General features: G+C 44.7%; 1 protein-coding gene across 1 annotated transcript; it reads right to left on the reverse strand.

Annotated features, from left to right (window-relative positions):
* Nucleotides 1–3663: 3663 nt before the first annotated feature.
* On the reverse strand, nucleotides 3664–237679 carry DNER (delta/notch like EGF repeat containing). The gene is made up of 13 exons (XM_084842030.1): nucleotides 237175–237679; nucleotides 125515–125811; nucleotides 122499–122593; nucleotides 118025–118191; nucleotides 97149–97294; nucleotides 74293–74446; nucleotides 68793–68906; nucleotides 52678–52902; nucleotides 29816–29938; nucleotides 24098–24211; nucleotides 18387–18518; nucleotides 10053–10299; nucleotides 3664–4814 (listed from the first exon to the last, which is right to left on the reverse strand). The coding sequence occupies exons 1-13, from the start codon at nucleotides 237442–237444 to the stop codon at nucleotides 4703–4705; spliced, it is 2196 nt and encodes a 731-aa protein (XP_084698156.1). The 5' UTR covers nucleotides 237445–237679; the 3' UTR covers nucleotides 3664–4702.
* Nucleotides 237680–243793: the final 6114 nt, after the last annotated feature.

A 243793-nucleotide genomic window follows, 5' to 3' on the forward strand; every position in this document is an offset into this window, starting at 1 on the left:
CCCATTTTTTCTAGTATACGTTTTCACGAACACTGTCCTGTTAAGGAGGCACTAAAGTATATGAAGAAAAAGCCTTTTGAGCAGGAAGCAGGCAAGATCAAATGAAATGCAAAGAGAAAGCTGTGATGGAGCAGCAATTCAGCCCCAAGTTTCCACAAAATCTGTGTATTATTCCCATGGCTGTCACTTACAGGAAATACGTTCCTCAGACAGGTGGAGACCATAACAGTTGTTTCCAAAAACTGTGGGCTGGACAGAGGGACTATATCTGTAAGGTAATAAATGGCCAAAATTTTAAAAGAAAACATGTCAAGGATTCCCTAAAAGGAGAAGGGACTTAAGAACTTCACTGGACAGGTCCCAAGATATAGAATATACCTGTATATTTCTCTGTGTTCACACATTCCATATTCTGTTAGATACACTACTAATACATTAAAATTATGTAAAAATATATGAGTTTGGCTTGTATGTTCTGGGAAAACTTATGTTTTTTTTTTCCTTCAGTGACTTGGATGGAGCACCTGGTGTAGCACAATGGTAAAAAGTATGACGCCATGAGCCAGAAGCCTCAATTCAAATCTCGGCCACGAACATATTGGGCAGCTATAAGCAAGCCACTCCCCGTCACTTTGATAATGTGGTGATCATGACACTGGTCTACCATTCAGAGTTCTGGTAAAGATTACATAGATGTTGTGTGTGAAGCGAAGGTGCCGTGTATGTAATAGATGGAGTTCCTATGTTTGGAAAAAGTTAACAGGTGTTAATTGGGAGTTAACATGGGTGTGCTCATTCTGGCCAGGTGTGCATTGAAGTGAAAGCCAAGAGGGAGGGGGAGGAGGCATTCGTCCGGCTGTTGCAAGTTCTTGTTCAACAAATTTGTTGAAAGAAGGAGATTCATGGACAGAGTGGGGGAGGCTTCGATAAGGAGTTTAAGACTGCTTTTGTAAATTTCCCTGTTTTCGGGAGAAGAGGGATTGCTGGGCTGTTTCTGCTGAGATGAGAAGCTGTACAGAAGTGGAAACTGAGAGAAGGTTCCCTTCATGGCATGAGGACTCAATCATTGCAAACTGGGGCCTGGTGGCTACTACAGTGTTGGAGTCTGGGGGCTTGCCTGTTTTGTCCCAGAGCGCTCCCCCCCCACACACACACACACCCTGTGGGATTGCTATGAGTGTAACATTGGGATTAATCTGCCTACAGAGACAAGAGGGCCTGGGCTATGCCTCATATTTACATTTTGCTCTCCTGTTAAGGGCTTGGGGATGGGCTTTTATGTTTGTGGGGAATGCAGTATTTGTCTAGAATGTATTAATAAATCCTTTGTTAACTGATTTGTCCTTGCCTGGGTGTGAGAGCGAGGTTGAGTGTCTGGGGGTAAATGTTAAGACCCGGTTACATATATGAAGTTAGATAATTGGTTCATCTACAACAGCTATATGGACTTGAGCACGCTCCGGGAGAAAACGCAGGACAGGAAGGCCTGGCGTGCTGTGGTACATGGGGTCACGAAGAGTTGGACACGACTGAACGACTGAACAACAACAACAACAACAGCTATGTCTGCTTCAACTGGTAGTAGTTCTCCTAGGCCTGTGGCAAGTGTCTTTATATCTCTGCTCCCTCCCTGAGTTTCTTTAGGTGGAGATGGGGACTGAGTTTGGAACCTTCTGTATGCAAGCCGTGTCTCTCTGCAGCTGTAGTGGAGAGTCCGAGTGACTGGCCAAACATCACCACATGTTCTTCATGTTTAAACCCAGATCTTTCTAATCCATGTCTAACATCTTATGGTCTGCACCAGAGCTGTTGAAGCTCTTTCAGCCTGTCGACTCAATTCCATTTTGGAGAAGCTCTCAGAGGGCCATATTCCAGTCCTGGGTGGGATGGAAGGCAAAAGGAGTGTGGCCAAAAATACCAGCATATTTCAGCTTAAAGCTCTTACTGTCAGTAACTCAGCCTTAGGGGAGGCAGTTCAAGCTTTTAAAATGTGGGGGGGGGAGAGAACTGTACAAAAGCTAGGAAACCACCCAATGATTGGTGGTTGGGAGAAAGGGGTATGGCCGTTGGAGATTTGGCCCCCAAGTTCTGAAGTTCTACACCCCTGGACTATACTATACTGACTCTTACACTAGGAGCAGGAGGATCTTTTGACAACTTGGGTTGCGCTGCTGTCTCCATCTTTCTTTCATGCCTGCCTCCTTTCCTTCCCCTGCTGCCATGTGAGGAAGCACTCTTTTCCCCGTTGTCCTAGCTCTTGCCTCCTAGTGCCATCGGCACATCCTGTACTATTGCTGCAGCTGTCACATCCTTTCAACAAGCTTGCACTGAATATGGTGCTGCTGCCTAGTGAGATCACTATCTATGTTCACTTTAGGGAGGCACCAACTGACCATTCTGGACAGCTGGACCCACCCGTGTTGACTCATCCCTCTCAATGAGCCAGAAAGGGTGTGGCAACTGAGTCAAAGAAGGTAGAAAGAAGGTGGGAGCATGTCTCCAGCTACCCCAAGATCCTCCAATCTTGACAAAACTGAATCAAATGCCTTTAGTATATATAGATGCTCAGTGATACATATTTTCATTAGAGCTGTGCACAAATGGCCTCTCCAAATTCTCCAGCCTATTTGTGGGCAGAGAAATTGGGGGGACAATTTCACTGAATTTCTCCTAGCGGAGGAGAAATTCTCCAATAGTTTCTCACAAGTAGGAATCACATTGGCAGGGGTTGTAGCACAGGTTCTTTCTTTTTTCCTAAGGTTTTTGGTTTATTGCACTGTTTCTGTAGGTGGCAGCAGCATCAACTGTCTTGAGGCTTCCACTTTTTTGAGGCAGAATTCTGAATTTCTTTTGGTGGTATTTTTGAGCTTACCTAATCACTGTGAGGTGGCCGAGAGTGCTGTGTGTTTTTTCTGGCTCTCTTACACATCTTTCCATGGCTCTGCAGCCTCTCAGGCCACCTGCACTTCCTGAACTGAAAAAGCCCCATGGGAGGAATTGCTAATGAGGTCTTCCTCATGATGACTTTAAATGAAGTGTGGGAAGCGGAGGAGGCTACAGGCTGCCACAGGGATTACTGTACGATGACAGACAGGACACTCATGCACATTCCTCAGCCACCTCATAGGTAAGGTAGGCACAAGAACCCCAAACCCAACTCATGAGAATTTCTCCAAAATTTCTCCTCCTTTGAATTTCTTTTCAGGAGCAATTTCTTTTCTATCAAATTGAATGAGAATGGTTAAAAAAATGAGGGAGAAGTTTTCAGCACGGCACTAATTTTCATGCACTTTTATGGCAGCAGTTCAGGATGTCACATAATGAGAAAGCAAGCTAAAGGAAAGCATGGCAGAAAATGGTGTTTGTCAGTATGTAATGTCTACTTTTGAGATGACAGTACAATGCACGTCCGTCATATTATTAAATTTAAATATCCACATTTGTGTCATAGCTGTTTTTCATTTACAAGCCACATCAGTCATACGGTATACCAGGCAACAGAGGCAAAAAAAGCATTCCTGGTGTCACATGTGAAAGTGTTCCAAGTGTGTAAATAAAGCACTGTTCATCCCAGCAGTGCCACGGCTGATTCATATTATGGTCATTAGGTACATGGCTTGGATTCAAGGGCACTCATTGGAAAGTGGTTATAAGAGCCTCCATCCTCTTGCTTCAGCTGAAGGCAAAACAAGATCAGCTGCCACCTTGAACTGATCACATTTATTCAATATTCTTTGAAATAAGCAAGAATTTTGAAGCATATAAGCAATCAAATAGAGCCACAAAAAACACACATGTATAAATAAGATGCACTATGAGAAATACACAATATTGAAACAAAAAATAATACTGTACATTAACAACATTTGGGAGACAAACAGTTCAAATTATAAATTTTGTTTACTCAGACTATAAAAAACTTGACTTTTTAAAGAAAAATATAGTTCCCATATAAAGACCTGATCCTGTGAACACTGTGAAATCAATGGAAATTATGCTGTCCGCTCACTTCAAAGGCAGCAGGATCACCCCTTTTGTTTGCCGTAATAGGTTCTTCAATTATATATCTTCTTTTTTCTTTTTCTTTTTTATAAAGCTTACCTTGAATACTATTACGAAAATGACAAACATCAACTCAAGAGTATGTTTCAGCAAGTTTCAGGAACATAATGCAGAAAGTGAAACAGGTTAGTTATCCATGCACAAAAGAGGGAGGAAGCTAATTCATTCAGTTAAGGAATAATACTTTTTACTAGATTCCTTTTCACAAACACAAACATTTCAGACTTCATTTTTCAGTAATAGATATATCAAGTTTTACATTTTTCCTAAGTCTACTGAGAATGCTGGCACTGTTACGTTGAAGAGAAACTTGTCACTGCTTAACATATCATATTGTCTGTCTGTAACAACCACAGAGGTTCATTATCGGAGTTTGGTAAAGCACACACTATTGTTAAGATTAGAGTTCTAAAGCTGGAAGTACATTAAAAGGTAAATCATGAACTTCACAAATTCAGTTTTAAAATATTTCCCCCAAACTAAAAGCTGCAGAAAACTTGTTCTTAAATAATCTACAGAAAATTCTGGAGCAGCTAAACATTTTAAATTTCTTACACTTTCTTAATCTTAAAAATATTTTAATTAATTCAGTAGCCCATCCTTTTGAAAAATAATCCCCCCAAAAAACACCTGAAGTAGATTACAAATCTTTTGTTTTAATCAGTGTGACCAAAGGTTTGTCATCAGGACTGTAATCTTCATAAGCAATTGGAGTTGCATCGTACATTGCAGGTCGAGATTTCTTTCCAAACCTAAACCCCCCAAAATGAAGAGAGAAAACAAAATTGAGAGGAATTACAGACTGATAATACATACATGTTAATAGCAGTAATCCATTGACCCACTGTTATGTCATATATACTATCAAACTTCACTTGCAAAATTTGCTTAAGGGCTAAGTATTTTCAAAAAGATTCAACATACTTTCAGGTGAACTGGAATATTACAAGCTTATATAATTAGCAGAATAACCACATGATATTTTCCTGGACTGCACCACTGCTGGCTACTGGTGTAAGGTAGCTGAATGTCTGAATATCCCTTCTTAAAAAACATGACCTATACATACAAAACTGAATACGGAGTGTTTCAAGGAAAAGCTTTTAATTTAGCCTTCTTCTTGGCAGGGTATTTTCCTATGGGCAGAATGTTCTCTTCTTTTGTGGAGGAGCATTCAGATACACAATTCCCTAACTGCAGCCTGATGTGGTACGGCCCAGAAATGGATCTGTCAACAGGATACTGCTGATGATATAAACCAGTTCAATGAAGAAAACCAGTTAAGTGTAAACTTGTGAACAATATAGACCAAAGTACCCCAAACTCCTATACTGCAAATGTGGCTAATCATTTCTGTATTGAATTGGCTGAGCTAATTCAGTGATTTAATTAGTCAAGCAGAGAAGTAATAATATGAAGTTTTTGGTCCATCACTCCACCCCTTTCTGCCAGGAAGAGTGATTGCTAGAGGACAATTATCAGAGAATTAATCTGACAGTGGATAGGGGAAGGGATTAGATACAATTTGAAAGGGTTTCTGCTCTTATTTATTGGTGGCAACAGTTCTACAAGGCAGATCTACTTATATTCAATCTTGCGACATCAACATTTTTAAAATTAAGAATTCATGTGTTCTACTAATGTATGTTAAATGTACAAAGCAAGAGGGTATATTCAGGATTTTTAAAAAGGCATATACTGATCTGTGTTATGTGGTCTTGATTATGCACTCTTGCAAGAACATAGCCTTCCTACAAAGTGATCAGGGGCAATTTACATGGTGTGTGCCCTCCCCTCCCAAGCAAATGGTAGATGTTGTCCAGTTGTCCACTGGTGGACTGAAGCCTATCTTTGCCCCACCCTTGCCAAACGAAAGGGAATCCCATTCTGGAATGCAGGTAGGTTCTTCTATAAAGGCTTGTTTTCCCTATTGGGAAACAGTGTAGATGTTTTTGTCTTAAAGCAATATGGAAAGAAGACTATTCCTCAGTCTTCACAGAAAAAGGAATGGGCTGATGAACCATTTTGTTACAACACCTTTGTCTCCTTTGGTGGAGATGAGAAAAATGTATATGAACAAAAAGTTCATAAGGAAAAGCATGTCATTATCATGCAGTTTCAGAACAGCAAGCAGCATGACAGAGCAGTTTCTGCCTGACAGGTGGAGATAAAAGCAACTCTTCTCCTCTGCCTATATGTTCAGCCATGAAGAAAGGAGACAGACAGACAGACAGACACTGTGTAGAGGAAGAACCCTGTTCAGTATGAACTAAACTTTGATAAATTTACCAGAAGAGCTGATAATATTTCTCCAATATCTACTTTTTTGTGTGCAAGGCCAGATTTAATTACAGGGCAAATGTGATCACGTGCAGATAAGTTGGCATGTCAAGACAGACTAAGCCAAATACTTTTGTAAATTGAATCCAAACAGAAACAAATGGACCATTTGGGTCTGAGATGCAGTGTTCCATGGGGCTATAAAAACAGATCAGACTAAATAAGTCCAGGTTGCCTGAAGCTGTAGTGCAAACCTCAGCCTTCTTACCACTACAGTGGATTGACTACTTTCGAAGATGGTTTTGAGGACTGCTTCACTAGGATACAGTTGTGACATTTTGCTAGACTTGGATTTTTTTTCCAGATATCCTGGGTGTGCAGGTAATCATTCAGTGCAGGCCAGGTTAGGCCACAGTGCACGAAAAGGAGCTTGGATAGCCATCTGCCTGAGGCAGATAGCAATTGACGATAGCAAACACGAAAAAACAAATAAGATGCGAAAAGCAGAGAGAGAATAATGATAGTAGAACAGAATAGGTAGAATAAAAGAAAAATGGAAAACCCTTCAGCAACAAGAAATAGGGATGTACGAAATCCCTACCTGGCTCCGTGCTGCTCAATCTCTGGGCAGGGGGAGGCGCTCCGTCCCTCCCCCCAGAATCCTCCCCGGCCGGCTCCACTCCATGGAGGCTCCGTCGAGCCGCTGGCCAGGGCTGGCTACAGCTGGAGTTCCGGCTGCTGCCGGGCTGCTGTGGCCACAAATGGCGGCCATCGTAGCGGCTACCATTTGCGTCCTTGCAGTAAGCCATGATAGGCTACCTAAATACTTACATAGCCCATCACGGAAAAGAGCAGGGGTGCAAATGGCGGCCGCTACGCCATTTGTGTCCTTGCAGTAAGCCGTGATAGGCTACCTAAATATTTACGTAGCCTATCATGGCAAAAGGCAGCCACGCAAACGCCGTAGCAGCCACCATTTGCACCCCCGCTCTTTGCCGTGATAGGCTTGGTTCCCGTGAAGCTTGGTTCCCACAAACATCAAATGATGCAGCAAACCTGTGTGTGGAGATTCAGATCGAGGAAATGGAACAAAGAAAAGGTTAAATCTACTCTCTCCCTTCACTGGATGCAACTGCTCTTTTGAAAACCAAAGCCCCCAACAGTTGTATGCAAATCTGCCTGCTCTCCAAAACCATCTTGCAAGGTTCTGCTGCACATCCCTTTACTTTTCAAGATTTGTTTGGTGGGAATGCAGGAGGGCCTTTTTTGCTGTGGCAACCACAATATGCAACTTCCTGCCCCATGAGGGTTAGCTTTCCCCACACTTTACCAGTGTTCTGCCACTGCCTGAACACACTCCCTTATCCAGAAAGCTTTTAATTTATCTGCTGCAGAGAATCTTTCTTTTTTTCAGTCCCAGCCTTTTCTATTGCTAACTTTAATTTTTAACAGCTCCTCCCTCCCTCCCTCCATCATGGAACAAAGGAACTTCAAAAGGAGATTAGAACAAGAAACTGCTGAGTTAGAATTCATCAACAAATTTAATTCTCTCTCCAGAGGCTTGAATCAGAATAACAGATTGTTATCAGACTACAAGTGTTAATCAGCTTACCTAGTGCCAGGTGTTTGTTATCAGCATCTGCACTGTCAGTGACCACTGTTAATAATTTAATTGTCACTCTCAATAGTTTCTGCATTGAATTTCCTTCTATCCTCACAGTTTACAATTCCCTCCACACACACACACGTACACGTGCTGTGTAAAAACCTGACAGCATGGAGTATTATGGTATACTCCATGCACCTGATGAAGTGGCCAAAGCCCATGAAAGCTTATGCCAGAATAAATGTACTAGTCTTTCAGGTGGCACAAGACATTTCACTGTTTTTGCTGTAGTAGCTGATTACAGCTACCCTCTGGAGAAAATATACATTTATAGATTTGTTGTATTTCTTACTTAAATGTTTCACTTTTATTTGATGTTATTTTAAGCCAGAGAGAAGAAGGGAATGAAGAGGGAGAGGGAGTTTCTAAGAATGGAAACATCATAAGATCCAGCCACAGTTGTCCTGCATATCACATAACTTGGCTCTCAGACTGCAGATGAAGGGTCACATAATAGAAAAACTCATTCATACCAATATATGTTAAAAATGCAGGGAACAGAGCTCTAGCCTAGCTTTCTCCCAGACATGTTTACTTTGTATATGTTGGATTATCTTTATTTTTTAGTGCCGAAGCATTCCATCATGTGAGCCCTTGCCTGCAATTGTCATGCCTCCCTTGGACTCCTGTGAGGATGAAGGGGAATGGCGGGCTCCAGACCCAAGGGAAGGGACCAGCACAGAAGGAGCTAGAGCCCCCTCACCCCTGTGGATGTTCCATGCCCAGCTGCAGTCCCCCCAGAGGATTCGGAGGGCGAAAGGCCACTGACCCCCGCAGAGCGAAAGCAGCTGCATGTCTGGGAGCAGCGTAGGCGAGCCTCTGTCTGTTTAAGACAGAGAGGCTCTCAGAGGCAGGAGGACTGATTGGATGCAGCTGCCTGAAGTCATGGCTGTTAAAAGTAGGGATGTACAAAAGTCACTTACCTTTTCGAAGGGTGAAATTCGTGGGGGGGAGAGGCGCTCCGTCCCTCCCCCCGAAATTCTCTCTGGCCAGCTCCGCTCCACGGAAATTCCGCAGAGCCGCCAGCCAGGGCCGCCCGCAGCCGGACATCCGGCTGCTGGGCAGCCTGCAGGGACACAAATGGCGGCTGCCGTAGCCGCCGCCATTTGTGTCCCTGTATTTTGCCGTGATAGGCTATGTGAATATTTACGTAGCCTATCACGGCAAAAAAACAACAACAACAGTGAACGCAAATGGCGGAGGCTATGGCAGCTGCTATTTGCATTCCCTTTTTTTTTTGCCGTGATAGGTTACGTAAATATTTCCATAGACTATCACGGCAAAAAAAAAAAAGGGAACGCAAATGGCGGCCGCCGTAGCCGCCATTTGCGTTCCCTTAGTTTTGCTATGATAGGCTATGTAAATATTTACTTAGCCTATCACAGCTTCCGCAGGGACGCAAATGGCATCCCTGCGTTAAGCGTGATAGGCTATATAAGTATTTACGTAGCCTATCACGGCTATATGGAAGAAGCGAATGGCGGCTGCAGGCGCGGCCGCCATTCGCAATGCAGCGTGGACAGCAGCAAGTAGGTGCTCCGTTCCGGGCCCATTTCGCGGGGGGGGGGGGGCTTTGTTCTGCCACAGATTTCGGGGGGGCGAATGCACTGGCATTTGGCCTCACCAAGATCCGTGGCGGAATTCTCTGACTTCTCTAGTTAAAAGCGGAAGGCAGGCTGGGGCAAGACTGCTGAAGAGCAATGTCATGTCGCATGCCGGGCCTCAGCCTCGGACCTGACCACTGCCTTGCTCATGTTCCTTTGTGTGTTTTGGACCTCAGATTGGACAACAGCCTTCTCTTTGCCTCAACGCTTTGGATTCACTGCCCGGGTAAAATATTCCTTGCTACAGCCACTTTTTCACTCCCCCAGCCTTGGACAGGTTTATGACCCTGTTATCAGCCCGTGATTTATCGCCACCAGCTGCGGTCAGCTGGCAGGAGCCGACAGCAATCTGAAGAGGTACAGTCGAGGTATAGATTTACCATCGAATCTGTTGTTTATGGGAACTAGACTTATATTTTCCCCTTTATCCCCGAACAAACCTGGCATGTCGGATAGAGGCAATGGCATTACTGAATTCACTGTCGATGCTCCTGCAGTTATAGAACTCCTCATATGCTGGCCTAGATGAACCCTGATATTCAATACGGCTGATGCGACAGATGCCAACAATTAGGATGATCAACATCAGGACAAATGCTACGCACAGGGCTCCTATTATAATGTAGAGAGAATGTCGTGGCATGTTTGTCAGGCTCTCTGCCATGTGCCCAGACTTCCACTGTAGATCTGGAAGCAAAAAAAACAATTATCATTACTGATTAAGAGCGCTCTTATTAATGGGCAAATATACAGGTACATACTTTAGACTTTCTCTCACAGGGAAGATAGCAGCTTCAGGTGGGCATTTTAGATTGGGAAAATGGCACAAGGAGAATGGTTAACCGCCATCACCACCCCGTGCCATGGCCCTCATGTGAATGCTTTTATGAATGGGTAACAGTGAGAATTGGCCTCACCAGAATTGGCCCTCATGTGAATGCTTTTATGAATGGATAACAGTGAGAATTGGCCTCACCATTTCTTTTTTGTTTTGGTTAGAGAATATTTTATACTCTCTATAAGGCCATTTTAGCTTGTGCAAGTTGCCTTGTCTGTGTCTGCTTTCTTTCCATAGTGACCCTATGAATAAAACATTTAACAATTCAGCGGTTTGGAGGATTGCGTATTTTCAGGTACTCTGCTTCCTGGTAAATGCAAGAGCCCAACTGTGAGCGTTGTATTTCAATTTTGGAAGCAGTTAAGATGCTCTTTGGCACAGTAGCCACAAAATCAGCATATTTCAAGTGAAGAATGTGAACTAGGCCAGAATTGCTCCAGGACTAAGAAATCTAACCTTGTGTTGGTTACTAAGCCTTAGCAATATTTTGGGGTTCACATTCGTTATACACACAAATTCACTCTGATACTCAAAAATGGGGTAAGGAGAAGGTAGTGCAGTCAGCAAGAACAGCTACAGTAAGAACAAATATCTTGCCTAGACTCCTCTTCTTATTTCAAACAATTCCACTTCATCTATCTATTCCAACTCTGGCCAAATGGAACAAGCTATTGTCAGATTTTATTTGGTCAGGACAGAAGCCTAGCTTGAAGCAAACAACTCTTAGCAGACCCCAGACAAAAGGAGGTCTTGCAGTGGCTTAAAAAAAAATCCTTTATAGAAGCTGCTGTTACTTCAAATAAAGGTTTGATATAATCTACTTATAAAATCTTCCAAATGCCATTATTGGATGACAAGCCATCCTGTGTGTGGGCATGGGAGACTTAACTTAGGTGAGTCTTGGGAAGAAGATGAGTGGCTGTTTATATCTGGACTTCTTTTGCATCATTATCAATCAGCACTCAATTTAGAAGACTATAACTATGTATAAACTTACTCAGAAAGTGCAGCAAGCAAGGAATCCTAATTTTAAGAAATATATTATGGCACCATGGTTTCTATTTATTTTGTATGTTAAAGCCCTTCAAACATTTGATCAAATTCCAACCAAGTTCAGTTGCCTATATTTTTTCTGACTAATATGCACACACACACACACACACACACACACACTCCCTTCATATATGCTGTATAACTTGTATTTTAATTCTTACATTAGATAGGCTGTTTTACTGTCTGTGTTCCACAAGCATATTGGTGATAGACTAAGAATTATAATGAGTGAATGTGTTAATTTCTTTAGTGATCTTGTTGTATTATTGTGCATCTTCTTTTTGTTGCCTTTATTGTTTTTAACTTTATTTCAAAATGAAATAAAATACAAGAAAAAGAAATCTACCTGAGATGGTGTACTATCTTTCACTGATAGCATTTGATGAGAAGCATTTTTTCAACTGTGTCCCAAAAGAGGTGTATTCCCTCTCCCACCAAATACCTACCATATTTAATAAAAAAATGTGATAAAACAAACAGCAAGAAAAATGCATGATAACTCATGGGGTCTATATAAAAGCCCATACAAAGAGATATCTGGGTGTCTTTAAAAAAACAAACCCAGAACTTTTATTTCCTCCTTTTGTTGCATATTTTCTATGTGTTGGATATTCTTGGCTTTACTTGCATAATAAAACTGTTCAAAAATAAATGCTATGTTTTATGAACAATTTGCTTTAAAGTTTAAAGCAAATTGTTCATAAAACATAGTACTTATTTTTCACAGCATGACACTTCCGAACATGTTAGCAACAGAACTTCATTCTTCTGATTTTAGTTTTGTAAACTGTGCAACAGAAATCCACAGAACTCTTAGGTGGGAAGAATGAAAAACCAGGCTTGCTTTCCTCTCCCTTTACTGTTAGCCATATTTGTTGATGTAGATCTAATTTACACATTTAAGACTAGTATTGTTTATGGCTTCAGAAAGACATGTGTCATGCTGTTTAGGTATTACAACTTTATCCCATCCTTCCTTCAAGGAGCTAACAGAAGCATGAACAGTGCACCCCCCTCATTTTTCTTCTTCATCATAGCTGTGTGATGTAGGAATAGGATGACAACGAGTGATAAACCCAAGGTGAGCTACATGGCTAATGGGAATATGGACCTAGATCTTCTTGGTCCAATATTCTTAACTATTACACTACATTGGTTCTCATCTTACATGCATGCCATGTGCTCATTAATTTCTGGAACATGAGAAAAAGATTAAGTGTAAATTATGTATTAGTGGAGTTCCAAATTTGAGGATATGAATAAGACCCCCTAAAGACAGGTTGTGTTTACAAGTCTCCTTAATGCCCAGGAGTGGGGATGGGCTTGCACCTTCCATAGCTAATGAGTAAAGCACAGTAGTTGTGTGCTGGATCACAGCCAGTTCCTGTAGAAATCTTGGGGGAATGTTCCACAAATGAAAATACAAGTCCATAATCTAGTACATTTAATGAAGTGTAATGCTGTGTTTAATGAGCTTAGAGTTTAATATCTAAAGGAACACATGGGCTTGCTTGGGCACAAAAGTAAACATGCTAAATCGCCAGGAATAATCATGAAAGGGCCTAGGATCTCTTTTTGAGAAATGTGTTTCCTAGGGAGGTTCAGTTCAGGAAACTTCTTCATTACCTGTCTGGAAGTTACTTGGCATTTTTAGGATGAAAGTGTGTGAATAATGATTCCATCCTTCTCTGTCCTAGAAATGGGAACCACAAATCAAGATACTCAGTGCTAATATCTGAGCTGTTAATTCCTCCTCCTCAGTCTGTCTGTCTAGACTAGGGTTGGCGGAGAATTTCTCCCCGAAACTTCGGGGGGGTGAGCGCCAACGTGTTCGGCCCCCCGAACAAGTTTCGGGGAGAAATCTTCCGCCCCCCGCCCCCCCCCGGGACGGGACTTACCTTCGCCGAATGTCCCTCCCGGCGGCGGGTCCGGCCGGCGGTTCAGCGGGTGTTCGAGTGGGGCGGGAGCGGCAGCCGGTCTTTCGACCGGCTGCCGCCGCCGCCATTGCAATGAAAGAAAAAAAAAAAACGCCCCCTGATAGGCTACGTGACGATTCACGTAGCCTATCACGGCTAGATTTGCAAAGTCAGCCGTGATAGGCTACGTCAATCGTCACGTAGCCTATCACGGGTGACTTTAAAAAAAAAAAAAAGTGTGTACGGATAATGGTGGCCCCCATAGGGAGCCGCCATTCCCGTTCCTTATTTGGTCGCTGTAGTCTACGTAAAGATTTACGTAGACTACGGCGAAAATAAGGGCAACACTATTTGCGTTGCCCTTATTTTCGTAGTCTACGTAAACATTTACGTAGACTACAGCGACTAAATAAGGAATGTGAATGGCGGCTCTCTATGGGGGCCACCATTAGCGTACGCGCTTTTTTTTTTTTTAAAGTCACCCGTGATAGGCTACGTGACAATTGACGTAGCCTATCACGGCTGACTTTGCAGATCTAGCCGTGATAGGCTACGTGAATCGTCACGTAGCCTATCAGGGGGTGTTTTTTGTTTTTTTTTTAACTTTCGCGTTCGCGGCCGGGCGAGGCGGGAAGCCTCCTCCCCGGCCTGAATTTCGGCCGGGCCAAGGCGGGAAGCCTCCCCCCCGGCCTGAATTTCGGCCGGGCCGAGGCGGGAAGCCTCCCCCGCCCGGCCTGAACTTCGCGGGGGGACCAGCGAAGCACCTCCCCCCCACCGCGAACGTCCTTCGAGGACAGGTAAGTGACTTTCGTCCACCCCTAGTCTAGACTCCTGCTCTCAAAGCCATTGGGAGTGCAACTATCTTCCTGTTCTTACTGGCACCCTAGCAATGTTTGCTGGCTTTCCCAGCCATGCCACCTTCTGCTTTCAGGTCCTACAGGGTGATGAGTACCTTTCGTTAAACCTTTGAGGGGCAGGCATGATTCTCTTGGACAAGCATAAATCGAGTTACGTTATCTGGTAGGAATAAAGGTGCTAGGAGAGATTCCTCTTTGTTTTATACTCCAAACACTGTTTGTAACCTGCACCTATAACTAAGCTCTTGGTGGCTTTAGAATTCTGGATTCAAACTAGGATTGTGAAATATTTGCTATCATGCCACATCATCACCAGTAGGTAATAAAAGCATATGGTTTCAGCAATCTATTCCTTTCATATAAAGCCATTAAATTACATAATATTATCATTATACTACCAAGGCACTGGATGGAATGCATTTCTAAAGGGATTATTGCATGTCTCAGGATATTAAATCCCTCTGCAGGTCAGCCTATTGTCTACCACCTAAAGAGGCTGTCACTCATACCTGGATTACTCCTTCAATTAAGCAGATATGCCTATTCAAAGCATTACTGTTTTTCCCTCTGAGCAGGTCTCATAGACTTTATTTCTTCATTTTGTTTAGGTATTTAGTATTTTCTCTTCAGTTAAAAGAAGTATTCTCAGAGTGGTTCCAATACAGACAAACCAATGGCTAGGATCCCAAGATAAGAGTGCAAATCTATATGCTCTTCACTGGGAGTAAATCCCATTGAACATAATGAGACTTACTCCAGAGCAGACATGCATAGGATTGTGATATTAGGGAAGTTCATGGAAGGAAGATTTCCTCTCCCCTAAAAGTGTCAGGGAGCTCTCCTGAACAGTGTGGGATGGAGCACATGGCTGCTGAGGGCGGAGGGAGGGGAGGGCATGGGAAACTTTCCTTCCATGAACTTCTGTAAATTAACTTATCTGAGGAGCTAAGCCAACATAATTCAAAGTTCACAACAATAAAAAAAGCAAGAAAGATATCATTAAGACTAGTATACAAGTTACTTTTATCATGGAAACAGTGTCTATGTCATCATAATGTACATCATCCATCATAATGCACAGCAGCATAATGCACAGCAGCATTATGCTGCATCCATCATAATGCACAGCAGCATGACAGAGGTCTCTATGCCAGGCTGAAGAATCAATGGGCAATGGTGCTGTACATTAGAGTGGCTAGCATTGGCCAATATCAACAACAGGTAGCATTATCTTGGAAAATCTCTACACCAGGGGTCTCCAGGCTTTCTGAACCTGTGGGTGCATTTGGGAATTTGAGAAAGTCCTGTGGGCACCACCACAAAATGCCTAATGAGTGGATCGTTGTTTTGATGTCTACCTCTCATGTCTATGGATCTTAGGTAGGGTTGTACATTGCAGGGAAATCTGGCCCTTTTGGGGCCCAACAGATCCCCACGATGGATCCAGCTCATCTTACATTTGTGAACTGAGCCATGTGATAGTTCCCCAAACCTGGGAACTTTCGGGGGGGGGGGGTTTGCGGAAAATTGCAGGCTGATTTGTTCAAAATCAAGGCTACAAATAGCACAATTTGTGCAAATTAGACCATTCATGGCTGTGATTTTGTGCGAATACCATTATTTACGGCTGCAATTTTGCACAAATAGTGATTTCCACACACACCCTCAAAACCACCTAAAATCTGTGAGTTGGCCCAACTTGTTGTGTGCCGAGTTGAGCCAACTCGTGGTTGATCAAGCCAGAGTCGGGGGGGGGGGGGGAAGCCAGCAAAAAATCACTGAGTTCCACTCCCCAAACAGATTCCTCTGACATTCCTAATTTTAGGTCACATCATATTCAGCAAAAACGTTTGTTTCATGTCTATTGGACACCGCAACATCTCTTTAATAAGGGGTTGTCTAATTCACTAATTCCTGGCAGTACAATATAGTGAATGCTTCTTTTACACATATGTTTTGGCAATATCCAGTAGTTGCTTCTTTTTGGGAGAAGGTTATTACACAGATAAATTTTGTATTGGAACAGTCTTTAATATTCACTGAAGTACACAGTCTTTTAAATTATTTACCTGCTTAATGGAAATTAACAAATGGTCAGCATAAATGGATTCTCTGCCTCCTGTTGACAGCTAAAAGACGGATATTACAACACTGGAAGGATGAATAATCACTTCCTATAATGCAATGGATTGAGGACCTTACAATGCTTTCAATATTTGAATGGGTGGCATACAGACCCCACCTTCAAATGAATACTTATTTGGACATTTGATCCGCTTCTGTTGAAGCCTATGTATAATTGCTGGAAAGTTGTATGCATTTCACATGTATTAATTGCTATGGATATATACAAATCCTTGTATGTATATTAAAAATATATATATTAAAAAATTTAAAAGTTTTGCAGGCACCACATTGGGGACCAATTTGCGGGTGTCACTTGAGGTGCCGCAGGCACCATGGCACCCATGGGTGCCATGTTGGGGACCCTTACTCTACTCCAACAGAAGGGTGATATTACATGGTGTCAGGGTTCCCCTTAAGACCTGGACCCCCTGAGCAACTCCTTAAGGATCTCTTGCCTCCCTAAGAGTCGCACCTTCCTTTTTTTAAACTTCCCCTTTCCAGTGATGTGGGGTTTAGGCTGTAGATGTGGGGTGACTGACACTCTAGACACAAGATTTAACCACAACAGTTTATTGGTAAATTAAAGCAAGCAAATCACAACTAAAGGTATTTACACAATAGAACTGAGTAATACAAAAGGCATTAAGAGAAAACAAACATTGCAAAATGCGAGTTCCTTTACCCTAGCTGTACTTAGACTTTCCCAGGTTGCTTCTTCCTGCTCCCTCTTCAGGCTCTAGTCTCCTTGACTCTGCTCTTACTGCTCTCTCATTCTCTTTATATACCCTTCTCCCTCAAAACTGAAAGTTCTGTTTCAAACCTGAAGAAATTAAACTTAACTCTGGAAATGAAAACAAAACTTAACCGGGGAAATGAAACTACTCCTCTCAGGGATACCCCCTACCAACAAAAAACTTCAGGGCTCTAAGCCTGACCTTTTTTCCTTTTGCCTCTGTAGGCCTCAAACCTTCACACATGGGAAGGCTGTTTCCCATCATGGGAAGGCTTTTTCAACCTTGGTGTGATGGAGGTAACACGTAGGCCAGCTTCTTGTTCTGTGGAGATAATCCTGGGCAAAATCTCTCTAGAAGGCCCCGCATCCCCGATTAAGAACCTTTAACTCATAAGAGATACAATACCTTTAAAAATCAGCAGCTGTGCCTAGCTACATAAAAATAGCGGCAGGGGAAGATGCTCCATCTCTTTCAATACGCACCAGATATAAAATGGTTTTCTAAGCAATGTCTTCACAGCTGCAGCACTGTTTGATCTTTATTGGTTTACTGATTAACCAGTTAGGTGCAATTCACTAACAAGCTACCAAGAAACCCTAGAGCCTCCATCCAGAATGTCCTACAATGCAAATAATGAAATCCATAAACTCTAACACAAGTGGAAATGGAGGATATATCTGAACCAAAATCAGACCAAAATTTCTCATAATGTTTCGATCCACAGCGAGGACAGGCCCATCCAAGGCTACTAAATAAACTGGCCAGGGAATGAAATCATAAATCAGCATTACCAATGAATTTCTAGTCAGTAGTTCCTGGAAGGTCACAGTAAATTACATTAGGCAGATCACGTCAACTTTTTCATGCGTCTTGCACACTTCCTTTGAAGCATCTGCTACTGGCCAGCGTTCAAAAGAGGATACTGCACTAAACAGATGACTAGTATAATTCAGTAGGGCAGCGTTAGGTCTATAGGAATATTCAGGGAGCTTATTGTACAAACCAAGGGTGCAGAGACCTGAAGGCAGCATGATAGGGCTTTTATTTCCTATGATACACATGCATTCACTTTTTATTGTCCTACTACAACTGTTACAAAAATGTGCAAAGCCTATTTGACTAAACACCATACTGGAACAGGGAAAAAAAACATGTTGTGTGGATGACAGTAGGTCTATTGTACCATCTTAGCCTTACTTAGTTAATGATCAATAAGCTTAGTATTTATAATAAATACGCTAATACTTACGTATTTCACAGTTTGCTCCAACCCATCCACGTGGACAATGGCAGGTATATCCATTGGGTTGGTCTATGCACATTCCCCCATGATGACAGGGGTTACTCTCACAGTCATTTATATTGATGTCACATTCTTCACCTTAAAACAGAAGGGAAAGACAGTTCTGTGTTGCAGATGTAGAAGTAAAATGGCATGCCTTATCCCTTTCTATTTCAGTCATATTACCTATGATACAGCACAGTATGCGCTCCTCATAGGGAGCAGTTTACATTTTTCTGCAAGCAGCTCTTACTGCTACCACATTCCCTTCATGTTACTTGTTATTAAGACAATGGAACAAGATCTCCAAAGGGTTGCACAGGAGTGATCAGTATTTAAATAGCAATCAAAACACAGACTGATGCAGGGCAGCATAGCAAAGCAATCAAACTTCAGCAAGAAGCGGCTCGAATATACAGAAGAATTAGATAATTGCAAATGCATCAGAAGTAGCCATTGCTTGCCCCGTTGCAGTGGCTGAGACTGAATGAGAAGTGATTGCTGAAAAAAGAAATACTTCGCAGCAGGGATGACAGGGCCAAATTTGGTTTCCAAACTAATATTATCTGGCCTGATAGAGCTACCGAACTTTAATCAAAACACAGCAAAGTTGTTGGCCCAGTTGGTCACTTTTAAGGAAAAGAAAAGGTTTCCGCAGTGTTGTGCAAGACAGAGCTATTCCATACTTTAAACTGTCATTGCTCTGTGGGTTTTAAGAATGTAAGAATATGAGGAGCCCTGCTGGATCAGACCAAGGGTCCATCTGGTTCAGCATTCTGTTCACACAGTGACCAACCAGCTGCCCAAAGGAAACCCACAAGCAGGACATGAGTGCAACAGCACCTTCCCCTGCCCATGTTCCCCAGCAACTGAAAGTAGCATATAAAGTGCTGTCAGTTTATAGTGACCCATTACTTGAAGCTCAGCTGCCATATTCAGTGGATTGACTGTCTCTGCTGCTTTCCAAAGGTAGTTTCCAAATGCATTCTTGTTTCAGAAAGATATAGAATAAGTAATATTTTAACAGTTGTTTCTCTTGCTAAGCTCTTGTTAGTTATGCCCTTCACTTCTGAAAGCCACTATATCAAAAAGCCAGACTGGATCAGACCAAAGATCCATCTAGTCAAGCATTCTGTTCACACAGTGGCCAACCAGCTGCCCATGGGAAACCCACGAGTAGAATATGAGTGCAAAAGCATCCTCCTGCCCATGTTCCCCAGCAACTGGTGTACACAGGCATACTGCCTCTGATACTGGAGGTAGCATATAGCCATCAGGACTAGTAACCATTGATAGCCTTCTCCTCCATGAATTTGTCTAATCCCATTTTAAACTTGTCCAAATTGGTTGCCATCACTACATCTTGTGGAAGTGATTTCCATAGTTTAACGATGCAGTTATTGTGTAATGCAACAGCCATGCCTGAATGCGAGTGCTCCATAACCCTTTCTGGAGTAAAAATATACTTCTGGGCCCCAGATTACTGTCTGGAGGATAAAGTAGCCCATAAAAACATCACAGCTGGCAATCCCTTTTTCGGAGCATTCACACAGTAATCACAGAAAAAACCAAGAGGATAAATTGTTTTCAATTTACAGTGACAGATTACTTGAGGTTCAGCTGCCATATTTAGAACCATTCAATTAGTATATTGACTATCTCTTGCAGCTTTCCAAAGGTGGTTTCTAAATGCAATCTTGTTTCAGACAGATATCGAATAAGTAATATTTTAACAGTTGTTTACCTCACTAAGCTCTTGTTAGCTATGCCTTTCACTTCTGAAAGCCACTATATCAAATCAGTTCTAAGCAACATTAAGAGCTCTTCAGACTGTCAAAGCTGAATCTAACAGCAATATCCAAATTAATTATTGCAATTCATGGGCCAATTACTCTGAAACGTTAAATAGCCAACGTTTAGCCACTACACACTTTAGAGAGGTGAGATAAATATGTTGAAGCTCAACAAATATAGAAATTTATGAACAATATATATTTTGCAGCAAGGTATTATTTTATGTACAGAACAGACCATCTATTTTATGTGTATGTTTTTACTTCATTAGTAGTAGACAGGAAATTATTTTAAGAAAAACCACACCTAGAATGATTAAGGCCAAATCTGTTCTGACTACTTGCCCAAGAAGGGGCCAGACAGAGGACTCGGGGTGCTACTAATCAAAATGCGTTGTGCAACTATTCCCTCTTTCCCTCCTTTATTAATTTTCCATGGTAAGAAAAGCGATGGGAAGGTTGGAAAACATGGGAAGGTTCCAAATGAAAGGTGATGTCAGGATAGACACCTGTAAAATTCCATGATCGAGGCAGGGATGCACAATAAAAGCTTTGTATGGAAGCATCCTTCTTGCCCAGAAAGACAGTTGAGGGAAAGACAGAATAGCTGCACAATGCCAATTCAGCAAAGAAGTAGTTTATTTGTTTTATTAAAAAAAAAATAATCTGCCTCTCCCACTGTTAGTTTATGAAATTATAATAAAACAATTCTAAAAGTAACAAAAACAACTCTTAAAAATAACAACAGCAAAGCTAACAGAAGAAGGAAAGGCAAAACAGTACATAAAAACAGCAAGTAAAAAGCCAGCTCCTCCCATAGTTCCTTTTTCCAACCATCAACAATGCCTGCAAGAAAAGACATGCCTTTTTTGTGAAAAGTTAACAGAGAGAGTCACTGATAGCCTTCTCAAGGAGGCTGAGGCCCTGAGCAGGTTCCTCAGGGCCATTATGGAAAAGGCCCTGTTGATCTTCCAGCTTCTCTAGAAAATTGTAGAAAATCTGAAGGTCTGTATAAGCAAGGGGGCTCATTCAGGGAGAGGCAGTTCTAAAGGACCAAACTGGATGTGACATCGGGAGAGCTGTGACTGGGTCTGCTGTGTTTTTGTTATTGTGAAAGATTGGCAGGATTATTAATCTGAAATCAAAATAATGGATTAATGTAGGATGGTGAGAACATTCCCATAAAGGGCTAAAAAGAGCTATTCCATTGAAAAGTGGTGTAGGAAATGTGCCATCATGCTTTACATGCATGCTTTTATTTCATCAGAAAAAGACAGGAAGAGTTTTAAGAAAACTTATACCTAAAATGATTTAGGCCAAATCTATTCTGACTATTGGCACCAGGCATTGGAACTCGGAGAGTGTGAACAAAAGGGAACAATAAATTATATTAAGGTTTCCTAATCTGAATTGAGAGAGCATGAAAATTTGTGCAGAATGTTCTAAATCACTCTGCTCCTAGATCAGAATCACAGCGTGGCGTTTATTCCCAGTTTCACTACACTGTTATACACGTTCACCTTCTTGAATGATAGCAGGGGCATATTGCCTGCAAAGGAGATACTGGCCATGTCCACATGTCATTCATGCTAAACGATACACTGGCGCAACACGAATGAGCAGGAAGGAGCTACAGCAAGCCTTCTGCTCACAAGCACCTCACTCCCCTCTCCTCTCCTTCTGCATGGCCAGAAACAAGAGTTTGGATGCTTTTGCTTAAGCACAGCTTATCATGTCATCTGGACCCACAACTGTAGTTAGTCTTAGCTATGGTTTGTTTAAACAAGCTAGCTTTAGTAACTATGTTTTGAAGTTGCCTTGTTTGAAATTAACCCTAGTTAATGTTAACTAGAGTTTGTTGGTCCAGACAAACCTTGGTTAAGCAATAGCAGAAGCCTCTGAACTCCACCTCCCAGCTGCAAGAGCACAAGACCCTGTGGCTTGTTCACAACGTGCTAAACCAGCCTTCAGCACCATATATGTTGGATTACAACATCCATCATCTCCAGAGACTGTGGGCTCCCATCATCCCCCTGACAGCATGGTTGTAATCCAATACATCTGGAGGGCACCAGGTTGGGGAAGGCTGTGGTAATCGGTGGAGCGGGGTGACTTGTGAATGTTATGAAAGGAGCAAACACCAGCAGCTGGTGCTATATATGCAGTCTCAACATTAAAGTGGCTACACTGCAATATGCTTCCACCCCCCATCTGCTTCACTATGATTACCATGTCTGTTTTAAACCCTGCAGGTCCTGTTCTCAACATGCAACAGTACAGAACTTGCAACTTATTGTCTAGCCATACAATCCTGATTTCCTTTGTTTTTAGAGGGAGAACCTTTTTTAAAAGGAAACCCAAAGGAGGAGGGGGAGACAGGACAGTAAACTAATGTGAGAATGTGGTGTTTATGTTATGATCCCAAATACACTATCAGGCTACACATATCAGCACCCTCTTTTCAGACACAACCTTCAACGCTTATGCTGAGTAAATGCTACAGTAGCTATGTTAGCTCAGGTCATGCTGCAAGACAGGAGTGGGGACCCTTTTTTTCTGTCAAGGGCCACACTTCCTCAGGAGTAATCTGTCAGTGGTTGCATGCCAGCGTTGAAACCCGCACTGCTTGGGTCAGAGCCAAAAGTGTGCAGGGCCACCCCTCACCTCTTCCCCCTACCTTTCTGCCAACATTAATTTGATTGGGTTCACACAACACACTAACCCAAACTGAGTGGTTGAGTGTGGGTTGTTGTTGAACGGTAGGTTGTTTGTTGAACTGTGGGTTAGCATGTTGTCTGAACCCAGGACATTTTCTGCAGGGTGGCTTGTTAACCGTGCAGTGTGGCTTAGTTTTCTTGAACAAGCCACCTAGAGAACCAACGGTTTGCTGTTGGGTTGTTCAGGGTTGTTAACAAGCCACACTGCATGGGTAAGAATTTACCCTGCAGAAAACATCCTGGGTTCAGACAACACGTTAATCCATTGTTCAACAAACCCATGGTTCAGCAACAACCCACACTCAACCACTGAATGTGGATTAGCGTGTTGTGTGAACAGCCCCATTCTCTTTTTGTTTGGAAAGTGATCTGTCATACTGTAGAGCAAAAATAGACTGCATCTCAAATTGCGGGGTGGGTGGGGGGAGAGATTCCTCAGGGTCTGGATACCCCTCATTTTACTCTCCACGCAGCAGCATAGCCAGGTAGGGATCAGTGCCAGGAAATGCCCAGCAGCCTCCAGAGCATTTCTCCTTTACCTAAAGGGATGGGCACCTTCTGGCTTTGCAATTTTGCTAAGGGACCAGTGACTCCTATGCCAAAGCAGCATGGGGGGAGAGTGGTGCATCAAATTAATACCAGAGGAGTTCCACCTTTAAGGACATTAGAAGTTACCCAGAATCCTCTGTCATGCAGAGATCATGTCTCTTTCCACACCAACCACCAGATACACATTATCCTTCTCTCAAAACCAACTAGTTGCATTCTTGATATGGCAATCACCATCATTTATATCTACGCTCTTCTCTGGGGGAGTCTCTCTCATGTGAACAAAGGCTTAGATCTCAGTGTACAGTATGTGCCCAGTTTAACATTAGTTTTAGTGAAAGTATGGAACCGTTTTTTTTGTGCATCTATTAATCCACTAGCCTAGAAAGATGAATGTGGATAAAACTAATCAAGTTCATTTTATAGAATACCTTCTCCCTTTCCTCTGCTTTGTACCATTTTTGTCAGAATGTCAATGAATTACCGCCGTTATCAAAATTGGCCATTCCTGTGGTGGAATAATACGAAGTGCAGGTGCAAATGAGTGCATTTGACATTTGCCTTGTTTTATACATTCTGACAGATGATTATGCTATTATATAATTTACAAATAACTTGCCTGTAAATCCAGGTGCACAGATACATGTAGCATTTAGGCCTTCACTGTCGCAAGTCCCACCATTCTGACAGCTGATGTTAACACAAGGATCTTTGAATAATTCACAGTGCCTTCCTGAGAATAATAGGTGACAAAGGATGATGTTACCATAGACCATGTTTAAGGCAGGCGGGGGTGGGTGGGAATCAGAATATATAGAATATCTCTGCTACACAAAGCCACATCAGTGATCTTCAGGAAAAGGTCATATATAGTTTTCTCCCAGGTACACCAATGCAGTCATAAGTTCTTGCTTGGAATTCAGCGAGACCACAATAGGCTATGGCCAAGAACAAGATAAATCTAGGGGTATTGTGTTAGGTATGAGTGGCAACTTAAAAAGGAGAGGATTTCATTTCTCCACCCCCACCCCCCCAGTCTTGAGTTACTTGAGGTGAATAGTGCCCTCATCTTTTGTGGTTGCTGCTGAATGCAAGGTAAATGTAGCACCAGTCATCCATGATCTAAACCTAGATGAGATTACTGAATTTGCTTGTATCAGCAGGACCTAGGTTTATGTGGCATCTGTGCCAGTGCTCACACCCACATAGGCCCAGCTGAGTTCTCAGTGCAGCCTCAGTTAAAGGACAAAAGGTGGAGTGGTGGTGGTCTGTAGAGACAGCTTAGGGCACATGCATAGGATTGCACCCCTAGTCTACCAAAATATTCAGTGCCTAACTCCTGTGTTGTAGGATGAATGATTCTGGGTTTTGGAAGCCTGCAATTCTGCAAAGTGTAACACATGAGGAGTAAACACTTCCCCCCACCTAATGCCCAGAGTTTGAAGTTTTTCTTCTTTTTAAGAGGGTAAAGGATATATACATGCACATGTCTCTGATTATATGTATGCCATACATATAAGGGACCAGAATCAAACCTTGTTGTTCAGTCGTTCAGTCGTGTCCGACTCTTCGTGACCCCATGGACCATAGCACGCCAGGCCTTCCTGTCCTGCGCTCTCTCCCGGAGCGTGCTCAAGTTCATATTCATTGCATCCGTGATGCTATCTAGCCATCTCATCCTCTGCCGTCCCCTTCTCCTTTTGCCTTCAGTCTTTCCCAGCATCAGGGTCTTTTCCAGGGAGTTTTCTCTTCGCATTAGGTGGCCAAAATATTGGAGCTTCAGCTTCAGTATCTGTCCTTCCAATGAGCACTCAGGGTTGATTTCCTTTAGGATGGACTGATTTGACCTCCTTGCAGTCCAGGGCACTCGTAAGAGTCTTCTCCAGCACCACAGTTCGAAAGCATCAATTCTTCGGCGCTCAGCCTTCCTTATAGTCCAGCTCTCACAGCCATACATTACTACTGGGAAAACCATAGCTTTGATTAGACGGACCTTTGTCGGCAAGGTGATGTCTCTGCTTCTTACTATGCTGTCTAGGTTGGCCATAGCTTTCCTCCCAAGGAGCAAGCGTCTTTTAATTTCATGGCTACAGTCACCGTCTGCGGTGATCTTGGAACCCAAGAAAGTAAAATCTGTCACTGCTTCCATTTCTTCCCCTTCTATATGCCAGGAAGTGATGGGGCCAGATGCCATGATCTTAGTTTTTTTAATGTTGAGTTTCAAACCAGCTTTTGCACTCTCCTCTTTCACCCTCAACAAGAGGCTCTTTAGATCCTCTTCGCTTTCTGCCATTAGGGTGGTATCGTCTGCATATCGGAGGTTGTTGATAATTCTCCCAGCAATCTTAATTCCGACCTCTGATTCATCCAACCCGGCATTTCTCATGATGTACTCTGCATATAAGTTAAATAAGCAGGGTGACAATATGCAGCCTTGTCGTACTCCTTTCCCAATTTTGAACCAATCGCTTGTTCCATGTCTGGTTCTTACTGTTGCTTCTTGACCCTCGTACAGGTTTCTCAGGAGACAGGTAAGGTGGTCTGGTACTCCCATCACTTTCAGAATTTGCCACAGTTTGTTGTGATCCACACAATCAAAGGCTTTAGCGTAGTCAATGAAGCAGAAATAGACGTTTTTCTGGAATTCTCTTGCTTTCTCCATGATGCAGCGAATGTTGGGGATTTGATCTCTAGTTCCTCTGCCTCTTCTAAACCCAGCTTGTACTTCCGGTAGTTCTCGGTTCGCATACTGCTGAAGCCTAGCTTGTAGGATTTTGAGCATCACCTTGCTGGCATGTGAAATGAGCGCAATTGTGTGGTAGTTTGAACACTCTTTGGCGTTGCCCTTCTTTGGAATTGGAATGTAAACTGACCTTTTCCAGTCTTGTGGCCACTGCTGAGTGTTCCAGATTTGTTGGCATATTGAATGCAGCACTTTAACAGCATCATCTTTTAGGATTTTAAATAGCTCGGCTGGAAGACTGTCATCTCCGCTAGCTTTGTTGTTACTAATGCTTCCTAAGGCCCACTTGACTTCACTCTCTAGGATGTCCGGCTCAAGTTCAGTGACCGCACTATCATGGCTATCAGGGACATTCAGATCTTTCCTGTATAGTTCTTCTGTGTATTCTTGCCACCTCTTCTTAATCTCATCTGCTTCTGTTAGGTCCCTGCCTTCTTTGTCCTTTATCATGCCCGTCTTTGCACAAAACATTCCCTTGAGATCTCCAATTTTCTTGAAGAGCTCTCTAGTCTTTCCCATTCTGTTGTTTTCCTCGATTTCTTTGCATTGTTCATTTAAGAAGGCCTTCTTGTCTCTCCTTGCTATTCTCTGGAACTCTGCATTCAGTTGGGTATATCTTCCCCTTTCTCCCTTGCTTTTCGCTTCCCTTCTTTCGTGAGCTACTTGTAAAGCCTCATCAGACAGCCACTTTGCTTTCTTGCATTTCTTTTTCTTTGGGATGGATTTCGTTGCTGCCTCCTGAACAATGTTACGGACCTCCGTCCATAGTTCCTCAGGCACTCTGTCTATCAGGTCTAATCCCTGAAATCTATTCCTCACCTCCACTGTATATTCATCAGGGATATGATTTAGGTCATACCTGAACGGTTTAGTGGTTTTCCCGACGTTCTTCAATTTAAGCCGAAATTTTGCAAGAAGCAGCTCATGATCTGAGCCACAGTCAGCTCCAGGTCTTGTTTTTACTGACTGTATGGAGCTTCTCCATCTTTGGCTGCAAAGGACATAATCAATCTGATTTCGATATTGACCATCTGGTGATGTCCATGTGTAGAGTCGCCTCTTGTGCTGTTGGAAAAGAGTGTTTGCTATGATCAGCATGTTCTCTTGGCAAAACTCTATTAGCTTTTGTCCTGCTTCATTTTGTACACCAAGGCCATGCCTGCCTGTTATCCCGGTGATTTCTTGACTTCCTACTTTAGCATTCCAATCCCCTATGATGAAGAGGACATCTTTTTTTGGTGTTAGTTCTAGAAGGTGTTGTAGGTCTTCATAGAACCGATCAACCTCAGCTTCTTCGGCCTCAGTGGTTGGGGCATAGACTTGAATTACTGTGATGTTGAATGGTTTGCCTTGGATTCGTACTGAGATCATTCTATCATTTTTAAGATTGTACCCCAGTACTGCTTTTCCCACCCTTTTGTTGACTATGAGTGCTACTCCATTTCTTCTAAGGGATTCTTGTCCACAATAGTAGATATGATAGTCACCTGAATTAAATTCGCCCATGCCTGTCCATTTGAGTTCGCTGATTCCCAAGATGTCGATGTTCAATCTTGCCATCTCATGTTTAACCACCTCCAGCTTACCTTGATTCATTGATCTGACATTCCAGGTTCCTAAACAATATTGTTCTTTACAGCATCGGATTTTCTTTTCACCACCAGACACATCCACAGCTGAGTGTCCTTTCGGCTTTGGCCCAGCCGCTTCACTCTTTCTGGCGCTACTTGGAAATACCCTCTGCTCTTCCCCAGTAGCATATTGGACACCTTCCGACCTGAGGGGCTCATCTTCCGGCGTCATCTCGTTTAGCCTTGTGATACATTCCATGGGGTTTTCTTGGCAAGAATACTGGAGTGGGTTGCCATTTCCTTCTCCAGTGGACCACATTTTGTCAGAACTCTCTGCCATTACCTGTCCGTCTTGGGTGGCCCTTCACGGCATAGCTTATGGCTTCATTGAGTTACGCAAGCCCCTTCACCACAACAAGGCAGTGATCCATGAAGGGGAGAATCAAACCTGCACAGGGCCAAATTCAACTACATGGGAAAGAGTTGTCAGAAAAGTAACACATTAACAGAGAAATCCTATGGTTTCTCAGGTGGTACCTGGGGAACCATAGAATAGAGCTACAAACTCGATGGTTGGGGGAGGGGGGAGAGAGAGATCTGAGCATGGATCTTCCCCTCCCAGCTGCCATGGAGAGCTCCAAGACAGCTTCTCTTCTGTGGATGAGAGTCAGATAGGGAAGAAAGGGTGTGTGACAGTAGGTGAGGAGGGGAGAGGGGAAATGTGGAGACACTGGGTCCATAAGCCTCTCCATTGGCCCACCCCACCCACAGCAACGTATGTCAGCTAGGTGGGCTGAAAGAGCCATCTAGCTGAAAATGCTTCTTAAGGTGGAACATGAGGCAAATATGCCTCCGTTGTTTGACCTACCCTGCCTGACTCTTGCTAGCAGGACTTTGAATGGGCAGAGGACTCAGATCTTGAGCCCTCTGTCTAAAGAGTGGCAATCTATAAGGATTGCACTGTAACTGTGTGTGATTCCCATACTACAAATGAGTTTCATCATTTGATGTTTACTTTTAAGAGATTTCTCTAATGCAGGGGCAGGCAACCTTTTTGGCAGCATGGGAGGAGAGGCTCATCACACAGACAAGTAACCTGCCCCAAAGGCTGAATATAAAAAAGAGGTGAGGTCTGAGCCCCAACACCCAAAACAACTCCTTTGAACCCACAGTTTTCATCACCAACAGAAACTTATTTCACAGAAGGTAAACTCTTTTTCTCCTCACTATCCTCTGCCAGCCCTCTTCTCTCTCTCTCTCTCTTGCTCTCTCTCTCTCTCTCACACACACACACACACAATACACACACACAGGTCGCTCCCTTCTTACTGTAAGCACACACAAAAAACACACTCACTCTTTTTCAGGATCCTCCCCTAAGCCCTTTTTCTCTTCCACTCTCTTTCTCAGACACATGCAACTCCCATCCATTCAGACATACCAACCCTCTCCAACACCAACACCACCCCCAGTTGCTCCCAGCTGGCTCTCCTCCAGTCCCTGCTGGCTTACTGCTGCCTTTCCTATGAGCCCACCACACACACTGCTCTCCCTCCCCGCTCCCCCCCCGCAGCTTTCTTTAGCCCCCCAGCTTATCAGACAGAAGTAACAGAAGTCCCCTTTTCTTTTTCTCCTTCTTTTCCTTGGCAGCTGGGCACACTGCAGAGGAAAGCATCGGCTTGCAGCCATCTTCATTCACCAATAATGTCTCTGAATCTCATGTTTGGGCCAGAGAGATTTATGGGAAATGAAGGTGGCAGCAGCTGGAGGCCCCCACTTTGCTTTGAAGTGATCCCAGTTGCTGGTAAGAAAACTTTGTTGTTGTTGTTGTTATTTTAAAGAAAATAATTTAAAAATGGGAGGAGCCGGGCACCTCAGCAGGTGCTGAGAAAGGTGTCCACGGGCACCACACTGCCTCCCCGCTTCTAATGTATGACAGAGCTTAAATTATGCAGAAGATCATTTTATTAGGTGGATTTGTAGTAACCTATACACCCCTTTGTTAAAGCAGCACATCTCTTACCTTCATATTCAGCAAGACATGCACAGTCATAACTATTGACAAGGTCTCTGCAGGTAGCACCATTCTGACAAGGGGCTGAAAGGCACTCATTATATTCCTCCTCACAATAGAGTCCATGGTAACCTAAAACACACAGCAAAGAAAACAGAAGATGTCATGGCAGTATTCCTCAGTAAATGGAAAGAGCTTCACCATCACCGATGGGACAGAGGTGACTTAATAACAATGCACAGATACACCTTTAATGCGATTCTATCACTGAATGCACATAAAAGGGTTGGGAGCAGGTTTCTGTAAAAATCAAGTGACCCATATATATTTCGCTTGTTGAACTGTCAGAAATACTTTCATTTTCTGAGGAGGCAGCCCAAGGGCCTTGTTAGAAACCTAAATAAACCAAGTGCCTACCGATCATACTTTCAGTATTCCTTTTTGCCGTTGCAGTGGCATAACTGGTAAAAAAACTAATAGAAATCTTTTCACTGAAACTAGATCTCATACCAACACAACTTTCAAGTGTAATTCAAATAGCAAACTTCACAATGATGGCAAGCAGTCAAATTGTCTCTTGTTTGAAGTGGATAAAGACAAGGCAGCAAGAAGATACCATTGTTAGCACGGCTGATTCAACTTGTACAATAGGTCCAATGGGAGAGAGAGAGAGCTATTTCACATGGAAATAATAACTACAGCAAAATACTACCAATTTGTTCAGCCACATTTTTGGCGTAGCTTACATTGAACCCACTTATTATTCTACAAAGTAACAGTTTCACAAAATAAGATACTGATTACACATTCACATAGCTTCCTCCATTACGAGTCCATTGTATTTCCCATTGTACACAGAGGTTTATTCTGATCTGCATGTAAGGAATTATTTGTTCCTTACTTCTAGCACCATGCTATTAGAAAAGTCTTTTCATATATGGGAGCAATTGACTAATCACTGCAGCTGCACAACCTTCATTCAATTCCATTGGATTAGTGCAGGATCTCCTTGCAATCTTGATTTAAACAAGAATTGTGCAGCAACTATGATTGGTAAATTATGGCAATTATTTTCCTGATTAGACACTAGGCTTCAGCTCCATGCCACAACCTTTATTTAATTAGAGAGATGGTTCCACCTTTCATATATTTAGATCATTCAAAATACTCTAAGCATGTACATCAAGGTCCACTTCACTCCTTCAGGCATGTGGAAAACTTGGCTTGGATCCAAAGATCCTGTATTTTAGTCTGGACTTTTGGAGAACAGGAGAAGACCAACCAGCAAAATATACAGCTGTCAAGAATGACGGCCTGTTTTCCACCAGAAGATTAGGTCAGGCTGTCATGTCGGATGTAACCACCGGGGAGTAGGGATGTACGAATATCACTTACCTGTTCGCGGATTATGCTGATGGGGGGGGGAGGTGCTCTGTCCCTCCCCCCAGAATCCTGGACGGGGGGGGAGGTGCTCCGTTCCTCCCCCCCCCCGAATCCTCCTTGGCCAACTGTGCTCCACAGCGGCTCCACGGAGCAGCCGGCCAGGCCCAGCCAGACCAGAGCTGTCCGCAGCCGGATTTCTAGCCGCAGAGGGCTCTGGGGGGGGGAAAAAAAACCCACCGCGTACACAAATGGCGGCGGCTATGGCCACCGCCATTTGCTTTCCATATTTTTGACATCTTAATCTACGTAAATATTTACATAGACTAAGACAGCAAAAATAAGGAGAACGCAAATAGCGTAGTGGACGCTATTTGCGTTCCCCTTATTTTCGCTGTCTTAGTCTACGTAATTATTTACGTAGACTAAGATGGCCCAAAATAAGGAAAGCAAATGGCGGCGGCCGTAGCCGCCGCCATTTGCATACGCCTTTATTTTTTTTTACCCAGATGTTTTAGGCTACGTAAAAACTTATGTAGCCTATCACGTCGGTGTAAAAAAAAAACACCTGCAAATGGCGGCAGCGGCAGCCAGTCAGAAGACCAGCCGCCGCCGCCACTGGAGCCACCACTGGAGCCGCCGCCGCCACCCGGGAGATCCGCCCCAGGTAAGTCTCGTCCCGGGGGGATCCGTGGGGGGGCAGGCCGTTCTGCCACAGATTTCGGGGGGCTGAATGCACTGGCATTCGGCCTACCTGAGATCCGTGGCGGAATTCTCCGCCATCCCTACCTGGGAGAGTGCATTATCTAGAGGCTCCTCGGCCCTTTGCTCAAGGCTTGGCGCAGTCCCTGCTAATTGGGAAGTGATAGCAGCGGGAGTTGGTGGGAAGTTCCAGCCTCTTGGAGGGGCTGAGCCAGTGCTTGGCTGAAGGAAAATCTGCCCTGGGTTGCCAGGGCTGAGCTTTAAAAGAGGGCTGAGGTCAAGGCTTGGTGTCCCCCTTCGTCCTGGATCTGCAGACAGCTGGTTGCTATCTGGGGAGATCCATGCTTAGGTATGTAAGGGTAGGCCAGGTAGATTTATTATTTTGCTTGAGTGTGCGTTAAGCTCTCTGTATATAGTTAAGTGATTTGGCTTTGTACCCTGTTGTGTAACTTGCTACTTCCATTCTTCCCTTTCCCTCTACCCCTTTACTTTGATCTTAATACATCCTTATCCAACCAGTTGGTGTGATCTCTCTACATAGCCTCAGTGCTAATTTCAGTGCCTGTTGGCTTAAGAGGGTGGCTACTGGGTATTTTGGGAGACTGAAAGGCCAGGTCTGGCCAGTCCTGTTTTTGGAAGGAGAGCTGGGATCGGGTCCTGAGTGGTCCTACCTCGCAGGGAGGTTGGGGCCGGTCCTGGCAGATCCATCACAACAGCCTTCATTTTCTTCATATTTGTCTTCTTCATCATTAACAATAGCTTTGATCCAAAAGCACCACTGTGTACGTGGAAGGTGACTCCACATGCACAGCAGAAGTTGATTCCCCTTCCCCCATAAACCTGTAATTTCTTTTCCCAAAACTAGCTCCAGAAGATCAGGGGACCCTACAAAGCAATTTGGGGGGGGATCAACAACCCCCATGTGAGCAGAAGTACTTTTCATTCACAGAGCAGTATCCTTGAATCCAAGCTGTTTTTACTAGGGATGGCGGAGAATTTCTCCACGAATCTCGGGGAGGCCGAATGCCAACGCATTCAGCCCCCCGAAATTGTTGGTGAACTTCTCCGCCACCCCCCCCCCAGGATGGGACTTACCTCCCTCAAATGTCCCTCTCGGCGGCGGTTCGTCAGGGGCGGAGGCGGCGGCCGGTCTTCCGACCGGCTGCCGCTGCCGCCATTACAAAATAAAGTAAAAAAAAAACCCCACCCGTGATAGGCTACGTAGCGATTTACGTAGCCTATCACGGCTAGATTTCCAAAGTCAGCCGTGATAGGCTACGTAAATCGTTATGTAGCTAGGGATGGCGGAGAATTTCTCCCCGAATCTTCGGGAGGCCGAGCGCCAAGGCATTCGGCCCCCCAAAAGTGTTGGGGAAATTCTCTGCTGCCCCCCCCCCCCCGGGATGGGACTTACCTTCAGCGAATGTCCCTCTCGGCGGCCGGTCCCGGCAGCAGTTCGGCGACGTTTCGTGGGGGGCGGGGGCGGCGGCTGGTCTCTTGACCGGCTGCCACCGCTGCCATTACAAAATAAAAAAGGAAAAAACACACACACACACCCGTGATAGGCTACGTGACGATTTACGTAGCCTATCACGGCTAGATTTCCAAAGTCAGCTATGATAGGCTACATAAATCATCACGTAGCCTATCATGGGTGACTTTGGAAAAAAAACAGCGCGTACGCAAATGGCGGCGGCCCATGGGCGCCGCCATTTGCGTTCCTTATTTTGGCACGTCTAGTCTACGTAAAGATTTACGTAGACTACGGTGAAAATAAGGGAATGCTATTCAGGCCGGGGAGAAATTCAGGCCGGGGAGAAGCTCCCCGTCTCCCTGGCTGCAAAATAAAAAAGTGAAAAAACAAAACAAAACACCCTTGGTAGGCTATGTAATGATTTACGTAGCCTATCACGGCTAGATTTCCAAAGTCAGCCGTGGTAGGCTACGTAAATCGTTACGTAGCCTATCACGGGTGACTTTGAAAAAAAAAAAGCGTGTATGCAAATGGCGGCACCCATGGGCGCCGCCATTTGCGTACACGCTTTTTTTTTTCTTCAAAGTCACCCGTGAAAGGCTATGTAACAAGTTACGTAGGCTATCACGGCTGACTTTGGAAATCTAGCCGTGATAGGCTACGTAAATCATTACGTAGCCTATCACGGGTGTTTGGGGTTTTTTTTCACTTTTTTATTTCGCGGCCAGGGAGACGGGGCGCTTCTCCCCGGCCTGAATTTCGGCTGGGCGAGGCGGGGCGGGGCGCCTCCCCCCCCCGGCCTGAATTTCGGCTGGGTGAGGCGGGGCGCCTCCCCCCCCCGGCCTGAACTTCGGGGGGAGAACCGAAGCGCCTCCCCCCCACTGCGAAGCAAGCTGCGGGACCAGGTAAGTGCCTTTTGTACATCCCTAGTTTTTACTGAAATCATCATCATCAATTGTTATATTTGTTGCTGCTCCTTCATATTTCATATTCTGGAATTCTCTGGGTAACTGTGAGTTCAGACAAACACCTATTTCCCTAAATTCCCTAATTGTAGTTAGACAAAAGCATTGCTACTAAAACAGCAGTAGAGTTTTTAAATAGTTTTATATTTTATACTGTGTCACTGTGTCGTATTCATCTCCTCTGAAAAAAATTCAAAGTGGCAACCCATTTAATTTCAAGACAACATTAAAGTACACAACACAGGTCTCCTCGCTGTATATATCAATGCCCTAGTGAAAGTATGTATTGCGAACACGCACTACAAAATGGAATACATTACTCATGATTTGTCCTATTGATTTGAAGTGATTTTTAAGTGACGTCAGTGAAATACATAAATGGAGATTGGTAGCTTAAAAAATGAGCAAACCTCCAGCTGTTTGTTTTTATAGCACAGACAATGCGCTAAATGCCGTGAGAAATGAAACAGAATAGTCTTTCGATGTCTGAATATGGGATCAAGAATCATTGCTTTGTGACAAATCTTCCATAAGAGACAGAACAGGCATCAGAGAATTACTATATGTCATCTTACCTTGAGCATCTATTTATAAAATCATTCCACACCATGAAAATGTTCTTGTAAATGGATTCAGGTAACTCAGTGTATGCATACACCTGAATTATATATGCCAAAAAAGCTTTTCCTCCTAAATATCTGTCACTGTGAACACATATGCTGATTTGCCTGTTAAAACAAATGACTGATTTGGAAATATGGGTATCAATCTTTATAGGGCAACCGGTCAAAGATCACAGGCTATATAAGAAAAATACCACTTTTCTCCAGTAGAGGGCAGCTTTCACCTACCACACTTCTACTTCTTATTAAACTTCAAGAAGGGAGGACACTTAGTGTTTTTTCACCCTGCTAGCTAGAAAGAGGCTGGTTCCAGAATCTCCTGTTACCAGTTGCAAAACTGCTAATTATAAGAATGAGATGAAGCCCTGGATAAATGCCAAAGTAGACTGTTTCCCCATGCAACTGAAAAGTCATTTCTAAATTAGCATTTTTGTTTTTAATATTCTCTAACTGGGTTCCTTATTAGCATGCATATTTAGAAGAGGTTTGTAAAACGTAAAGGAGAGGACCCACTCAGTCCCACCCCTTCATGCAGTAATGCACCTGCACAACTCTGCATATAATCATATACACACAGCTTTGCATGTGGGAAGGGCCTTGCCAGTACAGAAAACTTTGCACACATAAAAAAAGGGACCCCAAAGGGAACTGTTCTGACCTTCAATCACATGTTTGTTCACTGAACGTGTGGAGGGCAGGTAGTGGGATCGTGCATCACCAGGCCTTGCACCACAACCTCTTTGAGTTCTGTGGAAGCAGCTGTGTATGTACAGCTGTATAGTATGCTCCAGCTTCCCCCATCCTCCAGAGGTTTTATACCACAAGTCCCAGCATTCCTGACCATGCTGGCTGTGGCTGATGGGTGTTCAAGTCCAAAACAACTTGAGGGCAGCAGGTTGGGGAAAGCTGGGTAGTCTGATCACCAGGGATTTCTGATCACATGCAAGAGCCTATGCATATACAGTTGAATGTTTATAGGAGGCATGGACAGGAGGTAGATTGGGATCTACTGGTAGATCTCTCTCTGCTGATCTGAAGTAGATCATCAAGGACTTGTGACTCCTAATTGTTTAATGACAGCAGCAGCAAAATGTCTCTCAGCCTCCCATTCACCTACCCCGATTATCGAAATTCAGAAACCTTGCGATAACCAGGGACAGATTTTTGCAATGAAGGGCTGTGAGCTCAGTGCCATTCTAGTACTTGAAACAAATTCCTGGTCTCAGAATTCTTTAATTCTAAGTATAAGTCTTTTTCACCTGGCTCCAATTGGTGAATCTCAGGGTTCTAGTAAAAAAACAAAACACAAAGTAGATCCTGCAAGCCTGAATCTGCCCCAGCTCTGGTGTACAGAGCCCCTTTCACAACATCAGCTGAATACATGGACAGGGCTACTGGCCCATTACCATTTTCCTCTTCTTTACTCATTCACAGAATGCACAATTGAAGATGAGAACGAAGCTTAAAGTCCCTTAACTCTTTTAGGGTGCAATCCTATGCATGTTTAGACAGATAAAAGGCCTACAGCTCCCAGCATTCCCCAGTCAGCTATGCTGGGTGGGGAATGCTGGGAGCTGTAGGCCTTTTCCCTGTCTAAACATGCATAGGATTGTGCCCTTAGGGACCTTTTCTAGTCAAAGAAAACAATTTTTAAAATCTAGTTTTAAAAAATGCCACACCCTTAAATGAAATAACTGAGCTTGGAAGAGGTAGCTCTTATTTCTACTTTAAGGGTAATTGTTTCAACTCTCTGTGGTATTATTGAAATTCTGCTACCTCTTAGTTACCAAAATCAATAAAAAGCTAATATTGTTTCAGATATTGTGCTTGCTCAGCAACAACTACCTTGTAGCAGGTAAGGCCAGACAAAACAATCAATCACAGTATGCCACTCCTAAAATGCTGGCTCATCACAGAACATTCTTCAATGTGGTTCCATACATTTCACCTGAGAGCTTCTTCAAACAAAGGCTGCGCACTGCTTTGGTTCAGGATGTGAACTGAATAGGGATGTCAGAGAATTCCATCACAGACTCCAGTCAGGCTGGATTCTTTAGAATCCAGCCCCCTGGAATCTGTGGCAGAACGGCCTCCTGCCCCCCAAAACCCCGCAGAATCCCCCCAGGACGGAGCTTACCTAGGGCGGATGCGGCGGTGGCTCCGGCTGGTCTCCCGGCCTGCTGCTGCCGGGCTGCTGCGGCAGCAAATGGCAGCCATCGTAGCAGCCGCCATTTGTGTCCTTGCTCTTTGCCGCGCTAGGCTACGTAAATACTTACATAGCCTATCACGGCTGCCTGCAAGGACGCAAATGGTGGCTGCTACAACCTCTGCCATTTGCGGCCGCAGCAGCCCGGCCACGGCCGGACTCCAGCTGCAGCCAGCCCTGGCCAGCGGCTCCACGGAGCTGCCACAGAGCGGAGCCAGCCGGGGAGGATTCCGGGGGGAGGGACGGAGCGCCCCCACCACCACAGATGTCCCAGTGCGGAGCCAGGTAAGTGTTTCGTACATCCCTAGAACTGAAGCAGAGTGATTCAGATCGAATCAGTCCAGATCCGAAGCAAGTCAGATAGATCTGAATGACTTCAGACTGATCCGGATGATTCTGAAGGCCAGGCAGCCTGTCTGGGAAATAGAACAATTTGCCTAAGATTAGGAACGGGGAGAGGAGGAGTTGGGAGGGGGGAACTGAGCCTTGGCAAGTGACATCTCTAGGCGGCAATAGGGCTGAACTTTTAACCCAGAAGTCTCCAGTCACAGTGGTGGAGGAGGGGTTGTATATAACAGGAGATTCCACTTGCATTTCCCAGTGTGAAAGAGAGTTGGTAGAAGAAGATTTCTTCATTATTGAATTGTGCTAGTACAGCAGTTCCAGTACCTACCCAGCCCTTCTCAATTCCACTTCTCAGTTTGTTTCCTTGCTTTGTTTACTGCTTGTTCCTTGGCTTCCCCCACCCACCCTTCTCAATTACCATTATTTCCCTTCCCATTTTTCAACTCTTCATCTATATTTTTTTTAAAAACAAAACAAAAGCCACTGGACCTGTCTGAAATTTGGCAGATTCAGTCAGCTCCATAGCAGCTGCCACATCCCCAAATTCCATTGCCAAAATAATGTGGAAGCATTAAAAAAAGTATAGCTCTTTGCTTTGACAGTTTTTCTTGAAATAAGCAAATGTTGTTGTTTAGTCGTTAAGTCATGTCCGACTCTTTGTGACCCCATGGACCATAGCACGCCAGGCCTTCCTGTCCTCCACTCTCTCCCAGCATCAGGGACTTTTCCAGTGACTTTTCTCTTCACATTAGGTGGCCAAAATATTTGAGCTTCAGCTTCAGTATCTGTCCTTCCAATGAGCAGTCAGGGTTGATTACCTTTAGGATTGACTGATTTGACCTCCTTGCATTCAGTTGGATATATCTTTCCTTTCTCCTTTGATTTCGCTTCCCTTCTTTCCTCAGCTACTTGTAAAGCCTCATCAGACAGCCACTTGGCTTTCTTGCATTTCTTTTTCTTTGGGATGGATTTAGTTGCTGCCTCGGTGCCTCCTGAACAATGTTACGGACCTCCGTCCATAGTTCCTCAGGCACCCTGTCTATCAGGTCTAATCCCTGAAATCTATTCCTCACCTCCACTGTATATTCATAAGGGATATGATTTAGGTCATACCTGAATGGTTTAGTGGTTTTCCCTATGTTCTTCAATTTAAGCCAAAATTTTGCAAGAAGAAGCTCATGATCTGAGCCACAGTCAGCTCCAGGTCTTGTTTTGACTGACTATATAGAGCTTCTCCATCTTTGGCTGCAAAGGTCATAATCAATCTGATTTCGATATTGACCATCTGGTGATGTCCATGTGTAGAGTCGCCTCTTGTCCTGTTGGAAAAGAGTGTTTGCTATGATCAGCGTGTTCTCTTGGCAAAACTCTATTAGCCTTTGTCCTGCTTCATTTTGTACACCAAGGCCATGCTTGCCTGTTATCCCAGTGATTTCTTGACTTCCTACTTTAGCATTCCAATCCCCTATGATGAAGAGGACATATTTTTTGGTGTTAGTTCTAGAAGGTGTTGTAGGTCTTCATAGAACCAATCAGCCTCAGCTTCTTCAGCCTCAGTGGTTGGGGCATAGACTTGAATTACTGTGATGTTGAATGGTTTGCCTTGGATTCGTACTAAGATCATTCTATCATTTTTGAGACTGTACCCCAGTACTGCTTTTCCTACCCTTTTGTTGACTATGACTGCTACCCCATTTGTTCTAAGGGATTCTTGCCCACAGTAGTAGATATAATGGTCACCTGAATAATAATTAAATTCGCCCATGCTTGTCCATTTTAGTTCACTGATTCCCAAGATGTCGATGCTTAATCTTGCCATCTCATGTTTGACCACCTCCAGCTTACCTTGATTCATTGATCTTACATTCCAGGTTCCTAAACAATATTGCATTCCCTTTTTTTTTTTTCACCGTAATACCCTATGTAAATATTTACGTAGGATAAAATGGCGAAAAAAAAGGGAACGCAAATGGTGGCTGCCGTAGCTGCCGCCATTTGCGTCCACTGTTGTTGTTTTGCCGTGATAGGCTACGTAAATACTTACGTAGCCCATCACAGCCTCCGCAGGGACACAAATGGCGTCCCTGCATTAGCCATGATAGGCTACGTAATTATTTATGTAGCCTATCACAGTTATAATAAGGAAGTGAATGGCAGCCACAGACGCGGCTGCCATTCGCAAGTCAGCGCAGACGGCAGCAGGTAAGTGCTCCGTTTCACGTGCCTTTCGTGGGGGGGGCGGGGGGCTTCGTTCCGCCATGGATTTCGGGGGGCTGAATGCACTGGCATTCAGCCTCACCGAGATCCGTGGCGGAATTCTCTGACATCCCTACAGCAAACCAAGTAAATTAGGCTCTATCATATACAGTCCATATCAAGGCTAATATATATATGTTAGGCTAATATATCAAGGAAGCACTCAAGGTTGCAAAGCCAGTGCCTGAATGATCAGCTGACCCCACAACCTGAATACTCTCAGCTGAAGCCATAAGCCAACTAGGGCACATAGATTAGGGTGGCTAACATAACATAAAGGCCTGGCCTACCTTTTGCCTTGCCTCATCTCCTCTATCTAGAAGTTGACTCCCAGCTCATCCTTGGCCATGGCATCTGCCTCTCACTTTTTTTGATCTTCCTTAGCTTATAACAGGAGTACAGAACCTATTTCAGCCCAAGAGCTGAATTCCATTTTGGAGAAGATCTCGGAAGCCACATTCCAGTGGAAGGTGGAGACGAAGGAAGGTGCAAGGCCAAAAATACCTGCATATTTTAGCTTTAAGTTCTTACTGCCAGTAACAAAATCTTAGAAAATGCATTGCAACTTTTAAGAATGGGGAGAAAAACACTACACAAAAGCTGGGAAGCCACCAAATAATTGGTGGTTGGGAAAAGGGTGTGGCCTTCTGGGACACCCCAGAGGTGGATTGGGACCTTTGGCAGGCCAGATTTGATCCCTGGGCTGAGGTTCTGCACCCAGGGCTTATACCTTAGCTGTGGCTTGTCTTGAAACTTGGCCAAGGCCTGATGCACCATCTGAGTAGCAGCTCAGCCTCTGTTGCTGTCCTTTGCCTGTGACTCCGCTGCCATGGGAGTGAGTCAGTGGGTGCTCTTTGTGGAATGTGTTCATTTAAAAATGAAGAACTGTCCAGGGATATAGTTCTTGGGACCATGATGTTAACCCAGGATTGACTGCTGTCTCCAGTGTAAGTTCTGGCAAAACAGAATCCTAAGTCAGGCATGTTTTAGAAAGACTGCCTCCTGACTCCATCAACGCCTGAACTTAATAATTTCAACTCAGCCCCCTGAAATAATTGCAGACCTTCTCCTAAATGGACTACATACATACTAAACGTTTCTTAGCACATGTCTGCATAAATATTTCAGGACACATAACAGAGAAATCTGCAGAAACAACATTATACAGGTCTCTGTGGCACTGTATATTTATTTGTTTGTTTATTTTCTTGTGGAGAAGAGAAAGGTCAAATGTCTTCATGAGTCTACTTTTCTGAGGTGCCATTTACCTTGTGTCTGCTCAGCACATCTCCAAATCAAACTGTGTGCGCATGTTAACAATTTACACCCCTACATCCTATTTCATCTTATCAGGAGCTGAAAGCTATCTTACAGCATATGTACTACTGACATTTCCTTTATGCATGAAGAACTGCTCAAAGATCAGAGGGTGTTTCAAAACACCTAAAGCCTTTGAAAACACAGCAGCACCGGGAAGCTCAGAAGCTACTCCATTGCTAGCCTTGATACTCTGTGCTGTATAATTAAAAAACATAACCACACTCCACTTGCTGGCACCTCTGGCATTTCCCTCTTACCGTTTGCAATCTAGAAGATATTGGTCTCCCTGTTAGCTAGTTGGCAACTGACCATGGCTGTCTCCACCCCTCTGAGCTCTCTTGTTGATTTTATTTGTTCACTCACTAGTTTGGGGCAGGGGGATTCCTGTGCTCCCCTGGATTAAATAGCATTTAGCAGGTTCCTGCTGTCAGGTTTCCCGATCCCCCCAGCACACACATTCAGGCAATCTGACACTGGACACCCAAATCAGTGAGATTTCTTTATTGCAGGGAATCCCACGGCACAAGCTTCATGGTTACACTCTTCAGAAATCATATAGCTGATGGTTGGTAGCTATAGGCTCTGTGTAATTCCAGAACAATCCAAAGCTAAACACTACTGCCATGACTGAGATCCTCAACATGGTTTCTCCGTTGCCATCTCCACGGTTTTGAACACAAGGGAAGGGACTCTGGATTCCGGGGTACCTAGCCCAGACAATCCTTTCACGGGGCTCCAACCCTGGACATGGAAAGGGAATGATTCCTGGAATGAGCCCATCAGGCAATCAGGGGATAACTTCTTGAAAGGCCTAAAACCCACACCCATAGAGAGTTCAACTTTGAATCTTTTGTTGATAACTCTAGACTACATGTTCACGGCCCATCAAGATCAAGGGAAGGGCATACCCACACACGCAAGGAGTTCCAAGCCACCGCTCGCATTGGCAACTCCACGCTGCATGAGTTCTGGCAGAGGGAAGTCCAAAAGTCGTAGATCAAACCCAGCCTGCCGTACACTGAGCTGACTACAAACACAGACACACAGTCCACAGCAACGAGAGTTCAAGTCTATGAAAAGCCTCACAGTACTTTTCATGGCAAGTGCTTAACAATCCAAAGTTTCAGTCCATGTGCAGAGTGCCTCCAAAAGCCCAGACGATGATGGATCCAAACAGAGATGTCTTTGGGCAATGAAGATGAGATGTTCCTAGCAAAGGCTCTTCGCCTTTGCATCAGCTTAAAAGGGAAGGCGTGACTGTAGGACACCCCCTCCAGATCCCTTGACAGACATGGGCCTTTAAGCTTTTAGCAAGGCCCCTGTCTGAACAGGGCGGCACTGCTCAGCCCTCGAGCAGTGACGCTTCGACCTAGGCGACCCTTCCGAAAATTCCACCCCTTCTCTGTCAGGTTCTCATGGACAGCTTCCAGCCTCCCTGCCTGCCAAGGCCAGACCAGCAGGTGGACAGGGAGTTGGGTGACTCCCCCTGGCTCTGCTCTGAGAACACTGACAGAGATAAACACACACAGACTCTGGCATTCCAGAGGCTGAATAGGCCCTAGCCGTTCCAGGCAACTTCTAATCAAATCCTGGCTATAACCAACAAGGCCCACTGCAGTACTGAAGCTGGGCCCTTCCTTTCCCAGTTCATCCATGATAAACAGCACAGGAAATAAAGGAGTTAATGTATGCATCAAAGCTACTTGCTCCATAAAGTGCATTCTCAAAAACGTCACCCCGTATTTGCTAACAAATAATTCCCCTCGCCCTCGCTAGATCTGGAAATACGATCAACTTGATAGGATTCCTTACTTGTTCTTATTTTATCGAACAGAATACACTGCCTCATGCCATTCTATATATTGTGAGCATAACATACCAAACTGCTATTAACATGTATGGACAAAATAAAATCATTGTCATCACCTAACTGGCATATGAAGGGGGAATCCACTAAAATTCAAAGCATTTATTTTTAATGGGTTCTGGCTCCTTGACATGGGTGGATGGCTACTGATTGGACACTGGCTACCTGTTATATCTTTGAAACTGCATGGCTTGTCCAAGTACCATTTTGTTAAGCTCAAAGTGGGGGAATTTCTTGCCATGGACAGATGGTAAAGTCATGTGGTGGTGGGTGGGGGAATCTGGGTAGAAAGACTGGTTGGGTCACTTGAGGCATGCCTTGGGCATGAATCTTCCTTCTCTCCCCTCTAAGAGCTCATTTAGAGCCTGATACATAAATGCTTCTCTTAAGGAAAGCTGGAATGATGAGAATGGGGGCTTTTTTCATGGAGGAGTAGTAAATGAATAGTTTCGGGGGGGGGGGGAATCAATGAAGGGGACATTTGGGAGAACCTGGGAGGGAAATTAATCTGTAAAGGGCGAAAATATTTTCAGTACAGGTAGTGCAGAGAAGTGGCAACTGAATTTAGCTGTTGTCTTAGAACATTAGAAGATCCCAAAGAGTCTATCGATCAGTTTAATCAGCAGCCACCAGATGCCACTGGACATCTCATTAGCAGGGCATAGCCTTCCTCTGTTATTTGTTCCAAGCTTCCTTTATTTAGAGATATACTGCTTCTAAGCAAGGAGGCATTAATAAGTATGGATAAACCAGTCCTCCATAAATTTATCTAACCCCTATTTTTAAAAAAAGACATCAGTAGTGGCTGTCCTGTGGCAGTGAATTCCACAAGCTGATTATGTGTTGTGTGATTTGCCACACTGTTTTGTGAGGCAGTGTGTGTTTTCCTGAATAGTCCAGATGTAGAGAAAGGAGCAATTCAGAACATTGCCTACCATGGCACTGCAGCAAGTCTTCGCTCTAAGGAGCGGTAACCAGTGTTTTTCTCTCTCACTCTTTAGCTCTCTGCCTTGTACTCAGTTTGGGGCCTTGGGCAAGTCATGTCACAGTCCCACTGGTTTGACTTCTACAGAATTAATTGTTGTAAGATTGGACAGGAGAGGGTTAATGGAGCCGGAGGCTCCTTGGTGGCCCTGGCAAAGGTGGCAAGTAGTTCCTTTGCCAGGGAAGTCGCAGGTAAATGGTCAACAATGCCTAGGAAATAGCCAAGCGCCTCTGTACAAGGTGAGGGCCATTTTGGCAAAAGGGCCTGTTGTTCTCCCCCACCCACTCCAACCATTTTAGCTGAGGATGATGGAATCTGGGATCTGTGAAAGAAACAATAATCAAGAAACTATCAGAGTCTCACTACCATTTTATTACCATTCCTGATCAGGAAGCATTTTTTACTTTAACTGATAATTGGCACTGAACTTTTTGGTGGAGGGGGGAGGAATACTGTCGCATGAGCATAGGAAGTGAAGTCAAAACAAGCAGACAAAAGTAGTAGAAACCTTTCAAGATATTCCACATTTAGGAGGAAAAGTATCTTTCCACCGCAAACTATTCAAAACCGCTACCATGTATGCCCACAGAAAATGGACTGTTGCTTACCCACTAACTTGATGGTCAAAGAAATTAAAGTTGCCTTAAGATGAATTGATTGCTCTTTTGGACTGAGTCTCCAGACTCTATAAATCTGATAGAGTTTAAAAGACACACCACAAATCCAACTCTGGTCAAATCCAACTCTGTCTGCACTATGATCAGTATAACATAAATGCATAAATTCATTCTGCTTTTCATCAATTTATTTCAACTGCCCACAATGACCTGAGAGTAAAAGTACCATGGGTCCTAAAAGACAAGAGAGAGTACAGGAAGCATTTGATCAGCAGGGCCACAAAGATCACAGAACCAAGTTCTTCTACACCTTCTAAAATCTAGAAGGGAAAGGAGAAAGTAGGGTGCCAATTTAGAAAACAGCCCTTTACAATTTCATAGCAGAATTATTAAAGCTCCAGCCTTTTATCTGTGATAGCAGTTTTTTCAGCTCAGTGCATAGCAGAAAGTCTTGTAACACATACTGGGACGATTTGCACGATTGCCACAGCCCACCATGACTTATTTAAGCCACGACAGGTTGTGGTGCGTGCCAGTGGTCATTTTGAATATTTAAGACATGGCAGGTGGTCGCCATGGTTTACCATGTCACGCTAACCCAGTGAGGGTGGCTTATGTGAAGGTTATGCGAGTTATGCCCATAGGTTATTTGAGGGTTGTTTAGCCCTTGCATAAGCCACCCTCACTGGGTTCACACAACACAATAAGCCACAGTGACCAACCACCGCAGCTTGAATACTCAAAAGGGAGGCCAGCACACTCCACAAACCACTGTGGCTTAAATAAGCCATGGTGGGCTTCAGTGGTTGTGTGAATGCGGTCATAAAAACTGCACCTACCAGTGCTACTGCCATTTTATTGATGGATGCCCAACACTGATTCATTCATTCTGGTGGTCTACTTTAATCCATAAGGCACAGAACAGGTAACAACATATTCTCATCTCATGGTGAAGTACCTTCAGTAAGCAAACAAGTGTCTATCTCTAGAATTCCCAACTTGTATATATATAAAAAAGAGAATTTCTTATGACTTTGCTACACCTTTCAATGGGTATACACCTATTCATTTGACTACATTGATTCCTTTATGAAAAAGCCTGTATATATTCTGCATATCCATAATCGTCTGTCATGAAGGGTCTCCACCAGCAGCCATTCCAGCAGGCTGTACAGAGGGAGATGAAAAGTAGAGCAAGGCCATTTGACCAGCCCTGCTAAAGGAATTATTTTCCCCTGCTTCCCTCCCCATTCCTTTTTCCTCGTGTGTTTTGTCTCTTTAGATTGTAAGCCTGCAGGCAGGGACTATGTTGTTTAATTGATTATTGGCTGAGGAGCAGCATAAAATTTACTGTAAATAAATAAATAAGGTGGAGAGGAGGAGGAGGGGCAGACTTAAATGGATTAGGCTCTACTAGGTGCCATGCAGTTTTCAGGTTACCCCTAGAACTTTTGGGACAAACAAACACATAATGGCTGATTCCCACATTTCTGAAAACATAAAATCCCATTGTTAATCAGATTTGTCTCCACCTTTGGGCAAAACACATAGGTTCCTTGTAGGCAGAGAACACAAGTAGACACTTCACATAGGTTATCTCACTATTTACATCTGCTGCCACCATAAATCAACACCCCCTTATTTAACATACCTGTTTTACTTAAGGTAGCTTAATTAGATGTGAGACAAACAGATCAGAGATATAAGTATAGTAAACAAAGATATGAAATCTTTTATTAAAAAGCAAGACAGCTTTTTACCTTATGTTTACTGCTACTTTAAAACAAAGTTTTTACATTGTTGATGTTGTTACTGTTACCACCAATAAGGTTACAGAAGGTACAGTTCCTAACCCTAGCCAACCCTAAGCCAATTCCCCTGTCAAGCTCCACTCCAGTTATCACACAGGCCTGTCAATGAGGACTTGATATGTAGTCTTCCTTCCGCTAAGTTTTGACTACCACATGGGACCTTTAATGCAATTTACCACTTCCCTTGAAGTCTTCATCTGGTCCAGCAGCTGCTCTGATTTTGGACCTCCACCATCAGCTGTTGCCAGGCCTCAGCTATCCCTGAAGGTGGCTCCTGGAGTCTTCCTCTTTGTCCTTGTTAGTTTTCTTCTGATCCTACCTTGCCTGCTTCCAGCTTGGCTTCTTAGTTCACCTGCTGCTCCTGCCTTCTCCAGACTCCCAGACTTTCCTGAAGACACGCCTCTTCTCCAGACAAATTCCCCCAGACAAAAACTCCCCCAGACACCTCTCCACAGCTCCTTATATTTGCTCCACTCAGAACCCTCCAGACAATCAACTTTGTCACTGCCAACATTCTGTCACGCCACCTCTGTTCAAACTTAGGACCACCAACAGACATCTTTAGAATGTTTCACTATCTTCCGATCAGATGGTACCAATTTTGAGCCAACCATACTACATGCAAGCCAGGAATATGGCTTCATATTCCCCTCTCAATAGTAACTCTAACAGTAACTTCCACTCCACCAGCACACCATGTTTATAATGTATCACTCCTCAGGCAGAAGCCAGAGTAAAAGAAACACACTTTTCCCTTGTACTGTTAACCCCTTCATCTTCAGTCCTTGTAACAAAACATGTTGAACACATTAATCTTTTACCTCACAAAATCAGTTTCTTCACAGGGTGAAAACTAAACAACTTGTTTTAAATGTGTGGAGGAGCAAATGCTGAGTATTTAGTGACCTTTAATTATGTCGTGTGGTAACTGGTGATGGCACCTTTTTATTTCCCCACTTTTTTCTCTATGGTGATGTTAGGAAAGTGATGTACTTACTTAGACAACCAGCAAGAATTCTGCTGGCAGGTGTGGCCGTCAACTGGACGCTTGACCAACAGCCACCATTTCCCTAACCTTAGATAGGTGCTCTACATACATCATCTTTCTGGGGACTGGCAAAGGGTGGCTGTTGACTAGCTGGCTGATAGCCACTGCACCCCATGCTCCCCCCAGCAGAGCTCTTGCTAGCTAAGTACATTGCTCCTTCCACTCCCAAGACAAAAAAGAGGGAACAGAAAGCTGCTGCTGCTCACCACACTACATGACTAAAAGTAATCAAATCCCCAGGTTCCTTTCCCCACATCTGAAAGTTTGTTTACTACACACACACACACCTGCCCCACCTTCACTCCTTCCAAGTCATCAGAGCAAACCAGCAAACTGCATAACATCCCCAATGTTAACTTAAAGAGCAATCCTATGCATGTTTAGACAGAAAAAAGGCCTACAGCTCCTAGCATGCCCTAGCCAGTGAAGTGAAGTGCCAGACGATTGGAGGAGGGCTAATATTGTTCCTATCTTCAAAAAGGGCGAAAGGAGGAACCTGGGAACTACAGACCAGTCAGTCTGACATCAATCCCAGGGAAAATTCTGGAGCAGATGATAAAGCAATCCATCTGTAAGCACCTTGAAAACAATGCAGTGATTACTCGAAGCCAACATGGATTTGTCAAGAACAAATCCTGCCAGACTAATCTGATCTCATTTTTTGATCAGGTAACCTCCCTTGTGGACTGTGGGAATGCCATGGACATATTATACCTCAACTTCAGCAAAGCTTTCAACAAAGTGCCCCATAACATCCTGATTATTAGCCCAATAGCTAAAAGTGGGCTAGATGAAACAACTCTCAGGTGGATCCACAGTTGGCTACAGAATCGGACTCAAAGAGTGCTTATCAATGGGACCTTCTCAAGCTGGGGAGAGGTAACAAGCGGGGTACTGCAGGGCTCAGTCCTGGGCCCAGTGCTCTTCAACATTTTTATTAACGACTTGGAGGAGGAGGTGCAGGGAATGCTGATTAAATTTGCAGATGACACAAAATTGGGCAGGATAGTAGGGGTGTACAAACCCCACTCACCTTCATCCGCTGGGTGGTCTGCGGGGGGGGGGGGGAGGCGATCCAGTCCTCCCCCAGGAATCCTCTCTGGCTGGCTCCGCTCCATGGCAAGTCCGTGGAGCCCCCGGCTGGGGCCAGCCACTGCCCGACTTCCGGCCGCAGCTGGTCTACGGACGCAAATGGCGTCCGGCATAGCAGACGCCATTTACGTGCCTCCCTTTGGCCATGATAGGCTACGTAAAGATTTACATAGCCTATCACGGCAAAAGGGAAGGGCGCAAATGGCGTCCGCTACACCTGATGCCATTTTGCATCTGCACAGGAGCAGCGGACAGACCCACCCAGACCCAGCGGTGCCAGGTAGGATCTGGCCGGGTCGGACTTCACAGGGTGGCGAGGTCCGTTCCGCCACGGACTCCGGGGGGGGGGGCACATTCTAAGAATCTGGCCTCATTGGAGTCTGTGGCAGAATTCTCCACCATCCCTACAGGATAGCTAATACCTTGGAAGACAGAAACAGAATTCAAAGTGACCTTGATAAGCTGGAGCATCAGGTGGAAAACAACAGAATGAAATTTAATAGGGATAAATGCCAAGTTCTGCACCTAGGAAAAAGAAACCAAATGCACAGTTACAAGATGGGCGATACTTGGCTCAACAACACTACAAGTGAGAAGGATCTTGGAATTGTTGTAGATCGCAAGGTGAATATGAGCCAACAATGTGATGTGGCTGCAAAAAAAGGCAAATGCTGTTTTTAGGCTGCATTAATAGAAGCATAGCTTCCAAATAGTTCCCTCTATTCAGCACTGGTTAGGCCTCATCTTGAGTAGTGTGTCCAGTTCTGGGCACCACACTTTAAGAAGGATGCAGACAAACTGGAGAGGGTTCAGAAGAGGGCAACTGGATCAGGGGGCTGGAAACAAAGCCTTATGAGGAGAGACTGAAAGAACTGGGCATGTTTAGCCTTGAGAAGAGAAGACTGAGGGGAGATAGGATAGCGCTCTTCAAGTACTTGAAAGGTTGCCACAGAGAGGAAGGCCAGGATCTCTTCTTGATCATCCCAGAGTACAGGACATGGAATAATGGGCTCAAGTTACAGGAAGCCAGATTCCAGCTGGACATCAGGAAAACCATGCTGACTGTTAGAGCAATATGACAATGGAACCAATTACCTACAGAGGTAGTGGGGTCTCCCACGCTGGACTCGCTGGAGGCGTTCAAGATGAGGCTGGACAGCCATCTGTCAGGGATGCTCTGACTTGGATTCCTGCACTGAGTAGGGGGTTGGACTCAATGGTCCTATAGGCCCCTTCCAAACCTACTATTCTATGATCCTATGATTCTTTGACTTGTAGGCCTTTTTTCTGTCTATACAAGCATAGGATTGCACCCTTAATGGCTGTTCTCAGGCTCTGCACAGTCAACTATTGCTGCTGTTGAATTTGCTTTTGAATTAAACTAGTAATAAAGTTTTCCTTGATATTTCTCAGAAGCTAAATGCACCCTTTAATGTAGTGTCATAGCAGAGTGCTACTTCTAATTACGAACACTGTGATGGGAGTGCTGGGGGGTCGGCAATCGAGACCACTTTGCATAATCATCTCCAGCTGTGAGCAAAGAAGTGAAGCTGTTCCTACCCACATGGAACAGCAGTTTCTTTAACCTGGACTAATGGTGCAGAGAAAGAATTAAGGAAAGAGTATTTTACTCTTCTGGAAGAAAAGCTGTAGTGGAGGAAACTTCTGCCTGACACTATATTGCTAAGTCTGTTCATGTGGTAAACAGCTGCAAGACTCCCATTGCAAACCCCACAGTATTCCTCTTCAGGCAATCACTTCTGAATGCATGAAGTGGGGGCAGAATATGTGGGGTGACCTCTGTCCCCTCAATGAAGCCCCGCCCACTAGAAACACTCCCAAATCACCGCTCCAATCAGGGTTCCTGTCTCCGTATTGGAAACCCTATGTACAATCAAGGGGTAGAGTCTGGCTCAGTGGTAGAGCACCGGCTTTCCATGCAGAAGGTCTCAGGTTCAATCCCCAGCATCTCCAGGGTAGGGCTAGAAAAGAATACTGCCTCAAATCCTGGAGAGTGTTGACAATACTAAGGTAGATGGATCAAAGGTCTGACCCAGTATAAGGCAGCTTCCGATCGTCCTATGGCCACCTTCAGACTCGGCAGTTCGCACATCAGCTTGGGAGCATTGCCGGCATGTGCAGCATCAGTAAGGGGGTGGCAGGTGAGCCCCTCATGTTCCTGCAGCCTCCTTCATATGTTCAGAAGTGAAACACTGAAGAAGGCTAGTAACTAACAGATGTACCACATCAGCCCAGTGACTGTAGTTCAGACTTTGGAGCAAGATTGGAGTTTCTCCCATTTTGGTGATAACCGGACATGAAAAATTCACAGGAACTGGGAAACATTTACCTGGCAAGCAAAGTAGCAGAAGTGTTGTTTTTAAGGCAATTTAGTTTGAGTAATGGCAAATCTTGCAATAACCTAATTTTAGGAAACATTTTTCCATTATATATGTTTCAGATATAAAATAGAGATGATTACTTTATATCCTGAAGACTAGCAGAAGGTAGCAAATATTTTTCTACCATCACGACACTCATTACTTTGGCAAGAAACAGTTTTATATTCAGATTTATGCAATGCTTGCTTCCTAAGTGATAAATCTGGCATCCCCCTTTTCGGAATTGTTCAAGGTACCTCAATCATAGTTACTGAGATTCTAGCTGTCATTATTATGAGAAGAAAGTCAGCAATAGGCCAAAAAAATGTCAGCCAATCAACTAGTATTTCTTTATTGCCCAGGAAGAAAATTGGCTCTCAATATATCAAATATTTTGAAACAAATCCATGATAATAATAAGTCCACTCATAAACCAAAAAGATGTCTTATTTTCTAATAAATCCATGACTCATGAGTATTTACATTGGGTTGGATCCAATGGTGGCCAGAATGAAAACAGCTGGCAAAATGGATTCCCCCTCTGCCCACCATGTGCCCTCCAGAGCAGATTTGGGGGTGTGCAGGGAGTTGCAGGGGAGAGGAGGGCAAAGGGGAGGCCCAATGCACGAGTGGAAGTCTGCTCACTCACTGTTGGATTTAACCCACTGTAGCCCCAGTCTGGCTAAATGAATGGAGCCCTCTTTGGAATTGGTAACCATGCAATTGAGGCTGCTTCTTTATGTGAGTGGGGAAGAATAAAGAAAAAGGTATTTACCTGGCAGCAAAATGACATCAATGTAGGCACCACGCAAACCTCCCTGGTGAAAGCCTTGTGAAGATGAGGTGTCTCTCTCCCTGGTGGCCACTTGGCTTACTTGGTGAGTAGCTTCAGAGGATGATCAGGTGAACCAGTATGGAGAAAGGTGGTCCAAAAAGTACCTGGGTCCTAAGCCATTAAGGGTGCCTTAGGTAAACACCAGCACTCTGAATGGAGCTTGGAAACAGAGCCAGTTGGGTTCTTTCAATAATGGATAAGTTTTGGTTCCAAGCTTGGCCCCTGGTAGCAGCCTAACAGCTGTATTTTGAACTAAGTGGAACTTCCAGATTATCTTCAAAGGCAGTGCATATACAGCATAATAGGCTGGATCTAGCCCAAGTTAGTAAAACCTAGGTCCCATTGAAATCAACAGGACACATCTTGGCATAACTTAGCTCACATTGAAATCAAGGGGAGAAGTTCTGAATCCATCTGGATCCATCCCAGTATCTTTCTACCACCTTCAAATTATACATTCATAACAACTGTATTGCCACACGTCTAAACTATTTGATGGAGTCTGTGCAAAAAAGTTATGAAGTAAAATATGATTTAATTTTCTGCACATATAATTCCAGATACAGCTGTAGTCACCAAATACAGCTGTCTTTACTCCTACGACGAATAAAACCTGTGTCAATAAAACATAAGCTATTTAAAAGCTTCTCATGTCTCTACTTAATTTTATAGCATCAAAGGCATGTGGTGCATCACTCTATATCCTAGATCTATATCCTAGAGGTCTATTGTTACAATATCGCAACAGATACAAGATGAGCCATATGGAAAACAATTTGCATGTCCAAGTGCTCATTCTGAATTTTTGATTAAATAGAGAATGCATCAATGCCTATCATTATAGCATACTGAAAGCAGTGTCTTGTCAGCATGCATATATTAAACAGGAAAAAGGAAGTAATTTTAATCTCCATATTTCTAGAAGCTAAGAGGATTTGAGAGAATGTGGCAGGGCCAAACATACCTGGGATACAGAGGCATTTGTAACTTGTTCCAACACTACGACAAATGCCATGCGCACAAGGGTTCAGAGCACAGAAGTCGATCAGCTGGGCACAAGTAGGTCCTGTAAATCCTAGACTACAACTGCAAGAATAGTAAAGCCGGTCTGCATAACAGGTTCCATTGTTCTGGCAAGGAGACGAAGCACAGTGGTCGATTTTTTCTTCACAAGATGGTCCCAAGTATCCTAAAGAGAAGAACCAAATGGACCTTATTTGCACACATTCACCAAATCTCTGACAAACGTAAGAGCATAAGAAAAGCCATGCTGGATCAGACCAAAGGCCTATGAAGTCCAGCATTCTGTTCCCACAGCGGCCAACTAGATGCCCATGGGAAACCCACAAGAAGGACATGAATGCAATAACACCCTCCTGCTTGTGGTCCCAGCAACTGGCATACAGAGGCATACTGCCTCCAATGCTGAAGGTAATATATAGTCATCATGACTAGAAGCCATTGGTAGCCTTATTCTCCATGACGATAAGCATGGGTCTTAACTAGCGCTGTGCACAAATGGCCTCTCAAAATTCTCCAGCCTATTTGTGGGCAGAGAAACTGGGGGGACAATTTCACCAAATTTTTCCTAGGGGAGGATAAATTCTTCAGCAGTTTCTCACAGGTAGGGCTCACTATTGGCAGGAGTCATAGGACAGGCTCTTTCTTTTTCCTAAGGTTTTTGGTTTATTGCACTGCTCCTATAGGTGGCAACAGCATCAACTGTGTTGAGGCTTCCACTCTTCTGAGGCAGAATTCTGAATTTCTTTTGGTGACATTTTTTAGCTTACCTAATCACTGCGAGGTGGCCGAGGGTCCTGAGTGTGTTTTCTCTCTCTATTACACACCTTTCCACTGCTCTGCAGCCTCCTAGGCCACCTGCACTTCCTGAACTGAAAAAGCCCCATGGGAGGAATTGCCTCATGAGGTCTTCCTCATGATGGCTTTAACTGAAGTACAGAAAGCCGAGAAGGCTACAGGCTGCCACAGAGATTTTTGTACGATAACAGACAGGACACTCATGCACACTCTTCAGCCACCTCATAAGTAAGGTAAGCCCAAGAACCCCAAGCCCAACCCATGAGAATTTCTTCGAAATTTCTCCTCCTCTGAATTTTTTTTTCAGAAGCAATTTCTTTTCTATCAAATTTAGGGATGTCAGAGAATTCCACCACGAATCTCGGGTGCATTCGGCACCCCGAAATTGGTGGTGGAATGGTCTGCCCCCCCTGCCCCCCCCCCGGGATGGGACTTACGTTGGGCAGATCTTCCTGGCGGCGGTGGCGGCTCCGGCGGCGGGGCGGCGGCCGATCTTCTGACCGGCTGCCGCCGCCGCCATTTCCAGTTAAAAAAAAAAAACATGATAGGCTACGTAAAGATTTACATAGCCTATCACGGCTAGATTTTTAAAAAACACCATGATAGGCTACGTAAATGTTTACGTAGCCTATCACGGCTGATTTAAAAGAAAAAGAAAAATGCACGTACACAAATGGCGGCGCCCATGGGCGCCGCCATTTGTGTTCCTTATTTTGGCACGTCTTAGTCTATGTAAACATTTACGTAAACTAAGACGGTGAAAATAAGGGGAATGCAAACAGCGTAGACGCTACGCTATTTGCGTTCCCCTTATTTTTGCCGTCTTAGTCTACGTAAATATTTATGTAAACTAAGACGGTGAAAATAAGGGGAATGCAAACAGCGTAGACGCTACGCTATTTGTGTTCCCCTTATTTTCGCCGTCTTAGTCTACATAAATATTTACGTAGACTAAGACGGCAAAAATAAGGGGAACGCAAATAGCGTAGCATCTACGCTATTTGCGTTCCCCTTATTTTTGCCATCTTACTCTATGTAAATGTTTACGGTAGACTAAGACGTGCCAAAATAAGGAACGCAAATGGCGGCGCCCATGGGCGCCGCCACTTGCATACGCGCGTGGTTTTTTTTTTCTTTTAAATCAGCCATGATAGGCTACATAAACATTTACGTTGACTGCAGGGATGCAAACGGCGGTGGCTACGGCCACCGCCATTTGCGTCCCTGCTAGCCAGCGGCCGGATGTCTGGCCGGTGGCTCCACAGAATCCCTGCAGAGCGGAGCCGGCCAGCCAGGATTCCGTGGGGAGGGATGGAGCGCCTCCCCCCCCAGCCAGAATTTCGGGGGGGAGGAACAGAGCGCCTCCCCCCCCAGCCAGAATTTCAGGGGGAGGGACGGAGCGCCTCCCCCCCACCACGAATGTCACCCTTCGAAAAGGTAAGTGATTTTCGTACATCCCTAATCAAATTGAATGAGAATGGTTGAAAAAATGTAGAAGAAATTTTTGGTAGAGCACTAGTCTTAACACATTTTAAACAGATTTTTATGGCTAGACCTATCCTGACACACACACACATATACACACACAGTGAGTATAGATAAAGATGTTCACACAATTCAAATGCGAAAGGAGGAAGATGGCATGGCTGACCCCATTGTCTCTCAGCCTCGGACAGCCAAGATGTTGAATAGTTCTGAGAAGGATGGGTTTTCAGAGGCAGGTGCAGGTTCTCACACGATGTGCCCTTCACTTGAAATGATGCAGCAACTTATCATGTTGGTGGTTCTAATTCTTGAGAAAATCCTCAAGTCATTCTACTTTTGTACTTGGTCTCAGTGAGGTTTCTTCATCCTCTGGAAAGACACATCTAGTAGATATGTCCTTTCCCCCCAAATTTACCTGATCCTCTTGGTAGTAATTCTCAGGTTTTCCTTTATTTACTCATTCACTGTGCCTTCCACTGGGTAAAATCCAACATAAGTCCTACTTAGAGTAGACTCATTGAAATGAATGGGATTTATGTTAGTCTAATTTATGACTAACGTGACTAACTTATGCTGCATTTCACCCACTGTGTTAATATATGAGGAATTGTATTTCTCTCACTCATGAGTAATCTAGATGGTGTAACCAAGGCCCGTAAATTGAAATGACTGGTAACAATGGCAACAAGAAAGCTGGGGAAGGGCTTACTGCTGGCACACCTCCCTCCTGAGAAGCACCCAAGGTACAAGGAGGGGGTGTCAGGTTTCCCAATCCCCCCAGCACACATGCTCAGGCAATCTGACACTGGACACCCAAATCAGTGAGATTTCTTTATTGCAGGGAATCCCACGGCACAAGCTTCATGGTTACACTCTTCAGAAATCATATAGCTGATGGTCAGTAGCTATAGGCTCTGTGTAATTCCAGAACAATCCAAAGCTAAACACTACTGCCATGACTGAAATCGTCAACATGGTTTCTCCGTTGCCATCTCCACGGTTCTGAACACAAGGGAAGGGACTCTAGATTCCGGGGTACCTAACCCAGACAATCCTTTCACGGGGCTCCAAACCCAGACATGGAAAGGGAATGATTCCTGGAATGAACCCATCAGGCAATTAGCAGGAGATAACTTCTTGAAAGGCCTAAAACCCACACCCATAGAGAGTCCAACTTTGAATCTTTTGTTGATAACTCTAGACTACATGTTCACGGCCCATCAAGATCAAGGGAAGGGCATACCCACACACACAAGGAGTTCCAGGCCACCGCTTTCGCATTGGCAACTTCACGCTGCATGAGTTCTGGCAGAGGGATGTCCAAAAGTCATAGATCAAACCCAGCCTGCCGTACACTGAGCTGACTACAAACACAGACACACAATCCACAGCAATGAGAGTTCAAGTCTATGAAAAGCCTCACAGTACTTTTCATGGCAAGTGCTTAACAATCCAAAGTTTCAGTCCATGTGCAGAGTGCCTCCAAAAGCCCAGACGATGATGGATCCAAACAGAGACGTCTTTGGGCAATGAAGACGAGATGTTCCTAGTAAAGGCTCTTCGCCTTTGCATCAGCTTAAAAGGGAAGGCGTGACTGTAGGACACCCCCTCCAGATCCCTTGTCAGACATGGGCCTTTAGCCTTTTAGCAAGGCCCCTGTCTGAACAGGGCGGCACTGCTCAGCCCTCCAGCAGTGACGCTTCGACCTGGGCGACCCTTCCGAAAATCCCACCCCTTCTCTGTCAGGTTCTCACGGACAGCTTCCAGCCTCCCTGCCTGCCAAGGCCAGACCAGCAGGTGGACAGGGAGTTGGGTGACTCCCCTTGGCTCTGCTCTGAGAACACTGACAGAGATAAACACACACAGACTCTGACATTCCAGAGGCTGAATAGGCCCTAGCCTTTCCAGGCTACTTCTAATTAAATCCTGGCTATAACCTACAAGGCCCACTGCAGTACTGAAGCTGGACCCTGACAGGGGGAGGGATTGCTGTCTGACACTTGGAATAGAGCACTGCTTCCTGGCCAGCTGAACTACTGCTGCCTTACTCCATTGCAAGTGGAAAACTGCAAGCCCCTTTCTGCCAGTAGATCGACTCACAAGTATGGGCCAGTTGTAGGCTGTGGTGTTTACTGATGAGTGCATCCGTTGGCAAAGAGGTCTCCAGACCAGTGCTTAAAATGGGTGAGGAACCATCTTTCTGCCAAGGGCCACATTCCCTCAGAGGTAATCTCTTCTGGGCTGCGTGCTGGAGGTAGACAGGGCTCCAGTGGTGGATGAGGTCAGAGCCAACAGCGGATGGGCCATTCCTTTTCTCTCTCTTTCTGCCACCCCTTCCCTCTCTCCTTCTTTTTGACCCCCTTCTCTTTCTCTCTCCCTCTCCATTGGGTTAGCTGTCAGGGAAGGAAGAGATTGCTCTTGCCAGGTGTTTGGACTGATCTCTCCCAGAGGGCTTTTGAAATTAGGTTGAGAGGGCCATGTGTGTCTGTAGGGCTGCAGGTTGCCCAGGCTTAAAAGTCAGGTTGGAGTTCCTTCCAGCTAGCAATTCTGCATCTGAAGAAGCCTCCATCCCTTCAACAGAGTAAATCAGCAGGCTGGAGCCCTACATCTGAGTAAGCACCATAGCCTGTTGCTTCAGTTAAACTGTACACCTACAAAAAGGAGCAGCAGAATGTTCCAGGAGGAGGAAAGAGAAAGAGGAATATTAACTTTATTACCTGATCTCTTTGGGGAAGGAAAGCATGTAATTATACAAACAAATGCAGCCTTTGTTGGGATAAACTATCTGTTCTACTACTGCTTCAGTCTTTTGCATAAAAGGGCGCTTTCTACACTAAAGCCATGAAAACCATGGTCTCAAATATAATTAAACTGAAGATCTATCATTTCAGAACTCTGATTGTATATTAATATTAATATGTATTATTGATTATAATATAATATTAATATGTATTAAGAAATACGTATTTATTAATAAATGGTTTCCAGACATGTATATTAACGTACTGCTATGGAAAATAAATACTTAGGAAGATCAGCCCCTCAATATGAACGTGGAAAACTGCAGGAAAAAAATGTTTTTTAGTTTTGCATTTATTTGCAGTTTTTATATTTCCATTTTTTCTTAAGCAACAAAATGGGACAAGCACCCTTGGGAATAAATAGATTATTGGTAATGAGAAGTTTCATGGCAACATGAAACTCACTAAGATTTAATGGAAATGGAAATTTACTAAAGGCAAGGAACAAACAGGAAATTGCAAAGAAAACATCAGAAATAAATAACATGGTTCAGAAATATGAAGAAACATGTTTGCTGACATAACATTTTGATTAAACTTGCAAATGCAGAGAGACCAATACATTAAATAAAACAGGTGATATCCTGCCATCTTGCAACAGAGGACTCTGGGAGTAAAGTGAGTTCAGGAAATGTTTTACAGATAAGAAAGCAATATAATGAGGACAGATTTCTTATCAAGGGGAGCTTAATTATTTGGTTTAGCAATGGCCAATAGCAGACAATAGCCTTAGAAAAATCTTGATAGTAATTTTTTTAGAGTTACTGCTTTATTGCTTTGCCAGGTATTATGTGAGCTTGCTGGAGATTCCATTAGATTTAACCCTAGGAACAGAAAGCCAAACATGATAAATGAAGTTAGTATCTAGGATTAGGGATTATAAAATCTTTAGATATATGAAACACACAGTTGGGTACACCAGCTAAGCAAACAAGACAAATGGTTCTGATTTTTCATTTGCACAAAGTCAAAGGGAAACACAAAATTCATACTACAGGGAAGAAGTATTATAAAAAATATTCTTACTGGAACTGAAATTTATGTGAACTGAGTCTGAAGTAGCTAACAGAGAAATCGAAGCCAAACTAGACGACGTGTTTCAACAACGCAGAAGAGACTTATAAAAGCCACCCCAAAAGGAACCAATATTCTTTTTATTTATTGCATTTGCACCCCACCCTTCCTTCAAGGAGCTCAAAGTAGTAAACATGGGCTTAACCCATTTCGTCCTTACAATGAGTTCATCCCATTTAATGCACAGAGTTTCATGTTTCAAGCAGGGATTTGAATCCATATTCCATGTACCCTGCTACACTCTGGAGCCTTCCTGAACACTGTGGCCATTGCTGAACCAGTTGCTTATGTGATATTATCACTCAATGGCCTATCTGCAGCTGACACTGTAGGGCATTATATATGTTGCTAGAGTTTAAACTAAGCTTCATTAAGAAAAGGTAGCTTTCCACCAGTGTTGCCTTCCTAATAAACAACATACTCACTGGATTGAGAAGAAACACTAAGATACTGCATAGGAAAGTATAATGCACCTTCTACCCAGCCATTCTCAACTGTCTTAGGACATACTATGGAATTAAGAAGCCTGTGCAGCTGAAATGACAAAAGGAATTGGCTTGTCCAAGCAGCAGCAACATTTTAGTCAGGAGTTCATTGAGTATGTGACCCATGGATTCACTAGGGTGCATGGAAGCATCGGGTGGTATCCAATAGGGGTCATGTGCATGTGACCAACCCCACTGGGCCCTGGTCCACACCTGGCCATGATATCACGCTTCTGTGGGCAAGCCACAACGCACACAAAAATGCTCATTTCCAGAAGGGGTGATCATAAATGAGCGTTTTTGCATGTGTCGGGGCTTGCCCCCCAAAGCGCGATATCGTGGCTGCACGCAGTAGGGGCCATGCGTGGACATGAGCTGGTGGGACTGTATGCACACAGGCTGGGGCCTGGAGGGGCTGGCTGCATGTGCAAGGCCCTGTTGGATACTACCCAAGGGTGCCACCACAGATAGAAAGGATGACAAGGATGGGCAGGCTACAGTCTGCAAACAAGGAATTAAGTTGTTAAGCCAATGATGTCCTGAAAAATTATGCTGCAATAATATTTTTGGCTGGATCATAACTCAGAAATCGAGCCGAAGTGGGAATGGGGCTACAGAACTAGGAGGCAAGGAAAGAGTTGTTCTAGTAGGAGGAGGAGAATCTGAGCAAGACAGTAAACCCCTCACTCCAGAACTCACCCAGAGGTGCCATAAAGGCAGTTTTACCAATCAGAAATCTGAGGAAGCAGGGAGATAGTAAAAATCACCCCACTACCTGACTGGACACAGTCAATGACTGGCCTCTCATATAGTTTCATGCATCCTGTGGTAAGGTTACAAGTAGTGGCCATGTGGCAAATGGTGATCTATAGGAATCTATAACAAAAATCAAATAGCTGAAGTAAGTGTGGTAGAAACAAAACAGGCTTCATTTTAGGCACTCAAAGATATAGGATGCCCTTGAAGATCATTTGATCCTAAGTAGGGAAAACCATACTCTGATGGATCAAACCCTTGAAGAGATTTCTACATTCAAGCTGCCTGAGAGATAACACTGTTAATTTGCCCACAAACTGTCTCAACCATTTTTCGAAAGTGTTTGTGCCATTAGTTGGGATTAAAACTGATCAAATGTGATAGGGGGAAGCTATTTTTAAAATGCAGTTCACATTCAAAGTCTGAGCCAGCCAGCTTAGAAGTCAAACACAGAACTGGAGAAATCAAAAGTGAAATTTAAAGTGAAATGAATGCAGCTACTGCCATGACGTTTGACATGAATTACTGAAGTCAGCATGAGTTGCTGAAGCTGAAACTAGGGATGGTGGAGAATTCCGCCATGAACTCCAGTGAGGCCGGATTCTAAAGAATCCGGCCCCCCAGAGTCCATGGCGGAACGGCCTCCCCACCACCACCACCCCATGGAATCCCCCCAGGATGGACCTACCTGTTGGCGGATGTGGCGATGGCGGCAGTGGCAGTGGCGGTGGATGAAGCGGTGGCGGCAGCTCCAGCCACTGCTGGGCTACTGCGGCCGGAAATGGTGGCCATCATAGCAGCTGCCATTTGCGTCCCTACGCTAGCCCGTGACAGGCTACGTATATATTTACGTAGCCTATCACGGCTAAAGCAGGGACGCAAATGGTGTCCCCTACACCATTTGCATTCCCGCTTTAGCCGTGATAAAAAGGTAAAGGTAACGGTGTCCCCAACCAGTCGTGTCCGACTCTAGGGTGTGGTGCTCATCTCCATTTCTAAGACGAAGAGCCAGCGCTGTCCGAAGACGCTTCCGTGGTCATGTGGCCGGCAAGACTGAACACCGAGGTGCACGGAACGCTGTTACCTTTCCCGCCAAAGTGGTACCTATTTATCTACTTGCAATTTCTTGCTTTCGAACTGCTAGGTCGGCAGAAGCTGGGACTGAAGATGGGAGCTCACTCCATCACGCAGCACTCGGGTCTCGAACTGCTGTCCTGCCGACCTTCCAGTCTGCAGTTCAGCGTCTTAACCGCTAAGCCACCGCGGCCGCCTTTAGCCGTGATAGGCTACATAAATATTTACATAGCCTATCATGGCTAAAGCAGTGACGCAAATGGCATCCCCTACACCATTTGCGTCACTGCTTTAGCCGTGATAGGCTACATAAATATTTATGTAGCCTATCACGGGCTAGCATAGGGACGCAAATGGCGTCCCCTACGCAGGATGCCATTTGCATCCACAGCAGCCCGGCCGCGGCTGGAGGCCCCGCTGCAGGTTATCCCGGCTGGCGGCTCCGTGAATTGTCTGCAGAGCCGAGCCAAGCCGGCCAGGCAGGATTCTGGGGGGGGGACAGATCACCTCCCCGCTGTTGAGGATTCTGGGGGGAGGAACGGATCACCTCCCCCCACCTGCAGACCCCAGCGGAGCCAGGTAAGTTGAGTTTCGTACACCCCTAGCTGAAACATATCTTTATGGATTCTATTTTATCACTCTCTTTCCAACATCCTCCAATGTTTTCTCAATTTTAATTGCTTGAGAATCTTGCCTTTCTCTTTCCTTGCAGCAAAAAGGTTCAGCTCCTAAACTATACACACAGCTCCTGAGGCTACACACAGACATCTATTATCCTCTTTCTGTCTAAACTCAAGTGTGTGCTTTTTTAAAAAAAAAAAACCCTGCCTGCTCATTATGAAGCCGTGCAGACCACAGGTCCCAGACCCCACTGCTGCAGGTAAATTGCCCGTTCAGGGGGAAAACCACCCACAATAATTGAAAACCGCTAACATTATTTTGTCAAGTCCCCGACTTCTCATCAGGCAGCACTTCAGGTGAACCACAGTGAATCCATTCACAGTAATCAGACACCCACCCTCCTTTTTCCTTTGTCACAAAGTGATATATTTCCATCTTCTCTTGTTCATTTTATTTTATGGTTATATTACTTCGCCCATATTCTGGGGTTTTAGCATTTAAGTGTATACTAGTCCCTGGCCTAGCTTTCCCCAGTGAGCGAAATTTGCATTTCAGAGTGTACTGCCTCTTCTCAGCTACAATTACGCGCAAGCAAGAACTTCCCCAGAGAAGGCCTTTTTCCCCCTGAAAATTTAAGAGCAGTCTAAAAATAGTGTATCTGCAGCTTAGTACACCTGACTTCCCAAGTTGCAAGCTCCCAGCCTTATGCAATGTGTCTGTGTTTTAATCTCACTCTCTCCCCAACCTAATCCTCAAAATAAAGGTAACAAATGGAGTGGGTGAATGTGTGCAAGAGACAAAAGGGATGTAAAAGAAAGTATTATGGTAGCTGATGAATACATTCTGTTTGCTTGTTTGATTCAAAAAAGGAAAGAACATGAATAATAAGCACTTGGTCAATGATTATATGTTGCTTTATCATGACTGACATATATGACATATATATCTCTTATCTAGATGCTTTTTGACATCTATGTGAAGATGCTGGGCAAGGTCAACAAGGAATTTGGAGTGAAGTGTCAGTATGATGCAGATGACACTCCACTCTTTTCTCCATGTCATCTGAGTCAGGTGAGGCTGGGCAGATGCTGAACTAGTGTATGGATTCAATAATGGGCTGAATGAGGGCCAATGAACTGCAGCTGGATCTTGACAAGATGGAGACCCTGTGCGTTCTCTTGTCTGGGAATCAGGTGTATAGCAAGTTCATTCTCTGGTAACCTCCCTATTGGATTACTGTAATGTGTTGTACAAAGGCCTGCCCTTGAAGATGATCCAGAAGCTTCAACAAGTACAGAAGGCAGCAAGCAGGAATGTAGCCAGTTCAGTCAGGCAGAATCATATTACCCTGATTCTAAAAGAGCTGCACTGGCTGCCTATTTGCTTCCAAGTCCAAGTCCAAGTGCATGGAACCCAAACATTTGAAGGAGCACCTCTCCCTATATCAGCCTGCTCATGCTGTGCAAATCATATTATTGTAAGATGGTATTGTAAGCATAAAAATATTTTCAATAAACAAAACAAGATAAAATAAAATAAAGGTTACCAGCATTAGAGCTCTACGCTTTGGTGTTATGTTGAGAAATAGCCTATTGGGCAACTTATTTGAAACAACTAATGATAGAAGACATATGACAACTCCACCTTATGGTACAGGTACCTGCATAACATGAAGATGCTCATGCCCAAATTTCTGCAAAAATTTGGATGCAAGTCAGTGATGGTACGCAGCTGCTTCTGGATTTTTTTTTTGCCAATGGGATTGATTACTGATCCACAACCACTGTGTGCGCAAGCCACAAGCCAACTGTGCAGTACTACATATCCTATGCTGTTGACCAGCTGCCCCCCTCAGCATTAGCTAGCCTCAGAGACACCTGGGGTTTGGTTACCATGGCATAATGCAGTGATCTTCACTATTTTTCCACCAGAAGCCATTTTGCCTCCAGGCACCACCACAGAGGCCACTTGGGGGCTTTTTCTGGGCGTGGGAGAGCATTCTTCTCCTCCCTACCCCCCAGTCAAATGGCAACATTTGCACTGGACTGGAGGCCTTTTCAGGTCTCTTCTCCCTCCTGTTCCACATTGTCTAACCAAGGCCTCCTCAGTCAGTCACCAAGTCACCAGGCAATTGTGATAGACTCACTTGATCCTTGAACTGGGATAGATCTTTTTCTCATCCCTGAGAGAGTGCTCTGCTCCACATTGCTCTCTCTCACTCTTGCCTGCACATTCATTCCCCTCCACCTCCATCTCCTATGCAGTACATCATGGCAGCTAGCCAATCACATTGTCTTTTGGGCCTCACCCCCACCACAGCTAACTGGCTGACTGCTCCTGTGTTTTCTTCACACACACACAGCTACCTTACAGCTGATGAGCGGCAGGTCTCCTGACTCCCCACTCCCAAAGCCTCCTCCAGTAGCCCAGATCACAGCAGCTGGCCCATTGCTAAAGCAAACAACAAGGCAAAGTTAGAGAGCCCATACTGAGAGTCTGCAGCTACTGCAAAAGACTGAGAGAAAGACAGAGAGAGCAGATGAGAGAGAGAGGTGGAGAGCCACACTTGAGGTGACTGCGAGCCGCCGGTGGCCCTTGGGCACTGCAGTGAAGTACACTAGCCTATACTGAAGTTGCCAGAAATTGTGTGTTGTTCAGTCGTTCAGTCATGTCCGACTCTTCATGACCCCATGGACCATAGCACGCCAGGCCTTCCTGTCCTGCGCTCTCTCCCGGAGTGTGCTCAAGTTCATATTCATTGCATCCGTGATGCTATCTAGCCATCTCATCCTCTGCCGTCCCATTCTCCTTTTGCCTTCAGTCTTTCCCAGCATCAGGGTCTTTTCCAGAGAGTTTTCTCTTCGCATTAGGTGGCCAAAATATTGGAGCTTCAGCTTCAGGATCTGTCCTTCCAATGAGCACTCAGGGTTGATTTCCTTTAGGATTGACTGATTGGACCTCCTTGCAGTCCAGGGGACTCGTAAGAGTCTTCTCCAGCACCACAGTTCGAAAGCATCAATTCTTCAGCGCTCAGCCTTCCTTATAGTCCAGCTCCCACAGCCATACATTACTACTGGGAAAACCATAGCTTTGATTAGACGGACCTTTGTCGGCAAGGTGATGTCTCTGCTTCTTACTATGCTGTCTAGGTTTGCCATAGCTTTCCTCCCAAGGAGCAAGCGTCTTTTAATTTCATGGGTACAGTCACCGTCTGCGGTGATCTTGGAGCCCAAGAAAATAAAATCTGTCACAGCTTCCATTTCTTCCCCTTCTATATGCCAGGAAGTGATGGGGCCAGATGCCATGATCTTCGTTTTTTTAATTTGACTTTCAAACCAGCTTTTGCACTCTCCTCTTTCACCCTCAACAAGAGACTCTTTAGATCCTATTCGCTTTCTGCCATTAGGGTGGTATCATCTGCATATCGGAGGTTGTTGATAATTCTCCCGGCAATCTTAATTCCGACCTCTGATTCATCCAACCCAGCGTTTCTCATATGTATTCTGCATATAAGTTAAATAAGCAGGGTGACAATATGCAGCCTTGTCGTACTCCTTTCCCAATTTTGAACCAATCAGTTGTTCCATGTCTGGTTCTTACTGTTGCTTCTTGTCCCTCGTACAGGTTTCTCAGGAGACAGGTAAGGTGGTCTGGTATTCCCATCACTTTAAGAATTTGCCACAGTTTGTTGTGATCCACACAATCAAAGGCTTTAGCGTAGTCAATGAAGCAGAAATAGATGTTTTTCTGGAATTCTCTTGCTTTCTCCATGATCCAGCGAACGTTGGCGATTTGATCTCTAGTTCCTCTGCCTCTTCGAAACCCCGCTTGTACTTCCGGTAGTTCTCGGTTCGCATACTGCTGAAGCCTAGCTTGTAGGATTTTGAGCATCACCTTGCTGGCATGTGAAATGAGCGCAATTGTGCGGTAGTTTGAACACTCTTTGGCATTGCCCGTCTTTGGAATTGGAATGTAAACTGACCTTTTCCAGTCTTGCGGCCATTGTTGAGTGTTCCAAATTTGTTGGCATATTGAGTGCAGCACTTTAACAGCATCATCTTTTAGGATTTTAAATAGCTCAGCTGGAATACTGTCATCTCCGCTAGCTTTGTTGTTACTAATGCTTCCTAAGGCCCACTTGACTTCACTCTCGAGGATGTCCGGCTCAAGTTCAGTGACCGCACTATCATGGCTATCAGGCACATTAAGATCTTTCCTGTATAGTTCTTCTGTGTATTCTTGCCACCTCTTCTTAATCTCATCTGCTTCTGTTAGGTCCCTGCCTTCTTTGTCCTTTATCATGCCCGTCTTTGCACAAAATGTTCCCTTGAGATCTCCAATTTTCTTGAAGAGATCTCTAGTCTTTCCCATTCTGTTGTTGTTCTTTGCACTGTTCATTTCAGAAGGCCTTCTTGTCTCTCCTTGCTATTCTCTGGAACTCTGCGTTCAGTTGGATATATCTTCCCCTTTCTCCCTTGCTTTTCGCTTCCCTTCTTTCCTCAGCTACTTGTAAAGCCTCCTCAGACAGCCACTTGGCTTTCTTGCATTTCTTTTTCTTTGGGATGGATTTCGTTGCTGCCTCCTGAACAATGTTACGGACCTCCGTCCATAGTTCCTCAGGCACTCTGTCTATCAGGTCTAATCCCTGAAATCTATTCCTCACCTCCACTGTATATTCATAAAGGATATGATTTAGGTCATACCTGAATGGTTTAGTGGTTTTCCCTATGTTCTTCAATTTAAGCCGAAATTTTGCAAGAAGCAGCTCATGATCTGAGCCACAGTCAGCTCCTGGTCTTGTTTTGACTGACTGTATAGAGGTTCTCCATCTTTGGCTGCAAAGGACATAATCAAGCTGATTTCGATATTGACCATCTGGTGATGTCCATGTGTAGAGTCGCCTCTTGTGCTGTTGGAAAAGAGTGTTTGCTATGATCAGTATGTTCTCTTGGCAAAACTCTATTAGCTTTTGTCCTGCTTCATTTTGTACACCAAGACCATGCTTGCCTGTTATCCCGGTGATTTCTTGACTTCCTACTTTAGCATTCCAATCCCCTATGATGAAGAGGACATCTTTTGTTGGTGTTAGTTCTAGAAGGTGTTGTAGGTCTTCATAGAACCGATCAACCTCAGCTTCTTCAGCCTCAGTGGTTGGGGCATAGACTTGAATTACTGTGATGTTGAATGGTTTGCCTTGGATTCGTACTGAGATCATTCTATTGTTTTTGAGATTGTACCCCAGTACTGCTTTTCCCACCCTTTTGTTGACTATGAGTGCTACTCCATTTCTTCTAAGGGATTCTTGCCCACAGTAGTAGAAATGATGGTCACCTGAATTAAATTCACCCATGCCTGTCCATTTTAGTTCACTGATTCCCAAGATGTCGATGTTCAGTCTTGCCATCTCATGTTTGACCACCTCCAGCTTACCTTGATTCATTGATCTGACATTCCAGGTTCCTAAACAATATTGTTCTTTACAGCATCGGATTTTCTTTTCACCACCAGACACATCCACAGCTGAGTGTCCTTTTGGCTTTGGCCCAGCCGCTTCACTCTTTCTGGCGCTACTTGGAAATACCCTCTGCTCTTCCACAGTAGTATATTGGACACCTTCCGACCTGAGGGGCTCATCTTCCGGCGTCATCTCTTTTAGCCTTGTGATACGTTCCATGGGGTTTTCTTGGCCAGAATACTGGAGTGGGTTGCCATTTCCTTCTCCAGTGGACCACATTTTGTCAGAACTCTCCGCCATGACCTGTCCGTCTTGGGTGGCCCTGCACGGCATAGCTTATGGCTTCACTGAGTTACACAAGCCCCTTCGCCACAGCAAGGCAGTGATTCATGAGAAATTGTGTAGAAATGCTCATATCAGATTTCTTTGAGCAGAAGCAGAGGCAACAAGCAAAGCCCACCTTGAGCAGGCCTATCTGCCCTAACTCTGTTAATATATTTATCCAGTTTTCTTCTCCCATACATTTGGTTAGAATGGATTTGGACAGGATACTTTTAAGAAGCCAATGTAGGCTTGGCTCAGTCCCAAAATTGGATTGTTTCACTGAGCGCTGATACTATTTATATACTCACGGGGGGGGGGGGCACAAAAATTATTCAAAATGCCAGATTTAAACTGCTGACATTGTGTCAGTTTATAGGTCTCAGCATAGTTGCTAAATGGGTCACCCATTATAGTAGTTTGTTCCAAGGAGAGATAAGAGTCCAGCTACACTGTTACAAATACACTTTAATTGTTATTAGGTCAGGGCACAGAAATAACTCTAAGAAAAGACTCCATCCACAATACAACCTAGATATATAAGAAATAATGGTGGAGTAAGAGAAGAGCAGACTGGGAAAAGAAATGTCATTAGCCCTAGGCTTCATCCTGAATCAACATTTTAGTACTGATGACTAATGTGAGTGCTTTATTGTTGAAAGCTTCCATGCGTTTTGGAGTAATTAACTTATGCAACACACATTTCCAGGCAGAAACAAGCTAGAAAATGGATGCTTCCAGCCATCATACAATTTTTCCATTTGACACACATTAATATCTTTGGCATACATCTAACATATACAATATACAGGGTGTTGACTGACCGCTACACAGGAACTAATGCCAACATAACATAATCCTACACACTTACAGCAGCAAAGGCAACAGCACAACGGCTGTTTGTTCAAAAGCAACACAATTAGAGTGTCTGTGGCAACTCCGCTACCATCTATGAATCATGAAGCCACTCACCTTATGTCTACATTCCCACATTATTCAGTCAAGTACTAATCAGTGCACAGAGCCAACTGAATGACTGCATGATGTCAACATACCCACCGCAAGTATGTGTGTGCATGCAGACATACACACATGCACATACCACAGAGCAACCAGACAAGGGAGGCTCTCAAATACCTCATATAGAACATACGCCTTCTTCAACATTACTGAAATTTTTATTGCTTACCTTCTGGGCACTGGCAACTGAACCCATTTATACTGGAAGAGCAGGTACCTCCATTTTTACATGGCTGTTGACTGCAGTAGTCAATTTCTGACTGACAGAGTTCTCCAGTGTATCCTTCATGATGGAATTGTTTAAAAACAAAAAGAGGGAAGGGAAAATGTTTCATTAGTAAATGGGTCATTGTAGCATCTAAACAGCATCTTAGGATGTTGTTCCGGTACAATAGTTTTTTTCAGCAATCATCATTCAGGGGATCAGTCTCAGTGCCATTCTCTGATTTGACAAAATCAAGTCAATGTGCATCTGGGATAACACCGAGCAATACTGAAAGCACCCACTGGTCTCTCTTCGACATATGGTTTAGTGTTACATGAATGAGCTTTGGGCTTGTGAGTTTCCCCCTCTCTCCAATGAGGAGACTGAAAGCTTTGCCTACATTTTAAAATAACCGCAATTGAGCATTATACCTGAACCTGACACACTGGTTACTTTTTACTATGACAGGGAAGCAAGTGAACTGCAAATTGCGATTTACAATCCTGGCATGTTTCCCTAAACCACTGAAAAGACTAATCATGTTCTGTCTGGGTTCAGACATAAAAATAAACTATGGTTAATTAACTGAAAATGAAAGCAAAGGCTTCCAATCTCCTCAAGGACTTGCCAGAAGAGCAGAGCTTGTGTTATGTTACACAAGCACACAATACTAAACTACAGTTTAGCACTACGTCTGAGCCAGCCTTCGGGTAGTGTTAAGGGCTGTTATTTTCATGTGCACCTATGCAGCCACAGAAAACATAATCTAAATCTCATATGGATTTGGAGCAAATACAAAAAATAATCATGGGGAGATCTTCATTATGTAATTCTGACAATGGAAGTCATGCTTTATTTTCCATCTGCAACATTGGCCCACACTCCCACAGCTAGAGCACAAAACTTGAGTTCATTTTCTATCACTGATTTGAAGCCACTCTGCACATGACCTATGAGTGGCAAAAATGGTCCAAGAAAGTGATTTGCACATCTGTTTTCCTCCTTCCTCCTATAAGGGAGGACTTATACATCTTAACTGTGACAAGATATGCAAATTCAAAATGCATGTGGAACTCATGCATCTCATCGCAATGAAAATCCATAGTTTACTTTTCTGGTATTATAGAAGTGAAAAAATGCAGATGATCAAGCCAGTCAATGTGTCTGCTTCCCTTTGTTTTGCCAATGTACCATTGCCAACAGTGGTGTAGTAGCAAATTTTGAAGCACAAGCACTCATCGTGACAGACCCCATAGCCAGGCCCCCAAGGAGAGTCCAAAGATTCAGACAGCTGGGCAGGATACATATCAACAAACCAGTTTCAGCTGTTTTCATCTCCACCAGGAGCCAAGTCTTTTGTAAAAGCTGATGGGTCTTCATGGCCCATTTAAGACCAGGCCACCCCAAAATACTTTTAATTACAACAGGGATAGCTCACAATAATGTATTGTTGATGAGAAAATCCATTTTATCCCTAGCTACTATGAGGATTGCAGCTAAGCTCAGAGGGAACAGGAAAGCATGAGGGAGGTGGGAGATGGCATCCTCATCCCTGCTAATCAAAAAGTCCTGCAGCTTCGATCTTGCAGGTCCTGGCTGCACTACAACACGACTCGCCAAATCCACCCTTAGCAGTGTTTACACACATTTTTATTGAAACCAGATTTCCACTCATAGTACAGGATACTCTTGAGTCTCAGCTCCCCCTGAACCCCACTGCAGCCCCCTACGGACCATCCAGAACAGCACAGGAGATGCCACAAAGGGCTCCAGGGGGAGAGGGAAATCTGTGAAAACTGCCTTTCTCCCCCACCTCACTTCTGTTTATAGAAACTCTTCTTTTAAGACCCTTCTATGAACAAAAGGACTCCTTCCATTCCAACACAATGTTTACTCTCAAGCATCCTGCCCAAAAGTGATACACCTGCTTTGCTTGTCTGTTGATTTCAGATCCACACATAAAAGATCCGCTACTGTGCACTATGAACATGTCATTAGATACTTCTTAAAGTACAGAATCAGAACCAGAACTCAAAGGCTGAGGAAGATCTCAACATTTCAAGCAAACAAATGTCTCTCAGGATTCGCGATCACAAGTTGGGAAAATATACTGAATACATTACACTTCAGTTTACTGTCAGCAAACTCAGAAACAAAATATTTTGTCATGACACACATCTGAAGTATACTTTTCTCAACAAGGGTCAATCATTTATCACATTCTAATATTACATATGGCAACCATAGGCATTAGGTTAAAAATTACAGTGCATATTGTATAGATCAGCCTTCCCGAACCTGGTACCCTCCAGATGTGTTAGACTGCAACTCCCATCATTCCCAGGCAGCATGGGGAAGGCTGGTATGGATGATCTGTCCAGTTAGGGCTAGAACATGTATAGGCTGCATGTAGACATGTCCCATCAAATATTATGGTAATATGATTCCTAACTAGCATTAACTTTAATTTTTCTAAACATAAAATGATCAATAATGGAGAAATCAGAGAAAATGCCAGCCAATAATATAAATTGTCACATTAATTTCAGTCTTTTCCTTTCTAGAAACAAGCCCCCTCCTGCATGCTAGTTTCACATGCAGTATGTTCAATTTATATTCTTGCCTTCAAATGTGAAAATACTGTATTGATGTAAAACAAAACCCGCAACAGAGAAGTTGCCTTATTGGACTAAAACAGCCTTCCCCAACTTGGTTTACTCCAGGTGTGTTGGACGACAACTTTCGGTTCAGGGAAGGCTGATCTAGAAGTACCTGCTAAGCATGACTCATCCAACTGTGATGTCATTGTTCACTAAAGATAAGGTGCTTCCAGCAGGATGTCTGGTCTTTTTATAGTAGTTTGGAGAGAGTAATATGATATCAAAATGTTCACAATTCACTGTCAGTTTTGTGAAAACATGTTATCAGTACTAAAAAAAAAAAAAACCAAGAAAAATCCTTGAACTAATGTCCTGTGAAATAACGTTATTTCAAATATCCCATAATGTGTGTTGCTTGTTTTGGCCTTTAAAACCCAAGCAGACAAAGAAAGGACTGACTGCTTCCATATAAGCCTGCCCAACCACTGAGGACTTTTCTATAGGAGGCTATAAATCTGCTGCATCTACTTTCGGTTTTGTCACAGAATTTAGATCCGAGCTCTACATAGGCACATTTCTTTTCCTGCTTTTCCACTATATAACCTCTAGGTGGCACTGTGCATAGTGGAATAGCATAAATACCAGAGAGGAATTTGCGCTTTCTTTCAACATCAGAAAAAATACCCCATTTTCCCTGCTCTAAAAAGACTGGAGGGTCATGATGTTGTCTAAAGAACTCATAAACAACCATGAGTAGGGAATGATGAGCGCACAGCAAATGCCTCATGTAGAAAAGCTATTAGATACTTTCAGGGGCCCTGCTCAGATTGCCCCCACCTTTGCGGTTGGGTGGATGACAATTTGGCACAGATCCTTTTGAGTTATGGCACCCTATCTCTGGAGTTCCTTAACCTTGTCTGTTCATCAAGTGCCCTCTCTAATCACATTTAAGCAGCAGCTAAAAATATCTTCATTCTCTCGTCCTTTTAACGATATTTGATTTTATGTTTTGCACTGTGTCTCTTTACTAAGTTGCTGCTTATTACCTATTTTAAATATCTATGTGAGTTAATATGCTTATTGTTTTCAAATATGTTGTTTGCCATCTCTTAATTATTTCTAGAATTAAAAATAGAAAATCTACCTGTCACCATTTTGTCCTCATTCATTCAGTAATCTTATGAAGCAAGAGGGTCTGAGGGAGGAAGGGAAGCCTCCTTTTGGCCTGTTTTGTTGCTGCTGTTCCAATGCAATCACCAATGATAAGGAAATGAAAGGGGGTGTTTAGAGCAGAGGGGTTGGCAATATGTGGGGGAAAGCCAAAACTTCCTCTTCAACCGCTCGGATGAGGATCAAAGTGGGAGAGGAAGTGGTGCTTGGAAAACTCACCTCTCATTCTGAGGCAGGTTTTGGGGGGCCCCAAATTTCTCTTCTGAGCCTGGCTCAGGAGAAGTTTGTCACCATTGTTACCAAGGACGGCAAAGGCTTTCAAAGAAAAGACTGGATTTCTTTACAAGAATTTCTGGAGCAAAACTAAAAATCCACTTGCAGTGAGTAAGGAGTGTTCCGATTTTTTCCAAGTCTCAGATAACATTGTGACCAATGTATTTAGTTCTATTGAATGAATAGACTTCACTCACTATGACCATGACTGTACAGCTTACTCAAGTAACTCCACTTAAAATTCAATAACAGACTAATTTATCTTCTCAAATGTACTTTGCAGTTAATAGAATTTAAAGCATTACTTAACTGTACGTACATATCTTTCTTGTTAAGGATAGACTTGGATGCATTTGCATATTTATATTAAAAATATCAGACAAAGATATGTGTGCAAGAGGTCACATCTTCCTGGCAGCAGTGTCTAAGCAGAATTCAGGTTGGAAGAGTTAATATAAATTATGTATTGTCTAGACATTAAAGAGATTAAATGCAGTATAAAAACAGCAACCCTAATGAACATGGAACATTGATCATATACACAAAATACAGCTCAGTGCTTCCAGCATTTCATTACACTCAAAGGTGTGGTCCCTTGATTCAACATGATCAAGGGAGAGGGAAATCTCCACAATTAGTTTCCTATAGGGGAGGGGTAGGAAATCTGCGACTCTCCAACTATTGGACCAAAGTTCCCATAACCCATGACCACTGGCCATGTTGTCTGGAGCAGATGGGAGATGGGCCTAACAGCATCTGAAGGCCGACAGGTTTCCCACACCTGCTGTAGGGAGAAGCAATTCCAGAGCACCACGTTCCAGAACGCCAGTCCATAACTCAGCTGTGGTGGCTTAGAAATGGGCCAGCAGAGCAATAGCCTGCTCCCAGCCATGTACTGAACAGAGTGGCTCTTCTGCCTACCCAGTCCTGCCTGATCCCATTACTTTTGCCTGCTGATCGGTACCTACTCTCCTTCTTTTCCATAGACTTCTGCAGATATAACACAGCCCCATGTGTTACAGGCCTAGAGCAGTGTTACATCTGCAGAAGTCTATGGAAAAGGAAGGGGAGTAGCTAAGGAAGCAGAGCTTCTGGGTTCTACCTGCTTTCCCAGGAAATTCCTTTCCCTTTCCAATCTATAATGAAATAACCAGATCATGCTTAGCCAATCTCTCCAGTGGTTATATGCCAAATGATTCCTTGGGACATTGCAGAAGGAGGTGAGATAAGACTCTGCCTCAACTGTATCCCCATTCTAGCCGGCTGCTGTGAGTTAACATGTACCTGTGGTCTTCATACCAATACAAACATTGTGCTTCTACCCGTTTTCTCTCCATTTTGAGATGTGGGGCTCGCTTCTGCAAGGCAAAATGCAGACACTGTGCAAAGGTACACAATTCCAACAACAACGCAAAACATACCAGTAAGGCAAGTGCAGGTGAAATTGTTTCCATCAAGTTTTTCTGCAACATCCATGCAGGTTCCGTTGTTCTGACAGGGACTGCTTTGACAGGCATTGAATTCTTCACAGAGACCACCCAAATATTGATCTTCACATTCACAGAAAAAAGTTGCCTAGAACAAAAACACTCTACTGTGAAACTTTAAAGCTTCTTTCTAAGTCATTATTTTGATCAAGAATATATGGATCCCTAAGGTTAGAGAGGAGAGAAGCTGTGGCAAATGACAAATTAAGAAGGGTAATGAGATCCCATGGGGGGGAGTTCCTTAAGTTACAGACGTTTATGCAAGAAAAATACCAACTTAGCCTAAGACTTGTTTTTAGTATAACATTCTTTTACCATAGGTTAATTAATCCTTTTCTTTTTAAAGATCACCCTCTGTTGCTATTTTCACAATCAGAAACACAGAATAGTCTTCAGATTTAAATCTTAAAACATTATTTGGAAAGCACAATTTTTTTTTAAGCCAACTTTATTATTTGGCCATAATTTAACATTCATGCAGTTCAGTCCTATGAATGTTTCCTCAAACTGAAGCCCACCGAGTTCAGTGGAGATTACTCCCAAGGAAGCATGTTGGTATTCAGCTGATGGGCTGCAGCCCATAAATGGATCACACCCCAATATAAGGTGGATTGCACCAGCAGCACATTAAATGGGTTTAGGGTTTTTCAAAGAATGTGATAGTGTGGAGATTTGTATCCTGAAACAATATTAAAAGTGGGTCCCGCAGATCCTTGATCTGAAAACCTTGAAGACTGCTGCTGTAGTATGTGAACAAAGGGGTAATTATTAAAACATATAAAGTATTAGCTCCATGCTACTGATATTGTGAACGCCCCTCAGTGGTCACAATGGAGTTAAAGTAATGAGTAGGAACTAGCTACTAGCGGATAGCTAGTAGTAATAAGTTGCCATAAGAACATATTTGAGCATGTTTTGTATAGTAGTTAAATCACATGCCCAACTCTTCAGTCCCAACATAAGAACAGCTTCAAAGTTACAGAAGTGGCAAAGAATGGCTGCCGGAATGACACCCACTTTTCACCCCATGTTGTAATGTCTAAAAAGGAAACTCATGCATTTCTCTTGTAAAGCAATGCACGAGTTTAACATGCAAATGGAGTGCACAAATCTCTCCCCTGCAAATTCCCTCTATTTATGTTACAAGATGCAGTGGAAAGCAGGAGTAAAAAAGAATAATCCATCTGTTCTTTGCAAAAGTATCACAGTAGCAAGAAACTTGCATGAATCAGACAGTTTTAAAACACCTTTAGCGAGGGATTGTTTTCTCTCCAGTGACCTATTTTGAATGCTGGGCATTGATCTTCAGTATCTGTTCTTTGGTACCATGGTAATATTTTTCCAACTATATTGGGAGGCGGTGTTGAGATAGAGAAGCTTATGCAACAGCTACTTTGTTGTCCTAGAAACTGAAGCACTTTTTAATGCAACTGTTACACAAATCTCCATAGTACAATATAATTTTTCAACTGTTTATATAAAGCAAAATCTAAATATATGGCACTTGCTATGTCTAGCCTTGATCACAAAACTCTGAATCATATGAGTCTACTATATTCTGCAAGTACAGCCCCCCCCCCCGAACCATTTGCATTTTGAAGTTAGGCAGGAAAAGAAGGTGACTTAAGCCTCCCCTTGTGTTGGATCCAACGGGATCCTTTAAAGTGTTCTCTAAAATAAAGTATGCAGTGGATAAAGTTAATACATAAAATGTATTAGACATTAAAATATATGCCAAGTAAAGGGAAAAAACAAAATGGGTTGGATCCAGAGGAAGTTAGTCACTTTATATTCTCATTGAAATCAGTGGAACTTGTCATATTGATTTCATTTGGATTAAAGCATGGCCATCTTCCCCTTCATGGATCACTGCCTTGTTGTGGCGAAGGGGCTTGCGTAACTCAGTGAAGCCATAAGCTATGCCGTGCAGGGCCACCCAAGACGGACAGGTCATGGCGGAGAGTTCTGACAAAATGTGGTCCACTGGAGAAGGAAATGGCAACCCACTCCAGTATTCTGGCCAAGAAAACCCCATGGAACGTATCACAAGGCTAAAAGAGATGACGCCAGAAGATGAGCCCCTCAGGTCGGAAGGTGTCCAATATGCTACTGGGGAAGAGCAGAGGGTATTTCCAAGTAGCGCCAGAAAGAGTGAAGCGGCTGGGCCAAAGCCAAAAGGACACTCAGCTGTGGATGTGTCTGGTGGTGAAAAGAAAATCCGATGCTGTAAAGAACAATATTGTTTAGGAACCTGGAATGTAAGATCAATGAATCAAGGTAAGCTGGAGGTGGTCAAACATGAGATGGCAAGACTGAACATCGACATCTTGGGAATCAGTGAACTAAAATGGACAGGCATGGGCGAATTTAATTCAGGTGACCATCATATCTACTACTGTGGGCAAGAATCCCTTAGAAGAAATGGAGTAGCACTCATAGTCAACAAAAGGGTGGGAAAAGCAGTACTGGGGTACAATCTTAAAAATGATAGAATGATCTCAGTACGAATCCAAGGCAAACCATTCAACATCACAGTAATTCAAGTCTATGCCCCAACCACTGAGGCCGAAGAAGCTGAGGTTGATCGGTTCTATGAAGACCTACAACACCTTCTAGAACTAACACCAACAAAAGATGTCCTCTTCATCATAGGGGATTGGAATGCTAAAGTAGGAAGTCAAGAAATCACTGGGATAACAGGCAGGCATGGCCTTGGAGTACAGAATGAAGCAGGACAAAAGCTAATAGAGTTTTGCCAAGAGAACATGCTGATCATAGCAAACACTCTTTTCCAACAGCACAAGAGGCGACTCTACACATGGACATCACCAGATGGTCAATATCGAAATCAGATTGATTATGTCCTTTGCAGCCAAAGATAGAGAAGCTCCATACAGTCAGTCAAAACAAGACCTGGAGCTGACTGTGGCTCAGATCATGAGCTGCTTCTTGCAAAATTTCGGCTTAAATTGAAGAACGTCGGGAAAACCACTAAACCGTTCAGGTATGACCTCAATCATATCCCTGATGAATATACAGTGGAGGTGAGGAATAGATTTCAGGGATTAGACCTGATAGACAGAGTGCTTGAGGAACTATGGACGGAGGTCCGTAACATTGTTCAGGAGGCAGCAACGAAATCCATCCCAAAGAAAAAGAAATGCAAGAAAGCAAAGTGGCTGTCTGATGAGGCTTTACAAGTAGCTCACGAAAGAAGGGAAGCGAAAAGCAAGGGAGAAAGGGGAAGATATATCCAACTGAACGCAGAGTTCCAGAGAATAGCAAGGAGAGACAAGAAGGCCTTCTGAAATGAACAATGCAAAGAACAACAACAGAATGGGAAAGACTAGAGATCTCTTCAAGAAAATTGGAGATGTCAAGGGTACGTTTTGTGCAAAGACAGGCATGATAAAGGACAAAGAAGGCAGGGACCTAACAGAAGCAGATGAGATTAAGAAGAGGTGGCAAGAATACACAGAAGAACTATACAGGAAAGATCTGAATGTCCCTGATAGCCATGACAGTGCGGTCACTGAACTTGAGCCGGACATCCTCGAGAGTGAAGTCAAGTGGGCCTTAGGAAGCATTAGTAACAACAAAGCTAGCGGAGATGACAGTCTCCCAGCTGAGCTATTTAAAATCCTAAAAGATGATGCTGTTAAAGTGCTGCACTCAATATGCCAACAAATCTGGAACACTCAACAGTGGCCACAAGACTGGAAAAGGTCAGTTTACATTCCAATTCCAAAGAAGGGCAACGCCAAAGAGTGTTCAAACTACCGCACAATTGCGCTCATTTCACATGCCAGCAAGGTGATGCTCAAAATCCTACAAGCTAGGCTTCAGCAGTATGCGAACCGAGAACTACCGGAAGTACAAGCTGGGTTTCGAAGAGGCAGAGGAACTAGAGATCAAATCGCCAACATTCGCTGCATCATGGAGAAAGCAAGAGAATTCCAGAAAAACGTCTATTTCTGCTTCATTGACTACGCTAAAGCCTTTGATTGTGTGGATCACAACAAACTGTGGCAAATTCTGAAAGTGATGGGAGTACCAGACCACCTTACCTGTCTCCTGAGAAACCTGTACGAGGGTCAAGAAGCAACAGTAATTACCAGACATGGAACAAGCGATTGGTTCAAAATTGGGAAAGGAGTACGACAAGGCTGCATATTGTCACCCTGCTTATTTAACTTATATGCAGAGTACATCATGAGAAATGCCAGGTTGGATGAATCAGAGGTCGGAATTAAGATTGCTGGGAGAATTATCAACAACCTCCGATATGCAGACGATACCACCCTAATGGCAGAAAGCGAAGAGGATCTCAAGAGCCTCTTGTTGAGGGTGAAAGAGGAGAGTGCAAAAGCTGGTTTGAAACTCAACATTAAAAAAACTAAGATTATGTCATCTGGCCCTATCACTTCCTGGCATATGGAAGGGGAAGAAATGGAAGCAGTGACAGATTTTACTTTCTTGGGCTCCAAGATCACCGCAGATGGTGACTGTAGCCATGAAATTAAAAGACGCTTGCTCCTTGGGATGAAAGCTATGGCAAACCTAGACAGCATAGTACGAAGCAGAGACATCACCTTGCCGACAAAGGTCCGTCTAATCAAAGCTATGGTTTTCCCAGTAGTAATGTATGGCTGTGAGAGCTGGACTATAAGGAAGGCTGAGCGCCAAAGAATTGATGCTTTCGAACTGTGGTGCTGGAGAAGACTCTTACGAGTGCCCTGGACTGCAAGGAGGTCAAATCAGTCCATCCTAAAGGAAATCAACCCTGAGTGCTCATTGGAAGGACAGATAATGAAGCTGAAGCTCCAATATTTTGGCCACCTAATGCGAAGAGAAAACTCCCTGGAAAAGACCCTGATGCTGGGAAAGACTGAAGGCAAAAGGAGAAGGGGACGGCAGAGGATGAGATGGCTAGATAGCATCACGGATGCAATGAATATGAACTTGAGCACGCTCCGGGAGAGAGCACAGGACAGGAAGGCCTGGCGTGCTATGGTCCATGGGGTCACGAAGAGTCGGACACGACTGAACGACTGAACAACAACAACAAATGCGAAGAGAAAACTCCCTGGAAAAGACCCTGATGCTGGGAAAGACTGAAGGCCAAAGGAGAAGGGGACGGCAGAGGATGAGATGGCTAGATAGCATCACGGATGCAATGAATATGAACTTGAGCACGCTCCGGGAGAGAGCGCAGGACAGGAAGGCCTGGCGTGCTATGGTCCATGGGGTCACGAAGAGTCGGACACGACTGAACGACTGAACAACAACAACAAAATGGCCATCTTCCTCTGGATTCAATTAAATATATTGGGTTATACTATATTTTTAAAATCTAGGGTCACAAGCTGTTTGGGAAGTTCTTCCAAACAAGCCACACTGAAATTAATGGGAGATGTGCAAGAACAATAGTGCCCAGTGAGTTTCACCCTCCTGACCTAGAAACAATCCTAGGTAACTATTAATAGCATTGCTATGATTTCTACAATATTTAGGGGAAATTAATGAAGACATCTGGAAATTACATTCCAGATGCTATAAAGATGTGGTTAATGCTACAAGTTTCCTGTCTAAGGTAGCCTTATTCAGATATTCTGTTTCCCCAAAACAAATGCTCTGCACTGTACAGTGAATCTACACAGATACAAAGGGCTCCCCACTACAGAAGTGACTCCTTTACACCAGGGTTGGGCAACTTGTAGCCCTCCAAATGTTTTGGCCTACAATTTCCATCAGTCTTACCCAGCATAGCCAATAGTGAGAGCTAATAGTTGCGGGCCAGAACATCTGGAGGGTCACAAGTTGCTCTGCTTTACATAGGGGTGTGTGAATCAGCAAAACTTGAGCTTGCCAAAGTTCTCCAAATTCCATCTCAAAACTCATTCCAACTTGAATCTATATCAGATTGTGAGCTTTGTTTTTTTTTTCTTTTCACATGAAAATCCATGCATATTTTCCCAAATATACCCATCAATTATGTGCATCTTTGAAATGTATGCATTCTTCTCCCATTGATTAAAGTGTATTTGTGCACATTTTTCAAAAGTATGCAAAAGTATGCATGCTGTCAAATGCAATTTTCTTGGTCCATGAATTACATTGCAAGCTTGGAAATGTAAGGACTTCGACCACGAATTGCATCAAAGTCCATGTTCGGTCCAGAAGGTGCAAACTAGGTAAATATTGATCAGAAACAAACTGAAATAAATATCTCATATATTCCCATATGTACACGTGGAGGGCGATGAGAACGGGGACAGAGGAGGGCGTGGAGCTAGCATGCTTCTCTTCACTTTCCTCTCTCATGTTTAGATCATACTGAGAAACAGAATTGAATAGGGCTGAAATATTTAACTGTATGTCACCTGTAAATTAATGAACTCTAAACTAAAATGGGCATAATTCTGATGAATATAGCTAACTCATCATTAGATTGTTTTATTTTGTTTTTTATTAGAGAAAAGAGTAACGAGGTTGGAGCCAATGTCGCTCTTGCAGCATGCTGCAGAGCTTCCGCAGGACGCTATCTCAAACAGCTTTTTAAATGGTTGAAAAACCTTTTCATCTCCCCCTTGGAATGAAAGGGGGTCAGGAGCAGCTTTGGATCAAGTTTCAGAAGATTAGCTTTCTCTGAATATTAGCAGGGGGCTGGACTCCGGAGCTAGTCTGCCAGAGCTTAATCATCGCTCAAAGCTGTTTTGAACCTCCTATCTAAATAGGAGAAAATAGGGCTGACATGCTCCATTGTAGTTTATGGATTAAAAAACATCAACAACATTTGAGGAATGGATTAAGATATATCAACAGTATTTGAGGATATATTGAGATATATCAACAATATGCAAGATTTGTTTGAAGAGAAGGATGATTACTTTAAGGTGAAAAAAAGGTTCTCCGCCTACCCCCCACACACACACACACACATCTCCCTTGGCAAAGGTTCTGAGAAGCAAAAATACAGAAGAGTTACTTGCTTTGATAAAAACTTTGTCCTTGCAATTTGCAGAACAGGCTAAGAGACTGGATATTATTCAAAATTCCATCACTGCCTTGCAAGGGGCTGTGGATTTAATCAACACTTCTTGGCAAAAAATGGAGGTGAAGATTAACGAGCTGCAACATCGGGTGGCAGGGAATGAAACAACATCACAAGCTTTTTTCAACAATTTCTCAGTCAGAATTTCTCAATTGGAGGCTTCTGTACACAGGGCAAATGTATGTATCACTGGTATTAAAAAATTATCTACTGATGTAAATTTGTCTACTTTTGTAGATAAGTTCCTGCATGAGATACTCCCTGTGCCATCTGATTATTCATTTGATATTGAGCAGGCGTTCGGTGTGTCAAATGCCAAAGGGACTGGTTATATGGTTATAGTCCAATTTGCAAGAATCTCCACAAAAAATTATATCCTCCGTTTGGCAAGAGAGGGTGGAAACCTTTTTTGGAAACAAGATAAAGTTATGCTATTTCCGGATTACACCATAGAGGTTGCTGATAAAAGAAGGCAATTTACCAAGGCAAAAAATCTGGCAAAACAAATGAACTTACAATATCACTTAAAATATCCTGCTACATATTGCATTTTTTCTGAAGGCCAGATGAAGAAGTTTCTAAATCATGAAATGGCAGAGGTGTGGCTAAATGGACATCGTGTGAGAGTTCTGCTCTACCACCATGAACTGGAATCTACAAACATGTTTTGCTAACGGACTTCTGGAAGTTTAGTCTGGAAGATTCAGGCTAGGCCAGAGATAATTGCTCATATATGTATCTCCATTCTTTTTGTTTATCTTCTCTCTTTTTTTCCCTTTCTCTTTCTCTTTTTTCTTTAAATCCTTTCTTTTTAAAATGGATATGATATACTGTACTTAAATTTACTGTCTCAGGATGTTTAGAAATGTGCACATTTATATATCTAGTACAACATATATTAGTGATTATTGTAAGGTTAATTTTAAGATTTATTACCATATAATATTACAAATTTTATTAGTGATTTGAAAGTATTATCATTAATCCTTTTAAATCTCTATTATTATTATTATTATTACTACTACTATTATTATTGGTTACTAAGATTTTTAGCTGGTTAAATTTTTAAGCTTTAATATTATATATTAGCTGAAGGGCAATATATGGTTACTGGAAATGAATTGTAGGCCTGCTTCCTTGCTATAGGACTGATATGATATTGAAATGTGTGCCTGAGGAACTATGGACAGAGGTCCGTAACATTGTTCAGGAGGCAGCAACGAAATCCATCCCAAAGAAAAAGAAATGCAAGAAAGCAAAGTGGCTGTCTGATGAGGCTTTACAAGTAGCTCACGAAAGAAGGGAAGAGAAAAGCAAGGGAGAAAGGGGAAGATATACCCAACTGAACGCAGAGTTCCAGAGAATAGCAAGGAGAGACAAGAAGGCCTTCTGAAATGAACAATGCAAAGAAATCGAGGAAAACAACAGAATGGGAAAGACTAGAGATCTCTTCAAGAAAATTGGAGATCTCAAGGGAACGTTTTGTGCAAAGACGGGCATGATAAAGGACAAAGAAGGCAGGGACCTAACAGAAGCAGATGAGATTAAGAAGAGGTGGAAAGAATACACAGAAGAACTATACAGGAAAGATCTGAATGTCCCTGATAGCCATGATAGTGCGGTCATTGAACTTGAGCCGGACATCCTAGAGAGTGAAGTCAAGTGGGCCTTAGGAAACATTAGTAACAACAAAGCTAGCGGAGATGACAGTATTCCAGCCGAACTATTTAAAATCCTAAAAGATGATGCTGTTAAAGTGCTGCATTCAATATGTCAACAAATCTGGAACACTCAACAGTGGCCACAAGACTGGAAAAGGTCAGTTTACATTCCAATTCCAAAGAAGGGCAACGCCAAAGAGTGTTCAAACTACCGCACAATTGCGCTCATTTCACATGCCAGCAAGGTGATGCTCAAAATCCTACAAGCTAGGCTTCAGCAGTATGCGAACCGAGAACTACCGGAAGTACAAGCTGGGTTTCGAAGAGGCAGAGGAACTAGAGCTCAAATCGCCAACATTCGCTGCATCATGGAGAAAGCAAGAGAATTCCAGAAAAACGTCTATTTCTGCTTCATTGACTACGCTAAAGCCTTTGATTGTGTGGATCACAACAAACTGTGGCAAATTCTTAAAGTGATGGGAGTACCAGACCACCTTACCTGTCTCCTGAGAAACCTGTACGAGGGTCAAGAAGCAACAGTAAGAACCAGACATGGAACAAGCGATTGGTTCAAAATTGGGAAAGGAGTACGACAAGGCTGCATATTGTCACCCTGCTTATTTAACTTATATGCAGAGTACATCATGAGAAATGCCAGGTTGGATGAATCAGAGGTCGGAATTAAGATTGCTGGGAGAATTATCAACAACCTCCGATATGCAGACGATACCACCCTAATGGCAGAAAGCGAAGAGGATCTCAAGAGCCTCTTGTTGAGGGTGAAAGAGGAGAGTGCAAAAGCTGGTTTGAAACTCAACATTAAAAAAATGAAGATCATGGCATCTGGCCCCATCACTTCCTGGCATATAGAAGGGGAAGAAATGGAAGGAGTGACAGATTTTACTTTCTTGGGCTCCAAGATCACCGCAGACGGTGACTGTAGCCATGAAATTAAAAGACGCTTGCTCCTGGGGAGGAAAGCTATGGCCAACCTAGACAGCATAGTAAGAAGCAGAGACATCACCTTGCCGACAAAGGTCCGTCTAATCAAAGCTATGGTTTTCCCAGTAGTAATGTATGGCTGTGAGAGCTGGACTATAAGGAAGGCTGAGCGCCGAAGAATTGATGCTTTCGAACTGTGGTGCTGGAGAAGACTCTTACGAGTGCCCTGGACTGCAAGGAGGTCAAATCAGTCCATCCTAAAGGAAATCAACCCTGAGTGCTCCTTGGAAGGACAGATACTGAAGCTGAAACTCCAATATTTTGGCCACCTAATGCGAAGAGAAAACTCCCTGGAAAAGACCCTGATGCTGGGAAAGACTGAAGGCCAAAGGAGAAGGGGACGGCAGAGGATGAGATGGCTAGATAGCATCACGGATGCAATGAATATGAACTTGAGCACGCTCCGGGAGAGAGTGCAGGACAGGAAGGCCTGGCGTGCTATGGTCCATGGGGTCACGAAGAGTCGGACACGACTGAACGACTGAACAACAACAACAACAACAACAACAACAACAATTGAATTATAATATTGCCAATGTTATAGGTATAATTTTTTAAGTAGAATGGGATTTGATGTTTTTGTGTAATGGAGTTTAAATTTAATCCTTTTCTTCTCTCTCTTTTTTCTTTCTCTTCCTCCTTCATTATTGCTGTATCCTCCTAAGAATACTGTATGGTGGGGAAATTGTAGTTATTGATTAGGTTGTTGGTATTGTTTATTTCATTTATAAAGATTAAAAAATAGAATAAAAAGTATTTTCAAAAAAAGAAAAAGAAAAGAGTAACGGAAAACATGTTTTAATTAATCCTGTGATTAATGTGCCTAAGTCTGAAATCGCAGCCTCTGAGGAAATTGACAGTGGAAGGCTTTGATTCTTCGGTCTTGTTTAAATATGAAATACACATGCCCTTCAATCTGTTGATATTATTTAGGGGTTTCTTTAAAAAAAAAAACTTGCTGCGATTACTGTGCATTTACAGCTAAACTAAAAGCCTGTATCCAAAGAAATGACCAGTTAATTCAAAATTCATCCTCTTCCCCAGCCATTGCTTCTTGATCCTCATTAACTCCGCTCCTTTAGAGATGCCAATGCAGAATCCCCCTGTAGTATCTAAACTCCCGGCACCTTGAAGTGGTGGCTTTTGAAGGCTCTGTTCACTCTTACCTATCTCAATGGGAAAGGTGACAGGAGAGTGAAGCTGGCTCAGACGGAAGTCACTGCCTTGAAGTGGTGGTTCCTGCTCTGGTGGTGTGTGTGTGTGTGTGTGTGAGTGAGAGAGAGAGAGAGAGAGAGAGAGAGAGAGAGAGAGAGAGAGGGGTGTATGTGAATGTATGTATGAGTATGTATGTGTGAATGTGCATGCGTGAGCATGGTGTGTGTGTGTCTGACAGGGAGAGGGAGAGGTGTGTGTGTGTGTGTCAGGTGGCCCAAAAGTAGGTATACACTATAGTTTATTTGCATTTTATTACACTGTTTATTACATTTACATTTGTTTAACACTGTTTAATCTCATAAGTGCTCGAAACATATTCCATCAACTGTCACTCCCTGTCACTCACTCTTCCCAACTGTCATTCTGACTCCACCCACACATCTTCTACGCACACATTCTCTCCCCCTCCCATCAACATTCTAAACAACGCTGTACCTACTTTTGGGCCACCTGGTGTGTGTGTGTGTGTGTATATATATATATATATGTGGATTGGCAGTGGCCCCTACCACATCTGGCAAAGAAGTTTGATTTGCAATTTTCTTCAACAGTGACTACATTAACATTGGAAATAAATGTTTTTGTTGTGTATTTGTATTTGCTTGTTTTGGGGCTCTGCCCTGAATACACTGAAATAACTTTTCCAGAAGTCAACAAATGACTTATATAAACAGATTAGGTCACCAATCCTTACACAACTTTATTTTTGGAATACAGGTGCCTATTGGCAATTGCAGAATAAGAAAGGCTAGAGCTTAAGATCCAAGGCAGAGAAACTCCTGCAACCTAATAGCTGCATCTGGATCCAGACACAAGCATCTTGGCACAGCACTGTCTTTACAATCAATTCTACAGAGATAGTTGCCAGCTCATGCAGAAAAATCAGAAGCTCAAGCAGAGAGCTGCTTCTAAAGTTGCAAAAACTTCAGAGGTTTTCAGATCTGAGGTTTGGATTCAGGCGTCTATCTAATCTCAGCAATACAAAGTAGCACTGGAACCCATCTCAGCAAAAGAAGGTAATTGCAGCAGTACTCCGACTCTCTGAACAGATCAATGACAATGTTGGTTATTGCTCCTTGTCTCAGCCCAGAACTACACATTATACTAAATGCGCAGCTGCCACCATGCATGAAATACACAGCTGTCGCCCATGGGTTTAATCTCCCCCCCACACACACACACACACCTCCAGGAACAGATACGATATCAAGTCCTCATGTCACAGAATTCTGCTTTCCCCTGCCCCTGTCCTACATCGCTAGCTGTTGTGGGCAGCAAAATGGGAGGGGGAATTTAGATGTGCTGTTGCTATTTTCTAGCAATGTGACATGGTGTTCCAGCCTCATTCAAATAATCTTTTCTTCTCTGCTTGGTATCATGAAACCCTAACCATTTTACTGGATATTTGACAGTAACATGAAACTCACAAAAGGAAGACAGTCTGCTTCCAACTTTGTAGATTTGTCCTTTCAAGTTTGTATCAATAGGCTCAATGTTTGAAACAGAAGCGAAGAAGCAGCAAGAGTGACTTCCGCTTCTTCTTTTTCCACTTCAGCCGTGACACATGAAATGGAATGCGCACACCTTGCCCACACATAGCTCAAATATACACGTCCCACTTTAAACAGTGAGGGTAGAATCCAAAGTCACACGACCGAAAGCCTGCTCACATGATGGGGCTTTCTCCCTCTCTCTTCCCCCCCTGCAGCCCCTCATGCACCCCCAAATCTGCTCTGAAGGGTTCCCCAATCCCCTGAAGCAGATTCTGAGTAAGGATGTCCATTGCTGGGAAATCTGGCCCTTTTGGGGCTCACCGGACATCTGCAGTGAGCCCGACTTGGCTTGCTTTTGCAAGCTGAGCCACACAGTTTCTCCAAGTTTTGGGGATTTTTACCCATTTTGTTTTTAACTCGGCAGTAATCTGCACAAAGAGAGATTTGAACAAATTGCGGCCACAAATTGCACAAATCTGCATAATTCGTGCAAATTTCAAATGTGAAATGTGCAAATTTACAGAATTTGTACAAATTGTTTGTAATTTGTGCAAACTATGCAAATTTGCACATTTTACAGTCAAAACTTGTGCAAATTTTTTTTTACACAAAAAATATATAATTCACAGAAATTCCACCCACTGGCCTGACTTGCTGTACACCCAGTTGGGCCAGCTGAAGATAGGATGGAGTCAGGGAGGCCAAGCCGATGAAAACTCATCAAGCTCTAACCCCCAGCTGGATTCCTCTGACATCCATAATTCTGAGGATGCACGGGGAACTGCAGAGTGGAGGAAGATCCCCCCTGGTTCTGCTACTGGCTGCAGTTCCATCAGCAGAATGACTTCATTGGATTTCACCCCAATTAGTGCTAATAATTATACATACAGAGAGAGGGAGAGAGAAAGCGTGCTCAGTGACAGAGCACATGCTTTGCATGGTAGAAAGTCTCAAGTTCAATCTTTGTTGTTTCCAGTTAAAGGGTCAGATATCTGGTGATGGGAAAATTTTCTACCAGTAGATGCTGGACAGCTGCTGCCAGTCAGATTACACGATACTGGGCTATATGAGCTCAGCATAAGACAGCTTTGTGTTTCCAGCACTTTTCCTAAATACTCATAAGTGCTTTACATACACCATCCTATAAATTGTTATTGTTGTTGTTGATGATGATGATAACAACAAAAACAACAACAACATACAAATAGAGGGGAGTGGCTGAGAGAGCAGCTTGCCTAAGACTACCAAGAGGTAACAATCAAGAGCAGAACTGGAGCAAAATTCTATGCATTTACACTCAGAATGAAGTCCTACTATATGCGATGGTTCATACTCTCAAGTATGTACAGCAGGAGTACAGAACCTCTTTTGGCCCAAGAACCAAATTATATTTTGGAGACACTCTCAGGGGATGCATTCCAATGATGCATGGGGCCAAAAATACCAGCATATCTTAGCTTAAAGCTCTTACTGCCTGCAAATAAGCCTTTGGAGAGGCAGTTCAAGCTTTTAGAATGGGGAAAAAGCAGCACAAAATAAAGAAACCACCAAAATATTGCTGGCTGAGGGAAAAGGTGTCAGGCCAGGGGGTGGGGCGAGGGGAAGGGGTGTGGCCAAACCCCAGAGGGCGAGATTTAGCCCCAGGGCCTGATGTTCTGCATGCCTGATGTATAGGATTGCAGCCTTAGGTGGATCTAAACCCTACTGATTTCACTGATTTTCACAGACTTTAATTTAGCCTAACTGTGCATCAGATTATGGTCAGGGAGTTCAGTGGTTAACCAAAGACCAGCTGAGCAGCAGTAGCTCATGGTCTTATCAACTTGGGCTGTAATCCTAATCCCACTTACCTGGGAGTGCACCCTACTGAACTCAATGGGACTTCTTTCTTAGCTGACATGTATAGCATTGTGCTGTTAGTCACTCATGTTTCTCCTTTCTCTACATTTATATAACATATGAACTCATTCTAATTAAAGTGAAGGATTGTGATAATATTACAGAACTAGAAAGGCAAAAAAATCAGTACATCAATTTCCCTTAACATTCAACACTTAACAAATCTTACAGCTAGGCAAGGGTGGTATTTATGTTGAAAGATGATACATGGTAACAATGCACTATAAAACAGAAAGAACCATTTATTCTTAAGAAAATATTGGCAATGAAGCATATTTAAACATTTCCAGGGTAAAATTTCAGACAGATGATAATATTGGGATACAGACAAGTTATTATGCAGAGATGATTAGACACCATTCGTTGTTATTAGGAATGCCATTGTCATTTTTCTCTCATCACAGAGTTACATTTTTGGTGACATGTACTCATTTATCTGAAGAGTGCAGAATTAAGAAGACTACAGATCATCATAATCCTTATTTAAATGCCACCTGAACAGTTTCTAACAAATAACTGAATATTCATAAATCTTTTAAAGGTGTTTACTCTTCTTCTTAATCATCATCTTCTTCTTCGTCGTCTTCTTCTTCTTGCAGGCATAGGGAAACTATTTGAAAAGGATCATAAATATGAGCCCCCTCCTCAAATATATTAGGCTTAATTAGAGGCAAGAAGAGCCCCCCTCAAGCCAACCCACCTCAACATTGGGCTTACACAGGGCTCGCAACCCACATTTACTGCTCCCTGAAAGTCTCCCTCCCTTCCCCAAAAGAAAGTTCAAGTGATTCAGCTGCTAAAGTTATTTTATTCTTTTGATACTTCCACACCAATTGTTCTGTTCAGATATATTTATTTCCATCAATATTAATTGTGCTCTGCTCATTTCCAGCAAGAAGAAGAAGAAAGAACGTTTCCTAAATATTACTCAGTATGTCATTCATTTTTGAAGCAATTAACACTATTCACATTTAAGTCACCACAAATTGGGTTTCAGGAAGATAAATGCTTTGTTGTGTCACACATCTTCTGAGGATCCCTTTAAGTCTGTCTGGAGCAGGAGAAACACAGTAATTCATTTCAAGGTCTTGAAAAAGAAATGTCAGTATTAGGGCTGTGTCAAGGTCAAGCCTTTACGGGTTCAACTTAACTGATACATTTCCATAAAAAAGGATAGTAGCAGTAGCACTCTAACATCCTCAAAACACTGAAAGGCTGATTTAAATGTTTGGTTATTCCTTCATGTCTCAGGCCAGCATTACATATTACATTAAATGCACACCTGCCACATAACATCCTGAACAAAAGAACTTCTCAGGAAAATGATACTCAATTTCAAATGTAACTGAACATTATTTGCTGGAGAAATACATATTCCAAACCAGGTCATAATGAATTTTGGCAACATCATTAATGATCACATGTATCCCCTGTAGCTTTGCAGAGGCATCCTGCCAACATCCATACTGGTTTCTTCCACAGATTACAAACCATAAACCACAAAGCCATATTATGTGTCTGTAGTTTCACAGATGCACTTGATGACTAGATAATACAACTGTGATTTAAACTACATAATGCAAAAAGAGGATAGCCAAAGGACTAATATTTCCTCCACTTTCATTCTGTTCAGTGTGTTCCTAACACCGGTGTCCCAACAATTATTTTGTGGACTGTTTTCAAATTACATAATGCCTCCATGTTTATGGAATAGTAAATTAAACTGAAAAGAGTGCATTATTGTGTGTTCAGCTACCTTTCAACCAAAATGGTAAAGATCATAAACCCAAAGATAATCTTTGTGCTAGCAGTGCAAGCACCAGCTATAGCCACTGTTGCTTGTTTATGGCAAAATGCCTTTTCGGTTTTCTAAACAGAGGGGATTATGAAGAAAATCAAAGACCAGACTTCAAAGGCCATGTTAGAAAGTTTAAGAAGATTAAAGATTCAAGTCGAAGAAGAAGAAGAAGAAGAAGAAGAAGAAGAAGAAGAAGAAGAAAGAATTTGATGCTATGGCTGATTCACATTAAGCATACCATTTTGGCAGCTGACTCCTGCATCTGTAGGAAAATTACTGAGCCATTTTTGGGCATCTCTCACCCCCAGGTGAAGAAAACAGTGGCAAAAAGATCTCATGCCTAATTAAGCTTCCACTTCCCACAAGCCAGCTGATTAAACTACACTGTTCACACTGGCTGCAAGTCAAATTTCCTTGGCTTCAATTCTAGCCATGCAATGAATAGATAAAAGAATATGGGGAAAATGATTTGTGGAGATTTGCAAGCATCAGCCAAGTGCCTCCTTCCTGCCCTGATCAGGATACAAGCAGGGTGAAAAGGAGCTGCTCAACTTGGCCAGTGCCAGCCAAATCCCTTCCTGCCCTGCTCCTGCCTCAATCAAGATGCGAGTGAGGTGGGAAGGAGGCACTCAACTGATGCCAGCTCCTGCAAGCACTGACCAAGTCACTTTCCATGCAGGGAGAGGCACAGAGTTCTGTGCCTTTCGCTGCATGGAAAAAAGTAGGCAACACAGCACTAATTACATCATGGGAGGGGGCAGGGCTTCAGATGGGGCAGGGCTTCAGGGTGGGCCCCACCCATTCAACATTATCTGGTCTGCCAGGCTTGGACCAGAGGAGTAATCTGGGCTCTGGACCAAAAGAGGATGCCTCCCCTCATTGGCGGAAATCTGCAGATATCCCAAGGTATAATCCCAAATCCATCCTTCTCCTCTTCTACCTTAGGGGCAACTATGTTGACCTGTAAAGTTAATTCCTCCCAGAATTCTAGATAATTCTGGATCCTCCAAGCATTTCCAGAACATGTGGAACATTCTAGAACAGGCTTCCTCAACTTGCTGTCCTCCAAATGTTTTGGACTACAACTTTCAGCATGCCTTACTATTGACCATGCTGGCTAAGGCTGATGGGAATTCAAGTCCAAAACATCTGGAGGACACCAAGTTGGGGAAGGCTATTCTAGAACATAAATCCAATTCCTCAGCCTCAGTCCGCCAAAAGGCTGACAAAACTCAAGAATTAAACTGGGCAAGAAGGTGTATTTTCTTATGTTGTAACGGTTTGATGATCTCTTACTGTTTGTTAGCCTGTTTTTATCACTATACTGTGATACTGTATTTTGTTTTGTTATTGTGAGGTACTTTGGGAGCTAGAGCTTGGAAGTAATTATATTTACATATTTTAATATCTTAAATAAAAAATACATAGGCAACTTTAGAACATGACAACTGTATTTACCACCCCAATAATCATGAAGAAGTAATGAGGAATTGTTTGACTGAATTAATATGTGAGGAAAGATTTACCTGGAATTAGCCATTGTACAACTTAGGGATGTCAGAGAATTTTGCCACAAATCTCCGGGAGGCCGAATGCCAGCGCATTTGGCCCCCCGAAATCGGTGGCGAAACGGTCTGCCACCCCCCCCGCCACCCCCCCGGGATGGGACTTACCTTGGGCGAATCTCCCTGGCGGCAGCGGCTCTGGAGGTGGTTCGGCGGCGGCAGCCGGTCTTCCGACTGGCTGCTGCTGCCGCCATTTCCAGTAAAAAAACAAAACAAAACAAAAAAAGTGACAGGCTACGTAAAGATTTACGTAACCTATCATGGCTAGATTTAAAAAAAATACCGTGATAGGCTACGTAAATGTTTACGTAGCCTATCACAGCTGAGTAAAAAAAAAAAAAAAAACCGCACGTATGCAAATGGCGGCCCTTATTTTGGCATGTCTAGTCTACGTAAACATTTACGTAGACTACGGCGAAAATAAGGGGAACGCAAATAGCGTAGTGTCTACGCTATTTGTGTTCCCCTTATTTTCGCCGTAGTCTACGTAAATGTTTACATAGACTAGACATGCCAAAATAAGGAACGCAAATGGCGGCGCCCATGGGCGCCACCATTTGCATACGCGCAGGGGGGTTGTGTTTTTTTACTCAGCTGTGACAGGCTATGTAAACATTTATGTAGCCTATCACGGCTGACTGCAGGGACGCAAACGGTGGCGGCTACGGCCGCCGCCATTTGCAGACCCGGCCGGCCAGGATTCGCGGCGGGAGGGACGGAGCGCCTCCCCCCCGGCCAGAATTTCGGGGGGGAAGATGGGGCACCTCCCCCCCACCTCGAATCACATTTCGTCAAAAGGTAAGTGACTTTCGTACATTCCTAGTACAACTACACTGGATTCACCAGGGGTCTTAAGTTATAGGGTCACCTGAAATCTCAGTTTATGGGATAGTGATAATTGTCATCGTCCCCCCACCCCACTAATTGTTTTTTTTTTGTTATTTGTTTGATTGCTTTGAGGATAAAACAGTAAGCATTATAAAGCACTTTGCAAATTAAAATGTGCCACACCCTCATAGAAGTGCTAAAGGGATATGCACGTTTGTCTGTAAGCATGAAGATTAACTTGGGCTCTTTTCTTTTGTAAAGCAGTCACAATTTTTCCAATGTTTAGCCAACTTTGGCACTTTTGTTTTCTAAAACAGTCACAATTTATCAGATATTTTGCCAACAAGATTTCATCCAGTGAAAGCCATCGCATTCTCAGAAATCCAGTTCTTCTCATCCTATTAACATTCATTCTCTACCAAGGAAGGTTTCCTTTCCACTAGTAAATCCAAGAAAGTTGCTGAATATTCTGCTAAATATATTAATCCTGTGATAAGTTTCAATTGCCTCAAAGTTATAAATTTTATATCCCCATGTTTTCATTTTGGCACAGAAGTTTGAGTTTACACATCAAAGAAGTTGCCATAAGAAATCATCACAGCACAATCCTAGACACGCATACTCAAATGTACATTGCAGTATATTACCTGTGTTCCCAGGTAAGTGTGCTCAGGATTGCACTCTCAGTCTTGTAGGCATCTTATACTGCAATCCTATACATGACAATTAAGTCCCAAGCGTTCAATGGGCCAGTTGAAGCTGGTGGCTCCAATTTCAGGGGGGGGGGGCTGTGAATCCTTTCTGGGTTTCAGCCAGAACCAGCCAGAACTCTAAAGGAGCTATCTAAAGTGCTGAACCCTAACCACAAAATGGATTCAGCACCTTAGATAGCTACCTTAGCATTCTGGCTGGTTCTGACTGTATCCCAGAATGAATCCACAGCCCCACCTGAATTTGAGCCACCACCCTCCACAGCAATGGGCCTTACTCCCAACTAAATGGATATAGGATTGCACCCTAAGAATAAGAACACTTTTCAATTTTCAAACCTGAAGTGACAGATGTCCTTGTATTAAACACTATATGAAGAATCTGTCACTATTTTCTATGCTTTCTACCCAGATACTTGAGGATTTCAAAAATCTGTAGTTCCCATCACTAATAAATGTTGACACTGACAGCTAAACAAATGGTGAATCTCTAACAGTTTCAGTCCTGCTGGCAAGGTCACTGCAAAGATCTCAAAAGTCTGCAATCTCCTGCTGTGCCAGGAATTCTGCCTGAACTATTCTATGTGACAGGAGCAGTAATGAAAACTCCTTTTCCCCTTCTAGTGAGCTAAGGAAAGCTGATGACACACAAAATTTATCTGACTTGGTTAAGCCTTATCTCCCAGTTCAATGTGTTGACCTGTAAAATGTCTTGGAGCAGAAGTAAGTCTGACTGAAGCACAGGAAACAATAGTACTAAACATAACATATAGAACACCCAACAAGGAACAAAGTTGTGATGTCCAATCATCAATAACATTTTCTGCATATAGTATAGTGAATATATCAGTGGAGACTGGTGGCTCTGATGTCAGTGAGGTGATAAATTTGCTCTGGGTTTCAGCCAGAACCAGTCAGAACTCTAAAGGAGCTATCCAAGGTGCTGAACCCAGGTTCAGCACCTTGGAGAGCTCCTTTAGAGTTCTGACTGGAACCCAGAGTAAATTCATCACCCCACTGACATCGGAGCCACCAGCCTCCACTGGAATATATGCTATAAAGAGGATGAATAATTTTCTTTTAAAAGACATAGAAAACAAATATGTAGAAAGGGTCATCGCATCAAAAATAAAGACATTCTTGGGTCTACAGGTTCAGGAGAACTGAGTGCTATGAAACAAGTGTTGTGCTGAAATTACAGAACCACAGAATCACAACAGTGCAGGGGAACCCAAGTATCATCCAGTACTGCTGCTCCTACAATAGGTAGATTACTTACATGCATCTGAAGCACTTTTTCAGAGTGTTAGAGATTTTACAACTTTTCCAGGCAAATTGTTCAGTTACCCAAGGGTTTGGGACTTATCCATCTCAGTCTGCTGTGCTGCATTAAGAACCTATGAAATCGATTTTGTTCTATGAAACCCAGGTATTCTTGAATAGTAGTTAACCATGCAATCCTGAGTGGGGTTGGGGTGGGGTGCAAAGTGGTGGATAACCTGACATTTCCAAATCCCCAGTGGTTTGCACTGGCCAGGGAGGGAGGTATTTGTAGTGGCTGCTGTTCCCTGCCCTACATGGATGTTGTTGTTGTAGTTGTTGTTGTTGTTATTTTCCCCCACTGGTTCCAAATGGAAGGAAATCAATTATGCCAGCTCCAGGCTGATGGACAGGGAGCCCCAATCCTAGGGCCTATCCAGAGAACAAAACGGCTCTGGATACAGCAGATCCAGGGACACCTCTGTCCTGCTCCTGCCCTGTCCCCAGAATGCCCTGTCTCAGATCCTTACAACAGGTGCTACTGGCAGTAGATTTATACTTGCAGAGCTTTCCACGGATATAACTGGGACCTCTGGGCAGGTGTTTCCTCACCACTGTGGAGCAACTCTCCATCAAGTGCTAGGGCACCCCAGCCTCATCCTAACCCACTCTAGCCAGCTGTTCTGGGGGTTAGGATTTCTCTGTTATTTCCTTTTAAATAAGAAACTGAAACTTTGTAGCAGGAGAAATTGCTACATTTTCTAAAGATGAGATCGTATGCGCGCTTGCCTACGGCTAAGTCCCATTGAACTCAGAGGAACCTGTGTCTGCATAAATGTGCATTAGGGCTGGACTGTAAATGTCTTCCTTTCTTCGTACAGGACAAGATTCTAATGATAGTTTCTTCTGGTTCTCACCATTCACTTGTCACTTTCTTCAAACAAGGTGTTTTATAAGCCTCTGGAAAATACACCAGTGGACTAATAAAATACTTTTTGATGAATACTAAAACATGATTGTCTCTATATTACTTTTCGAATTATTTTTGTCTGTAAAAATAGCCACCTTGAATGAAAGACTACAGTTGCTTCCACACACTGGTTTTCCACAATTAGCTGGCAGTGAAATTAAATCAGACAATAACTTTATGTGATGCTCTATTATCCAGCTTTGTTCTTCTGCATGGTCAAGGTCCTCCTACAATGTTTACTTCCAAGGATGTCCTGTTCAGCAAAGGTTTCCAGCAATGTTAATTAAAAGTCCTCCTTGTAGGTACAGCATGTTTTATTTCTTCCAAATGATTGCAGGTGGGGGATTAGTAATGAATAGCCCATTAACTGCCCCTTGAATAACCTCTCTTAATTGCCTCAGTCAATTATTGTTCCTGCCAGAGGTTTTAATGACAGGTTTCTTCTCATTTTTTCTTTTCCTTTTTTAAAATAGCAAAATCATGCCATTTTTTATTTTAAGAAGACAAAAATAATACCCATAGATTGGGTGAACAATGACTATAGGAATTTTATGACTTTGCTAAACAAGTCAGAAGATTGAGTGGTACCATATCTGAGCCCTAAAATCAACCTGCAGCCATAATCTTCCAATAACCCAGCAGAGTTAAAACCAGCAATAAAACCACATCCAAGGGAAACAGACCAGGAAAGAAGTGGCACTACCAGACATGGAACTGGGGCCCAGTCCTCTATAGCAAGCACCTAGAACTTCCAAGGAATCATCCCAGGTCCATACATTCACCCAGTATTCTTTGCCTGAGATGCCAGAGGACCTGCCAAGAAATGGCAGCCTGGTCCAAGGTCACTGGTTGGCTCGGGCCAAGGTCAGAGCTGTCCATGGTCCTGCATGAACTGTCTTATTTTATTTATTTATTACATTTATATCCCACCTTTTTTCATCTTTGAGGAACCCAAGGTGGCGTACATAATCCTCCTTCTCTCCATTTTAGCCTCACAACAACAACCCTGTGAGGTAGGTTGGGCTGAGAGTCTGTGACTGGCCCAAAGTCACCCAGTGATCTTCCATGGCCGAGTGGGGACTAGAACCCAGATCTCCTGGCAAACCCCATGTCCTGTGACCAGTTTTCTCCCAATACCTGCTCTCCGCAGCTGCCCTTTACCAGCTCCCCGAAAGTAATTCACCTGCTAGTTGTCCCTTTCTGCTTCCTACTGTCTATTCTGTGTGACTCCTCAGTTGGTCCCCCTATGAGCCTCACATGGCTGAGACAGGACAGGGTTCTTTCTTCCCTGACCCCGCCCTGCTCCCCACTTGCAAGCATAATGGCTCCTCTTACCTCAGATGCTTTGGTGATGCATATTCCTTTCCCTGAACATGGAAGGTCATCTGGCTGGCTTCCTTCAGGCAAGCATGTGCTGACTTTTACTATCACAGTCAAGCGTAGAGGCACGATGCATTTGGCAATGGAATCAGTCACAAAACCTGTAGAAAGAGCCCATTGTCATCATCATCACAACCACCAAAATATTAAATCATGAATTCAAAGGCTTGTCAAATCTTGTAACTAGACCTTGAAAGCGGAACTGGACGTAATGGGAGAGACCCATGATTGGATCATCCAGTGTCTTTTACGCTGATTAAAAGTAGGCATGGAGGAAGGCTCTAATTTGAAGTGAGACCTATTGCTGTGCTGCGGGAGGGGCTTAACCCTCTCCCTGACTTAAACCCCATCCAATGTGCAATGAGGCATGGGGGTGGGGGAGAGAAATAGGTACCAGTGTTATAGTTTTGCATCTCTGTGGCTAATAGGATCTGAAGGTGGAGGGGATAAGAGACAGCATGTATGTTGGGGAAATGGTGGAGGGGGAAGAGTTAACCCTTGACACCAAATTGGGGGGGGCACAGATCCAAATTGGGGGGCCTACAGCTGCTTTAAATGAAAGAAAAAGCTGCCAGGAGATTCAGTCTCCAACACTGTGTCCGGTTTAGACATTGTAGAGAATACGAGGTACATTTAAACCACTGATGGTAAACAGTACAGACACAATGTACACTTCCAAGCTTCTCTCCCATATTCCATAGTAATTTCAGAGAACACACAGACCAAATGCACTTTAAGTAGCGAGTCCAAAAGAACCTTCGGCTTAAATTGAAGAATGTAGGGAAAACCACTAAACCATTCAGGTATGACCTAAATCATATCCCTTATGAATATACAGTGGAGGTGACGAATAGATTTAAGGGATTAGACCTGATAGACAGAGTGCCTGAGGAACTATGGACAGAGGTCTGTAACATTGTTCAGGAGGCAGCAACTCAATCCATCCCAAAGAAAAAGAAATGCAAGAAAGCAAAGTGGCTGTCTGATGAGGCTTTACAAGTAGCTGAGGAAAGAAGGCAAGCGAAAAGCAAGGGAGAAAGGGGAAGATATACCCAACTGAATGCAGAGTTCCAGAGAATAGCAAGAAGAGACAAGAAGGCCTTCTGAAATGAACAATGCAAAGAAATCAAGGGAAACAATAGAATGGGAAAAACTAGAGATCTTTTCTAGAAAATCGGAGATCTCAAGGGAACGTTTTGTGCAAAGACGGGCATGATAAAGGACAAAGAAAGCAGGGACCTAACAGAAGCAGATGAGATTAAGAAGAGGTGGCAAGAATACACAGAAGAACTATACAGGAAAGATCTGAATGTCCCTGATAGCCATGATAGTGCGGTCACTGAACTTGAGCCGGACATCCTCGAGAGTGAAGTCAAGTGGGCCTTAGGAAGCATTAGTAACAACAAAGCTAGCGGAGATGACAGTATTCCAGCTGAGCTATTTAAAATCCTAAAAGATGATGCTGTTAAAGTGCTGCACTCAATATGCCTACAAATTTCGAACACTCAACAGTGGCCACAAGACTGGAAAAGATCAGTTTACATTCCAATTCCAAAGAAGGGCAATGCCAAAGAGTGTTCAAACTACCGTACAATTGTGCTCATTTCACATGCCAGCAAGGTTATGCTCAAAATCCTACAAGCTAGTAGGGGTGCACGAAAGTCACTTACCTGGTCTCGCAGCTTTTCGCGGTGGGGGGGAGGCGCTTCACTGCTCTCCCCATGAAGTTCAGGCCAGGGGGGGAGGCTTCCCGCCTTGCCCAGCCGAAATTCAGCCTGGGGGGGAGGCTTCCCTCCTCGCCCGGCCGAAATTCAGGCCGGGGAGGAGGCACCTCGCCCGGCCGTGAAATTAAAAGTTTAAAAAAAAAACGCCCCCGTGATAGGCTACGTGACAATTAACGTAGCCTATCACGGCTAGATCTGCAAAGTCAGCCGTGATAGGCTACATAAATCGTCACGTAGCCTATCACGGGGGCGTTGTTTTTTTTTCTTTTATTGGAATGGCGGTGGCGGCAGCCGGTCAAAAGACCAGCTGCCGCTCCTGCCCCGGATGAAGACCCGACGAACCACCGGCCGGACCCGCCGCCGGGAGGGACATTCGCCAAAGGTAAGTCCCGTCCCGGGGGGGGGGTGCGGAGAATTTCTCCCCGAAACTTGTTCGGGGGGCCGAACACGTTGGTGCTCGGCCCCCCAAAGTTTCGGGGAGAAATTCTCCGCCATCCCTACAAGCTAGGCTTCAGCAGTATGTGAACCGAGAACTACCGGAAGTACAAGCGGGGTTTCGAAGAGGCAGAGGAACTAGAGATCAAATCGCCAACATTTGCTGGATCACGGAGAAAACAAGACAATTCCAGAAAAACATCTATTTCTGCTTCATTGACTATGCTAAAGCCTTTGATTGTGTGGATCACAACAAACTGTGGCAAATTCTGAAAGAGATGGGAGTACCAGACCACCTTACCTGTCTCCTGAGAAACCTGTGCAAGGGACAAGAAGCAACAGTAAGAACCAGACATGTAACAAGCGATTGGTTCAAAATTGGGAAAGGAGTACGACAAGGCTGTATATTGTCGCCCTGCTTATTTAATTTATATGCAGAGTACATAATGAGAAATGCCGGGTTGGATAAATCACAGGTCAGAATTAAGATTGCCGGGAGAATTATCAACATCCTCAGATACTCAGACGATACCACCCTAATGGCAGAAAGCGAAGAGGATCTAAAGAGCCTCTTGTTGAGGGTGAAAGTGGAGAGTGCAAAAGCTGGTTTGAAACTCAACATTAAAAAAACCAAGATCATGGCATCTGGCCCCATCACTTCCTGGCATATAGAAGGGGAAGAAATGGAAGCAGTGACAGATTTTATTTTCTTGGGCTCCAAGATCACCACAGACGGTGACTGTACCCATGAAATTAAAAGACGCTTGCTCCTTGGGAGGAAAGCTATGGCAAACCTAGACAGCATAGTAAGAAGCAGAGACATCACCTTGCCAAAAAAGATTCATATAATCAAAGCTATGGTTTTCCCAGTAGTAACGTATGGCTGTGAGAGCTGGACTATAAGGAAGGCTGAGCGCCAAAGAATTGATGCCTTCGAACTGTGGTGCTGGAGAAGACTCTTACGAGTCCCCTGGACTGCAAGGAGGTCCAGTCAGTCCATCCTAAAGGAAATCAACCCTGACTGCTCATTGGAAGGACAGATACTGAAACTGAAGCTCAAATATTTTAGCCACTTAATGCAAAGAGAAAACTCCCTGGAAAAGACCCTGATGCTGGGAAAGATTGAAGGCAAAAGGTGAAGGGGACGGCAGAGGATGAGATGGTTAGATAGCATCACCAATGCAATGAATACGAATTTGAGCACACTCCGGGAGAGAGCGGAGGACAGGAAGGCCTGGTGTGCTATGTTCCATGGGGTCACGAAGAGTCGGACATGACTTAATGACTGAATAACAACACCAAAAGAACCAGCCTGGGATGAAGAGGAATGATCCCTTACCATTTTGTAGGAAAGGCAGCAGCTGCAGTATTAAGCAGGACAATCCTGTCACCTGTCTGTGCTCAAACACCATTTCCCTTGTTATAGTTTTCATTCACGTTTTGCAATAGATCACAACGGTTACAAAAATCTTAGGAAAGGCACATAACTAACTCTGCACATCCCGGTGGGCTTGGACTTTGGGTTTCTCAAATCGTAGTCCCACATGCCATATGCCAAAGTACTTTTTAAACCAAGGGAAATTTCAAAAGCAGTTTGTGACAAGACACAGGGGTTTCAAGGTGTGTGGGGGTGTTAAAAATGCCAGCAGGCATGCACAGGCCCTTGCGCTCACTTAAAGTAGCTCCCAACTGTAACATGAGAAGGATGCATACCCATGTCTACTTCAAGACTCATATATTCAGTATGGCCATTACGACTAAGGAAATCCATGGACAACTAGTTTAGAGAAAAAGCAGTACTATTTCACTTAATACCAAAATTGCATCTCTTATGGCAATGGTGGGGAACATGTGGCCCTCCAGGTATTTTTGGACTACAACTCCCATTAGCTCTAACCAACATAGGCAAAGGTGAAGGATGATGGGAGTTGTAGTCCAACACCTGGAGGGAGTGCTGGCTCCAGGTTTTTGAGGACCTCCGTCAGTGAGTCTATCTTCCCACCACCATTGTCACCAGTTGCTATTGCTCCACACCTTCTTTCTCATCATCACCACCACTTTCTTGCTTGACAGTCAGAAAGCCAGTGAACAAGTAGGCAGTGGCATCTACAGCTCCTCTTTTTCATAACCACCAGTGCCTGGGCCAAAGTGAGATGCAGGTAGGGATGTACGAAACCCCCCTTACCTGGCTCCGCCGGGTTCCACTGGGGGCGGGGGAGGCACTCTGTTCCTCCTCCCGGAATCCTCACCAGCCAGCTCCGCTCCGTGGGGATTCCACGGAGCCGCCAGCCGGCTCCACCAGCAGCCGGACATCCGGCCACTGGCTAGCAGGGACGCAAATGGTGGTGGCCATAGCCACTGCCGTTTGCGTCCCTGAATTCAGCCGTGATAGGCTACATAAAGACTTACGTAGCCTATCACATCTGGGTTAAAAAAAAAAAAGTAAATATTTACAGACTAAGATGGTGAAAATAAAGGGGAACACAAATAGCGTCCGCTATGCTAAATATTTACGTAGACTAAGACAACCAAAAATAGGGAACGCAAATGGCGGTGGCCGTAGCCGCTGCCATTTGCGTATGCATTTTTATTTTTTTTAACCCAGACGTGATAGGCTACCTAAGTCTTTACGTAGCCTATCACAAATGGGGGAAGAAGAAAAAAAAGACTGCAAATGATGGCGGCAGCAGCCCGTCGAAGACCAGCCGCCAAAGCCGCCACTGGAGCCGCTGCCGTCCGGAGCATCCGCCCCAGGTAAGTCTCATCCCAGGGGGGATCCGCAGGGGGTGGCAGGCCATTCCGCCATGGAGTTCGGGGGGCCGAATGCACTGGCATTCGGCCTCACAGAGATCTGTGGCGGAATTCTCTGACATCCCTAGATGCAGGAGAACAAACAGGTTGCAATGGTGAAGAGGAAGAACAGCTCCAGAGAGCTCTTGTCAGTGGGCCCCTGCTGAGGTGTGGGCCCTCAGCAGGTGCCCAACCATGCCAACCCTGCCTGGAGGATGACACATTCCCATCCCTGTCTTAAGAGTTTAGTTGCAAGTCCTTTTATACCAGCAAATAAGTGCTTAGAGATCATTTTCACAAACAGCAAATTCAAGAGGTGAATTCCAACAAGATATGAGCATGCTTATAGAAAAGTTGTTTAAAAAAAACCCCTAGGGGTATAAATCTTTAATTTAAAAAAACAACAACACCAACCCAATGAGGACTGAGCATATTCAATAGCCATGTTGAGTGTCAGTTGGAAGTGAGTGGAGTTAAATGCCCTGGGGGCAGCTGCACGAGCAATTTACTGTGCCTTTGCTGTATTTGGAGGTCATTCGGGGCACATGCCATTGTGGCCATCCTGCAGCCACCCTGGAGTTTTGCACCGAAAAACTACTTTTAGTCTGATTGTTTTCCTTAATTCAGCTTTTCTGCACTTCTGTTGCAATGCGCACTAGCCCCAGGCAAGCTTTGGGGTCGTCCAGGCTATCAAGCCCCATGTGTCCCCAGTCAGAGCAGACTTGACTCCAGTAAAAACCACAGCAAAGTGGAGAGTGAACTAAACCCATCGCCGTGGAGATCCTCCCCCCTGCTTGGAGTGAATGGCTGGCCAGAGTTGTTAACAGGACCACTCCTATTAGGATGGACAATACGCTGCAACATTTTTTAATTTGTTACACTGCAACTTGAGATTGCTAAGAACTCGGCACATGTATTGTTGCACCAACACAACTCTTTAAAAACACACACTGTTATGATGGCGGTAAGCATGCTGTGAAAGAGAATCTTTCTGCTGATACAGAACACGTTTATGTCATTCTTCCTTCTTTGATGTATAGTATATATTTAAAGAAAGCCAAGTGAGAAATTTGCAATTATGGTGCTCATGCTGTTTTTCCTCACCTGAAGCCATAACCTATTTGTAACATAACTGCTGGCATTGCAGAATATGACTGAAATACATATGAGATTATGATTTCTGTTAGACTAAACAGCCAGGGCTTTAAGGAAACAGAGATACTATTTTAATGCAAATTACCTCGATTATGGAAAACGATGAGAGAATGCAGACAGAAAAATATATAAACTGAACTCTTTTTTTCTCACGAGGCAACAGAATGAGAAATTTTTAATCCTAATGTTGTTTTCCCCCAAAGAGATAATGTTTGTATGGTAAATGGAGCTAATCCACAATCCCATGTTCTTGGACTTCTACAATGGAAGGTGTTCCTGCATTTTTATTAGTCACATCATATTTTTGCAAAGACATTATTTCAACTTCTACAGAAATTCTGCTCCACATTTGGAGCATTATGGGGCTGTTCACACTAAACAATGGCATTTGGCAGCAAATCATGGGTTAATTAACCATGGGCTAACTTTGGGTTGCTTAACCCATGAATACCCAAAGTGTCCAGGTTCAGACATCATGCTAACAAACTATGAATGGGGTGTTAGTAGGTTATTGCTGCAAACCAGAAGCGCCTTGCATCTCCACAAACTATGGGTTGAATGTAGGGACGGCGGAGAATTCCACCACGGATCTCAGTGAGGCCAAATGCACTGGCATTCGGCCCCCTGAAACCCGTGGTGGAACGGCCTCCCACCCCTCGCCACCCCGCGGAATCCCCCCAGAACGAAACTTACCTGGGGCGGAGTCGGCGGCGGTGGCAGTGGCGGCAGTGGCTGGTCTTTCGGCCGGCTGCTGCAACCACAAATGGCGGCCGCTGTAGCAGCCACAATTTGCATCCTGCCAGGCTGCCGTGATAGGCTACGTAAGTATTTACGTAGCCTATCACGGCAAAGAGCAGGGACGCAAACGGCGGCCGCTACGCCATTTCTGCCACTGCTCTTTCCTTGATAGGCTATGTAAGTATTTACGTAGCCTATCATGGTAAAGGCAGCCATGCAAATGGCATAGTGGCCACCATTTGCGTGGCTGCCTTTACCGTGATAGGCTATGTAAATACTTACGTATCCTATCACGGAAACAGCAGGGGCACAAACGGCGTAGCGGCCGCCATTTGCGTCCCTGCTCTTTGCCGTGATAGGCTACGTAAATACTTACGTAGCCTATCATGGCAGCCTGGAAGGACGCAAATGGCGGCCGCTATGATGGCCGCCATTTGCGGCCACAGCAGCCCTGCCGTGGCCGGAACTCCAGCTGCGGAGAGCCCTGGCGAGAAGCTCCGCGGAGCCGCCGCGGAGCGGGCCAGGGGGGATTCCGGGGGGAGGGACGGAGCGCCTCCCCCCCACCGCGAATGACGTTGGATGAAACAGCGAGTCACTTTTGTACATCCCTAGGTGAATGCTGACATTACATGCGAACCATTTGCTGTGGCGTTTGCAATGAATTAAAAAGTGCTTCCAAAAAATTAGAAACATCGGAGGTAAATTCCAGGCAAAAATGGGTATGATCAAAAAGAAAGATGGCAAGGACCTAACAGAAGCAGAAGAGATCAAGAAAAGGTGGCAAGAATATACGGAAGATCTGTATAGGAGGGATAATAATCAGGGATAGATTTGACGGTGTGGTCAGTGAGCTAGAGCCAGACATCCTGAAGAGCGAGGTTGAATGGGCCTTAAGAAGCATTGCTAATAACAAGGCAGCAGGAGATGACGGTATCCCAGCTGAACTGTTTAAAATTTTGCAAGATGATGCTGTCAAGGTGATGCATGCCATATGCCAGCAAATTTGGAAAATACAAGAATGGCCACCAGATTGGAAAAAATCAACCTATATCCCCATACCAAAAAAGGGAAGCACCAAAGAATGTTCAAACTATTGAACACTGGCACTTATTTCACATGCCAGTAAGGTAATGCTCAAGATCTTGCAAGGTAGACTCCAGCAATTCATGGAACGAGAATTGCCAGATGTACAAGCTGGGTTTAGAAAAGGCAGAGGAACTAGAGACCAAATTGCCAATATCCGCTGGATAATGGAGAAAGCCAGGGAGTTTCAGAAAAACATCTATTTCTGTTTTATTGACTATTCTAAAGCCTTTGACTGTGTGGATCATCACAAATTGTGGCAAGTTCTTGGTGGTATGGGGATACCAAGTCATCTTGTCTGCCTCCTGAGGAATCTGTGTAATGACCAAGTAGCAACGGTGTAAGAACAAACCACGGAACAACGGACTGGTTTAAGATTGGGAAAGGAGTGCGGCAGGGTTGTATACTCTCACCCTATCTATTCAACCTGTACACAGAACACATCATGCGACATGCTGGGCTTGATGAAGCCAAGGCTGGAGTTAAAATCGCTGGAAGAAACATTAACAATCTCAGATATGTGGATGATACCACTTTGATGGCTGAAAGCGAGGAGGAGCTGAGGAACCTCATGATGAAGGTGAAAGAAGAAAGTGCAAAAGCTGGGTTGCAGTTAAACCTCAAAAAAAACAAGATTATGGCAACCAGCTTGATTGATCACTGGCAAATAGAGGGAGAAAACGTGGAGGCAGTGACAGACTTTGTCTTTCTAGGCGCAAAGATTACTGCAGACGCTGACTGCAGCCAGGAAATCAGAAGACGTTTACTTCTTGGGAGGAGAGCAATGACAAATCTTGATAAAATAGTGAAGAGCAGAGACATCACACTGACAACAAAGGTCCGCATAGTTAAAGCAATGGTATTCCCCGTAGTAACCTATGGCTGCGAGAGCTGGACCATAAGGAAGGCTGAGCGAAGGGAGATAGATGCTTTTGAACTGTGGTGTTGGAGGAAAATTCTGAGGGTGCCTTGGACTGCAAGAAGATCAAACCAGTCCATACTCCAGGAAATAAAGCCAGACTGCTCACTTGAGGGAATGATATGAAAGGCAAAACTGAAGTACTTTGGCCACATAATGAGAAGACAGGATACCCTAGAGAAGATGCTGATGCTAGGGAAAGTGGAAGGCAAAAGGAAGAGGGGCCGACCAAGGGCAAGATGGATGGATGATATTCTGAAGGTGACGGACTTGTAGGGATGTACGAAAATCACTTACCTTTCGGGGATTATGCTGATGGTGTGGGGGGAGGCATTCCGTCCCTCCCCCCGGAATCCTCGCCAGGGGGAAGGCACTCCGTTCCTCCCCCCCCCCGGAATCCTGGCCAGCCGGCTGTGCTCCGCAGTGATTCTGCGGAGCCGCCGGCCGGCTCCACCAGCAGCTGGACATCCGGCCACTGGCTACCAGGGACGCAAATGGTGGCGGCCATAGCTGCCGCCGTTTGCGTCCCTGCAGTCAGCCGTGATAGGCTACGTAGATGTTTACGTAGCCTATCACGGCTGATTAAAACAAAAAACAAAAAACGCGCATATGCAAGTGGCGGCGCCCGTGGGCGCCGCCATTTGCATACGCACATTTTGTGTGTTTTTTTAAAATTTAAAAAAAAAATTTTTTTTAATTTTTTTTTAAATTGTGTTTTTTTAAAATTTAGCTGTGATAGGCTACGTAAATCTTTACGTAGCCTATCACGTTTTTTTGTTTTTTGTTTTTTTAAACTTGGAAATGGCGGCGGCAGCAGCCGGTCAGAAGACCGGCCGCCGCCGCCGAACCGCCGCCACAGCTGCCACAGCAGCCGCCGCCACCAGGAAGATCCGCCCCAGATAAGTCCCATCCCGGGGGGATGGCGGGCCATTCCGCCACCAATTTCGGGGGGCCGAATGCGCTGGCATTCGGCCTCCCCGAGATCCACGGTGGAACTTTCGTACATCCCTACGGACTTGACCTTGGGGGAGCTGGGGGTGGCCATGGCCGACAGGAAGCTCTGGCGTGGGCTGGACCATGAAGTCACGAAGAGTCGAAAGCGACTGACTAAATAAACAACAACAAAAAGTGCTACCAATCAGAAGACATTGATCTTTTCTACACAAGGGTAAGGATGTACGAAAATTCCGCCACGGATCTCAGGGAGGCTGAATACCAGCGCATTCGGCCCCCCAAAATCGGTGGCGGAACCGCCTGCCACCCCCTCACCCCCCCCCCGGGACGAGACTTACCTTGGGCGGATCTTCCTGGCGGTCACCGCCGCCATTTCCAGTTTAAAAAAAAAAAAACATGATAGGCTACTTAAAGATTTACGTAGCCTATCATGGCTAGGTTTTTTTTAAAAAATGTGATAGGCTATGTAAATGTTTACGTAGCCTATCACGGCTGACTTTAAAAAAAAAACACACGCGTACGCAAATGGCAGCGGCCACGTCCGCCGCCATTTGCATTCCTTATTTTGGCACGTCTTAGTCTACGTAAACATTTACATAGGTTAAGATTGCGAAAATAAGGGGAACGCAAATAGTGTAGTGTCTACGCTATTTGCGTTCCCCTTATTTTCGCCATCTTAGTCTATGTAGATTTTTACGTAGACTAAGAGGTGCCAAAATAAGGAACGCAAATGGCGGCAGCTGTGGCTGCCGCCATTTGTATACGCACGTTTTTGTTTTTAAGTCAGCCGTGATAGGCTACGTAAACATTTACCTAGCCTATCACGGCTGACTGCAGGGACGCAAACGGCAGCGGCTACGGCCGCTGCCACTGGCGTCCCTGCTAGCCAGTGGCCGGATGCCCGGCTGCTTGCAGAGCCGGCCGGCGGCTCCGCAGAATCCCTGCGGAGCACAGCCGGCTGGCCAGGATTCCAGGGGAGAGGAACGGAGCATCTCCCCCCCCCGGCAAGGATTCCTGGGAGAGGGACGGAACGCCTCCCCCCCAACCATAAACATAATCCGCGAAAGGTAAGTGCCTTTCGTACATCCCTACACAAGTGTGTTAATCGCTGTGTCTGCTTTAGGCTCTCAATTCATCACAGAATTGAGATCCAAGCTCTACACAAAGAACTTTTCCTTTCCTGCTTTTTTGTTACATAACCTCTAGGTGGTGCTGTGCTATAGCAGATATTGTAATGACACTAGTGGGAGAATACCTTTTCTTTCACTTTCAGAAAAAATACTCCATTTTTCCTGCTCTAAAAAAAAACCGAGAACATTCTCTTAAAAAACAGACATGAAGCTGGATGATCATGACATCATCTAAAGAACCTGTAAACAACTGTGAGTAGGGAATCATGACTGCATGATACATGCCTCATATAGAAAAGCTCATTGTGCAGCTATTCAAACTCTCCCTCCTTAACGGATTTTTCTATGGTAAGAAAAAGGATGGAAGAAGTGGTAGTAAAACACAGGAGACTTACAAATGAAAAATGGCAATGTTTGGGCCCACATAGAGGTCTGTGAATGAGGCAGAGTGACTGCACAATAAAAGCTTCATCTGGGAGCACCCATAGTCAACAGCATGACCAGATCTAGATAATCCTGCTCCCTGAAGAGAATGTATAGTGCATTTTCAAAGGTTAGAAAAGCCAATTGCATACCTGTCTACTAGCTCAATACAATATATTAGCAACTAGACATTTACTGTTTAAATCAGGGGTTGGCAACATAATGCCTGAGGGTGTGCTGGCACCTGTCAAGCCTCCCAGTGTGCCCACAAGACCCCTTGCACTACCCTCCACTCAGCTCTGCTGCCTCTTCATCTCCCCATCAGCCTGCCTTTCACTAACTCTGTTAAATGGAGTGATATTGCTCCATTGACTTTAGTAGAGGTGGGTGAAAGGGCCCCCCACCAAAAAATGCCTTGAGTGGGGAGGAATCCCACTCCCACCGAGGGCCCTGGGGGCAACAGGGTCCTTGACAGTGGGTGGGCTTCTCCCTCCCTCCAGCCATTTTTTGGAAGGGGACCATTTTTCCCCACTTCTGTTAAAGTCCATGGAGTGATATTGCTCCACTGACTTTAAGAGGCGAGGACAAGAGAAGCGAGAATCCAGAGAGGGGGGATTTAAACTAATGCTGGACCGAATCCCCCCCTTCCATTCAGCACCCATGAAAGGGGGTGTTGGCTACTTTCAGAGGGTAGGTTTATTTTTAAAGATGAGCTGGCCAAGGGTTTTGTTTGTTAAAAACTGGGGGAGGGGGGCATCTTTGTTGCTGCTTGAAGACATGGCTGTGTTCCTTTTGTAACTTGGGGCACAATGGCCCAGGGGAACCAAGCTATATCATGAGGTAGCATCAATCCAGGGGCATTCTGGAGTGGAAAAGATGGTTCCTGTCATTGGCCAAATCTCTTCAGTTCTGGTCTCTTGAGTCTTGGCTACCTTTCTCCCATTTGGCAACTCTATTCCTCAGCTTCAAACATCTGTCCAAGAACACAATATAATTTGGATGTGTTTTTCTGTCTTTTATAACTGTACAATCCCTTTCCATAATCATAGTCAGAGGGGGTTTTTTTAAATGAAGACAAAAGATGACTTTCTGTCCAGCATAAATTTGATTAGGCTGGGTTTGGTCATCTCCAAGCTAACCTAGAACTTTTTAAATGTTAGTCTAGTTGGCCTCCAAACAAACAACTGAACTCTTCTGAGAACAAATGCTGATGTCGGCTGTAATAATGACGTACATTATACGAAGGTAAAATTGCGTAGTCAAAATTCACTTCCTCTTAATATTCCATTTGATTGCCTGTCACAATTAGAAATTCACTATCTGAGGATACCTGGAATTTTCTGATGTTTACAAAATGATCTTTAGTTTAACTCATCTGAAGCAGAAGGTTAACATGCTCTTCAGGACAGCTCCCTGAAGGAATTTTATATCAGGCTTCCTTTGTGTGTATAATATTGATAAAATGATGCCTTTGGCAAGCTAATAAAACTTATTCCCATCAGAATTTCACCTTTTCTTGTAATTTTTCCATTACTTCACCTACCTTCCTGAGATAATTTGGCTATAACATGCCTGTTATTTCAGAAGTACATTGAAGTATTTATATCCTGCTATTTTTAGCTGCCAAGTAGGAGAATAATTTCAGAAACATATTTACACTTCCCTTCATCTGCAGGAACATAATGAGATGTATTTTATAATTACAGGTAATTTTGTTCAATTTAACCTTGTATCTTTCCAAGCCCCAGTTAAAATATAATGACCTCAATATATATTTCTGCTGAAGAATCAAGAGCTGAATTACATAATTAAGACAGAAATATAAAAGTAGTGCTTTCATTAGGACCAGCTAATGTGGAAGCATTGTGTAATGCAAAAACCGATGAACCTTAAGTGGTCCAGATAAAAGTATTGTTTTGTTGTCTATGTTTTTATTTTATTTTTAATAAATCAACATGGTTATCTGTAGTTGTTTTTAAGCTTGGCTACATAAAGTTGTACTGTGATAAAGCATAAATGTTTTCTATAGTGAGATTTGAAATCTCAGTGCAATACATCATTTCTGACAGGAAAGGTTTCTTCAGGCACCATACATCTAGGTGCTAACTTGTTAATACACTGGTCCTGTTAGCATAGCATATAAGGATAAGCCAGGATTCCTGGTTTACCCTGACTTGCTATGAATGAGTACCATGCTGGTCCACATATTTGTTCCAACTTTGCTCCTCCCTTCACATGAGCGAGTAAAACTAACCAGGAGGGGAGCGCTTATGGTTACGTCAGAACCTTGGATACTGGTTTGTTGCTCCCAAACAAGCCAGGATTGACAACTCAGGGTTTGCTGTTCTCTTACACATCCTGGCTTGTTTGGGAGAAATAAACCAGGATTCTGAGTTCTGACATCAGAATAAGTTATCTCTTCTTAGTTTGTTTTACCCACTTGCGCAAATAGGCTGCATGCACTAGCATGCTATTGTTCACTGTCGGCTAGGATAAACTAGGAATCCTGGGTTACTATTATGTGTGAACAGGGCCTTAGTGTGATTTCATTGGAATGGTACACTAAACTTAGTCATGTCATCATTGTGTGACCATTTTCACCTGGAAAAATAAATCAGAAACCTTGATTTCTATTCATCAAAAAGATGCATTTGTATTACATGCTTTCATTTCAAAGATTAGTTCATAGCTCTCGAATCACTACTCACAGTTACAAAGCTAGATACTGAATTGCTTATTACAGCAAATGAACAAACAGCATCTGGCTGAGAGCAAAAGGTCACTGAAGCTGCTCAGTCGTCTCCATCTCTATAATAACTGCAAACCCAAACAGACTATTTTAAATGTGTTTTAAAAAACAAGACAACAAAGGGAAAAGAGCTACTCAATTAGTAAATCTATTTACTGATCTGAACTGGTGCCAGCAATGTAGCCAAATATTGCTACTCCAATTTGGACATCTCTGTAACCCAGCTGATGAACATGCTTATTTTAATCAGGGTTCTCCAAATACATTTCATTTCCTGGCAGACACCACAGTTTCTGATGGAGTTTCCCACTGCCCCCACACCCCTGAATGAAAGCGCAGGGACACCAGATACCGGGTATTATCCAGTGCTGTCACAGCATTAGCACTAATGACATTGTGCTAGTGTATGTCAATGCTAGCACAATGCCATTAGTGCTTGCTAGGCAAAGAGAAAAAGCAGTGATTTGCTACCAAATTTCACAATACTGTGCATCCATTAGTAGCCTAGCTGCCACATGTTGTACCAATTGAAGCTTCTGGATGCTCTTCAAGGGTAGCCCCACATAGAGCATTCTGTAGTAGTCTAACTGTGGAATTTGGACAATTGCTGGAATTAACTGGGAAATTATGTGTTCAATTTCCCATCTAGCTAGGAATATGTGCACAAAAGCCCACATCTATGTACCTGTAAATCCTGGATTGGGACAACAGTTTATCATGACTAACTGAACTGAAACAAACTGTTTTGCTTGATTATTCACAAGTTTGTATTTTAAAGTTTGTATTTAAAGTGGTGCACATCCAGAACTGTATCTTTGACAGCCTGATCTTTTGACGGGGGGCTACTCAGGTAATACACAAACAAACTAGTTCCCAGATCTAGCAACATGCATGAGGAGGAGGAAAGAAAAGAGAGAAGGCAGCACTCACAGGGGAAAGAAAGATATATTGAGCTCAAGGCATTTCAGATAGAATTCTTTCTCAGGGGTACAATTGAACAACCAATTTCACCCTGTTATCTGCACACCATTGCAACTTAATTAAATTGTGTGCCGATACCATGTTAAAACTGGTTGCTCAAGATTACCCCCAAGAAAGAATCCTGTTCAAAACGTCTGGGCTCAGTAAGTAAGTAAGTAAATAATGATAATAATTCTTGTGTATCTGGAAGTCTCTTTCCTTCCTTTCCCCCATTTTTTGCTTGCCCACACACTTTTAGATGCATTTGTTGTAAATATTTATTGGCCCAAGCTTTCTCTTATAGAAACTTATGGATCAAAACTACAATAAAAATTCAGGGCAGTCTAATTAGATTATGTGCATGGCCAAGTAGCATGGCCAGATCAGAAGATGCTGGTTGGTCATTTCTAGATGTAATGAATTATTATTAGCACAGATATTGTTTGTTCACTGAATCACTTGATTGGCTAATTAGCACCTTAGTGCAGATGTCTGCTGAATTCCTTTCCGTGGTGTCTGAGCATCTTTACGCAAATGTTAATTTAGTTAATTAGATACCAAGAGGCAATATTAAAACAAATAATTTACTTCCCTGACTGGTTGTGTTTTGCACATCGGAATTATTTGGAAAAAATTGCAAGAGTTATCTAACTGAGTAGATTAAATTTTGCAGCAATGCATCAGGAAATGGCTGGTGTAAGCAGACAATCAAAGAAAAAAAAAAACCTTCCTGCATTAATCTCTTACATCTCCCTCATTGAAATGAGGGGAAAAGATTAAAAGGAGCTAATAAAATCTTATTTCAACAGAATCAATGAATTACTTTTAGTATTTTACACAACGCTTCTCAAAACTCATTTATCCTGAGGAACTGCAATCTTTACATTTCCCAGAGAAAAAACAGAGGTTTGAAGGGGAAAAAAAGATTTCAACAATTTTATCCAGAACAGCAGAGCAATTGCATTGCTGTATGATCAAACTATGTTTTCTTTGAATAAGGTTCTGCTATTCTGGGCTTTAAAGGGTAGCATGAGTTTCTATGCTGAACAGCTGGTCCAGTTCACCACCTTCTCCAACCTTCTAACTCTCCCTCTTTGCTGAGACATGCATACTGCAGCAAAGGAGACAGGATAAAAGAAGAGAGTGGGAGGGAGGCACAACAGGACAATGGAAAGGAAGACTATCAACCCAGAACCTATCAAAGTAACCGTGACCTTCACAGTTAATGGTATAAGTATGCAATTTATATGGAACCTGCTTTAAATCTTTCCTGATATTCAGCAAAAGTAGCTAGTTTCACTTTATTTGTAAGAGTGCATGAAACATTTCTACAGACTAGGTACAACTAGGTAAACTTCTCCCTGTATTAAGGGAGAAGTTTAGTTTCCAGATTTTTTAAAAAAAATTGGGAGCATCTTGGATTATGAGTGTCAGGGATCTAGCAATGGTGCCCCATCCCGTCAATGATCAAACAGAAGACCTTATGACCAGCCAGGGCATAACGCGTATGCTGATGCCTGCTGGAACATCAACCTACTGCTTGCTGAGACTAGCCAAGAGAGACAGCTAGATGCCAGGCAGGACTGGCTCTATCGCCACGGTGACAGGAAACCTTCCTCCCCTGCCAAGAAGCCTGGTTGTGTTGAGGGGTGTGGTCAGGGGGCAGAGTTCCTGCCAAACATTTATTTTTATTTATTATTTATTTTATTTCATTTCTATACCGCCCAATAGCCGAAGCTCTCTGGGCGGTTCACAAAAATTAAAACCAAAACCAAAACCAAAATTAAAAACATGAAGCTGTTGCTAAGCCAGCCAGGTTTTAACCAAGGAGGATCAGCCCAGAACTCTCTGTTGGCAGAGAGAGAGAGAACAGCATACCTTAAGGACCTACCTTCTCCCATACGAGCCAGACTAGATACTGGCATCTTTCTTTGAAGCCCTTCTTCAGGTCCCCCTACCATCAGAGGGAAGCAGGGGTGACATGAGTGGAGCTTTTCAGTGGGGGTGCCCTGCCTTTGGAATGTTCTCCTGAGAAAGATTTCCCTGGCACCAGCTAGGATGCATCAGAAGACCTTTTATTTGCTCTAGACTTTTAGATCGAATGTTTTTAAGTTTCAGGTTTTAACCCAGCAAGACATACTGGATAATACTTTATCCTACAATCTTTAGCTTTTTAAAATAACTTTTATTCTTACATTATCTTAATGGTGTATTTCATAATTGTTAGCTACTTCGAGAGCCTGCAGGCTGAAGAACAGGATACAAAGTCTTCTAAACAAACAAGCAAACAGAATAAATGTTAGGTCTTGTGCAACACCCTAACAATTCTGATAGCCCTATGAGTAAGATAGTCACTCCCAAGCATCTTTGTTTACATTATAATGGCTATTTCCATATTGCACTTACATATCCATACACCAAATGATATGTGAAAGTGTTTAAAGTCAACTTCTGCCAAACAGTCCATATATCTATATATGGACTGCTTATATTAATGTATATTTGAAATGTAAGTGTTAAATTTGTTTTCTTTTTTTAATTAATGGTGTTGTGAATCGTTATTGTGAATGGATATGCTTTCTTTTTGTTCTGTTCTTTTTGTTCATGTTGTTATTTGTTCTTGTTTTCCCCCTTTCTTCTTGTTTTGTTATAAGTGCAGATTTTTTTAAAAAAATCTGCCAAACAGACTTAGGGAGCAATCCCGTGCATGCTTAGATAGAAAAAAAGGCCTACAACTCCCAGCATGCCCCAGCCAGCCATGCTACCTGAGGAATGCTGGGAATTGTAGGACATATTTCTGTCTAAAAATGCATAGGATTGCACCCTTTGGCTGCAATCCTGTATACCCTGACCTAGGAATAAGTCTCACTGAGCTCAATGGGGCTTGCTTCTGAGTTCACATGTATGTGATTGCAGTGTTAACAGTCCTGGCTGGCTGGGTAATGCTGGGAGTTGTCGGACTTTTTCTGTCTAATTTTGCATAGGATTGTGCCTTAAAAGGTACTTCCAGATGAGGCTTTTATCACGCCATCACCCTGCCTCATTCTCAGAATTTTTCCAAGGGTCCAGACACCTGTCTTCCACTCATCTTCCACCCTCCTGTGTTTTCCCACTGCTTCTCCATTTCTTCCATGGAAAATCTATGAAGGAGGAAAAACCTGAACAACTTCACAATGCCTTCAAATGGATAGCGCTAGGACATCTCCATCTGGAAGCCCCCAAATACTGGTTTGGATGTTAAGCCCTATCAGCAATGCATCAGCAGCCCAACTGTGATTCAGTGCGGTTGTAAATTTCCCTGTCAAAGGAGAGATTTTTAAAGGGTCTGAAGGAAGAAAGTTAAGCTATCCTGTATGCATTTTTCCATCCCCCATATGTGTCTACCTTCACCTAGAAGCGCGTGCACACGCGCACACACACACACACCTGTTGTTGTTTCTATGGGAGAGGAGTGATACAGGTACCTTTATTTTTTTCTTCAGTGGTGCTAAAAGGCAGACAGGTTGCAATTTAGACCAAGGGAACGACGGGTCTTCAGTCTACAGTTGCATGGCAACAAGCATGTACTGTCATGTTTGCGCAGCTGGGTAGGGTTGGATTTGCATTTGGGTGGTGGGCTGCATGTGAGTGCTGTTTGTTATGGATTATTCACATGGGGGGAGGGTTAAACACCCCTCTTCCAGCATTGCTTCCCTATTAGCAGCCTTTCTCCAGCTGCCTTGAAATACAGAAAGAGACATCAAGAGATCAGCATGATGTCTGTTTTGGCAATATAATCCTGATCCAAGGAACTTTACACACAACAGAAAGCTGTAGTACTTAGGTATTCTCCCCTGCCTCAAAGGTGATTGGAACTATCAAAGGCTGAGAGGCAGTGGAAAGGGAAGCAATGTCCAGAATATACCTAGAAGTGGGGAAAGAAATACTAGATTGAGTGAGTCTGAGTATACCATCTCTTCAGCTAACTGGGAGGGAGAGTACAGTGAAAAGGAGGCAGCTTGAGCAAAAGCCCTCCTGTTTTCCTTTTCCTCTGTATTAACACTGTTCAGATCTCCAAGTGGAAATCTGTTTCTGTGCGTAGCTAGCTCTTGTTGGTTCGGAGGCCACATGTCTCAGAAATGACAAATTGTTGAGCAACTCATTGCTCATTAAGGAGAGAGAGAAATGTTTCAAGAAAAACAACAACTATTATTATCACAACTTCATTTTCAAGTTCCAGTTACAACTAACCATCTGTCCCACAAAGCCTGATTTAATTAAACCGATGTGCATAAAGAAAATGCCTCCAAACCCCTTCGGTCTTTCACACATCGTAAAATAATGTCTATAAACCTCTTTTGTCTCACACATCTAGTCACTGATCTTAATTTTCCATTGTTAAATGCTGCAAGTCGACCTTATAGAAAATAAAAATTCTGTCCTGTCAATTTTCCAATTTACATAGTACAAAAAGCAATAAAACTGGAACCTGCTGGATCAGAACCTGTTTCCTACCATGGCAAGCTAGATCTCTCTTGGAAGACCACAAGCAGAGCACGAACAAACCTATCTCATTTCATCTAAACCCAGATTCCCCAAAATCTACTACAGAGATAATAAACACTGTTTTGATAAGAAAAGGTAGACATTCTATAGTTCAAATGTGCTCTTAATTGTAATTTCTCTTGGTTGTTTTATTTAATTGCTTTTAAATACAATTTGAATTCTCAAATCTATGGTAGGAGGTCCAGATATAGGGGATTTGTATCCAAACTCTTTAAATCTAATTCAAATAATATATATGTTGATTCAGAGAGAGTTGCACACCACGTGAATAAAGTTCTATAATTTAGGTTCCTATTTAAAACAATAGCTCTATGTAACTGGAGGTGCAACCTTATGGTCTGTGGGAGGATGTCCCAGGCCCTCTCCATGAGTAGAGAGGAAGATCTGCTGTAGAGGTCCTCCCTTGACCAGCAGTGGAAAGCTCCACCACCTTGGCTGCCGTGTGGGTGGTAAGGGGAAAAAAGGAGACATTCTGAGCATGCGTTAGGGGAGGCTTTGGATCCACCAGTTCTGCAATGGGGGAAAACTATGTCAGCCCTGGAGCTGATATAGTTATTTTCCCTCCTGTTGGAATCAGTGAGAGAGAAAATTTTAAAAGAAAAAGAACTAGCAAAAAATAAAGGGTGGGGGGTATGGAGCCCCCACCACCACCACCACCACCACCATCTTCTGCCTTGACCAGAGCAAAACTGACAGTGCTTAGGAAGTGGCAATTTCTATGCCATGAACTCCCGTCAACCTCCACAGGATTGCTCTGTTGTTCTATCTTCTTTCTGGAATTACTAATTCTACATATAGTTGACAATGGCCCAGTTTAGACAGTTCTCCAACCCACATTGAACTCTGGTTTCCAATGTTGAATGAGAGGGCAAGCATAACCCATACTTTAGTGATTTGCATGTCATGGCAAACTATACTCTGCACTAAACAAAAATCTAAAGATGAAGCCGTGGGGGGTAGAAGCATGAGGAAGGAGCGTGAGACTCACATCTTGTTTCTGATCCTCCAAAGCATAGCTCAAGAACCAATTGAACTGTTTCAATCAGTAATCTTTTAAAAGTTTATTTATATTTCTGCTACTCTGTTGATGGTTGCATATGTTATATTTTATGATTTTATTTTACATAACTGTATTGTAAGTCACCTGAGGCACCTTGATTGGGTCAAAAGGTGGGGTATGAATCCTTTACATGAATTTAAACATCTGCCATTGTACCAAAACTCACCTATGAAATAGTTGTTTCCTAATGCAAGCATCTCCTCTGTCAGGACAAGTCCACCCATTGCTTGGATAAGAGTAACACTTGTGGCATCTATAAGTGAGCATTGTTTAAATCTTTCTGTTGTCACCTTCCATAACAAGATAAGAGACGCAGTGGCATCTTGCCTTATACTAAAGTCAAAAAGAAATTAAAAATACTAAACATATAAGGAAAAAATGTTTTAAAAGAGATATAGCATACAGTACATCACTAAATACATTTGTTTAAAGCAAATATGATCTGTAGCATGGGTTCAGGCCCAAAAGTTTGTTAACTCAATGCAACAAATATTAACATAACATATTTCCCACAGGAGTTGAACTCTCGAACAGGAGAGGGAAAAAGACAAAAGTGAGCACAGGTTAAGACTGCATTCCTATACACACTTACCTGGGAAGAAATCTCATTGAACTCAGTGGCTCTTGCTATTGAATACACATGAATAGGATTCCAGTATAAATTAAAGAGGAGGTGCAGGTAGGCCTTGTAAACTAGAAAAATGATCAGATACTTGGCGGATAGGATTTTGCCCTTTATACAGTTTTAAGTGAGAGGCTTTGTACTGTATATATACATATTCAACTATAATCATCTGCTGAGCTCTTAATTTTTAGTTCCACATTTTATTTATATAAATATGTTAAGCCAAACTAGCTGAGCCTTTCATAGGTTGACCTGCTGTAATAGCATGAAAGGTTCACAATTCTTCAAATGCCAAGAGGAAAGGTATTAGGAATATATCATTGCCAAACAGTGAAACATCTGTGGGAGAAGTGAAAGATCAGTTGAGCTTAGAGGGGAAAGCCTTATGCAGAGCTGAGGGACAGAAGGAAAGCCAGTGTGATGCAATGGTTAGAGTGTTGGTCTAGGACTGCACATTAAAATCTGCATTCAAGTCAAACAAAGAGGAAGAATATACTGACCACTCAAAAAAACCCTACATACTGAAAAATGGAAAAATGTATACATAGAATAATACAATAGGATATATAAAAAAAATAGCAGAATACACTAAAATAATATACAATGAGTAAACATTGCAATAAAACAACTTTAAAATCCACATTCACAATCTATGTATGATGAAGGACAGAGAAGGCTACTTATTGGGCAGTTTGCACATAACACTAAGACACCCTGTGTATAAGGCCCGGTGGGTTGTTTGTTTGCTGAACAACCCATGGTACGCCCAACAGACTACTGGGCTTGCCGTGGCTTGTTCTCCCCCTCCTTCCCTTCAGTCCTCCAGCTGGCTCCAGCACATAGGATATCCCAGGTGCCTTTGTGGCACAATCTGTCTTCTCTTCTCACCCTGGCCCCTTCCCTGCTCTGATCACTACCCCTTTTCCTTTACCGCTTTTTTCCCCAGTATCTTCGTAGTAGGAGTAAGTGCACCAAAGGGGGGCGGTACAATATATCCCACTTGGCAATGTAATTCCAATGTAATTCCCAAGTGTTGAACTGACACCTGTCAGTGTCTTCCTCCCAGTCAACACTTCCCTGAGTCTCTGGCAAGTCCAGAAAGGGGACATATTAACTCCCCCCGCCCTTTTTGCAGCTCCTTTTCAGAGCAGTTACTGCAGTAACTGCAGGAATAGGTGCTCCGTTTGCCATGTTTTGACATGACATAGACCAGGCTACTGAAAAAATGGGGAAATTAGGCAAAAATCATGGCAGAGCATGGGGGAGCATGGCAGAACGAGGGGGAATTTAGCGCAATGTCCCCAGCAGCTGACAGTCACTCCTGTGTACTTGTGCAAGAGCAACAGTAAGAAATAATAATAACAAAAGACTGGTTCATGCAATCAAAATAAGCCATAGTGGCTAATTTAAATTACAGCTCATGCCGGCAAGATTTCCGTTATCACCACCTTGGTGTGGCTCGTTGTGCTGTCTGAATCCAGGCAGCATGGCTTGTTGGAGGGGAAAACAACCCTCCAAGAACCCATAGGCTGTTGTAGGGCTATTGGAGGGTTGTTTCCCTCTCCAACAACTCATATTGCCCAGGTTTGGATGACACAACAAGCCGCATGGGGGTGGTGATTATGGAAATTGTACCCAGCACATGCTGCAATTTAAATAAGACACTGTGGCTTATTTTGATCATGCAAACCGGCCCACTATAAACAAACCAACATGTAGAATACAAATACACATAAATTAATGACTTCTGCCTAATCGTTAAATGTGCCACTGAAGAAGTCAAAACACATTTGGCATTCATTTATGCCCATTTTCCTAGCAACATTTGTCGTTTTAGTTCTGACCTTTTTAGATTGACATCAAATCTGCGTTCAGCAATGAAGGTCACGACCAGTGAACCAGTCACTCTCGCTCAGTCCAACATGGTTGTTGAGAGGATAAAATAAGGGGGGGGGGGGGAATTGTATGAGCTCAGTGGAGGCTGGTGGGTCCAGTTTTGGTGGGGCTAAGATTCCATTTTGGGATTTAGTTACAACCAGACAGAAGTCTAAAGGAGCTATCCAAAGTGCTGATCCCTATCCCCCAAAATGGGTCCAGTACCCTGGATAGCTCCTTTAGAGTTCTGGTTGGCTGTAGACTAAAATGGAACCTCTGCCCACCAAAAATGGACCAACCAGTCTCCCCTGCCTGAGCTCCTTTGAGGAAGAGTGAAATATAAATGTAACCAAACAAATAAGGAGCAAAGTAAGGGGAGACAACAGGAGATTGGCTGAGAATTAGTGGGGAATCTGAACCTGTAGCTTGGTCCACAGAAGCCTGAGAGAAAGAGGAGGCAATGGCCTGGATGAAAGAGGTGTGAGGTAGAGGAGGTGGCAGCAAGTTGAAAGGAGAAAAGATTCTGGGGGAAAAGGCACATCAGGCTTGGAAAGACTGCATGCATGTTATGTTTAGGAAATGAGAGAATCGGTCAGGGAGTTTTGGAGGTAGGGAGAGTCTGGGCAAAGAAAAATGGGACAGAAAGAAGGCTACGTTTTACAGGTTTGCCTTATGTTTCTAGTTTTCAATTAATATTCAATTAATTACCTTTTTAACAGCAACAATGTAAAGAGTACATGTTTCCAGAGTAGTAACCTCTGTTTCCAGAGTAGTAACTGAGGGCCTTATAGGCCCCTTCCAACCCTACTATTCTATGATTCTATGATATCTGCAGTCATGGTAGATTACAGGCACAGCTTTAAATAATCATACTATTTTGGCTTGAGTGCAAATATTTAGAGTTTACATATTTATAAAAGGCAATCACACTTTGTTTCCTTTTGTCCCATATGTTCATTTTCCTGAAAGTCAAAGTCATGCTTCTGCAAATAATGCTTGCACTCTTGGTCACCCTTCACTTCCCAAACTAATAACTGTATCAGCCCCTTTGCCTGCCACATCTTCCACAACAATGTATGTATGGATGAGTGAATACATATTTTGGAAGGTTCTGTTCCAAACTCACTTAGAATGAGGGGTGGGACAAGTATTTGAGAGGCAGGACTACAACGTGAGAACCACACCTGTTTAAACAGGCTGGTCCCAATTCATGGCGGATCCAGCCCCTTCAAGCCGAGTCCAATATTGCATCTCACCTCCATCATGCTGTCCACCACCTGTTACCCTGTATCACTTCCCCAAACCAGAACATCCTTATCTTGGGGGAAGGGGGGTAAACAGGTGGCAGAGAACTCTGTTCCAGACAGGAGAGACCTCACAACAGCTCTCCTTGACTGCAACTGGCATGAAAAGTGTCATTTCCTGCTGGGGATCATGAGGCTTAATTTGCCCACCTCCTTCTTCTTTTCCCTCTTTTGCGTGACTTCAAGCACCACGATCCCTGGCTCGAAATGATGCTCTGCATATCATACGTGGACAAGGAGGGACTCCATAGAGACTCTCCTGTCTGGAACAGAGTTGTCCACTGTCTTTCCTGTATGGATTATTGGGCTTCAGGAAGGAGAGTACTGGCAGAGACAAAGGAGTGGCAACTAATGAAACTAATTTCCTGTGCTCCAATTGAACACTAAAAATCTCCCAAGGTTTTTATTGATTGTCTGACTGGAACACTTGAATGACCAGATGCTGTGGGGAGCCAGTGGGCAGTATCCAAGAGGGCTGTTGTGCTTACACAATTGACATAGCACTAGCGTAAGCAACATCTAGCACAACGCTAATAGCGTAAGCTGGCGTGATGGGTTTTCTGGGGAAACCCATCATGACATCTTACCCTATTGGCATTGTACTTGAAGTTGCTCACACTAGCACTACATCAATTGCTTAAGCACAGTGGCCCCATTGGATATTGCCCAATGAGGGACCTCCTATCAACAGTTACATCAGAGATACCTTTGAGGCTTCTTCCTGTTTATCTGTGAGACCTCATTATCCTCAGATAAAACCTCTGCTGATGAATCCAACCACCAACATTATTTGGAGCATATCTGTATAATAACTCTAGGGTAAGGCAATTTCTTACTTTATTGATGTATTCTGTGGAACTTCAAATGAAATAAGGCGACCCCCACCAGAATTATTGGAGCTTGCATTCCCGCAAGCCACATCAGGGATTATCTAAAACAAAGAATGAGTATCAGTTAGGATCTTCCATATAACCACTACTTTTAAAACAGTAAAAATACTGAAACTGAGAAAGTAAAGGTATTTGCAAAAAAATATTGTAGAATACTGTAGGACTTTATGCCACTAAGGGCCAAACTAGATGATAGGTTAACTATATGAATGCAGGTTACTGTTTTGTTTTTTTGTTTTTTTTTAAATGGAAGTATCACTGGCAGGGGGTCCAAGTAGCAGCAGGATCTCAGGGCATGGAGCTAGAATGGCCTGGCTGGCATGTAACACTAACCCATAATTTATTTCAACCATGGTTTGTTGCCCTATCCAGAATTTGTCTGGCAGATGATTGAACAAACCATGGTTTGTTTTCTCAGTCCCTGGGTTGTTTGTTTCCCTCCTCCTTTGCCTGCTCCCTCCTGGTATTCCAACTACTTTTGGAGCACTGCAGTACTGGCATGTCCAGAGGCTGCGTTTTTTTATCACTCTTGCCTGCTGCCTCTGTAGCCTGGTGAAACAACCCATGAACAATCCACGATTCTGGATTCACATGTAATGATAACCCATCGTTTAAACAACCTACAGTTCACAACCCAATAACAAATCATGGGTTCTCCAGTGGATTGTTCATCGTTAACATAGTTAACCCATAGTTCCGAGTTTGCACATAACAACAACCCACAATACAACAAACCATGGTTTGCTGTTATGTGCAAACTAGGTCATTGTTTAACTCCTTCCCCTTTGCCATGGCCCCAATGAAAACTGCCTCCCTAAAACTGCTATGTGCACAGAGAGGGAAGCATCTGTTTTAGAAAGATTACTTCCTGCAGCTAGCCTTATGCATTAATAGATTCTCACGAAAGGAACCTTGCCTTTAAAAGATATCAGGCAGCTCTTTAGAAAAACATAAATAGATTTTCACAATGTAATATGCTAGATACCTATGAGATTGTAACACAGTCCTTTAAACAGCAGGTAATGAAGGCTTATAGGATTTCAGGAACTGTAGCAAGAACAGCTGATGGCATCTCTCAGTTAAGCTTGCTATCACATAGAATTTCAAGAAATCACAGATAGCAATGCTGTGCCACCTGATACTAGCAACAAAGAAGACCATTATCAGTTCTTCCCAGTGACAGAAAGCTTTCCACAAAATAAAATGGAGCCACCACAGCCTGCCAGGGAAAGAAATCCATGACCTGTAAGGTGGTTTGTGCAATGTAATATCTTTAGTTCCCAGACAATAGTTTCTCAGAAGGTCTTTAACATACCTAACTACCAACATGACTGTACATGGCCTACCTGATCACTGATCATTCAGATTGCTGGTATAGTAACAGTTTAGTATAGAGTGTAAGATATCAACTAAGAGGTCCCAGGAGTGTGTTTCTTCTGTCATTCTGCAAGTGTTCTAATTCATTTTGTGTTAGCTGCTCAGAAGCTAGACTCTTCTGAGCAGGTCTCTTGTAAATGCCTTCCTAGTAATACTTAGTTAATAAATATCATATTCAGAGAGACAGACAGAGAGGGGGGGGGGAATAAAACAGCATCAACATGTTCCAAAACATTTTTAGTCACTGTCTAGAATGATGAAAATCAATTGTTCCAAAAGAAAAAAAATGAAGACCCGTTTCCCATTACTCAAAATATTTCTTTCTGCAATGCTCTTAGGTCACATTAATGTGGGTTACACCCAGAGGTTTTGAGAATGGAGCTACAGAATTATACTGGTTCATGTGCGTGTGTGTTATTTTTTATTTTTACTTTTTTGCTTAAAAAGAAAAAAACTTCTCAGAATCTCAGGTTAAGATCTGATGTAGGAACCATTACAGGCCTTCACCATTACAAGATGAATAAAACCAGAACTTTGAATGGTAGAGAACTGCGTGTGGCTTTGAGAAAGTTGCATATTAAAAAGTAGTAATGCTCCGGGAGAGAGCGGAGGACAGGAAGGCCTGGCGTGCTATGGTCCATGGGGTCACAAAGAGTCGGACACGACTTAATGACTGAACAACAACAAGGTGCCAGTATGTATTTCAAAGCCTTTTCATACGGTAGCATTTTCTCTTGCAATAGGTCTCCATTTCTCTTCAACACATCCATATAACATAGCATATAATAAGGTGCTTCACTCCTAGCCCATCACAACCTTGCCTGGTAAGACTCCATATTTCATTTAATACAACAAAACATTCCAAGGAAGAAGCCCTGTTCAGGCATTTGCCAGAATGCATGAAGGCTTAAAGTGCTGGCCCCACAACCTATGTCTCCTGGTGTGCGGGCCCTACCCGCCTCAGTTCAGACCTTGCCTTGTAGAATTGGCAAGGTCTCAAAGGGGGTTGTACCCATTTTTGTTTGAACGCAAATGGGATTCTCCGTGCAGTCACAGACCCTGCCTTATCAGGGTTCCCAATCACACAGACAGTTATACTCATGTTCAAGCGAACATGAGTAGAGCTCCCTTTAAGACCTTGTTGATTCAACACAGCAAGGTCTAAACTGAGGAGGGTGAGGCTAGCGTGCATGGCCCTGTCGCTCTGTCCGCTTTAAGCCCTCACGCATTCGGCAAATGCCTGAACAGGGCAAGACTGTATAAGTATACATACACATACACACACACAAATTTATGCCCATTTGTTGGTAGTATTCTGTTCATTAAAATTAATCAGTTAAAAGATGCTGCATATGCATCAAACAGTATTCTCACAACAACACGGAAAGTAAAAAGAGTTGATGTTTAGCCCTAAATCTATTTTGTAGTTTCATTTTTCATCTTGCTGATTTCACAGATAGCTTTCCTAGCTATTTTCAGGGCCCTTCATTCTTTCCATATGCAATCCCTTCTTATAAAGTCTTCATTGCAGTTATAACCAGAGATCATTTATGATACACATTTGGTTAAACTCAAAAAACCTTACTTCGACTTCATCCCATTTCAGATCCACAACTTTCTGGCCCTCCTTCGGCTCCCATGTAGGCAGTGCCACCGTTGCTTGTGATCGTGGCAAGAGAAGGTCAGGTTCCACAGTGGCCGATACTGGCCTGTTTTGGCTTGGTGCCTCTGATTCTGTCCATCCAGAGACTGGAGGACTGTAAAAGGAGTGTTCACAGTTTGTACCTTCGTAGCCTTCATTACAAAGACAGAGATAGCCATCGCCGTTACTACTGCAGTTGCCATGGTGACAAGGGCTGCTGGCACATGGATCTGAAACAAACTGAATAGAAACAATAGAATGGGTCAATTAATAGCAAAGCATACATAGGATTTGTTTGTTTTTGCCACAAGAGGTAATGAGCTAAAACTCTTATGTAGCCCACAGGACTTCAAAGGCTTTACATAAGAGATTACACATGGCTCATTGTTCACATTTCAATGAACCGGTTCTCAGATTACAGTGGTATCATAAAGCAGAGTAGCAAACAAAAACTGGCATTGTTAAAATAGTGGTAAGAAACTGTGTTACGACAGCATCCCCTTTGGAATCATATAATATTAGAACTAACGCAAAACATACTGTGGTGTTTTTATGAGACAAAGGTAAGATCAAATACATATCACTCTCGCTCGCTGTCTTGACTGAGTTAATGACACCCAGCGCCAACAACTGAGATTTTGTTACGTTAGTATTCTTGATATGACTCCAGCCAGCCACTGATACTCTACTCTCAGTACCCCCTAATTCTTGTCTTGCCTGGCCTTGATCTTCAGATAAATAAATAATGGGCTTCTTTTATACTCTAATCCATTTTAAAGTACTAAATTTTCAAAACCTGTGTTTATGAAATGCTTATTTAAGATCTGCTTCTGCTGAAAGAACTGTTATAGTTTAAGAAACTGCTTTTGAAAAGTTGCTTTTAGAACTGAAGGGTTTGCTACAGTGCTGGTGTCAAAGGTAGGCAACTTTGGGCACCTGACAAGGCCCCGTAACACAACAGAGGCCCACTGATAAGAGCTCCCTAGATTTGCTCCTCCTCTTCAACTCTGCAACCTGCTTATTCACGTGCCTCTCGCTTTGGCCCAGCCGCCAGTGGTGGTGAGAAAGAGGAGCAGTAGATGCCACTGCCTACTTGTTCACTGCTTCTCTGCCAGTCAAGCAAGCAAGCAGTGTCAATGAAGAGAAAGAGGATGATGAGCAATAGTAGCTGGTGGCAATGCCTGTGAGAAGGTAGACTCACTAAGGAAGGGGGACCACTACGGGCATTTCTACACCAGCCTAAAATCCTCCGTTTAAAATGGAGCTTTCTGCTTCCATTTTAAAAGCAGGATAACCACTGACTCCCTTTACACGCGCTTCCTTCCCCCTCCCCCTTGTCCCCATATCTGAGTCTTCCATTATCTTTCAGTGATCTCCCTCTTCTTGCCGCTTTAACTCTTTTCATGGAGGAAACCAAAGTGGAACACAATGGGGCAATTTGATAGCTCGTTATCTGCAATCTATTGAAAAACGGAACAAAGGGCCTTTAGTGTAGGAGGCACCTTGGAGGTTCACAGTGTCATGTAAAGAGCCCGCAAACTTCCGTGAAGAAGCAATCTCAATGGCAGGATAAAAGTTCTGTGTGAAGGAGCCCTAAGGGTGCCTTGCCCAAGGTCCCTCAAAAACCTGGAGCCGACACTGGTTTGCTACATTTATCACTTGCAACGTTTATGTTTTTATCGTTCATCAAGCCACTGAGGCTACAGCTCTATACACACTTCCTGGGAGTAAGCTCCACAGAACTCAGTAAGATGGCACTGTTAAGTCTCCCCTGTGGAATCAGCAGCAGCATGAAAGCCAATGTGCACCCTCTTTTTCATGAGCATGCACTTTCTCTTTCTCTCCTCCGCCCACCCCCCTGAAGTCTAGATAGTCTTATCTCCCGTATCACAGGACTTCATGTTCTATATTTAAAAGCATATGTTGTCTTTATTTAATTATTTATTATTTATTCATTCATTCATTCCATTTCTAATCTGCCCAATAGCTAATGTTCTCTACAGGGCCCACTAGGAGAGATAATACATTAGGTGTGCTGAAATATATATTAAAATTTCAAGAAAATTGTTCCTTGGGGCATAGTGCTCTATATTCTAAAGAGCAGACTCAGTTCCTATATATAGAATATAGAGCACAATGCCCATAAGGAAGAGTTCTCAAAATATGCCGGGGCTAATTAATAAGCATTTCCAGCATACCTTTTACTTCATCTCTATTGTTTCTGTTCTGGTGTTTTCTCCTTCCACCACTCCCCCGAGTTTATAGACCCCACAAAACATGTGTTCTGACCACACTCTTCTAATCTATAACCACACCTCAAGTGAACACTCTCCTCTTTCGGCCATTCTAACATCACAAGGATTGTTAGGAGGATGGATGAGTGTGTTTCAATCTGCCCAAGCATGTATTATAAACCCAACAAAGTTAATTCACCAGTTCAACACTGCAAATTTATCCCCCTATATAGAGAAGCTTCAGACACACTTAAAGAGTTCAACTTTGTGACATTCAAGTAGGCACTGCTGTCCTGAATGTTCTGGGGACCAGCAAGGTGGAAACAGGAGCTTACCACGGTGGCACAGATCTACTAGGTCATATGGCATGTCAGCAATTAGCAGTATCCAATAGTGCCACTGTGCTTCCGCTCATTGTGATGCACCAGGGGGACATAGCACTAGTGCAACAGGGAGTTAGCAATGCCTAAATCAAAACTGGAAATGAGCAAAACACTCATTTCCTTATTGGGACACGTCAGCAGAGTTCCCTTCAGTGAGCCTCACTGACCTGCCCCATTTCTGGTTGCTTGAAGTTGCTTGAAGAACAGCTAGCTCCCTGTTGCGCTGGCAGTGGGTCCTGCTGGTGCGCAGGCAGCATGGAAAACTGCCCAATACCACAACAGTATATGAATCATCCCTCGGGCACACCATTTGTATGGAAGACTTCCTGAGACTAGAGAGGGGAGGCAATGTGAAACGATGAGGCTTACAGTTACACTGTCTTCCCCCAGTTCAAATGTTTAATTATCCATGCAGATGAGCCCCAACTAGGCTTGGCGGAGAATTTCTCCCCGAAACTTCGGGGGGCCGAGCGCCAACGTGTTCGGCCCCCCGAACAAGTTTCGGGGAGAAATCCTCCGCGCCCCCCCGCCCCCGCACCCCCCCCGGGACGGGACTTACCTTCGCCGAATGTCCCTCCCGGCGGCGGGTCCGGCCGGCAGTTCGGCAGGTGTTCGAGCGGGGCGGGAGCGGCAGCCGGTCTTTCGACCGGCTGCCACCGCCGCCATTGCAATAAAAGAAAAAAAAAAACACCCTGATAGGCTACGTGACGATTCACGTAGCCTATCACGGCTAGATTTGCAAAGTCAGCCATGATAGGCTACGTCAATCGTCACGTAGCCTATCACGGGTGACTTTAAAAAAAAAAAAAGCGTACGGATAATGGTGGCCCCCATAGGGAGCCGCCGTTCCCGTTCCTTATTTGGTCGCTGTAGTCTACGTAAACATTTTCGTAGACTACAGCGACTAAATAAGGAACGCGAATGGCGGCTCCCTATGGGGGCCGCCATTATCCGTACACACTTTTTTTTTTAAAGTCACCCGTGATAGGCTACGTGATGATTGATGTAGCCTATCACAGCTGACTTTGCAGATCTAGCCGTGATAGGCTACGTGAATCGTCACGTAGCCTATCAGGGGGCGTTTTTTTTTTGTTTTTTTTTTAACTTTCGCGTTCGCAGCCGGGGCGAGGCGGGAAGCCTCCCCCCCGGCCTGAATTTCGGTCGGGGCGAGGCGGGAAGCCTCCCGCCCCCCGGCCTGAACTTCGCAGGGGGAGCAGCGAAGCGCCTCCCCCCCACCGCGAACGTCCTTCAAGGACAGGTAAGTGACTTTCGTCCACCCCTAGCCCCAACTAAATGTAATGCATACACCTAGGGCAATGCCCGCTAGCAAATTGAGGAGTTAGTGGTTCTAAAAGCCACCCAAAATGACTGGAAATGCTTGTTTCTGGAATGGGCCAGGTCAGCGGAGCTAGCAAAAGGGGTTCCGCTGATGCGTCCCAATCTAGAAATGAGCGTTTCCACTAGTTTCTGAGGTTACTTTTGGAACTGCTAACTCCCCATTGTACAAGCGTCCAGTCCTGCCGGTACAAGGCAATCAGTGGGGGCACGGCGGCCCCATCAAATACAGCCCCTAGGGAATAGTAAGTCATATGTAGAAGAACAAAAAAATGTTTAAAGAGATCTAATCTAAAGCACTCCTGCACTCATGAAAAGGACGTGGTTTATTTAAATCTTTTTACCATAATCCACTAAGAACTCCAAACAGTTGCTGACATCGCTTGATTTAAAAAATAATTCCACAATGAGTGCGAACGTATTTGGGAATTTGCATAGAAAACTATGCAGGCTGATATGCAGGAAGTAGGACTTTTTCTGCTTCCTCCTGGCTCCAAGGATGTCGCCTCATAAATATGTGCACTTTGTAAACAGCAATCTTTAACAGACATATGGTGAGGCACCTAGACAGTCCTGATACGTAAAATTCCAACAGAAATGCTAGCATGAGAAATATCATGCCTAGTTACAGAGCTCAAGGATGAAAAGGGGATAATAACTTTTGCAGAAAGGAAACCATCCATTGAAATCTGGAAAGGTGAACTATGTTCTTTATCTATTTAAAATCCACAAAGCTTTACTGGGCAGATATAACGTGTTCAGGCAGTTCACATAAAACCTCTTCGCTTTAATACAGCGCTTCTCTCAAATATTAGTTTCTGTCAATTCCACTTAATACAAGGCTGCATCATTCCTGAGGATTCCTGCCAGATGCTGTGCTTTCCCTACCCCTCCCATTCCACATTCTGCTTTGTCATCTCTCTCTCTTTGCATGTAGCACTCTCACTCACCTCCAAAGCCACATGACCAAGTGTCCTTGACAGCACTTTGCATTGATCAGTTCTTCCGCTGAGCAGTTTATTGCGAGCAGAGATGGGTGAAAGAAGAGTCAGACAACAAGGCTTGGGTTGAAAATTGGGCCACATTTATTGAAATATTTGCAAAGGGGAACCTAGGACGGGCATCTGACTGTGCCAGCAACTAGCTGGCACTTCTCGGGCGAAAGCACACCCAGCCTGAGGGGTGGCATCGATCTTGCCGCCCCTCCGGACTGCCCCTTCTGGGGGAGGTAGACCTTCCGGTGTCACCCCCAACCCGGTGCCGCACAACACCTGGGTGAGTGAGGAGGGTTGGTCTCCCAGGCAACCCTTATCCCCCCGCCGAGCCGCACAACCCGTTCGGGGGGCCTCAGGCGTCACCTGTCACCATAAAGTGCCTCTGCATGCACACCATCCCTAATCCCTTTCTGCTTTTGCCCGTCCTAGCCGCCACAAAAATATGACCTATGAGAAATTGGACTGTATTCGCCTACTGGACGCACCCTAGCCCCGATAACAGTGTGAAGTACGCAAAAAGACACACAGTAGAAGGCCAATTTTAACTGTGAGCCAAAAATTCCTACATGGCTCCCAAAAGGGCAACCGGCATAAACCCACACTGCTTAAGGGAGGGCAGGAGGAGCCGCGAGAGCGAGAGAGCTGGTCTGGAGAGGGTGCAGAGCTTAAGAGGGCTCTGCCGACTCCTCCCCTGCTTGGTGGTGCCATGGGGGGGCACCCAATAGGCAGCAGCCACCTCTTCTCACCCCACCCGCCCGCAATATCCCCCCCTTTTGCCAGACAAGCTGGCGCCGGGGTTAGGGCACTTGCGAGCGGAGATGGGTCAAAGAAGAGTCAGACAACAAGGCTTGGGTTGAAAATTGGGCCACATTTATTGAAATATCTGCAAAGGGGAACCTAGGACGGGCATCTGACTGTGCCAGCGACTAGCTGGCACTTCTCGGGTGAAAGCACACCCAGCCTGAGGGGTGGCGTCGATCTCGCCACCCCTCCGGACTGCCCCTTCTGGGGGAGGTAGACCTTCCGGTGTCACCCCCAACCCGGTGCCGCACAACACCTGGGTGAGTGAGGAGGGTTGGTCTCCCAGGCAACCCTTATCCCCCCGCCGAGCCGCACAACCCGTTCGGGGGGCCTCAGGCGTCACCTGTCACCATAAAGTGCCTCTGCATGCACACCATCCCTAATCCCTTTCTGCTTTTGCCCGTCCTAGCCACCACAGGAGTCACAAGCCTAGAGCTTGTGAACTCCCCCCACCCGCGCAGAAGAACTTCCGCAGGCCCCTTTGCAGATCCGACAGAAATATACTATTCCCTACATTAGACAGGTGGACATCGTCCTGCCTGTAACGCTCCCTCCTTGTCCAAGAATTTCCTGTGGGTGGTGCATCCATCACCCATTCACATAGGCCATAAGCCATTTCTCCGTTCACTTTCTGACGTGCCCTGACAACGGCAATGTCGTTCCAGGTCTTCCAATTGATCCAGGGAGCAGTGAGAATCATAATGGCTACTTCCGGCCAGGTATGCCGGACCACCTGCACGTTCATCAAGGCCCGTTCGATCGGGTCCTTGCCTGGCTTACAGCCCAAGTCGTTCCCTCCATTGTGCAGCACCTGTACCTGCAGAGGAAGACTGACCAAACCTTGGTGGAACAGGGTGGAGACTCCCACTGCATGTTCCATCTGCTAAGCCACTGGATCATAGCGTGTTGGGTAGCGGAAACTAAGATCTGAAGTCTGGCATAGAACCATACGTGCAGCCCAAAGCACCATACCGTGCCTGCATAAGAGCACCTGTACCGGCGTACGTCGAGTCCGGCAGTCTGAGGAAGAAAAATGTTAGGGCAAGCAAAGGGACATTGCAACAGAAAGAAGGCGGTCAAATTGTGAGGGCCCTGCTGGAATGCTTCGAACTGCCATCATTCCACCGCCATAACTTGCCTGTGAGAGACACCTAAAGTGGCTGCCTTGGGGACCGCTCAATACCAAAAGAGGGTTCCTATCGAAAATTACCTGGCCTAGCGAGCTAGAGCTGATGTGGTAGTGGCCCAACTGAAATTTTGTTAATAGTGAACTGTCATACTGACAAGACAAGGGTCCCTTCCAGACGCAGTATCCCAGTAAAACCTGTGATGACCCTAACAGGCCTTAACCTCTGAATGGGTAGGTGGAGTACAGTGGGAAAGACCTGTACATCGTAGTATCTGAAGGCCCTTCTGGACAAGCCAGATAAGGAACCCAAAACAACCCTGAAAATCCCAAGGGCCCCAAAGAGAGCCGTTAAGGCTGCAGCGTGTGACAGTGAAACGCCATACAGGGAGGGGCAAATGGAGGGCCATATCTCAGAACCCAAGAAGGGAATCTGGAGAGAGGGTGCCCATAATCTGCTAAAAGGTGGAGGCGGCCGTGCCACCACCTCACAGTGGATGCCTGGCACTGGAAGTTAATTTGGCGTCAGTAACTCTCCTTGTTGTGGCCCAGACTAAAAACGGCCAGCTCGGCCCTCCTGGCTCTAGCAAATATCCCCCTTATTCCTCAAAGAGATGCAGAATTGCAGCAAGGCTCTATAGGGAAGGGCCATGAGTCCTGACTGACGTTTGCTCCTAAGGTGCGGGACCGCATACCCGCCATGGTGGCAGCAGTACGTAGAGCTATGTAATTTAGGATAACATGTTCATCTTTGGTACACCGGTCCCATGTAGTCTTGCAAGCATGGTACCTAGTAACAGACAGATCCACGAGAGTAAGGCCCAGAGCCTGTCGATCTGATTCCATGACAAAGCATTGGCAACTGGGTGTGCCAAAACCCAGCACATGGTGGGCCTGTAACCAGATGTAGACACCCAGACACTGGGGCATGGATGCTCTGCCCAACGACCTGATCCCTGATTTCTGTGGGATAGGGACTCAGTAACTCGCACAGTGGCCATGTTGACATACAAAGAGGGTTAACTATGAGGCCAGCCCCAATGTGTATGGCAAGGTGAATGGGGAAGAACTCTAGAAGGCTGGTCCTGACAAATTCTGGTGGTGGCCCAACTCTCAGGCTGCTGCCTGGGGCACCACCCAAACCAGCCGTGCGATTCTAAAACTCAGGGTACCAGTGGCACCCGGTAAGATCTGCAGGTTGGCATTGAGGAGCAGCTCGCGCCACCGGGAGGAGATGCCATTAAAATCCCGCAACGTTGAAGCCGCAACCACATATCTAGATGTACAGTGTGAGTGACCTTGGTCCGATGGGGCAGCCGCTACAGTCCCTGCATTGTTGAACAGAGCCGGCCCAGGAAGGCATGGCCAGGGTCCACTACCCTACCAGGGAGATTGAGAAAATTGCCCTACAACTTCATACAAGAGCCCCCGAGGGAGACCCCAGGGAGATGTAAAAACCACCTGGAGTCAGCCTGAAAGCCAGAGATTTGTCCGGGGTCGTGGGAGAGAACATTGCCCAAGGGTATCAAACTTGATTCCCCAGAATGTAATGCAGCATACAGGCCCACTGTCCTGTGGGCGAAAGTGACATCGAGGTCAAGAGGGAAGGGGACAAATGCTTTGATTAAGTAAGAACACTCCCCCCGCTGCTGGACTCCATGTAGCAACATGCCCAGCAGGGACCAGGGGTCGGTCTACCAGACCGAAACAACCATATCTTCAGAAGAAGTGTTTCATACAGGGCCCAGATACCCAGGGGGTCTCGTCATGAACGGGCTGGCCTACGGGAAAGAGAGGCTATGGCTAGCCTGGACTCCCAAAGGGATGTCATGGGGGATAGCATTTAAAAAAAAAAAAAACTGAAGGAGCGGCACCCTTCTGACCAGGCTGGGCCCATTGGGAGGGGCAGTAACCTGCTACAGGCTTCCCGCAGACTTGACCCCCCCTGGGGGGGACCCTGCTACCCCCGGGCTATTGGACAGGAGGTGGATGGGTGCTACCTGCTACCAAGGGAGCACATGTGACAGAAAATGGCAATGGTTTGGGAGCATGTGACCATGGGGCTGTACTCACAGCTCAGCATGCAATGCCAAAACACTGGGCCCGCAATAGGTGGAGGCCATTGTCAGACCTATTGCCGCAATCCGGCAGGGAAGGAGAGATAACTAATAGCCCAAAGGCCCTGGTCTCTCAGGTCCCAGCGCATAGAATGTTAAGGGAAGCCCTTCCACAGACGGCCTTGACATAAGGCAGCTGTGCCACTCCCAAGTTGAAGGCCAATTGCAGAAGAAGCAGCCTGGATGGGAATTGCTCCTCACGGGATTAGCGAAGGGACCTACCATTGCCACGTATGTGGGCGTCTGGGGGTAGGGACAAGAGATCCTAAGTTAACCCTGCAGAACTCAGCCAGAAGCTAGCGAAAGGGAGTGAAGTGCTACTGGAAATATGTCTGAAGGAGCCGCATGTGACCCGGGAGTCGTATATAGGGTGTGTGGTTGTCTCACCCATACCCAGGGCAGCCGTGCCAGGGTCCCTTATAGGTAGGGGGGATGATACTGCTTACGGTGCTGCTAACAGGATGTCCCAGGAGGGTGAACCGTCTCCAATGGTGGTGTGCCACCTGGGAGACCCTGCGAAGACGGGGCGTGGCCTCAATGGTATACAGACGTGATGGATCGGGGGCCGCAGCACCTTGATCCCCAACGGACCAGGGGAATGATGCTACTTGCGTTGCTGCTGGCAGAGCTGCCTCAGGTGGGCGGGCTGCCTCCAGCGGTGGCGTGCTGCCAAGGTGAGCCTGCAAAGAAGAGGTGGATGCCACAGTGGCGCCCAGATGCGCTGCAGACAAGGTGGCTGGGCGATGCTTCTATGGCATCCAGATGCACTGAACCCACTGTGGCCATGTTCTGATCCCCAACCGGCAAAGTGGGTGGCATCACTTGGGTGACGGGGGATGGGGAAGTCGCAGGAGGAAAGAGCCCCTCTGGGGGTAGTGGGCTCTCGAGCATAGCCGGTGAAGAGGAGGTGGAAGCTACAACGGCATCCAGACGTGCTGAAATAGAAAATAGCCGTGTTGGGTCTGCTGTCGCATCCTATCGAATTGGACCGCCGAGGTTTTCTTAGGCCTGGCCAGGGGAGGGATTCCTGAGGAACGCTCAGCAGCCTCCAGGCGCGCAAGGATTAAGGCCAGAACTGGGCCCGCCTCTGCCTCAGACCTGGAGTTGGGCCCAGGCTGAGGTCTCCTGGCGGGGGGGGGGGCAGGGGGCACCATGGCCCTTCCTCTGGGGCATGATGTAAGAAGGTGGAGTTCCGGGTCAGTGCTTGGTATCAGGCTGCTAGAGGCCTAGTGGCAGGGAAGGTAACAAGGACCTAGGTCACAGTGCAATACTCCAACCACTACGCAGCAATTCCTGTAAGCACAAACGCAGGCAGGGGCATAAACCCACAGGAGAGGATATCCTAGAGAGGGCTACCAGCAGGGCCCCAGATCAACCAAGGCAGCACCTATAGCCCCTTACTGTAGGGCAGAGGCAGGCCGAGGGTATGAGTGGGCTGAATGCCTGGCAAGCGCAGGCAGGACACTGCCCGCCACTCCAGGTAGGGCAACGCCAAGGATGATCGGCCAATAGGACTGCCAGATATGAATGGGGGAGGGTAGAGAAGATACGCGCTGAGCGCGTTGCTCTCTGGAAAAGGTATTGCATTATCTATATTTATTATTTCTTATTATTTACTGCATTTATATTATCCTCCTCTACAATTTCACAACAACGACCCTGTGAGGTAGGTCGGGCTAAGAGTCCATGACCGGCCAAAGTCACTCAGTGAGCTTCCATGGCTGAGTGAGGACTAGAACTGGGGTCACCCGGCCCCCAGACCAATGCACTCACAACTACATGACTTGGGTCTCCAATGCTGATGCCTCTACAGCAGCAAGAACATCTGCAGAAAGGAACAGGGGCCATGCACCGAGGCAACCAGCAGGCAGGGAGGCGAGGGGCGCATGCACTACCGAAGGAGGGCTGGCGCACCCGGCAGCGCAGCAAGAGGGCTGCGCCTCCCAGCGAACAGGAAGCAAGTGCACCACAGCAACGAGCGGAGTCGCAACCAGACCAATACTGCACCTCCCAGTGAGCCGGAGGGTGTGCGCGCCGCAACCGCGAGTGTCGGCGCCCCACTACGCACGGCAAGCTTTTTTGTTGTTGTTGGTTTGTTTGTTTTCTTTGTTTTGTTTTTTGTTTTTGTTTGGGGGGGCGTTGAGAGGCCTGTGAGGAAGAGGCGAGGGGCATGCAGGCCGCTGAGGGAGGACCGGCGCATCCAACAGTGCGACAAGAGGGCCGTGAGGGCCGGGCGCCCGCAGTAGCGGGCGCCGACGCTCCCGGAGCCGCGGCCAAACCCAGTGCCGGGCTGCGCCTCCCGGCGAGCCGGAGGGCGCGCACGCCGCAGCCACAAGAGTCAGCCCCACGAGGCGCGGCAAGCGCCAGGGAGAGGGCCGCCCCCCCCCAACCACCCGGAGGCGAGAAACATGCGCGCCGCCGAGGGAGGGCCGGCACACCCGGCAGCACGGCAAGTGGGCCGTGCCTCCCGGCAAGCCGGAGGTAAGGGGCGGGCGCAGGCAGGAGCGAGCGCCGACGCCCCTGGAGCCGCAGCCAAACCCAGCGCGGGGCTGCGCCCTCCGGCGAGCCGGAGGCGCAGCCGTGAGGGTCGGCGCCCCCCGAGGCGCAGCAAGCGCCGGGGAGAGGGTCGCCCTCCCAACAACGAGGAGGCGAGGGCCGGCCCACCCGGCAGCGCAGGGAGAGGTCCGTGCCTCCCGGCGAGCCGGAGGGAAGGTGCGCCCCACGCGGCATGCCTGCCGCTTGAGCGAGTGGCCGCTGGCGGGGGAATTGCATCCTGATGAGCCGAGAGGCAAAGGCTTAGCTTCCGAGATCAGACGAGATCGGGCGCGTTCAGGGGGCACATGCCCCGCCAAAGCGAGCGCCCGTGCCATCTCGGCGGGAGCGACGAGACGGTTCTGATGACAGTCAGGAGTCGGTCGCCGTTTCCCGGTCAGTCTCTCAAGCCGCGAGAGCGAGAGAGCTGGCTTGGAGGGGGCGCAGAGCTTAAGAGGGCTCTGCCGACTCCTCCCCTGCTTGGTGGTGCCATGGGGGGCACCCAATAGGCAGCAGCCACCTCTTCTCACCCCACCCGCCCGCAATGTCCCCCCCCCTTTTGCCAGACAAGCTGGGGCCGGGGTTAGGGCACTTCTCAATACAAATCAGTCATCAAGTAAAAAGTAAATCATGTACACAGAGGTGCAAATTGGCTAAGCTCCAAGTCAGAAGGGGAATTGTACAACTACAAACACAAAAGATCCATCAAAAAGATCAAGTATATCAACATACTTAATGTGGTGGCCACATTTGGTGCTCCCTAAAGCACCACCTTGTGAAAAGACAATGACTTTCTTTATTCACGAAGTTCTGATTTTGAAGCTAGTCTGCTGAAGAAGAAAGGGGAGAAAAGCACTATATAAAAAGCAAATAAGGATCTGGTAAGACCAGGCGGTGCTTCTCTGCTGCAAAGTGGTAGTTTGGAGTGCAAATTTCAGAGAGGAGAAACAGAAGATTTGCAATGTAGTAGTGTGTATGTGTGCTTAACACTTCCTCCACCTGCCACTTTCCTTTGCAACCTCTCCCATCCAGAATGTTCTAGATGAGGGGTGGGCAACTTGATGCCCTCCAGATGCTTTGGCCTACAACTCCCATAACCCATTCGTTAATGCAGCTAGGGTTGATGGGAGTTGTAGGCCAAAATACCTGGAGGTCCCAAAGTACCCACCCCTATTCTAGATGCATATTGGTTGAATAAAATGGGGGGGAAAGGATCACACAGAGGAAGGGCTAAGCACGTCTACATATACTGCTGCTTCTCCCCTGCATCGCCTCTTCCCTGACTCATTGCTGAGGAAAAACTGGAATCCTCCAACCGGTATTCTTTCACATCCATCAATCTTTCTTACATTTTTATTCAGTGTTGCAGCAACGGCTGGACCTCAGGTTGGACCACACCCCAGTACCCCCCCAATCATCCAAAGAGTAGCGGGTGATGGAGGAAGTGGCAAACAGGCCCAGCATTAGCACCTGGAACCCACCGGGGCTGACACTGCTTGATGCAACATTCTTCATTTGTTATTTTTAAAAACATTTTATACTTAGGATGGCTGACTGGGCAACTTCATGGTGACAAATGCTGATTTTATTATTTTTACTTTAAAAATATACTATCCTTTTCTATTTGAAAAAAAAACTCTGACCTTCTTCCCAAGTAAATGTATTTAGCATCAGGGCAGCAGAAGCAAACATTATTTTCTTCCTGTAGTCATGATGAATCTGTGATTTCAATTACATATAAAATGGAAAACTACATGTGAGCAGAGTATTGCCTTTTTAAAAATCAGGGTTGGCGAACAGGGTTTTTTTTTGGGGGGGATGCTTTAATGTATCAGGAATTGTTGTAAAGCATGCAGTGGTGGTTGCAGGGCAAGGGAAGAGACATGACAGCTGTGTGCTTCACAAATGAAGTAATACACTTGGCCATCTAAAGCCACCCCACCCTCCATAAGACCATTAAGTCCAGGACCGCAATGGTCTTATGGGGGGGGGAGTAAAATTATTTACTTATGGGGGGGAGTAAAATTACTTAAGGCACAATCCTGTGCAAGTTTAGACAGAAAAAAGTCCTACAACTTCCAGCATTCCCCAGCCAGCACTGCTGGCTGGGGAATGCTGGGAGTTGTAAGACTTTTTTCTGTCTAAACATGCACAGGAACAAGCCCTTAGCTGCATTACTGTCTGCTCTTTTAGCCCAGAAGGAACCTCCAAAGATACAGAATGTACCATAAATTATACGTTAAAAGATCAAGCACTACAAATATTAAAACACATTAACAAGGCTAATAAAAGTAATAGCAATGGCCATGGCAATTGCTCAGTGCTTGGGCAGACCTCAAATGATTCGTACTCTAATAAAAATTCAGTTACAAAACTAACTCGGCGGGTGGGGGAGGAAATCAAATCAAACCATCTTTTTATAGCATCAGGCATATGCATAAGCTTGGTACACATCACAACAGCCATTATGAGATAATCAGTGTACTCCAAGAGAGAACAGTATACAAAATTACATATAATGGCCATGAACCCTAACTTGGTTAAATTCAGCATGTCACCAATAAAAGATAGGAAGCCAGCAAAATACTACATTGAACATAAGAAGAGGCCTCCTGGATCAGACCAAAGGCCTACCTAGTCCAGCGTCCTATTTACCACAGTGGCCAACTAGATGACTGTGGGAAGCCCACAAGCAGAACACGAGGGCCACAGCCTGCTCCTGCTAAGCAGTTGGTACTGAGAGACATGCTGCCCTCTGATTCCAAAGGGAGCATATAGCCATCGTGTCTTCTAGCTGTGGATGGCCTTACCCTCCATGAATGTGTCCAGTCCCCTTTTAAAGCAATCTAAGTTTGTGGCCTTCACTACATCCTGTGGCAGCTAATTCTACAGTTTAACAATGCACCTTGTGAAGAAGTACCTGCCTTTATCTCCCACCATTTCGCTTCATTGCATGACCCAGGTTCTAGGATTATGAGAAAAGGAGAAAAATGTCTCTCTGTCCACGTTCTCCATACCATGCATCATTTTACAACCTGCTATCATCACACCCAACCCCCTTACTTGCCTTTTTTCTAAACTAAAAAGCTCCATTGTAAATTTTCCATGTAGGGAAGTTACTCCAGCCCCCTGATCATTTTGGCTGCCCTTTTCTGCACCTTTTCCAACTGTACAATATACCTGTCAAGAAATAGCAACCAGAACTGAGCACAGTATGCTATGTGTAGTCACACCACAGATTTGTATAAAGGTGTTAAGTTAACTGACAGTTTTATTTTCAAGTCCTTTCCTTATGCTCTCCACTGTGGAATTTGTGTTTTGAACAGATGCTGCACACTGGGATAGCTGACGTGTTCACTGAGGTATGCACCACCATTCCAAGATCTCTTTCCTGGCCAGTCACTGCCAGCTCAGATCACAGCAGCGTACATGTGAAGTTAGGGTTGTTTTTGCCCGATGTGCATCATTTTATATTTACTTATATTAAACTGCATTTGCTATTTTGTTGCCCATTCATCCAGTTTGGTGAGACCCTTTTGGTCTCTATGTTTTTCTTCCCTCAGTTGTGAGAATTGTCCATTTATACCTACCCTCTGCTTCCTGTTCTTTAATCTATTACCCTTCCATAAGAAGACTTGTCCTTTTAGCCCATGACTGCAACATTCATTCGGAAGCCTTTGGTGAGAGACTTTGTCTAAAGCTTTTTGAAACCCCAAGTATACTATGTTGCTAATTCTGCAATCTCAAAGTGAACAATGTCTGTGTCAGATAGGCAAGCAATATTACTGCCTTACTGAAAGCTTCTCTGGTAAGCACACTACACATTACATTGCTTTCAAGAAGAATGATGGGTCATGATGACCATCTACTTGCACCAATCAAAAAAAAAAGGAGGATGAACCATCAATAAACAGTACCATTTTCTAGTCCAAGTACAAAACATACATTCTATACCTTAGCTTTGCTAGTATGGCACACATACAATGGCATAAGATATCCACATGTAAAACCACAAAACCAAATGAAAACATTCTCTGTGGTATGCACTCACACCATATGGAAGATCAATCATATTGTCTTCTTTCTACAATCAATACCATCTAGGAACAGTTTTATTGCGTAAACTGTTTATTATTGTTTTATTTATTTTTGCTCATGTCCATATTCCATATCATCTCCACTCCCTGACTCAAGGCTGTATCTGCAGTATAGGAGATTGTAACTACATTTTCTTCAGGCATTTTGTCTGTTGTAGCTTTGCCTTATGTCTCTGCAATTATCATTTCCTGTAACTAATGCAAGATATTTGCTCTATCCTTGTATCTGCAAACCTTGGATTATTACAGGACAACTGGGATATCTTTTTATTAGAAAGAATATCTCAAGTAGTACCAATTTGTGGAATACTGGAACAACATGGGTGACCTTGACAGAGGACATCACTGACTCTACCAAAGGCATTCTGGGTGGGTTAGGGTATTTTTTATGATGTTTTTAATGTAGAATGTTATTGTTTTAACTGCTTTGTTGTACATCGCCCAGAGTGGCTGGGTGACCAGCCAGATGGGCGATTCATCAATTTAATAAATAAATAATAAATAAAATAAAGTGTAACAATAGCAAGGTCTAGGGCAGGGGTAGATAACCTGGTACCCTCCAGATATTTTGGACTCCAAAATAAGCCCCAGGCGGCATGCCAATGATCAGGGAATATGGGAATTGTAGACAAAAACATCTGGAGGGCATGAATCATAGGATCATAGAATAGTAGGGTTGGAAGGGGCCTATGAGACCATCGAGTCCAACCCCCTGCTCAGTGCAGGAATCCAAGTCAGCACATAGAATCATAGAATAGTAGGGTTGGAAGGGGCCTACAAGGCCATCGAGTCCAACCCCCTGCTCAATGCAGGAATCTAAGTCAGAGCATCCCTGACAGATGGCTGTCCACCCTCGTCTTGAATGCCTCCAGTGTGGGAGAGCCCACCACCTCCCTTGGGAATTGGTTCCATTGTCATATTGCTCTAACAGTCAGGAAGTTTCTCCTGATGTTCAGCCGGAATCTGGCTTCCTGTAACTTGAGCCCATTATTCCGTGTCCTGCATTCTGGGATGATTGAGAAGAGATCCTGGCCTTCCTCTCTGTGACAACCTTTCAAGTACTTGAAGAGTGCTATCGTAACTCCCCCCAGTCTTCTCTTCTAAAGGCTAAACATGCCCAGCTCTTGCAGTCTCTCCTCATAGGGCTTTGTTTCCAGTCCCCTGATCATCTTCGTTGCCCTCCTCTGAACCCTCTCCAGTTTGTCTGCATCCTTCTTAAAGTGTGGCGCCCAGAACTGGACACAGTACTCCAGATGAGGCCTAACCAGTGCTGAGTAGAGGGAAACTAGTACTTCCCAGGATTTGGAAGCTATGCTTCTATTAATGCAGCCCAAAAGAGCATTTGCCTTTTTTGCAGCCACATCGCATTGTTGGCTCATATTCAGCTTGTGATCTACCACAATTCCAAGTTCCTTCTCGCTTACAGTGTTGTTGAGCCAAGTATCCCCCATCTTGTAACTGTGCATTTGGTTTCATTTTCCTAGGTGCAGAACTTGGCATTTATCCCTGTTAAATGTCATTGTGTTGTTTTCTGCCCAGTGCTCCAGTCTATCAAGATCACTATGAATTCTGTTTCTGTCTTCCAAGGTATTAGCTATCCCACCCAATTTTGTGTCATCTGCAAATGTGATCAGCATTCCCTGCACCTCCTCCCCCAAGTCATTAATAAAAATGTTGTAGAGCACTGGGCCCAGGACTGAGCCCTGAGGTTCCCGCTCATTACGTCTCCCCAGGTTGATAAGCACTCTTTGAGTCCGATTCTGTAGCCAACTGTAGATCCACCTGAGAGTTGTTTCATCTAGCCCACTTTTAGCTAGTTTGCAAATCAGGATATCATGGGTCACTCTGTCGAAAGCTTTGCTGAAGTCGAGGTATATTATGTCCACGGCATTCCCACAGTCCACAAGGGAGGTTACCTGATCAAAAAATGAGATCAGATTAGTCTGGCAGGATTTGTTCTTGACAAATCCATGTTGGCTTTGAGTAATCACTGCATTGTTTTCAAGGTGCTTACAGACTGATTGCTTGATAATCTGCTCCAGAATTTTCCCAGCTTCGAAGTCTGACGTGATCTCTTCGTAGCTCCGCTTGGCAATATTATTTGTTCCCACATGGATTAAAAGAAAGGGATACCTGTCAGTGGGCTTTATGAGTACAGGCAACCCTTCAGTCATGTCTCTAATCCATCCTCCTGGGAGACAGCATATCTGGCGAGTGCACAGGTCTTTGCAACATACTTGGGTTTCGATCCCAAGCAGCAAGAGGTCTCCCACTACTAATACTCTTCTCTTCTTGTTGTTGGAGGCCTTGGTTTCATTGCCTCTGCTTGACTGACCTTCAGCCTCTTGCTCACTCTCCTGTGGGGTCCCCTGTAATTCTTTCTCTGCAGGCTGTCTTCCAGTCTCATCCTCAAGTACCTGGAAATGGTTCATAGTTCCACTGCTTCCATTGGCGCAGAGTGGCTTCTACTTCTTCTGCTCCTGTCACCCTTTTCCAAGGAGTACCCTCTACTGCATTTTTCCTCACCTCAACATTTTCCTCTTTTGCCTCAGCTTGCTGTTGCTCTTCAAGCTTCTGTTCTTCACTTTGCTGCTGTAGTGCCACCATTCTGTCCAAGACAAGAACTCTTCGTGTTCTCTTATTCCCCGGAGGGTCGACACTCGCTGCTCCAGTCCTCTTACTTTTTCTTCCAGCAGTGTGATCATCTTGCACTTGTTGCACATGTAGGCCATGTTGTTCTCAGGCAAGAAAACAAACATTGCACACACCTTGCACTGGAGAGTCTTGTCCTTCCATACTCTCTTTTCCCTTTTTGTGTCTAGCTTTCTGATTGTACTAGAATAGCCTATGCTTGGTCCTCTACTCACTGGAGGTTAAAAACAGAGTCCCACTGGTATGCAAGTGTGTGTTACAAGAAAAATAATTTTTAAAAAATGATAATAATAATAATAATAATAATAATAATAAAAGGGGCCTCCCCCTTGACCTCCCCTGCTGAACTCTCCTGGCCAACTCCTCTTTGCTCTCCCTGTTTGTTCCCTCTGATCGCTCGCCCTCTGGGAGCTTGCTTGCTTCTATAGTCCCTAGACCAGCTGGAGCAGCTTCCTCTGCTCTGCTCAGCTAGGTGACGGAAAACAGACTGAGACTTCCTGCCCACACAGCTGCTGGGAGTACTCAAGCCACACACCCTTGGAGCTCTCAGGAGCACCTGGTGAGCTCACAGACACTCAGAGGGGAAAGGACAGCCCCCTGGGCTTACTCCAGCCCACTTACCTCTTTGCCTTTGTCTCCTTTGTCTCCTCTTCCACTGCAACTCCCCTGGCCAACTCCTGTTTGCTTTCTCTGTTCGCTCACTCTCATCGTTGGCTCTCTGGGAGCTTGCTTGCTTCTATAGTCCCTAGACCAGCTGGAGCAGCTTCCTCTGCTCTGCTCAACTAGGAGGCAAGAAACATGAAGTTGCCTACTCCTAATCCGGGGAATAATGTGAGTTTTTGTTCATACAAATAATGTTCATACAAAAGTTGCTGTGCCATTAAATTTGGTGATATTTCTCATGATATTTCCAGGAACCATTAGAGATCCCTAGTTGTGCCTAATACTTGCAGGAAAAATGCATATTTTATGCAAGGTAGGTCTAAAAAGTCCCAGGATTATTCATTTTTTGCCTGGTCATGTGCGGCCTCCAGGAAAGCCACTTAGATGGGTGAGGGGGCCCTTGGCTGTCATTTAGAGGCCACAGCTTAGTGGTAGAGTGCAAGGTCTGCATTCACAAGGTCTCTGACTCAAGGTCCAGCACCTTTGTCTGCCTGAAACCTTGGGGAGCTCCTACCCATAAGAGTACTGGACTAGATGGATCAATTACTAAGGCAATTAGTCATATGTACACTTTTCAAAATTCAAAGAACGAATTTTCTTTTCTTGCAGGCCATTGACATGCTACAAGTTACCAGTATAGATAAGAATGAGCAGGCACCCTAGTAGTATCTGGGCTACTAATTTCTTTGATTTTTGTAAATTTTTATTATTTTGCAAGGATGACCTTATCAAAAATGCCAGCCAGCTAGCAAGGCAGCTATGAAATTCAGTGGTAGATTCTGCTCAGACATTCAGAAACGCTGCTTAATATGCTAAAACTGCTTAAAATGGGCAACACATTAGCAATTGCTATAAGGGCGATAGTTAATTGAATGGCATCATAACTGCTAGATTGTGGAATCGTTTTGGTAATAGTAATAATAATGCTAATACAGTTCAGTTTCAGAACCTTCTGAGTTTTATGAACACAAATTGATGTACCATGTGCTCTACTGTTATCTGCTTCTTTATTTATCCTGGGATCATCTCATTGTCAGCTTGCATGTTCTAGATATATTGGTACAAGTCAGCAGCTGCCAAACCTAGCTGACAAAGCAAGAATGGGGTGGGGAATCACAAGCAATTAGTATAAAGTTTGCAGACAAATATACACCAAGGTGACTTTAACACTGCACTTAAAGTTCTTTTTCCAAAATAGGCAGAAGGTAAAAAAGGGTAAATTATAATGCCTATAACAATTGTCTCTAGCTATCCACACTGTTCTGATCCAAAGGTGCCCTTCCATTAATGGAAGAAGTCCTCCCATTCACAAACAGAATGGAAGGGACTTAGATCCAGTGGAACTAATGGAGGAGGGAGGCCATTTTTGCCAGTCCTCCTTGCAGCTCCCCACTCTACTTCCTGCCCTGGTCCAGTGGGTCTCCCAACGTTCCAAACCAGATTTTCAGGAATGCAGGAACTGCAGAGGAAACATGGAGCTAACTCTTAAAATTTAAGGAGACTGGGTGACCATACCTTTTACTGGAAGGTTTTGCAGAAAGACTATCTGAGAGTATCCCATTCATTAGTACTCTGGATCCAACCCACTGTCTTTCGCTTTTCTATAAAATGGAAATGCCAGCCTATAAATTAGATTGTTGTGTGGTTCCCACCTGTTGCACTAATCTCCTTAAGCCACTGGCCTTGAGTGGATAGATCGGAACATGTAACTGGGTCATATCCCAGCCTACAGGGGTGCACACCAATAGCACAAACACAACTTTATAGTATTTGTTTGTTTATGTTTTTCCTCTTAAAAGAACAGGAAAACTAAGAAGGAAAAACAGAGAGAGAAAAAGAGGGTAATTAACATATATTGGAGGACAATTTGTAAGCTAATCATACCTCTGTTTTTTCTCTTAAGAAACTTTCATCTCCAGGCATTCCAAACTGCCACTCCTGATACCCATTTAACAGCACAGCTACCAATGAGGGTGGAAGACAAAACATTTAGATAGATAGACAGATAGATAACCACACACACCAACTGTAACACCTTTCAGTCTCTGAGTAATAAAAACCAATCTAAATCCATAAAACAGAACGTCTTTCTGCAAAACCTTCCAGTAAAAGATATGGTCACCCAGTCTCCTTAAATTCCCTACAACACTGACAGCATATCCAGCCACTGGGTCTTCCATGCTTCTGCTCCACCAGTCTCTCTGCCCACTCTCCTCTTCTGCCTGCCTGCATTAGCAAGACAGTTACATTTCCCCCCACAGCAGATAACCAGTGAAGTGATGGACTAGGAGACACAACAGCTGCATATTCACTAGGGGCTGCAGCACTGTTAAAGAGACAGGCACCACCTCGTCACAAAGAACTAGTAATTCTAGTAAAATTGCAATATTCTAAAGTTAAACCAACTTTTGAACCACCACCACCACCACAATTCCTCCCTTGTATATTACAGGGAATAACTAACACACTCGCTCTCCAATCACTGAAGGAGGGACATTTTTCTTTTTTTCAGAACCCAGAACAGGTCATCTCCCATCCTAAAGTGGGGCACACTAGTGGCACAACCACCAGTTTATAGTGTTTGTTTGCTTCACTACACAGGCAGGGTAGAGCACAAAAAAACCACTTAGGGTCTTCAATCCTATACATATTTACCTAGAAGTAGGTCCCACTGAAGTCAGTGGAACTTACTTCTGAGAAGATATGTATAGGATTCTACAATCAGAGGAAATGCTAACATTCAACAGTACTTAGGGCAGCTATACATTATACATAGTAAGTATAAATGCTGTCATGTACATCCGTGTTACACATGTATATTACACATGTCCTGCAAACACCTATGCCTGTGTAACTGGAACTAATAACCTCATTATGACTCTTTTTACTCCAACAGTGTAATCCTATACATGTCTAATCAAAAGTAAGTCCCACTGAGTTCAGTGGGATTTATTCCTAGGTAAGTAAGTATAGCATTGCTACCTTAATGTGTCCTCAGCTACCCACATCGATTTTAAAAGTTATTAACTAAAGGCGCAATCCTGTGGGGATAGTCGGCTGCCTCCGAACTTGGAGGCAACCGACTATCCAGTGCAGGGAGGGCGGAGCGTGGAGGGGATCTTCTCCTCTGCTCTCTGGCCACCCTGCATTTGTGGCTAGATGGCAAATTTCAGCTGTCTAGCTAGGGCACCTTGGAGCAGGAGGGGAGGCTGGATGGTACATAGGAAGCATCGTAACAGCTAAGTCTTTTTAAACTGAGCTAAGAGTTTTTAAACAGAGCATTTGAACAAAACTTTTCCAAACCAATAGAATGGTGCACAGCCAATTTAGCATGATTGATTTTACTACCTAATTTAACACATATTTTAATGTCCCAAATTCCATTTCATTAAGATGATTGTTCTGAAGCAGAACAAATGTTTATGCAGCTTACATATGACAAGCCCAAAGCTGCAGTGCAGCTCTGGGGAAATGTGCAAGCATAACCATTTCTGGAGCTTCCAATCAAGTGTTTCATAGAAGCACTTCTTAACAGGAAACATATACACATCTTCCAACAAAATCTAACCTGGGTCTGATTCTTCAAACAAAAATCTATTTTAGGTGCAGGAAATGGAATTAGAAAAGGATTTCAACGTGTGTACCGATCACCTGTTTTATTTTATTGTATTACAATGGAAACATTCATTTATATTAAAATACTTGCAAAATACTTCATTCACCATTACATGGTCAATCTATAGGCTAACCTATTCTGAAGGTTCAGGGCGAGTCACACACTTTTTCATCAAGTAGGTATAAAAATATGGATTACTATGACAGAAGAGCTCAGAGTACAATCAATTCAATTCCTGAACACTGATCAACTGTAATTGTTTTACGGATTTTATTCTTATGAATTTTTCGCTTATACAGGAAGCTTCTCTGAAAATCAACCAGACTGAAGAGTGGGGTAAAAATATAAATAAATAAATCCCAAACAAATTCTATTCTTACCCAGCCCCATATCCCATGCCTCTCTGGCTCTTATCTTTATCTCAGCCATCCCATTCCCTGATGCTAAGCAACTAAGGGCATAATCCTATGCATGCTTAGACAGCACGTCCTACAACTCTGAGCATATGCCAGTCAGCATGATTTTTTTCCATCTCAACATACATAGGATTGCGCCCTAAGACTGCAATTCTAAACACACTTACTAGGGAGTAAGCAGCATTAGACACAGTGAGACTTACTCCTGAGTAAATATGCTAAGGATTGCACTGTAAAGCTTTCTTTCCATACAGCACTCTTTTTTAAAAAAAAAAGTTAATAGCTTTATTATTTATATAAATTTCATGATATATATCTAATATTGAACATAATATGAACTGCATACAACCAGTAAGAAAAAAATTAACAATACATATAATACACATAGTAGAAAATTAAATAAATCTACGTAACTATCATATAAAATACTATAACATTACAACATAGAAAAACTTGTATACTTATCAATATCAATACTGTACCTTACTTTCATAAAATTTAATACTAAATTTTCCAGTTTTTTTAAAGCACTCTGAGAAAAACTGATAAACCCCCTAACCATGCACCAGCCCCACTCAAAGGTGAATTTTGACATTTCCCCCCAATTTGTGTTACACATATAAGCAAGCAATCCTTCCTCTATTCTGTTCCCTCTGTCCAATGTGCAACATGTAAATGCTTCTGCTATGCCAGCTTTAGGAAGGATATCTGTTGTAGGCATAAAGTCTTAGTGTTGTTGAGCTGGCACAACATACCCATGCCAACTTATATTACAGTTAATGCCAATGTGGAACTTTACATTATTGTGATAGTTGTCAGACCAATCCTAAACACATATCTGCTGGTGAAAGAAGAACATAAAAAGACAATTCGATCAGACCAAGGGTCCATCTAGTCCAGCGTTTTGTTCACACAGTGGCCAATGAGCTGCCAGGGGGAAACCTACAAGTAGGACATGAGTGCAAGAGCACCCACAAAGAACTCTGTGTTGTACTCACTGAGGAGTACAACACAGTACTATTGAGCAGTAGGTTAGTTAGGGCACAATTCTATCCAGATAGACGGCTCCCTATCCAAAGCAGGGCAGGAGAAGCATGGAGGGGATCATTCCCTCCGCACTCCTTGTTCAGTCGTTAAGTCGGGTCCGACTCTTCGTGACCCCATGGAACATAGCACGCCAGGCCTTCCTGTCCTCCGCTCTCTCCCGGAGCGTGCTCAAGTTCATATTCATTGCATCGGTGATGCTATCTAGCCATCTCATCCTCTGCCGTCCCCTTCTCCTTTTGCCTTCAGTCTTTCCCAGCATCAGGGTCTTTTCCAGTGACTTTTCCCTTCACATTAGGTGGCCAAAATATTTGAGCTTCAGCTTCAGTATCTGTCCTTCCAATGAGCGCTCAGGGTTGATTTCCTTTAGGATGGACTGATTTGACCTCCTTGCAGTCCAGGGGACTCGTAAGAGTCTTCTCCAGCACCAGAGTTCGAAGGCATCAATTCTTTGGCGCTCAGCCTTCCTTATAGTCCAGCTCTCACAGCCTCGCACTCCTCCTGCCCTGCATTTTCAGCTAGACAGCCAGTTGTGGCTGTCTAGCCGTGGGAAGGCTGAGTGAGGGAGGAGGCTGCTGTACGACACATTGGATGTGTCGAAAGGCATTTCTGCCCTCCCCGCCCCAGAACACCCCCAGACACCCCTTTTCAGCCGCTCCACACTCCTCTTGCGAGCGCAGAGGATGGGACTGTTCCGCACTGCCTCAGAGGCAGCGCAGAAGTGGAGGGAGGTAAATTCTCCAGGAACCGACCTCGGAGTGTGGGCTCTGAGGTCAGTTCCCGGAAAACAGGATATCCTATGGGGACTGCTTCCTTTGTTGTTGTTGTTCAGTCGTTCAGTCGTGTCCGACTCTTCATGACCCCATGGACCATAGCACGCCAGGTCTTCCTGTCCTGCACTCTCTCCCGGAGTGTGCTCAAGTCCATATTCATTGCATCAGTGATGCTATCTAGCCATCTCATCCTCTGCCGTCCCCTTCTCCTTTTGCCCTCAGTCTTTCCCAGCATCAGGGTCATTTCCAGAGAGTTTTCTCTTCGCATTAGGTGGCCAAAATATTTGAGCTTCAGTTTCATTATCTGTCCTTCCAATGAGCACTCAGGGTTGATTTCCTTTAGGATGGACTGATTTGACCTCCTTGCAGTCCAGGGGACTCGTAAGAGTCTTCTCCAGCACCACAGTTCGAAAGCATCCATTCTTCGGCGCTCAGCCTTCCTTATAGTCCAGCTCTCACAGCCATACGTTACTACTGGGAAAACCATAGCTTTGATTAGATGGACCTTTGTCGGCAAGGTGATGTCTCTGCTTCTTACTATGCTGTCTAGGTTTGCCATAGCTTTCCTCCCAAGGAGCAAGCGTCTTTTAATTTCATGGCTACAGTCACCGTCTGTGGTGATCTTGGAGCCCAAGAAAATACAATCTGTCACTGCTTCCATTTCTTCCCCTTCTATATGCCAGAAAGTGATGGGGCCAGATGCCATGATCTTCGTTTTTTTAATGTTGAGTTTCAAACCAGCTTTTGCACTCTCCTCTTTCACCCTCAACAAGAGGCTCTTGAGATCCTCTTCACTTTCTGCCATTAGGGTGGTATCATCTACGTTTCTGAGGTTGTTGATAATTCTCCCGGCAATCTTAATTCCGACCTGTGATTCATCCAACCCGGCATTTCTCATGATGTACTCTGCATATAAGTTAAATAAGCAGGGCGACAATATACAGCCTTGTCGTACTCCTTTCCCACTTACTGAAAAACTAACAGCTTCCCAAGAGAAGCCTGCTTAGCCAAGCAGACAAGCCTTGGACAGGTACTCCTGACACTTGAGTTTTTAAAAAATACTATAGAATTTATCCAAGTATTTGACAGTATTTAAAATGTGATCCCTTAGTATCACTTGCTCTTTACCAGGTTTCCCCTCACATTTAGGCATTTCCATAGAACCAGATTTTAGAAGATTACTAATTTAACCAGTTGGCTCATGAACAGTAAAAGAATTCTGCTCACGTATAGCTTCCTTCTTAAGAGTGTCTACACTGCTATGCTTGGTTAAGAAAAATATCAGAGCTTTTCCATCCATAATTGAAGACTTATTTTAAAATTACTCTTCTATTGTGTATAATTATCTTAAATCATCATTTGACTTGGTATCATTTCTTAGCTGTGAATAATAATTTCTTAATTTCATTTACTTAATATTACTTTTATTTCCATTCAACTAGTTCTACACTGCCCCAACTGAATTAGCTCTCAAGTAATACCAATTGCTTATACCAATTCAGACATCTTCAGTACCTCATATCTAATCCTCTGGAATTTTACATTATTTAAAGAAATTTCAGAGGAATTACCAAAAGAATTCATAATGTCTGCAGTTCCCTTGTAGTCTCCACATTTTTGCCAAAAAGAACAGCTTCACTGAATTAAGTTAAGGCTACTTCTTAATGCTGTAGAACCGATGTGGTTGTCACCTACCCTTTGCTCCATCCCACACTCCTCCAGTAATATTTGAACCAGGAAATTATATGGGAAGGGACTGAGTATGTGTTGACTTCTTTGGCTAGTCTCCCTTTGCTGCTGCTGCCACTGCAACCAACTGGAGATTTCTCCCATGTGATCTGCAGAGTTAATGTTACTGGAGAAGTGTGGGATGGAGCAAAGGGTAGGTACAAGCACCATTCGAAGCATCAAAGGAAGTATATCATGGAAGATAGCATGCTAACACAACTCTGTGATGCCAGTTAACCTTCATGGCTATAGTGGGACTTGCTCTGGCCAGCATGTTTTAAGAAGGATACACAACCTAGAGAGATTCAGAGGAGAAACACAAAGATGACAAATGATTTGGCACAGTAAATGGAAGAAATGCTGAAGGAGCTAGGTATCTGTCATCACCTATGACGACAATGCAATAAAGTTACAGTGGACAAGTCTGTATTGGATTACAGCCTGGGTTGGTTGTTGGTGGATGTCACTCCTTCTTGTCAAATCCAGCTTTCTTTCTATGTTCCTCATGCAAGCTTCTCCAGAGGTGATATGTATGAGAGATCACTTAACTTTCAAGATGTTTGGATTACACAATAACCACTATCCCAGATAAACCAAATGCCTTTTAACAAGGTGTGTGTTTGTTTTTTAACAGAAAAGCCTACCAGTGCTTTTGAAACCTTCTCAGTGCTTGGCAGTGCACAAGGACATTTTGAGATAGTTCCAAGTTTTTGTTTTAAAGCAGTTTTCATACATTGATAAAACAAGGTACACTGTATGGCTGTTCTGCTTTTATCCTATTGACATTTCATCATATCCAAGGAGGGAGAGTCACTAGAATGGAATCATATATATGAATAGCAAACTCAACTCTCCAAATGTGGATTGTTATGTAGCCAAAAGGACACCATCAACACATACAGGGACCTATCAGCAGGCTTGGGGAAACCTGAAGAATTGCAGAAGTTAAAAAAAAAAAGGGAAAAATCCTAACGGGGACAAGGAAACAAAACAGTCCAGTAAGTACTTAGCATACTCATTGGCCACAGAATGCCAGTTGACAATTGGAATGTGTGTGGGGGTAGGTGGGGGGAACCAGAGTGAAGTAGAATGGAAGAAGACAGGGTTATCTGGAATCCTAAACAGGAGCTCTCCGCACCACAATATTTTGCTGCAGGTCCCACTTGTTTCTTTATTTATTAAGTGCAATCTTACCAGTAGCAAAGAAGGAATGTTACCGTTTGTAGCATATCCCATGAGTAGGGTTGGCGGAGAATTTCTCCCCGAAACTTCGGGGGGCCGAGCGCCAACGTGTTTGGCCCCCCGAACAAGTTTCGGGGAGAAATCCTCTGCACCCCCCCACACCCCGCACCCCCCCCCCGGGACGGGACTTACCTTCGCCGAATGTCCCTCCCGGCGGCGGGTCCGGCCGGCGGTTCGGCGGGTGTTCGAGTGGGGCAGGAGCGGCAGCCAGTCTTTCGACCGGCTGCCGCCGCCGCCATTGCAATCAAAGAAAAAAAAACGCCCCCTGATAGGCTACGTGACGATTCACGTAGCCTATCACGGCTAGATTTGCAAAGTCAGCCGTGATAGGCTATGTCAATCGTCACGTGGCCTATCACGGGTGACTTAAAAAAAAAAAAAAAAGTGTGTACGGATAATGGCGGCCCCCATAGGGAGCCGCCATTCCCGTTCCTTATTTGGTCGCTGTAGTCTACGTAAAGATTTACGTAGACTACGGCGAAAATAAGGGCAACGCTTTTTGCGTTGCCCTTATTTTCGCCGTAGTCTACGTAAACATTTACGTAGACTACAGCGACCAAATAAGGAACGCGAATGGCGGCTCCCTATGGGGGCCGCCATTAGCGTACGCGCTTTTTTTTTTTTAAGTCACCCGTGATAGGCCACGTGACGATTGACGTAGCCTATCATGGCTGACTTTGCAGATCTAGCCGTGATAGGCTACGTGAATCGTCACATAGCCTATCAGGGGGCGTTTTTTTGTTTTTTTTTAAACTTTCGCGTTCGCGGCCGGGCGAGGCGGGAAGCCTCCCCCCCGGCCTGAATTTCGGCCGGGCCGAGGCGGGAAGCCTCCCCCCCGGCCTGAACTTTGCGGGGGGACCAGCGAAGCGCCACCCCCCCACCGCGAACGTCCTTCGAGGACAGGTAAGTGACTTTCGTCCACCCCTACCCATGAGGCTTCTCAGATCTATGATCTGGACTCTGAATTCTGGCTGACCTTAATAGATTTGTGGTCAAGTCCTGAGGCACGTATGCAAGGGAGGAGGGGGAGGGTCTGCCTCTCAGCTTGGTCCATGCTTGAAAGTGGTGAAACAGATTCTCAGGGGAAGACAAATCATTCTCTGAACACACAGCAGACTGGGAGATGAATCAAAAGCATAGTTCAATGCAAGAGGCTGCTCCTTTGCCACAGGAGAGGGGCAGGACTACTCACTCAAACTGGAGCTGGGCCATTTCTGTAACCATGTCACAGCCAGTGGAGGCTGGTGGCTCCGATGTCAGCGAGGTGGTGAATCTAAAGGACCTATCAAAGGTGCTTCCACATCTTGGATAGCTCATTTAGGGTTCTGACTGAAACCTGGAGCGGATTCACCATCCCACTGACACCAGAGCCACCAACCTCCACAGCCCCATGCCCAGTGAGTGTACTCATCTGCCCCTTAACTGAAGAAAAGGATTGGGCTCTCACTGACTAAGAGGCACTCAAAAGGGCTGAGAATTTCTCTTTGCTGCTTCTGAGCATGTCCCAGCATAGCAAGAGGCGACAGGCTGATTCCTCCCCTTCCCCGAGTCCTCTATACATTGCCAATGATTTAGGGAAGGGCTGTGTCTTTTTCATCTGCCCTGGAAGGCAGAATTCCACATGGGGTTCTGCGTTTGCAGGGAAGGGTCTCTCATTTCATCATCATGCAAAAATGTTGGGAACTAGGAAGACATTTCCTTGCAATGGTCCACTGGTGCATTTCTTCGATGCATCAGAACTCTTTTGAATTTTGTGTATGTTTCAAGGTTGCCTGCTCCTGAGATTGATACTGGATATGGATTATTTCCCTACATTTTGATAACTGAGTTTACAAGAAACAAAGTTTGTAATCATTCTCTTGTACTCTGTAAAGACAGTGCCACACACTGATAGTGCAAATAATAACAATGTTCTCTGCCTATTTACAGCACAACCCTATGCATGTTTCCGCAGAAGTAAGTCCCACTATGGTCAATGATGCTAAATCTCTAGTAATTGTGTTAAGGATTGCAGCTATAATCTAATTTAGGGAGAACTGGCCAATCCTATGGTCTAGGTACAATGCTTGTTATTACATGGCTCGTGCTGACATACTGTAGATGGAATCGTATGTTCCTCCAAGCAGCAATGTCAAGCCACAACAGCAGTGGGGAGAGGGAAGCAAGAACAGGCTATGAATAGCTGCTAGTCTAGACCTGATGGCTATATGCTACCTCCAGTATCAGAGGCCATATGCCTATGTATACCACTTGCTGGGAACATGAGCGGGATGGTACTATTGCATTAATGTCCTACTTGGGGGTTTCCACAGGCAGCTCGCTGGCTACTGTGTGAACAGAATATTGCACTAGATGGACCTTTGGCCTGATCCAGCATAGCTCTTCTTATGTTCTAACAGCAATGACAGCCATTTTCCATAGCCTGTGGTGACTACATGTCCGCCCATCACAACAACATCCATCCACATGTAGCATTGTATGAGATCCTTCCACTGGCCGCCCACTGTTTGGGAAGAAGGATAGGTATTGCCTCTGTCATAATGGCGGCTATTCATTTATTTGGGTGAAATGACAGGTACGCACATTGGAATACATTGAAGTGGGAGATAAATCCATTCCCTGCCCTCGGTGACATTCTCTTCTGGGTTGACATTTTGTCATGACCCGCATACTGAGATAGGATTTGCCAAATGTGTTCAGGGACAGTATCTTTCCATGGCAATATCTAAGCCTACATGGCCCTGTCATGGACTCCATTAATACAGTAGTTTCTGAGGTGGGAAAGTCACCTTGCACATTTTTGTGTGATTCTCTCTTCTATATGGGAAATAATCCTAAAGCACAGCACAATGTAAGTGACTGGTCCTTTTCCCTCAGGGAAACAGCAAGGTTCTTCATCCATCTATGCTCCATGACAGCAAAATCTCTATTTACCACATACCACAGAAAAGCTTAATGGCTTTTGAGATGCACCAGGAGCAGCAGTGGTCTGTCCTTAACAACATAAGAAGAGCCATGCTGGATCAGACCAAGGGTCCATCTAGTCCAGCATTCTTTTTACATAGTGACCAACCAGCTGCCCACAGGAAACCCACAAGCAGGACATGAGTGCAACAGCACCCTCCTACTCATGTTCCCCAGCAAACGGTGTACATAGGCATACTCCCTCTAATACTGGAGGTAGCATATAGCCATCAGGACTAGTAGCCATTGATAGCCTTCTCCTCCAGGAATTTGTCTAACCCCCTCTTAAAACCATCCAAATTGGTGGCCATCACTACGTCTTGTGGTCGTGAATTCCACAGTTTAACAATGTGCTGTGTGAAGAAGCACTTCCTTTTATCTGTCCTGAATCTCCCACCAATCAGCTTTATAGGATGACCCCGGGTTCTAATATTATGAGAGAGGGAGAGAAATGTCTCCCTATCCACATTCCCCACACTATGCATAATTTTAGACAAATGTCTCCCTTTACTCACATTTTTTCCAAGCTAAACAATCCCAGCTGTTGTAACCTTTCCTCATAGTGGAGTTGCTCAGCCCCTTGATCATTTTAGGTGCCCATGTTAGCATCCATGTGAGTGCACATCCACAACCCTATTGTTATCATGCACAAATGGTGGGAAACGTCTCATCAAGGCCTTGCATGTTCTCAGGAAGACTTTTAACCTTTTTTTCTTTGAATGCAAAATGTCGCTGTATCCCTACCAAGTAGGGAGCTGCTTAAAAAGAAGTGAGAATAACTCCAAAATGTACAGAGCTATTCACACAGCCCTACAGATTGTGACCTTATTATTTTAAAGCTTCTCCTTTTGAACTCTAAGCTTCACAGGAATAGAAATATGGCGACAAATCTGGAGATCTCTGAATCATTAGAAATACATTTATAACCATTTTCCCTCAGTGACATGCAAGGCGGTACATTTTGTATAGCAAAGTGTCTCTCATGGGCTTGTCTGATTTCAAAAATAACTACCGACTGGACACCTTGGAACTATTTAAGCTACATTATAAGGCAGCTCGTGCTGGCAGAGTTCAGCTATTTATAGACTTTATGGGAAAATGCATTCACGTCCACCACATTTTATCTTGGCACTCACGGCCAAAAGTTGTTTGGGCTGATCAAAATCAAACACACTTTTAAAAGCTGAAAAGGCTGAATTGGACACAATAGATAAAGGACAACTTCCTTCATCACTTAAAGAAATTATACTCTTAAACAGAAAATATTAGCTTTAATTAAGTGGCATACCCTGTACATTGTGTTAGATAAGGCTGCACGGCATCTTAAGATGTTACTGATAGGCAGTGGACTGAAAATATAATCAGGATGAAACCTCTAGATCAAGGCTGCAAGTATTACATAATGCTGCATAAGTACTATACTAGCACAGAATTGGGTATTTAAAATGTGCAAAGGGTGATTTATACTAGATGTCAGGCTGCCACTTAAAATGTAATATGGAAATCTAACTAACTAGATTTGTTAGATTGTGGCTGCTATAGAGCATGGCCTGTTATCTATACTATATACTGGGTTCGGTCTTTTGGTCCTACTGAGAAAATTTAAGAGACAATTGCAATTTGACCTTAAGCATGTTTATTCAGAAGCAAATCCAGGAGCATCTCTACACCAGCCTAAAATCCCACATTTGAAATGTGGCTTTTTGCTTCCATTTTAAATGGAGGATCACAACGGACTCCCTTTACACGCACTTCCTTTCCCCCACTTTCCCCCCCCTCATTTCCCCCCTTATCTGAGTCTTAAATATGTTTCATTATATAGTCGCTAGATAGCACTGCTGTATAGCTCTTCTTATTGCGGGTTTTCCTCTTTTCATGAGGAATTTGATAGCTCATTATCTCCGATCTTTAAAAAAAAAATGGAATAAAAATAATTTAGTGCAGGAGATGCCCTGGAGGTTCACAACGTCATCTAAAGGACTCCCAAACTTCCGTGAGTAGCCAATCTCAATAGCAGGATAAAAGCTCCGTATGAAGACGCCTCAAATGAACTGAGAGGACCATATACCAAAATTAGTATGCTTGTGATTGCAGCTTTACAACACAATCCTATGCATTCTACTTGGCATCAATACACAGAACTCAGATGGCCCGATTCTGAGTCAATGTGCTCAGTGATTCTATTTCTTTATATTTTTTAAAACACATGAGTTGCCTTTCCACTTTCAGAGCCTGAGCACTCAAAGTGACATCCAGCAGGATTAAGAACAAAAACAAATACAAATTAAATACAAGACTACAATACAACTTGCATTAGCAGTAAAGCAATAATCAGCAAGTATAATCTGCCATCACCTGCTGCAGGAGGGAGAATAGTTTCCAGCTGGTGGCCAAAAACTAGAAAGGGCTCCACCCAGATTTCACAAGAGAGAGCAGACACAACAGAAAAGACTTTGCTTATATTTTGGAACAGGAAAAGGAGAAATAATGAGCAAGCCTTCCTAGGATCATTTCAGTGAGCAGAGAGCAACATACAGGACTAGGTGCTTCCTGAGGTATGCAGGACAAGCAAAGGGGTGGATGTGTCTGATCTTGTCTGATCTTGGAAGCTAAGCAGGGTCAGTCCTGGTTAGTACTTGGATGGGAGACCGCTTGGGAATGAGGCTTCCTGCATTGAGCAGGGGGTTGGACTCAATGGTCTCGTAGGCCCCTTCCAACCCTATGATTCTATGACCCATGACTTTGGGAAAGAACCAGCGCTTGGAATAGTACCTGGATCCTAATTTGGAGAAAGTCTGGAGAGGTACAGTCTTTTATCTATAATCTAAAGATGAATCTTTTTGATCCACCTTCCAAGGCATCAAAATGTAGACTTCATTATAGGGATGGTGGAGAATTCCGCCATGGATTTCAGTGAGGCCAAATGCACTGGCATTCAGCCCCCCGAAACCCATGGCAGAATGGCCTCCCACCCCTGCCCTTCCCCACGGAATCCACCCGGGACGAAGCTTACCTGGGGCGGATGTTCTGGCGGCAGTGGCTCCAGTGGTGGCGGCAGCAGCTGGTCTCTCGGCCGGCTGCTGCGGACTCAAATGGCGGCCACCATAGCGGCCACCATTTGCGTCCGGCCAGGCTGCCATGATAGGCGACATAAGTATTTACATAGCCTATCACGGCAAAGGCAGCCACGCAAATGGCGGCCACCACGCCATTTGCGTAGCTGCCTGCCGTGATAGGCTAGGTAGATACGTAGCCTATCACAGCAAGCTAAAAAAAAACAACAGTGTACGCAAATGGTGGCAGCTACAGTGGCCACCATTTGCATTCCCTTTTTTTGCTGTTTTAGCCTACGTAAATATTTATGTAAGCAATTACGGCGAAAAAAAGGGGAACGCAAATAGCGTAGTGGGCACTATTTGTGTTCCCCTTTTTTCGCTGTAATAGCTTACGTAAATACTTAGGTAGGCTAAAACGGCGGGGGGGGGAGGAATGCAAATAGCGCCCACTACGCTATTTGCATTCCCCTTTATTTTGCTGTAATAGCTTATGTAAATATTTACGTAGGCTAAAACAGCGAAAAAAAGGGAACGCAAATGGCGGCCGCCGTAGCCGCTGTCATTTGCATACGCTGTTTTTTTGTTTTTGTTTTTACCTGCAGGCTGCCCAGCGGCCAGATGTCCGGCTGCAGGTGGTCCTGGCTGGCAGCTCCACAGAATCTCCACAGAGTGGACCCGGCCGGATCAGGATTTCGGGGGGAGGTGCGGAGCACCTACCCCCCCACACGAATCACCCCGTCAAAAAGGTAAGTGACTTTCGTACATCCCTACTTCATTACAATAGAACACATTATGGTAGTTTCAACAAAAGGTTACTCTTGAATGGATGACAGAAGAAAGTTGTTACTTGCTGAAGAAGGGCCACATTTTACATAGCAGCTGAAGCTGGTAGAAAGTGCTCCTGGCTGCTGCTGCTGCCACCATGTACATTATCAAGGAACCAAGCAAGGCTAAGAAGCACTGTAGTCTGTGTACCCACCTCTCTTGCAGAAGGAGTATGACTCCATCAGGAACGTGCAACAATCCTAACCTTACATGTGTGAATTAGTTTATCATCAACCACTCTGGCTCGTCTAGATACAATTCCAATTTTTAGCCCTCATTCCTCCCCAAAACAGGACTCAGGTACTTGCTTAAGAAGTTAACTGCTACTCTTGCATCCAATAAAAGAGAAAGACACACTGCATTCTAAAACTAAGGGTGATCGCCCCAGAACTTGCATTCAGATTTTTACAAAAAGGATGCAAACAAGATAAAAGCCTTGCACAACCCCCATATGAAAGGTAGGCCAGCTGTCATGCAGAGCCATCCCCTGGAACTGGCCAATCAGAGAGGAGAGGAACCACTGCAATACAGTGTCCCCAACACCATCCATTCCAGCTAATCCAGAAGGATTTAATTATCAGCTGTATCAAAACCCCACTGTAGAGGTTCTACTCCCCCTGTCAAGTAGTAGATGTAGTTAAGCCATCAGGGCCACCTGCAATTTCTGTACCAAACCCTGCCCTGAACCCTGATTGATATGGGTCTTGAACATTTACATAACCACAATTTAAAACATTACAAAAATCATAGCATGAATGCAAGGAGATAGATGTACAAATGCATATGGTTTCTAAGCTAAGAAAATGGCACAGCATGGAGTTGAGAAATGCTAATATTCCAACACTTAGGCTACAAAAAAATATTTCCCTTAATGTAAATCAAACAAGAAATTTCTCTGAGCACATTTCCTGAAGTACTCATGCTCTTTAGGAAAGCAGTGTTTTTTTTTAAATTGCTCACATCAAATTCTCTCTTAAGCCAACTCTAATGGACTTGTAAAGGAAAATTAAGGAAAAACATAGGGTACCTAACAGCCCACAGATGCAAGTTCTTGAGATATACACAAGGTACATACAGTTTTAAAGGTTTAAGTCTACAATTCTAAACACATTATCAGTGGGATAAGTCCCACTGATTTCAATAGAAGTTACTTCAGAACAAACATGGTTAGGACCACGCTGTTAGCCCTTAAGCTGTGAGCTTTTCTATACGAGGCTGTTAATCAGCTGTTAATACACTGTATCTACTTTTGGCTTCATCTCAGAATTGAAATCTGAGCACTACACAAAGAGCATTTCCTTTCCTGCTTTTCTGCTACATAACCTCTAGGTGGCACTGTGGTATCCCAGAATAGCACAAATACACAAATGAAGAAAAGCATTTTCTTTGGCTTTTACAATTCAATACCGCATTTCCCCTGCTCTAAAAAAACTCACCAAAAGTGCTCTTTAGACACAGAAGCAAAACTGGAGGGTCACATCATCATCTAAGAACCTGTAAACAATCGCAAGTAGGGAATGATGAGTGCACAATAAATGCCTCATACAGAACAGCCATGTAAGAAGAGAGAAATACACAGGACTTGTGTAACACAATTTTTCATATTTCAGGACACATTGCCACTCAAATTACTGCATGTACTGAATTTCTAGGTGATTAATCCAAGTTTAATCACATGCTGTCAGTATATTTCAAGAGGCAGAGTTGCTCATTACTATTTTAATGGACATTGGGTTTGTCAAACCAAGTGACACTGGGTGACCCTTAACTTCATATATGCAAGTCTTAACTTGATGTTAAGCCTTCAAGGTGAGGAATATTCATATGTGAACCTCGCATTTTAAGTATTCTTTGTTTGAACTTCAGAGTGGTGCCACACCAGAATTTCAGCAGTTAACAGGTCCGGTATGAAATAGTGGGTTTCAGGAGACACAGTTTTATTCCCAATGCTGGCTGAGGGATGCTGGGAGTTGTAGGATGTTTTTTCTCTCTAAACATGCACAGGATTGCACCCTAAAATGATTTCCAAAATTTGCTGTTTTGTTGTGCCACTTTATGTTCAGTGCTGCTTCAGCACCATTTTTGTTTCTTTTCAAAGCAGCCTTCTTCCTCGTAACTGTGATGTTCTCACATCTTAGGCCCGCTTTCTTGAACTTTGTGTCTTTCAGATGCGTTGGACTGCAACTCCCATCATCCCCAGTCAGCATGGTCATTGGTCACGTTGGAATGGGATTCTGGGAGTTATATTCCAACACAGCCGGAAGTCACCGGCTTGGAGAAGGCTGTGTTAGCCAATCAGATTTATCTGAGGAGCGAGGGCAATGTCTTCATTTTCAATTAGTTTTGCTTGCCCCCAGTGATGCCTTCATATAACCAAATCTGATTGGCTAGGTGATTGTCGTTATTGTCACAATTTAAATTATCACATTTATATATGGCCCAATAGCCAAAGCTGTCTCAGCAGTTCACAAAAACTAAAACCCTAAAATAAATGATAAAACATAATATAAAACCTTTAAAAGTTCAAAACAAGATAAAACCAGTGTAAAAACCAGCAGCAGGCAGAGATCTAAAAACACAACACACATTTAGAAACAAAAGTAAAGAAATAAAAAGCCTGGAAAATAAAATGTCTTCAGCTGGTGCCAAAAAGACCACAATATAGACACCAGGCAAGCCTCTCTGGGGAGGGCTTTCCACAACTGAGGTGCCACCACTGAAAAGGCCCTCTCCTTAGTAGCCACCTGCCTCACCTCACTTGGCAGGGGCACCCAGAGAAGGACCTCTGAAGATGATCTTAGGGTCCAGGCAGATATATATGGGAGAAGATGATCCTTCAGGTAACCTAGCCCCAAGCCATTTAGGGCTTTAAAAGTTAATACCAGCACTTTGAATTGGGCCTGGAAATGGACTAGAATCCAGTTCAGATCACATATACACATAACTACACACACACACACATTTTATATTATGAGAGAGAGAGAGAGAGAGAGAGAGAGGTGTGTGTGTGTGTGTGTATATGTGTGTGTATACACACAAACAAATATACATGCATGCTGAAGCAACAGCCAAGGGGGCTACTATGAAGCTCAGTCTGGAGCACCACTGCAATGCCCTGTACCACCACAGAGTCGAGTGTACCACGGAGCATGGCAGGATGCATTCCTGTCCACAAGTACTTCCCTCATTTGCACATGCTCACACAAATCACAAAAACAGGGAGGTTCCCACTGGGGGAATAAAATGTTTATGAAATGTATCGCCCATTTCAGCTCAACGCTATTTTACAGTCATCGTTCTACCTAACATTTCTCAGTTGGTTTTTACTTTGCAGCATCAAGATAAAAATGACAGTCATCTCTTAAGCACACACACACACAAAAAACCCAAAAGTGGCAGCTCACTGGTAATACTAAGGATAAAAATATAAAATTATGCTAGCACGAAACAAGAATGAAACACAAATTAATGTAATCAGTTTCTCCAGTTTTGGATGCATCTTGTTTTTCCGATTTCTTTTTTAGGAAGAATCATACTGAATGATGATGACACTGAGATGAAGAAAAGCTACAGCTGGACAATTAAGTGCAAAAAGTACTTTTGTTTAAAAGGGGAGAAATACATTTCTGCAAATAAAGTTTATATAAGCAGTAAGTAAACATTTGAAAGGCTTAATAAGCCTTTAACACCTTCCTGGACATGTTTCTCCTTGTAATCCTAAAGTGAATATAAATCTACAACCTTATCAGACAAGAGGGAAAGGACTATAAAGCAAACTCCATCTTTATGAAATCATGCTTGAGTACAAAGAAAAAAATGTCTAAATTGTATGACCTATACAAGTGGCATCTTTACATATTCAGCTCTTCTTGAGAGATTTCTTATCCCAGTGCATTGTTGGTTTTCAAAAAGAAAATTCCATATGTGCACTTAAATTTACTTTCCTGGCTCACTTTTGGGGGACAGTGTTTACCCCAACACATCATATTGGCTGGGACAAAAAATATCCCCAAATCAAGAACTCTGTTGGTTTGTGGGAACATTTTTTGTCCCAGGCATTTTTTGTATACAGAAAGAAAACTGTAAACAGTCAGTGGCTGAAATTTGGGAATACTGTTTACTTCTGAGCAGGTGACAATGTCCAGGATACATTGCAGGGGAATATCTGTATAAATTCTGCAATGAAAAGTGCACCAGGGTAAAATTTACACCACATTATTGGATGAGGTGCAAGAGCCCTGTCCTCTTATCTAATTTGGCCATCCTAGATCCACAGCTTTGGCGCTGGCACTAGTGTGTCAATGCAGGACAAAGCACAAAAAGGGTTCACCCCGTTTGCTCCTACTGAGGCGTGCTGAATGCTGCACAGGAGTCAAACTGGATATCAAAGCACTGCATAGCACCTGACTGGACAGCAGCTTCCCTTTGCTCTTCTTTGCTGGAATCCCACCCCTTGAAAGCTGGAGGCTTGGGGGGGGGGAGAATTGGCCCACATTGATTGGCCAAGAAGTAAGAGGGAAATGGGGATCTCTCTCTCTCTCTCTCTCTCTGGCTATCAGAAGAGAAAGGAGAATTTTTGGAGTAAAATTGAAGGGAAATTGCTTTGAGGGGCCCTGGATGGGAAATTAACTGGGGAGGATTCTAGGCAGGTTTGGATTATACATGGTAATGTAGCCTCAAAATTATTCCTCATCACCACTGCCTCACGCAACACACGATTAATGTATGGAATTAGATGGCTTTAAAAGGGGACGCATTCATGGAGGTTTATCAATGGGCAGTTGCTCTGATAGCTAAATAGGGCCTCTGTGTGCAGAGGCAGTATGCCACTGAATATCAGTTGTCAGAGAACAGCAATAGGAGAGGACCAACTCGTAGGCTTCCCAGAGCCATCTGGTTGGCCACTGTGAGAAGCAGGATGCTGGACTAGATGAACCTTTGGTGTCATCCAGTAGGACACTTCTTAACCATCCCTGGCCCAGCAGCAACTGCTATAGACGATTGCTCAAATACCACTTGAATGGGAGCAGTATACTTTTACAGCTGTTTATCTCTATGTGTTATCTCTACAGAAATACTACATTCTCAAATGCCTTCCATATGATTACCAGAGGTCTCAAGATGCAGACTACTGCTTCAGCTTTAAGCCTATAAATCATAAAGCCTTCTGGGAATCCCAAGGCAATGCAAAGTCAAACTAGATTTGCAAAGAAATATTTGCTACACCACTTTTGTTTTCCAGACTTATTGACTCCTTGCTCTTCACAGAAGCAAAGATTAAACTATTTTAAAATTGCTCCTCCTCCTCTAGACTGATGAGTCAGTTTAAAGGGGGGAGATTACAGTAAAGAAGTGACAGCTTGCAAGCATAGTTATAAAATACTTCATATTGACATCTAATCATGTCAGATCTCTAAAGCAGTAGACTACCAAAAACCTGCTAACATGTTCAGGTACTAATCCAATAAATGACACCGATTTTGTATTTCTCATTCTCTCAGAGTGAGGTGTACTCCCTACCTCTTCTGCATACTGCTGATGCTTAGAGGTTGGTAAGGCACTTTCCATGTTGTAGATATCCATGCGGTTCTGACCCAAGCAGATCTCAATTGCAGCCCAGTTAGGTTTTTCATTCCTGTATGACAATGCTGGGGAATATGTGGCCCTCCAGACGTTCTTTGTCTGCAACTCCCATCAGCCCCAGTCAGCATAACCAAGGGTGAGGTATGATGGGTGTTGGGAGTCCAAGAACATCCCCCATTCCTGCTGTATGATTTTGAATGTTCTTCCAATTCCTCACAGACACTCAAGGCTTGTCACAAACAGTGACAGAATGTTGGGTGATGTGAAGTGATGCTTTTTAATAATTATTTTATAATTTTCAGTGGGATGAATTTTGCTTGATCACTGTGTGTCAGGATGGAATATTCTAAAAAATCTGAGTTTTTTGAGGACCTGGGTGCCTTAATATGTGGCTGCATCTTTAGAGTCTTCTGGAACTCTTCGCTTTTCAGGCATCGCATCACTCCTGTAATTTACCTGCTCTATGATCCAGATTTTGTTAGAAGGACAGGGCCCAGGACCTGGCTTTCTTCCCTCTGGATAACTCTCTATCTGCCAACTATATCATCTTTTGTTTTTCATGCAACTTCCTTGTCCCTGGAAAGAGGACACCTGGGAACTCTGCCAGATTTGTTGGACCATATTTCTTGTTTTAAACCTGGACTGGTTTGTTTCCTTTATTTGGAAAGGAGCCCTATGACAACATTTCCATTCTGACAACACTTATTGGGCCCAAGAGCTTCAGATAGACACTTACTGTAATTACCTGCACATTCTTCAAGGTCATCCATGCCATTACCTGCCACAAGGATCTACTCTAGTTTCCAAGGCTAACCATGTCAGTTTCTATATAAGACAGAAATGGCATGGATATAAGCCAAACATTAAAAAATGGTAGGGATGTCAGAGAATTCCGCCACGGATCTCGGTGAGATCCCGAAATCCATGGCAGAATGAAGCCCCCGCCACCCCACCCCACGAAAGGCACACGGAACGGAGCACTTACCTGCTGCCGTCAGCAGAGACTTGCAAATGGCAGCCGCAGCGCGGCCGCCATTCACTTCCTCATCATAGCTGTGATAGGCTATGTAAATAATTACGTAGCCTATCACGGCTAATGCAGGGATGCCATTTGTGTCCCTGAGGAGGCCGTGATAGGCTATGTAACTATTTACATAGCCTATCATGGCAAGCTTAAAAAAAAAAAAACAGTGTACGCAAATGGCGGCGGCTACGGCGGCCACCACTGGCGTTCCTTTTTTTTCGCTGTTTTAGCCTACGTAAATATTTACGTAAGCTCTTACAGCGAAAAAAGGGGAACGCAAATAGCATAGTGGGCTAAAACGTAAAAAGTAGGCTAAAATGGCGGGGGGGGGGAAAGAACACAAATAGCGCCCACTACACTATTTGTGTTCCCCTCTTTTTCCACTGTAATAGCTTACGTAAATATTTACATAGGCTAAAACAGCAAAAAAAAAAAAAAGGAATGCAAATGGCAGCCGCCATTTGCATACGCTGTGTTGTTGTTGTTTTTCCTGCAGGCTGCCCAGCGGCCGGATGTCCGGCTGCGGGCAGCCCCGGCCAGTGGCTCCGCAGAATCTCCGTGGAGCAGAGCCGGCCGGATTAGGATTATCAGGGGGAGGTGCAGAGCGCCTCCCCCCTCACCGTGAATCACCCCGTCGAAAAGGTAAGTGACTTTCGTACATCCCTAAAAAATGGCAATGTATAAAAATTGCCATGTGAAGATTTCAGTTTGCTCTCAGGCCACTATAATAAAGCAAGAAAAAATTAAAGGACTATAGAATATGAACCTGTTGAATTAGAATATACAAAGGTATTCACCTCATATCACTTTGTCTAAATAAAGCCAGGGTAGGGGCTTGATATGCTCTTTGACCCATTTATTGGATAATGTATTGCACAGGTGGGAGAAGGTAGATCTGGATCTATTGGTAGATCTCTGAGTGATCTGCAGCAGATAGGCAAGAATTGCTGGCTCCAAATTATTTAACACTAGCAGAAAGAAAATGACTCCCCCCTGGCCTAAATTACACCACTGAAAGGAGTAGATTTTTGTGTGGAAGTACTGTGACGTCATTCAGGTCTTCTACTCAAAACAAATTCCTGGGCTCAGAAATATTATGTATAGCTTGTGCACCAGATTCTAGTTGCTGGGTCTCAGGGTTCTACTAAAAAAAAAAATTGTAGGCCCCACAAGGCTGAAGGCTGCCTGCCTCTGATATACTGCATCTCTGTTGCATGGATATGTCTCTGGTTCTCATTTTCTAAGACATCATTTCCCCCCATCAATGTAAATATCATACACTTAAAAACCCAGTCTGCAGGTTGCCAATATTCACCAGGAAATGTTGTAATTCTCATCTACCAGTTGACTTAGGCAATTGCCAATTTTCACCAATGGGGATCATCCTTATTATGTGGTCCTACAGCTGAGTGCTGCTCTAGTAGTGCCTTTGGTAAACTTTGAATAGTGCCTTTAAGAGAACTTCTAATTCACCTTTATTTAGAAAAAAATAGAACCACACAGTTTAGGAGGCAGAAATAGACAATGCAGATCAAAGGCAAACCTTAACTTTCATGTCACCAAGGATGTTGTTTGTTGCTTTAACTTTATTGCTCTTTCATCTGGTATTAGCTGAAAAGTATGATCACATCTGTGGATTCAGTGACACTCCTGAGGGCATCTTTTCATCACCATGCACTCAGAAGTCCACGCTGTAAGGCTTCTAAGACATCAACAATGAGAAATCACACCCCAACAGCATTAAACAGAAAACAAACAATAAAAAGATGAGTGATGTTCCCCAAGGGAGAAAGAGATGGTGTGATGGAGTACCTCCAAAGAATTTATGAAACCATCAGGAGAGCTATGGAAAACAGCAGGGGCTTTGGAACTATGGATTCATGCACAGTTATCAGCTTGGCCTCTGCTGTGCTTCTAGTATTGCCCTTCTGCTTCCTCTGGTGAAATATTGGATTTAACATAACATCCAGTAAAATCAATATTAACCCAGAGGGAAAAGCAATCATAAGCATACATGCACAGCTCTGGGGATCATATGCAGATGTGGAAAGCCTAGACTGAAAGAAAACAGAATTAGAAGGGAAAACAGGACTGGAAGGGCAACATGCATTAAAAATATGTAGGAAGAATTAACTCAGACATCGTTCACTTTTACTGATATTATTCTGATCCATCATTCACTGTACATTTCATGTTATTTACGGATATGACATATTACAAGTATCTGTAACATTTCTTTCCTATTATTTTGAGCTTGATTTTTTGCTCAAGCTATTTTGAGCTTGAACATGCCTTGTTCAAGCTCAAAATCTCTTTTGGGGAGCAATCCTATGGCCCTTAGACAGCGTCTGAGGGGCCATAAGCTATTTAAGAGTCCCCAATCTGAAGTCAGAGGCAGCACTCCACCTTGGAGGGTGGAATCGGAGCTCCGACCCCCCTCCCCCTCACAGCTGGCATGGAAAGAACCACATCGGCTGCTCTTCGAGGTCAGGAACTCAACCTCAGAGGAGAATGGGGTGTTTCAGTGGGCAGGGAGGGGAGGAGACTGGAGAGGCCAGGATAGGAGTTATCCTGAGTCTCTTTAAGCCTCCTTCTCTCCACCTCCCAAGTGCCCCAGCTAGATGGGCAAAAAAAAAAAAATGCTGGGCAGGAGGACAGGGAGGTGAAGATTTCTTCCACTGCTCCTCCCACTCTTCATTGGATGCTCATAAGCCTCTGAGTTCAGGGGCTACGATCATCAAGGGTGCAACCCATAGGATTGCACCCTTAACTGAAAAACACTGATCCTTGCTCCTATTGTATTTGCTCCTATTGTATTTTATATTGGCACTTCTGAACTGTGATGGGGGAGGCAAATTTGGGGGGGGGGGGACATGTGGCTTATTGCAAACAAATCCAAACTGTTAATGGTGTACACAGCATATATATGAAACTCTGGCAGTCTATCTGGCCAGTTGCCAGGTATTTACTGTGTCGTTAAAAAGATCTACCTCTCTGGGTCACATAAGGTCCTTTAATTAGCGTGAGAGCCTAAACCTAAAATAATGTATAGATGCTGCTACTTTGGTAGAAAGAATATGAACAGTTTCACAGGCCACAGAAACTCAGTAACACTTGGTGATTTATTGAAAGATGAAGCATTAGCATTGCAGAATTTGTCAGGGATTAAAAGAAAAGTTTACATATGGATATAGGTAATCCGTTCTGTGTGTATGGAATAATTTCCCTCCAAAGAGTTTATATAATGCCCAATATCCCCAAGGGCTAAAATCTGATCTGTATTCAGTAGAAAACTGTACAGAATCACAGAGCCAAAATAGAATCCCCTAGTGACTATGTATTTGAATAAGAGCTGCTGTGTAGTGTTTATCATGACAAGGACATGAAATATCCAGCAGCATTCAATTTCGTTCACACTATGACTTTTTCAACATGAGGCATTTGTTGTGTTCTCATTATTTCCTACTTACAGTTGCTTATAGGTTCTTTAGGCAATGCTGTGATCTTCCAGTTTCACATCTGTTTGTAAACAACCCCTTCTGCGAGTTTTTTTAGAGCAGGGAAAATTGGGTGTTATTTCTAATGGCGAAAGAAAACATGATTTCCTCTTCTGTATTCATGCTATTCTGCTATTACCACAGTGCCACATAGAGGAAATGTAATGGAAAAAGCAGGAAAGGAAACGCTCCTCATGTAGTGATCAGATCTCACAAAAACAAAAGTAGATGCAGTAAATTAACAGCCTCATGTAGAAAAGCCCTATGTGAATAGCTTGTGCCTGGAGCCAATCTCATGCATTTGAGGGTGTTTACACGTTTTTCATGTGTGGGGTTGAATGCTTCAACTGCAATGTGTACTCGCAGAACAAAACCAAGTGACCTGATGCCATTTAACTTGAGAAATAATTGCATCAAGTTTTTCTAGCTGGACACCAAAAATAAATATGGTGCCAATTATTTTTCTCCTGCTGGAAAAAAAAAAGCCCACTGTGTTTGCAAAATGTGATCCAGGCCACTCACCTTAACACTGCTTTTTTGTTCTTAAGGTTGGGGTGAACTATATAAAAATGACACATTCTCATTATCAGAAATCTGCAGCACCCAGAGCTGGCAGTAATTGATGAACAGAAACTGCAGCTGAAGCTGCACCCTGCCATTTCAAAGCTAAACAGGATGTGCTCCTCCGTGCTAAGGCAAGAATGGGGTGTCCTTTCAAAGAGTTTGAAAATAATAGTTGGTAAGAACATGAAATCCTGTTGTACAGGCATGAAGTTGGCTGGTAAACTTGAAAATAGGAGCTTTTATTTCCCTAACTTGTTCTAGCCATCACTTAATCTGCATCATTTACTCTCCCAAGCAGCTGCTCCATGCACAGTGCAGTTCATTATGAAAAAGAATAGTTTTGATAGCATGCTAGGAAGTGGGTGGGTAAGAAAATGGCATCATGGCGCAACCAGTGTCTAAGGCACAGTCACACTCCTTGCCCTGAAGAGTAACCCAGTGATGGATATAACAGATGTTTGGTTAGAGATCTCATGGAGCCCAAAGGATCTGAAGCCTCTTCTTTGGACAAGCAGATGTCAGACTTCAGTGGGGAAGGAGTGGTCCTGACTGATGTTGACCCAGGAATCAACAGCTCAGATTACCCATGCATCTACCCATAGCCCTCCACGGATGCGTCTGGCTAATTGCCCAAGATCCTATGCTTATCTGTTATCCCCTTCCTGAGGCACCAACAAGCCAGCCAAGAGAATAAATTTTGAAGGAGTGCTAGACCCCAGGCTGGAGCAAAGCCCCTTTAAGAGATCCACTTTTCACTAAAAACGACTGTTAGCACGTTCTGGTTAGGCGGCTGCCCAGGAGCTGTCCACAGTACTGAACAGCTGTCCACAGTACTGAACATCTTACATGCAATTGCCTCCCTACTTCACTTGTCTGCCCTCCGTCACCACCAACCTGCTTCAGATTGCAGCTGTGAGGCTGCAGGCCTTGTCCAGCAGGAGTTGATCAGCCAAGTCAGAACAAGTAATAACCACAAAGTACTCCTTCTTAGGCGTATATTTCTGCTATCTAAAAAATGTATTCGAGTTTTAAGTTTTTTCAAAGGAGTCCTTCGAAGAGGAGATGATGAAAGAGAAATGAAATGTTAGTGTACTTCAAACACATTCCTACAGTATGGATGTGGTTATGCAAGAGCCAAGAGAGAGTCTAAAATATACAGTCACATAAACAACATTTAATCAGTAGACACATACTCAAGATTGGACACCGCATACAACATTGCCTGGAATACCCACTAGCAAACTACAAAATCAATAATGAGCCCCTATTTTTAATACTAATTGTTAGAGCTGCACCAAATATTCACTTGGAAATGTTTTCTGTGTAAAAAGTATGCTTTCAGGGGTCAGGGAGAAGAATTGCTCTTGGGAGCAACGATTTCCCTCTCTAGATGTTCTTATTTATTTATTTATTTTGCCTTTTTACCACCAAATATGCTCTGGCAGATTTTTTGTCCCCTTCTGCAGAGCTTCTCTTCTCACCTTTTGACCCAAGCTGCTCAGAGATCACGCAATGAGTGTGATGATGTCATAATACCATGAAGCCAGTCTACATGATAATGTTGCCACAGAGGGCTGATGAAGCTAATACATAATACATTTCCTGTGTCACACTGCTCTCACTCTGAATGGGCGAGCATGGCTGCCATCTGAACAGGTGGAAGGGAAGTGTATCCCCTAACTGGGCTGCCACAGCCAGAAATTGAGAGATGTCTCACCAAGCTGTGGTAGCTGCACATCCTATGTCCTCACTCTCCACTTGGTTTGCCACCTTCTGCCTAACCACCACTTCCTCCCAACAGAGTAGCTGCCCTCCAGATAGTTTATATAATTCCCAATATCACCCACTATCCAATGTACCAATACAGTGGGTGAAATTCACAATGCTATTCCGCTGTAACTTAGCTCATTTCCACAGATACCCAAGAATGTATTCTAACAGTACAGATCTTGTTTTTCTCAAACATCCCAGTTTTACTGTGCCTAAAATTACAAGCTCTCACTCACTCACATACTTCAGGATCATCTCCCACAAACAGAGTCCGTGTTTACAGCTATGAGTCTAGGTTCAATTACAATTAAAGGATTTATTTCTCTACAACAAGAGCCAACACTTCATACTGAAACATCTTACAAATGCCAACAAGCCCATTCTTTATTCAAATTTTAAGCTTTGGATACGAGATTTCCAAATGTTTATATCACTTACCCACAAACAGCTTGCCAGCACAACTCTTTTTCTCCCTATACCATTATATGCATTTTGTAACTATCCTATTCCCCATACTTTTTAACATCAACATGGAACTACTGAGTGAGGAGTCCTGGGTTTTGGAGTTTCATGCAATCAGTATACTGATGCAACCCAGCTCCCTTTACATCTGATGAGTGAAGGCAGGTGGCTCCAATGTCAGTGGGGTGATGAATCTGCTCTGGGTTTCAGTCACAACCAGTCAGAACTCTAAAGGAGCTATCCAAGGTGCAAAGCTGCACCTAAACTGAAGCTCAATCTTGAAGAGAGCCACTAAACTTAGCTCAGTCTTGATGGGATAACACAGCCTTCCCCAACCCTCCACATATTTTTGGACTACAACTCCCATCACCTCCAGCCAGCATAGCAAAACAGTCATGGATTGTGGGAGCTGTGGTCCATCTGGAGAGCACAAGGTTGAGGAAGGTTGAGATAAAGCTACTGTTGGTGAGTGGTATGTCTGCTCAGGGAATGGGTGTTCAATCTGTTCTGGATAAGGTTGCACATCAGGTTTGCTGCTCAGGGATGCCATTACACCCAGGTTTCTTATTACAAGCCCAGAGGGCTTCAGTGACTCAGTCAGAGAACCTTTCACCAGCTGGGGGTGGTGTGACAATTGCAACAGAGAGAGCTAGCCATAGTTATCCTAGCCCCTGAAACCTCTAGGTTGGGCTATCACAGTGCATTGTAACTGGGACACCACTTGAAAACCACCCAGAAACTGCAATCAATACAGAATGCAGCTGCTAAGATACTAACTGGGGCCAGATCTTGAGATCATATCTTACCTGTGCTAAAAGATCTGCTTTTGGTCCATTTCAGAGCACAAATTGAAGTGCCGATGTTTACTTCAAAGCTCTATACACCTTTAGACCCCGGTACCTAAAGGAATGCCTACTTTCACATCATCCTGCCTGTTCACTGCAATCATCTTCAGAGGCTCTTCCACAGGTACCACCACCATCTAAGATGAGGCAGGTGGCAATAGGGGAAAGGGCCCCCTCTCTTGTGGTGTCCCATTTGTGGAACTCTTTCTCCAGGGAGGCTTGCCTGGCATTTACATTCAAGACTCTAAAAGACAGAGGACCGCAAAATGAAGTAAAACCAAATCATTAATAAGGAAGAACAACCCCATCTGTTTTTTTAAATTAGTTACCACCCAAGTAATCAGTTGTTTTTTTTAGAAAAAGAATGTATATCCAGTCACCATCATAGATGCTTCTATCACCCAAAGGCATTTCTAATGCAGCAGCAGATCCCACAAAGGCTCTATTTTATTTCACAAATTTCATCTATTTCTTTCTTCAATAAATCACTGCTCAGTAAATACCAAATGTCCATCGATGAAGCCCACATCACTCCTTGACAGTCCTGACACATTTTCCATTACCTAAGAATTTCATCTTAGCTGTCAATGAATTTCAACCTATTTATATGCCAGTCTCCTGAATAATAGATTTGAGCTTTTGAACAGTGATTATTAACTTTTTATTTCAGACATATCAAGTAAGGCTGCTGCCCCCAAATCTGTATCATGGCAGAAGACACAGCTCTAATATTGCATTTTTAAATCACAGTCACTCATTCTAGCTTTAGAATTGTTCATTCAGAGTTTTATACAATGTACAACAAGTGGTATAAATTATATGACCTATGGAAAATTAGAGCATTCAGCAAAGACAAATTATCATCTTTCTTTCCTCCTTCCCACCCACTCTCAAGACACTAGAAAACAGTGTCAGTTAAACTGTTTGGCAGCTCATTCAGAACAAATGGAGGCTTGTTTTGTCTTTTTAGTGTAACAATTAATTTACCAAATTTGTTGCAAGATGCTTATAGCTGCTAGATAATCCGCAGCATGATACCTGAAAAACTTGAACCTGATTCTGGCACGAGACATTGGTGGGTCCTGAAGGCTAGATCAGGGATGGGCAACTTGTGGCCCTCCAGATGTTTTGGCCTACAACTCCCATTATCCCCCACCATCCCTCACTAGCTATGCTGATGACAGTTTATGAGACTTGTAGGCCAAAACATCTGGAGGGCCACAAGTTGCCCACCCCTGCTTTAGATAGATGGGTGTCTCTCATATACTCACATGGAAAAAAATCTGGCAAGGTGATTGATTGATTGATTGATTGATTGATTGATTGATTGCATTTATACCCCACCTTTTTTCCTCTTGCAAGGAACCCAAGGCGGCTTACATTATCCTCCTCCTCTCCATTTTATCCTCACAACAACCCTGTGAGGTGGGTTGGGCTGAGAGTCTGTGACTGGCCCAAAGTCACCCAGTGAGCTTCCATGAACGAGTGCAGACTAGAACCCGGATCCTCCAGCTCCTAGTCCAACACTCTTGCCACTACACCACATTGGCTCTCACCCTAATGCATGAGAGAAGGAGAATATGGTTTCCCAATTTTTTAACTCTTTCATTTACTGGGGGAGGGGTGGCAATATTTCAGAACTACAATGCCTTGATGGCTTTTTAGCCAAAGTGGCATATAAATGTTAATAGCAAATAATTAATAAAATAAATATATCCCCACTCTCTTGTGCAAGCAGTTGCACACTACATTGCGCCTAGTGGAAACCTATGTCAGATTTGGATGTTGTGCTTGGTGGTGAAAAGGGTTTCCACCCGCACAGGCATTTGTGTGCTAGCAGAAATGCATGATTGGATTTCAGCCACTATAACTATCACAGTTACATAACTATAGCAGTGCAATTATCATGAGTTGTGAATTACATGCAACAATGACAAATCTCACAAAAAGCAGACTCTGATCGGGTTTGTATCTCAGAGTGGCAATTCCTGGGTTGTTCTAGGAAGAAATTTTCAGCATTTAAAAGACAGAAAAAGATTTTGCTGATTTGAAGGGAAGGCGGAGAACATTTAACAAATTCATCTTGACTTATATGAGCACGATGACAAATACAGTAATTTGTCAAGCCTGGTAAACTGTTGTTAGAGTTGACCCCTCCCTTCCCTGGACAGTTTCTATTCAAGCTGATTATTGTAAGAGTGTAATGTATAACAGCTAGTCATTATATCTTATTTTACAGATATCAGCTTTGATACATTTGTTTTAATATTTGATAGATATTCAAGCTGGCTGATATATGTTATTCAATAGAAAACAGCTTTGATGTATTTCTTTTAATGATTTACTGTGAATGCTGCAGCTTTTAAGAATTGGTTCCTGAGTTCTTTGTTTATCTCTGCCCTCCTCATTCCTTTTTCCTTTTGTGTTGTGTGTTTTAGGCTGTAAGACTGTGGGCAGGAACTGTCTTGTTTTTAATCTGTATACAGTGCTTAGTAAAGTTTAGGTGCTTTATAAAGTAATAATATAATAATACCAATAACAGTTATCAGCATTGTGCTTATAGTATAAGCCAGGGTCCTCAACCTTTTTGTGTCAGTGGGCACATTTGGAATTTTTAGAGAGTGTCGATGCTCTCACAAAATGGCTGCCATGGGGGTGGCTTGCCCATTCATAAATCGCTCATTTGCCAGAAGGCAAACTGGTGAGGCTAAAAGAAAAGTAACTTGTCCAAGAACCTAAGTACAAGGCAGAGGTGGGGTCTGAGCCCTAAAACACTCTTTTGAACCCAAATGACAGTGGTGCTAGATTGCAGCACTTCATTTTGTAACATGCCAGCCTTCGAGTTAAAAAAACAACAAACCAAAATCTTAAGACATAGAAATCAGGAGGGACAGGGAGCCTGGTGGATGTCAAGAGAGGTATAAGTATAAGCAGAACACACCATTCTATACCTCTAAGGGCATGATCCTATGTGTGTTTAGAAAGAAAAAAGTCCTGCAACTCCCAGCATTCCCCAGCCAGCCATGCTGAGAGTTGTAGGGGGGGGGGGGGTCTGTCTAAACATGCACTCTAAACAACTTCCCTAGTTACTACATCAACTGAAAAACTGGGTTCTAATTACAGTACTCTTAACAACTGTGCATGTACAGGTGATTCTCCCACTTGTTAGCAAGAGTATCTGTGTAGCTTTCAACAACATCCTCTTATATTATCAGCAGCAGTGGCATCATCAATTGCCAGTGATAATGGCGTACTATACATATGATTTAAGGAGTGAAATATCATTTAACATCTTATCACACCACTCACAACTCAGAATGACATTGTACACTCCATACAACAACCGATGCAGCATTGTTTGCCGCAGAATGGATTTAAGAGTGTTCCACATTTGTGCTTCTTTGTTCTTGCTGTCACTTCTGCAAGAAGGTTATGAATATAAATCCACGTCTTTCGCTCAACTACACATCTACCAATTAGTGTGATAGCTTAATCCTGCTTCAATAAAATCATTTCTGGAAAGGCATTCATGGAAGCTTTGAAGGAAATACGTAGCAAAGAACTCAGTCATTAGGTGGATGGGCCTAATTGCCCAGAGAAACTTAAAATACTTTCAGGAAAGCAGCAGATGTTGTACTATTATTATTATATTTATTATTATTATTATATTTATTTATATCCCGCCTTTTTCCCGATACTGGGACTCAAGGCTGCTTATACTAAGTATAAATTGCATACCTGGCAACCAAGAAGACATTCTAGGTGCATCAATCCTCAGGTAGGGATAGTACACACCTCTGAACTGAAGACAGGACATGACAGCCCATCCCCACAGGGTACCACATGCCTGGCCAATTCCAGTCCAATTCCGAATTATTTGCATTTCCTTCCCAGATCAGACACTGAGTGAATAAAGACAACTTCACATTCAGTAGTTTGTTTTTGTGCACAGCTCTCATGGTAATTAGGCACTGACCAAAGCCATATTATCCTTCAAATAAGATGTCATTGATTTTAACTTGGACGAACAGTGGCTGCCTTTATCATGCTCTAATGAAGAGGATAGGAACCACACAGAGAAATCAAGTTTTGATCATTTACATTTTTCTCAAATATATGCATTGAGATTAACCTCTTGAGCAGCAGACATTAGAGTCCTATGCAGATGACAATTCTAGGGATCAACACATCAGGGTTACGGAATGGGATCACATCTGCTGAGCCCTCCCCAACATGAGGGTGCTGTTGCACTCATGACCTGCTTGTTTCTTTACGTAGCCTATCATGGCTGGGTGGGTTTAAAAAAAAAACAACAACCGCGTAGCGTAAATATTTACGTAGGCTAAAACGGGGAATCAAAAAGGGACGCAAATAGCGCCCGCTACGCTATTTGCGTTCCCCTTGATTTTCACCGTCATAGTCTAAGTAAATATTTACGTAGATTAAGAGGGCAAAAATAAGGAACGCAAATGGTGGCGGCCATAGCCGCCGCCATTTGCGTACGCAGTTTTTGTTTTTGTTTTTTACCCAGAGCCCTCCGTAGCTGGAAATCCGGCTGCAGATGGCTCTGGCTGGGCCGGGCCTGGCTGGCTGCTCCGCGGAGCTGCTGCAGAGCACAGCCGGCCTCAGAGAATTCCGGGGGGGAGGAACGGAGTGCCTCCCCCCCCGGCAAGGATTCCAGGGGAGGGATGGAATGCCCCCACCACCATCAACATAATCCGCGAACAGGTAAGTGACTTTCGTACATCCCTACTTGTGGGTTTCCTGTGGGCAGATGATTGGCTACTGTGTGAGCAGAATGCTGAACTACATGGACCCTTGGTGTCAAAGGCTCCTTGGAGGCCTCTCTCAGTCTAATCCAGTAGCCAAGTCCAGACAGAGACAAAGGGATTCTTTTCAAAGCTTTATTCCTCTTTTACAACTTAACAACTCTACTGTTAGCAACTAGATATGAGCAGCAGAGTACCTATGCCCTAAGTTGGAACAGTTGGTCCCTGTTTGAAAGGGAATTACTGGCAGACCCCTGAACTTAAGGACTAGGGAGAGTCCCTCCCCTTTTCCCTTGGATCCTCTGGGCACAGCCGTTGTTTGCGCACCAACCGGGCATTATGCCTCCTTTCTGCGCCCTCCATTTGGCGCCGCTCTCTGCGTCGGCATCACGCGTCCATCAAGTCTGCTTCCCGCGCTCTGTCACTTCCAGGACTACTATCTAAGCTAGGAATGCTGGTGGGAGGAATCTCCATCAGCTGTTGGCCCTGGGAAAGAGGAGCGCGCTCCTCTCCCAGGAGCGACTCCTCTTCCTCAGAATCAGAACTACTCTGGGATTCTATGGGCTCAGTGTCCACCCTGACATCATCCCCGCTCCCATGAGGCCCCCCCTCGTGCTCCTCCCCTGGGGCCCCGGGTTTGTGGGGGTACAGCTGGTGGAAGCGCCTCAGCAGCAATGGAGCATGCACATTTTCCATGGGTTCCCAGGATCGCTCATCAGGCCTGTACCCCTTCCAGTCCACCAGATATTGCAAGTGGCCATGAGAAAGGCGGGAGTCCAGAATCTCCGTGACCTCAAACTCCTCCTCCCCCTCCACCAGCACTGGCGGTGGGGGAGAGCCGACTGAGCGATGAGGGTTGCCAGAAACCAGGGGGGAAAGCAAGGACCGATGAAAAACAGGATGGATCTTCATGGAGGGGGGGAGAGCCAGGTGAAAAGCAACAGAGTTTATCTGGGCCGTAATCTGGAAAGGCCCCGTGCGGCGAGGTGCGAGCTTCCTTGCGGGCGAGTGAGAGGGGAGGTATTGAGTGGACAACCAAACCCAGTCCCCCGGTTGCAGAGACGGACCCGGCTGGCGCCGCCGGTCTGCAGAGGCCTTGTAGGCTGTCTTGGCTTGCTCAAGGTGGTGTACCGCTCGCAACTCCTCTAAAAAGTCCTGGGCCGCTGGCACTGAAGAGGGAGCTAGGGTGGACGGTGGTAACCAAAATTGGCAAAAAATGGAGTGTGGCGGGTGGAAGCATGGCAGGCATTGTTATAAGCAAATTCTGCAAGAGGCAGCAAGGAAAACCAGTCATCCTGCTGGTAACTGACATAACAGCGCAGATATTGCTCCAGAGTCGCATTGGTGCGCTCGGTCTGACCGTCCATCTGTGAATGGTGGGCAGAGGAAAGACGGAGCGTCACATGGAGCAACGCAAGTAGCTCCCTCCAGAAATGGGCAGTGAATTGGGCCTCCCTATCCGAAATGAGACCCTCGGGCCATCCGTGGAGGCGGAAAACATGCGCCACAAACAGCTCTGCCGTCTCCCTGGCTGTGGGATGAAATGGGCCATCTTAGAAAACAAATCCACCACCACCAGAATAGTGGTCTTACCGTGTGAGCGAGGCAAGTCAGTGATGAAGTCAAGGGAGAGCAGTTTCCAAGGTCCTGAGGGGGTAGGCAGGGGGTGAAGCAAGCCTGTGGGCTTGCCTGAGGGGGCCTTCGCCTGCTGGCAGGTTGGGCAGGAGGCGACATAGGACTTGATGTCCTGACACACACGAGGCCACCAAAAATTCCTCGTCACTCCATGCAGGGTCTTGGCAATGCCAAAATGCCCAGCTGTGAGGGAGTCGTGGCACTGATGGAGGACCTTCTCGCGGAGGGGTCTAGAAGGCACATAGACCCGGCCGGAATGGTAAAGCAGGCCACCTTGCAAAGAGAAGGGGGTAGAGTGGGGGGGGGCAGAGGCTAGCCCCAATTCCTCCACCTTTGTGCGAACAAAAGCATCCTGAGCCTGTGCAGAGAGAAGGAGCTCCTCCCAAGAATGAGGGACCGCAGCTGCCGCCAGGCCTTGGGGGGGAAGAATCAGAGGGGGGGAGAATTTTCCTCACTCCCTAGCTGGAGGTCAGGCTTACGAGAAAGAGCATCCGCTTGTAGGTTGTCTGAGGCTTTCACAAGGCAAATCTTAAGGTAGAACCAAGAAAAAAAAGTGGCTACCTAATCTGCCGCTGGTTTAAGGCACGGGCTGTCTGAAAATGTTCGAGGTTGCAATGGTCGGTTCTAACTTCGACTGGGTGCTGCACCCCCTCCAGGAGATGACGCCAGGTCTCCAAAGCGGACTTGATGGCCAACAGTTCCTTCTCCCAGATGGTATAATTCCTCTCAGACATGGTCAGCTTCCTGGAGTGGTAGGCACAGGGTTGCAGCCCGCCGCCCTCCCGATCTGGCTGAAAGAGCACTGCCCCCACCGCAAAGTCAGAGGCATCACTTTGCACTACAAAAGGCTTCCTCGGGTCGGGATGTAACAGGATCGGCTCAGAACTGAAAATCTTCTTATGTTCCTCGAAAGCCTGTTGGGCAGATGCCATCCAATGAAAAGGAGATTTCTTGCCCTTAAGGAGGTCCGTGAGAGGAGAAGTCAGCCGAGCAAAACTGGGCAGGAACTTTCTGTAAAAATTAGCAAAACCCAGAAAACATTGCAAGTCCTTCTTGGTGGATGGAGCCTGCCAGGAGAGGCCAGCCTGGACCTTTGCAGGATCCATCCTGATACCGTCAGGCGAAATAATGTAGCCAAGAAAGTCCAAAGAGGTTAGGTCAAATACACGTTTCTCCAGCTTGGCATAAAGATGGTTCTCGTGGAGGCGCTGGAGGACGGTGGAGACATGAAGCTGATGGGTGTGGGGGTCCTCAGAAAATATAAGTAAATCATCGAGATAAACAATGAGGAAAGTGTCCAAATAGTCCCAGAAGATGGCATTCATAAACGCGAAAAAGTGGGGGGTGCGCAGGCAAGCCCAAAAGGCATTACTAGGTATTCATACGCTCCAAACCTGGTCCCAAAACTGGTCTTCCACTCATCCCCCTCCCGGATGTGAATGAGATTGTATGCGTTACACAGGTCCAACTTTGTGAAAATCTTGGCTCACCCCAGGCACTCCAGCATCTCAGGTATGAGGGGGAGGGGGTACTTGTCAGGAATGGAGACCAAATTTAGATTTCTGAAATTGTGCACCGGGCGGAGCTTTCCAGATCATTTGGCCACAAAGAAAGTAGGAGCACAGGCAGGGGAGGAAGACGGGTGAATGAAACCGCGTTTGAGATTTTTGTCCAAAAACTCCCGCAGAGCTCGAAGTTCCAGCTCCAACATCGAATACAGCTGGCCAGCGGGGATGGTCACCCCCGGAATGAGGTTAATGGCACAGTCAAAAGGGCGGTGGGGGGGAAGCCGGTCAGCCTCCTTCTTGTCAAACACATCCCGAAAAGCTGCATACTTCTCTGGGAGGATGACGGTAGCTGAAGGACTGCCAGAAGCAGGCAAGGAGGAGGAGGAAAGGGTTAATGCCTGGGCTGGGACTGGCGCCTCCTCCGGGAGGCAATGCTCCCAGCAGTAGGGAGACGCAAACTCCACTTGCTGAAGCCCCCAAGAAATCTGAGGGTTGTGCTTGGAGAGCCAGGAAACACCCAGCACAATTGGGTATAAGGGAACCTTGGCTAAGTGAAACTGAATCTGTTCAACGTGGGACTGGGTGCGTAGAGTGAGCGGAACTATAACACGGGTCACCGCGCCCAAAGAAAGAGGACACCCATCAATGGTCTCCACTGCCAAGAGGGCAGGAAGGGGCAGGGTAGGAATTTTGTGGAAGAGGGCAAAGGTCTCATCCATGAAACTGGTCATAGCCCCCGAGTCCACTAAAGCTAGGGCCTCCACCCCACCCCACTGAGAGGAGCAGAGGTGAACATGCAACAGCAGATGGGAGGGTGGGGGGGTGGGGAATGCACCCACCTGGTGGGGAACTGACCCCCACACTGGAGGCCCCCAACAAGCTTGGTGGGCAGTCTAGTCAGGCCTGGGGATGAGGAGGAGGAAGAGGGGGAAGGAGAGGAGGAGGAGGCAGCGGAGCTGTGGATTTAATTCGGCAGGTCTTGGCGAAATGCCCCAGCTTTCCACATCGAAAACATCGGCGCTCAGCACGCCGGCACTCAAGCTCCTCTGGCGGCAGTGAGGCTCGGGTAGCTCCCAGCTGCATCGTGGTCTCCTCCACCCCTAGCGCCAGAGCAGGGTGCCATGGCTGTCATGAAACCTTGATAGTCCCCGAGCAGGGGGTCATTAGCGAGCAGGAGCCCCGAAGCCCATTTAGCTGCCATGCCTGACAGTAGGTTAATGATGAAACCCACACAAACCTGTTCCATCTGGAAATCCTCAGGCCTAAGACGCATGTACAGCTCTGATTGGGCCCTGAAAATCTGAAAAAGTCCTTTCTCACCAGAAAACTTCTCTGGCAAAGCCACCAGGCACTGCGGTGGGGGGGAATCGGAGGTGGAGGGGGTTGAACCACAGCCTGTAGATTCTGCATGGCAGCCGTCAGTTGAGCCATCTGATCATGGAGCATCTGGTTCTCTTACGCTAGAGCTTGCACCTTCATGAATGAAGGGAAAGACAAATTCCCATGCCTTATACATACACTAGAATAGATGCAAGTAGAGGTCATATCAGCATGGAGAAGACATAAAAACAGAATAAGGGGAAATTATGCAAAGCCCTGCAAACTATGAAATATAAAAGAGTTCTGAAATCCTGTATTCTTATTTGACAGATATCCACTTCGATACATTTGTTTTAATGATTTATTATGACTGCTGTCGTTTCAGTGCTGCACTGCCACATGTATTTTTAGACTGCTACTGATCCAATAAGCCATACACAGAGATGGATTCCTGCCAACACTCCATGCAGAAGACACTACTACACAAATTTGGAGAGAGAATCCCCTACATCAAGGAACCTAATGTCCATGGCTGTGTGCTTCCCCCACCCTACACCCAATCCAATCTATATATCATTTTTGTTGACTGCTGCACCTCTGTAGCCCCCCCAGACCTTCTCTCCTGCTCTGGGGCAGGGGAAAGTATTGCAGTCAGCCTCCAATCACCGTGCAGGGAAAGATGAATGACCATTCTTGCTTATTTACTTACATGTGCTTCCTGACTAAGAGTATTTGCTAGTTTCTCCAGATCATATTCAAGTTCTAAGACCGATAACGAGAAGAGATATTGGCTCACATCCATAACACCAACCACATCATATTATACCATTATACATTCAACAGGAAATAGACTTCTCTTTTCATTTTTATGAGCCTTGCTCCCAATTCTCACTGGGTTTACTCAGAAGGAAGCCCAAGTGAACTCAAGTATGTTTAGATTTGCAGCATAGTTTAGAGTTTACTTCTATATACCTTTTTATCCAACCCTTCCTCCAAGGACCTTAGGTTGGCATACAATGTTCTAACCTCCTCCCCATTTTGTCTTCCCAACAACTCTGTGAGGTAGGTTAGGTTGAGAGATAGTGACTGGCCCAAGGTCACACATAAGATTCATGGATAAGAGGGACTTTGGGCCTGGGTCTCCCTGGGTCTAGTCTGACACTCCAACCCAGGGGTAGGTGACATGGCCCTTCAGATATTTTGGAATACAACTTCCATAAGCCCCACCCAATGAAGCCAACAGTTAGGTATTATGGGAGTTATAGTCCAAAACATCTGGAGGGCACCAGGTTGCCTGCCTCTGCTCTCCAACCACTATATCACACTGGTTCTTACTAGCCTAAGTGTCTACTTTACACCGGGATTTTTAATTGATTTCACATGATTTGGCCAAAGGTATACTGCTAAAAGAGAATTCCATGTCATGACAGAACGTGTCACACTGAAATGCTTTGCAGTCAGTTTTAACCTATCCATAAACCCACCAGCTAGTATTAACTACAGTTGCTGCAAGGTCATTGCTAAAACATCTTGCTTTCAGTCACCTCTTATAAAAAGTATTTCCACTTTAAATTTTATTCCTATAAAACCTTAGGAAAGGAAGGCAAACAGCTGCAGAAATAATCAAGTCATTTTGTAGCCAAGGATACAAGCTGCCCCAGGCCTCTTGCCAGCTATTTTGTCTTTTGTTGCATTTTCTCTCCATTCTGTACTGAACACCTGAGGTGCTTGTAGCTCTTCACACTATCTGTTTATTCAGCTAATTAACTTACAGGCCTCTCTAGTCTCCACTTTTCCTGGTGCACAGTCTATCCAGCCTAAAATATTCTCCACTAAATATGACACATTTTCCAGAACATATATTCAGGCCTGCTGTGAAACCCTGCAGTCGATGTCATCGTATTCTATCACCAGTAAAATAAGGAAGAAGAATACAGGAGGAAAGGCTGAAAGGCAGCATGAGAAACCCAAGCTTTGTCGTACTGAAAATGTTTGAGCCCTGACAGGTGATGTCAGAAGCAGCTCATCTTATTGGTCCCCTTTGGACGCCTCATGAAATGCCAAACTTCACATTCATTATAAATCATCCACAAGCTGCTGTACAATCTACTTCTCCTAGAGCAGCTTCCAAAATCTAATCATGTGGCGAGCAGCCCAAGTGTGAAACAGATTTTGCTGGCCAAATGCCACCCTGCATGTCTCTGAAGACATTTGGTCCTTTAGTTTTTGCAGTGCACCAAAAATTCCCGCAAAAGCAGTGGTTTTCTTAAGGGGGCTCCAAATAACCACTTCCTACACGCCTGCTTCTGTGCTGTAGCGCTCAACAGGAAGTGCTGGAAGCAGATCTGTTTTCTATGAGGCCACTCAATGAGCCATGGATTGCACTATATGCCTTGCCCTCCTATCCATTCTTCGGGTTTACATATAAGTGGGGTTAACCCACATTCCCGGAGTTAGAGATGTCTACAGAAGAACTTATTCTTCCACATGTGTGTCATGCCTTCTCGTTTTCCTGCTGCTGCAGAAGAATCAAGAATCTTTTAAGAATATACACTGCTATTTCAGGAGAGTACTATGCTAGAGTTCAATGTATCTTGAATCAGATTGAGTACCCAGTTCTGTAATAAAGTTGATACCTGCATGTAAGGATTGGGCCCAGCACCTCTGCAGAGGCACGCTCAACAGACATGGGTGATTCAGAGTCCAGAAGGGGAGGAGGCAGAGGGTTTTTCTGTGGTGTCAAAGTTGCAGGAGACTGGCAGTCCCAGACTGGAGGTTGCCCATGCGCAAGATAATCAGTTGGAAAGTAGCCAGCCAGGGCCCTCTTCACCCATGGGGCTGCCAGAGTAGCAGCAGAGGAGGAGTTAGAAATATGAGATCCCAAGATGAGACATCGGCACAAGGAGCAATGTCAGCACATTCCAAAAGGCTAGCCACGCAGGGAAGGTCCCTCTGGAAAGGCCCATCCTAAGGGAGGGGCTTAACCAGCCACTCAAGTTGTCAAAGAGATGACTGGTGCCAGTTTTCGTTGCAACTATCTAACATAGTGCATTAACCAAAGGGAGTTGCTTGTAGCCTAAGTGGTCCTGTATTATGCAAAGCTGTCTAAAGACTTCATGGCTGTTCATGGATTCCGACTGTAAACTTAGGTACTGCTGATCTAACTGTGCATATCAAAAGCAATTGTTTTGCGCTGTGACTTCTCCAATTGATCACAAAGAGAGACCAGAGGCTAGGCACTTGACACTGCATTGGTCTTATTACTAATATGCCCAGCAACATCAAACACCAGCAAATGCTACTTAAGTTTCTACAAGCCCAAAGGTGGATAACATCACTTCATAGCCAAGCAACCCTCGTGTAAGATGTTAATAATAATATACAGATGGGTCTTGTTCTCCTTTCTGGGAATCAAGACACAGGGAATGGTTGAACATCAGGAGTGTGCATGATCACTGATGAAACAGTAATTATCCCTAGGGAGGAAGAGGACCTCCAATGAAAAGGAATTAGAGGAGAAATATTGAAGGAAATTCATTTCTGTCATCACTGACTGAAAGCGGCAACAAATCCCCTTTCAGTTACTGATTACTAGTGATGGGGGGGAAGCGGGGAGACAGTTTACATCTGTAAGGGTCACAAGACATTCTCCACTGTTGCTTCAAAATATGAAGTGCCATAGTTCACTTTTGAAACATGATGGAGAAAGTTGACAGAAAGCATAATCAGTCCCAGACACTTAGTAGGACATCTTTTTAGCATGCATATGATGACAGAAGGGTACTTGCTGTCTTACAAACACAGAAATGTCATGGCCACTGAGCAAAGAACCATCACTCTATGTTATATGGATAATGCATGCTAGGAAGGGAGAGGCCAGGAATTTGCAGCAAGTAGTGAAGAGAGGATAGGCAATGGATAAAGACAAAGTGAGGATGACAGGGTGATATAGGAAAGGTGTTTAAAAAAACGGTCGATAGTGGCAACTCGTGAGGTGGGGCCAGCTGGGGAAGGGCTCTACACTCTTTCCACATTCAAATGCTTCTGCCCATTCAACAGCTCCTGTAGCTGTCCATTGCCACCAAGCAATGCCTGCTGATGAGGGCATGGGGCTAGGCATGTCTGTTGCTGGGAAATCGCAGCATGTATGACTCAATTTGTGTTTGCAAGCCAAGCTGTGGGCTTTCCCCCAAACTTTGGAAACTTTTTGTGCATTTGTCCCCTTAGGTTCTGCAATTTGGGCAAATTGCTCAGACATTTGCACAAATCTGGCTGTAATTTGCACACACTGCTTGGAAATTTGCACAAATTGCTTGGAAATTTGCACAAATTGCTTGGAAATTTGCACAAATTGCAGAACCTAAGGGGGGGAAATGTGCAAAATGTCTGGAAAATCTGAAAACTGGCCTGACTTGCTGCAGACCAAGGTCGGGCACCACAACAAGAACAGGAACGACATCCAGGGGGGGCTAGGAAAACTTGTCAAACTCTACCCTCCAAACTGATTTCTCTAACATCCCTCCATGAGGCCCACCAGAGCATGTGCTCAGTGGATGGAGCACATGCTTTGCACGCAGAAGGTCCTGGGTTCAATCCCTGGCATTTCCAGGTAGTGCTGGAAAAACTTGCCTGAAACCCTGGAGAGCCACTGCCAGTCAGTGTTGACAATACTGGGTTAGATGGACCCAATGGTCTCACTCAGTATACAGCAGCTTCCAATGTTCATTCAGTGGCAGCTTCTTACTACCAGCAGCCCTATTTCAAGAACCACTAGTATAGGAAGATTTTGAGGAAGGACCTGGAGAAGAAGAACTTGGTGAACAGAGAAGGCGGTGTGTTTCAAGCATACAGTATAGTATGGTAGATGTCACAGAGATAGGAGCAGGACACAAACGCGGAAGAAAAGGGAACAAATAAGCAAAGCACAGCCTTCCTCAATCTAGTCCCCTCTAGATGTATTGTTCTGCAACTCCCCTACTTCCCAGGGGAATAGAAGGAGCAAAAAAGGGTGTCAGCAGAAACAGGGGACGAAATACAGTCAGAGCAAAGTACAGTGAGCTTTAAAAGACTTCTGATCTTTTAGACGTAATGGAACATGATGTGGATCATCCCCATGTGAACAAGTAGATTCCTTAATAATGAAATGCAGAACACAAATTCAACAAGTCACTAGCAGCACAATCCTATGTGTCTTTACTTTGACATTAAGCCCACAAACATCAGTAGTACTTACTCCCATGTAGAGGGGCACAGGACTGCAGCCTTAAGCAGTTTTTCATATATTGGACCCTTTTGCCGTGAATCTGGTCTCCCTCAATAGTTGTTCAGTCGTTAAGTCGTGTCCGACTCTTCGTGACCCCATGGACCATAGCACGCCAGGCCTTCCTGTCCTCCGCTCTCTCCCGGAGTGTGCTCAAGTTCATATTCATTGCATCCGTGATGCTATCCAGCCATCTCATCCTCTGCCATCCCCTTCTCCTTTTGCCTTCAACTTTTCCCAGCATCAGTGACTTTTCTAGTGACTTTTCTCTTCGCATTAGGTGGCCAAAATATTTGAGCTTCAGCTTCAGTATCTGTCCTTCCAGTGAGCAGTCAGGGTTGATTTCCTTTAGGATGGACTGATTTGACCTCCTTGCAGTCCAGGGGACTCGTAAGAGTCTTCTTGTCCAATCACAAATAATAAAAGGGATTATTGATCAGCTACCCCCAATATCACCAAAACGTTCTGAATTTATGCCAGCATTTCCACCTTTCTGTAAATTAAATAAGACCTAAATCAAATATCATGAGGGCAGCACATATGACAACAGAAAATGTTCAAAGGTATAGTAATAGTGATAATAATAATTCCTAACCAATTTAAGTTCACTAAAATTGATAAACTGAGCTTCAGAGTATGTGTATCTCTCTGAAGATTTTCCTGTCCCCAGGGGACAGTAACTGTAGAAAGAAGGGGGGAAAGGTTAAAGAACTCAGCCCTTCTGTTGCTGAGAAGCCAGAAATGGATGAGAATACAAGAAAGAACAAACAAGTACCCAGTATTCAAGCACAGCTCAAAATCTAATTTTTAACATGGTTTTAGCTACAATTTATACTGAAAATGTTCATGTCAAAATACAACGGGAGTGAGAATAGCTGCACCTGTCAAAAATGAATCTCCTACAAAATTATCAAAGGGATGAATGTTAGCCTCATTGCAGGGAAAATTACGTTGTTGCAGGAAAAAACAGAGTCCTGTTAAAGGCTAACGTTGTGTGTGCGTGTGTGGTATGGACTGTGGCATTGGGAGGGGCTGTGGCTTAATGGAAGAGCACATGTTTTACATGCAGAAGGTCCCAGCTTTGATCCCTGGCATCTCCAGGTAGGGCTGAAAAAATCCCTACCGGAAGCCCTGGACAGCCACTGCCAGTCAGTGTCGACAATACTGGACTAGATGGCCGAACGGTCTGATTCAGCGTAAGGCAGCTTGCCTTAATCCTATGACTTTCATTGGTCTCTCTATTAAAAGATATAAAGCTTTGCTCTATATTACATCCAGTCACCAAAGGGTCACTTTGTCTTCTCTTTTTTCGGAATACTTGTAAGTGAATTTGGTATCAGCATGAATGAAGGAGCCTGCCATTAACAGGCTGTTTCAGAGACGTCAGGGCTCTTGTGTGTGCCAAAACAGAAAGGAAACTGGAAAGGAGAAAAAGGAATTGTTGCCCTTCATTCAAGACTCTGACTAATGCCTTTTGCATCTTTTTAACTGAAGGCCAGATCTTGAATGACTCCCGTATTTAAAAAAAAAACACCAAATAATCAATTAAACACAGGAGCTTGATAGAAGTTTCATGTAATGAAGGGATACATGGTAAATTGATAATCTTTTCTGAGGATGGAGTTGCAATATATGTTGTGCAAGTACTGTGAGTTTAATGGAGACTGTGCATAAACACTGGTGACTGTGCACATTCACAAAATAGCATGGAAAGTGCACTAATTGACTGCATAAAATGGAATTACAAATATTGCCCAGTGATATGCATCATCCTACCCACCCCTTGAAAGCAGTGCATATTGATCAAGCAATGTACACAGTCCCTCATATGAATCATTCTCCAACACCAGTGGGAGATAACACATACTGATTGGTGAACAGACGAAATGCCCCATCAGTTTGTACATTCTCCATGTCTTAATGTGAACGTTAAAGTGGAGACACTTTCTCCATTCAGCTCACATTGAGCTACAGCATACCTGCAAAACTGGAGGCTATCACCACTAGGCTGCCCTACCCAACTAGTTTTATTATACTGTTTACACATCATAGGCAACTGTGGATTTTTTCATCCTAATTTCTTGACTTCCTTTAGTGCTTTCTGCTCTACAAATGCCAAAGGAAATCTATTTAAATAAAAACAACACTATTCTATTCAACTTATATTAGTCCATGTAAAACAGTTTGTAGAATGTGTCAAGATCAAGAAGCAGAGCTTAGTGTAAAATAATGATACACAATACATCATGCCAACGCGTCAGCATTTCCCACAGTAAATGCTTCTTGTATTATACTTGAAAACTCACTTTAAGAGTTTCTGTGCTCCAGAAACATACAACAGCAACCCTCATCGGACAACCTATTTATGGTGAGTAAACAGACTGTGGTGGGGAGGGGTCTCATGCACTGGCCCTGCCCTGGACCTCTTGATGTTCATTGTAACTTCTGAATGAGAAGAGCCTACACTGAACATGGGGTGATCCAAGGTAGAGTGAATGACCACAACTCCAGGCATTATTATGAATAAGTGGAGGTCTGAAAGAGGGTGGGTAGACAGGGCCCAATCCAACCTCTATGCATGTCCAAACACAATAAATACATTGTCTGAACAGGTTAATCTTATATGCAAACACTTGCAGAGAGAAAGAATTGTCGCTATGTGAACAGGCAAGGAAGCTTTTATTATCTGGAAGAGAGTTGTTTCCTTGTTTTATGGGCCATCAATGTGAAACACATGACTAACAGGCATGTGCAGACACACAGGTCAGTAAAAGTTTTAATGAGCTAGGAACTTTTCTGGATGCCTCTGCAAGACTTCCTTACAAATAGGTATTTCCAGATGTCCACAACAGGGATTATCGTTCTTTCAACATCTTGTATCCTTAATTATTGATTCCTGCAGAGGAATCAACTTAGGAAACTTCTCTTTTCAACACCCTGCCAGCATTATGACATGAGAAGTTGCACCTACTTTAATTCCCTATCCTACACAGTTATTAAAGGCACAGGAACCTTAATGCTCAAAGGCTGGCTATTGTTAGTCTGTAACAACTATAGAAGTTTCCTTCCCTGTTTAGAAAAAAAAGAAATCAAAGAAGCACTGAGCCATGAAGCTAGCTAACACTAGTAATTTCCCCAAAGAAACATATGAAGACAACAATGCAAGGCATCTATTATTCATTTGTCAAGTTCAGTAGAAAAAAATGTAAAAAGGGGATTGTACAGAGAAACCCAATTGTTTTCATTATACTTTATTGCCACATTGATCCATCTGAGACAAGGAAAGAAGTATCCTGTTTTCAAAGTTGCACATACTGCTGAAAATGATGATAGCATATTTGTGGAAGGATTAACTGTGATACTCAATTCTTAAGGGGCAGCATGCTCATTAAAATGCATGAACAACGAAACAGTGGTTTTCATCTGCAATGCAACATCAGTCTTTATTGCATATTTTATTTACAAATTAGAAGCTACATATACCAAGCTTAGTTAGAGATACGTAAATTATTAAAAGTGCACAAACAGTATGATAAACTGTTTAGAACATCTGTATGGAAAATAAAGAATGCACACCTACTGAACACATTTAAAGGTGTTTAATAAAACAAAGGTACACAATTGAGTGGGCAACCCTGTCTCACTAAATCCCATCAACCCATGGATGGCCAGTGATCCAAGGAACTGCTGATCTCCCCAAAATACATATGCTTGCCTTTGCTGTTACCAGCTTAAAACTCCTCCCACTAGCAGACCGCTTCATTAAATGACCCAGGTCCTAGTATCACAAGAGAGGGCGAATCTTCTCTCTATTCACTTTCGCCTCACCATGAGTAGTTTTATACACCTCTATCATGACTCCCCTTTTTTCTCAGCTAAAAAGCCCCGAACATTGGAACCTTTCCTCCAGTGCCAACTCCAGGTTTTTGAGGGCCCTTGGGCAAGACACCCTCAGTGGGGCCCCACACTCTGTGACTCTACCTTCTCACCACCATTGTCACTGTTATTGCTTCTCATTCTCTCTCTCATTGCTACCACTTGCTTGCTTGACAGACACAGAGAGCCAGTGAGCAAGTAGGCAGTGGCATCTGCTGCTCCTTCTCATCACCACCAGATGATGGGCCAGAGCTAGAAGCAGATGAACAAGCAGGCTGCAATGGTGAAGAGGAGGAGCAGTCCAGGGGGTTCTTGTCAGTGGACTCCCACTGGGCTGTGGGCCCTTGGCAGTCTCCCAACCATGCCTGCTTTCCTTGTAGGAGAATTGGTTCAGTCCCTTGATCATTTTTGTGGCACTGTTCTGCATCTTTTCCACCTCTAAAATATCACTTTTGAGACGCAGCAACCAGAATTGTAAACAGTATCCAAGTATGGTTGCACTGTAGATTTCTATAAAGTATTATGATATTGGCAGTTTTATTTTCAGTCTCTTTCCTAATGATCCCTAGCATGGAATTTGCCTTCTTTCACAGCTGCTGCACACTGGAGTTGCTTCCAGACAAGGCTTTTATAGTGCAACTGCCCTGCTTATTCGCAGAATTCTACAAGGTTTCCAGATGATGGTATTTTCCATTTGTAACCCTCCTGTGTTTTCCCAAGTCTCTTTTGGGTTTTATATCTGTGAAGGAGGAAAAGATGGAGTAGCTGGACAATATTTTTGGTTGAGCACTAGGAAGCCTCCATCTGGAAACACCTCAAATCAACCTGTAATAATAATAAAGTGGCAGCCCACCGGCGTAGGGATTTGAGCAGTAAGATGGTGCAGTTTGCCAAAGATATGAAAGTTATTAATGACCCCAAAGTCACTTTCCTGGTTAGTCAACACGAATTCAGACCCCATCAGTGTATATGTCAACACTGGGATTTTGTTTGTCCTGGTATGCTCCAGTTTACACATTTATATTAACTGGCATTTGCCATTTTACTTCCTATTCACCTAGGGTGAATAGATCCTTTTGGAGCTCTTAAGGCCATCAGCTCATATTCCTTTCTTCCAACTCTTTTCTTGACCATTATCTGACTTCCGTCCTCTGTACTCCACTGAAATTGTTGTTGTTGTTCAGTTGTTATCCAGCCATCTCATCCTTGGCCGTCCCCTTCTCCTTTTGCCTTCTGTCTTTCCCAGCATCAGGGTCTTTTCCAGGGAGTTTTCTCTTCGCATTTGGTGGCCAAAATATTTGAGCTTCAGCTTCAGTATCTGTCCTTCCAGTGAACACTCAGGGTTGATTTCCTTTAGGATGGACTGATTTGACCTCCTTGCAGTCCAGGGGACTCGTAAGAGTCTTCTCCAGCACAACAGGTCGAAAGCATCAATTCTTCCGCGTTCAGCCTTCCTTATAGTCTAGCTCTCACAGCCATACGTTAGTACTGGGAAAACCATAGCTTTGATTATACGAACCTTTGTCGGCAAGGTGATATCTCTGCTTCTTACTATGCTGTCTAGGTTTGCCATAGCTTTTCTCCCAAGGAGCAAGCATCTTTTAATTTCATGGCTACAGTCACCGTCTGCAGTGATCATGGAGCCCAAGAAAATAAAATCTGTCACTGCTTCCATTTCTTCCCCTTCGATATGCCAGGAAGGGATGGGGCCAGATGCCATGATCTTAGTTGTTTTAATGTTGTTTCAAACCAGCTTTTGCACTCTCCACTTTCACCCTCAACAAGAGGCTCTTTAGATTCTCTTCGTTTCTGCCGTTAGGGTGGTATCGTCTGCGTATCTGAGATTGTTGATAATTCTCCCGGCAATCTTAATTCGGACCTGTGATTCATCCAACCTGGCATTTCTCATGATGTAATCATTGATGATCTCAGAGTTAAATCCAGAGGTCTCTAATATGTCCTCATCCTCCTTGACCACTCTGATACGAAGGTAAGAAGAGAAGCACCAAGAACAGAATAATGCAAATCTGGAGAACAAAGGGGATCAAGCAAGTGAGAATCATTAATTTTATCAATTAGTTGATAATTCTCACTTGCTTGACTCCCTTAATTTTCCAGATTTCCATTATTCTGTCCTCAGAGGTTCTCTTATCATCTGCTCAGTGGTTAAAAATTTCCACAGTGGGAAACTCTTCTACTTTCCCTGCTTCCACCGAAGTTCCTCAGGAATCTATTCTTGGCTATTTGCACACAGGCTATGGATGAACTCATCAAATCCCTTAGCTTTCATAACACTGATACATTGATATACCTCTCTACCCCACATCCCACCCTCCATCCAATCCTGGATTTGTAACTGTCAATCTTATTTCTTCTACCAATATAATTCTTTGAGAGATGCAGGTAAGCTTTAGTAGGATGACCATTGTGAGATGTACCCATGAGTGGCTACACATGTAGTACAGTCCAATTTTTAGGCTACAGTACATAATTCTGAGTACATCTTTGAAAACTCTAGTTTCCTATTATGTATTCAAGCAACTTTTTCTTGGATGCACATCTCCTTAGAAAAATTAAATGTGCATTGAACTCAGCAGATCTGTTCCCTGTTGATACTGAATCCCATTTGCTAGACAGAATAACAGGGATTGGTTTACACTGACCTGTGCCCCTATTAGCACTGAAAAGTGAATTCATCACAAAGCACAAATTGGATTCTGTTTCTCCCTGAGAACCAGTTGCAATCTCATTTACACAGCTCTAATCAGTTACAGTGCTAATCCATGCTAATCCTTCTCAGGGCCTTCAGTGGCACTGATCATCATCCTAGGGGTCAAGAAGATTTTTCAATGACACTCTCTCCCCAACTGGCTTAATTTGTTGCCTTTCCCTGCAGCACCAGGGATGTCACTCTGCAGGAGTCAGCACTGGCAGTGGCAGCAACGGCCAGAGGATGTGGTGCATGGAAATTAGGACACACAGGGGAAGGAGCCTGGGGGAAGGAGGACCAGCCAGCAGCTGCACCAGGTGGATCCTGAGCCTGAGCCTGCTTCTGCCCCCGCCCACAGGTACTTAAGGCGGGGCTGCCAGAGGCAGCACCTTGGCATGCGCCTCGGCGTTGTGCCAAGTGCGACACTAAGTGTGCACTTAGCGTCGCACTTGGAGTTGCGTAGGATCTGAAGACCTACCCACCTGCCTCTCCAGAGACACCAGCAGCCACAATACCAGCAGCAAATAGCGGCAGCAGAGGGCAGCAGCTTTAAAGACAAGGGGAAAAGGGCAAACGTGGACTTTATCTGCTCCTTCTTAGCTGCTGTTCTCTTTTATCTCTTTTATCTTTTATATTATTTTAAACTGTTGTGCATTTTATATCCTAACATTTTAATATGTGCCTGGGAGGACTATTGGGCAACTCAGGGGGTCGGGGAGGTGCCACCATAACTGTGGTCACGGGCAGGGGGAGGTATGGCGTTGGGGGATTAACAGGCCAGCTGAGAAGAAGAGGGGCTAGACACCTCACAGCTGTCCCCTCTTCTGGTTCTTCCCCCAACCTGATGGTTCCTGGCAGCCTTACCAGTCTGCCCTTGGGTCTGGTGGTGCTGCTGCTGAATGCCAGGTCAGCCCAAAATAAAATCTCCCTCATCCATGATTTGATTGTGGATGAGGGGGCTGACTTGGCATGTATTACTGAGACCTGGGTGGGGGAACTGGGAGGGGTCACTCTCTCCCAGCTGTGCCCTCCTGGGTACTCGCTGCAGCACCAACACCGACTCGAGGGTCGGGGAAGGGGGGGTTGCCGTGGTCTATAGGAATTCAATCTCCCTCTCCAGGCTTCCTGCTCATTCGAGTGCAAATCTTGAGTGTCTGTACCTTGTGTTGGGTACCCGGGACAGATTAGGGATTCTGTTGGTGTACCGCCCACCCCGCTGCCCATCAGACTCCCTGCCTGAGCTGACGGAGGTGGTCTCGGACTTGGTGCTGAGGACCCCTAAGATGATGGTCCTGGGGGATCTCAACTTCCATGCCGAGGCCGCTGTATCCGGGGCGGCTCAGGACTTCATGGCCGCCATGACAACCATGGGGCTGTCCCAACATGTCATCAGCCCAACACATGTAAAAGGACACACGCTTGATCTGGTTTTCTTGACTGGGCAGGAGGATGGTGATCTGAAAGTGGAGGAATTAACATCTGTCCCTTTGTCATGGTCAGATCACTTCCTGCTGAGGTTTAGACTCCTGGCGGCCTTTCCCCTCTGCAAGGGTGGGGGACCTATTAAAATGGTCTGCCCCCGGAGATTAATGGATTCCGATGGATTCCAGAGGGCTCTGGGGGATTTTCCTGCTGGTATGGCTGGTGCTCCTGTCGAAGCCCAGGTCGCTCTGTGGAATGCAGAGATGACTCGGGCAGTTGACACGATCGCGCCCAAGCGCCCTCTCCCTCTGAGCAGAGCCCAGCCAGCTCCTTGGTATACACCTGAGCTGAGGGCAATGAAGCAAGAGGGGAGACGGCTAGAACGCAGGTGGAGGAAAACTCGTGCTGAGTCTGACCGAACACAGGTAAGAGCCCACTATCAAGCCTACTCTGTGGCGATGAGGGTGGCAAAGAGACAGTTCTTTTCCACCAACATTGCATCTTCTCAGTGTCGTCCAGCGAGCTTTTCCGAGTGGTTCGTGGCCTGTTACATTCTGGGCCAGGGAGAGAGATGGTGGAACCCTCGGTAGCACGCTGTGACAAGTTTGCACAGCACTTGGAGGATAAAGTCGCTCAGATTCGTCATGAATTGGACACCACGATTAATGCAGTTCCATTGGCAGAGGCGTTCAAAGCACCGTCTGGTCCAGTTTTATTGGATGAGTTTCAGTTACTGAGGCCTGAGGATGCGGACAAGGTGCTTGGCCAAGTCCGATCAACCACTTCTGTGCTTGACCCTTGCCCTTCATGGCTTATTAAATCAAACAAGGAGGGTTGTCTGGCTGGGTCCAGGAGGTTGTAAATTCCTCCTTGAGAGAGGGAGTGGTGCCTGCCACTTTAAAAGAGGCAGTAATTAGACCACTCCTGAAAAAGCCTAGCCTGGACCCAGAGGATGTTAACAATTATAGGCCAGTGGCCAACATCCCCTTCCTGGGCAAGGTGCTTGAGCGGGTGGTTGTAGGACAGCTCCAGGCACTCTTGAATGAAACGGATTATCTAGATCCATTTCAATCGGGCTTCAGGCCTGGTTTTGGAACGGAAACTGCCTTGGTCGCCATGTGGGATGACCTCTGCCGGGAGAGGGACAGGGGGAGTGCGACCCTGTTGATTCTCCTGGACCTCTCAGAGGCTTCCGATACCATCGACCATGGTATCCTTCTTGATAGGTTGTCTGGGTTAGGAGTTGGAGGCACTGCACTACAGTGGTTCCACTCCTGCTTGGATGGCTGATTCTAGAAGGTGGTGCTGGGGGATTATTGCTCTGTGCCATGGCAATTGTGCCATGGGGTTCTACAGGGCTCTATTTTATCCCCCATGCTGTTTAACATCTACATGAAACCGCTGGGAGAGGTTATCCGGAGGTGTGGGCTGAGGTGCCATCAATATGCAGATGACACCCAGCTCTACCTCTCTTTCTCATCAAAACCAGGTGAGGCGGTGGCTGTTCTGAACCAGTGCCTGGGCACGGTAATGGACTGGATGAGGGCTAATAAACTGAAACTCAATCCAGACAAGATGGAGGTACTGTTAGTGGGTGGTTCGTCTGCCCGGCTAGGTGATATTCAACCTGTTCTGGAAGGGGTTGCACTCCCCCTAAAGGATCAGGTTCATAGTTTGGGGGTGCTCTTTGATCCAGAACTGTCACTTGAGGCACAGGTGAACTCAGTGGCATAGGGCACTTTTTATCAGCTTAGGCTGGTATACCAACTACGCCCTTATCTGGACAGAGATAGGCTAGCTACAGTTATCCATGCTCTGATAACTTCTCGTCTGGATTACTGCAATGCGTTATACGTGGGGCTGCCTTTGAAAACGGTCCGGAAACTTCAGCTGGTCCAAAATAGGGCAGCAAGATTGTTAACAGGGACTGGCCTGTGATCTCATATTACGCCAGTACTTTTCCAGCTGCACTGGCTGCCAGTCCATTTCCGGGCCCGATTCAAAGTGCTGGTGTTAACATTCAAAGCCCTTAACGGCTTGGGGCCAGGCTACCTGAAGGATCGCCTCCTCTCATATGTGCCTGGCCAGACCTTAAGATCATTATCAGCGGCCCTTCTCCGTGAGCCCCTGCCAAAGGAAGTGAGGCGGGTGGCTACTAGGAGGAGGGCTTTTTCTGCTGTGGCAACCCAGCTCTGGAATGAGCTCCCTAGTGAGGTTCGCCTGGCGCCTACATTGTATTCCTTTCGGCGCCAGGTGAAGACCTTTTTATTTTCCCAGGCATTTTAGCATTTTAGCTTTCTAAATTTTTATCTTTGCTGTTTTAAATTTGTATTTTAAATTCCTGCACTGCTGCTAGGTTTTATTGTGGTTGTATTGTTATATTGTGATTTTAATGTTCTATATATTTTAAATTGTTTTATTGTGTGTTGTTTGGTTTTAATTTTTGTGAACCACCCAGAGAGCTTCGGCTATTGGGTGGTATAGAAATGAAATAAATAAATAAATAAATAAATAAAATAATTTTATATTAACAGCCATTTGGAAATCTGGGGTGCACTCCTGCTAGTCTGTTTGCTGTTTTGTCTTCAACTGCTTTGCTGGAGGTAGCTGGGGAAAATGCTGTCTGAAAGCAAAAAGGAGGGAGAAATCAACCGTGTTTAGGAAACCTCTTACTTAGAAGAGAGCACCTCCCCCCATCATGCCTCTTCCCCCATGAAAAGGAAGAATACACATCCATACCTTATGGAGGCATCAGAGCCTTGATGGCATCAGCAAACAGTACGCCAACCCCCAACCTCATTGCAGACTCATCCACAGGCCTAGCAATTAGTGCACCTCACACTAAGGATGACCATATTTAACAGGTCTGGAAGGAAAGCCAGGAAAGAATGAGTGTAGGCATATAGGGAAACAGCCATCAGCTTGGCTACTATTTGGAAGCCCAACTGAATGACAGTGGAGGACCTGGGGAAGCAGGGAAATAGGCAACGGTTCCAGGTGATGGAAAGTGAGAGGGAGCAAGGAAAAGAAAAGTGAAGCAAAACCTACTGGTAAGACAGGGTAGCATCCAACTGGTAACATCCAACTGTGCCCCAGCGCCAGCACTAATGACATTGCGCTAGCATGCTTGCACAACATAACTAGCACTTTCTAGGGCACTGGGGAAAGCACCATCTTGCACTTTTTCTCATTGCCCTAGGAAGTGCTAGTTACATTGCACAAGCACTGGTTTGTGCTAGCACAACGTCATTAGCACTAGCGCACAGTTGCATATTATCCCATGTTGGGATAGGCGCTCACCCACAACCCATTTACATATCCATGTCCAACAGAGTGGCATCCCGCTACCAATGTGTTGTCCCCAGAAAACATAAAGGTCAAGAAGTGTCCAATTTCCTGAGGATTTACTAAGGCTATTTGATCATCCAACTATGGATCCACATTTTAATCAAAAAGGAAAGAACTTTTTTCCTACTAGTGGATAAAGTTTGATTGTTATTTGAGAAAAAGTAGATTTTCCTCTTAAAGAGCTGCAGTACAAGAAAGTTTTAATAGAAAATTAAGTATTTTTGCCATGGGAATAAAAAGCTGCACACAAAAGAAAAGTGCCGAAGAAGAGACACATAGCTAAAAATGTGTGCCTGTTTCCTATTGTATTCTGAAGTGAAGGTGCTGCTTAGCCAACCAGCCAAATTCTTAAGATGGATACTTTGAATTGATGCACTACTACTAAACAATGAACTACAAAAAAAAATCTTATTCAGGGTAAGTAATACAGAACGTAGCTAGTGCCTTACTATAAGCAGTTCCACTAAGTGGTTTTCTATAAAACTAAGGGTACCTCCAGATGGAAGGCTCCTAGCATTACCAATGAGGTATTGTGCAGTTATTCCATCTTTTCTTTCTAACTAATTTTCTGCGGTAAGAAAAAAAATGGGAAAAGCAGTGTGAAAATGCAGGAGAGCTACAAGTGGAAGATGACAATATCTGGACCCCTCGTAAAATTCTGTGAAAGAGCCAAAGCAATGGCTGATTCCAGATGAGACTATAAAAGTCTCATCTGGAAGCACCCTGTGAATTACCTTTTCATTCAATTCCTATAGTTGAGAAGACTCCAATACTAAACCTCCATAGACCACAGATCATGCACAACATAACCCTGGAATTTTGTCAATGCTGCTTAATAAAGTAATTGAGCAGGAACATACCTGATTCATTCACGTCAGCACAGATACCTGGGGCAAGTGCTAATCACAATCTATTATGTAATATTTTTCAGTTGGACTCTTCCAACTTTCCCATTTTTCTAGAATGGATTCTGCATCTTATTTGATTTTCAAAATCCATATAGAAAGACTTCTGCTTGCAGTGCCATGTTCAAGGAATTCTTTACCTATATTTTTTCCAAGCAACCTCTGGGGAACCATACACAGAACTGTAAACTTAGAAGTTAATCTTGCAGTATATGAATTCTCTTTGCAATTCCTCTTTGCAATTAAGAAGAAAGTAAGAAATCTACACTTTTCCATTACTGATAAATGATTCTAATTTAGCTCTTGGAAGGATTCATATATGTATAATCCAACCAAATCATTTCTTCGTTGATACTGAAGATACTACCCAGTATATATACCTCTCAAACGTTTCATTTAAGTCACAGTAAAACTGAGTACCTAATCCATACGTTAAAAATTGCATGGGATTTTAACATACATTCACTACAGTTTCATAAGGCTAGCTTGAAGATTCAGGAAATAATTCTACCCCTGTGTTGAGAAATAGGGGGGGGGATCCTTTTCCCCCCACCAGACTTTTTTTTTTTTTTCAGATCGCTGGGTTGATTACAGTTGATAGCTCCTGACTCAAAGAGGCAACTCTCTCTTTAACAACCAAGTAGCAAGGAGGGATTGTGCAGTATGTGCATCACAATGGGGGTAAAATAGAGGAAATATCTGCTACACATCTAATTTAAATGCAGCCTTTCAAAGCACAAGCACGCCCTTTGGGGAAAGGGTTGGCAATACTGCAGTTGCTCAAGAGCCCTCATATTTCCAGCAACACATTCAAAATTACAAGCCAAATTCAGGAAATATATCTCGATAAATCCATACATACAAGAACCAACTGCTTTAAAACATGCTTTCTCCTTGGCAGTACACACCTTGTAAATTAAAAGGAAAAGAAACTTAAAGGGATTTGGACTCCATTACTTCAGAACAGCACCCTTTCCTTCTTCTAATTCTCACTAGGGATGTCAGAGAATTCCACGACAGATCTCAGTGAGGCCGAATGCCAGTGCATTCGGCCCCCCGAAATCCATCGCGGAACGGCCTGCCATCCCCCCCCCCACGGATCCCCCCTGGGATGAGACTTACCTGGGGCGGATGTTCTGGACAACGGCGGCGGCTCCAGCGGTGGCTTCAGCGGTGGCGGCAATGGCGGCTGGTCTTCCGACCGGCTGCCACCGCTGCCATTTGCAGTCTGTTCCCCCCCCCCCATAGACGTGATAGGCTACGTAAAGACTTATGTAGCCTATCACGTCTGGGTAAAAAAAAAAAAATGCGTACGCAAATGGCAGCGGCTATGACTGCCGCCATTTGCGTTCCTTATTTTTCACCGTCTTAGTCTACGTCAATATTTACATAGACTAAAACTAAGAAAAGAAAGGGGAACGCAAATAGCATAGTGGGCGTGATTTGCGTCCCCCTTTCTTTTCTTCGTCTTAGTCTACGTAAATATTGATGTAGACCAAGATGGCGAAAAATAAGGACTGCAAATGGCGGCGGCCATAGCCGCCGCCATTTGCATACACTTTTTGGGGGGGTGTTACCCAGAGCCCTCCACGGCTGGAAATCCAGCTTCGGACGGCCCTGGCCTGGGCCTGGCCAGCTGCTCCGCAGAGCCACCGCGAAGCACAGCCAGCCATCGAGGATTCCAGGGGGGAGGACTGGATTGCCTCCCCCCCGTCGAGGATTCCAGGGGAAGGGACGGAATGCCTCCCCCTCACCATGAACAGAATCCGCGGAAAGGTAAGTGACTTTCGTACATCCCTAATTCTCACTCACACTTGTGCAGAACTAGCCCTAGACTCAGAACTAGGTGGGCTTCCTCCATCATTTTCAAAGCTTTTTTTTAATGTTTACACATATAGTTCTAAGCTGTACACTCCTCCCCACCTCTAGTACAAGAATGCACATGGTATGATTGGTGTGGGAGGGGAAGAGGAACAGGCTGTTCTCTATTAGAAATGTCTCCCTCCCCTCCCCTCCCCCATGGCCCAGAACTTCAGCCCCATTTCAGCACCACAGACAGCTCTCCATTTCCTTCAAACTATGCACTCTCCCAGAACTGCAGTTTTCCACAGCTTCATTTGCCACCTCTTGCCAGCCCTCTAGGAAAGTTCTAGCTTCAAGGTTAGGGAAAAAAGGAAGAAGTAGGGATGTCAGAGAATTCCGCCATGGACTCCAATGAGGCCAGATTCTTTAGAATCTGCCCCCCCCCCCGGAATCCGTGGCGGAACAGCCTCCTCCCCCACCACCACCCCGCGGAATCCCCCTGGGACGAAGCTTACCTGGCGGCGGATGCGGTGGCTCTGGCTGGTCTCCTGGCCACTGCCGGGCTGCTCTGGCCACAATTGGCAGCCGTCGTAGCAGCCGCCATTTGCGTGGCTGCCTGTTGCCATGATAGGCTACGTAAATACTTATGAAGCCTATCACGGCAAAGAGCAGGGGCACAAATGGCCGCCACTACTCCATTTGCAACCCTGCTCTTTGCTGTGATAGGCTACGTAAATACTTACATAGCCTATCACAGCTTGGCAGCCATGCAAATGGTGGCCGGCGTAGCGGCCGCAGCAGCCTAGCAGCAGCCGCAATTCTGGCTGCGGCCAGCGGCTCTGCGGAGTTGCCGTGGAGCGGAGCTGGCCAGGGAGGATTCCAGGGGGGGGATGGCACACCTCCCCCCCCCACCGTGGATGGCCCCAGCAGAACCAGGTAAGTGTTTCGTACACCCCTAGGAAGGAGGGTGTTGTGATAGTCTCTGAAATCTGAACTTAAGGCAGAATGGAATTTGACCTCTTCCACGTCTATAGTGTTGTGGCTCCAAAGGCCCACTTGAATAAAGCAGTCCTTGCCTGCTGGTAGAAGGACAGCAGAGAGGGAGAAAACCTAGCTTCCTAGTCCAGGGAGTTCCACAGCCAGGGAGTGGCCACCGAGAAGACCCTCACCAAATGTGCCTCTGAAGGGAGTGGTCTCAAAAGAAGGGCCTCTCCAGAAGATCTTAAGGAACAGGCAGACACATATGGGAGAAGGAGGTCTTTCAGCTTGCCTGGTCCCAAGTCATATAGAACTTTATAGGTCATAACCAGCACTTTGAATTTTGCCTAGAAACAGTCCAGTAACCAGTGAAGCTGTTGTAACAAGGGAGTCAAGCGTTCCCTGTAACCAGCCCTAGTCAACAGTCTGGCTGCAGCATTCTGGAGCAGCTGAAGTTTCTGAACAGTTTTCAAAGACAGCCACATGTCAAGTGTGTTACAGTAGTTGGTTGGGACCTTGGAGTTCAGCTAGTTCAAGCCCCCTGTTCAAAGCAGGATCTGCATTGCAGGATACAACTACACAATTCCCCCACAGATGGCTATCCAGCCTCTGCTGAAATTCCCCCATGAAGGAGAGCCCACCCCCTTCCTGAGGCAGTCTATTGCACTGTTAGATTTTGGCTAAACATTCAAGACTATTTAGACAAAATGTTCTCCCATACACCTTGTACTGTTAGCAAGTTGTTCTATTGTTTAGCAGAAATCTGTTTCCCTGCCATTTCCCCCACCTACCCCATTGGTTCTTGTCCTGCTCTTGGGAGAAAGAGAGAACAAGTCTGCTCCATCTTCTATGGACAGCCCTTCAGATATCTGAAGACACCTATCAGGTATCTCCTTAATCTTGTCTTCTCCAGGGTAAACATACTCAGCTCTTTCAACCATTCCTCACAGGACTTGGTTTCCAGACCCCTGCTCACCCTCCTCTGGACACGCACCAGACCAAAGGCTCCGGAGGACAGGGGCCATTTCAAATATAGAAACCCTCCCTGGACCCAGAAAATCTTAATAATTATAGGCCAGTGGCAAATGTTCCTTTCCTGGGCAAGATTCTTGAGCAGGGGGTTGCTAACCAGCTCCAAAAACTCTTGGATGAGACTGATTATCTAGATCCATTTCATTCGGGGTTCCAGCCGGGTTTTGGCATGGAAACAGCCTCGGTTACCCTGTATGATGACCTATGTCAGGAGAGAGATGGAGGGAGTTTGACCTTGTTGATTCTCCTTGATCTCTCAGCAGCTTTCGATACCATCAACCATGGTCTCCTTTGGGGTGATTGTCTGAGTTGGGAGTGGGAGGCAATGCATTGCAGTGGTTTCACTCCTACTTGGATAGTCAGTTCCAGAACGTGGTACTCAGGGGATGTTGCTCAGCCCCATGGACTCTCCAGTATGGGGTTCCACAGGAGGTGGTTTTGTCCCCCATGTTATTCAACATCTATATGAAACTGTTGAGCGCAGTCATCTGGAGTTTTGGAGTGCACCGTCATCAATATGCTGATGACATGCAGCTCTATTTCTCCTTTTCATCTTCTTCAGGTGAGGCTGTGGATGTGTTAAATCAGTGCCTGGCTGTGACAATGGACTGGATGAGGGCTAATAAATTGAAACTTAATCCAGGAAAGACTGAGATGCTGTTAGTGGGTGGTTCTGTTGACCAGATGGAAGGTGCTCACCCTGTTCTGGATGGGGTTGCACTCCCCCTGAAAGAGCAGGTTCGTAGCTTGGAGAACCTCCTGGAGCCATTTGTGTCACTAGAGGCTCAAGTAGCCTCAGTGGCATGGAGTGCCTTCTACCAACTTTGGTTGGTGGTCCAGCTATGCCCCTATCTGGACAGGGATAACCTAGCTTCAGTTGTCTATGCTCTGGTAACCTCCAAGTTAGATTACTGCAATGCGCTCTGTGTAGGGCTGCCATTGGTTCAGAAACTGCAACTTGTGAAAAATGTGGCAGCCACATGGATAAAGGGGAACAGAAGGTCTGAACGTATAAGATCAATTCTGGCCCACTTGCACTGGCTGCCTATATGCTTCCAAGCCCAATTCAAAGTGCTGGTTTTGACCTATAAAGCCCTACATGGCTTGGGACCACAGTACCTGACAGAATGCCTCTCCTGGCATGAACCAACCCATATACTACGCTCTACATCTAAGGCCCTCCTCCAGGAAGCTCCTCTGAGGGAAGCTTAGAGGGTGGCAACTGTGAAGAGGGCCTTTCTGGTGATGGCTTCCCATTTATGGAATAATCTCCCTGACGAGGCCCACCTGGCACCAACATTGTCATCTTTTCGGCACCAGGTTAAAACTGCCCTCTTCTCTCAGGCATTTGGCAGCGTATAATGAGTCTCTTGATAGTTTTAAATTGCTTTAGATATATGTTGTTGGTGTGTGTTATTTGTTTTATATCACTGTGAATAGTTTTTATATTTTATACAATGTATTTTAATGGTTTTTAATTTTTGTGAACCGCCCAGAGAGCTTCAGCTATGGGGCGGTATAGAAATATAATTAATGAAATAAAATGAAATACTGTTTAAACAGCTTTCAAGGATTACTAGAAGCAGATTTCAGGAGACAATGAGTTCCAGGAAACAGCAGGAGCAAGTGAGAAAGGGTAGAGGCTGAAATAGAAGAGATAATCTGAGGTTCAGCCAAAAGGAGCTAATTTTATTAACTATTGGCTTTAGGCATCTTGACAGATGAATTCATGGGTTAGAGAGAGACAGAGTTTAAGCCATATTGCATTTGTTGCATTTCCATTCCTATTAATCACCTACTAAAAAGGAAAAATAGACTATCTAGTCCATCTACCACTCATTCTTTGCTTATTCTCATTATGAACCATAAAATTTTCATCCAGTCTACAAGTTGTGGTTATGTTCTTGTGTATTCCTCTGCACTCTACATTATTTCTGCTGCCCGCTTTTGTTCCACCTCTGTTCCTGCATTTTATTCTTATAGCAAGGATTTATAGCATTTAAAATCATGGGGCACCATAATACAGATTTCTATAGAAACATACTGTACACATGTTTCAGTCATCATTTGTACTCCACTATTTACCATTTCTAATATGAGCTACATTTACAACTGCCACTTCAGAGCAAAGAGACTTCTTTGAGCTGTCAGAGCAATGTTCACATCTTTCTCCTGCGTGTTTAAAATTAATCTGGAATGTGCATATGTTATTCCTTCCATTTGTTAGTTTTTTCACTTTCTCTCCTAATAGGTCCTTGTGAAATTCCCTACTGTGGAGTCCCAAATATTGGCCAGGGTCTAAAAAGGTGATGTACACAATAAGGCTTTTCTGAACTCCCTCTCTCCCCATTCCAGCCCACCTTATTCTACTCCAAAGCATCTCCTGAAGGTCAAGAGACCCTCCAGAATAGGAGTCAATGCATCATGAAAGGCTGAAATTGGGAATGAAAAGCAGCAACTATCCAACCATAAGTAGCAACCCTTTCCACTCACATACAAGTTTTGGACCTCACTTAGTGTTTTCTACAGGAGAAAGCAGGGCTATTAGCCTAGATAGATTTCTACTTAGTTGTAATACAGTGCCCTCTATTTGGCTTTATAGTTGCTTTATTCTCTCCCCTCCCCTACAAAATCAATTTAACAATTTGGTAACCTTTGTGTCTAGATAAATCAGTTACTCCCAATAAACTATAACTAATCACCAAACTACAGTTTTCTCACCTTAACTCAGGAAAACCATTTTATTTTCTGTCTTGGTAATTATATCTATTTCACTTGTATATATATGGTTTATAGATGTATCAGGACCACGTAGCCTTTCAAGAACTTGTAACTAAGCAATGATAAACATCACTAAGCAAACAATCAAACAGGACACCTTAGCTGACTTTTCTCCAGCTAGATGAATGGCCAAAAGAACGTTTAAGCCCATTCTTATAATCCCATTATTGAGTCCAGTTGTTAGAAACCAAAGAAAGCATATATTTAAAAAAAAGAGGTGCTGCTTTTATATCAGGAAGAAAACTTTTTTTTTCCCCCTAAAATAAACCAAGTCTAAGAATAGGTTTGCTAATAGGAATATGATTTGGTGCAGGGTAGCAGCAAAGAATATGAGCCAGGAACACTCCTGACATCTCATCACAGCCACAAACTCATTATGTGCCCTTATGAAAGCCACTGACCTGGTTCGCACAACAAATGAGCCCACCATGGCTGAATACCTATGATGGGTTGCCTTGTTGTGCAAACCCAGCACAGTTTCTGTGGCTTATTTTTCATGAACAAGGCACCCTGAGAACCCATAGTTTGTTTTTGGATTGTTGATACCCATGGTGGCTTATCATGTTGAACCTGGCAGGGTGACTTCATCATAGGTTGTCAGGAATGGCTACAGAGACGGCCAGCCAGAGCAGCAAAACCAAGGTGGGGACCAAGGAAATAAGAAGTTCTGCTACAAAGGTGCCTGGGATACATGCCAGAGCCAGCCGGAGGACTGAGGGGTAAAGAGGAGGGAAACAAACCAAGGCAAGCTTGATTGTCGGGTTAGCAAGCAAACAACCAACCCATGATGGCTTATTCACAGGGTGGCTTAGCGTGATGTGTAAGCCCTCCCACCTGTCTCCCACCTTCAGATTCCCCATCTTCAGTATGAGAGTAATAAGGCAGACCTACCTTACAAACAGTGCTGAAGTAATTCATTCAAATTTTAGAGCCAGGCCAAATTTTTGTGAATGTCCATTTTTGTGATGAAATTTGCATGTTTGCCACGGGAGACCTTTTCCACGGAAGAAGCTGCATGAAAGCAAAACTGCATGAAAGCCTGAAGGATCCATCTGCTTTTCACCAAAATCTTGGGCACTGACTGGACTCCTAGAGCTCCACAAAAGCCCCCAAAGGCTGGGTTTTAAGGCTTGAGGAAACTGTGCAGGCATTGAACTAACTGAAAGGACACAGCTTAGGGCTGTTCCTGAGCCCACAGAGCAAGGCAGCTGTGCAACCCCAAACTTCTTTGACCTAGTCAAGGGAGACCCACTTCATGACTGAGCCACTGCTGAGGCAGTTAGGTAGATACTCTAAGGGCTGTATCCAATGTTAGTCCTAATTAGAGTAGACTCATTGAAATGAATGGTAACTCAGTTACATAACACTGGATACAGTCTTATAAACTCTCCCCCATCAATGGGATTATATTCATGACAGGAAACGGAGCAAGAGTAGGGTTGTTTTCAGTTACATGGGCTGAGGGAGGGCTTACAGACAGGGTTTGTCACCAGTAGTATATCATACAAGTATTCCAAAACTGCCACCAAAGGCCCTCTTAAGAACTACTTTGTCCTGAAGGGAAGAGAGAAAAGACAGATTAGCCTTGCAAGACTATTGACCAACTAATTTCCTCTCAGCAATTCCAAATTAGGCATCCCTCCAATGCCCCAACTAACACACAAGAACTAACCTGCAGGGAGGAGGAAAATGATGGAATAGCCTATCAGATAATGTGACTGAAGAGAGCAACATGAAAAGGGCAGGCAAAAGCATATATGTAAGATAATTAGCCTATGACAAGCATGGAAGGCAGCTACCTCAGACAAATGTTTTGAGCCCCAGTGGTAGGTGTAAAAACATCAAGAATACACATGCCACTGGGTTTCAAAAACTGTGTATGAGGTAGAGCTACTTTCCATGGTTGTCACAAGTTAATTGACAATCCCTGCATATCACTTCAGGCACTTAAAAAAAAAAAATGAAGAGATTACTAAAATACAATAAATTTTTAAAAATTTGTTTGGCTTTCCCCAACACAATAGAAGTTGGCGGTTTTGACCTATAATGCTCTAATAGGTTTAGAGCATTGCATTCACAAGATGCTACTTTCTCACCCAAGTCATGTCCTGATCTCTAAAGCCAACAGAAAGTCCACCATCCACTCAAATAAAAAAAAGGTGCATAGAGAGGTGTTCCTAGTGGTTGCTCCACATATTTGAAATTTCCTTCTCACTGGCACTCACTACAGTCCAAACCCAAATATTATCTGGGAGCATGGCAAAACCATTCTGGTTTGACTTTTGGTAGTCAGGGATGAGTATGTCTTGGTGTGAGATTTAATGCAGTTTATTTTTATGTTTTAAACAATGAAATTTTAGAATATTTTTACTCTTTGTTTTTCAAATGTTTCAGAAGACTGGGGTGGGCTAGAAACATAAACAAATATGTATTTGGGATACAGCATTTCTTTTAGCTATGAACACATCTTAAAATAAAATGGGACGGGTGGAGAAAGAATGTTTACAGTTCTACTGGATAATGATTTATTTAAAGCAAATAAATTGTTACATAGGTACCATCTAAATGGTGCATTTAAAATTTAATCAGGCACAGAAGAGAATTTCCATTCTTCAATGACAGAAGTGGGCTTCCTGACCTGTGACAACTAAAAACAATATGAATAAGATCTCAAATTTTAAACAGGAGTTGAAGGAATTTGTAGGAAATGCCATCACTGCAACTCACAGAAATGAAATATTATCCAGAAAAAGGAAGGATAATACAAAAAGAATATTTACAGTTACCGCGGTTCCATAGGAACAGAAAGCTACTAAGGCACCTGTGAAGGGAAGAAGGGGGATACCCTAACTCCCAGTAGCGTAGGAAGGGACAAAAAGTTGCTTGGATTGAACACCAACCCAGCAAGGTAGGCTGCCACCACACCTTATGTCCAACTCAGCCTGAGCCAGGGGACTCACAGACCTCACAGAACACCCCTAAGGCTTATGAAATAAAGGCTCAAGGCAGCATCCTCTAGTAGCCCTAAGCCTGAAATCTTAAATAGTAGCAATAACCAAGAGGAAAGCTCTGGGACTTAGTACCAAAGCTCACTGGAATAAAGCACACACATCTGATTATGATAGGTGGTAAGCTTATCTACAGAAAAGGGAAAGGGGATAAGATTTAAAAAGAAAAGAAAGAAACACAGCAATCTTTTGAAACAGTTGTTGTTGTTCAGTCGTTCAGTCGTGTCCGACTCTTCGTGACCCCATGGAACATAGCACGCCAGGCCTTCCTGTCCTGCACTCTCTCCCGGAGCATGCTCAAGTTCATATTCATTGCATCCGTGATGCTATCTAGCCATCTCATCCTCTGCCGTCCCCTTCTCCTTTTGCCTTCAGTCTTTCCCAGCATCAGGGTCTTTTCCAGGGAGTTTTCTCTTCGCATTAGGTGGCCAAAATATTGGAGCTTCAGCTTCATTATCTGTCCTTCCAATGAGCACTCAGGGTTGATTTCCTTTAGGATGGACTGATTTGACCTCCTTGCAGTCCAGGGGACTCGTAAGAGTCTTCTCCAGCACCACAGTTCGAAAGCATCGATTCTTCGGCGCTCAGCCTTCCTTATAGTCCAGCTCTCACAGCCATACATTACTACTGGGAAAACCATAGCTTTGATTAGACGGACCTTTGTCGGCAAGGTGATGTCTCTGCTTCTTACTATGCTGTCTAGGTTGGCCATAGCTTTCCTCCCAAGGAACAAGCGTCTTTTAATTTCATGGCTACAGTCACCGTCTGCGGTGATCTTGGAGCCCAAGAAAGTAAAATCTGTCACTGCTTCCATTTCTTCCCCTTCTATATGCCAGGAAGTGATGGGGCCAGATGCCATGATCTTCGTTTTTTTAATGTTGAGTTTCAAACCAGCTTTTGCACTCTCCTCTTTCACCCTCAACAAGAGGCTCTTGAGATCCTCTTCGCTTTCTGCCATTAGGGTGGTATCATCTGCATATCGGAGGTTGTTGATAATTCTCCCAGCAATCTTAATTCCGACCTCTGATTCATCCAACCCGGCATTTCTCATGATGTACTCTGCATATAAGTTAAATAAGCAGGGTGACAATATGCAGCCTTGTCGTACTCCTTTCCCAATTTTGAACCAATCGGTTGTTCCATGTCTAGTTCTTACTGTTGCTTCTTGACCCTCGTACAGGTTTCTCAGGAGACAGGTAAGGTAGTCTGGTACTCCCATCACTTTCAGAATTTGCCACAGTTTGTTGTGATCCACACAATCAAAGGCTTTAGCGTAGTCAATGAAGCAGAAATAGACGTTTTTCTGGAATTCTCTTGCTTTCTCCATGATGCAGCGAATGTTGGCGATTTGATCTCTAGTTCCTCTGCCTCTTCGAAACCCAGCTTGTACTTCCAGTAGTTCTCGGTTCGCATACTGCTGAAGCCTAGCTTGTAGGATTTTGAGCATCACCTTGCTGGCATGTGAAATGAGCGCAATTGTGCGGTAGTTTGAACACTCTTTGGCATTGCCCTTCTTTGGAATTGGAATGTAAACTGACCTTTTCCAGTCTTGTGGCCACTGTTGAGTGTTCCAGATTTGTTGGCATATTGAATGCAGCACTTTAACAGCATCATCTTTTAGGATTTTAAATAGCTCGACTGGAATACTGTCATCTCCGCTAGCTTTGTTGTTACTAATGCTTCCTAAGGCCCACTTGACTTCACTCTCTAGGATGTCCGGACCAAGTTCAGTGACCGCACTATCATGGCTATCAGGGACATTCAGATCTTTCCTGTATAGTTCTTCTGTGTATTCTTGCCACCTCTTCTTAATCTCATCTGCTTCTGTTAGGTCCCTGCCTTCTTTGTCCTTTATCATGCCCGTCTTTGCACAAAACATTCCCTTGAGATCTCCAATTTTCTTGAAGAGATCTCTAGTCTTTCCCATTCTGTTGTTTTCCTCGATTTCTTTGCATTGTTCATTTAAGAAGGCCTTCTTGTCTCTCCTTGCTATTCTCTGGAACTCTGCATTCAGTTGCATATATCTTCCCCTTTCTCCCTTGCTTTTCACTTCCCTTCTTTCGTGAGCTACTTGTAAAGCCTCATCAGACAGCCACTTTGCTTTCTTGCATTTCTTTTTCTTTGGGATGGATTTCGTTGCTGCCTCCTGAACAATGTTACGGACTTCCGTCCATAGTTCCTCAGGCACTCTGTCTATCAGGTCTAATCCCTGAAATCTATTCCTCACCTCCACTGTATATTCATCAGGGATATAATTTAGGTCATACCTGAACGGTTTAGTGGTTTTCCCGACGTTCTTCAATTTAAGCCGAAATTTTGCAAGAAGCAGCTCATGATCTGAGCCACAGTCAGCTCCAGGTCTTGTTTTTACTGACTGTATGGAGCTTCTCCATCTTTGGCTGCAAAGGACATAATCAATCTGATTTCGATATTGACCATCTGGTGATGTCCATGTGTAGAGTCGCCTCTTGTGCTGTTGGAAAAGAGTGTTTGCTATGATCAGCATGTTCTCTTGGCAAAACTCTATTAGCTTTTGTCCTGCTTCATTTTGTACACCAAGGCCATGCCTGCCTGTTATCCCGGTGATTTCTTGACTTCCTACTTTAGCATTCCAATCCCCTATGATGAAGAGGACATCTTTTTTTGGTGTTAGTTCTAGAAGGTGTTGTAGGTCTTCATAGAACCGATCAACCTCAGCTTCTTCGGCCTCAGTGGTTGGGGCATAGACTTGAATTACTGTGATGTTGAATGGTTTGCCTTGGATTTGTACTGAGATCATTCTATCGTTTTTAAGATTGTACCCTAGTACTGCTTTTCCCACCCTTTTGTTGACTATGAGTGCTACTCCATTTCTTCTAAGGGATTCTTGCCCACAATAGTAGATATGATGGTCACCTGAATTAAATTCGCCCATGCCTGTCCATTTTAGTTCGCTGATTCCCAAGATGTCAATGTTCAATCTTGCCATCTCATGTTTGACCACCTCCAGCTTACCTTGATTCATTGATCTGACATTCCAGGTTCCTAAACAATATTGTTCTTTACAGCATCGGATTTTCTTTTCACCACCAGACACATCCACAGCTGAGTGTCCTTTCGGGTTTGGCCCAGCCGCTTCACTCTTTCTGGCGCTACTTGGAAATACCCTCTGCTCTTCCCCAGTAGCATATTGGACACCTTCCGACCTGAGGGGCTCATCTTCCGGCGTCATATCTTTTAGCCTTGTGATACGTTCCATGGGGTTTTCTTGGCAAGAATACTGGAGTGGGTTGCCATTTCCTTCTCCAGTGGACCACATTTTGTCAGAACTCTCCGCCATGACCTGTCCGTCTTGGGTGGCCCTGCACGGCATAGCTTATGGCTTCACTGAGTTACGCAAGCCCCTTCGCCACAACAAGGCAGTGATCCATGAAGGGGTTTGAAACAGTACTTAAGGCCAAAACAACAAACCTGGCTAAACCTGTCTATACATACGAGTGGCACAGGTCTTCAATAGAACAGGACCTCAGAAAGCAAACTCTCCAAAGCCAAACTTGAACAAGGCAAAAAAATGGCAAATTAAGAACAAGGCAACTCATAGCCATGCACACCCCCATTTGGTTTTATACCCAAAATCTGAGGCGATCCCTGTTAGCCAATCACCAGCTAGTTGGAAACAATCTACTCAGGCTTGCTGGGAGGCCGAAAGTTCCCACCAACACTCAGCTGAAGTTCTTCAGCCCAGTTAGTGAGGGTTCAGCTCTGACCTTGAAGCCAGGGATGGTACGAGATAACACAGCCAGGTGGCCTAAGGAGTACGTGCTGGCACAGCCTTACAGAACAGAACTTCACAGGCTGCTAAAACGCAGAAGGAAAATGGATTTCTTGGCAGCACCTAAATGAAGAGCACTAGTACAACTGCAATCTTAGACCCACTTACTTGGGAGTAAACCCCACTGAACTAAATGGGACTTACTTCTGAGTAAACATGTACAGGATTTCATTGTAAATAACGAAACTGATGAGAAACTGAACTGATTCCTAGAGATATCATTTCCAAACACATAAAAACTATTAAATGTTCTTGGCATTGTTAAGGTGCCATTAAAAGTCAGGGAAATGAACAAAAATGTGCTAGAAACACTCCACATAACCACTGCATTGTGATCAATGCCATGACAAAACTGAATTAAATGGTCTAATAAGCTCCCAAGAGAAAAGGCCAAAGAAGAACATTGTTTTGTAATTACGTTACATTTCTTTTGCAATTCAGTACCAATGCTTCTTCTTAAGCTCAGCTTGGTTGGCAACTGGCAGTTCTAGTAGAAGCACATTTTTCACCTAACTTTACATTACCAGAGAGCGAGTGCATAAGAAGCATGCGGAACTTACTAGTAGAACATGACAAAACACAGTAGAATTTCATCAAAAATAGCAGTCCGACCTATTGCTAGCACAAATCATTAAGACAGAACTGACATGTATTTTATTGTACAAGCCAAAGGCCACGACAAAGAATATATATCACTCAAAAATGCAAATAACTGAAAAGGGGGAAAATGTAAACTGTCCAGTGTGGCCAAGGGCAGCCTCTCCATGCAGGTGAAGTAGGGGGTTGCCTAGGGCGGAAAGATGAGTGGGGTGCCAAATTCAAGGAAAACATACACATTTTAAAAATACAAATTAAATAACAAAGATGTCTTTATTTCATATTATGTTGATAATATACAAATATCATGGGTGTCCACAGGAATTTAAGCATTAAAAAAATACTTGCTTCACTGTATATCTTGGCTGAAAAGGATGTAACAATTATTTTTATTTTATCTGATCTCAGAAACATTGGTTGGACAGATGGATGGATAGAAAAACCGAATTATGACTCTGTTTAATAATACGCTTTAAAAACATTAAACGGGAAATAGGGGCAAAATGTTTCCCAGCTTACCAAAAAAACTCAGCCTAGATCTGCCCTTGGGGCTTGGGGGTGGGGGTGCTGATTTCATGGTTCACCTTGGGCACCAGTTGCTGGCAGCTAATCTAGGGCCACACCAGATTTTGGCACCAAGTTGCCCCAACTTACCGACAAGAGTCTGCACTGATTTTCTGTGAAGATAATGTGAAGATTGATACTCTATAAGTAGCCACCAGGTCTAGGTCTGAAACAGATAACAGCCTGCTTCTATACCTGAAGCAAGCTCATGAAATCCTAGGATACAACCTATACATTTAACTCTGGTGCCACTGAAATGGGACATTTCAAAAGGTAATGCACCAAATCCTCAACCCGAATATCCAATGTGAGCATTTCAGACACAACCGTCACTTCCAGGCCACCTTGTTATAGTGTCCTTCACCACCGCTGAAGGCATCACATAAAAATGCAGCTAAGTAAATGTGCACCTTTGCACCATGTGAATCAGATTATCCAGCTAATTAGCTTTATCATGGGCCAGAGTAGGCTGAGGGAGCAATACTTAAGGTTTGAACTGTCCTAACCTCGTGAATGCATCCCAAGCCAATATCCCTTGGCTGATACGTCTTTTATTCACCCAGTCCACATCAATTACACCAGGAGTGGGCAACTGTGGGAGGTTCAAGGGGCCATTTTTGCCACCTGGACCCCTCCCTCCCAGCAGCCCACAGTCTTCTGGGTTACCCGGGGAGGGGGGAGGCAGACTTCTGACCTCAGACGAAATCTGACTGTGGATCTCTCCCATTCCAGCCCACCCCAGCTCCATGCAGCTGCTGCAGAAAGCTTTGCAGTGGTCCCCTTTCCCAAGGTCATGACTCCAACCTTGGGAAAGGGAGAAAATTAGCATGTTCCACATGGACCCATGGCCCAGCTGGAGTCCACCATGAAAAGAGCCTTCAGTGTGGTGGCCCCCTTCCTGTGGTACTCCCTGCCTTTGGAGATCAGGCAGGCGCCAACGTTGTGTTGCTTTCGGCGCCTCCTGAAGACATTGTTATTTCAAGAAGCCTTCCTTGAGTGGCCAGCCATGGTTTATTACATTCAGAATTTGTTTCTTTTAAAATGTTTTAATTGTTTTAATATGGTGTTTTATTTTTTATCTTTGTTGTTCATCACTCCGACATCTTTTGATGTGGAGCAGTATAAAAATATTGTAAAAAAAATAAATGTTAAGGAAAGGCCAATGAGTGGGGTGAAGAGAAGCAGTGGGTCTGCTGGATCCAACAGCCTCTCAGCCCCCCGCCCCCCATCCCTGCCCACAGCAGTGCAAGTGAGTTAGACAGGCTCAGAGGTCTGTCAAATGAAAAATGCTATTTTGGAGGACAGAGGGGCTAAAAAAGCCTCCAACACAATTCCCGCCCTGCAGGCAAGAGCCTGTCAGGGCTTAGGATGAACAGACAGCTCCAGCATCATAGCCCTCCATCCTTTGGGTGTCTGTCTCATAGGACTGCACCCTTAATGTGGTTTAAGGCACAATCCTATACATATTTAGACAGAAAAAGTCCTACAACTTCCAGCATTCCACAGCCAGCAGTGCTAGCTGGGGAATGCTGGGAGCTGTAGGACTTTCTTCTGCCTAAACACACATTGGATTGCACCCTTAAATATCATATTCAAACAAATTCAAAGAGTTACTTAAAATTATTATTATTAGAATACCTGTAAATACTTTTAAGACATGCAACTCAATAGCATACACGTCACTTGCATTGTTTAAATGTGAATGAATTGAAGGCATTGAAAACTGTTAACATACTAATTTTAGTAAACCCAAAGAAGCGTACTTGATATATGCTTCCTAAGGATAGTCTCCTGAAAAAGTTAATTACAGCTTTGAAGTTCCCAATTTGACTGGTATTGTATCCATTCATTATGTTACTAATTACTTTTTATAAAACAATGAATTTTTCAAAATGGAAAATTTCCCCGCCCAAAAAACTATAGTAGCAGAGTTTTTTTCTCCTGTTGAGAGACTGCCAGCAGCAACACCAACAGTCAAGGTTGCCAAAGGCAGGTTCTCCATAGCAGCTGGAGGAGAAGCAAGCACCTGCAATTCGCACAAATCATGGCCACTATTTGCACAAATTAAGCAAATTATGGCTGAAATGTGTGCAGATTAAGCAAATTACGGCCATGATTTGCACAAATTATGCAAATTGCATCTGCAATTTGTGCAAATGTCTTTTTATGGAGAAAAACAAGACAGAAATCCATGAGCTGGCCTGACTCAATGCAGATCTAGTTGGACCGGGGAAGCAAGCTGAAGTCATGGGGGCTGAGATGCTAAAAGCTCATTGAGCTTCACCCCCAAGATGGATTTCTCTGACATCCATATGTGCTGGTTGCCCCAGCAATGGGACCAGTCATAGCATCTGTCAGGCCCAAAATGCCCAGATTCTCTAACCACAGACATCCCAACCAGCAATGGGACCAACACCAGACAGAGATGGAACAGGCAGCAGGACAGGAAGAAGCAGCTCCACTGTCCAAGTAATGATGTGTGGGGAACCATCTCCATCTGGAAGGAGCAGAGGGGAGGAACAGGACATGTGTTAGACTTGCCAGTAACTCTTTAAAAGCAGGCAGAGGCCAGGGAAGATTCTCTCCATAGCTGCCTGGGTACCCACAGAGACAAGCAGATATTTGAGAAGAGAGAAGGAAGAGGGGTGCTATAATCTCTTCCCCTCTGAATCTTAGGCAAGAGTTCCAGTTGAGGCCAGAGACAGCAGCCACACAACTAGACATGACTGTGCCGATGTAACACTAACCATAGTTAGCTCTGAGCATGAAAGGGACTTGCATTAAAAGGAGGGAGGGGTGGAGAATGCTGTGAACCACTGAGGCACTCCAAATTATCAAACCACGGTTAGGAGATTGGGCAGTGTTACATCTGCATCAGGCCAGCGCAGACATTGCAGATATGATACGGCAGCAACCCTGGTTAAAATATGAAATAATGCTCACACAAGAGGGTAGAAGGGAGAGGGAAGAGCACAGAAGCTCAACCCTCAACCAGCAGCACTGGGAAGGAGGGATGGATGAAAGTCCCTTACCTGGTCCCGCAGCTTGCTTCGCGGGGGGGGAGGCGCTCCGTTCCTCCCCCCGAAATTCTTGGCGGTGGGGAGGCGCCCCATCCCTCCCCACCAAAATTCTGGCTGGGGGGAGGCACCCCATCCCTCCGGCCGAAATTCTGGCCGGGGGGGAGGCGCCTCGTCCCTCCGGCCGCAAATCCTCCTGGCCAGCCGGGACGCAAATGGGGGCGGCCGTAGCCGCCACCGTTTGCATCCCTGCAGTCAGCCGTGATAGGCTACATAAATCCTTATGTAGCCTATCACAGCTGACTTGGGGGGGGGGAAGGCGCCTACGCAAATGGCAGCGCCCATGGGCGCCGCCATTTGCGTACGCGCTTTTTTCCCCCCAAAGTCAGCCGTGATAGGCTACGTAGGGATTTACGTAGCCTATCACGGTGGTTTTGGAAAATCTAGCCATGATAGGCTACGTAAATCTTAATGTAGCCTATCACGTTTGCTTGAGTTTTGTTTTGTTTTTACTTGGAAATGGCAGCGGCGGCAGCCGGTCGGAAGACCGGCCGCTGCCGCCGCTGAACCGCCGCCGAACTGCCACCGAACCGCCGCCGGGAGCCGCCAGCGCCAGGGACATTCGCCAAAGGTAAGTCCCATCCTGGGGGGGGCGGGGGGCGGACCGTTTCTCTACTAATTTCGGGGGGCCGAATGCGTTGGCATTTGGCCTCCCGGAGATTCGTGGAGAAATTCTCTGCCATCCCTACTGGGAAGGATCCAATGGTGTCTGGGCACTGGCACTATTTATGTTGCACTACCAGAAACCATCGCTTGCATGGTATCAAAAACACTTGTTAGCCCAACAGTTTTCCCAGGAAACCGATTGTGCTAGCAAGCGATCTTGACGTTGTGCACACATTGGTTTCCACAATGTGAATAGCACAATGTGAATAGCACTAGCAGCCAGACACCATTGGATCCTTCCTGTTATATATCTGCACCACTTCATAGTCATAGCATTGTTTTATTGCAGGTTCACCTTTTCCATAGACTCCATTCTCTCATTGATTATGGGCCTGGTTTAAGTGGGGCTAACACATTTTTAAGGCTACTGAGAATACTGTTTTTAAACAAGACTCAGCTCTTGTGAATTCCTTTCCCTTCTCATTGGACCTTCCCTATCAGTTCTGAAGTTTGTTAAAATCCTTTTGTTTTTTTTAAAGTTAATTGCTATTGTTTCGCTATTCATTGTTCTTTAGAAGAATATGTTTATGTCAGAATCTGTTGTGAGTCAGCTTCTTAGACTGATGGCTTAAGAGAACACTAGCTTTTTGTCTATACGGATGAATAGGGATATCAGGGAATTCCGCCATGGACCCCAATGAGGCCAGATTCCAAGAATCCAGCCCCATTGGGGTCTGTGGCGGAATGGAGCACTCACCTCTGTGCCCCTCCAGAATCCGTCCAGGCTGGGTCCACCATGTGGTTATCCTGCGGAGCCAGCCGCCAGCTCCGCAGCGCTGGCGATACGGCCAGCCACCATTGCCGTGCCATATCACTGTGCTTAGTCCGGACACAAATGGCGTCCACTACACCATTTGCGTCCCTGTTTTCATGTGATAGGCTATACAAATTATATTTACTTAGATATTTGCATAGCCTATCATGTGAAAAAACAGGGACGCAAATGGCATAGTAGACGCCATTTGCATCCGGACTTAGCACAGCGATACAGCACGGCAATGGCAGCCGGCCGCATCGGCAGCACTGCAGAGCCAGTGGCTGGCTCCGCAGGATCACCACAGAGCGGAGCCTGCCTAGACGGATTCTGGGGAGATGGATGGGTCACCTCCCCCCCCACAGACCCCCCCCACCTGGAATGGGGTAAGTGATCTGCCCATCCCTATGGATGAGTGAAATGGCAGCCATCAAAATAAATTGCCTTTGGATTTCCCAGTCCAAAAGGATCAAGTTCCCATTTCCTGTTGAGTAAATTGGTAGTGTTCAAGTAGAGCAACCTTCCAAATGTGGTGGATTATAACTCCCATCACCCTCAGCCAGTATGACATTAAATTATAAGAGTTGTAGTCCAACACATCTGGAGGGCCTGCTGAGTACTCCCAGCAGCTGTGTGGGTGGGGAGTTTCAGTCTGTTTCCTGTCTCCTAGTACAAATTGATTACACTGTTGGAAGAAAAGGTAAGAGGACTGGAGCCCGAGGGTCAACCCTCCAGGGAATAAGGGAAGACAAAGAGTTCTTAGAACAGTGGAACTACAGCAGCAAAGCAAAGTACAGAAGCCAGAAGAGCACAGCTAGGGATGGCGGAGAATTCCGCCACGGATTCCAGTGAGGCCGGATTCTAAAGAATCCATGGCGGAATGGCCTCCTGCCCCCCCCGCCCCCCTGCGGAATCCCCCTGGGACAGCACTTACCTGGGACGGATTCGGCTCCGCCGGTGGCGGCGGCGGCTGGTCTCCTGGCTGGCCGCAGCAGGGCTGCGGCCGCCGCCATTGCCATCCTTGGACCATGATAGGCTACGTAAGAATTTACGTAGCCTATCACAGCTAACCTCAAAAAAACAAACAAACGCAGCATACGCAAATGGCGGCGGCTACGGCGGCCGCCATTTGCGTTCCCTATTTTTCACCGATTTATCTTACGTAAATATTTACGTAGGCTAGAATGGCGAAAAATAAAGGAACGCAAATAGCGTCCACTACGCTATTTGTGTTCCCCTTTTTTTTCGCCGTTTTATCTTATGTAAATATTTATGTAAGATAAATTGGCGAAAAATAGGGAATGCAAATGGTGGCCGCCGTAGCTGCCGCCATTTGCGTACGCTGCATATTTTTGTTTTTGTTTTTTGAGGATAGCTGTGATAGGCTATGTAAATTCTTACGTAGCCTATCACAGTTGTCTGGCTGGACGCAAATGGCGGCCGCCGTGGCCGTCCACGGCTGGAAATCCAGCTGCAGACGGCCCTGGCCGACTGCTCCACGGCCTGGCCACGGAGCCGGCTGTCGAGGATTCCAGGGGGGAGGACCAGATCACCTCCCCCCCCATTGAGGATTCCACAGGGAGGGACGGAGCAAAGGTGAGTTTCGTACATCCCTAGCAACAGCATGCTGAGGCAGAAGAAGAAAATGCTAAGGTGAGGAAAAACGCAGTAGAGGATACTGCTTGGAAAAGGGTGACCAGAGCAGAAGAACTAGAAGCCACTCTGCGCCAGTGGAAGCAGTGGAACTATGAACCATTTCCAGGTACTTGAGGATGAGACTGGAGGACAGTCTGCAAAGGAAGAATTACAGGGGAACCTGCATGACAGCAAGCAAGAGGCTGAAGTCAGTCAAGCAGAGGCAATGAAACCAAGACCTACAACAACAAGAAGAGAATAATAGAAGTTGTGGGAGACTCCTTGCTGTGTGGGATCGAAAACCAAGCATGTCGGAAGGGATGCTAAAAGTAGCAAAAAGGCTTTCTTCAGATACATGCATAGTAAAAGACAGAGGAAGGAAATTGTGGATCAACTATTAAATAAGGATGGAAAAATGATAACAGATGACAAAGAAAAGGCTGAAGTGCTCAATTCCTACTTTGGCTCAGTCTTTTCCCGAAAGACGGTGTGTGACCCCACTGGCAAAGGCAAAGTACAGGCTGAAGGGGCAGGGTTGCAGCTTGAGCTCGATAGGCATATGGTCAAGGAACACCTAATTACTTCGAATGAGTTCAAATCTCCAGAGCCAGATGAACTGCATCCCAGAGTAATAAAGGAACTGGCAGAATTGCTCTCAGAACCACTATTATCTTTGAGAAATCATGGAGGATGGGTGAAGTGCCAGATGACTGGAGGAGGCTAATGTTGTCCCTATCTTCAAAAAGGGCGAAAAGGAGGAACCTGGGAACTACAGACCGGTCAGTGTGATATCAATCCCTGGAAAAATTCTGGAGCAGATTATCAAGCAATCCATCTATAAGCACCTTGAAAACAATGCCGTGATTACTTGAAGCCAACATGGATTTGTCAAGAACAAATCCTGAAAGACTAATCTGATCTCATTTTTTGATCAGGTAACCTCCCTTGTGGAGTGTGGGAATGCCGTGGACATAACATACCTCGACTTTAGCAAAGCTTTCGACAAAGTGCCCCATGATATCCTGATTAGCACACTAGATAAAAGTGGGCTAGATGAAACAACAATCTGGTGGATCCACAGCTGGCTACAGAATCAGAGTCAAAGAGTGCTTATCAATGGGATCTTCTCAAACTGGGGAGAGGACACGAGCGGGGTGCCGTAGGGCTCAGTCCTGGGCCCAGTGCTCATCAACGTTTTTATTAATGACTTGGAGGAGGAGGTGCAGAGAATGCTTATCAGATTTACAGATGACACAAAATTGGGTGGGACAGCTAATACCCTGGAAGACAGAAACAAAATTCAAAGTGACCTTGATAGGCTGGAGTGCTGGGCAGAAAACAACAGAATGAAATTTAATAGGGATAAATGCCAAGTTCTGCACTTAGGAAAAAGAAACCAAACCCACCTCACAGGGTTGTTGTTGTGAGGATAAAATGGAGAGGAGGAGGATAATGTAAGCCGCCTTGGGTTCCTTGCAAGAGGAAAAAAGGCGGGGTATAAATGCAATAAATAAATAAATAAATAAAATGTGGCTACAAAAAAGGCAAATGCTATTTTGGGCTACAATAATAGAAGTATAGCTTCCAAATCATGTGAAGTTCTAATTCCCCTCTACTCAACACTGGTTAGGCCTCATCTGGAGTATTGTGTCCAGTTCTGGGCACCACACCTTAAGAAGGATGCGGACAAACTGGAGAGGGTTCAGAGGAGGGCAATCAAGATGATCAGGGGACTGGAAACAAAGCCGTACGAGAAGGGACTGAATGAACCGGGCATGTTTAGCCTTGTGAAGAGAAGACTGAGGGGAGATATGATACCGCTCTTCAAGTACTTTAAAGGTTGTCACAGAGGGAAGGCCAGGATCTCCTCTCGATTATCCTAGAGTGCAGGACACGAAATGACGGGCTCAAATTACTGGAAGACAGATTCTGGCTGAACATCAGGAGAAACTTCTCCTGCAGCAGGAGAAACTTCTCCTGCAGGAGCAGCAGCAGTGGCGAGGAGATACTTTGGCTGCTGCTGCTGCGCTTCCTTCTCCTGCACTCGCTATTAGGAGTGTGCGTGCCTGGTGCTGCTGCTACTCCAGAGGCTGGGCTGGGGCAGGCAGGTGAGAAAGCAAGCAAGATGGCCACCCTCTCTTCTTTCTCCTTTGGTGAAACGCTACTGCCACATGCTGCGCCTGACCAGGGCAAGAAAGAGGAGGTCAGGCCTAACATCAGGAAAAACATCCTGACTGTTAGAGCAATATCACAATGGAACCAATTCCCTAGGGAGGTAGTGGGCTCCCCACACTGGAGACATTCAAGACAAGGCTGGACAGACATCTGTCAGGGATGCTTTGACTTAGATTCCTGCATTGAGCAGGGGGTTGGACTCGATGGTCTTATAGACCCCTTCCAACCCTACTATTATATGATTCTATGAAATGAAAATGACAGAGTTCTGTAGTCGCATAAGAGAAACAAAGAGGAATAAAAAAACAATTCTGAGATAAATGGAACAAACTCTCTCTCTCTCTCGTTCTCTCTCTCTCTCTCTCTCTCTCTCTATATATATATATATATAATTTTAAGGAAAAAAGGAACCTATGAAGAAGAAAGACTACATGTCAGAAGTTCTGCTTTTGAGAGATTTAATCTGATCTAATGAGAAAGCATATACAAGATGAAACAATTCCTATGTTATTGTTAAGTCATGTCCAACTCTTCGTGACCCCATGGAACATAGCACGCCAGGCCTTCCTGTCCTCCGCTCTCTCCCGGAGCGTGCTCAAGTTCATATTCATTGCATCGGTGATGCTATCTAGCCATCTCATCCTCTGCCATCCCCTTCTCCTTTTGCCTTCAATCTTTCCCAGCACCAGGGTCTTTTCCAGTGACTTTTCTCTTCACATTAGGTGGCCAAAATATTTGAGCTTCAGCTTCAGTATCTGTCCTTCCAATGAGCACTCAGGGTTGATTTCCTTTAGGATGGACTGATTTGAACTCCTTGCAGTCCAGGGGACTCGTAAGAGTCTTCTCCAGCACCACAGTTAGAAAGCATCGATTCTTCGGCGCTCAGCCTTCCTTATAGTCCAGCTCTCACAGCCATACGTTACTACTGGGAAAACCATAGCTTTGATTAGATGGACCTTTGTCGGCAAGGTGATGTCTCTGCTTCTTACTATGCTGTCTAGGTTTGCCATAGCTTTCCTCCCAAGGAGCAAGCGTCTTTTAATTTCATGGCTACAGTCACCATCTGCAGTGATGTTGGAGCCCAAGAAAATAAAATCTGTCACTGCTTCCATTTCTTCCCCTTCTATACGCCAGGAAGTGATGGGGCCAGATGCCATGATCTTCATTTTTTTAATGTTGAGTTTCAAACCAGCTTTTGCACTTTCCACTTTCACCCTCAACAAGAGGCTCTTTAGATCCTCTTCGCTTTCTGCCATTAGGGTGGTATCGTCTGCGTATCTGAGGTTGTTGATAATTCTCCCGGCAATCTTAATTCTGACCTGTGATTCAACCAACCCGGAACAGTTCCTATACAGGAAGTCATGTTAGCTTTAAAAAATAGATGAAAAATAAAGCTGAAGGTTAACAGTTTAAAAATGACAAAGAGTCTTGTGGCATCTTAAAGATGAACAAATTTATTCTGGCATATGCTTTCGTGAACTATAGCTCACTTCATCAGATGCATGGAATATTATGGGGAGTTTCAGGTTTCTATACAATATATATGATGGGGCAGAATTGTAAAGAATGAGGTCAGAGGGACATTAAATGCAGAAAGTATTGACAGTAGCTGACACAGTATCTTATGCATTTATGTTCCTTCTTCTGGCCTCTCTGTTTAAAATTTATCCTCCCCACCACCATGCCCCCCAATATGTACTGTATATAAATCTGAAACTCTCTCTAACACTCTATGTATCTGATGAAGTGAGCTATAGTCCACAAAAGGTAGAATGAACTTGTTAGTATTTAAGATGCCACAATACTATTCATTGTCTTTCCTGCAGCAGACTAACATGACTACCTTTTGGAAATAGTTTTAAAATGGTAGCTAATAATACAGGAATGGGTAATAGGGCCAAAGTACATGATATATTAAACACATGATACTTAATCTGTCTGGGTTTTTTGTTTTGTTTGTGTTAAATAGCAACTACATGGCTGGGTGGAATCAAGATTGTTACTGCAGCATGCAAGGAAAGGGGATGTTTGTTTCCCGGCACCAGAGTCATAGCAAAAATTCTCCCCCCCGCTCCCACCACCACCACACCAAACTGCCAGAGGAGGGAAGACATTAATGAGCCTATTATTTAATTTGATAGCAGAGATTAGGAAAAAGCCAGAACCAAATGGAATTGGAAACATAAGAAAAGACAAACAGATAAAATGATCAAGAGGAAGAAAGGACAGAAAGAGGAAGCACAAATATGCATGAGTTTATGTATTTTAGTATTCTGATATTCTTGTACTGCCATGAACCTTTTGTCAAAGCTTTTACGCAATTATCAGCACAAGGAGGTAAACCACTGTGGTTGAAACTCTTGAAGTATTTCTTGAAGCAAAACAATTTGCATTGAGTAATGACCTGTAAATTATGCAAAGGAGCTTTTTCAACAGAATGCAAGAGGTTGAGTACCTTGAAAAGAAAGAGCTCTTCCTAAAGATTAATAACACTTGATGCATAAATAGAGGAACTCTTGCTTGCGATAAAGCTCATTTGCATCTAAAACTTAAAGCTTCGCAAATAAACATTAAGTACATAATTGAGATGTGGGTCACTGTGGGTTATTTAATCCACAATGCGTCTGGAGATGCCATTTTGCATATGCATAACCCTCAGCTTGTTGTAGAGTTATTTAATCCTTGCATAAGGAGTATAATCCGCAATGGCCAGGTTCATATGACAGGACAACCCGCTCATCAGGGATTGCATATTCAAAATGGCAGCCACCATAAGCTGTGGCTCCTCAAGGGTTAATTAACCCATGATGGGCTGTTGAGTCATGCAAACCAGCCCACTGTCAAAATCATTTTGCAGATTAATCAACCCTTAACAGGGTATATGAAGAATAGTACAAGTTTAAGTTTATTGCATATGTCCAAAGCACATTTAAAGATCTGGGTTGCAATTCCAAAAGAGATAAGAATGCTGCTTGTTATCTACTTTAAAGTCAGATTAACTCAAAATGTATACATCACTCTTACAAGCAAGCTTCGGAAAAATGGAAAATATACTCTTCCTCTTTGCCATTCTGTTCGTTGCACACATGAAAAAAGTCAAAGTCTCTTAAGGTATAAAACCGATTTGTTTGGTTTTTGTTTTCTATTCGTGACCATTTCTCCATTGGTCCTGATGCAACATAGAGGCGATGACTCCATCATCTGACCCACAGGTCCAGATACCAATGCAGTGGACCACTTTAAACTCTCCCAAAAGCATCTGTGGTGCCACAAGCCAAATTGCAAATTGCGCAAACAACCTGCACAGTGCAACCACACTGACAAAAAGGCAGACATCAAGGCCTGGAAATAATTCCAAAAATATCTTTGTGCATTAGCAAAACTATCTTAAATGTCTTCAAGAGCCTACCTAAGGCAGAGACAGCTGGTAATCCCCAAATTCAGGGTGTGTCAGGCAGGCCAAGGTTTGACAAGAAACCTCATAGGCTGAGGCTGGGACCTCACTTCAGGTCTGTCTATACCCATGGCTAAAACTATTTTTCAGTAATAAAAAGGAATATGGAATGTACACCATCAGTCCCTGTGATGGGAACACAGTATGAAGTCTCTGGATTGGCAAGATCTGCCCTCCAGCCTTGTCTGCTTCACAGAGTAAGACCTGCTGCCCTCCAGGCTCCAGCTTCCACTCTAGTGATGGGGAATGCGTGGCCCTCCCATTGTTATTGGGCTGCAACTCCCATCAGCCCTAGCCAGCACAGTCAATGGTGAGGGATGATGGGAGTTGCAGGCAAGGGCATTGCTAGGCCTGGGCCAATGGAGCCCTGGTGCCAAATCTGTTTCCTAGGACCCCAGATCTATTCCACAGAGCCCTGAGAGTCCATTGGTGCCAATGGAAGGGTTTTTTTTTTCCCCCTCAGCCTAATTGTCATGCAGGAGGCAATTTTCAAGGGGAATTGCAGCTGTGTGAGGGGGGAAAGGGTTAATTCCACTCTTCCCACACGCTAGAACACACATATCCCCCAAAATCTTCCCCTGCATGGCAACTAAGGTTTGGGGGGTGGGGGTTCCATTGATTTGGGATGATCTGGGTCAGGCTGTAAATTAATTGAAAATTTTATTTTATTTGAGATGATTTGGAGAGATTCAGCTATTAAGCGGTATAGAAATGAAATAAAAATACATTAATAAATAAATAATAAATATTTCTAAATTTGCATATATAGATATAACTTAGCATATGCAGATTTTATCCAGATTTGTGTCCTGTGGGCCTGGCCCCCAAATCTTTGTGTCTAGCAATACCACTGGTTGCAATCCAACAACATCTGGAGAGCCACACGTTCCCCATCCCTGTTCCACTCCCTTCAGCTTCCAGCTGTTTCCACCTTTTTCACACCCTCCAAGGCTTAGATCCCAGCAGTCCATAGACTTAATCAGGTCCTGCCATGATGCCGCATTCAAGTCTTTCTGACTACACCTGCCCCCCAAGTCACATGATTCTATGAATCAATGTGATGAAGAATTGATGCCCACAAGACACGAACCACACCCTTCATTTAGCAACTCTGCAGCATTTTCTTAACGCTGCTGAAGCAAAGCAGCTATTGGTCGAGTAATATATAAAACCAGTTGTCTCTTGGAAAACAGTTCAGCTGAAATCTTGACAGGTGGCCTGGCAAAGTAAATCTGTTTAAGAATTGTGCACTGTTAACATCTGATTCTTTGTAAAATGCACAAGGCAGAACGCACATACTGCAACAAACAGCAAGGGTGTACCATCTGTCTGCGGGACAAGTTAGAGAAAAACAAAAAGAGCAAGGGCCGATTACAGCCCCATCCTCAAACTCCTTTACTTTCAACCACTGTTTCAGTGTCATGGAGCACATGATTGGAGGACTGCAGGCTAAAGACAAATGCTAGTAATATGGAAAGCTGTAGGAAATCATTCTTTCTGGATCAATCCAGGAGGCCTCAGTGCCTGTACCAACCAGACCACAGAAGGCTGAGAGAGCTAAGCATTCAGCAAAACAAAGTTAAAGATGTCCATTAACTGCGCAGCCTTCTCCTATGAATAAATCAAGATGTAACAGATGGATCTGCTACATGAACTCAAACTGGAAAATTTCAGTGACAGGTTTTAACACTAATGAAACAGAACAAGCTTTGAACCAAACATTGTTTGGAAAGTAAATTAGAAATAAGAGGAAAAAATAACTCCTTTTAAATGGTGATAAACGACCAGGATTACACAGCTTAGCACATTAAGGGAGAAATCCTATACACAATTATCTGGCAGTCAGTCCCAATGCATTCAGTGGGGCTTACTTGTGAGTAGACATGTACAGGATTGTGCTGTCAGTGGAAGATATTCCCCTAAAACCAAAGGATCACTTTCTGCTAGCCAGGATCTGCATTGGGACTCAAGCCTCAGCACATATACATGTATATCTGTCCCATCCACATCAAGAGAAATGTCTACTTCAGAGTAAGTGTTCCCCAGATCCTCTGAGCTCAAGCAACAGTCCTCACATTTTTAAGAGCTGGCATTTTTAAGCCGGCTCTTAAAAAGGCCCCATAATGGTAAAAGTCTTCACCAATGTTGTGTGAGCAGACTTCCACATGCCCTCTCTTCCCCACCCCACACCCCAAATCTACTCCAGAGGATCCTATAACCCTCCAAAGCAAAATTCGGAGGGAGCGGGGACAGCACGGGGGAAGGAAATTCTGTTCCGCCAGCAGTTTCCATTCCACTGATGGATGGCCAACATTGGATCCAACACTGTATGTGTTTTCAGACAGTGGAGGCTGGTGGCTCTGAGGTCAGTGCAGCCACCAGCCTCCACCTCTCTTAGAGGGGGCCAGCTCAGGCAGACAGTACAGGTGCCTGCCTCCCTTGCCTAGAGAGCCGCCACCATTGCCGCCCGCCCACTGTCATCACAGCAGTCCTGCTTTTCCTTGAGAGAAGCAACAAAGAAGTCTTGGCTCTGTGGTTTGCGTTCCTTGTTTTCTGCTGCTCTTGCATGCAGTTGGGAGGAGGAAAAGCAGGAGAGACGCTAGCAACACTAGAGGACAATCACGAAAGGAAACAGCCCGGGGGACCTTACTCCTTCTACCACAGTGGTGGAGCACTTTTTTTCTAAATTGAGAACTATTGACACGGGGGGGGGGGGGAACAATCAGGGGCCCAATTTGTTTTTCTGTTGGTCAATGGCCCAAGAAGGACACATTTGAAAGCATGGATCAGGTCAGCATTCAGCCAGCCTGATTGACAACTTCTAAGCTCTCCTCAGACTCGCACCCCACTTTCCTCTCTGGAAAACCTCTGTCGAGAAGAAGCTTCCAGTCACCCTGAACCCAAAGTTGCCATAATACCGCAGCTTAGGGCTCGCTGTGACCACTGCAGTCTCTGCTTCTTTGCTAACACTTGCACAGACCGGATGATCAGAATCTTTCACACACATCATAGAATCATAGAATCATAGAATAGTAGGGCCTACTAGAATAGTAGGGTTGAAAGGGGCCTACAAGGCCATCGAGTCCAACCCCCTGCTCAGTGCAGGAATCCAAGTCAGAGCATAGAATCATAGAATCATAGAATAGTAAGGTTGGAAGGGGCCTACAAGGCCATCGAGTCCAACCCCCTGCTCAATGCAGCATCCCTGACAGATGGCTGTCCAGCCTCATCTTGAACGCCTCCAGTGTGGGAGAGCCCACCACCACCCTAGGTAATTGGTTCCATTGTCGTATTGCTCTAACAGTCAGGAAGTTTTTCCTGATGTTAGGCCTGACCTCCTCTTTCTTGCCCTGGTCAGGCGCAGCATGTGGCAGTAGCGTTTCACCAAAGGAGAAAGAAGAGAGGGTGGCCATCTTGCTTGCTTTCTCACCTGCCTGCCCCAGCCCAGCCTCTGGAGTAGCAGCAGCACCAGGCACGCACACTCCTAATAGCGAGTGCAGGAGAAGGAAGCGCAGCAGCAGCAGCCAAAGTATCTCCTCGCCACTGCTGCTGCCGCTGCTGCTGTCTCCACGTCTCTGCTGGTATGCACGCCAGCCTGCCCAATTGGGAAATGCCATGGCTTGCCCACAGGAGGTTATAGAGCAGGGACAGGCACCAGTGTGCCTCCAGTCAGCTTCCTCGGTGCCCACCAAGGTGCCCAACCCCTCCCACTTAAAAAAAAATTAACAAAGAAGTTTCCATTGGCACTGAAAAGTATAAGTTTAAAGATGTTATTTAATGTGTTTGGGGGCTCAGACCCCACCTCTGCCTTGGACTTACTCTGGGTAGGTTAATTGCTCTTTGTGACTAGCCATACCTCCTAAGGCAGCCATTTTGTGGTGGTGCCCAGGACAGTTTCTAAAATTGCCAAACGTGCCCATGGGTCCAGAAAGGTTGCCTACCTCTGTTGTAGGGTCTGGTGGGCTTGAAGAGCCCTGTGCCCACTGGGTCTGGAGAGCCCGATGGGCTGGATGGAATCAAACCAGCAGTCACATGCTCCCCTACCCACGTTCTACCAAGTAAGACCTAGACTGACTCAGAATCATGCTGCAGAATCATAGCTACGATTCTCACCCCTGCTGGGGAGGGGGAATGAATTTTCCCAGTAACAAGATATTGTTCCCTATTGTAATGTAAAATATTCTGAAGAGGCTTGCTCTTGAATGGGCAATTAGGCATTACAAAAGACCCATTCCTGGTAGAGATGAAAACTGCTTGGAGTGGTTTGTTAACGTGGATCAACACAGCTGTCTGAGCTTTGGGACTCTACCTTGGGTCGTAACTATGGGGACTGTCATAATGTCCACCTGGACATCAAGATTTACCACCACATCACTGCCCATTGGCTCCTGGGGAGACAACTAATGGCCTGAGAGAAATCAGAGTCCAGCTGGGACAGCCACCTGCCACCTTTCCCAGGAGCTAATCCGAGATCTGTGTGCTCTGAGAGACTGACCGAGTTCACATAATGACTGTAGCCCATCATGGCTTATTTAAGCCACAGTGGGTTGTGGAATATGCGGGTGACCATTTTGAATACTGAAACCACAGCAGGCAGTTGCCATAGCTTATTGTGTCATGCAAACCTGGCAAGGGTGGCTTATGTGAGGGTTAAATAACCTTTGGACTGTTTTAAACTGTTTGTTTAACCCTCGCATAACCCACCCTCGCTGGGTTCGCATGACATGATAAGCCATGGTGACCACCCACCATGGCTTGAATATTCACAATGACCACTGACATGCACTGCAACTCTCTGTGGCTTAAATAAGCTACAGTGGGCTGTGGTGATCATGCAAACCAGCCCAAAGGCAGGAGAAGGAGGAAGCCCAGCCAAGGAGCTCATCCCATAAAGCTCTGAGAAGACAGACCACTAACGGGCTTGAGACACGTCTGCTCCTACTATTTTGACTTTTGTAACACATGTTTATTTTAGTATTAAATGGTAAAGAATCTTGAATTTTTTGTTTTTTAAAATTTAAAAAAAATTAAAATTTTTAATTTTAAAAATTAAAAAAAAATTGTTTTTTAAAGGGTAGGGTTACTTGTCTTGTTGGTACACAATTATAAATGACACTTCCTGAGTGTCAGAGCAATACGACAATGGAACCAATTACCTGGGGAGGTGGTGGGCTCTCCCACACTGGAGGCCTTCAAGACGAGGCTGGACAGCCATTTGTCGGGGATGCTCTGACTTGGATTCCTGCATTGAGCAGGGAGTTGGACTCGATGGCCTTGTAGGCCCCTTCCAACCCTACTATTCTATGATTCTATGAATGCCATAGCCAAGAGGCAGTGTATAAAATGCCCTAAGTAAGCAATAAAGAAAAGAATAGCTACCTCACATATTGTAAGATAAAAGCAGACACACACTAAATGTTTAATATATACCAGCTTTTAATGGAAGATGATGGAACTGACATATATAGTCTGCTATTCCATCTAGCCAAGGATGGTTTGTTCTGACTGGCTGTGACTTTCTGAGGTTTCAGGAGAAGGTGTTCCCAGTCCAGCTACCTGAGATCTCTCAACTGGCTTATTGCAGCGACTGAGCCCGGGTCTACCTGCATACAAAGCATGTGCCCTGTCTCTGAGCTATGGCCATTCTTTGTGCGCAGAGCACGACTTCTGAAGTATCAAATAGCCTGTTTGTGGGGGAGGGGAAGCACACACACAAAAGATGTTTCATGGACTCACAGTCAGGTGCTCCCTGAGTTGCAAACTGAGCCCGCGGGAGTCAGCATGCAAGGTTTTGCTGGAAGAAGGGCTGAGCGGGAAGCATGCCACTTATGTGCGTTCTGCGAGCATGCTGAGCTAAAGAGGATGCCATAAGAAGCCCTGCATGCAAGTATATAATAACTGCTCTTTCAGGCAACTTAGGGCCAATTCCAGCACAATCTCTTTTCCTCCACACATGCACCTTCCTCCATATATAGCCCTTCTGGGACAAGACTGCCCATCTCAACTGTACTGTACTGTTTTTTTAAAGCATTCCTGCTGAGGCATATAGACAGAAAACATGGCACTGGAATGAAAACTTCCAATTATGGTGGTACAGTGTGTGACAGTTTTGGCTCTTTACATATGTCATATGGCTTTTCTTTTTTTGTTTTTTAAAGGGTAGGGTTACTTGTCTTGTTGGTACACAATTATAAATGTACACTTTCTATCAACCACCACCACCACCACGCCCAAAAGAGGCAAGAAGTTATATGAATTTGCCATAGCAACTGATTTCTTAAGACTTAAAAAACCAAAATATTCAGGTGAATTGGCCACAGTGATAGAAGAGAGCTGCATATTTAAATATTTTTGAACACATACTGTGTGTTCTTATTTCTACTAACAATAACAGTGCTGTGTGAAGTGTACCACAATTGCTACAGTTAATACATTGCTAAGAGAATTCTGAGCAGTTTCCAGCTGTGATATATTAACAATCCTACTGCAGAGTGCTTTGTTTTAACTACCAAAATTCTAGACACAGCTGAAATTGTGTCTTCCTCTGAAGTCCAACTCCAGAACTGCAAAGCAAATTATAATCTGATAATTCCATTATAGAAATAAAAAAGAATGTGCATTTAAACATTCACCTGTCAAATGACTCCAGTAAGGTTGAAATCCCTGCCTTTAAGATTTCATCCTCTGCTAAATAAAAACCTTTATCATTATTGTAGTTGTTCCATCAATAGCCTAATACGTCAGACTTTCTTCTGCCTGTATGTCAACGTACATCATGCCAATGGAGTCTGGTGGCTCCACTGTCAGTGGGATGGTGAATCTGCTCTGGATCTCAATCAGAACTCTAAAGGAGATATCCAAGTTCTGACTGATTCTGACGGAAACCCAGAGCAGATCCACTGCCCCACTGATGGAGCCACCAGCCTCCACTGCTTCATACTAATCTGGGACAAATTTAGCCTAAATAAGCAAAATCCATCTAATCTATTCCTAAATTTCTATTTGGAGGTGTACAGTGGAGTTTTTTTACAATCTAACACTGAACATTATCCAGCCAAAGCTACTTTAAAAGCACTTAGAGTCACCGCTAATTTGTAAGAGAGATCCATCCACAAGACTTTTACACACACTGCAGATGTGGATGGGCATCTGGATGCCCACCCAGCTTTTCTATTTGTATTATGATGTTTATCCAAGCCCTACAGAATACGCTAGATGTGCCTTTGAGTGGAAACAGGGATATGCACCTGAACCTAAAGCCACCAGCTGTTACGTACAACTAGTTGCTGAAAAAGGTTGACTGGGACCATTGGGTTGGCAAACGCAATGGGACTTCCCCATCCTCTTCTCCCCCTGCAGTTCCCTGCCCCCAGCACATCCAAAATCAGCTCCAGGGGGTCCCCAACCCTCCAGAGCTGATTTGGTGTGTGCAGTGGGTGGGGAAATCCATTCCGCCAGTGGTCTCCTTTCCACTGCTAGAACAACACTGTTGGATCCAACCCATTATTTTAATGGGAAGATTTAAATGTATGCTTAACTCTAGCTTAAAGTAAAGAACTCCACAGTGCAATCTTATATGTGTCTACTCTGCTGGTAAGCTCCATTAAATTCAATAAGACATACTCCCACTGATAAATGTGTATAGCAAGCTCCCCAAAGCTGGTGCCCTTCAGAAGTTTTGTATTTCAAATCCATCAGCCACAGTTCTTATGTTCTTATGAGTTGTAGTCCAAAAATCTAGAGGGCACACACTGGGGGAAGCTGGTGTATAGGATTGCAGCCTAAATGTGCTTATTACTGGCTTGTGATGTAGATGCAATTCCCACTGATTTCCATGTAATGTGTTTAGGATTAGAGTATAAAATTAAGTGTATTTGAGAAGTGAGTGAAGACCAGGATAATTAGATTAATTTCACTCCAATGCAAAAAAGTGGCTTTAAATTACTGAAATGTTCAAGGATGAATAACCGTTACTCATTTTTTCCAATGTACTATAGTGATAAGATGAATTTAGGACAATACAGAGCATTAATAAGGTTTATCTATACTAACTGCCAAGTATTAACACTTGCTCTTTCTATACAGATGGTTTAAGCAGTCTCCTTGACTTATGCTGAACTAAACTGCTCAGTTCATCTCCAGTCATAAGTATGACTGAATATTAATCATCTTGTGCTGGTTGGTCAAATATCCATGTAGCAAAAAGCTTAGGAATTTCAGATGAAACATTCATAGGCATTTTATGACTTAATTATTACATTTCCCCCCCTCGCACAAATTTTCAGATACAACTCCTTCCCCAAGCCTTTGCAAACCAGCAATACACTTTGCTGGCATTTAAAGGAACCATTTATCTTTGTCATGGATACCACCGTATATAACTGCCAGCAGACAGCAGCATCCATGCAACTAACTAACTAACTAACTAACACACTCTCTCTCTCCTAGCACACAAGAAAGCCTGCTTATAGTCAACTTCTTATTAACAAGACAGTTAAGCTGGTTAAAAATTATCCCCTTTAATTCACTTAAATCTCGTTGATTCTACACAATCTGCAACTGACTTGTACTGCTGAAGGCAAGCAAGAGAGGCACTCCAAGAAAAACACACACACAACTTTCTTCTAGTCTCTTTCATAAAATATTCCATAGCAAGCTTTACATGCAACATTTGTGTTTTAATTATTTTTTAAACGGTCTGACTATTTCCTCTTCCCTGCATTCACAGAAACTACAGCTTTAGTTGATTAATGTAACAGTGCAAGTGGGGGTAGGGTCGCAGACCTTTTTGCCATGTTAAAGGCATACCATAAAATCTGTCTACTTGATTAAAAACCCAAGCCTATGCACATAAAAGCAAGTCCTCTTAGTACAATGAGACTTTCTTCCAAGTAAGTGTGTGCAGGAATGCAGCCTAAGGCAGTCTTATCTGATTAAATATAACCAACATGACCTTCTTTTTTTCATGGAGGGTATATCAGTACACCATTTAAAAATCTTCATATAAATAAGCTTCTTTCTTCACAGAAGTGGAAAAGATTAAAAGCTCTGTGTTCCAAAACCCCTAACAGATCAAAATGGGATTATGAACAAAACCTTTCAAAGACATTTTCAGTATTAATTGTATTCTTCGTAAATAGAAAGCAAAACCTGATCTCACAGAGAGTGACAAGCCCCACTAGTATATTCATCACTAGAAACATCTATAAATACAAGTACTGATATAGTTCTCTAAGAGAAGGGGGTGGGGAGAGCAACAGAAAGAAGCACCAAAACATTCAGATTTAACCTTGGGCAGAACAGAATTAGAACTCTAGTTTAAGTCAACCAACGGTTTCCAATATCCTTGAAAGGTACTGTAATTCGGATGACACAAAACCCCCGATGCTTAAAAGAAGAACCAAGTTCAGCTTTAGGAAGCATCTCATAGAAGTACAACATACCTGGGAAAGCTATGGAGGGGGGAGGGGGAGACCCGGATGCCTAGTGAATGTGCTCAACATGCCCTTCAGCCTGAGCACTCGGGCGTTTGCCCTTGTTCTACACACACACACACGCACACACACGCACAGCGTTGACAGCAGACGCATGGATCCTTGCAAATGTCTCCTTGTGTTAGCGTTTGTGTTGCTGTGTGACCCTTTGCAAAAAGGGGCTGAAGAGAGATTGCAATGCAAAGACATCGAAACAGTTGTATAACACCGAATCGAAATGCAAACTGGAGTGACGGCGGTCAGCCAGGGAATCATCTGCACAAAGGGGTGAACTTAAGCCACGGGTGAAGGCACGACTGCCCACATCAGATGAAAGCAACCGCATGCAAGACCGATCGCCCGTGAGTGCGAAGACGGGAAACGCACGGAGACGGATTAGAAGCGCTTGCCGTCACCGGGAAGGCGATGGAAGGAACGAACGAACGAAGCCAGGACCCGCCAGATGGGCAGATGGAGACCCGGGGACGGGTGACAAGGGAGATGGAATGGGCGGCAGGAACCGAAAAGGCTCCGAGGCTGACACGGAAGACCGAGGATCAGGAGAAATGGCAGGTGGAGGCGCGCGCCAGGGCAGGCGGGCGCTTGCAAAGGCTCGGACCGGCGTGCGCGGAGGGCCGCTCACTGGCCGGCGGCGGCGGCGGCGGCGGCGGCCGGGGCGTCTCTCTCCCCGCGCTTACCTGGCAGTCGGTGCCCGTGACGCCCGGGGGGCAGGCGCAGCGATAGGCGGGCTGGGGCGAGAGGAAAAGCGCCGGCAGGCGGCGCGGCACGGCGTGGAGCTTGGCCAGCGCCGTCGAGCAGGTGCCGTTGTTCCTGCAGGGCTGGCTGAGGCAGGGGTCCGCGGCGCCGTCGAGGGGCGCGGCGGCGGCGGCGGCCGGGCCGGCGAGGCAGGCGCGGCGCTGGGCCAAGCCGAGGAGCAGCAGCAGGAGCGGGGCGGCGCGGGGCAGCATCCTGGCGCGGGCGGCCCCTGGAGCAAGCCGCGCAGCGCGCCCGGGTCTCGGCGCTCCGGCGACCGGCGAGGAGAGGCGGCGGCGGCGGCGGCGGCGGATGCGGCTCCCCGGCTCCGGCAGCGCGCGCGCGGGCGGGCGGGGGCTGGGGAGGGAGTGGCCGGCCGGGCGACGCGCCGGCGCCAGCAGCCGGCAGAGGGCGCTCCCGCCTAGCGCGGCGCCCGGAGCGCGCGGAGCGGCGCAGCCGGCTCGGCGAGGGCGGCCGCCCGGGGCAGGGCGGCGGCGGGCCGGGGCCGGGCGCTCGCGGAGCGCTCGCCGCCTGGGCGCGAATTCCCCCCGCGGCGCCGTCTCCGCTGCCCGGCCCGTCAGCCCCCGGCCCGCCCCAGCATCCGAGAGGCTGGAGCGCCAGCCCCTGGGGGCCCCGGGCGGGGCGGCTGGCGGCCCTGGCGTCAGTGGGGCCGGGAATCCGCCCCGGGCTCCAGCCCGACGGCTGGAGGAGCTGCCCAAGGCGCAGGAGCCATCCGGGGCTGTGGCTCAGCACTTCGGAGAGCTCCTTCGGCGCTCAAACTGGCCCTGCCCGAAACCCGCATCGCGGCCCCCGCCTCCGCTGGCACCAGGCCGCGAAAGCGTGTCAGACCCGGGGGGGCGGGGGGCAGAGGGGGGTCCGGTCCCTGCGCGTCTCCACACGCACAGCCCAGGAGTTTACCGGGCGACCTTGGCTCACTGCCGTTCCTCACCCTCGTCTACCTCGCAGGGTTGCTGTGAGGATGGGGCGGGGGGGAGGGGAGAAGCCACATATGCTGCCCTGAGCGCCTCACGGGGAGGGCAGAGGGGGCTCTGGGCCTGTGTGTGGGAGAGTTACAAAGCACGGCCGGGTCTCGGCCCTTCTGGCTTCAGAAACGGGACCCGGGTGGGTGTGCGCCGGACCCCGCGCCTCTTCCCTCAGAAGCAGGTCCCAGGGAGCTTCGCCCCGCGTGTGCTGAGGGAACGAGCAACGCGGGGCTCCGTCCCAGAGGAGAGGCTGCCGGCTCACTTGGGCTGCTCGCGCCCGCCCGCGCCGGTGGCAAGGCTGCGGCAAAGCACCCGGGGAGCGGCGCTTGCTCTGGGTGTTTCCGTTCTCCTTGCTGCAGTAGGAGTCACAGCTCACGGAACATGGGCTCATTTTCCCTCTGTGAACCTGGGAGTTGTTACTTTATAACGACCAGCCAGTCTGGGCATAAGAAAGCCATATATCCTGCATACGAAGAGCAAGCGCGTGCTCCGAGCGTGGAGCTTTTTATAGCCAACCCGGCGCTATCCGCGCGCACGAGGCAGGCTCGGGGGAAACCCCAAAGTTTGCATCACTACAGGCAATGTTTGGGAGAGGGTGGAAATCCTGGCGAGGGGAGAAGAGGAGTGAGCATGCTCACTGGCCACTGAGAGACAAAATTTCGGGGAGGGGTAGAACGGAATATCCTGGAAAAGGGCATTGCTGGCTGGAACCCTGGACAGGAGCACTCCACACTGCAACATTTTGTTGCAGGGCCCACTTGTATCTGTGTAGTGGCCAATAATTCCCCCAAATCTATATCTTCCTCCGTTTCAAAGCAAGTCATATAAATCAATGAAAGAGAGAGCGCAAGAGCGCTGGTCATTAGTAACAGGGCAGGGTTGGGGTGGCAAAACATGGACACCACACTGCTGCCTTTCTCCTCCCATCCCATGGCTGTCTGTATGTTTGAAAGGCGAATGGGGCAGTGCTTACAGTTTTCCAGTGCATCATTCCCCCTGCTCAGGAGCTGGCTTGAGTGGCTTCAGGAAAAGAAGCAATGGCAGTTCCAGGGTTATGGCAATAAGGGTGATACAATTCTGATGCTTTTCTCTCTCTCTCTCTCTCTCTCTCTCACACACACACACACACACACACACGCCAAAGAGTTGACTTCTTTGTAGGGTAGGGCCTGAGGCAAGGTGGTGCATTACATGCTTCCCTCACACCCAAACCCAGCTGTGCACACCCATGGATGCACGCATGTGTACATGCCTGCATCTCCATCAGCTTCCCCCAGTTTGGAGCAGGGAGGGATGGCCCATGCCATTTGGATGTCTAAGGAGGAGGACAGGTTGGCACCCTGGCCCCCATTCCATGTACAGAAGCTGACTGGACTAGTAGCTGAATTTATTTCAACACTGGTGATGGGGCAGTGTCCTAAGGGCAACGGGCCATCTATTTTAGGGGGTGGAAAGCAGGCCATGTGGCACACACCCCTCTTTCATCCCAACACCTCACTGCTGCTTTCTGTCCCCAGGCATCCACAAACCCAGGCATGTGCCTGAGCATGTCAGGGGCAAGGTTACACATAGTTATCTTATAATGAGTCAGTCCATTGCACAGAAATACAGGAGGAGGAGCTTGGTAGCCCCATCGAGAGCATCTGGGTTGAAATAAATGGAGCAAAGAATAAAAGGAACCTGGTGGTCAGAGTCTACTACCGGCCACCCAATCAAGGAGAAGACAAGGATGAAACTTTTGAAAAGCAAATAGCCAATGTTTTAAGGAAGCATGATGTAGTAGTAATGGGGGACTTCAATTTCCCCGATATTTGTTGGGAGACAAATTCTGCAAAACATGGCCCCTCCAGGAAATTCCTGACTTGTGTGGCGGATAACTTTCTCCTACAGAAAGTAGAGGAAGGAACTAGAGGATCGGCTATCCTTGACTTGATCCTAACCAACAGAGATGACTTAGTGGATAAAGTAGCAGTTACAGGAACTCTGGGGGAAAGCGACCATGTTGTACTTGAGTTCTTGGTTCTAAGGGAAGCAAAAGCCGAGTGTAGTCAAACGCGTACCCTGGATTTTAGGAAAGCTGATTTTCATAAACTCAGAACAATGATCAGTAAGGTCCCAAGGCAAGCGATGCTAGCGAGAAAAGGAGTCCAAGATGGGTGGGAGCTTTTAAAAAAGGAAATTCTCAAGGCACAATCACAAACAATTCCAACAAGAAGAAAAGGTGGAAGACAACAGAAGAAGCCAATGTGGCTTCACAAAAAGCTTAGGGATGACCTGGAAACAAAAAAGGACACATATAGGAAGTGGAAAGAAGGCCAAGTAACAAAGGAAGAGTACAGGCAGATAGCACAGAATTGCAGGGATGGCGTCAGGAAGGCTAAAGCTGAGAATGAGCTGAGGTTAGCAAGGGATGTTAAAAACAACAAAAAGGCTTTCTTCAGCTACGTGCATAGTAAAAGGCAGAGGAAAGAAATGGTGGTTCAGCTATTAAATAAGGATGGAAAAATGATAACAGATGACAAAGAAAAGGCAGAGGTGCTCAATTCCTACTTTGGCTCAGTCTTCTCCCAAAAGAGGGTCTATGACCCCCCTGGCAAAGGCGAAGTACAGGCTGAAGGGGCAGGATTGCAGCTTGAGATCGACAGGCATATGGTCAAGGAACACCTCATTACTTTGAATGAGTTCAAATCTCCAGGGCCAGATGAACTGCATCCTAGAGTCATAAAGGAACTGGCAGAAGAACTCTCAGAACCGCTGTCTATTCTCTTTGAGAAATCATGGAGGACGGGGGAAGTGCCAGATGACTGGAGGAGGGCTAACGTTGTCCCTATCTTCAAAAAGGGTAAAAAGGAGGAACCTGGGAATTACAGACCAGTCAGTCTGACATCAATCCCTGGGAAAATTCTGGAGCAGATCATAAAGCAATCCATCTGGAAGCACCTTGACAACAATGCCGTGATTACTCGAAGCCAACATGGATTTGTCAAAAACAAGTCCTGCCAGACAAATCTGATCCCATTTTTTGATCAAGTAACCTCCCTTGTAGACCGTGGGAATGCTGTAGACATCATATACCTTGACTTCAGCAAAGCTTTCGACAAAGTGCCCCATGATATCCTGATGAGCAAATTAGCTCGAAGTGGGCTAGATGAAACAACGATCCGGTGGATCCACAGTTGGCTACAGAATCGGACTCAAAGAGTGCTTATCAATGGGACCTTCTCAAGCTGGGGAGAGGTCATGAGTGGGGTACTGCAGGGCTCAGTCCTGGGCCCAGTGCTCTTCAACATTTTTATTAATGACTTGGAGGAGGAGGTGCAGGGAATGCTGATCAAATGTGCAGATGACACAAAATTGGGAGGGATAGCTAATACTTTGGAAGACAGAAACAAAATTCAAAGTGATCTGGATAGACTGGAGCGCTGGGCAGAAAACAACAGAATGGCATTTAATAGGGATAAATGCCAAGTTCTGCACCTAGGAAAAAGAAACCAAATGCACAGTTACAAGATGGGGGATACATGGCTCAACCACACTACGAGCGAGAAGGATCTTGGAATTGTTGTCGATCACAAGCTGAATATGAGCCAACAATGTGATGTGGCTGCAAAAAAGGCAAATGCTATTTTGGGCTGCATTCATAGAAGCATCGGTTCCAAATCCCAGGAAGTACTAGTTCCCCTCTACTCATCACTGGTTAGGCCTCATCTGGAGTACTGTGTCCAGTTCTGGGCACCACACTTTAAGAAGGATGCAGACAAACTGGAGAGGGTTCAGAGGAGGGCAACAAAGATGATCAGGGGACAGGAAACAAAGCCCTATGAAGAGAGACTGAAAGAACTGGGCATGTTTAGCCTTGAGAAGAGAAGACTGAGGGGAGATATGATAGCACTCTTCAAGTACTTGAAAGGTTGTCACAGAGAAGAAGGCCAGGATCTCTTCTTGATCATCCCAGAGTGCAGGACACGGAATATTGGGCTGAAGTTACAGGAAGCCAGATTCCGGCTGAACATCAGGAAAAACTTCCTGAGTGTCAGAGCAATACGACAATGGAACCAATTACCTGGGGAGGTGGTGGGCTCTCCCACACTGGAGGCCTTCAAGACGAGGCTGGACAGCCATTTGTCAGGGATGCTCTGACTTGGATTCCTGCATTGAGCAGGGGGTTGGACTCGATGGCCTTGTAGGCCCCTTCCAACCCTACTATTCTATGATTCTATGATTCTAGCCCAGTACTCTCCAGGGTTTCCAGCAGGTGTTTTTCCAGCCCTACCTGGAGATGCTGGGGACTGAAGCTGCAACCTTCTGCATGCAAAGCAGGTGCCCTGCCACTGAGCTGCAGCCCTTCCTGGCATGGTCCCAAGTGTTGCTTAAATAAGCCATGGTGGGCTGCAGTGATTCTGTGAACCGGCCCTGTGATTCTATAGGTGGGAGGGGGAGAAGCAAGAGAAGGAAAGCTCTCACCTCAAGCTCAGCTGTGAAACATCACAGGTATTCAGGGGGGGGGGGGAGCCATAGCATAGCACCTTATTTGCATGCAAAAGGTCCCAGACTCAACCCTTTATGCTGACGGATTTGGTAGGAGGAGCTAGGAAAGATCAGAGGCCTTTCCAGTTGGGCAATATGGGGCTAGGGGAATCCATGGTCTGACTTGCTATAAGGCAGTTTCCTATGACCAACTACTGCATATCATAGCGACAGCCCAATATCCGGAGCGATGGCAACAGAAAGTGTTGTTTGAATTAAGCTGAACTGATTGCTCAAACTGATCATGTTAGTAGCCTAATCATAGCAGACTCCTGTATTCTTTCTTACCTCCAAGTTGATGTGAAGGGAGATGCAATTTTCTATTACTTCTCAACTCTTTCACTCCTTGTCTGCCGAGTGTTGATGCACCCATGGTGCCACACTAACTCCCTCTGCTGGCCCTTTGGTTCCTATTATTACTCCATATTTTTCACTAAGCCTCTATCCCTTCACATACTGACTGCCCTCACAATTCCTAGGCAATGCCATGGAGAACACATTTACTGAAACATACGTTTTCTCACCTCCAGTAGGGTTTACTGCAGTCTCCCTATTCTACATTAACTCCTTCTAAATGGAGAATGTTCAGAATTAACCCACTCTGAGAATACTTGTGTGAAAAGCAGTATATAGATTAAAATGAATTAGAGTTTTACCATTACTATTTATAATTTTATGGGGCCGTGGTGGCTTAGTGGTTAAGACGCCGAACTGCAGACCGGAAGGTCGGCAGGACAGCAGTTCGAGACCTGAGTGCTGCGTGACGGAGTGAGCTCCTGTCTTCAGTCCCAGTTTCTGCCAACCTAGCAGTTCGAAAGCAAGAAATTGCAAGTAGATAAATAGGTACCACTTCGGCAGGAAAGGTAACAGCGTTCCATGCACCTCGGTGTTCAGTCATGCCGGCCACATGACCACGGAAGCGTCTTCGGACAGCGCTGGCTCTTCGGCTTAGAAATGGAGATGAGCACCACACCCTAGAGTCGGACACGACTGGTTTGGGACACCTTTACCTTTTTTTTACTTTTTATTTATAATTTAGGTACTGTTGTGGCCC

This window comes from Heloderma suspectum, chromosome 3 (assembly GCF_057233095.1).
Source record: "Heloderma suspectum isolate Gila_16-S chromosome 3, 16-S_ref, whole genome shotgun sequence".
Taxonomy (NCBI): Eukaryota; Metazoa; Chordata; class Lepidosauria; order Squamata; family Helodermatidae; genus Heloderma; species Heloderma suspectum.

What these genes read in the sequence shown, in the direction of transcription:
- DNER (XM_084842030.1), bottom strand. Translation starts at nt 237,444, where the DNA reads ATGCTGCCCCGCGCCGCCCCGCTCCTGCTGCTGCTCCTCGGCTTGGCC. An exon ending in TGAAATGGGATGAAGTCGAA is followed by an intron (nt 122,594 to 125,514) that starts GTAAGGTTTTTT and finishes TCTTTGTTTTAG; the next exon opens with ATAATCCCTGATGTGGCTTG. An exon ending in TGGAGCAAACTGTGAAATAC is followed by an intron (nt 10,300 to 18,386) that starts GTAAGTATTAGC and finishes TTTTGCTTCCAG; the next exon opens with ATCTACAGTGGAAGTCTGGG.